At 47.9% G+C, this 211,825-nt stretch overlaps 1 protein-coding gene and 1 long non-coding RNA gene across 2 annotated transcripts; both read right to left on the minus strand.

Annotated features, from left to right (window-relative positions):
* Positions 1–50,381: 50,381 nt before the first annotated feature.
* On the minus strand, positions 50,382–51,393 carry LOC144762011 (uncharacterized). The gene is made up of 3 exons (XR_013596002.1): positions 51,174–51,393; positions 51,021–51,079; positions 50,382–50,930 (listed from the first exon to the last, which is right to left on the minus strand). It is a non-coding gene; the product is annotated as an uncharacterized LOC144762011 (long non-coding RNA).
* Positions 51,394–55,964: 4,571 nt separating this feature from the next.
* Positions 55,965–184,068, minus strand: CGREF1 (cell growth regulator with EF-hand domain 1). The gene is made up of 6 exons (XM_078650069.1): positions 183,802–184,068; positions 82,886–82,974; positions 76,374–76,445; positions 66,836–66,906; positions 60,926–61,050; positions 55,965–57,489 (listed from the first exon to the last, which is right to left on the minus strand). The coding sequence occupies exons 2-6, from the start codon at positions 82,963–82,965 to the stop codon at positions 57,022–57,024; spliced, it is 816 nt and encodes a 271-aa protein (XP_078506195.1). The 5' UTR covers positions 82,966–82,974; positions 183,802–184,068; the 3' UTR covers positions 55,965–57,021.
* Positions 184,069–211,825: the final 27,757 nt, after the last annotated feature.

Here is a 211,825-nt window from a genome sequence, read left to right on the forward strand (position 1 = left end):
GCCACCCTTTCTGTCGTGCCCCAGGTTATGACTATGTGAATCCAAAGTGGAGAATGGTCTGATATGCCTCTAGCTAAGTGCGTAACTTCCGTTTTATTTTAAGCTTGTGCAGCAGGCACCAAACAGTAGTCCAGTCGTGAGAGACTATTGTGTGCCCCAGAGTGGAAAGTGTATTGTTTTTGATCTGGGTGGAGTAACCTCCAACTATCAACTAGGCCCATTGCGTCTATAAAATCTGGTAGCCACCGCCATGCCCTCCCCGTTTCCCGTGGGGGATACCTGTCCACCATACCAGAGACGACTGCGTTAATGTCGCCAACTAAAAGTAAAAGTCCCTCAGGGAGCGAAAGTAGGACCGTCCCCAAATCTGCTAGCGGTGTGCCTTGTAACCCAGACGGAACATAAACAGATAGGAAGGGTATATGCTGACCCTCCCACATGCCCGTAACTCCGATATGCCTGCCCCTCCCATCCTCCCATGTGGAGGTCACTGCCAGTGGAAATGCTTTACGAATCAAAATACCCACACCCCTGGAACCTGACGTGAACCCAGAGTGTGCGAATCATTTGTACCCCATTCTGTGCAGAGCATTGCATGAGTTTCCAATGAGATGTGTCTCTTGAAGCAGGACCACAGCCGGTGCCTTCCTTTTAAGGAATTGAGGAACTGCACTTCGTTTAATTTTGTCCCCCAACCTGTTAACGTTCCAACTCAATACTTTTATTTCTCTACCTCCCATCATCTACCCGGTACTGCCAGTGCGACAAACAAACCAACCAACATAAAAACCACACCTCCCCCCCCCCAGAACCCCCTCACCCCGCTGCCCTGCCCGCTGGGCTCCAAACTGCCCATTGAAAAATACAGAGTGCCTGTCGCCCGAACGATTCAAAGAAAGAAAAAAAGGGGAGGGTTCGGTCTCACCGCCCCCACCCCGGACCCCTCCTAAACTAATAAGTACCCCCCCGAGCCCTGAATCCCAACAACAAACCAAACTCCCAGAGAGTCACGTGGCAATTCAAAGGCCATACAGTCACTGATTCCTGAAAGATTCAAGTCACACAGCGGAATAAAAGTCAGTATTATTCCTGTTCCACTGTCTCTTGCTCTTCTGATCGACCTGGTGTTCCTGTTCCCGAGGGAGAGTGTCTATCCAATCGGCCACAGTATCTGGGTTATCAAAAAAACAAACCCTCCCATTGACCTCCACCTTCAGACGTACTGGGAACATCATGGCACATTTCAACTCCTTGTCTCTCAGCTTCTTCTTGACAGCCAAAAAGTTACGTCGCTGCTTCTGGACCGCCTGCGTAAAAGCCGGAAAAAAGGAAAGGGCAGCATTCTCATACCGGATGGGGTCCCCGGATAGCGTCTCTCTCCCTGAAGTTCAGGACCCTGGCGATCAAGGGTTGCAGCGGGGCTCCAGGTCTGGGCCTCCCCCCTGGAACTCTGTGGGCACGCTCGATAGTGACAAATTTGCTTAGGCCTTTAGGTTGGAGATGTTTGAGGACAAGGTCCTCCACAAATAAATCCGGGGGGGACCCTCCGACCTCTCGGGCACCCCCAAAATACAAACATTGTTTCACCGGGCCCTACTTTTGTAATCGTCCAGCTTGCATTCTGCCAGTTCATGGGAGGATTTAAGCACACGTACGTCCTGTTGCAGCTGGGCCACATGATCTGAAGTCTTAATATCAAGTGATTTAACCTTCTCATTGACTTTGGTAAGGTCTGCTCTTATGAGGTTAACTTCCATGGAAACTGTGTCCAGCTTGGCATCTAGCGTCACCATTTGCTGTCCCAGGGAGAATTTGACACCGTCTATGGCAGCCATGATGTCATGCAGCGTGACTTCCCCCCCCCGGATCCGGGGACCCCTCGGCAGTTACAGTGGAAGACCCCGGGCCGGCCGGTGAACCCTTCGGTAAAGTATAATGGTCCAGCTTGTAAGATTATACCGGCTTTAGTGCCCTTGTTCCCCTGGAGGAGTGCTTCTCCCCCTCCTGCTTGGACGCCGTTTCGTATGGTATGCACTGGACAGTCTGGTATTCAGTCTGGTCACTCCGCGCCAGAAAGTTCGATATTCCAGGGTCTTTGGCACAATCCTCACCTCAGAAAGATATCTCGAGTAAGTCTCTCACCAGGGGGGCCTCCGCACACTCCGCTGCCCAGTTGCAGTCAAACGCCACCAGCACCGATACACCCCCCACCATCGGCGCTCCTCAGTGCCTGTTATTTCACAGCGCTGGATGTGCTACCGCTCCTCTTGCCGCACCCCAGCCGGGCAACTCTCTCCTCCTGCTTGCCTATTTACAGCGGAGTCTGCTCCAACTCATGGGCAAGGAGACCGAAATCTCAGAATTCACCAGGACGACCCCCCAGCATGCCGGGTCTCACCCCATCGCCGCTGGCATCAAAGCACCGATGGAAAGCTCGGGGAGGGGGGGACACAGTGTACCCCCAATCCACACTCACCCCCCGTTACAGCCAAGGTATAACGTCCGCCCACCTCTGCCGATCTCCGGAGCCCTGCCGGACCCAGGGCCCCCCAGCCACTCACTTTGTTTTGTATCAATATTCATGATACCGTCTATCATTTCATACAGTACCATTTGCTCGTCTCGAATTGTCTTGGAACGAGATTTAGAACAGGGCTTGGGACTGGGAATACAAGAGGTAGCACACATGCTGCAAATCGCAGGGCCACATTGTATACAGAGGCAGCAGCTAAATATGATCGCTACTGCAATACCTAAAAAGGACAGGACTTTCCATCCCCATGCGGAAATTATATTCCAGAACCAACCGGACCATGTCCAGGTGCCTGGATCTTGGTGTAACAGATGGGCAATTTTATGGAGTCTGGTTATAGCTGAATAAACAGACGGCGCGTTATTTGGAATGAAAATGCAACAACTGGATCCGAGAATTCTACAGGCCCCGCCCCTATCGGCCAGTATGACGTCAAGGACGAGACGATTCTGTAAAACGACAATTCTCATAAAGGATTGTTCTTCAGTTAAGTTACCTAGAGCGGAGGCAGTCTCATCTACTACTGCTTCAAGGGTTCTTGTTAACCTACGGATAAGCTTACTATTTACAACTGTACCTAAGTAAGGGAAAACACCTTTATCTATATCAATGAATTGCTCTGCGGCAGTTTCAGTGTAATCGACAATCGGGAGATTTCTCTTGTGTCTAGTGTCTACTAAGAAAGAATTCCTATGATAGTCAGGTGGGGCTAGGAAAACAGGTGGCAGTAGGAAAGCAATGTAACAGGTTCCCTCCCAATCGAGGGGCAGACGGACATATGCAGTTTGACCACAAATAAAATAAGAATGACGTGAAGCTTTGAAAATAGATTTCCCACTGTCACTATACTGGATAACAGTAGTACATTCACTATGACCTATATGTACAGAACCATAACTACGGACACATAATTCGCCTTTGACTGGTAGTACTGAAATAGCAGGTGAGTCTGGAGTAGTATCAGACTGAACATTCAGAACCATAAAATTCGACGAATAATTTCCTAAATTATATACTTCATTTTCTAGATCTAAACCTGTTCTATGGGGGAAACCTTGCTTGTCTGGGAAACATGTACTGTTAAGAAAAGACATATCTGTTGAGGATGACGTTAACGTGGACCATGCTCCACACGAACCATTGTGTGAGAATGGATAAGGAAAGAGTGGCAGAACTCCCTTCGGTGTCTGGAAAGGGGGGAGTCGACCACACACCCAACAATTAGTGGCATTGCTGGTCTGGTGTGAATAATGTAACATACGGATGAATGTGTTATTACGCATGGCGAGGCGGTATGAATATTCGTGAGGAGGCAGATCACTAAACGTGTGCTCTACTGTAGTATGAGCAGACATATTTACATGAGGAACTGGAAAACACAGATAGAAAGCATAACTGGTGCAGGAAATCATTATGCTAAGAAATAATATGAAACTTAGAAAAACGATGCATTGAAGTGAACTTCGACTGACTCTCTCACTATGGGGGTCTATTTTATACATGTCAGAAACAGTCTAACCGTTTCACCTAGGGGAGGACTTATACAATCAAACTGGCTGACTTATTAGACCTGAGCTTTAACTTATACTCCTGTTGCGGAGTTTTCTCTAACAAGGGAGGGGTTGTAATAAAGTCTGGTGCGGGACAGTCCTTTAAAACAATGTTCTGGCAATCCTTCGAATCCTGGGAAATGTTCTTGGCAATGTCTTTGAGGACTGGTTTTGATCCTTTGAAAAGTTTTACATGAGAAAGGTGGACCCACCCCTTCCTGCCTTCCACCTTGACGGCAGTCCGGGTGGTCAAGAGGACCTGACGTGGCTCCTTCCAACGTGGTTCCAGCGGACTTGATCTGTCAAAATTTCTGATCATCACTAGGGACCCTGGAACGATCTCGTGCGGTGCCACCTCGGTATTGTCTGGAAATGCGGCGGCAACCTGTGAACGACATGAGTTGAGGGCAGACATCAAGGAAGCTAGGTAATCTGTCAGCATATTACATGAAACATCGGTAATACTTCGGGGTCTAGGAGTACCCCACATGTTAGGGGGGCGGCCGAAAACGACCTCATACGGGGACAGACCTGATCTGGAATGTGCGACCATACGCATGTAAAACAGAGCGACTGGCAAAGCTACTAACCAATCCACACCCTTGTCTTTACGTACTTTTGCTATACGGATTTTCAGAGTCTGATTATGTCTTTCGACTAGTCCAGCTGCTTCTGGATGGCGTACACAATGGAACTTCCACTGGTACCCTAACAACAGGGAAACATGTTTCATGAGTTCGGATGAGAATGGCTGGCCGTTATCAGAATATACGACTCTAGGGAGTCCATATCTAGGGAAGAATTCACGAACCAACTGCTTGGCAGTGGTCGCGGCTGTGTAATCTGGGACTGGATATGCTTCTGTCCACCTGGACAAGGCACATACAACTACAAGGACATACTTGAAACCTCGACATCGCTCCATCTGAATATAATCCATCTGGAGGACCTCAAAAGGGTGGTCAGGGGGCTGGAAACCACCTTGTTCCACCGGGACACTTTTACCTGGATTAAACTGACAACATATCATACAGGTACGGACTTTCTGCTTGGCTGCAGCTCGTAAATGCTTGTTGAACCAAATGTTCTGGATACTGTCTAACATAGCTTTTTCTCCTAAATGTGCTGGACTATGTGCGGTATTGATAATGACTTGAACCATAGAATCGGGGAGAAACCATGTGGCTCTACCCTTCGTTAACCATCCTTGATCTGTCTGGACCCCTCCTTGTACAGACCATTTCTTGATTTCATCGGGGGTAGCATGTAACTGGATATCTATGACATCTTGTGTAGGGTCCTTAACTGTCATGCATGTAGTCAGATCTGGAATATGTGTCTTGTTTACTGGAATGTCTGGAGTCTGTGCTGTAAGCTTGGCTGTGCGGTCTGCTAAATCATTACCTTGGGAAATAATGTCAGTAACTTTCGTATGTGCTTTGCACTTCATGATAGCAATAGATGTCGGTAAATGTATGGCATCTAATAGGGCTTGAATAAGGAGACCATGCTGAATCTTGGTTCCATGAGAAGTCATAAAACCTCTCTCCTGCCAGAGCACTCCGAAGTCGTGTACAACTCCGAATGCGTAACGTGAATCTGTGTAAACATTAACTTTCAGGTTCTTGGCATGTATACAGGCTTGTGTCAGAGCAACTAGCTCTGCTGCTTGAGCGGACAGAGTATCAATACGGTGTGTTTCAATAACTTCAGTGTCAGTAGTCACTGCATACGCGGCGACTAGTTCTCCTGTACTAGTTCTCATACATGAACCATCCACATAAAGTGTCAGGTCAGGATCTGGTAACGGAATATCTGTCAGGTCTTGTCTTGGCTTTGTCGTAATGTTAACTACTTCCACACAATCATGTGTGTCTGGATTTGAACTAACTGATGGTAACAGTGTAGCAGGATTCAGGACGTTGCAGCGTCTAATTTCTATGTGTGGCTGGAACAGTGTCAATTCATAACCTGTTAAACGTGCAATTGTCAAGTGCTGAGTTTGTGTTCGGTTTAAAAGAACTTCTACTGAATGTGGAACTTGTACTGTCAGGGAATGTCCTAAAACTATAGAATCACTTTGTCTGATGGCTAGTGCTGTGGCTGCAACTGACTTGAGGCACGCAGGCAACGCCTGGGCGACTGGATCTAATGTGCTCGAAAAATAAGCACAGGGCTTGTATTGACCTGCTTGATCTTGTGTGAGGACAGATAATGCTGTACCTTTGCGTTCTGTAACGAAAAGTGTAAAAGGCTTACTGTAGTTCGGTGTAGCTAGAACTGGAGCTTGACATAGGGCTTTCTTTAACTCGTTGAAACTAAGTGTATGGTCAGATGTCCAAGGGAGGACAGTCGATACGGCTGCCTCCTGTGTCGTTAACTGTATCAATGGCTTGGCTAGGAATGCATACTGGGGAATCCATTGTCTACAATAAGAAGTAAGGCCGATAAAAGCACGTACCTCCTTCTGGGTTCTGGGCTGGGGAAGATTCGCTATTAACTGGATACGGTCGGGTGTCAACTGCCTACCCCTCTTGGACAGCAAGTGTCCTAAGTATACCACTTGCTGGACACAGAATTGAAGCTTCGAAGGTGACACCTTGTGCCCCATCTCGGCTAGAAAATACAAAACTGTAAGTGATGCACGCTCGCAGTCACGTTCAGAACGGGCTGTGATCAGTAGATCATCGACATACTGGAGCAGGGCAGTGTCAGTTGGCATGTGAATGTTGTCTAGTTGTCTCTTGAGTGCTTGACTGTAAATACTAGGGCTTTCTGTGAAACCTTGAGGAGCGCGTGTAAACATATAGCTCCTTCCATTTAAACAGAATCCGAAAAGAAACTGGCTGTCTGGATGAATTGGAACACTAAAAAATGCATTCTTGAGGTCAATGACAGTGAAAAACATGGCTTCGGAATCAATGGCTGTTAACAGGGAAGAAATGTCTGGAACAACTGGGTACTGAGGAATAATACATTTGTTAAGCTCTCGTAAATCAATCACTAATCGATATACTGGGGGTGCATTTGGATCAGTACGTTTCATGACTGGAATGATCGGAGAGTTACATACATTGGAGTCAGTTTCTACAACTACTCCTTGAGCCATGAGCTCGTCAATAATTTTGGATAAGGCTGCTACAGCCTCAGGTGGCAATCTGTACTGCCTGATTCGTGGTAACACTACACCTGGTTTGAGAGTCACACGATAGGGTGTGATTTGCATGTAACCTACATCAGTTGGACCTTGCGCCCATAAATGCTGCGGAACATTAGACAATCTTGAATCAAAATCTCGTAATACATAGTGACCCTTAAAGTCACGTAGGAACAGACGTATTCCCTCTGGGGAACAGCAAATAACTGCACCTAATTCTTTCAATGTCTTAATGCCTAATAGATTTTCTGGACATGACTTAGTAAGTAACAGATCAGTAGTACGGGACAATGGACCTACTTCTAGAGTAACTGGCTTAGATATTTCATTAACTATGGGTTTTCCTGAAAATCCAAGGGAAACATTTCTTGAGCCTGAGAGCGGAGCCCCTGGAACTTCGGCATGACTAATTGTGGTCCTACTTGCCCCTGTATCGATCAAAAACTTTCTGTCTTTCCCTAATACTTGACTGTGAACATAGGGACCTTCTTGGTCTACAGGTATCTCGATGAGAGGCAAGCCTACCTCCCTCTCTAGGCTGTTTCATGAATATGACTGGTACTCTGGATACTCGGACTGTGCATACTGGTACATCTGCGATGTAACGTGCTGTGTTGCAGCAATAGGCTGCGGTACTGTAACTGTCTGTGGTGCATTCTGTGACTGAGGAATCTGTGAAACTTGTTCTTGTCTCGGCGGACGTGGTCTTTCTTTAGTCTTACCAGTAGCTATGTTATGTTTCAGAACTGCACACTCGTTTATAAAATGACCTGGCTGTTTACAATAATTGCAGTTCCCTTTAACGGGAGCCGCAGGATGACTGGCTTGAATCGGACCCCTCTTCTGACTGTCTTGAGGAATAGATTGTGCAACTAGCACTTTCATTTTCGTGTCTTTCATACGTTTTCTTTCGTGTTCTTGCTCTTCTCTAATTCTATTCTGGTGATACTGGAGCATCTGGAGCATCTGGGACGGAGTATTTGCTTGCCAGGTGCTTTCGACTTTCAAAACTCGGTTTTTAATTTGTGGACTTGAATTCTCGACTAATTTGGTAACGAAAAGATGAGGGTATGACTCACTACTTGTCTTGAGACCACTATTAATACTGAAACATTTCTCAAATCTAGAATAAAAATCACTAATGTCTTCATCTTGTTTCTGTTTACAGGCTGAGATGGCATCCCAGTCTTCTTTTCTAGTTGTCAATAATCTGGGTAAAACTTGAATCAATAATTCTGGTAATTCTTTACATTTATCTCCAAGACCGGTACCTGGTACTCGTGCCTTGTCTTCAGCTTCTAGAGCTGTCCAATCGATCTTTTTCTCTCCCACCTCCCATTCTTTTTCCTTTAACTTTTCATACACCCCTGCGGGTAGCAGAACCTTTAACATTTTAATGACATCTGGGTACGTGTATTCTCCCATACGGAGCATGTCTTTTAATTCTCTATGGAACCCTGCTGGATCTTTGTCATGGCAGGGAATTAGCTTTTTCATTTCGAGGAGTTCCATCTTTGAAATCGGAGTGTATACAAACACTCGTTGCATTTCGCCACCCGTCCCTTGGACTGGGTGGACTTCTCGTAACGGATTCTGTCTGTCTATGTAGAATGGTTTACTTTCTGGGGGTGAGACGTGAACAAAATGCGGGTTCAGGAACGTTCTATGCTTGTGACGCTGTTCTAGAATAACACTAATTAAATCGGTACCTAGACCTCTCCATCTGTACTGGAGTAACTCGTTCAGGATATCGTGTAACGGGCCTGGATCAGAGTGTTGACCCTCATACTGAGTAATGAGGTGCTGGATCATATACATACCCACCAGTCGTTGCTCGGCTGGGGCCAGTTTCAGAAACATTTGTGCCACTATTTCGTCTGGAAAAGTGGTAGAATCAGTAATCCATCGGACTGCTGATCGGGCTAGTTCTTGTTCATGCATGGTGCTTAACTCACTATAACCGACTCGTGATTTCAGAATGTGATCGGTAGCTTGAAATACTTGTTCTAGAGAACAAGGCTCTCGTTCTGGTGCTGGATGATGACAAATAGACTTGGGTTCTAGACGTAAATGGCGATCTGGAAATCTGGATTTCCCTACATACGCTATTCTGGCGGGATTCTCGTCTTCCTCTTCAGGATCAGAGATACTTTCTTTTTCACTTACTTGTGCTGCTTTACGCTGTTCGTGTAACCTTACTATTTCTTTACGAATTTTCTTGTACATACTTTCCATGGCACTAATGGTCTTGTGCTTACCCTCGGCTATATTATCACTCCACCTTGTCAGGATTCTCATTTCGGCGGGATCTTTAGACGGGTAATCTTGTTCTCTTATTAGACAATTGATCAGGAACTTTAATATCATGAGCTGAATCTCGGCTTTCCTTTGAGACATAATCTCGCCAATACTTTCTGGATCATCCCCTGTACGGATGAAACGATATATTCTGTCTAGATCTTCTTTCATATTCGGCAAGGTAACTAGATACTCGGTCACCCTTCTTACGCGTACGGAATATAAAACCATATTATACTCGCCTGGGACTGTGTCATAGACACATTCGGCAAGGGCTTGTCTGATTTCTGTAACAGACTTATTACTTTTAGGAGTACGCTGTGATGCTTGAGCATGTAATTCGAGTGCTGATAAACGTTTGTGTGGCGGCGGGGTTTGAGGAGGACCTCCTCCTGCGGCCCCTAGACTGGAATCGTCGACTGACATTCTTCGTGCTTGCAGGGTCGGTAATTGTAACGTGGGCTGAACTTGTATGACAGGCTGACCCGGGGGTACCGTAACAGGTACTCCGGTGTCTGGAGGAACGGGAAGTGCCTGATTTACAGGGACTGGTGGAGCGCGAACTGGATTTGCATATTCTGGAACTGTGTCGTCCAAATAGGACGAAATAAAAATATCAGCTGCGGTCGGTTTGTGACGTAGCTTGGTCGGAACTAATGGTGGCGGGAAATTACTGGGTGCCTCTGGGGTCGCTTTTTGCAAGCCTTCGGCAAGGAGAGGATACATACCCTTAATAAGGGCATGCCTCTGTCTGTCTGACTGTTCGGCTTTAACTTGTTCACCTATCTCGATTAATTCTCTTTCTTGGGTTCGTTCTTGGGATTCTCTACTTAACTCTGACTTTCTGACTTCCTTTTCCGTTCTTTTATGAGCTTCCTTACGCCATAACTCGATGGCATCTTTCTGTGACTGTCTGGCTTTCTTTTTCCATAATGCTTCTTCTACTCGCATGATACATTCGGCATCCCATGTACCCGATACGGGCCATCTATACTTTTCTTCTAACTGTTTGGTATACTCTACCCATAAATCTAGATACAATATGGCGCTTATGCCATGTTTCTGATACATAAAGTGACCTGGACTGTCCCTAGGCGGAACAGGAACTGCTGCTTCCAGCAGACCCTTTCTAGTTTTTAACTGACGTAACTTGGAAAAGAGCGGCATTCTAAACTTGAATCGGAACACAATACAATACACGAAAAACAATAACAATTGGGGAAACAATTCAGGCATACCACGACATTGGAAATACATTAAACAACATTATAAATAACAGTTCGAACAGAATACTACCTGAAAATACTGAAAACAGAACAGAATTTCTCGAGAACGGAACAGACTAGAGTTACTGGATGCACTGCTATAACAGTACGGAACATACCGGTCCCATAAAGGAACGCATCAAGACCCGTATCCACCTAGGTGAACACTTCGTTTGTGAGCTTGGGTACCACCAACCCACGGACCAGAGTCAATTTAGACTGACCCTGTCTAGACACTACCCCAGCAATGGTACTCACCGGGCAGCACGGAACGGAAGGCCTCGGACGGGACTGGACTACGACGACGAACTTCGGACTTCGGACTTCAGTTACGGGTGGACCTCCGGATACCTCGGACCTTGGACTCTCGGCTTGGGCTCTGGTCGGGACTCGCCGCGTTCCTCCACCGTCTCGTTCGGATGCTGGACCGCCTCCTCCGTCTCCTCCGTGGGCCTGAGGGATACTTGAAGCAGAAATATCTGCACTTGGCCAGTATGGTTCCGTCACGACTGCAGAGGGTCAGGGGGTCGGCGTGGCTTCACCGACGCGTGGGGAAAGGGCAAGTCCCTATTCGGGCGCCATTATGTGGTAAATAAATAAATAATACCCTATTTTTGACTAGACTTGTAGCATAACAGATAGCTCAATAAATAAGAGTCAAGATTCGAGGTAGTAGGAGTTTCTGCAGGTTTATTACAGCATAAGGACAGGATCAGGACAACCTGCATGGGAATAGGACAATAAGGCCCGGCAGCTGCCGGGGCTAGGTCTGGGATGAGCGCGCTAACATTTAATAACAACATTGACTTATATACATAGCGCAAACACATAGCATTACATTGCAGTGGGCGTAACAGTGGGTGGAGCAGAAGGCGTGACGTGTAACAGTCGCGAGAGATAACAGTAATAAGAGGTGTAACTGGGAGTTTACTTAGACATGTGATGTAGAACGTAACAGAATATGTCATGAATGGGCGGACACATAGGAGGGGGCTACCTAAGGAGCCGGGACCTCTAACCTAATGGTGCGCGAAAACTGGCAATGACGTGTTACTAGGAGAAGCTGGGGGCTACGAACTCTGTGCTAGGAGCAGAGACTAGAGTCTGGAGGGTCGGAGCGACATGTACCTAAACCCTATCTGGTATCTAATGTTTAGGGAACATGTTGATATAAACTAGAAGTCATGAGGGGAAAAGCTAACTTGATTCTAAGACTGGACCATGCATTATTCTACATGTAGTGCGTGAAGAATATTAAATGACCATTAAATACAGTATTTCTCTAACATGGAGACGAGAAGGCTAGACAATGACGGGAACTATTGATGCAGTTCAGTAGCTTAGGAATGCAGAGGAGGAGGACTGAACTGATAGCTGGAACTATAACATACTTTTGGCAGACTCAGAGGCAGAGCCGGGGTGCACCGGGCACTGCGAGGCAGGAAGTAAGTGAAGGGTCGAGGATACAGGTGGGGGCTGTATCGCTCCTCAGCGAGGCTTTCAGGAGACAGGAACTGAATCTGTGGTCCGGGCCCTTTTGAGGCCTGGAAACGGGGACTTTATAATTGAATAACGTGCACACTGAGAAACGTGGCAACATTTACTTACATAGGCCTGATATTCGTAGTATTCACGAGGACTGGAAACTAACATACTAGAGGTGGACACAACTGTAATTGCGTCTTCAATCAGAATGGGGAATAACATATGCATATTGATCATGCACACATAACACATGATGGATGAGGCGTAGGGACACAGAACATGGCAAAATTTACTTTTCCACAGAGGGGGGAGAAAGGGGGTCCCGCAGTCATTGCGGCGCTGTACGCGGCCGCCGCCTCCAAGGCTTCCCTTCAGGCAGACCTGGCCGGCGACTTCCGGTTCGGGCCACCGTTGTTGTTTTACTCGGGAGCGGCTGGAGCGCCTACTCCAGCCCCCGGCTTTGTCTCCTCCACAGGCCATTCTCCGACAGAACCAATTTTTATTTAACATTGTCTACCCAGGTTCTGAGGGTTACTGGGTTACCCCATTACAAGTAATGGATATCTAGTGCAGGTGCATACCTGCGAGGGTTTTCTATAGCATCTTTTTAGAGCTGGCAAATAACCATTAGAATATGTCAAACTCAGAAACATTATCATACACTGAGGAGTATATTGCCAAATTGATTCGAGACCAAGCAGAATTTGATCACTTTGGCACTGGAGTAACATCAACAGATACTACATTGAATGATAAACTTTCACAATTAGAGAGACTAGAGAAAAAATTAATAAGGACAAGACTCCACGGCCTTCTGCTGACTAAATATCTAGCAGCAAATATAATCCCAAAGGGACTTCAAGTTAAAAACGAACCAGGGATCTTCATAGAACTACCAAAATTCAGGGAAGGTTTCAGCTACGTAGCGAACAATTGCTCTAGACACTGGATGGTGTTGGGGGCTGAAACCGCCTTGGACTACGTCAAAAAACTGATCCAACAGATTGCAGATTTAAAAAAGGAAATCCTGGATGACACAGCCCTAACTAACGCGAAGGAGGCATTAGAAAAAGCAGAAAAAGCGACAGCAGATTTTAATACAGTAACCTTGAACAAAAAGTTGGACAAACTTGCAAAAGACATCAAGACGTACGATAAGAAGAACACTTATCCATATATCAACGACGACTACTACGTCCAAGACGCACAAGGATACTATACAAATCGCAATCGTCAGACGTCTAGAAGGTTCGCTACCTTCTCTAATTCCTCGTTTGGGAGTGGACCCGAAAGTGAATCAAATAACACCAGTTTAATCCCAAGAGCACAACAACCGGGAAATCAATATCATCAATCAGACCCAGGATTCCCACAAGGAGTACATTACTCCACAGGGGCACAATATCAGGGCCCTTCAACATCTGCTTTTTTAGGGGACCCCTCCTGGAACTCCAGGGATCCGAACTGGCGAAAACCGACCAGATGGAACCAAGGAGCGAACAACCGCAGAGGGAATACACGAGTACGGTTCAACCCACAACCTCCCCAGAATCACGGAGAGATCAGTACCAGGCAGAAAACGTACAGATGGTAGAAGATATTCTTAACATATCTCCCCTCGAAAGATGTATGATGAACACTATACAAGTGTCAGGAGAGACCTCACTGACGTTGGGAATACCAGATACAAATTCACATACCAATATGAAAGATCCAATTATTAACATCTCGAACCATATTCTGACCACATCGGAACATGAGATATTGTCAAAGGGTTTATCATTTGTCCCTACTATCCCACCTAATACTTTCAATGTGAAATTGGAATTGCAACAATTTTTTCGAAAAATTCGATTAAAATACTTCTTTCACAGAAGAAGGAAGAATACATCAGAAAACCAGCGGCCACTGATTTCCGCCCGGCATCCACTTTCAATCCGGCTAACCACCTTGTGAATGAACGAATTTTGGCGTATGAAAAAATAGTGATGTCTGAGGTCCTGAGTACATTCAAGGAACCAAAATATATCAAACATAACATCACTAAAGAAGAAAGACAAGCCCTTACGAATCTTAAAAATAACCAATCAATTGTAATAAAAACAGCAGATAAAGGGGGTGCCGTTGTCGTACAAAACAGAGAGAATTATATATCTGAAATTCTACGTCAATTGAATTGTGAGGACAGCTATACCAAAATTCCAGGAGATCCAACCAAGGAGATTGGCAAATTAATAAAAGATCTAACCACTCAAGGTATGGAAAATGGCTTCCTAACAGACCCTGAATTTCGATTCCTGAATAACCAACACCCAAGAATCCCAACTATATATACAATACCAAAGATTCATAAAGACTTAATCAATCCACCTGGAAGGCCCATCGTGTCTGGATGTGGATCAATTTTGGAGCCCATAAACCAATATCTAGACAAATTTCTCCAACCGTTTATCTGAAAACTAGTGCATACCTTAGAGACACTACCCACACAATCCAAATATTCGAGAACCTCCCGCTCAATCAGGAAAAACTGTTCGTAACGTTAGACATCTGTTCTCTATATACAAGTATACCACAGCACGAGGCGATAGAGGTAATAAAAAAGACGCTCAACACCAGGGAGGCCCCGCACTGGGTACCTACAGACTTTCTAATAGAGCTGTTACAAATAGCAATGACAAAGAACTACTTTATGTTTCAAAATCAGTTCTACGTCCAATGCAAGGGAGTGGCGATGGGCGCCGGCTATGCTCCTAGTCTGGCGAACCTATACATGGATGACTTCGAATGGAAATACATCTATCCCGAGACCAATCCATATTCCAACTGTATTACAAAGTGGAACAGGTACATAGACGATATCATCATGATCTGGAATGGAACTGAAGAACATCTAAATACCTTCCTGACTTGGTTGAATGACCGCTCGACAGACATCCAATTTACGATGGCATGGAATCGAGAATCATTGCCATTTTTGGATTTAACATTTGAGAGAGAAGACGACAAGATAACAATGAATTTATATAAAAAACCAACAGATCGTAATACATTATTACGATACAACTCCCACCATCCGAGAAATCTACGGGATAATCTACCGTACGGTCAATTTTTGCGTATACGTAGAAATTGTACCAAGCGAGGAGATTACTTTAAAGAAACAGACATCCTGATCATGAAACTACGAGACAGAGGATATCCGAAGGGCCTACTGAACAGAGCGCGCAAAAGGGCGTGGTATAGACCGAGGGAAACGCTACTTGAACCAGTGGAGAAACCTCAGGCACAGGAAAGATTGATCTGTGTAACCACCTTCAATACGAGGAGTTAGGACCTGAGATTGGAATAGAAGAAACTCCGATGTGTGCGTACAAGAGGGCCAAAAACATAAAAGACATTGTAGTCTCCTAATTTTTGGATACACCGACTAACACAGATATCAGGAGCCAATTGTCATTGCCCCCCATCACTGGACACCACAGATGTGGGAGCTGCAAAGCATGTAAATATACAAAAACAGGCAATTCTTTCATTAATGGCAATAAGACTTATACAGCAAAAAACTTTACAAACTGCAATAGCCAAAATCTGATTTATGCCATTAGATGTCCCTGTCAAATGATGTATGTGGGCCAAACTACTCAACGTATCAAAAACAGGATCTTACAGCATCAGAGTAGAATTAGGTGCAAGGTCCAGGGTGCCCCCCTCGTTGAACATTACAACAAGTCCAGCCATACACATGAACAGCTAGAATGGTGGGTTTTAGAAAAGATCGAGCTACACCAAAGAGGAGGGGATATGGCCTCTCTTTTGAACTACAAAGAGTGTCTCTGGATCCATATCTTAGACTCTGTGGCTAATGGATTGAACAGTCAGGAAGAAACTTGTATGCAAATGAGTAGACTTTAATTTTGGAACTGTATCATTAGGTAGGATTACTACATGTACCAGTTACTCTGATTGCCTTAAGTAAGGTTTAATTTGTCAGCATTAAAGCGTGAATATTACATGTAGTTATATTGCCTATAACCACGTACATATTACATGTAGTTATATTGCCTATAACCACGTGCATTTCCAATATGTTCCGAATGTGTTTCCAACTAAATTGGTCCAAAGCATTTGTAACTTCACTGAATATGTTAAGCATGTATGCCTGTAGATAATGTTAACATTCTTGGATATGAGGGACCTTGTACTAAAATGCCTTCTGATTGGGCCGTCCAAAAGCATTACGAAAAATATAAGCCATGGGTCAGGGAGGCATGTAATATACTACCTCCGCACATTGATCTGTAACAGAATAGATTTACGGTTAACTAATGCTAGATCCTATGGTCAGCCCGGCCGCTATGGTTGCCTCGAGTTAACCGCGGACACAAGGACCAAGGTGCAATGCAACCCTTCACACGTCAGTCATGACGACCATTCGGATACACGAATGGGTCGAAAGGCTGCTACGCACGAAACTCTGACGTGGTGCGTTTCAGATAACCATTGGACCTTTGTCCAAAACGCCTTGTATGACGAGCGTCACGGGTCTACAGACGTGCCGCAATGCACGTAGACCTGACGTAATCGAGGATTGAAACTGAGTCAGACGCGAGTCGGCAGTAAGGATTGACTCGCGGGATACAGACAGACGGCTGCTGTTACTGCTCTTTAAGTAAGTGTGAAGAGATTAGCTCAGGCGAACTGATAGTCTGCCGAGGATCGCCTCAAAACGATCCCGCCCCTTGTACTTTTAACAACTAACTAAATAGAGTGAAGTCACTAATGTGAGAATAATTACCTGTCTAGGTGATCGCGGCTGCGGCACTACAGACCCGAAACTTTCACCGGACGGTGGAGTTTCATACCAAAAGGTACGTGTTGACATGAACCTGCGTGTCACTGGTTAATAATTCATGATAAATAGAGCACTGAACGTTGCTTAAATAAATTACAGATCCAACGTCCTGAAAAACCTCCAAAAAGATATTAACCGATCTGCAGCTTCCAGATCCAATTTGTCAACCGGATGGTGACAAATCCTTGAGGTATGTGTCTAGCGGAACCCTTAAGTCTAAGTATAAGTTAACCCTTAAAACATGGGATGCTTAATGGTATTAATAATTTACAGAACCAACGCTAGAACACAAGAATAACCTGCGTAGAGGCAGAAATAGGACGCCCTAACCCCCCCAAAAAAATGAATTTTCAGGTGAGCAATTTAGTAGAGGTTGTTATCACCCACTTGTCAATTTCACACACCCCGTACTAAAATAGGCACGCCTTCTTTAATTTTAGGTTGTCCCTTCCTTTCTTCCGTCCTGATGAAGACCCGAACTGGTCGCTAATAAGACAGCACCGTACCCCAGGGTCGAAACGTCGACGTTAATTCACCAATTTGGTCCTTGTTATATCCCAGCAGAAAAATAGAAATAATTGTACTGTCTGTGGAAATTGAAACTAATGTTGGACCTGTATTTCTTTTAATTTTAGCCTTAAATTGTTTCACTGTATTATACACTTAAATCACTTGATCACAATTTATTCACTTGTGCACTTTGTTTCGACATTCTATTGTATGGACAACCATCTTTTAAATGTTAAAAATTAATTTTTGTAAAGGGATTGATGAATAACAACCTTTCTCTTTTTTGATATCTATATAAAATGTGTGGTGTGTGATTTTCTTATTCAAATATTTCCAAGTATAACTAAGTAAGAAAAGTTATAGGAATATATGTTGTGTAACTAAGAAATTGTTCATTCTCCGACAGAACCAATTTTTATTTAACCAGATTTGAAGCTGGCGTAAATTCGGCCCCCGGCGTCCCTGGGACTCCGGAGTCAGTCTAAAGTGCTCCGCATGACCTCCGGTCGCGACTTCGGGGCTTGGGGGACAGGATGAACTGCAGGATAGTGGGGCCGGCAGACGGACTCGGCAGAGCCGAGGGTCTACGTGGCCATCTTTGTCAGGCGTATAGCTCCTCCCCTTCTTTTGTAATATTGTTAGGAATCTTTTTGATACAATGTGACATGTTCAGAAGCTTCCGTAGCGCATGAGGTAAGACTCAATTTATTAGTTGTTACTTATCTTTAGGAGAAAGCAGGAACCTAGTAGAGAAATATGTTCTGCAGATGACTCAAACAACTACTAACTACAGCTAGGTAGAACAACTCTCACCTTCCACACTATCCCTTAATCATACATTTGCTGCAGACCCTAAAGAGTGTCAGCCGCTTTTTGATACTTCTTCATAGTAGACACACATAAAGGTATAAGTGTAGCGGTACCCCCAAAAGAAAGAGGCCATTCAAAATGTCTGAAGTACTTGTGTGTTTTTATTTTAATTCCAGAAAACTTTTATTTTCTCTTTGTTTTTCACTTGAAACAATACAGCCTTGGCCATTACGTTTCTCTCAAAAAATGAACTTCTTCAGGGCTGCAATACAATGCATAAAACATATGTATAATGATCATAAATACATAAATATACACATAATATAGAAAAATTTAATTTCTATAAAACCCACATTACAACAATATCCCACATTAACAACTGTGCACATTTAAAATCAGATTAAAAACAACGATTCTTTTCAAATAGTGGCCTGTCATGATGGTAATTTAATGTAAATGTTAAAGTAACATTTTGTTTATATGGGATAATGTTGGGATGTGGGTTACATAGATATGGCATTTTTTTGCATTATGTGTATATTTATGTTATTTATGATCATTATACACATGGGTTGTTCATTGTATTGCATCCCTGAAGAAGTTGATTTTTTGAAGGAAGCACATTGGCTGAGACTATATTGTTTCAAATGAAAAACAAAGAGAAAGTAAAAGTTTTTGGGAAGTAAAATAAGACACAAGAACTTCAGACATTTTGACTGGATGTACCTCTATACTTTTAACTTTATGTTGTACAGATGAGTTTCCTGTGTGAAGTCCAGATGGTGTGGATGTCTCACAGAGGCATGGTCCTTTGGAAGGTGGTTTTAAGGCTGTATTTTGGTTGGACAAAAAGTGTCATTGTTCAAAGACAGACTGACTGATGCATGGTACAAGGAAGTTGAAGGGACAAGCTGATGTTGTAAAATGTTAATTCCACAAAGATACATGCAGCACAGAAGCAGTGCAGGACACACCACCTTCAGGTAAGTCATCAGCTGCTAACCACCTTCCTATAGAACTTTAATTCTACCACATTACAATTGACATCATCTCATTCATTCTGTTTGTTTGCTTACTTCGAGAAGTCACAGCACACTCCACTGTCACTACAAAGACCACCCTTCTTTAAATATACATTACGAATTCTGCAGCAACATATGGAATTAAGAGTAAAGAATAAACCCTCTTGCACAGCAAGCCAGTCAACCTGTTTGTCACTTTATCAAATGTTCTTATTCGTGGTAGCATGGCAGACTTTCTTTAGTGGACTTCAACGACTTGTCTCCTGGGCTCCTTACTATTACCACTATAAACTCTTACTAGGAGGTTTTATTGGCTGTGATTTTGGAACTGCAGGCCTCTTTCGTAGACTTTTCAGAATTGCCGCCGGCATCCCACATGAACTCCATCCCTTAGTTACAACTTCTTGGACATGCACAAACGCGATCTTAAAGAGAGCTCCATGAAATTCATACAAAGTGAGACAGGCTCAGTACTGATTGCAGCTCCAAGGTTAGCAAAAGTTCCCTACCTGTGGAAAGATAGAAGACTTTCCTTCTGTACCAGATTTGTTTGTTTTAATAATATTTGTGCAGTGAAAACACCTACCATTGATGAAGAGGGGCATGAAAGGTAAACCCAGGAAACAAGCTTTCTCTACCTATGCACCCAGGATCTGGAATGACATCCTCTTATCCATCAGGACTGCCACAAAGCTACTCTAACTTAGGAATCCGATGAAGACACCCCCTCTTTGAAGAGTAATACCTCCTTAAAGAGCACTACAAAGTAAAAGTCAACTTTACCCTCCGACTCCAGCTCCCTCCCCTCCCCGCAATTACTTGTTGCATGTATCTTTGCCTTTGACTCTGTTGTTTTTCAGCTGGAGTTTGAGAAATAAATATACAAACACTACATACACACACATATATGTATATATTTATATGTACATGTTCGAGGTTCCAGGTAAAACAAAAGCAAGCAATACACATTAGCAGAAACCAAATAAAAGATATAAAAATAACATAAACCAATCAAAGTCCACAAATCCTTAAACTAGACTTAACTCAGAATCGTTCACCCAATTTTATCAATTATTAGTGTTGAAGATGGAGTCCAGTATTAAAAGAAGATAAGAGGTACCTTGGAGCCTTGAAGCTGATTGTGCTCTCAATGGTCTTATCTTGACGAAGGCAAGCACGCCAGGCCTGTAGGCTAGTATTTTCTCAGATATTTCTCTTCATCAGTGTCCCAATTGTTTTCAGATTGGATTGAGGAACCTTAATTGATCACTTTGAAAATGACCATGAGACAAAAGGACCATAACATCCTCTCGTTTTGTTTTTGTGATGGACAAAAGTAAGAAGTAGAGAGCAAATGCCCTAGACGAGGAATTGGTACCTCGCTCCCTCATCCATGCCAATCAAATGCAAATTTCCCTCTTACGGGACTGACATGCAAATGATTTTGCACAATGTCGTCTCAATTGTTATTCTTGGTGTGTACATGCCCACTATGCCCGTTGCTGTGCCCCATGATGTGCTTACGATTAGATGGCGGTTGAGGGCCTCGGACTGAGGACACCTAGGGCCTCTATGAGAGTGTTGAGCTGGAATGTGCGGGGGATGCTAGATAAGATTAAGAGAGGCGCAGTTCTGAGATTGGGGAAAAGGGAGAGAGCGGACATTCTCTTGCTACAGGAGACGCATCTGTTGGGCAATAAAACGCTCAGCCTGAGGAGATATGGCTATGACCAGGTTTACCATGCTGGGTTTGTGAGGGGGTCTCGAGGAGTGGCCATTTTGGTCCATCGTAGATTGTCCTACATCCACTCGACACAGTGGATTGATCCGCAGGGCCGGTATATGTTTATTAAGGGGATGATTGGTGCGGAGCTGCTAGTAGTTGGGAGTGTGTACGCCCGCCCCCTTTACAGTGGTCATTGATTGAGAAGTTGTACACAGTGTGGGTGGAGATTCCTGAGGGACTGGCAGTGATAGGGGGCGATTGGAATGATGTTATGCAATGCCGACTGGACTGCTGTAGACCCGGGGGTGGGCAAGTTGCAGACACACCCACCAAACTGGGAAACATGGTGCAGGGAATGGGATGGGTGGACACGTGGCGTTATGTTCATGCACATAGTCGGGAGTATACATATGTTTCAGCGGTACATAAATCATTTTCTAGACTTCACTACATCTTTGTCCCCAATGCCGCAATAGGGAGGGTTGACTCGGCGTCTATCTTACCGCGGGGGCTATCAGATCACTCTCCGGTCACAGTGGATGTAACTTTAGATAGGGGAGACAGCCTTTTCGGTGGCGCCTCTCAGCTTGGAATCTGCAACAGGAAGATTATCAGCATCATATGGGGGAGGCCATAGCTCACTACTGGGAGGACAATATAGGCACAGTGTCAGATGTGGAGACGCTATGGGAAGCCCTAAAGCCCACGCTCCGTGGAGTAGATATCGCCTGGTGCGCAGCGGCTCATCAGAAACGAAAGGAGGAATTGGTGAAGGCCGCAACAGCGGTGGAATTGCTGGAGACTCAGTGCGGAGTTGCTCGGGATGGTAGAGAGGTGAGACAGCTACTCCTGGCGCAGCAGTCTTATGCGTCCCTGCTGCTTGACGAGGCTCGGCAAGTATGGCTGGCGACATGGAGCAGAATTTATCAATGGGGCGACAAATCAAGTACAATGCTACATAGACCCTGCCAAAATACGTTTCAGGCGCAGGTACTGCTGGGCCTCAGGGATGACGCTGGGGCTTCGATCTCGGCCCCGAAGGTACTGGCGGACAGCTTCGCCCAGTATTACGTGGCCCAATATGCTCCGCAGGAGTGTCTCTCTGCGCCGGACATTGATGGATTTCTTGTGGACCTCCCTCCACGCGCACTCCCAGAGGATGTGCGTGAATACCTCGAGATCCCGCTGTCGGCCGAGGAACTGGGCACGGCCCTGGGGGAGCTTAACACTGGTAAGGCCCCTGGGCCCAATGGGTTTCCAAGCGAGTTCTTCAAGAAATACCATCTCCAATTAGGGTCACACTATAAGGAAGCCTTGGAGGCGGCGAGAGAACACGGACTCCTGCCGGCGGACTGGAGACACGCAGAAATTGTTGTGTTGTGCAAGCCCGGACGACCTCCAGATAGGCACGAGTCATATCAACCGATCTCCCTTCTAAACATTGAGGCCAAGATACTGGCTAAGGCGCTTGCGAACCGGCTCCTTCCATATATCACGGAGCTGATCCACCCGGACCAGGCCGAGTTTATGCCCTGTAGGGCGACGAGACATAACATCAGACGTGCGCATGTAGCAGTGGAGGCGATTGGGAGAACTGGGGTCCAGGCGGCGCTGTTGCTAGCTGACATTGACAGGGCCTTTGACTCCCTGAGTTGGGTCTACCTCTTTGCACTCCTCTCATGTCTCAACTTTGGGCCGCATTTTATGTCATATCTGAAGCTGCTGTATACAGATTTAACGGCCTCGGTGAAGGTGGCAGGAGCCACGTCTGTGGCCTTCCCCATAGGGCGAGGCCCCGACAGGGGTGCCCCCTCTCGCCGTACCTGTTTGCTCTTGATATGGAGCCGCTGGCTGCGTGGGTCCGGATAGACGCACAACTACGGGGCTTTGAATGGGATGCAGGACCGTCGGACAGAATCGCATTGTATGCAGACGATGTCCTGTTTTTCATTACGTATGTGAATAGGTCGGGGCCTAGAGTCTTGGAAATCATGAGAATATTCGGTGAGGTGTCGGGATTGTACCTGAACCCGCGTAAATCCACTCTTTGGGTGCTAGGTGACAGCGCGGGAATTGGATCATGGGCATCGACACTGCAGGTAGCAACTGGGGGCCTCAAGTATTTGGGGGTGTTTTTGACGGTTTCGCCCGCTATTGCATGGGAACGCAACATAGTGCCGGTCTGGGACCGGGTTCAGACTGAGATGAAGTCTTGGTCTCGTATGCCTCTCAATCTATACGGCAGGTCGGCTATCTTCAAGATGGTTACCCTTACGCGCCTTCTGTACCAGCTACAGAATCACCCATATTCGATCTCGCCGCAATGGTTTCGACAGGTAAATTCGGCTCTGGGTCAGTTCCTGTGGGCAGGGGGGGCGGTGCGAGTGGCCTTGCGCACCTGCTTTTTGTCCACGTACTGCGGAGGGCTGGCGACATCGGATATTCTGTCCTATTACCAGGTGTCCCACCTCCTGGTCCTGAATGTATGGTGGTATGGAGACAGGGGGGACCCAGCATATGCCCTTGAGAGATACCTAATGGACCCTGAAACGCTACATACTATTTTATACATCGGCACGGTTGAGGAAGGGGCTGCCCAGAGCTACCCAGGTGGTTTTTCAGATTTGGCGACAGTCGCTGCGTCGCATGGAACGGTGGGGTAGGTTTACGGAGGAGACCCCGCTTTGGCACAATGGGCGGCTGCCGGCGCTGGCGTCACTGCGGGGCTTCCAAGGCTGGGATTCCATAGGAATCTCCACACTAGGGCACGTCACTTAAATCCTTTCAAGAGCTCAGTGAAGAATTTTGTATGCCCCGAACGCAGTTCTTTAAGTACTTAAAATTCCGCCATGCCCTTGCACCCACATTGGAGGGACTAGACTCCTTGCCTGAGTTTAGTCCGATAGAGGCGAAGGTGTCCATGGGAGACCTAGAGGAGAAGAAAATATCCCGCATCTACCAAACATTGGTCACGCATTGCTCCTCCTCTCTACAGACTCTGAGGGACTCCTGGGTAAGGGATGTGGGGGAGCTAGAGGAGGAAGATTGGCGAGAAGCCCTTGAGGCACCTAGGGGGCGGCTATTGCCATGCGCCTGCGCTTTATCCAGTTCAAGTACCTACATAGGGCTTACTATATCAGGGAGAGACTGTGGCGGGCTGGTCTGATTGAGTCCCCTGCATGCTTGAGATGTGGTCATGAGGTGGGCACTTTCCTACATACGGTGTGGGGCTGCGGTGGTTTGGCTGGATTTTGGACAGGGGTGTGGGACTGCTTATCTGAGGTGCTGGGCTGGGACCTCCCTCGTACCCCCAAACTAGGACTTCTTCACGTCCTCGAAGGAGTCGGTGGTAATATGTATAAGAGACACTTACTCTTGCTGGGTCTTACAGTTGCAAAGAGGGATGTGGCTCAGGCTTGGAAAGACCCCTGGGCTCCCAAGGTGGTGGTTTGGAAAAAGGGCCTTGATTTTTGTATGGGGTTGGAGCAGCCAGTTGTTGAAGCCAGGGGCTGCCCTAGGAAGCATTACAAAATATGGAAAAGATGGGCGGACTACAGGGGTCTATGGCTGGAACCGCCAGCACTGTTAAGAGACGCAGAGGGGCTGATGTGATGGTGACATGGGGCGATATATCACACACTGTTATATGTATGCAATCCTTTTACAGGAATAAAGAGACATTGTGCTGGGGGGAGGAGGGGCCCGGGTTGTGGGGGGCGAAAGGGGGGGTGCGGGGGGCTAGGGGTTATGTCTTAAGATGTTATACGGATCGCTGATTATGCTCAGATATGCTTGTTGCAGTTCCTCTGGGGTACAGAGTGCTGCATCTTTTGTGCGATCTGTCAATGAAAAGAGTTGTTAAAAAAACAAAACTGAAAGTATTAGATTTAGCAAATTCCTTTGGGATCCACTTACAGAGTTTTTCTGGGATTCTACAATTTCTGCAAGTTTTTGGTAAGGCGGAAATTCTGCATTTTTGGCTATAGCTATTTTGTCCAAGCTTGACTATGTAACGTTACTGTCCAGGAGCATAGAGAGCCTGTTAATGCAGCAGAGAAATGTAGAACAGTCATAGTTGAGACAGAGGTCAACTTGAGAGATCCTAAAAACCAAAGATACATTAAAAACCTTATAGTCAGCAGTACTAGAGCTCTGTAACATATCTGTAAAAGAGAACCTTAAATTTACAATTGACAACATAAAATGGCAGTGTTGCATGGTCTCATCCAGTGGCCATCCGGCCCTGCAATCATCCACTTGTTACCAACTACGTAGAATGTGAACACCCCCAAATTGGTGCATGTTGGACTTGTGCCTTTTTGGCAGCTTCACCCCTAGACTTTTTGCCTTTAGCCTCTGGCATGGTGGTAGTGATGTTAGGCCTCTGCGCACTTTAGCACTGTGGCCCAGTGTAAAGTGCGTGCGTACTCTGAGTGCATGTGGTGAGATGGCCTGCCCTCCCATAGGAATGCATGGGGGATATGTGTGTCCATGGTAGTTCCTGATATGTGGGGAGTGCAGGGTCGAGTTTGGGATGTGAGAACTTGTGAGAATAAATGCTGCGCGATTGTGTGAGCAGATGTATTGTGTCTAGTGGAGAAGTGCCACTTTTAGAAGTTGATTGAGAACCAAAAGGGGATAGGTCCATAAACACGTAGTGGGGGCTAGACCTTATATTTAAATTGCAAAAACACACAGTGCCCACACCACAATTACTCATTCAATATTCAAGAAGGGTAAGAAACCAGTTTATTGTAACCACCCTTAGACAGCATTACTCAGTGTCTATCATTTTATGCTTTTTTTCAAATTTTCAAAAAATCATAACAGAATAAAGGACTACGTATTGGAATATTTACAAGACTAAATACACTTTGTACATACATCAAAAAACAAACATTATTTACACACTAAAAAACGTTTCTGCATCAAACATTAAAAAAAATTATAATTACATCACAACCAACAAATATTACAATAAAAAACATGAAGAAAAATGATTTCCAAGGGGGTATAAGCAACTTAATAGCTCGTAAACGCTTAAATACTGGACCAGCCAGTCCTAGTGTCGTGAAGTTGACAATTTATTCCACCCAAGAAAGACTGCCAGGACTTTTAGAAGTTGGCATTTCTGTGTGCTGTGAGATGTGAATTGCCTGTCTGGCTTGTAAGTGTAAGGGGCTGTCTGGTGTGGCTGGCTCCAGGAGCCAGGATGAGTCAGACCTGGGTTGAATAGAGAGATCTGCATTTGGAGTAGGGGACGGGTGACCCTTTGATCTGAGCACGGCTGTGCCTGGCAGAGTGAATGCTGTCTCCACCCCCTACTGTGCGTCTGATGGCAGACCCCCTCTTTCTGAAAGGAAGGGTGCAGCCTGGTAAACAAAGTGCTCCAAAGCAAGTTGTATCTGGTTCTCCCCTTGCCTGCCCCTTTGAGAACAAAGGATTTAGCTGTATAAAAGGAGGGGTTGTGACCCCATGAAAATGTTCTTGTTTGTGGACTTGAATCTACCAGGGGCATGCTGCTGCTGCTGGGGCTCAGGGGAAGGCTTGCCTCCCTGGGCCCTGCCCACCCCCTGGATGCCTGTAGGACTTCTTTTCCTGGGCCCTTCTGCCCTGCTGTGACTTCAGGACCCTAGAAAGACTTTGGGAGACCCTTTTTGCGCCCTGGGAGCGCTGTGCTCATTCTCTTTGTTGGCCCTTTAAGAGGGAATCCCCTGATGTGGGATTCCCCCGTGATGCCTGCCTGGCGGGTGCCTACCCCGCTCATTTTCGAATTTCACTGCAGGTGTCCACCCTGCTTTATATCGTGACTCATGCAGGATCCTACCCCGCTTATTTAATTATTTGTAGGCATGGGTGCCCACCCCGTGACTCTGCCGTTATTTTTGTGCACGGGTGCCCACCCGTGACTTTGGCCGTGATTAAGGCGGGTGCCCACCCCGCCGTAAAGTTCTGATCTCGAGGGAGCCTACCCCTCGTTTTTGCCCCACCAAAGGAATCACCGCCACGGCCCGTGGCAAAACGGGACGTCAGGCAGCCAGACGCCTGGAGCGGGGTGAGACTTCCGCTTGAAGGAAGGAAGTCCCGCCCGCCGCCAATAGCCAGTCCACAAGTCCCGGTCCTGAGGAGAGGGGACCGGGTGAATCCTGGTGCCTACGTGTGCGGGGCTTGCATGACCGAGGGAGAGCCCCGCAGGCGCCAGTGAATGCCAAATGAAGGTGGAGCGGTCTCGAGGCACATTGCCGGTGCCTGCCCCCAACGCGTCTGACCGGAGATCCCTGCCACGGAGAGCAACCCCCGCATATCCGGTGAGTGAGGGCTGAGGGAGGGGCCTCATCATTCCTAGAGCCTGAGTGGCTCCCACGCTTCGCCCCTTATCTTTAGAGTCCCCATGAATGGCTTGGGACATGTTTAACTTAGAGCCCGTGTTGGCTCCATCGTGTGTATCTCAAGAGCTAGCTGGCCCCAGCGCTAACTGTAGTATATCACTTTATGTAAGTATATCACTTTAAGATCTCTGTATTGTGTGGAACATTGAGTAAGTTCCAGAATTGTTTATATGTGTATGTAGATTCTTAAGAGAGCTGTTATGAGAGAAGCTCTGTGTCCTGACAGCTGTATGACTTATTCCTCTGTGCTGGGGGTTTTAATAAATAACCTACTTAAAGGATCTACTGGTGTACTTTTCATTGCTACACCGATTTGGCGACGAGGACCAGGAACCCTCAGTGCAAGCTTCATAAGGAATTTATATTTGCAACAAAAGAACGAACTTCTGGGAAAATTCAAGAGATTGCACTGGCTTATTCAACTCTACACGGAAGAAAAATACTCCTGACATTCTTCCATCAGTGAGTTGTTGACTTTTGATACTGCTATCTATTGCGATTTTACTTCGTTTAAAAGCAGTTGAGATTAATTGTAGCAATCTTCTTTATCTTTTAAAACTTTAATGCGGATGACAAATGCGACCCAGCTGTGTTTATTTCCAAGCTTAAGAAGTTTCCGTGAATTCAAGTTTTAATCAGCGTTTTCTGAGCGCATTGTTTATCTTCAAATCTGAGCCGGGAGCTCAGCGCGAGCTTGTGCGCGTTGTTTACCTTCCCATCGGAGCTGGGAGCTGAGCGCGAGTTGCTGCCATCATCGTTGAGTGTTTTCCTTCGAACAACCAGGGCGCGTGTAAAGACTCCTACGTATTGTTGTCTTCACCGGATATGCAAGTGATTGACTTCCAAGGTCACGCAAAGGGCATACAACGTGTCGGCCATTTTTAATCATTTCTTTTCTTCTTCTTTATTTAGCGCGAACAACAGGGAATCGAGCAGTTAACCTGTACTTTTCAAAGCTTATAATTCACCGCTTTTACACATAACTACAGCAATTTTAAGAAGTTAACCTGTGCTTTTCCAGATTTCATCGTTCTTATACAGTAAGATTACAAGCTTTTTATTATGCATTTGTTCTTGTTTAAAAAAAAAACATGAATGGAGAGTCAAGAACAGCGTCCACAAGTAATATGACAGCTTCTTCTTCCTCACAGAGTAACATGAGTATTACCTTGAGTGATCCAAAATAATTTTTAGTTAATCCAGGTGAACCTAATATCAAATGGTCGGATTGGAAAGAATATTTTTTGAATTATATTGCCACTTTAGAGGATAATGGCAGTATTATGTCTCCAGAAAGAAAAAAAATAATTGTAATGCATTGTTTAGGACCTGAGGGTCTAAGAGTGTATTTACAGATGCAAAAGATTGAAAGAAGTGGAGATCTTGATGTATTTAAGTGTGCTATAGCTGACCTTGATGATCATTATTCTCCAATTGTATGTGTCGCAGTTTCTAGACGCGCCTTCTATAAGCGTAAACAAAATACAAATGAGACCATTGAAGATTATGTCTCTGCTCTAAAGAATTTGGCCATCAAGTGCAAGTTTGGAACCCTGCATGATGATATGATTAGGGACCAACTGGTGATGTGTAGTAAAAATAAGAATGTCCAAGACAAGTTGTGGATTGAAGGGGATGCATGTCTCAAAGACATTATCACATTGGTTAAAAAAGCAGAACTTTCAGATAGATGTGCCAAAGCAGTCTCTTCTTCCAGTGAGCCAGTAACTGTTAATAAGATCAATGACACAAGGAGAGACAAGAATTCTAATGTGAGACAGTCCAAACATTTTTTAAATTATCAAAATTGGAAACCACACCAAAATCCTAGTTTCAATTTTTTTTCCGCTTGTTACAGATGTGGTAGCACATCACATACTGCCAGGTTTGATAAATGCCCTAAGTCTTCAAAGTGTGCGGTTTGTGGCTTAATTGGTCATTTCACTAAACAGTGTAGAAGAACATTTCAAAAGAAAACAAGAGTAACTTGTATAACTAATGATGACTCTGACTTATCAGATAATGATGATGTTTATCGTGATGAAGAATTTGACCCTACAAGCAACAAGGTGAGACATGTAGTTGTAAATATTACTGGTGACGATAGCAATAAACCTTTGTGTATAGTCTCCTTTGGTGGTATAGATCTACAAGTAGCAGTGGATTCTGGATCTCTGTTTACTATTATACCCAAATCAACTTGGGATAAGAAGTTTACAAGTGAGATTGGGCCACAACTTCAACCTACTGATGTTATTCCTGCGAGTTTTACTGGACAAAAAATTGAAATGTTAGGATTTAGATCTTTGATGTTTGAATTTAAAGGTTGAAGAGCTGTATGTAAACTTTATGTGGCTAAGGATGGACCACCTGTTTTGGGTTGGAAGGATCAACGCTCACTTGATATAATTCTTAATCCTAATAGCCCAGAACAGGTGTTAGTTATGTGTGAATCTGAAAGCACAAAGAATTGGGTTTTAAAAGAATTTCCAGAAGTTTTCAATGGAGGTATTGCGAATCTCCAAGGTTTTTCACACAAGATTAGACTCAAACCTAGTGCTATTCCAAAGGTACATAAGGTTCGTCACATTCCACTCATCGTGCGTGATGAAGTAAAGAGAGAGATTGATAAATTGTTAGATGCTGGAATAATTGAGCCTGTAGAGGCGTCTGATTGGATTTCTCCAATCGTTATCGCCAGACGCTCAAATGGAAAAATCCGTATGTGCATAGATTTAAGGTATTTGAATGATAATATAATTGTTGATCGCTTTCCTCTCCCTAGGATTGACGAGATGCTTACCTTGACCAAAGAGGCTAAATGGTTTTCAACTATAGATTTATCTTGTGCGTATCATCAAATTTCCTTGCACTCTTTGAGTAAACACCTCACTTCCTTTTGCACTCCTTTTGGGTGTTTTCAATTTTGCCGCATGCCGTTTGGGTTAGCGTCCGCTGCAGCCGTTTTTCAAAGGCTAATGCATGAGTTATTTGGTGATATGCAGGGCGTCGTATTTTTTCAGGACGATATCCTTATTATGGGCCAAAACAAGAAGATACATGATGAGCGTTTGAGGAAGGTGATGGGTATTTTGCTTAATAAGGGAGTTACAGCAGAACCTTCCAAGTGTAAGTTTGCGGAGAAGAGTGTTACTTACCTGGCGCATGAAGTTAGTTCATCTGGTATAAGACCAAAGTCTAGTTTGGTGAGTGCAATTACAGATGCTCTTGCACCTAAATCTAAAGATGATCTTAGATCATTTCTAGGACTTGCGGAATTTTATGCAAAATTTGTAGATACATTTTCAGAAAAAACCCATATTATGAGGTCTCTACTTAAGAACAAGGTACAATTTAATTGGTGTGAGCTGTGCCAGAAATCGTTTGATGAAATTAAAAAGGCGATTTCACAGGCTCCTAGTTTGCAAGGTTTTGATCCTAATGCTGATACTATAGTCACAACTGATGCCAGTAGAAAGGGTTTGGGTAGTGTCCTTACCCAGGTCAATGAGAACAACAAAGAGGTCATCATAGCGTTGCTTCTCGGTCCCTTTCTCCCACAGAAGAACGTTATTTAGTTGTTGAAAGGGAGACCCTTGCTGTGGTGTGGGCTTTTGAGCATTTTAGGAAGTTTTTGTGGGGAAGGAAGTTTATTGTTCGCTGTGACCATAAACCTTTAACGAAGTTACTTACAACGGATGGTCTTACCAATGCTACAGCTAGAATAGCAAGGTTGTCCAGGAGGCTGCAAGACTTTATGTATAAGGTGCAATACGTGCCAGGCACAAGAAATTTCACGGCTGATTTTTTAAGCCATATGTCATTGCTGCTAATTGAGTTAGATAAGAATCAGTGGAATGATTTTTCTATTGCATATATTTCTTTCGATAAAACTCAAGGTAGTTTTACGTAAGAAGAATGGCTCGAAGCGGAAAACAATTACCAAGTTTTACTTGTTTTGAAACAATTGATCGTCAAAGGTTGGAATGGCATGGACAAGAAAATCATCAATGATGATTTAAGAGGTTTTTGGGAAGTTCGAGATGAACTTAGTATGTCCAATATGTTAGTTGTACGAGGTAACAGAATCATTCCACCTAAGGATTTAAGAAAAAAATCCTTGATCTCTGTCATGAAGGACATTCAGGGATTATTCGCACGAAACTTCGTATTAAAGAACTTTATTGGTGGCCTAAGATGGATGTAGAGGTTGAAAGGTGTGTGAGATCATGTGTACAGTGTGAAGTCTCTGATAAAACTTTTAAAACTTTTAATCCACCATTAGCTCCCCCTGATTGTCCTAAATTTCCTTGGGAGGTTGTAGCTATTGATTTTATGGGTCCTGTCACTTGGCAAGATGGAGTTCAGAAGTACATCCTAGTCTTAATTGACACATTTTCAAGATGGTTAGAGATAAATGTAGTAAATGTGATTAATACAAAAACCGTCATTACTTTTCTAGATGAGATTTTCTTAAGGGAAGGTTTTCCTAAGTATATATCATCAGACAATGGTGTGCAATTTAAATCCATGGAGATGAAAAACTATTTATTAGCTTCAGGTATAAAACAAAAGTTTACTGCTTTGTACCATCCTAGCGGGAACGGTATTGTTGAGAGAGCCAACCGTAGTATTAAGGAAGTATTGCAGTTGGCGAATAAGGGTAACTTGTCATGGGATGTTGAATTGAAGAAATTGCTTTGGGCTTATAGGAGTACCATTCATGGCTCAACAAGTCAAAGTCCTTTTTCATTAATGAGAGGTAGAATTCCACATTCTAAGATCAATCCGGGTTGGATGGATAAAAGTGGCATGACTAATTGTGATTTAGCTAAGGTTAGGAAGAGCATTATGGATTCACAGACAAAGACTAAGATCTATTATGATTCCAAACATGGAACTAAAAAGGGCCAGTTTGTGCAAAGGTCAATGGGTTCGAGTTAAGAGTGCCAGGAAGACCACAAAAGGTGAGAGTAAGTACAGTGAACCCAGAATGGTTGTTAAGGTTATGAATAATACTACCTTATTAGAAAACAGTGAGGTATGGCATTTTAGTCGTCTTGCACCTGTTTCCCATGGGTGATGTTCAGTGTAACAAAGATAAAGAGATTTGCAAAAATTCATCATCTTGGTGTTGGGACATTACGGTGGATGAGTCTCAGGATGGTGATGTCTCTTGTAATAATTCACCTTCTGGTATTGACATTCATGAGGATGATCCTATATCTGAGGATAGTTCTCAGGTTAAGGAAGGTTTACAAGTGTCATCGGATGTATCTAACTTTGTGCCTAATGAATCTGTCATCAAAACTTCAAGTGGAAGAATTGTTAAGAAACCTAAAGATTTGGAGTTGTTGGACTGTACTTAATATTATTTTTGTTGTTGTTTTATTTATTTATTTTTTTTTTTTTTAAGAAGGGGGATTGTGTAGTATATCACTTTATGTAAGTATATCACTTTAAGATCTCTGTATTGTGTGGAACATTGAGTAAGTCCCAGAATTGTTTATATGTATGTAGATTCTTACGAGAGCTGTTATGGGAGAAGCTCTGTGTCCCGACAGCTGTATGACTTATCCTCTGTGCTGGGGGTTTTAATAAAGAACCTACTTAAAGGATCTACTGGTGTACTTTTCATTGCTACACTAGCCCAATCATTTTAACCGCGCCAGTGTGCTCCACGCTTTCGGGGCCAGTTCTTGCTCCCTATATTGTGCCTCATTATTTCAGGAACCAGAGTGCTCCGAGGCACATGTTTATTTATTTTATTTAAGAGTCAAGAGGGCTCTCCTGTTTTGCACATTTTGTCCTGAGGGCCACTGAGAGTCCATACCTTTTGTTAACTTTTCCAGCTGCCCAGCAATTAGTGGGCAGCTGCACTGTTTAGGTTCTTTTCATTATAGGGGACATGTGTTGGTCCCAGGAGTGAGATGCACTCCTTTGCCCCCATCTTGACCTGCACAGCTGCGCAGCACTTAGTGCCAGCTGCTACGTTTCGGCCCTTCATTTCAGACTCCCAGCTGCCCAGCAAGTAGTGTGCAGCTGCCACGTTTAGGTTTGCGTCAATTGCGCCCCCGTGACTGTCGCCGCATTGACAACACGCCCTGACTTTGGACAGAGGGCATTTGAGCCCCTTAGAGATGGCCAGTTGGCCCTGGGGACTATTAGGTTTATAGAGCGTAAGGCCCTAGTGTGAGTTATATAGGTGCTAGGAAATGTGATGTTCATAGTATGAGTTATGCACCCTGATTTATGCTTATAGATGTGCTTTTAATGCTTGTTAGATTTTACCTACTGTCTTTAGATTTTATTGTGATTCTCTACTGTGGTCTAGGTTTGATTTATTCCCTATTTCAGGTTATGTTATTACGTTTATTTTCTAATGCCAGGTATGTTTAGGAGATTGGTCTACGGCATTCAGATTTATGAAGTTGGCGCAGAATAGGGTTCTCGCCTTATGTGATAAAGTGCCTGTTAGAATTTAGGTTACAGGTTGACGCTGAGTGTTGTGTGTGCCAGTGATTACTGGTCATGTTATGAGAGTATGATGTGTTGTTCTTTTTATTATTCTTTACCAAGTGCTACTTCTGACAGCGGCCCAAGCGGCCCTGTCATGTGTAAATAATTCCCTGTAAATATTGCCCGTGCCAGTTGGCACAGTGTATATTGTGTGATTACCATCTAAGGTGTTTATAATAATACAAAGGCTATTTTTATATATAAGCTTGTGTGGAGTTCCTTTTGTGGTGTGCCTATTATGTTGTTACTGTGCGTGTATAAGCCTGACTGCTCGTGCCAAGCTACCATGGCGGTGAGAAGGGGTTATCTTTGACGTGTAACTCCCTTTCCCTGACTAGAATGGTGGTCTATGCCTGGCTTTGGCGCAAGCCTTAGCCAGCCAGAGATCCCCATTTCTAACAGTGTAACAGTGCTTGTTTTTATGACTGCGCAGGGAAAAGCTAAAGTCCCACATTCAGTCTCGATGCATGACAGTAGGGCTTTTGGTAGATGCATGTATTGCAAAACCCACCAAGAGTAATACCTCATTTGAATAACTTGCCATAAATGTATTTATTTATTCATTTAACATTTGTATGGCGCGATGAATCATCCCCAAGGGGATCTCACGGCGCCCAGCAGCAGGAGAACCAACCACCCACTCAGCCTGAGCCCCTAGAACAGCCAAGTTTTTAGGCTCATCTTGAATTGCCCTAAAGACGAACAGCCACGCAAACCTTCCGGTAGCCTGTTCCAATGGAAGTGGGCAAGATATGAAAAGGCGCAACCTCCCATTCTGGCCCTGTTTATTTTACAAGGGACTAAGAGATTTTGATTACTCGATCTCAGCTGACACCCCGGGATATATGCTCTCACCTTCTTTCTTAGGTATGCCGGGCCCAGGCCTTGCCTTGCTTTGAACACCAAGATAAGAAGCTTAAAGATTGCTCTCTACCTAATGGGCAGCCAATGCAGAGATAGCAGTAGAGGACGGGACGTGGTAGGTCTGGGCTTGTTCAAAGCCAATCTTGCCGTGGTATTCTGCATTATCTGGAGCCTAGAAAAGAGTTCCTCCCTGGCGCCCACCAAGAGAGCGTTCCCGTAGTCCAACCTGCTCACAATCAACGCCTGGATGAGGGTCTTTCTTGCATGCAGAGGGATCCAAGGAAAGACTTTCCTCAGCATTTTCAAGGTCCCAAAGCAAGAGCTGGACAATGCTTTTACCTGAACGTCCGAGGATAGCTTACAGTCCAGTAGGATTCCCAAATTCCTAGCCTGATTAGTAGGGAAGGGCGAGATCCCCAGTTCCGAAGGCCACCAATCTGGAGACCAGAGTTCCTCCGCCTTCCCAAACACAAGGATCTCCGTCTTGTTTGAGTTAAGCTGGAGAAAATTATCTCTCATCCAGGCCGCTATGTTCAGCATACAGATCTTAAACTTGGTTCTTGTGACCGAAGGATCTGGATCAAATGGAATGATCACCTGAGTGTCGTCTGCATATGAGATTGTCTCAAACCCACAAGATCTTATGATAGCAGACAATGGGGCCACATATATGTTGAACAGAGTGGGGCTTAGGATGGAGCCCTGGGGAACTCACTTATTCAGAAGGGTGGGATCTGACGTAAATGGCTCCAGTTCAACCCGTTGAGATCTGTTTGCCAGAAAACTTTCCAGCCACGCCAGTGCTTGGCCCTCGACATCGATCTCCTGCAGTCTGCCAAGCAAGGTAGAATGCGAGATGGTGTCGAAGGCTGCCGACAGATCTAACAGCACCAGCATGGTGGGAATCCCCTTGTCAAGGGACATTCTAATGCTATCTGTGACTTCCATCAGGGCTGCCTCCATGCTATGTCCTGCTTGAAAGCCCGATTGAGCAGGATCTAGAAGTTGATTCTGTTCCAAATAACCCGTCAGTTGTTGGTTGATCAACTTCTCCATAACTTTCGCGCAGCAAGGCAGAAGAGAGATCGGCCTATAGTTTTTTATCTCTAAAGGATCGGCTGACGTCTTTTTCAAAAGCGGTCTAATCAAGGCATTTTTCCACTTATGAGGGAAGCTAGCCGTACCCAAAGAGGAGTTATAGACTGCCGTGAGCGAGGGGGCTAGAACGGAGGACAGTTCTGCCATCACAAAAGAAGGGGCACAATCTACCTCTGAGCCTGATTTCGTGGCTGCCAAAGCCACCCTTACTTGCTCTATGGTGAAGCTGGAGAAAGAGACAGGCTTGAATCGGGAAGGGTCCCTACTCATCGGGTTGGGAACCCTTACGGTCTTGCTATCCCCCATCGATTTGTAGATATCATCTATCTTTTCTCTGAAGTAGGTGGCAACCTTATCGCATAGGTCTTGCGAGTGAGGGGCCACTGTGCTGCTCACCGTCGGATTCCCGCCCTTATATGTCATTTAACATTAGTAAAAGGACTAGGAGTGGAAACCTGAGTAAAGTTACCCTTTATTTACGTTACCGTTTCATATGCTTTGTACACAGAAGAACTCGGGAGAAAGGAAAGGGCAGGGGTTTAGACAGGTTCTGAAGAATGCCTTTGACCCTTAAGGTGATCAAACTGGGCCAGTACATGTTCACCAGAATATATTAGGTAGGAAGGGTCCTAATAACAGTACACTAAAGGTTTTTGGTCTTGTGGCATCACGAAAATACCTAATTAACAGAGGGGTATTTCGTGTAACGCACAAGTATAACAGAAAATAAGATACCTCTGGAGGCAATCATAATATCTTGTACCAAAAGTACTCAAAACACAAAAAAAGAGCTTAAGGTGAGACTAATTTGCGGTATTTGTATCTTGCATGATGCGACCCCAAGATTGAAGTATCCTTCTTTGCACAGGTGAGGGGTTTGCACCCTTTTGAGATCTTGTCTGCGACAGCGCATGCTCTGCAAGCTGTCTTGCGTATGAGAGATATTGTATAGAAGGGGCTTGCAGCCTGCTCATTACTTAAGTATAGTTGATTTTATTATCACTCTTATTTTTTGGCATTCACATCGGACAGCGTGTGCTCGCTTCACTTCCTCTTCTTCCAGCTGAAGCATGGAACAAGTACTGACTGCTTCAGCTTGATTACTGTCCTTCCGCCGATCGCGCTGTAAGAAGTACTACTTTAATTTCTTTTTCATTCTTGTCATTGTTGAACCTCTTGCCATTTGTAGCTATGTTTTACTATGTCACACGCTCTTCAAAGAAGCATTTTTCTCCTAAATTAATGTTTATTGTGACAACGGATGTAATCTGCTTCCAAATGTATTTTCACTAAGACATGGACATGGGCGCGATTTCTTTATGTGATAGGATTTTTAGCCAAATTTCATAGGTTTTTCTCTTTCATGCATTGACAGATTGACTTATCTGCTCAGAAGCACAACGGCGATGTGCTGAGACCTAACAAGCATTGGTGAAGCCATTAGGTCTTGCCTTCAAGACCATTGACTTTTGTTCATGCGTACAGCATAGGCATTGCCCACTTTGAAAATTCTTTGTAGCCATGCTGTTTAGCAGTGTGGCTGCTGTGTAGCATGGCTAAAAATAATGAGATGAAAAGACTATGATGCATCTAGGGCTCATGCCCTTTAAAAATAATTGGGCATTAGCCTTGGCTGCATCATAGTGGTTTTTAAAATTAGATTTATACACACTGCAGAGCTTCCGCACTGCTGTACAGCATGGCTACAAAACATTTCCAAAGCCAGTAGCTCTGATAGGCAAGACATATTGGCTTTACCAATGCTTGTTGAGGAAAACTACCTACCAGGCTTTTCCGTTATACTATGTTGTTTTTTTTTTTTAAACGATGGAGTAGAAAATCCCTTTTCTCTCTTCATTGGCCTCATTACTTTGCGTTTGGACTTGATATTTCGGCGGATGTACTAAGTTTGTTTTACTCCTCCTGATATAACTAATATCAGCCCATCGTGAGGGCAAGACCCAGGGCTTGAAGGCACCAGGAAAATCGGCCAACTAGGCAGAGGTCTCCACATCATCATAACTTTGTAACAATGTGCAATCATGAAAGACAAATTGGAGCTATGAACTGGACGGCAAATATATGATGGATGCGATCGAGGTCTTAGTTTCATCATGTCGTTTAAATCTTCATCAAGAAAAAATACTGAAAGAAACCATTGCAATTTGATATTCTATTTGTGGATTGGCAACATTACAAAAAGCCGAGGCAGTGATAAATTACGCAATATGCTCCTGATGGGGCGTCATGCTGAGAGTCTGTATGAAGCGGATGGAAGCTTCCAGTAAGGTGGGCTTCTAAGAAGAGAGATGAGCTTGCAGGCGAGCTAACGTGTGGGGCTTCGGCTTTCCAAACCTAGCATAGGGGTCGGGCAGATATTTGTCTTTCGGATGGCCCTTAATGGAAGCAGGGCCCTCTCCTGGAGAATGGAGTAGACCCTTCGGGAACTAAAAGCTTTCGGCCATAGCCTCAATCGGACACGTTCCTCATGGCCTGTGAGCCCATCCTCAACATGCATGCAGCAAAGTTGCCGGAACTCAGACCCACTGATTCCTCAGTAGGTACCAAGAAGGCAACACTCTGCTAGGAACCACTGTTAGGGCTACTAACCTCCTTGGTCGAGTTTGGGGATACTGGTAGGAATCTGATTCACTGTCAAAGGTTTAGGACCTGCTGATTACATTGCCCCCCCCAGTGCATAATAGAACGTCCCCTGCTATCCAGAAAGGAGTTCTAGGCAAATCCAAGATTTAGGTCTACCCTAATGGGTCTCGCCCTGCTTTCATGTCCCAGTGAAGACTGATGGGTGATGTGCTACCTGTTTGCAAGGAGGTGTCTTGCAGAGGTGATGAAAGGAATTTACATTGTTACCTCGCTATCCAGAGAGTAGTGGTCTGTTAATGTGTCCCAGTATTCTAAAGTCCATCCATGACAGATGTGCAAAGTGTGTATATAAAGTACCGGAGCATGGACCTCTGTTTGCTGAGTAAGTGATGTTCTGTTATGGACAGTAACTTCTGTATAGAGGACTTTTGGGACGCCAATATCCAGGTGGAGGCACTCAATATGTTTATGAGAGTGATGATAGTTAATTACACTTTCACTCTGGACCAGAAATGTGAGTCCACTCCTCTATCATACACCAGTACCTTGCCGAAAGTCCCCAAAACCTCAACAGCTGGTTTATCTCGTGCACTTACATGCCCTACCCTGACCACAGGCGAACTCGTACACAGAGGAGCTCAGGCTGACAAAATGCCACTGCAAGCAATTGGAACGCAAATGGAGAACAAGTCAAGACCCCATAGATAAAGACATCTTCAAATCAGCCCTAAGACGCTACCACCAACAGATACAGAACAGCAAGTGCAGAGCTCTTGTAGTTTGCATCAATGCTGGCACTAAAAGCAGCAAGGAATTTTTCAGCATCATCAATGATTTAATCACATCTCCTACTGGCTCCAGCAACATCACTACCCTCACAAGACCTTTGCACAAGCTCTCTGAATTCTTTTTCTAACAAAATCACCTCTATATAGGGAACCTTTGACCCTCAACTGGACAGATTACCATCACAACTCAACTTCCCATCACAGCCGCAGAACAAACCAGACCTCTGGGCCAACAGCCACCACCATCGAAATCGCTGCTTCCATGAAGATCATCCACTCTGGGGCCTCATCTGACTTTTACCCCCATCACGTGTTCACCAAAGTACTCTCGCCAATCAGCGAAGTGCTAACATCGTTCTTTAGCGCCTCCATTGACTACCTCATTCCCAGACTCCTGGAAATGTGCCAACACCAGGCCCCTTCTTAAAAAACTGTCCTCTGACCCAGCCACACTTTCCGACGACAGACCTATCTCCCTCGTACCATACCCATCAAAGGTCTTAGAGAAACTAATTAAACAACACCTCACTGACCACCTCAGCAACCACATGCTCCTCGAAGCAATGCAGTCTGGATTCAGGCCCAACCACAGTACAGAAGCATCATTCATAGTCGCCACATCCGCATGATCCTTGACAGAGGAGACACAGCAGCCCACATTCTCCTGGACCACTCGACAGGTTTTGACACAACCTCACACCCCATCTTCATCAGACGCCTGCAAAATGTTGGAATCCATGGACCTGCTCTCCACTGGTTTTGCTCCTTCTTAAAGGATAACATACAAGCAGCCAACCTTACACCTTACTCCTTGGAAGCCCATAAACTCATCTGCAGAGTGCCTTAAAGTTCATCGCTCAGCTTCACCCTCTTCAACGCATGCACGATCCCTCTGGCCAACATCATTCGCACACACAACATAAACTTCCTCTCCTACAGCCAATGACACATGACCCGTACTCTTGATCTCGGAAAAAGACCCCAACACAAGTAACAAGTTCCCCTCCTACATGGCCGCAGTTGCTAACTAGATGAGAGCCAACTCTCTCAAGCTCAAGAGAGAAGTAGTGACCTTCGGCAAGAACACCTCACCATGGTATTCCAACCGGTTGGCCAGCCAAACTCTGACTCGCACCCATCTCCCATGACAGGAACTTTAGAATAATCTTCGACGGCAAACTGGACATGACTGCACAAGTCAACGCCATCACTGCATTCTGTTTTCAGACCCTTAAGATGCTGAGATCGATCTTCAAATGGCTCCCAAGCAACACTATAAAACGGTTACTCGCGCACTTATCACCATTAAATTGGACTACGGGAACACCCTCTACGACAGGATCACAAAGCAACTCAAAAGAAGACTACACATCATCTAGAACTCGGTATCCCGACTCATCCTCAACCTTTCACACAGAACTCACCTAACCCCACACATCAGGGAGCTCCACTGGCTCTAGATAAACAAACACACTCCATTCAACTCCTCACACACACATTCAAAACACTACACAACTTAGGCGCCACTTACCTGAACAGTCTCATCACCTTCCACGAACCACCCAGACACCTCCCTTCCATAGAACTCCCTAATTGCACACATCCCACACAAACTGAACCAGATCAGGGGGGTGGGCATTCTCTTACATTGCTTTTAAAGTGTGGAACGGATCCTCACTCCTCCTCAGAGCCTCCTCCTCTCCTTGAATTCCTCAGGAAGCTGAAGACCTGGTTTTTCAATTAACCAACCTACCATAGGCAGGGCTAGGTGCACATAGACTAGTCAAACACCAGGATACCCTTGCGGGTGATAGCGTGCTTTACAAATACACGTAACATACAGTTGAACACAAAACTCAGATAGGCTGCTCACAAGGGTTATCAAGAGAAAATCTATGGAAATCAGGGCTACATGACTGAGATGGGTTTTATCTAAAAATATTGTCTGACAAAAATAATGAGTCCTAAATATTGTTTGCAAAAAATGTTAACCACCCAGTGGGTGTAGATTTTCTTTTATTACCTCCAACAGGCGATGTTTTTGTAAACAATATTTAGGCCAACATATTTCGATTAGGCAATATTTCGGTTATACTGCTCAGGTACCGTACCCTGAGACACGAGTGTGCTGGTGCATACCACTCTGATGAGGATGTTTGCACAGTTGATATGTGCAGCGTTGTGCCAGGTGCAGAGAGTGTGTAAATTAGCTGCTTCTGTGACAGAAAGCTTTCTAGGACCCAGAGTAGGCATAAAACCAGACAGGGTACCGGAAAGTACACAGAGGGTTGTGCACACTGATAATGAGGACTTGGAGAATATGTTCCACCTGGTATTTAGATAGTATTGACTTACACATTTGCAACATTGCTTTTCACTATGAGCACCATGTTTGTTTTTCCACAGTTTTGATGGCAGACGCACGCGCCCCGTACACACAGTGTAAGAGAGAAGAGTAGATCCATACAGGGTCCAGAGGCCTGCTCACAATCTGTGTGTATAAGAAGAGGTGAACAAAGAGGGGGGAAAGATGACAGAACAGGACTTCTCCAACTCCTGGCTCACTCCAGGAAGGATATTCCTAATGAGAAAAATCCCAGAGACATTAGTTTTTCAGTTTGTGCGGATTTCAGATTCTCAGGAATTGTTCCAGCAATGAAGCATGGAAAGCAAACCTGCGAGGACGTGATCTTGTGTGGACCAGATGAAGGTCTTTCTTCAAGGGCCGTGACATAGCCAGAAAGTAATCAAGAAACCTACAACGAGGAAGAAAGGCAAGCAGTGCCTTCTTTGCCACAACCCATCAAGGAACTGTGACAACATCAGAGTCACCATCGAAGAGTGATAAACTGGACGAGGAATCAGGCCCTGCGCCAAGGGCGGCCGAAGGAGGACCTGTGCCCATGGGATTTAGGACCCCGTAACTGGTTGGCCAAAGAGAAGGCAAACCAAAAGAGGAGGCTTGACTGCCTTTACAATAAATTCACCCAGAAAGACTGCAACCCTAGAGCCCTATGGAACCCTCAAAATCCAGGATGGGATAAGACGTGCATTTGTAACGGGGCCCTCAAATGAGGACATCCACCTTTGGGGTATTTCCATAAACATGCTTGTGGCGGCAGCAGAGTTGGGGCTAATGAATCAGAGATTGAAAACCATTGGATTGTGGGCTCTACAGCATGCACAGCGGGGGGCTGGTGTTCCACTGAGAACCTTCCCTGGTACAACCTAGCTTTTCCACCTTCTGAAAGACACTGATTTGTTTGCAAGTCCAGCCAGTCTTTCCTTACTAGGGCTTGTAGTCACCTTTTGAGTCTCCTGGGATTTCTCCCTCTTGGATAAGAATTCTTAATGCACGCGGAGATCACAGAGTCCTAGGTCACAGAGGATCGCCCACTTCTCGACTATTCGGTGCGATCCTCTAAGTAATTTGTGAACTCCTCCGCTGGGAGGATGATGTTCTCTTCATGCCCCTACCATGGACTCTTGCGCCACTCTCCTCCTTCATACTTACAGAGCTTGAACAGTGGATATTGTGGAAGGCTCTTACCAGCCTTCCACATTATTCCTTCTGTGCATTAGAGTGAGATCAGGTGCAGTCAGTGTACCTTTGTCACAACTGTCTCTATGGCTCTTAATTCTTGAGTTTGTAAGCTGTATTTGTTCCTAAATGTCTATTTTTCATGATTTTTAGATAGATGTTTGACCTCGACATATCGTATGTCCTGATCCAGGTCCCCGCATTAATTTTTATGGGGCTGAAACATCGACTTTGTGATGGATGTGAAAATGAAAATATCTCCCTGTAATCATCAGCTCTAGTTGCACAGGAATTACTTCATGTCCTTATTTCAAATCAGTTTGTTTTAGTTTCAAGAAAGGAATATGCTTTACTTCTCTATTATTTGTACTAGGCTGGTTGACACTTTTCTCTCACACCACGTATACGTTTATCCTGTTACTAATGATCTGGCACATTAGATATTTTGGGCTAGATGTAGGTAACTTCAATTTACCGACTCATAAATACCGAATTTTACCGATTCGGTATTTATGTATCGGTAAATATGAAGGAGGGAGATGTAGGTCATTTTTAAATTAGAATTACCGAATCGGTAACATTCGGTATTTACCGATTCGGTAAATACCGAATCGGTATTTCCTATTGATTCCTATGGGCTGTGAAGCCCTTAGGAATCAATGGGAAATACTGAATGTTGCAAGGGTGCAGGGGGTGTCACTTTGACACCCTCTAGCACCCGAAGTAAAGGCATGTGTGACATGTGGCACACATGGTAACTGGACATAATATCGACTACATAATATAGAATGGACAAAATATCGACGGAAAAATATCGACATTAACAAAATATCGACTATAGGAATATCGTTGAAAAAAATATCGACTGCAAAAATGACCCAAAAATATCGAATACAAAAATATCGACTAAAAAATATCGACTAGACAAAATATCGAAATATAGTGAAAGTAAAAAATATCGAGAAAATGTTAGAAAATATTGATTTTATAAAATATTATATATATAATATATAAATAAATAGTACCAAATGTTTAGGAGCGGGTTGTGGGTTTATAGGGGAATAGGGTGGGAAGTAATTTAATAATAATTAATTAGTTAATATATGTGTGGTAATAGTTTTAATTAGATTGTAATTGGTAATTAATTAATATTAATTAGTTAATTGTTTAATTGATTAATTAGCATATAATTTAATTGATTAATTGATTATTAATAATTAATATTTTTAAAAAAAAATTGTATATGATTTTCATTGATACATTGGTTATTAATTAATAATAATTAGTGATTTATTGTATTGTTTAGGAGCGGGTTGTGGGTTTATAGGGGAATAGGGTGGGAAGTAATTTAATAATAATTAATTAGTTAATATATGTGTGGTAATTGTTTAATTAGATTGTAATTGGTAATTAATTAATATTAATTAGTTAATTGTTTAATTGATCAATTAGCATATAATTTAATTGATTAATTGATTAATTGATTATTATTAATTAATATTTTAAAAAATATTTTGTATATGATTTTCATTGATACATTGGTTATTAATTAATAATAATTAGTGATTTATTGTATTAAGAATTAGTATATTATTTACATTTATTAATTGCTAACATTAATTATAATTAGTTAATGATGTCATTAATATATTGCATATCATTTAAATAAATTAATTGGTAATTAATTTATAATAATGACTTAATTACATTAATTGTATACATTTAAATGTAATGTGTTAATTAATGTTGATGTTAATTAATTAATTGGAATTAAACAATATTGATTAATCTAAATTATTATTATAGGTAATGTGATAATATATTTTATAATAGTTTTTTGAAAAATATTTGTTTTTTTATATATTTATGTTTAATGTTGTGTTCATTATTATTTATAGTGTTCTGGCTTAGTTTCATAGTTTTTGTTATAGGTTAATTGTTTAGGGTTCAGGGTAATTTTGGTAGTCGTGAGTGAAGGTGTATTTAGTGGGATTTGGGAAATTTTTAAGTTTGTGGGTAAATGGGTATTTTTGAGGTTGAGGGTCAGTTTTCTGTTCTTGTGTAAAGGGCTATTTGTAGAGTTCAGGGTCAGTTTTCAGTTTGTGGGAAAAGGAGTATTTGTAGGGTTCAGGGTCAGTTTTCAGTTTGTGGGTGAAGGGCTATTTGTAGGGTTCAGGGTCAGTTTTCAGTTTGTGGGTAAAGGGGTATTTGTAGTGTTCAGGGTTAGTTTTCAGTTTGTGGGTAAAGGGGTATTTGTAGGGTTCTGGGTCAGTTTTCAGTTTGTTGGGAAAGGAGTATTTGTAGGGTTCAGGGTCAGTTTTCAGTTTGTGGGTGTAGGGGTATTTGTAGGGTTCAGGGTCAGTTTTCAGTTTGTTGGGAAAGGAGTATTTGTAGGGTTCAGGGTCAGTTTTCAGTTTGTGGTTGTAGGGGTATTTGTAGGGTTCAGGGTCAGTTTTCAGTTTGTGGGTAAAGGGGTATTTGTAGAGTTCAGGGTCAGTTTTCAGTTTGTGGTTGTAGGGGTATTTGTAGGGTTCTGGGTCAGTTTTCAGTTTGTGGGTAAAGGGGTATTTGTAGAGTTCAGGGTCAGTTTTCAGTTTGTTGGGAAAGGAGTATTTGTAGGGTTCAGGGTCAGTTTTCAGTTTGATGGGAAAGGAGTATTTGTAGGGTTCAGGGTCAGTTTTTAGTTTGTGGGTAAAGGGGTATTTGTAGGGTTCAGGGTCAGTTTTCAGTTTGTGGGTAAAGGGGTATTTGTAGAGTTCAGGGTCAGTTTTCAGTTTGTTGGGAAAGGAGTATTTGTAGGGTTCAGGGTCAGTTTTCAGTTTGTTGGGAAAGGAGTATTTGTAGGGTTCAGGGTCAGTTTTTAGTTTGTGGGTAAAGGGGTATTTGTAGGGTTCAGGGTCAGTTTTCAGTTTGTGGGTAAAGGAGTATTTGTAGGGTTCTGGGTAGGTTTTTAGTTTGTGGGTAAAGGGGTATTTGTAGGGTTCAGGGTCAGTTTTCAGTTTGTGGGTAAAGGGGTATTTGTAGGGTTCAGGGTCAGTTTTCAGTTTGTGGGTAAAGGGGTATTTGTAGGGTTCAGGGTCAGTTTTCAGTTTGTTGATAAAGGGGTATTTGTAGTGTTCTGGGTCAGTTTTGGCCTTTAGGGTCAAGGGGTCTTTTTAGTGTTTTGGGACAGTTTTGGGTATTTTAGAGTGCTGATGTATAGTTTAACTTAACAGTGATACATTAAATTTATCACACGAAAATAGATATTATTATAACTTTACATTAGTACACTTTATTTAGATAAAAACTATTTATGTATTAGCATGTTTCCAGACAGTAGCTAGAGTGGAGTTGGAATTCTAATTATTAATTGGTTGGTGTCCAGCACCATCAGTAATATTACCAACACTGGAGTTGGATTAATAAAAATACATTGGTTAGTCTCCACCACATTTTATGGTATTACCTTGAGTGTAGTAGGAATAGTAAAATAATTTTTGCTAGTGTCCTGCAGCTTCTATGATTTTAGATTGACTGGAGTAGTAACAATACATATAAAATTGGTCAGTGTGCAGCACATTTGTATACATTTGTTCATTACTGTATTTTAATAATAAAAAATTATGCAACATAGATGTTTTCAAATTAGTTTATTAAACAATTTTTAATTTTTTTATTGTGTACTACAATAAAATCAAAAACAAATATAACATCACATTTTTTTTTACTTTTATTATTCACACAATAACATCTTTACATTTATATACATGTGGTCAATGTAAACAATAATTTGGATTACTAGATTCTTTCAGTAAATTTTACATATTCCCATCAGTCATTTACAATTTAAAGTATTTATATAGAAATACATTAAACAATGATTTGTTATATATTTCTTACATTAATATTTAATAATGTTAATATTAAATATTAATATAATAAAATATATAATACATATTTCTTTGTAACAAGTAACATGACTATTATTACATTTCTTAGGATAAATTGAAATACCCCCAAAAATTTTCTTGGTGTATATTTCACACAATGTTGTTTTTACATAAAACATATAAATCGCTTTGGTTGTAAAGTTTATAATTGTATAGGGAAACAATATGTTTAATTATAATATCTGGTATTTATCAAATATTAGTAAAGCAATTATATAATTTTGTTATAATTAGAAATAATTATATAATCTTTTTTTAATAATTAATAAAAATAATAATTATTTTAATAATTATTATTATTATTAATTAATAAACATAAACATTCATTGATTATTAACAAAAATATATATATTCACAGATAAAATAGAGACTTTTTTCAGGGCATTCTTTATATACTAAATGGTTCTACTTGTTATATTAATAACAATAAATAAGTTATATTATTTATCATTATTAATTATTCCCATAAACATTTATAATGTTTTATAAAAATTATACACAAAATTATTCTTATAAATATACAGAATAACTAAATATTTACATCTTTTATTCAAAGTTTTACATAATTATTTTATATTATTAATATATAATACATATTATATATTAATTAATATTAAATATATTATTTTTTGTTAATAAAGGAAAATTGTCATGAGTATAGTGTATTAATTTGTTACATTATACATGTGTATGTATTATATATTTTTTATTTCACATTGTTTATTCTATTATCCTTTTACACAAATGGGTTAAGGGGACTACTTTTTTACCGCGTAAGGTTATTGCGCTCCATTCAGGACTGGAGAAGCTCGCGGTTGGGAGTTGCTTCGCTTGGAGAGAGGTAAGGTTATTTTGTAATACTAATTATAAGTAAGTGGTCATGTTTGAGGGTGTAATCAAACTCTGTAGTGTTTTTTGGTGTATGTATTATTAGTTTAAGTAGCGTTTGGGTGAAAAGTCTGCGTTATAGATGTGTCGTGCTTTTTTTCCTTCAAGTCTAATTTTAATTGTTCGGAAATGTCTTCTTACATGGTTAATGTTAATTGTTAGTATATTTACAAATGTGAAGGGGGTATTTGTGGGTGGCTTTCGTTATGTATGTTATTTTACAGGTTTCGGTTCCTCGCATGAAAACTACATGGAAGGAAGCGTGTTTTTTAACGGAGAAACAAATGTTTAAGTTATTATGCTTATATTTAGACTTTTATCTCCTATTTTTCGTGTTTGCCTGGAGCGGTTTTTTCACTTTTTAAACCTTTTTCGGGTTTTTTGGAGGGTTTCGAATCGGATTGATACTTTGATATGCGTGACCGTTTTTTTAAAATTGTGTGTATATAACTTTAAATCCTAACGTGTACACACTACTGTTTTCGGGATTTCCTGGAGCGTTTTTTTACGTTTTACAATTTATTTTCGGGTTTTTGAGGGTTTCCCATATTGGAATAGTAAGATATTGGATTGGATTGTATGGATTGATTTTTCCTTGATTGCGTCTCTTAATTCCAAAAATTTTTTGTATTTATTTTACAATTTTGATTGGGTGGGAAATGTCGATTTCTAATGTTATTTGTATGTTATAAAAATTTATAAACATTGCATATTTGTTACGAATTTTTTTACATATTTTTTAAAAGTTTGTCAAACAAATATGTTTTATTTATAATTCATTATATATGTTTATGACATGTGATTTTTATTAGTATTGTAAGAAGACATTCGTATATTTACTTGACATTTTTATAGAAGACTTTTTGCTATTATTGCCAGGTATTCTAAACCTCTAGTTGTAGGGTATAATGTGACTTGACTTTGAAGTAGTCGGAACATTTGTTGGGTTTGTTTAGTGAGTTTGGGCCCTATTTGTGACACTGATTGTTCCATTCTTAGTTCCTGATAGCTTTGTTCTTTTTTCAAAGCTTCAAGAAGGTTGTGGAATGTGGGTTTGCCTCTGTTTGTAGTTGCTTGGAAAGCATTATGCCACCCTTCAACACTGTTGTTGGTTTTCGCCTCTTGGTTTAAAGTACTGAGATAGACATTCCACCAAGGGATTTGGAATTTGGGCTGGCGTCGATGTCCTGATCTGTGCAACCTTCCCACCCAAGTGTCTTCAAAATAGTCTAGCAATGGTGTTAGCTTATCCTCATTCCTCTTATAATATGCGCTGTCAATTAATAAATTGTAATGTTCAGCAACATCTGTAACAGGGACGTAGGCCAGGGCTATTAACTTTTTAACTTGATAGGCAAAGGTGCTATCTGTAGAGTATAGTACACTTAAAGTAGATTTTTGGAGATGCCTCCATATACTCTGATTAAAATGATAATAGCAACCCTGGATTGCTGTGTGGGGAAATGTTCTCAAAATGCTATTTATCATAGCTAATTCGAAATCAATAATTATTTTTTCGGGAAAATAATTATTGATTTCCGTTTTGAGAACATTTAAAATTTCGGTGTAGGTTGTTTGCTGTTTGTTGGGTAGCAAACAGTAAATGAAAGGTATGTTAGAATGATGGTATAAACCGTGGATGGAATACAGTTGGTAAAAAGGTTTTGGGCAGGGTTTAAATGTTCCATCCATCATCCATTGGGGACACTGTTGGATTTTTCGTAAATTACTTGCAGTTGCAAACATAATTATTCTGTTTGTACTGCTTTCATTATCAAAAAGAATAAATTTATCTTTATTGTGTGTGATGGCCATTTCGGGTGAAATAATAATTTCTTCAAAACAAGTTGGGTTGGGTTGGGTTGTGCTAGTGAGTCGTTTGGTGCGTGCAATTGTGCGTTTCAGGGAATCAATAGAGGGTAGTTGCCCTGAAGCATGGTTAGGGATTTTTACCAGTTCTTCTTTAAGTATTTGGGTGGTGGGTTTGTCACTTTGTGTGCTAGCACTTTTAATACTTTCTAAGGCATCTCTAATTTCAATTTCGGTGACATTTGGGGGATGATTATGTTCTCTAGTAAATAGCACATTAGTTTCCTTGGTAGTGGCCCTCCCATAACATTTGTTGGAGTAATATTGTGTACACTTCCAAAAAACCTTTCTACCACTTTGTCTCTCCTGATTATACACATAACCCATGTAGCATAATAGCAATTTATTTTTCTGAGACATGACAAATTCTGCACCTTCAGTCATTTTGATTTACTTGTTCTAGGAAAGAGTAGAAAGAAACAAAATCAGTACACATTTTTTTACTTATGTGGTGCTAACATCATTAGTGATGCATTTATACTTACAGTTAATCAAAGTAGTAGTCACAGAAGCAGAAATGTCTTTTGAATGATGTTCTTGTATGTATGTCTTTATTTGCTGTTGGTATGAAAATATACAAAAACAACGTTAATGTTTATATATAACAAATGTATTTCCTACTCAAAAGCAGTTGTCATTTTTGTCTACTAGTGCATTTGATGTAAACATTACATATACTTACTTGTTTAAATAGTAGAATAGTTGTAATTGCTGGAGTTCATCAATTTAGTACAGGTATGATCTGTAGAGTAGATAGAAGAAATAAAAGCAAAATATTATAATTTTAATACTGAACCGTTTGGAAATGTAACAGATTTAAACGTATACTAACTTCTAAATATGTCGTTTTCTTTGTTGTAGGTAGAATAGCTGTATGATGTATTCAGAATATCTGTAGAGGAAATATAAAATAGATAAGATGTTGTTAAGAACATAGACTGTGTTATTTTAGGCAGTTTTAGAGAAATGATAAATATACTTACATTTTTTACAAGGCGATTCTTCTATATTGGTATATTTTGTGTAGGATGTTTTCATATGATATGTAGAATAGATGTATGATGTTTTCTGAATATCTGTAGAGGCAATTTAAAATAAATAACATGGTGTTAAGAATATAGTTAGCGTTTTTTGTGCCAACATTTTAGCAAATAACAATTATACTTACTTTTTTCTGAAGGGTATTTTTGTGTTTTGCTATAGTTGATCTTGGATTTTTCAAATGATCTATAGGGAAGATGTAAAAAGCAAGATATGTTGTTTAAAAATGTGCATTAATGAAATTGGCCGTTTTATAACAAACACATCTATACTTACATGTGTAATTAGGTTAGTTTTATCGTTTTTGCTGTAGAAATAGCACCATTTCTGTATATCTGTAAATATAATGTCAATGAAAAATAAATACTCTTGTAAATTAGTGTTTAAACAAAGCAGTTGGTGTATAACAGAGAATTATTATATACTTACTATCTGATTTTGCACATGAAGAAATATGACCATGTAATAGGAATTGTGTTGGAGTAGTTTCTATCAGAAAAGTAGGAAGACATGAAAATAAAATAAGTCTAAGAGTTAGGAGATGTAAGGAAAATAGTGCACTTCTAATGTAGTTTTCTACTAAAATGCTGTGTTACTTACTTGATTAATTAGCTAGTAAGCTGGATCTTTAAAGATGTTTATTCTGCAACAAAATCTTCAAAATGTTGGCATCTACTTTCCAGATAGGTAGCAGCAACAAATGGTAGAATGCATGTAGCCCTTTTATAGTATATGTGTTATGTGTGCTTTGATTTGATTGGTTGTAGGATGTAAGGAAGCATAGTATAGGCTAGTTTGAATTTTTTTAAGTTAATTGGAGTGTTTGTTGATGTGAGAATGGTGGTATGTGGTTGTTCCCGCATTAAAGCAGGTTCGTGTTTAAATGAAATATATTTATATGTGAAAATAAGTAATGAAAATGTTAGTTAAATGCAAAGAATAATAGAAAATGATAAAATGCATGTAATAGAATGTATAGTAAATGTGGATTAATAGTAATTTTATGTAAGAAACAGGTATTATATGTGAAAAGTTTTTTTTACAGAGAAATGACTTTTATTGATGATAAAGATGGTATTTTAGAAAGAAAAGTGTGCAAACATGAACTCGATATTATTTTTTTTACGATATTGTGGTAGTCTATATTTTTGTAGTCGATATTTTTGTAGTGTTAGGGCTAATTTCATGTCCAACGATATAATTGTAGTCGATATTTTTTTAAGCGATATTTATGTTTTCGATATAGTTAGTACTCGATATTTTTTAGTCGATATTTTTGTAGTTTGTGTAATAAGTATAGTAAGTCGATATTTTTGTTCTCGATAATTTGTCAACGATATTTTGGTAAGTCGATAATGTGTCCGTCGATAATATTTCAGTGATCCGGCACACATACATGCCCTAAGGGCATGTCTGTGTGTCACATTGCACAGTGTGCATGCACAGATGTGCATGCACACCTGGATTCGGTATTTTACCACACAATAGGATTGTGTGGTAAAATACAGACTCTTAAGGGCCTGAGACACTCTCAGGAGTGTCACCTACATTTGGATTTACCGAATCGGTAAAATTACCAATTCGGTATTTTACAGAATCGGTAAATTTACAGAATCGGTAAATTTTCCGATTCTGTAAAATAATGGCCCCTACATCTGAAAACCCAAATACCGGTCGGTAACGGCCGAATTCGGCCGTTACCGACCGGTATTAGGGCTCCTACATCTGGCCCAAAGTTACCAAAAATAAATAATTTTTATCTCCACAGTGCCTTAATCATGTTGAACTCATTGATTGAGTTGGCCTTTAAAGCAACCTTAGACTAATTAAAATACAAGGAGAAGTTAATTTACCTACCTTAAAATTTCGTTAAAATATTTCGGAAAAATTTAGAAAATTAAGAACCCTTGAGTTGAGTGTTTAATTCAAACTGTGTGGAGTACAGACGCATGCAGCGAAACCAGAAAGCTAAGCACGACCATGAAAGAACCAACCAGCCAGGCCAAGCATTAGGTCACCATTGCACGGAAGAGACCCAAAAACACCAAAAACCAGCGTCCAGTCTGAAGAGTCCAAGGGGAGCTGTTGTGCACCTGGTCATTGTACAAGCCAGACTTGTGGACCCATACACTGGTCTGGTTAGTGATACAATTGGTCAAAGAACTCAACCGAGTGGTGGTTGTGTACAGGCAGGTGGACAAGGCGCTTAAGTCACCAAAACCAGTCTGAGACTGATCCTGCCACGTGTGAGCATGCTAGAGAAAGAAGTGTAACTTATAGTGAAAGAGGCATGGCAATCCTGCATCCCATGGGCTGCAGGATGGGGTTTGGATGAGGTGGAGCCATGCTAGGTGGGAAGTCGAGGCTAGCTGATGGAAGTTTGCACTTCAGCAACACCTCGCCTAGCTCAGGAAGGATGAAAGCTAACATCAATGATGGACCATCTTCAAATACCTCCTGGATGTAGGAAGACATCCAGACCTCGTGTTAAGTACACGTTTGAGGTAAACATCCAGATTGCAGCATCGCCCTATAAAAGCCTCCTGAATTGAATACTGTGCCACATGTCCCTTTCCCACAGGTCATAGAACTCTGAATACAACAAACATTACCTTCTTGAAGACTCTTTACATATCGCACACAGACACAGGACTTCCTAGAGCCTTTCCATCCCTTCTGGCTCTCATCACAGGACATCCTGTCTGTACAGTTTTGCCAGTTCATATTTGTTCAATGTGGGAATCCACTTACCAGGAGCAGCGATGAGTCCATTTTCGAAATGTATTAATTGTAGTTTTTCAACCCGCGTTCGTCGAAAGAGGGAGATTCTAAGAGGCTGAAATGATCAGTTCTGGAATGTTGGGGCAATTGTAAGACTATGCAACGAGGCGGCATCTCAATGCCAGTTCGATGCTCTATGTACTGTTCAAAGTGTGCCATAAGTTATAAGTGTGTCACCAGTGGAGAGCGGGGAGTTTTGACGGGAGGAGTATAGAGATCTACGTAAGAAGTCCATCTCGCTTGAATGGGATGCCCTACTAGAAGGATTCAAGGCGCAGGATGGAGTATCAGAAGAGGAGTGATGAACAGGGGTGTCCTACCTGTGCATAATGAGGACCTATTGCCCACACTACAGGCCCCACCTCCTTCCCGCTCTCACTATTAGGAAAGACACACATACTACTCCGTTTCATCTAATTGCCGGACAGCTGGATACTGAACCCGGCCTCCCCAAGTGGAACAGACAAGCCCCTGTCATTTCCTTCTACTATGCAGGTACTTCAGTGGCATAGCAAAACTTGAGAGGACTCCCCTGCAAAGTACATGCAAGGGCCCCCCACGCTCCGGACGCAATCCGAAGCTCTCTGGCTAGGGGCCTGCCAGTGCCTGAGGTGGCCCCCAGTCTTCGGGGGCCCTCCCGCACTGCAGAGGCTTTTGGGGGCGTTTTTTACCCCACTGAGGTACTTGCAGGAATCCATGCACACTTCCATGCACGATTCATCATACGCCTGAGCTTACAGATAGGCGACACCATTTTGTTAACAAGGGGGATTTGGGGTGAGTTAGGATTGAATTATTTTGAAGAACCGTTCTTCTATGGCAGTACCTGTTCATGTCCTTCCACTGTGTCTCACATGTACAAATGTACCACTACATCATGCAATGTTTTAATGTATGGACACAGAGTGATAAATGTAACGTGAATTCATAAAATGCAATAGAGTTTGTGATAAAAAAAGTTAAAATGTGTCAGTGATGAATCGAGACCATTTTTTGCAAGGAATGCTCTCTGGGTGGTGGGAAAACGTTTCATAGTTCAACATGACCAGTAGGATTCTAATGGCCCGCTTTGTATGTCTAAAGCAAACACAAGGAGATGATGGACGGAGCACTACAACTTTTCAGACACTCACCCCCAGTCACAGATCTGGGTTGAATCCATCACCATTCTTTAGCTCACTCCACCACCCCAATTCAGACATGGCCATATGCAAATCAGTCTGACCCTGTGCCTCATGGGAACAGTCCAGCCCGAAATGCCAAGCCATGCCTTCACTGATCCGGAAACAAGCATCCTAGGACCGGTTTCGGGGTAACAGCTCTCATCAGCCAGGTTAGCTTGAATCCAGTGGCACAGTGAGCAAAGGACCCACGTCTGGGCATACCCTGCCAACTTAGGGCGAACAAAGCAAACACAAGGAGATGATGGACGGAGCATTGAATCTTTGTATGTCTCCCACAGTGAGTGCAGGGGGCTTTGGAGCTGTCGCAACAACTGGGTGAGCGACTGACCATGTAGATCCCACAACGTTGCACGCTTGGCCCAGCCATGACAGTGCTCTACAGAAATGCTATAAAAATGTCTTCTTATAGAAACGGATGTGAGATTTGGGGACTGAGGCTGTCGCTTGAGACTCGTACAGTGTGTGTCACGTAGGGTAAGTAGTGTCCTCATACAGGAATGTGATCTTGTCGGAGGGTGTGGCCCAGTCTGTGAGGGGCCAGAGTGTACGGCTGTCTTTCATACCATGTCTGTGAAGTTTGAATGTAGTGTGCAGAGAAGGATCATGGCACGTGAACTGTTTGCAGAACCCCGGGCAGCACCAGGTGGCCCTGGATCAAGGACTGCGTTCAATCTTCTGTCAAGAAGGAAGGGTAATCAGATGCGCCTGGAAGAGATACAGTGTCTGCAGCCAAGTCAGGAGATACTGCGGCATGTCAGGAAGACTGTGAAGAACTCCTATCCCGTCGAGAGGGTTTATACTTATTTTACTCTATTGAAACAATGACAGGAAGTTCTTGTGACTTCGGGCACCATCTTGGATTGGGAAGACAAACACCACTTTCGCATTGCTGCACACGTGCTCATGGAGATCTGAGAGGGCCCCCCCCCCCAGCATCTTCTAAAACCTCCATGCACTACCCAGCATCCTAAAACAAGCCTGGTCACTTCCAGGCTCCCTGTATCCCTACACAGGTTAAAGAAAAGAAAAGTTCTAAACCACAATTTCAAGCAATACATAGTGACAGATATGAATTGTCAAACGTCCTGGTATGACCGTAAAAATCAGTTGATCTACCCACCACCTAAAATTCTGCTACACGTACCAGTTCTACTAAACTATACAACGTTCCACATTAAAACTATAATAAAAAATGTCAGGCCCTTTGCACTCCTAAAAGAGCTGGTGTAAACCACAAAGATGATCAGTCAACTGGTAGGAGGGATTGTTTTTATTTTTATTTTGTTTTAATTAATTCCTCTTTACATAGAAAAGTAAATATTGCACCTTTTCAGAAAAAGAAAGTTCAATTTTGGCACGGGGGAAGGGAGGGAATTGAGAGTGGAGGATTTTGCTTTGGAAGCTGTGTGTTAAACTGGTTGATAGATTGTCCGAAGTGGGGAAACAACAATCTTCTGGCTGAGAGACACTGCAAGGCTTGTGCCTAAAAAGATGAATGAACATTTTAAATAGGTCTTTCTAAAGGTACCCCTCTTGTCTCTGGAGTTCCCTTGCGTGTGGAAAGGTGGAATACAGAAGGCCACGGAGAGGATGCAGGCGGTGATAGTAAATTGTAAAGTGAGTTGACTTTCCAGTCCTCAACCGCCTCTATTCTTGGCGATGGGTGGTACTACCTGGTGGAGACAAGCTTGGGCCGTTGCCTAAGTTTTTCATGCCCAGACACTACACCTATGTATAGCTTCTAGGCACTCTTTGATGGTGGGCCTTGGACAACTACATATTATTAATTTAACGTACCAAAGGCTGAGCTTAACATTTCCATTGTGACTGGCATGATTGTGATTTCAGTCTAAATGCCTTGTTCGGTTACTAGATTTTCTAGCTCTATTTTATTTGGGCAAATATATATATTTTTTTGCTGGCATCTTGTTATGTCCGCATGCCTGCAAAAGTGGCATAAATTGATACAAACACACAACTTGAAGTTCCGAATGTTTGCAGCACAGCAAGAAAGTCCAGTATTAAGGCAGAATGCGTGCAGAAACTCGCTGTGAGCTGCTATTTGGGGCACTGATTTTAAGAGTTTTAAAAGTCAAATTCAAAACTTAAATTCAATGATTTTCAAGCTCCGTCGGCTTCAGTGGCAAAGCGCTGAGTGTTCGGCTTCACTGAGAAGAAGCGCTGGGCTAAATGTCCAGCCCTCAAGTGTCCAGGTGGTTAGTGGAGCACCCGGCTTTAGTGCAGTTTCCCCCTCGAGAAGGAGGATCCTGAGCCGTGCACCAAACTGTGCACAGATAAAGTCCACGTCGAAGCTACATCTCATGGTCGGACACGACAGCAGCATGGTTGGGTTCATCACTCTGGTCTAATTGAATTTCCACTTCTACTTGCTCATATTCAACGTTCTCGTGATCTTCGGGTTGTGTGTTGTCCTCAGACACCGCAGGCTCTTCGTGTTCTGCAGGCGGAGGGTTCTGAGAATCGATGCTCTTTTCTCCTACATTCACCTGTACAATTGACCGCTGATGGCCTTGTTCTGTGCCTCCTTCGCCGGCAGGAACACCTTGATCCAATTGCTGGGAGGAAGGATTTTTGCTTACATTGGGGTGGGCGACATGGGGCGGCTGAAGGACAATTGATGGTACTTCATCTGGTTGAATCTTCTGCTTTGATTCTGGAGCGGCAACGTCACTGGGGGGCGTTAAGAGCTCCGATGGGTCCAAAAGACCATCATGGTTGAGGTCCTGCTTCTCCAACACTTCATCCACCACGAGGCTCACCTGTACAGGATGAACATCAGAACAACAGGTGAGATTAAAAGTACTCTTCGTAATGCATCTTTAATTCACTGAATAAATCCTAACAATGTGTCTTATTATAAGACATTTTAAAGAGAGTCTATCTGCAGAAATTAACAAAATGACCATATATTTCTAGTATAAACCTTAAGCAATTCTTTCACAGAAGACTTCAACATGTGTAGAGCATAAGCCATTGGATCAAATAAAACAGTTAATTATAGAGCATTCCAAGTAAGAACTCTCAGGGTGTGTCGCTGTACTTAGAATGGACAAAATCATGCCAGGCTGCACACATTTCTTAGCCTTGAAAATAAAACACAGAAGAACAAAGCAATCTACAGGGATAGCATTGAAACAAGTGTAAAAATCCTCAAGATTTTCCAACTGTTTGCCAGCTCTTTGTCCGGTGGGCTGCACTTCACACCACTGAACAATAACAAAGCCGACTCTAACATTGACCCACATTGACATACCACTGACCGCAAACTGATTGGCTTATCTCACTGGACCTGGGTTTTCCATTATACTCCCCTTTACATTTTTTTACACCTTGTTCACCCTCCAAATCATCCAATACTAACTGACCTTTTCCTTCACCACCAGCACCTAACTAATCCCCGGTCTTTAGCCACGTTCATTATTTACCTGGAAACCTCCACCACATGCTGAGTATGCAAAGACTTAGACAACCCTTTTCTTATTCACCCAAACTTCAACAGTTTCCCCCAATCGCCTACTTGGACCTGTAGAATTTCAATGGTTGTACGCTTATCGTAGCTAGCCTTACTCTCTCTCGCCTCGCCCTTTGTTCAAATGTCTGCCAATCAAGATCTATTCCTAATTTGGGTTCTGACATTCCAGAGCCATTCCAGATTTAGAGTGGTGGCCAGAACTCTCTTCTGTGCTGATATGTTTTCTGGAGCCTCTCAGGAATAAAGGCTGGGGTTGGGATTCCCTACACCCTCTTGCAGCACAGACTTAGTTAACATGCTGTCCTTAGACAGAGAACACAGTGGACAGTAAACCATGCAACACACTGAGCATCGCGTGAGTAAGCTGCATCTTAGGCAACAATCAGTCCCGTGAGACTCGCAGGAGTATTTGTGGACTCCACACCTCTTTTCACCATGAAAAGCCATACTCAAGAATTTCAAACTTGGAGTGCACTTTATGATTTTATTAAAATCAAAAACCTATCCTAGTGCACACAATATGAATAAATGTTAGCATAAAACCAACCAAGAGCAAAAAAGTCAAAATATTGCAACATTAGAACCTTTCATTTACAATTTCTCTGCATCGGCTCTCCAACCAACCCTTACTCTCTCTAAGCTGCTCTTAGCAATAAAAGGCACGACCAGAAGGGTGATTTCTGGACTCTTTTTAGCCCTTGTTATTCATTCTGGCTAGAAGCGGCACATGATCAAACGTTCTATTCTTATCACCCCCAGTAATTGTGACGTAGATGTCTTTCCCTCTCAGGAACAAATCTCCTGCAGTATATGGCACCACAGATAATTGATAAATGCCCTTGTCCATCCCTTCCACGTCAGAGATGGAATGCAAGACAATTGAAGAAAGGTGAGCGTGTGACATTTTGCAAACTGAGAAATGGAAGTGGGTGACAGAAGCATCATTCTTGCAAGATATGAAGGATAAAAACAAATAACAAGCAACAAAAGAAGTCATACCATTTAACCTTTAAGAAAGAAATGCAGCCAATTAGAAACTACCTGTTAAAAAGAGAGTTGCCTTCACAGCGCTCTGTTTAGCACACACATTGCTTAACCATTCGGGTCCTGATTTCCTTAAAAACACAATTTCCCGGTACATCCCTGACAGATTGCTTCATTCCGTCACATCCAGGAAACTGTCCGTCCCTTTTATTCACAAAGCTTCTCGGGGAGGTAGAACTTTCCCTGTGCTACCTCTCCTCTCTGGAATCAAATGCCATGGCACCTATCCAACTTCCTTCCATTTAGAAAACCACTCAAAACCTGGTTGTTTACTTTTCCCCATAGAATAATTTTCTGGCAGTTTTCATCCTTCACACTTAAGGCAGCGCCAAGACGCCCATAGGCATACGCCGCGCTCTACAAAACTCAAATCCAATCAAATAGCAGTCTAAGTGCACTCCTAACGCAGGGCGACAAGCAATACTTACGCCCAGCTGTATGCTCGGGCACCTGACCATTGTGACTGCCCATACTCTGCTTCCCAAGGATGCCTTGAAATACGATGCACTCCAGATCTGTTGATCAACAGATCTGCAGTCCACACTCCCACCACAAAGTGGTTCCGACACACATAGCACATCCACCCAACCAGGATTCAGTCGTCAGAAAAAACAACTCCTGTTAGTATGAATGTATGATGATACTACGCGATCATATTGATCGGGGTATTTTACAACGCGGGTTTTGCAACGCAGGTTGTTTCAACGACTTGTGCTGGAGGGCGCTGGACTTTGGGACAGTACGATTTACTATTCCAACACCGGTCTATATACAGTAGGGAAGGTGTTGGATAGTAAATCGTACTATTCCTTAGCTTGCAGCGCCCTCCAGCGCAAGTCGTTAAAAGGACTTGCGTTGTACAACCCACGTTGTAAACATACAGCGGTGTAACGACGGCGTTGTAAAGATCGTCTCCCGTTAGTATAGTGCTAACACCTTACTCTTTTCTAGAATGCAGATGTTATTTTACCACAGTGGTGTGGGCTAATTTTATTGTTTTGATACCAAGGTATTTCATCATAGTAACCACTATTCAAGTTTGTACGACTTTAGTAAACTGCAAGTCTCTTCTGGTGATCATAAAAGATTATTTTATCACTTGACGCAGTGCGGCTTTGACATTGTCACAACCCCCACAGATGATATGACTGACTGTTCCATGACTGAAGACACACACTGAACCATGAAACAAAGTGGCCTGAGGAGGGGCAGCTCAAGTTTCCAATTCCACTTACATGCTTGCACACCTTTGTGCATCATCAACTTTCAATAGCATATTTGCTCAACTTCTCTTAAGTGAGAGGGCAGATAGGAGAAAAACGAGGGTGGAAGGAAAACAGGAAGAGGGAATGGGGAAGCAAGGTGGACAAGCAAAGGTTAGCCATGCTGAGCAAGGTATAAGATGGTACGCTAGCCCTGCTAACAAAAAAACTAGAAGATGCAAGAGGGAAAATAAGGGCAAACTCAGGGTATTCAGAGGTGTTTAGGTGACAGAAAAGATTGAAAGAAGGTTGAACATCAAATACAGAGTGTACAAAGCAGTAGTATGCTTAAAAATAATAGTACCAGGAAACAACCTGTAGGTGCATGGGTGATTGTGTCTAGATTGAGATTCTCAGGCTCTTCATGTCAGATCCCCCTAGGATAATAACTTTAAACACTACTGCGGTGTGACTCACCGCTTCGGAAGATGGTCGCCAGTTGGAATTTTGAGACACAACGTCACTAAGCAGCGCCAGGAGCTCCAGGCCATCGAGCTTCTTGCTGTTGTCATAATCATGCATCGCAAAGAGGTACAAAAGAACTGAAACACAAAAAGATGCTGCATCAATATCAATCAGACACACTCACACTATCAGAATTCACAGGAAACTTGAACATTTGCATGGCTCACACGACCAATGAATGTCTCTTGGTGCTAATGACAGGATATTTTGGCGATTGTATAATACTCATTTTATCATCCTCAGAACTGTTACGAGCCAAAGAGGAATTTGCCCTGAACCCAGTTTGATCCCCCTGGCCTTCAAACACTTTTAGATTGCCTGTAAGTCTGCAGAGCTGGAAAGACAGATAGTCACTGTGCTAAGTCACAGGTTACCGGCCAGACCTACCAGCTACTCTTTTGTTTAGAGGGAGTGTGTAAGTTCCCACAAAATCTTTTAAACATTCAGTCCATAGAGGTTTACTTCATCAACAGAGTTACAAAAGGAGTTTCAAATATAAATATTTAGATTCACAAGTGCATATATTACACAACTAATAACAATCCTTGATAGGTACTTTATATTCTCTGAGTTCCAATGGTGTAATTCATCCATTGACCTTTGAAGGGTATTTGTTTGTACTTTGTTATTTAAACAAGATATTTCCCTCAGATGTGTTTCACCCCTAACTAGCTGGTAAGCCTGCAGCTTTTTCAAGGCTTCCTAAGTAGACATTGTATCACATCTTAAGATTAGTAGTTAGGAGTTTGGACTTAAAAAACAATTAAGGTATGGAGAATCAAAAGCTGATGTAGGCAACGGGAAGGGGGGTCAGTCATTTATTGGCCAGTGGATGGGTGGACTTCCAGTGTGGTCTGAGTCACCAGATGGGTGAGTATCAAGCGGTCCAGAATTATATTTAAATGAAAAGAGCAATTTCATATGGTCCTGGGAGGTACAAAAAGAGGACACATTTCATCTCCCCCTGTGTGCAGAGCTTTAGTGTGGTTTGTATTGGTGAGAGCAGAGCTTCTGTCTGCAGTTAGATCTCCCCTCCTGGCCCATAAGCCTTTGAGGATAGCCTGTGGGTCAGCAGGCCTGGCAAACCGATATGAGTCTTGCTGTGCTGATTCACAGTGAACTGGTCAGTATCGAGACCGAGCCCGAGCCCATCCGGCCCGAAACTCTTCAGGGTAAATTATATACCTGTTCCCTCCCAGTCTCTTGAGTTGTAAGAAGTAAATGACCCAACAATTATATAGCTATACACCTTTATTATACGTTAATCTGGAGTATAATGTATGAGATGCAGATACAGTAGTAACGAGTTAAACATTAGCACAAACAATGATCAGAAATGTGAGTCTGACCAGAATCTCTAACATTGGATTAAAACATTGGAATGTTGGGAGCTCCATTGAAAACAATGGGGTGCTCCGGGCTTACAATAGCCGGTATAAGCCTGGAGCTCCAACATCCAATGCTCTGGCTGTGAACAAAGGCTTCAAGGAGCCTGAGGGGATTCCAATCCCCTCACGCTCCCATAAGGCTTTGTTTTTGTCCGTCAGAACATTCTGCCCTCTAGTGGCAGAATGTCCTAATAGGCGTATAGCCCTCAGTAGCTAGGATATACCAGCTATTAAAGTCCCTCTCCCTTGTTAAAGGCCCTCGAGCTATAAGGCTATAATAAGCGTCAGTGGGTGCCTACATTAGATTTTCCGGTAATCTCTAGAAGTGTACCCCATCACCACATAAGATGCTTCTCCTATTGGCTTGATGAAGCGAGCATGCCTTTACAGAGATAACGTTTAAGTTCATGGGCCGAGCACTCTTCATTTCAACATAGTGTGCCCTAGAGTCAACTGACCCCCCATCTAACAGCTAGAAGTAACCCCTGAGATTTTACACCCTAAACACTTTAGAGTGTCATATCTCAGTGCACCATCCTTCTAACTGTTTTATGTCCCTAACTTGAACTAACCAACCTCCTCGCTAACTAGTTATCATTTCGGGAAGCCTGCACCCCACTTTCAGCTATGACATCTTTCCACATACAATATATATTTCTCAACTTTCACTTAAATAATCTGTGGTAATTCATTACCTATTAGATAGTCTGGTCTTCTGCAATGTCCACAAACAATTACACTTTTAAGAATGTGACAAAAATAGGCCCGAGTGGCCCCAACACATGCATACGTGTCATGGAATAATCCTGCTAATGAGCCTCGAGTAGCCATAAAAACAAGGTCTGCCTTGGCCATGTAAGATGAGGTTCTAAAAGATCAAGCGCTAAAGTCACAAAAAGGTGAGTTAAACAATAACATCAGAGCAATTATAAGTTAGCCCCACCCTCATACTCGTGGAATACCATTAGCTCCCTTTGCTGACCCACACCCTCTTCAAAACTACTTATCCTACAGGGAAGTTCACTATCTATGTTTTTTTTTGGCACAAACCCAGCCAGGACACCATTAGACAGCAGAATAAGAAGTGTAAAAAAGAAAAAAACAATACAGCGGGGGACATATTTACAAGCCCCTGTCGCCACAGGAACATCACTTTTTGCAACGTTCCTGTGGCGATAATCCCTTTGCCTTATTTCCAAAGCAGCATTAACTTAACGTGGCTTAACGCCGCCTTGTAAATAAGGTCTCCTTTCACGCTACACTTTGCGTGAAAGAGTAGGGCAATGGGTGTTCCAGTGGGCGTTCCACCGCAACACCCATTGATTTTGACAATGCTCAAACGGTGATGTAAATAGAAGGCAGCCTCAAAATTAAGACCAGGGAAAACCTGGTCTTAAACAGGCAAAACAAGGAGAAATAGTTAATTTCTCCTGGTTTTTGCTGTTTCTATGTGTGCTGCAGAAACAGCAAATCGTGTGAAGGATTGTTTATGTGCAGGAAGGTGTCCTGCACATAAACAATCATTAAACAAATGGCGATTTGCAAACTTCTGTTTCTATGTGTGCTGCATAATGCAGCACACATAGTTTCAAATCGGCATTCTGATTTGTTTATGTGCAGGAAGGAACACTTTCATGCACATAAGTAATCATTTCCTCAACGCTGGCACCCTTGCACTATGGTGCAAGGGTGCCAGCGCTGGCACTAGGCAACTAGATTTAGCACCAGTGTTAGGGGAAACACAGGGGTGCATCGCATTCTTGTGAATACAATGCATCCCTGCGTTTCCAGAATGGCGAAGCCAGACGTTTTTGCTTAATGCCACGCTTCGCCATTCTGTTGTAAATATGCCCCCGGGTCTTTTCCATCTATGCACCTAGGATCTGTAACTGCAAACCAGTATGCAACAGGACCACGCCAACACGGCTCTAATTTAGGAAAGAGTTGAAGACGCACACCTTTAAAGTTCACAAAGCAGTTTCCTCTCATATTACTCGCTGACTTTAAGCTTGTTTTTCACCGCGCATAATGCTCCACTGCCTTTTGACTAGGTTGGCTATATTGAAATAACATTTTCGTACATACATGCATAAGTGAAAGGAGCAACATCTGGTGTGGGAGGGGCAAGAATAGTGAACTGAAGAAACTGATTGCTGAGATTATTACTGAAATGTATGAAACCGGAAGAGGTGGCCTGTGAAGAAGCAGCATTGAGGGAAAGAAAAGCAACTGTATAAAGAGCAAGTTAGCAAGGTGGTTGTTAGCAACATGGACATTAGCGAGGTGGGTCTTAGCAAACAGAATTGTAGCGAGGTGGATGCTAGCGAGATGGATGTTAGCGAGGTGGACGTTTGTGTGGTTGATGTTAGCGAGGTGGACGTTAGCGAGGTGGACGTAGCAGTAAGAACGTTAATGGGGCACAAGAATACAAGGAGTTCTTTGTGGCCCTATTCAACCTCCATGTGGAACCACTTGCATCAACTCTAAAAAGAGCTAGAATTGCCTACCACCTACTTGCAGATGAGACCCAACTGTACATAAAGATGTCCTCAGCCAAAGATATCCAACACCTAAACAGCACTCTCTCCATGGTCCAATCCTGGCTGACCAACAACCACCTTAAGCTCAACTCCAACAAAACTGAACTCCTCTTCATTCAACCGAAGGAAAAGTCCTTTCCCGCAGATATCTGGCTCGACAAATTCACTGCTTTAAACTGCGAACTATGCTTCTCCAACTCTTTCAAACCTCTAGAGTTTACACTTGACAGAAACACAGAAAATAAAAAGGCATATAAATGCCTCAGTTAAAAGTGCCTTCTACACGTTGAAGCACCCTCAAAAAGTCAACCCCCCTTCAATACCTAAAGACTGTGGTGCAGTCCCTTGTCCTTTCCAAGTTGGACTAGGCTAACGCTACGATCACGGGTGTCCAAAAAAACGCCTCATACCTTTGAAAGCTACACTCCACGGAGCAGCCAGTCTACTGTAGGGGAAGAGTCGCTCTGACGAAATCACTTCCACTCTAAAGAAACTCAACTGGCTACCAGTGGAGGCAAGATGTATACTTAAAACCGCCTGGAAAACCCACAAAGCTCTCTATATTGAAAAACCAATCTACCTCGCAAACAAACTGTCAAAAGCAGGCCAAAAGAGACCTCTCAGAAGCTCTAACACGACTCTTGATTCCGCCAACATTCAGGAAAGAAAAATCTCTCACCCGCTCCTTCTCTGGGAACGTTCCTAGAATATAGAGCTCTTTGCCACAGGATTTGCGTGACAATTAATAATTCCCTCACTGCAGGAATAATTTTAAACTTCTTCTCAATAAATACCTAAACCCTCCCTCTAAAACATCTGACGGGCCTGATGCTCCCACCTTACACCCTCCAAATAAATCTGAGCGTCACTACCTCGGGGAAAAAACTGTAGTCCTGATTCACAAAAGTAATCTGAGACAAAATCCTAACTTTACGACTTTCGTTATTCACAAAATGCATTTAGGAGTACTACAGTTAGAAACTGCAGTACTCCTAAATGCATTTTGTGAATAACGAAAGTCGTAAAGTTAGGATTTTGTCTCAGATTACTTTTGTGAATCGGCCCTGTGCGTCTACTTTACCCAACTCAGTAGAACCCTACTTTAACCCCTCCCATGCTGATGACGAGCTCAGCTCGTCATCAGCCATTGTGCTCGTGTGCTGCTGACGAGCTGAGCTCGTCACGGCCATTAGAACGCACACATGCGGGGATAATTCCCCTGCTGTGCTGAGCGTTCTAAGGAACGGGCGTGGCCGTGACGAGCTCAGCTCGTCATGAGCACACGAGCACCTTGGCTGATGACGAGCTGAGCTCGTCATCAGCACCGGGGTGCTGTGCGGGCCCCCCACACCTCAGCACAGCGGGGGAATTACCCCCGCAGAGAAGGGGTTAACTACCTCAGAAATATTTCATCCACATATCCTTCTGTATATTGTATTCTTCTTTTATATATTACTATGTATGTTTATTTACTCCATATGTAACTCATGTAATTGCTGCTGTGCTAGCTCTGTGTGTCTATTCTTTCCAACTATGTAACAAACTACTTTACTACTTCCGTACTATTTTGTTCACAAATCCTACCAAATGTTGTATTCTACTTTTATAAAGTGTCACTATGTATTCGTATTTACTTCACATGTATCACATTTAATTGCTGCTGTGATTTCTCTGTAAAGCGCTCCGATACCCTCAGGTCAAGTTTGCGCTATACAAAACGCAATAAATAAATACACAAGTGCCTCAAGACAAAGGAAGCAGAGGTGAGACACAGTCCCTGTGACCTACAGACCAAAGTGTAAGGTGCAGGCGTGCAATGTAGGTAGGTGGGTTAGAACAAAGACACGTTGAAAGCTTGTAGGAGAAACGAGAAAGCGAAGCCAGGCAGGGGAGATCAAAAGCGCTTAAAGATAGTATGATTCTGCTTTTCTTACCCTGCTCCCACTTCATGGCTTCAGGGTCCTGTTCCACTTTGTCGGTGCTCTTCAGGTAATTCTGCAACAACCTGGAAAAGAGATTAAGGAGCGACTGCATCAATGGAAGATGCTCAAGGCAGAGGCAGGGCTCCATACAACACAATCTCATTGATCGAAATGTACTGGTGTGAAGTGTGGTTTACCATCTGCATGGCCTCCCCGCAGCACGCGTGAAGTGAAGCACATGTTTACTTGGCAAATCCCTGGGTGATGAATGATGGGGCATGTCACCCAAAATGTCAAGAGGGTTTGCTCTTGATGAGCTCCTGATAGCATGCATAGAAGGTACGGTAGTGGCGCGATTGTACAATGTAGGACACTGTAGGGGAGACAGCCATGACAACACAGGCTTTACACCGCGCTGCCATTACGACGCTGCCATCACAACGCAAGTCGTTGCAACAACTTGTGCTAGATGGCGCTAGATACTAAGGAATAGTAGATTTATTATTCCAACACCATCCCAACTGTTGTGTAGGTTGGAGTTGGAATAGTAAATCATACTATTCCAAGAACCAGCGCCTACAGCGCAAGTCGTTGTAACGACTTGCGTTGTAATGGATGCGTCGTAATGGCAGCGCGGTGTAAAAGCCCGCGTTGTCGTGACGTACATCCCACTGTAGGGAACTGGAATGTGAAGGTCGAGTGTGAAGATGGGGGCAACTTGTGCCTACGCTTGCCAAGTCGATCTATTCTGAAGCTGATTTTACTTATAATTTACAATTTTCATCATCTTATGCATAGAAGAGAATCCTTTAAATGTGGTCGCTTCTGTAGACCAACTATCGTCCAAGTCTTTGGAAGATGCGCATGTGCAGCTCTGGAGGTTTCAAACGAGACACGTCTTATCAAGAGCAGCAAAAGATGTCATCGGAAAGATTGATCATTGACAGTAAGATTGTTACATTGTACAACCTCCCATACATTTCATTATGCAATTAGATCTTTATCAACAATCAGTCAATGTTTAAAAGTCCATCTGTAAAAATCACCTGCCTGAATCTGGTTTGTACTGTTTACAGTTGTTGATAGAGAATACAAACACAAAGTAAATGTACAACACAAGAGATGCAGCCTCACATGCTTTAGTCTAAGAAGGCCCTAGCCCCCCAAATATTGTCTTGCAATTGCATTTATATAGCACTTTCTACTTGTGACTAGCTTTGAGGCGAGTAGCATGATACTCGGAAACCCAAGATTAGTGGTTAATTTAGTGGTTTCTGGTTAATGCGTTTAGTCTGGTGATCTTAGAAGAAGAGCTTACATGCACTACTTCAGTTTGTTTGTGGTGGAATCAGGGGGAGCCAGATGTCACAACTAGTGGGTGTGGTGAATATGCTACTTCACATAAATGATTGGTGGGGAGACTAGATATGGTAGAGGAAGGTTAGAGGTTTGATAGATGCAGGCAAGTGATTACCATGTGAGAAGCAAGGGTTATGTGCTGTGGACACAGAGTATGCAGGTTATGCAGTTCTGGGACCTAGTTACTAAAAAGTGTCTGATGCAGACAGTTAACCAGGAGGTGACAGAAGATTCTTATTACAAGTATATAGGGGCTGATGTCGGTCCCACCGCTGCCATTGCGTCGGGTCTCCCGCCCGATCATGATGGTGGCGGTAGGACGGCTGCCAGGATCTCTTGGAGCGGTCTGACATTCCTTGGCGGGAATCGTGGCTCTGCCGATGCCGGTATCACTGAGCAGATTCCGACCTGCCTTTGCTCCAAGCATGTCCTGGCGGGGACCCCGCCAGGAAATGCTTGGCAGAAAGGCATGTAAAATGGGCAAACACAAGGAGATGATGGACGAAGCGCTGAAACTTTTCAGACACTCACCCCTCAGTCACTATTGGATATGGGTTGAATCCATCTTTGTTCTTTAGCACACTTCCACCGCAGTTCCGACACAACCATATGCAAATCAGTCTTGACCCTGTGCCTCATGGGAACAGTCCAGCCCGAACTGCCAAGCCATGTCTTCCCTGGACCAGAATCAAGCATCCTAGGACCGGGTTCTGACTGTCAGCCGTCATCAGCCAGAATAACTTGACTCCAGTGGCGTAGTGAGCACGGGACCCACGTCTGGGCATACCCTGCCAACTTAGGTCGAACAAAGCAAACACAATGAGATGATGGACGGAGAGTTGAAACTTTTCAGACACTCACCCTCCATCATGGACCCCGGGCATATCTGCCCATGGTGGTGAGTGCAAGGGGCAGATAATGTCCCCTCCCCACAGTGCACAGACGTGCTGGAGGTCCTGTCACAGCGGCGTGATGCTCTTTAGGCCTTCCTGTGAGCCAAACATTCCCGCCACTGTGACATCCTGCTACCACACCCTGAAGATGCTGAGGAAGATTTTAAAATGGCTCCCAAGCAACGCAAGAAAAAATGTTCCCCACTTGCTGGTCACCAGCAAGTTGGACTATGGGAACACCCTGTTCTCTGGGATCACCAAGAAACTCACTAGAAGACTAGAGACCATCCAGAACTGGGCAGCAAGCCTCATCCTCAACATCCCACTGAGAACTCACATCACATCACACTTCAAGGAACTACATTGGCTCCCGATTCAGAAATGTTCTTAATTCAAACTCCTCGTAACACATTCAAGGCGCTCCACAACTCAGGTCCCACCTACCTGAACAGTTGCACTTCCACTCTCCAATACTCCTACTTGCAGCCATCCAATGTACATACAGGACCAGATCAGAAGGGCAGACGTTCTCTTCTATCGCTCATAAAACGTGGAACGACCTCGCTCTTCACATCAGAGCCTCCTCCTCACTTCCTGAATTCCACAAGAAGCTGGAGACCTGGCTTTTCAATGAACCAACATATCATAGGTAGGGCCGGGCACACACACCTTACTCAGTGCCAGGATACCCTTGCGGGCGATAGTGTGCTTTACAAATACACATAACATCAAATAACATAACAGATCAAGCAATAGCTGCCTTAGCGTGGATTCTTTTACTTCCTAGAGGCACCAGAGTGTGCTTTGAAAGTACACACTGCTCCTGTCTGCACATTGCCTGTGCAGTCACAGAGCAGTGTGCTGTGACCCTGTAGGACAGGCTGACACGCCTCACAACCCAGCATGGCATAAAATGTCACACTTCAGTGCTGGGGCGCTCTGCTCTTCCTGTAAAGTACAATTAGACAATGTTTACCTCCTGATCGCCTCAGGCTGCACCTCTCTCGGACAGGGAGGGGTGTTTTTGGCAGCAGGAGGCTGACAAATATTGACAGGGTGGCAGTATGGCTGCTGAAGCCAATGTTTGTGATTCAAGGTAGGTCTGTCTCCAGTCTAAGGATAATTCCCTGAGACGTGGCGTTTTAAAAAAATGACTTTCAATAACTTTAGCTGTTGCCACGTAGACTATTTAGATTTTCATGATCGCATCTTGATTAGCAGTAAATAAAAGAAACTTTCAGTTAGATTCATCATTGAAAAATGGGCTCGCAAAGGGCCAGATTCTGAGAATCTGGCCCTTTGCGAGCGCAATTTTTCCATTTGGGATTCATCATCCCAAATGCAAAAATCGCTAATAGCGAAATCGCATATTTGCGAGGAGTTGCATTTAAGGAATCTCTATTTGAGATTCCTTAAATGCAATTCATTAACCATTTTTTTTTTTGCGAATTCGCTATTTCTGGCCGCTATTTACCGCGAAGTCTGACTTCGTGGTAAATACCGAAAACATAGAAAAATGCACTTTAGTGCATTTTTTTAAGTGGTATGTTACACACACACGTGTCCTTTGGACATGTGTGTGTGCAACATCAGGCTAAATTTACATTTCAGGGGTGCTACAGGGTGTCCTTTGGACGCCCCTGGCACCCTTGAAATCGCATCCTTATTTGCGATTAGCAAATTGCTAATCGCAAATAAGGAATGACTCCCCATTCATTCCTATGGGCCTTTGCTAATCGCAAATAAGGAAGCTGTAGGATTCGCAAAATAAATTGCGATTTGTACATGATTCCCGTTTTGCGAGTCTGTAATAGCGATTCCTTATGAATCGCTATTACATACTCGCAAAACGGGACTTTGATGAATCTAGGTGCAAATGTCTTCCGTGTCTCAACAGGAAAAGAGGGAAAAGTGCCAAATTAAAGGCAGGCATGAGACACCAAGAAAGCAGATGAGAGAGTGCAGAACTTGTGCATGGGAGGAAAGAGTGAGGGAGGGAAAACGTGAAAGAAATAAAAATGCAGTAGAAAGAGTGGCAAAGTGCAAGAAGAAAAAGATGCAGGCTTAGAGAACCTGAGAAAGGTGGGAGACAGGGAGAGGGAAGAGAGGGGATACATACGATGAGTGAAGGCGAGCCATTTGAAATCCACAGGGGGCTAGTAAGGAATACCCCCTACTAAAGGAGCCAGGCTACGCGCTTCTGTCTGAACTGGGGTGGTGGAGTGAGCTAAAGAATGATGATGGATTAAACCCAGATCAGTTGACTGGGAGTGAGTGCTTGCAATGTTCAACACTCTGTCCATCATACCCTTTGGTTAGGCTAGGAGCTTGAGCAGGGGTCATCTGACTTCTGTAGCCCTAGACTGAAAGCAGAATGGAGCACCCCAGATTTTGGATAGCCCCTGCGAATATCACCTGATTTTCCTATGCTTGATCTGAGGCAAAAAAAGCAGATTACTCGGTCCAGCTCGGGTAAAAGGAATTTTGTGGCCAAACGACAAGCAATATTTTTAGGGCGGAGCCTTGCTAAAGACATCTTGTGGACATTCAGAAAGCTTCCATGGGAATGAATTCCACCCATTGCTCACCAATGGCTTTGTGGTTTCTAAATAACTTTTTTGGCTTTCTATTTGCTGTCCGTTTGTTTTATGCTGTTCAGTTTCAGTTCGTCCCTCCCAAGGAGCAACACCTTTCTACATCAACCCCCCTTGTATTCTTCCACAAGTGCTCCTTCCTGTAAACAGGCCTGTAAGTATTGTTCTTATTTTGTCACATTTGCTGTGCATTCGAAGCCAGAGGTCAAATGTCAGGCACTGTCTTCTCTGGGAGCTTGGTGTTTACTTTTCTTTTCTGACTTCAAAGTGAGAGGATTTATGGGAAACTCTTGCTGGATACTGGGGGTAGAGGAAAGGGTTTTTTTCAGGTACACAACAACATTTAAATGAACTGTGCAAGCATTTCAGAATATACCAGATTTAGAAAAGAACAAACAAAGCACATTTTTGTTAATTCTTATGTTTGTTGGGAACAAATACTTTAATTTGATCCAAACAAATCAATAATTGGCAATGCTATTTCGGCATATCATTTGTATGCTGTATAGTTTTATTAGTAAAACTATTATGTCTGTGTAAGTCGTGTCAGTTGAAAGTGTGTTGTCTGTAATGGTAGTGTACCAATACACCATGCATACTACACTCCACACCACTGCACTCTACTCTACAGCACTGCACTCAATCCTGCAGCACTCCATGCCATTTCACTCTACTCTGAAACAATCAACTCCACACCACTGTACTCCACGTCACTGCACTCTATGTCACTCTATTCCACTCTTCGCCACTCCACTCTACACCACTCTATTCTAAACCACTGCATTCCAAGCCATTGTACTCTATGCCACAGCTCTCTACTGTATGCAACTGCACTCTCCGCCAATGCGCTCTACACTTCTGTACACCACTGCACTTTTAACATTCTACTTTGCAAGACTGCACACTCTGTCACTGAACTGTATGCCACTCTACTCTGCATCATTGCACTCTACGCCACTTCACTCTGCATCACTCTATGTCACTACACTCTCTGCCACTCTACTCTACGCCACTCTACTCTACTCTGAACTACTGTATTCTATAATGCACCACTCTAATGTACACCACTGCATTGTATGCCGCTGAATTCTATCCTGCTGCACTCCATGCCTCTGCACTCTACGCCACTATACTCTGCAACACTATATGCCAATGCACTCTACATCAGTCCACTCTACTCTGTGCCACTCTAAGCACTGCACCACTCTACTCTACGCTGCTGCGCTCAATGGGGGTCGGTGCAGAGGTGGTTGAGTTTGTGGTTCCACAGGCAGAGCACTTGGGGCCTAATTTATGAAAAGTGACGCATCGCTGCGTGAAAACAGCGATGCGTCACTTTTCACTGCGCCCTCCTTGCGAGACAAATGATGCGTCATATTTACAGTATGACGCATCATGGCGCAAGGAGTTACAGATACGTCAGTATTTCTGACGTATCTGTACGGCGCAAAAGTGACGCATTGCTGGAGTGTGTCACAAAAGTGACGCAACTCCAGCAACGTGTCCTTTCACATGGGGCAAGCCCCATGTGAAAGGGCCTGCGTCAGTCTTACGCCTGCTGTGAGGCAGGCGTAGGAAATTGACGCATCTGTGTCCTAGAAGTGGCGCAGTGAAATCTTATAGATTTCACTGCGTCACTACTTTGACCCTGTCTTGCGTCAGAACGCCCCCCCCCTGCATGCATTATACCTTGCGTAGGTGTAATGTAGCGCAGGGGTTTACAAAGTGACGCATCTACCTAGATGCGTCACTTTGTAAATATGGTGCATCAAGGCACATTTTTTACGCTGCTGGTGCGTCTCAAAAAGTGACGCACCGGCAGTGTAAAAGTGACGCACAGACTCATAAATGAGGCCCCTGGTCTTTAACACTGTTTTTTTTCTGGACAGGGAGATCTTTTGCGAAAGCAGGCAATCCTCCCAGGGTTGTGGAGGTCACTGGGCCGCGGGACAAGTCGCTCTTCTATAGCAGGGTATTGAAGGCTGAGACAGGCCATTATGGCTGGGGCTAAGTCAGTTGTGGTCCTCAGTCGTCGCTGCTGCACAGGTCTTCATGTCCTCTTCTTCATAATCTCATGATTAAGGTACAGGGGTACACCTAAACACGCAATTTAGGGGCATTACATGGGTAAGAAGGTAGTAGACAATGGGCTATTTACCATTAGGGTGAATACGCCCTTTGTATGTCCACTCCCTCTGGGGAGGGGGTATACCGCTAACCCTATTGGCTAGAATCCTCCAAACCAATATGGAGGATTTTCAAAGGAGGGGGTCACTTCCGCTCAGGACACCTTAGGGGTGGTCCTGGCTGAGAGAGGGCACACCTCTCTTGTTTTCTAATTTTCTCGCCGACCTTGCTGCCAAAAGTGGGACTTGGTCAGGGGACGGGCATCTACACTTGCTGGAGAGGCCTTGGTTAGCATAACAGAGAATGGGATGCCTTTGGGGCTCAGCGCCTTTCTGTGCTGTTCCAGTTTGGGGTAGGTTAGAAGACCCTCCACCCAGGGCAGGCTTTCTTTCTGACCCATAAGAGGAAAAGACTTCCATCTCAGAGGGCCAGGGGGTCAGAAACATGTGTACAAGTGGGAGGCTGGGGCAGACCAGTCAGGAACACACTACCTGGTTGGTAGGTTTTCAGGGGGCACCGCTGAGGTGCATTTTTTACTAAATCCAACACTGCAGTCATAGTGGGCTCATTAATCTAAGATGTTTGGTAACAAACATCATGGAATTCAGTGACACCATCATGGAGCTGTGGAACTCATAGTGACAAGCTCCCAGCCCATGTACTCAGTATGGCTATAGTGGACTTAGACACTATAGAGCCACATCTGCTCGTGCAGTTATGCCTTCACATGCAGGATAGTGCATCCTGCCGTAGGGCTGTAAGGCCTGCTGTAGGGATGACTTACCTATGCCTGTTGCAATGCTGGGTGACCTGGCTCACAGGGAGATGTGCCAGGTCGACTCTTCACTTTTATAATAATCCACATTTATAAAGCGCGAACAATCACCCGTAAAGGTCTATAGGCGCTGGGGGCCGTCGGGAAGATTAAGCAAGCTATTGCCCAGACTCACATGGTGCTGGGCTAATCTGCTGCCGGCGTCCAGGGATCGAACCGTGATCCCCAGATTCTTGAGGCAGTCGCCCTGGCTGCGGCGCCACACCTCTTCCCTTTTATCGGCACCAAGGCACGCAGGCTGTAGGTGGCAGTGTACATGTGTTTGGTGAGGGGTCTCTTAGGGTGGCACAATACATGCTGCAGCCCTTAGATACCCTTTTCTGGTCACAAGGCCCTTGGTGCCACTGGTACCTTTAACAAGGAACTTATATATGAGCCAGAGGTGTGCCAACTGTGGAAACAAAGGTACAGTTTGGGAAATAAGTAACACAGGCGCTGGGAATCTGGTTAGCAGGAACCCAGTGCACATTCAGTCAAAGATGCATCAGAGTCAGGCAAAAAGTGGAGGAGTAACCATGCCAAAAAGGGTACTTTCTTACACCCCGGTCTATTTTACATCCCAGTCTGGCGTTGTTTACCTTCAAGCAACCTGAACACGGCCTGATACCAGCTGCAGCGAAAACCCCTAAATGGGTGTGAACTGAAACCATTCTATAAATAATGTCCCTTTTCCAAAGGTTCTTTTTGAATATCATAAAACCCGATCAGTAAACATTGATACTCATTTAAATTATTCATGGAAAAATACAAACTACCTATTTTCACATTAGTTCCAATTTGGGACAATAAAAAATAATGGAAAAAAAATTCTAGTTTAAACCGAGGAAGTCTCGTTCGAACTCAAAGATCAGGTTGGCTTATTTACCAAAATATGGGAAAGCCATCTCGAGAAGTGTGATATTTGGTGTGAGTGAGAGACAATGGTGTTGGCCATGTGCAGTGATTTCCCTTCCTCTTTAGGTGTCCCTGTGTCCTTCCCAACCCCATTAAAGTTACTTTTTATTCATTTTTTTCCTGCACCTTGCTCAGGATCCTTACCTGATTGACGAGGAAAAGTGTCAGACTCCAACATGGACAGTCGAGGCGAGTCACACAGACAAGGAGGCGAGCTGCAAACCGAAGCAACGCCAGGGCTCGAGCTTGTCCAGTGTTGCATCAGAAGCAAACTGAATTTGAAGAAGCAGCACTGCGCATGCGCTGTGTGGTGTATGTTTGAGAATGTCTTGGTCTATTGCTATTGGTGACGCATGAAAACCCTTATTGATTTCTACATCCTCTTGTGTCCTGTCTTCCCAAAACTGGGCCCATACTTTTTCTTAGTGTTTAGTTTCAGATGGAAAACACATGCCCAATGTGGCCAAGATCTTGCAGGAACATAGTGACCTGAGACAGCATTGACCTCTGGTTGGGTCACCTAACATGACCGGGGTGTCATTGGCCAGCGCTGATGTCAGACCACGGGGTAGGAGATCTTCACCATGGGTTGAATGTACAAGTTAAGAAAGGAGGGTACCGCAGGGGTGTGGATACAAATATCTTGCAATTTTTGATGGTTTGAGGATTAGTAATTCTTCAATGTTCATAAACTTGAGAAGGCTATGGTTGTATAAGTGGATAAACTGGTTGTTGAAATGGATAAAGAGACACCAGGGATGCAAGATAGATGGTACAAGGCTTGTGATTCTTTGAAGAGGAGGGGCAAAGAAAACAACATGCGCATTATACTCTAAAGCGTCACTCACTTTAGTTCATCATCTCCGAAGTGCAAGGGGTTCCCAATTGGCTTGTCCTGCAAACTGTTGGCCAGGTCCAGCCTGAGATGGAGACAAGAAAAACATGTAAGATTGCAATGTGTGATGCCATGCTGGAGAATAGACGTCTTGTAGAACTTGGATACTACCTGATCAAGGGAAGTAGCAACCCCCACACTCCCACAAACAGCAGCTGATGATCCTAACAACTCATGAAACAGGTAGGGAATGATCACTTGTCCTGCATAACCAGGGTATGCAGGTCCGGTATCTGCATGTCCCAAATAAAAAACCCTCATGCACGTGTAGAGTAGCTCGGATGTAAATTGTAAATGTCAATTGATACTTGTATAGCGCACTACTCACCCGCAAGGGTCTCAAGGCGCTTGTACGAATACCGCTGTGGAACCCATCGTGGCTTTCCCTGTGAGGTGTACACTCCTGGGCACCCCCAAGGTGGAGGCCAGGCATCCTTAGCGTTGTGGGGGCCGTTGTGGAGATTAAGCAAGCTATTGCCCAGAGTTGCAGAGTGGGACTCCATGATTGGAATAGGCACCGAGGCGAGAATTATCAGGTCCGTGGAATTTTGAGCCCAAGACCCGCCGAGGCGGGGAATTGAACCCTGGTCCAGGGCTAGACCTCTGCATCAGGGTCTGCCGCTCTAACCATTGAGCCACACTTCCCCACTAATTATAATCAACGGTGAAAATAAAGCGACGTATTTGTCCTTTATATCGGGCACAGAGAGGCAGTGTCAGCACAAGTCGTGCAAGAAGGACGAAGCCGCAGTAGGCACCCTTGACCCCCTGACTGCCCGTTGATGTGTGATACAAACTCACGAGAGGTAAAATAAGACCTCATTGATATAAAGGACAAATACGTCGCTTTATTTTCACCTTTGATTATAATTAGAAAATTTCTATTATAACAACCACATTCACCAAGAAACACTCACTGTCTCTGCTCACTTTTTTCCATCCTGGTCCTGAAGAACGCCCGCATGACCTGACAAGGCAACATAGGGCAGAAACATGTCGACCATTTTAAACCATCCACTATTAAGTGCGTATGAATCCTAATTGTTCATCAAGCGCACTGCTCTGAAGATTTGCCTAAGGGCTACCCGAATCCAGACCGAATAAAATTGAGAATCTGGCTGTCCGGGTATTTTAACCTTGCACCACTCTTATCACTGATCACTACTGTTTTTAACCGAGGGTAAGAACCTCCAGGTGGAGGATGCATACCAACTAACCCTGTGATTATGCACACACGTGTTTGATCAGCGGAGAATCAAGATATACCGCTTATCCGAACTACTCTACACGTGCATGAGGGTTTTTTATTTGGGACACGCAGATACCGGACCTGCATACCCTGGTTATGCAGGACAAGTGATCCTTCCCTACCTGATTCATGATATTTAAAGCAAAGGAAGCTGAAAGGACCACAACTTCCTCCTCCCTCTTGATATGATTTAATGATCCTAACAACTCTTCAAGCAAGCACCACCTTATGGAGTTACATGGCACTTCCAGCAGAAGGGACAGCGGGAAGTTGCTGTGGTCTGGCTGGTCGTGTGCCTGTTATCAGAGCCAGGGCTGCTAGACAGATGTTCACTCTAGATGTGCAATGAGAAGGCGCGGCAGAGCCTCTCGGTAGAACAACCAACCAGAAGATCTGTTGACATCCATGTGCTCAATCTTCTGCATCAACACAACTCGGTATGCCTGTAGCGCTCGTTGAGTACTCAACAAAAGTTATAAAACCTGCATAAATTAGAGGCTTAGCCTCCCCGCCCCAAGCTCTGAAACTGGTTTCCAGCTGCTAAGTAAATAGATGCCTTCTAGGAGTTTTGGCACAGGGGAAGTTGTGAACTGCAAAGTTTCATGCAACATAATTTCCGATCCTCCAACTTTCCCAGGGTCACTACTGTGAACCAGTGCTTGATTTGTTAATTATTAAGTGCCAGGGCTCTGACCAGGAGGCCACTGCAGCTTGCACCACCCATCCCCCTTGCCATCGCTACCAAAACAACTACTAACCAACTCTCTCACATGTAAATGCGACAGTTCGGAATATTCCAGGTCCCCAACCCTAAAGGAATGGCTGGAAAGCAATTGTAATGTATATTTTATTCATAAACAACCGTTGTTCTGCTCATCTCTAAATTAGATGAGCAGCGCCACCTAGTGGTATGGTGTTGACAATTAGGTGCCAGTGCGGAGCACTAGAAACCAATTAAGTGCCGGTGCTGAGCACCGGAAAGTACAGGCTCAAATTAACCACTGCTGTGAACAGCCTGAAACAAAGGGTGTCCTGAAAAAGAATCCATCATGGTTATGGTGGAATCCGTTATGGTAGAGGAACATTGCCCCAGTACTGATAGCCAGCAGAGGCAAAAGTGGAAAATAAAATTATAATAAAACATTTTTATTATTATTTTATTTTTTACTGCCCAGAGCCAGCAGAGTCATAGGGCGGGCGGGGCTATCCTGAGTTTTAGGGAGGGGTAGTGGGCACTGCTAACTGCGCATGTCGGTTTAGCCGGCCATCTTAGGATGGCCAAACCGCTGTGCGCTCTTAGCGTTACTCCAACCAGAGCTGTGTTGTACAGCTGGCTGAAGAACAGACACAGACTCCCAGGCTGAGTGCCTAATCAGGCCACTCAGACCAATCCCAGCGCTTCTCTCATGCTGAGTAATAGCATTTCCAGCATGAGAACAATGTCAGGATTGGCATCTGGCAGTGTGCACCAGCCCGTGGGAGTCGAGGATTCGGAGAGGAGCAAGGCAGCGGCCGCAGTGGAAAGGGAAGTACTATTTTATAGTTTTTTTATGCATTCTTCTGTTCTGTGTTTGTTACTTTATTATTTCCCCCCTCTCTGCTCTACCACTTTGCATTGTGATCAGCCGCCACTGCACTCCATCCAATATCCAGCAGCAGAACTAGAGTTACTGCTGATGCAAAGAGTTGGGAGACAAGTTGACAAGGTCATTGGGGACACCCAGTCCTCCTGAATGACTCTTGCAGCGAATGGAACAGCGTTGGAACACAACCTCCCAAGCCTCAGAGCAGACCTTGAGAAGATCACACTAAGACCAGCTCTGTGTCTTTCGGAAAGAACTCCAGCCAGCATCTTTTCTGAACTCTTGGTCCATCGACCACTTCGAAATATCAGGTGTATTGAGTCAGTGCAGTTGGTAGGGGTTCAGTGTAGTTGGTAGGGGTTCAGTACGGTTAATAGGGGTGCAGGAGGAGTAGGTAGGATGAGTGTTGAGCAGTAGGTAGGAAAGATGGAGAGGGAGATAGAAGTGGAGGAGAAGAGGACAGAAAGGGAGCAGTGGAAGTGGAATCTAGTGAAATAGAGGGAGAGAGAGAGAGAGAGAGAGAGAGAGAGAGAGAGAGAGAGAGAGAGAAGAGGAGGACATTTTGGGGCCAAAGGAAGAACTGTGGGAAAGAGGAGAAAGATAGAGAATGTAAAAATGAGAAAGGGAAGCACTGGCTATGTCCACCACTAACGTTTTATCAAAGGTTCAGAAGTGCCTGAGGAAAGCACTGACCACACAGGAAGCTGGGCGACCTGAAGAAACTGGCCCGACACCCTCCGCACACTGCAACCAGGGCACACATGGAGACGTTCTATGTATGTCTGCGACTAGATATGTTCTTGCAGTAGTGCCATTACTACAGTTCTGAACTCTCTCTACAGGAACTAAGCATCTTTCACCGCATGTCCTGTTCTTAAAAGTCCATTCTTTGAGCTCAGCATCAACGAACAGCTGCACTTCTCCCACTCTGGGCTCAACATGGTTCTCTGCATGTTTCACGCTCCTTCAATTGTTGGGGAGCGCAGAACCCATTGGGATTAACCATAGCGGGAGGATCCACAAACTATCCCAGATATCCAAAAGCATTAATCTAAATCATATTCAATGTCCTCCAATAGCTACCTATTATTTATTTATTTACTCCCTGCCTAGTGAGGCTGCGTCCTAGCCACTTCAAAGCCATACGTGGCTCTGATACGCAGCATCTTCTCTAGAAGGATGTGGAGCTGCAAGGAAAAACTTCAATCAGAAATAGCAAGTGAACAAATGTGAGCCACCCATAGAAGATGTTCTCTGGCCCTTGAGACCCACATACCTGGGGTTCCGAAGTACAACGCTGAGTGATCCAGGCTCCTAGGCACGGTAACCGCCCGCCCTTCCAATCCATTGTTCTCTCGCATTAATTATACTGGTGACTTTCCACAAACACTATGTTTCTGTCGCACCAGTGTTGGGAGTTGGACGCCTTCAGCTGCATTTTCCTGCATGAAAAGTCTTTGAGCATCAGGTCTGAGAGTGTCTAAAGCCAGGAGAGACCTTTGGCCTGATCTGGATCCGGACTTCAGTAGATCCACCCTACTTTGCACCAATCTATCCTCCTCCACTTCGGTGGTTGAGGAAAATATGCCATATTTAGAATTCTTAGCCGGGGAGGCAGAGATTTTTTCACTGAAGGTGTTAAATGCTGCATTGGATGAGCCAAACAGCAGAGCAAACCCTAGCAGAAAATTCAGCAGCAATGCTCAGCTTTTCTGGTAGCCTTCCTACTATTATGTTTGGGCTCCCCACTGGGGATATTGTTGGTGCCTCCATATCTATTCTCCTGTACATGCTCGGGTGGTTCCCAGTGCGTCAAGGGCACTATAACTACCTTTTGATGAAAGTCTGCCACCCTTTCCGATGTGGTCTTACCCAGCAGCATCTCCACTGAAAATGTTGGAGAATCAGCGACTCTAAACAAGGGGGTTGATTGGCCACCGGTTTTGGCAAACTTCCTTCCAGACTTGGCTGAGCAGATGGCCAAGATAATCTCTGGCAAGGCTGATATCTACCACTTGCCAAACCCTAAAGCAGTCACTGGTGCTAAATTTGAGCCAGTGGTTTCCGTTGCTCGGCACCCGTACTTAATTGTCAACACCAGCACTTATGGCAGTCTGCCTCATGGTGGAGCTGTTTGTCTAATTTAGAGATGAGCACAACAACTGCTGCTTCCTACTTCAATATACATCAAAAATGAATAATACAGTCGCCCAAAGCATTGTTATAGCTTTCAGGGCCTGGAATAGTCTGAATTCTCACACTTGTAGAAGTGTGCTGGTTAGTAGTTGTGTTAGTGCGGTCATTGGCAGCGCTGGCAGGGGAAATGGGTGGTGCTGACTGCAGAGAGCTCATGACGACGGCCCTGGCTCTTAATTTTAACAAATTAAGCATTGGCAGAAACCAATCCACCAGTGAAAGTAACACCGAAATCAATGATTTTTGGATGGATTTAATAATATAAAAATCCCCTAATTAATACTTTATTTACAGTAGACAAGTTAAAACCTCCCAAATCTGAAACTCATGTTCTGGTTTAGACAGTCTCTGTTCCGTAACCAGTCATCATCACCAGCATTATAATAATTGATATTAAAGTTCCTTCATCAATACGGTCATCCAAGCACTGCAACAGCCAGGGTTTCCCAATCAAACATGCCGTCTTGGACACATCTTGCAGTATGCGCAGAATCTGCTTTTAACTGGAACTTGCTAAGTGTGGCTACAGTGACTACTCCAGTAAATCACTTTTGGGCATTTTTAAGCTGGGAAAAGCCAAAAACCTCCAAAAATATGATCCCGGATGTTAAACATGCCCGTAGCTTGTGTAGAGTTGAAATCATGACTTCCAGATTCAGAAACCAGGGAGTATCTTAACTTGGCAGATGTCCGCTTTCCTTCCTTCTATGTGCCCAGATGTCAACTCCACGCTGCCGACCGTCACTTTTGTTTTAAACAGTGATAAACTTAAATAGGATATAAATTTAGGGCGCCTGGTTTTATGGTATTTATTTTCTGGCCATTTCCATCTGTATTTATCCATATTTATTTTTTGCCCATTTTATCTGTATTTATCCATATTTAATTTGTGTTTTGCGTATAAATGACGTTGTAAAACTGTACTTTTCCATATCTATTCAACCGATAGACGAGCACTCATACTTTGATATCTGTTGTGTTTTATCTACTTAATCTGCCAAATATTTCATAACAATACATCCACTCTTAAATACTAGCATTGTACCATAAATGTATGTTGACATATGCTGTTATTTATAGGAATATCATCCTGTTTTTTTCATTTCACATGTTGTCTATCGGCTCAGCTGCTGGCCTATAATTCATGAAAGACAGCATGGAGGGACACTTAAAAGAAGTACAATTTTCTGTATTTATTCACCATGAAAAATAAATTCAAACTGAAAACACATTGTTTTCTGTCTGTATTTATCTGTAAAAACGGAAAACCGGGAGCCTTAGATATAATCCACCTAGATTCTCAACCAACTATTGTGATCCACTATTTTTGTTTTGGTGTGATTCACTTCTAAAAATGTTATCAAGAAGGTCTTTAAGGTAGAAATTTATGGGACCCTTTACAGGAAAAATAAAATGAAGTAGGTCTGAGTCCAGTACCTGTCCATGCCAGCATTCTTCGGAGCTCCTTCGCCGTATCCCAGGAGGACCAGAAGCCAAGTCAAGAAAGGCCATTTCATCTTGAGGTTCTGCAGGAAGACATCAAGAGAGAGGTGGGTGATTAACAGATGGAGGGAGAAATAAAAGGATTGGTGAGACAAACAAATTTGGAAAAGAACACGGGCCCCCTGCAAAAAGGTATATACCCTGGCAAGGAAAACTACTTATTTGAAAAAAATCATGCACCGGGCATAGTGCTAGATACCTGGCTGTGCAGCAGCTGCAGCAGAGATTACTGGATAATCATGGACCTTATACTACAGATTTTGCAAAAAAAATCTTTTTTTTTCTTCAATTTTCTCCTCATTGTTAATATCAAATATAAAAAAGACACATACATAAAGTTAATAGTCATTTGTTATAAAAAAATACATATTAAATCTTTTCCTATATGTAAATTACCACGGAAATCTAAATGAGGTATGGTCAAACCACAAAGTACTAATAGGTTCAAAATCAGACAAGTGGGTAATCACAGATATTCACAATATACATGATTCATTTTCAATGTCACTCTAACATTTGGTGAATATCACTCATATTGTCTACATGCTATGAACAACACTGGTTACAGATGGTTATTGTCACCTGTTGAGACAAACAAACAGAAAAGGGAGATATGGAGAGACTGTGAAAATTAAGATGGTACCTTGTACAAGATAGCAGATACATGAGGATCTAATGGGGATTCCAGACACGGCGAGAGGACGACACGGCGAGAGGACGACACACATCAGAGTTCTAGCACAGACTTCACTTAGTATTTTTAAGAATGACATTCTCTTTTTTAGATCTGTTCTCTGGAGTCTAGGTTACTTTGCAATTTTAGGGTTAATATTGTCATCAGTCCTTGGTATACCTGATGGTCAATTTGCTATGCTACTACACCAAACTCGTGTTTCAGGACTTGACTCTCAGTCCGGTAGCGAGGCCAAGCAGTCGAGGCTTAATCATGGAGGTAACTTGTGCCAATTAATGTTCAACAACTTCATATAAAGATGACAAATATTGTCTTTAGTAAAATAGTGCTAGGAATGGAAAATAGAGCAAGCATGCACACAACAAAAGTGTCTACCAAGTTTGGGGACTAAGCTGCACCCATAAATATATTTGTAAAAATGTAACTGAAGTTCCTTCCATGGTCCAAAACTAAAGAGTGTTTGCATGACAAAGCCCCAGTGGCAAAACTAAACTACAGTCACTGCCAGGTGATCACAATCAGAGGGCAGTGTAGCATAGTGTTATTAAATCCCTGTCTTTCTCAGTAACAGCAAATCTTGATTAAATATATAATCATTTCCTGGCACTGGAAGTGGATTAAAGGGCAGACAGGGACCTGCTACCACCCTCTTCCCCATCCGGTCCCTTGTGCTGAATTCACTTCTGTTGCACTATAAACCACTCACAGTTTTTTGCAAACTCCAATCACTGAAAAAATTGCACCCCAGACCAAATGGGGGCTTTATTTCAGCAAGGGCCTGTTTTCCAGGATCTTTTGGTATATGCCCACTCCAGGATGACCATGGGACACTCTGTTTGCAAGAGGACCCATCCCAAGGGGGAGGAACCTGGGACTAATAAAAGGTGCACTAAGAGTCCCTTTCCGGCCTGTAGTCAGGGATAGCTAGAGAACGGTTATGCTAGAGTCCTAGTAACTGCTTCACTTCACTTCACTTTACTGGTAAGTCATCTCTCGTAACTCAGATGAACTACTGGTCCGGTGAAAGGTGCTTGCACCTGCCCAGGTTGGATACTTAGTACAACACAAGCCAAAAGGAGTTCTCTCTCCCCAAGGACATAGGACAAGAGTAGAGGTGAATCCCACGCTTCTGGATTCCCATAGGAGGTTTAATGTTCCATATTAGAACATTGGTATGATGAGAGCTCTATTGAAGACAATGGAGTAGCTCCGGCTTATAATGGCTGGTATAAGCCCGCAGCTCCAACATTCCAATATTTGTCTTTCTGTTTCTCCCTTTTTAATTGAAAACATTCTACCCTTGAGGGTGGATGTTCTAATAGCCTTACAGCCCTTCTGCCTCGGGCTATACTGGTAGTTAACCCCTTCCATGCTCATGACGCGCTCAGCTCGTCATGAGGCACACTGGAGCTGTGCTAATGACGAGCTGACCTTGTCATGAACAATGGGAAATCTGGGCATGCAGCACAGGAGGGGAATTGCCTTAGCATTGAAGGTGTTAAAGACCCTCACCCTATAACTCAGGTTCAGAGCCTTTAACCAGTGTAGCCCTCGGCAGCGGGCTGTAAGGCTATAGTGTGCTCTCGGCACAGGTATCAATCTGTGTTTTCTTCTCAAGCAGGACAGCTCTCAGCTGCTCTCTGGTCTTGGGACACCCTCTGCCCGTCACAGCAGATATAGACCACAGCTGGGTCTGGTTTGGGGGTCAGGCTTTCGTTTACACACCGTATGGTAGCAGGAGAGTCCGAATTCATCATTCTCTTCACAGATAAAGCAACTGGGTTTTTCTCTGCAGGTTTGACCCACGTTGTCCCTGAGGATCGCCAGCTAGTCATGGGATACTGAAGTCAGGTGTGTATGTAGGTATGTAGAGATATTTATATAGCACAAAAAGCGAGGAAGCACTGTACAGTGTCAAATACAAAAGAAAAAGTAAATTTGTGATTGGAGGGGTAGCTGGCTTCTAAGAGCAAAAGTGGACTTTTAATGCACCACAATATGGTGTCCTTTAAAGAAGTTACTTCAGATCTTTCCTAAATCAGAGCAGGCCGGGACAACCCTTAATAATATGTTGATACCATTCCAGTTTCTGGCCCTGAAGAAGGCCTTTCGTCTGGCTTTTTTACTGTTTGCACTTCTTCTCCAGTCTGTTGGCGCCCTGGCTTTGGATGTGTCGAGAAATAGTGAACTTGTCAGGCAGGTGACAGGTTCATATCATGATGGCTTTACAGAGGATGTAGCTTTCTTTGAACACATTGGGGTCGGCAGGGGGAGTCCATCTGAATGAAGGTTAACATGGTCATGTTTCTTCAGGCCTTTGTGGATGCTTGCCGCAAGAACACAGGATTTTCTTAAGGGGGCGAATGTGAAGTTTGGGAGGCAACAGAGATGGGAATTGGCATCATCCAGATACATGAATACGAGGGCCTCAACAACCATTCTACAGCCACTTTCTAGGAGGAAATTGTTTACTTTCTTTAGAAGAGAGAGCTGGTACCAAGCCATCTTAAAGGAAATCCTCAGCACACGTCTGTAGTGTATCTAAACATTTATCTGCACATTGTACGCATAAATATTAACACAGTATTTTGAGTTTCTTGTTTTTCTTTCTTTATTCTTATAGTTTCTCTTCAGCCGACACGTGTTTTGTCGCATACACTGGGAAATGGTCCCGCGAGAAACTCAAAATACTGTGTAAATATTTATGCATACTATGTGCAGATAAATGTATAGATACACTACAGACGTGTGCTGAGGATTTCCTTTGTGTATTCAGTAGCCTTGGCCGCAATTTTGGGGGAGGTTGGTAGTTCTCCTCACCTTACAGCACCGTCCAGAATTCAGGATCTTTTGAAACGAATATATGTGCGATTTTCCTGAGTGGCGCCGTTTCACCTCGCTCAATACCACTGTCCGTTCAAAAGTACCAAGCCATCTTAGCCTAATGGCACTCATGTAGCATTGGAGCGTGTTGGCCTTAAAGTTTGCGCTCCATAAAACTTTATAAATAAATACATAAATAAATAAATAAATGTTCCACATATTGTGGTTCCAGGAAGATTCTCATAATGTAAAGTGGCAAACAATTCATGGAGTTACTGCGGCTGTTCCTTACGTTGTACTTACCGTACCCTGTCAAGACACTCTGTATGATTCTATTCTACTAGTCGGGGAGGAGCATGTTGTAGCCCCGGACAACGAGCAGATCCTCCTCTGTACAACAGTCTATCTCTGACATGATGGGTACTCTAGGCATCATTAGTGGTTTCAAGATACTACAGCGCTGGTTCTTGCTGGTCAGTTGTACTCAAAGGTGTGGTACGTTAGTTGACTGCTGCGTGGGTTGCCCTAGGGGATTGCTGCAGAGACGTGCACCTTTACCCGTGCCATGTGCTTACTATAGATTTGGCTTCCTGGTGTTTGGTTGGTCGGCCTTCCTCCTCTTGCTTCTTGTTCCTGCCGCACTGCGCACTATCCCAGCACCCATTGGCCACACCCTAGTTTGAAATCCCAATGCCATTTACCGGTCATATGTCTCACATTGTAAGAAGGGTGTCTTAATTATGTTTTCTTCCCTGCTTCTGAGGTTTGTAAAGAAACTCTACTCCACATTAATGGCCCGGTTACTTACCAGTAATCTTCATTACTCTGAGTCCCCCAATACAGTCCTGTGTTTCCCACCTAGGGGGGTGGGATTGATTATGTTATAGAGGATTGTTGTAACTTGCTATTTTATATAAAGGATGCAATGTCATTGCTCCTCCCCTTTTCTACTGCCACATAGCAATGGTGGCCATGTTGGGAGGATTTTTTTGTATGTCAGCTAGGGAGCAGGTTCTGCAGGATGGAGACAGAATCTCGCAGGTGAGGACTGTAGCGGGGAAGGCAGACGAGGAGGTAATAGAATATAAGCTTTTTATGTTCTCTCACACAGAACAAAGTTTGTAAATAATGCATCGGTGTGTGTGACTTTGTTACACTTACATTTCCAGCCCTGCTCCCTGAAAGGCTTGCAATATAAGTGCACCCTGCCTCTCCTATGTACTGTACCTTGTTCCCTTTGTTACTTCTGCTGGAGTTTGTATCACGTGGTCACAGTTACGATGGCTACAGAGACACTGATCCCCTGGCCTAATTTCTAATCTGCAGGGCTCACTTGTCTACAGTACGAACTGTGAGCCAGTTTGAAAGACTACTCCATATTACGTTGATGTGTGTCACTTCCACCATGAGGACGCAATCGTAACTCACGAAAATGTAAACAGACACTTCATTCAAAGCAGAAATGTATCTGGACACCAGTGCCTCATTCAGAAGGAAGGTTGCCTGGCAGTCCGGAGTAGCCAGTCCCATTTGAGCAGGGCAGAGAGTCGGATGTGCATAAGGTTGGTCCCTGTGTTCAGTGGCACAGTAGAGATTTTTTAAGGCGTGGGCAATTTTCCAGGGCCCCCGCTTTTCAAGGGGCCCCCTGGCAAAGTGATCTTTTTGCTGCTCCCTTCTGTGTATTTTTGTATCTTAATCTTTAAAGTATAATTCAATATTGTTAGGCAACATAGTGCTTGAATTAGCAAAAAATCGAACAAAGATCGAATGAAGTGATTAGCAGCAGTTCAAAGTGACTGCGGCATTTCCATCCATCACTGTTTGTGTTGGGTACAAGTATTAGCACCCACAGCATCAGATGCTGTCCTGCTGCATCAAAGACAACTTGGCCAGTCACAGCAATGGTCTTCCTGTTGGGAGATTTCAACACAGTCCTAGCAGTAGCTCGACAATTGGGGAGTGTTTGGCTAGGCGCTTGGAAACAAGTTACACCAGTCCCCAAAACTGATATAAAATCAGCATGAACACAACACCCTGCACCCTATGTAGGGTCCTTGTCATGTTCATGCTCTACGAGGAGTGGAGGTGCTCAGGTCCTGCCCTGCGGATCTTCTCCTCAACCTACGCCTACTCTCCGCCTACCTGTCTCAGCAGTAGAGTCGGCTGACTTTATACCTCCCTTCTTCCTACTTGCCTTAAAAACTGTATCCATCAGGGCCCGGGAGCAGGGCTACGGGTTTGAGGTGTTTCCCAAAGAATGATCCTTTAGGAGGAGACTTTTCTCCGCGCCTCCTCTAGGCCTACAAAGCTCTCTGTTGTGTTTCGTTGAAAGGATGAAAGAGACGATGCAGAGCCAGGTATTTCCGTCGAGTTGTACTTTATCCTGGGTTCCCTCATTATTACACGTGCTCTTCTCCTCCAGACTGAGTTTGTCGCCACCCATGATGTCCCTGCACTCTTCTGTCCAGGACTGCCCTGCTCCTCCACACACTTCCTGTCTAGTCCTTCAGGCAGGAAGTTGTGTCCATTGCCATGGCTGTAAACCAAGGCGGCCTCTGCACTTCAGGGTCCTACTGCCCCCACAACATGACACCCTCCATATGGGTTAAATTCCCATTCAGGGATCTGTGCGCAGTGTTTCATTTTGCTCCTCTTGCTGCCACGCTTGCCCCGGAAGGTATTGTGGATGGACTAAGAGTGAACATGTATCTGCTAAAAACCTGGAGCTACCACCTGAAGCTCCCCTGAAGCTCTTCTGTAAGTTCTGGTGATTTCTTGTAGCCCGCATATGTTCCTGGAGATCTTAGGGGCAGCCATGTGCAAGGAATCACCACTGCAATTCTGGATTGTTGAATTCTCCAGGATGCTGTGTAGGCTGCACTGATCATGTGCTGAGGACAGGTGTACCGTGTGATGCAGAGGTGTTCGTGTGGTTGTTCGGTGGAGGGGCTGGTGGTTCGGTTGGCTGTTTGTGTGAGATGATGAGACCTGAGTGCCAGGCTTGTCCGAAGCTTTTGTGAGTTCTGGGACACATAAGTCATGCGGGGCCTCTCTCAGGTTTTCTGTTAGCGTGAGCATCTGTCCCAAATAGGACCAATGTCCTGGGACACATTTTGAGGCAATGTCAACATATGGCGCCATCTACAGGTGACCGACTTACCTGTCTCATCATCAATACATCTCAAAAACAGGCCATGCCTTTCCTATATGATACATAAATACATTTCGCAGTGGCAACAGTTTGGGCCCTGAAAAAAAGTGGGCTGCAGCAAACAGCCCTGCTGCTCTGCCCTTGTGAAAGCCCTGCAGAGGGTGGAGAAAGGCAGGCGGAGGGTGGTCTGTGATGGAGGAGCTCAGATCAGCCTATCTGCTGACTGGAGACGGCTGAGACCCTCCATGGCTACTCCTGGGGTCCTTTCCCACTTCTTCCTGAGCCCAAAGCAGAGAGCACCATACGTAGGCCTTGAATACATAAATGGTTGATCCTGTTGTAAAAGTAAAGTGAGTGAGCACAAGGCGAACATAGAGTTTCAGAAACTATGAAGAGCCATGTTCTAAAGCAACATGTGGATGTGACACCAGGCCCGGACTGGCCGTTGCGGGCACCGGGCAATCCCCCGGGGTAGGGGGGGCCGGCCGAGCACTTTGCCAGGGCCGATTTTGGTTCTCAGTCCGGCCCTGTGTGACACAGTAGGGTACAGCATAATGTTTAAAAATGTGAATGTTCGAATCCCCCCTTTAAATAGAGCTCGAAGTGCGTAACACTGAGGTGTCTATTTAGAAGCATTACATCTCAGAGATATTAAATGTATGTCTTGATCAGCTCCAGGGAGCTGTTTATGGTGAAACCCTCCGCAGGGCAGTCAGGTGTGTTTGTCTGCACTCAAAGGCATAAGCAATGTCTCCAGAGGCAGTTCTCTCAGCAGGAAGCTCTGTAATGCCCCCCAGTGGTTCCCAAGCTGTTTCAACCCGCAGCTCCCTTGACCCATTGGCCATTGCCCGTGGCTCCCCGCTGTTACTTGTTTTGGAGGGTGGGGGGATGTACTCGGGAGTACTTGCAATTTTCGCCCTGAAAATAGTTGAGATGAAGCTTATGAAGGTATTATAATCATATACGCAGGGTGTTTCGTATTACTAAGGCAGCCCCTCTAATAAAATATTCCTAGTTACACTTCTTGCCCATGTCTATTTTTGAGAACCCTCTCAAACTTTTTTATCCCACTAACAGTGCTAGATAGCACCCCTATGCATGTAGGCTCCATTGCCGAAGTGTTTCTTTGGCAATGGGGCCTACATACACGCCTACATACACGCTTGAAGAATATTTGCAAGCACTTCCATTTCTACCCATGTCATACGAGCCAACACACCTGTCTCAGCAGGGTGACACACAATGTTTTAAACCACATACAGCTTTATTTTTGCTGTCTCCTCCCTAAAAATACCTTCAAATCAATGCAAGTAAAATAAATTCTTCAGATTTATTTTTTTAAACGTCCCTCTTCCTTGTTTCTAAATGTTGACATTGTGCCGTATATGGTGTTTTACTTCTCTGTGCTCAAGGAGAGAGAGCAGGCCTGGCTGGAAATGAGTGTGTACTGGAAGAAATAATGTGTACTGGGAGTACCTATGATTCAAGTACAAATGTCAATACTTAATAATACTTAAGAGTGTTAATAGACAGGATAACTGTACTTTCCTGATAACTTGCACTGGTGGAAAATGCATTTGGAAAAAAACGATACTATAAAAAAGTCTAACAAAATAAATCAGGCATCTTCCGCTGACTTTGGGAGTGTTGGAACGTGTGGGGATCCAGTGAAATATGGAGGACATCTCCCTCGACATGCCATCAATTAGGCACTACGTTTACAGCTTTAGGCATGCCACTTACAAACCATTGACATTATGCGTTTAAGTCTAATCATTTTAACTGAAGCCGACAACCCCTTCAACATTACATGCATTAAAGTGCTTGGTGCGTTGCTCCCCTAGCTGGGTTTGACAGTTTGGGAACCACTGCCCCATACTGATTGGCTACATTAGAGATCAGTGAACTGGTTAACTTTTCAGTGATCGCAGAAAGTATTATAGTTGAACCAGCTGGCAGATTTTGGGACAGTTTTAGAATGGAGTGGTGATGCAAATTCCTCCAGTGTGAGGGCGAGGTGCATGGAGAACCTGTTACACCGAGAGTCGGAAGAGGCAGCACCACCAGGAGATGTGTAGATTTGTTGGTGAGATGCTAACTCCGGAGGGGAATCTACTAGTGGTATTTCTTCCACCACACCGACGGTGAAGGAAATTCCACCAGTGGATTTTACTCCTCCTGGTGCAGTTGTTCCCACCATGCTGATGGTGCAGGGAACCTGTGGCACCTTCTCTGGACGAAGCACTCCCTCCACTAATCAGTGGATTTTCCATAACCCCAAGACTAACTCAGGCCCTGAGCATCAGCATACACTGCTGTGGTTTTCAGGTCTCGGTCTCTCTTTCCCCCACACAGACAGGACAGAGGTCACTGCCCAGAGCAGCCCGGGGGTTTAAGTTGTGGTCACACAGTTTAAATGCATGAACTCTGGAGAGTCAGGGCCACAGGGACCCTCCATGTCAGCCACTTCCGGGATCACCAGCCAAGTCTATTCCCAAAGTTGTGATTAGTGGATCACTAGTAAATCCACCAATCACTATTACATTTTCTTAAAAGACTAAACATGGATTATTGGTCAGTCCATCAATGAGGGTAAAAGAAGAGATTGTGCGCAAGCCTGGATGTTTATTTCATCGTCATCATCTAGAAAACTTTATTTCGGTCATTTTGACTATAAAAGTATATGTGCAGTGCAATGCATTTCATTAAAAGAAAGAATAATAAAAAGAAGTCCGTCCATCTGGACGAGGGCCAAAATTGCTCACAAAAGTGCCTGAGCATCATATTAATATTCCATAAAAACCATCTATAATCACACATGCCCAGATCCAATGGCCAAGGATTGGCCTGCCAATACAAGGCTTATTAAAGTGAGTGTGCAGTATATGTGCAGTACAGAAGACAGTAACAAGAAGAGAAGAGCACAATGTAATCCACATAGGCACGAGCTCGAGCCCTCTAGCCCTCCATTGTGATTGCTTGTCAAAAGTGCATGTGCTTTACAACATCATTTCATATAAACAGACAGTATAAGCATTCACCCTTAACCAGAAACCAGGGTTCAAGTTACTGACATCAGGGCCGTCATATCCTGGTCAGATTAAAGAAGAGTTTGCACAACTGTAAAATATTATTAAAACCATGTACACATCGTATTATAATTATGAAATACATGTTAAAAAATCATAAAGATTATACACAGGTTAAAAACATTCCAAATCCAATGTATGATATGATAGGGTGATCAACCAAAACCTATGGGCTAAGCTACAGGAGCGCTCTAAGTTCGCACCACATAGAGAATAAAATACAATGGGGAGGTGGGTTCATATTTCAGTATCCTAAAAGCATCTATGCCATGTTTGGCTCCCAGGTTTCTACATAATTAGATCAGCCAACGATGTCTAATCTTCTTATAGGCGGACAAAAAAATATTACGTGATGTTCCGTCTCTTCTGCATTGCTACAAGCTGGGCAGCCCAAAATGAGTGAACCCGCCCATCTGTTTGTAAATGCACACAGCGGGAGTACCCCATACCTGAACTGCAGGTATAACTTCCTATCAAGGGCTGGTTTGATATCATCCAGTACAGGCTCTAGTCTGTACGGATCTTTAATTTCTAAAAACACTGTGGTGAGCATGCCAGTTGTAGAGCTCCCCTGGAGACGGGCAGGGTTTGTTCTCCTTGTAGCTCCCTATCATATCCTTCCTTGATATTGCAGGGCTGGCTACCTCTGCATCATGCCACAGATTGCCCCTTCCCATGGCCACTAGTGTGTCCCCAATGTACGCCATCCACTGTAGTTTTCCAGCACCCTGTAAAATCAGCACCGCTCTCAACTCTTCCCTGTATTCAGCCAGTTGTGGGGTGACCCAAAAGCGCCGTCGGAGTAAGAGGGGTCTGAGGGCGACTTCGTCTGCAATTGGTCAACCCCCAAGGTCCAGACGGAGCAGAGTAAGGGGGGGTCTGGGAGGAAGGCCAAATAGCTGCCTGCCAAATGTGCTCTCAATTTTTGCTTTGATATCAGTTGGGCGATGGCATCAGATTTCAGCCTCATCGAAGGAAGCACCCCTAGCTTGTACTTTATATATTTCGGCCAACGGGTGGAGTTCCTAAATGCCTTTGTCAGGCCCCCCGTTGTCTGGGCCAGCTTTAGGCTGGCTTTCTTGACTTAGGCATTCAAGTCCATTTTTTCCGTGCACGTAATTCCAAGGTACTCAAATACAGACACCCTCTCCAGGGTCTGCCTTCTAAGCAAGGATTTGGCTGAGTGCCATTGCCGGCATTAAACACCATATACTTAGTTTTCTGTATATTAATCTCAAGCCCCCTATTCTTACAAAAGACGTCAAAATTGTCAAGGACCCAAGCGCCTTGAGACCATCCGGTGATAAGTGCGCTTTATAAGAATATCTGACTTGACTCTGTATACCGATAGGTGTTTTTGAAAGCAAAATAGTGTCGTCGGCGAACATCAAAGCATCTATGTCCTTCCCGGCACTCAAAGCCTCAACTAACCCATTTATGAAAAGACAGCAAAGGTTGGGGCAAGGACTCAGCCTTGGTGAACATCTCTGTCTACGGCTATTGGGGCAGTAACTTCTCCATGTTTGCCAACCCTGATTTGGCCAAAATTGCCTTCATGTAGTTGTTTCAGGAGGTGGCAAAGATAGGCTGGTCAACAAATATTAGATAGAGACTGCCACCCCCAATACACACCGTTTTCCAGTGTAAAAGTTGGAGCCTAGAAATGTGGTCTATTGTGGACATCTACAAGTAGGGGGCCTAAATAGTAGGATCACTGCAAAAGAGGTCCCCCGGGATCTTATCTAGCCCTGGAGCTTTAGATGGTGCTACGTTGCTGTGGGTGTCAGTTATCTCCTTTAGGGTTATCATGGGGGCCTTAGTGCAGTTAGTCTGTGGGGGGGGGAAACTCATTACCTATTACATTATCCTCTGCCCTCGTATAGAGGGACTCAATGTGAGCCTTCCAACCATCCGCCCTTATATTGGGTCCTATTTCCTGTTTGCCTTCAGAGCAACCCGTGTTTACCACATTCCAAAAAGTCCTCACATCATGGGTGAATAGGTAACTTCTCAAGGTATCCCACTTGTCGCATTCCCACCTTTTTTTAGCCTCATCCATAGTGCTTTCGTAGACCGCCCTTTTTCTCTAATTAGCGGCCTATCCCTGGCCTTAATAGTAGGCATAAGAGCTAACTTACCCATGCGGCAGCTTTCGCTAAACCAGGGATGTCTGGGTTTTATATGTTCACTTATTCTTTTATCGGGGTACAGAGTGTTAGCCAAGGTGGTTGTTAATGTTATATGGTTCTCAGCAACTTTTGAAAGAGAGTTTAATGTACCGTTATCCAAAATAGATTGTTTCGCAACCATAAGGAGAGGGATGATATTTTGATATAGAGAGGACAACATTTCCTGAGATTGACAAATGTCGACCCATCAGACACTTTTCCTACAGTTAGTGAGTGTTAATCTAACATCCGGTGGAGATTTTGATGTGGATACGCTCTCAGCACATGGCGAGGCCACCTCTAAAATCAGAGCATTATAGTCACTATCATGGCGGGGCACAATCTTGAAATCTATCACATCATGCCAAGATTTTATATCAACCATGATGTAGTCTAGGATGGAGTGCATTTATTATTTATTAAATAGCACTGCACACTGATGTGGAACTGGGAACACACACTGCCAACAGGACTGTTGCTTTTGGGTACACAGCAAACACACACACACAGACACACACACCCCCCATGGCATCACGCCTCAGGTGATATTTGCACTGCGGGTACATGGCAGTGCTCCAATGTGACATGTATTTGTTCATGCCACAGTGCGGAACCAGCAGCAGTAATTACCAGTGACAATTTCTTGCATCATTGAACCAGCACAACAGACCTGAGGCTGGCCACACCCTGTGTGCAGACGCTTCCCACGGTCCCATTTAAGGTTACACCAGGACCGTGATGTCCTGCGTACGTGGGCCTCGCTCCACACCTCACTTGCTCTCAGCCGACCTAGGCCGCCATCTTGTAATTCTTTTCTTTTTTTCCATTTCTTTCCATTTATCCTTTATTTAGCTCCTTTGGTGCATCTTTAAGTAACACTGTCAGTATAACATGTATATAGTTGATCCAAATGCAAGCCTTTTCTTACCAAAGTACTGAGCGCAGGAGGAGCTCAACCCCATTTCCATCACAACAGGTAGAAAGTGAAAGAAAGTCAGTTTCTTTAAAAAATTGAGGCTTTTCACAACTGTAAATGAAAGTCCAGGTAAAGAGGAACAAGGTTTTCTAAAGGGCCATTTCACAATGCAAAATTGGATGTAACACCGATAACACGTTGATGAAAATCACCATAGCATGACCGTATGAATTGTGATTTTCTGAATATAACAACCACTTATATGCCAGTATGTACGAAGCCTTTATTGTAAATAATTTAGTTATACATCGGTCTATAGCAGGGATGGACAACTTCTAGGTTTGCCATTACCCAAGACCTTTCAAATGTCTTAGGTTACATAAGGGATAAACTACCCCATGCCGTATAGTATAAGGATATTGCAAGTCACCAAGGAGTTCTATAACCAAATAAAGGAACAAAACCTAAAATCAAGTTCCCATATAAGCTTATCGATCTCCAAGGTGACTTGCAATATAAATAATCCTATATGCCAGGGGGTACTTTATCCCATATGATACATGGTCACACCACCATGTTTACCACAAACCTCTTAAAAGCTTGCTGCTTAGCTCTTTCATATGAAAGTGCAAGCATGTTTGCAAACATGAAGAATAAAAATAAAACCTCTAGTGCAACATTAAACACATCAAACACCTGTTAGGCATTTGTTGCAAAGAGATATTAGAAAAAGTTCAATACAATTCATTTTTTTTATTTTATAAAAAAAAGGTACAAACGCTCAAAAGGTGTGGAAACATACAGAAAGATTCAAGCTTTTCTCTAACTATCCAAGGAAAGCAAAAAATAAACTTGTTTTCTCTGCTTGTCATTCTTAGCTAGAAAAACACAGCAGAAGAAAGAAGAGAGTTAAGTTTTGTTTTTTGTTGCTTTAAACAGCTGCTTCCTGATCTGAAATGCCTTTCAACACAGCTGCTGGCTCTGGCAGCAAGCATTGTGACATCAGAACTCAACTTGAATAATTTGTAAGAGTTCTGACATCTTCTCTTTATAATCGTGTGCCACAGGTCAACGATTATAAAGAAATTAGAGAATGATGTTTATACAGGAATTGCAGAATCTCATGTATTATAAAAGAAATATACTTCCTTAAAGGGGCCTTCACCCATCCACCTTCATCTACTGGTCTGTTGTGTCATTCACATTTTTCTTCTGCCCACTACAGTATATATCATGGGGTATTCTGCTCTCTGGAAAGGTGCACGCCCATATACAAGGGAGATCCCCTCAATACCGTGGAGTACTATGAGATGATGTGTTCTTTAACCCCTTTAGAGCTTGTAAATAAACCTCCTGGGGAGGTAGTGGCCGTGACGACCGTTGGCCGACGGCAGCAATTAAGGGGTTAAGATAAAAAGTATTTTTGTTTTTAGTCAGTATTTTCTTTTATACCGGAAACCGCTCAGCAGCTCTCCCAACATTAATGTCTTGCAAAAACAAAGACTAAACAAACACCCGCAAAGCCAAAAAGTCTTATCTACTTTGCCAATGTTAGTTCTGCTCTCGTGACAACTTTAGCTGTCTTGCCAGCCCCTTGCAATAAAAAAATCATAAAGACATAAGATATATACGTAGCTTACATGTAAATGTAGAATATTCTACTGGGATTTATCAAACTTGTGGGCACCATGTTTCTTTGCCCCTTCATTGGGGCCTCTCGCCCACGGGCAAGGTGCTAGTGTCCAGTGGTGCTAACCTCATACCAGCTCAAGGCTAACTGCTGTAGCAAGCATTGGTAAAGCCAATAGATTCCCAGACGCAAGACCAATTGGTGATGTCAATATTTTTTTAAGATGTTGTACAGCAGATTGGGTAGTAGCCAACCAGGTAGTAGCACCATAACAGCTCTGCTTGCAGCCGCAGAAGGGATTAAAGCCATTTTTGACCAAGGAGAGTCCACAGCTTTGATCCTTTTAGATCTGAGAGTGGCGTGTGTCACCGTCTCACACCCGGGAATAGCAACAGGAATAGCCAGATCAGCACTCCAATGGCTTACCTCATTTCTCTAAAACTGAACCTTCCAAGTCTGTGAGGAAACTGCATCATCAGAAACCTACTCTGTAAACTGGGGTCCCTCAAGGTTCCTCACTGAGCCCCACATTGTTCAATATGTATGTCAGCTCGCTGGCAGATATCGTAAATAGTCTTGGTTTCTTCTCAATATCCGAAGCTGATGAAACGCAGGTCATCATTTCCCTCACCTATCAAACATATCATATCTCTAGCCACCGCAACCACTGTCTCAAGCACGGTGCAGAGGGGATAGAGGCAATCACTTTGAAACTGAATGGGGAGAAAACTGAGGTGATGGTTGTGGGAAACTACGGGGTCGATTCACAGAACTAACTTAAGACAAAATCATAAACTTACTACTTTTGGTAATCACAGTAGGCATTTAGTAGTCTTAAATTAGGATTTTGTCTTAAGTTGGGATTTTGTCTTAAATTAAACTTGTTTGTCTTAAGTTTAGTAAGTTTATGATTTTGTCTTAAGTTAGTTCTGTGAATTGGCCCCAACCCCTCCAGGTGGATGAAACGGAATTGACCCAAGTCTCTCGGCAGCTGATCCCCCCCCCCCCCCCTCTTAAAACAGAAGTCAAAAGCCTGGGCTTCTGGCTCGATGACAAGTTGTGAAACGCAACACATGTCGAAACGTTTGCGGCAACTAGCTTTGGCATGCTCAGGACCTTGAGCAAGCTGCTTCGATGGCTACCGGAGCCATTACGCAGGATAGCAGTACAAGGCCTAGTAATTTCATGACTTGATTACAGGAACCCCTAATACTTGGGCAGTCCCAAGTCAGATCATACAAGAAGCCGCAGTGCACATATGGTTAAAAATTCCGAAACATCACCCTGCAACGGCAGCCCGGGCAAGCCAGCACTGGCTGCCAATGCTAAAAGGATTCACTTTAAAGCACTATGCACAGAGCTATACATAAAAAGGGTCCCAAAATCTACTTACTCACCACAACCTCGCTAGAACGCTGCAGTCCACCAACCAACAACTGTTTGTAGTCCTTAGGCTCAGGAAGACCTGGAGTAGAAGGTAGTCCTTCACTTTCCTGGTTCCCAAGCTTTGGAATGCTCTTCCACAGAATATAAGGCAAACCAAGTCAGAATCATTATTCTGAAAAGTACTAAATACAGCTCTTTGCTAGCCTTTTGCAATCATCACAAAACTGTACCTTGGCTGTCATAGCGCTGGGAGGCCCTTCTGGCAACTGGCCTAAGCTTTAAAACCCCCATGAATAGAATAGAAAGCTCTGCAACATGGCTCAAAGTGAATAAAAACAAAGTGCTATGGCACGGCCACTCTTGACCACGCTATAGTGCTACGTTTTCATTTAATTTAAACCATGTTGCACTGTAGCCCGTGCTGCTGTACAATAGGCCTCGAAACAGCACATGTGGTTTGGGGGTGGCAAGCAACAAGAGAGAGGAGGGTGGGAATCAAAGAATGTGTAGCAGGAGGTGGAAAGTTGGGTTAAAGAGAACAATGGTTTGGGGGCTGTTTTAAAAAGAATAGTCAGCGGGGGGACGGAGGGTTAAAAAGATTGGATGGTGGAAGGAAAGTGGGGTAGGAGGATTATCACCACGGAGAGTGTGAAGGTTAACCCGATGGAGATCGGAAGGAGGGCGGGGGGGGGAGGTCAACACCATGGAAAGTGGGAGGTGGACAAGGGTGAAGGAGAGGGACTGCAGGGGTAAGCACTCTGTAAGCGTGCACACGGAAAAGTAAGAATAGATTACCTGCAGGAGCCTGAGCCCAGTGGAAGAATACTGGCCAGAGGAAGCAGTACTTGGTCCATGCTTCATGGCAGGGATAAAGACCAATGCTCAGGAGGAAGCCGGAGGGGAGGAGGAGCCGCTGACCAGTAGGAAGCAAGGAAACAAGAGTGAAGTGGGAGCCAACCAATGGTAAGTAAAGGTAAGTGTTGCGGGGTAGGCGGGACACGGGGAGGGGCAAGAGGAACTGACACTGAGGCCTTAAGTGTGCTTTTAAGTGATGGCTTTATTTTCATAAACACTCTTCTCTGGCGGCTTGTAAGTCTTTTTCGCGTGACGCCGCTGGATCCGTTTTGGTGTTCTTTAAGAGATCCAGTCTGTGACCGCTTTGCACCCGTTAAGCCCCACGTAGGAGTTCTCCGGAGTTGTAGGATTCTCTCATGCCGGATGGTGCCAGGGACCAGAGAAGAGAAAAACAAAAGGAACAAAACACAAGTATTAGGACGGTCATCCTAGTTTTAAGACTTGAGAGGGGCCGGGAGTGAAGGAAACCGAGTGTTCTGGTGCCTCTCCTTTACAGAGGCAGTGCGGTACGTGCTGGTGAAGGGGGGGGGGGGCACGTGCAGACTCTTTAGGATTATGTACAACTATGTACAAAGTACGTAGGTCACACCGGTGTGCTTAGGGAGCAGGAGTGGTACACTGTCCCACCCACCCGGCTACCTTGCCCCGTACCTGTTGAAGCCACGCTCCTCCCGTGGGAACGTGGCGGGGCGACACGTTGGGTCGTTGGCCTCCTGGCTTGCCATTACTGCCGCTGTTGTTCAGGCCACTGGTACCCTCGTCTACTTCGTCCTCGGCTATCTCTCGACTCGCTCTCGCTCTTCTCGCTCGCACTCCGCCTCCAGGGAAACGCCGTCCGTCCTCTTCTTGATTCTGTCCTCTTTTGACGGGTACTGCATGACGTCAGCGCAAGTGGGAGGAGTCTCGTCCGGCTGATATCCCCAAATAAAGGCGCCGGTGTCTTTTCCTTTTTCCCAGCTACATACCAGTTGATCGTCCGGACCCCATTCAGCACTTCGTTGAGGGTCAGACTGTTGTTGAGAGGGGACATAAGTGGGTGAGAGGGGAACGGCGGACCACCACTCCTTTATCACGTCTGCTCCCTCGGGTGTAGGCCCCGCCCCGTCACAGTAAGTAAAGTAACGGGTGGGCTTTAAGTCCCTTTTAAAATTTTATTTTATTTACAAGAGATTTTGCAAGCAAAGTGCATGCACTGAGCAGGCAAAACCTAACAAGCATTTACAATGCAACGGTTTCGCCTTCGGAAAAGTTAGAGCTTTAGGCATTGTAAATGGCAAACTTTTTATTTATGTGTTAGTTTTGAAAACAGATAATTAAATGGCATTGTCATTTACAATACCTCACAATTTTAAACTTAAATGTTGGTCTATTAAGAAAGACAGCCGTTCCACTAATGCAAAAATGTTATTACAAAAAGAGGCGTTGGGATTTTAATATCAGTCCCCAAACCCTTAATAGTGTGTACATACTGCTGGAGAACAATAGTTACATCTAAAGTTTAGAGACAAAATTACTACATTAAGGCGCCTAATTCTAGCTCTACGCCTTAGTTCCTTACAGATCTAGAGATGCTAGAGTTCTGGAATTCCTTTGCAAACATTTGTCACTGAAAATAGCCAAAGTTGTCGATGCAGGGGTGAACCAGTAGAGAGTATAGACGGGCAAGCAGGAGGCAAAAGCTAGTGCTTCCAAACAAGTAAGGTGACATTAAAGGATGCAGGAATCAGGAATGCTCATTTAATTATTTTATTAACAATCAATAACAGAAAATACATCAACAGCAGTATAAAGAAATAAACAGCAATCGTAGCAGAAAACAGAGGTCACTTGCTTGAAAAAGTGCAATAGGGTTTATAGGATCGAAGGGGGACAGAACGGGATCAGTATACAATACAAGTATACAATACAATGTACAAACAAAACAAAGTGCCACAATACAATGTACAAACAAACAAAAGTGCCACAAGTGAGGATGGGCTATTAGAGGCAAGGTGGGTATTTTTAAAAACACTCAAGTGTAGAGAAATACACGGCTACAAAAGAAAGTCTGTCTAACCAAGAGTGGCAGACTGCGATTTAGGATAATTTACAAGCATCCACGTGACATCAGAGTAACTGGGGCAATTTTTTAGAATCCTACAGGTGCCGCTAACACCTTAGGTACATAATCCACCCTGCTCCTTGTACAAGACTAGATATTCACTGGTCCAATGTTATTCAAACAATATGCAACAATGTGCAAACGATGAAGTTCCTTGCAGACCGCAGTTTAAAGTTCCAAGCCTCTTATTTATTACAGAACCGAACTTTCAGGTGACAGTTTAATGCATTCTAGGTATTGTTGTCTTGGGTTGCTTCCAGTGAACTAATTGGACTATTACACCAGATAGCAACTATCTGAAGCTTAAAAACCCATTTCTGAAAACAGTGACCGTCATGATATTGTGTGAGTTGGCCACCCTAACAAGGAGACACTATATATCTAAAAATCGCATACTAGTAAACCGCTGAACCTACGCATCTGATACTCTTGTCTATATCTGTTAAAATCTTCAATTAAATAATGGTATTCGCACTATCACATGCACATTTTCTCTTGCTATAAATAATAAGCGTTGGACAAATATACCAAACGATCCGGCACCATCGATTCCACCTTTATGACACCATTACACAGATTCTATTAAATAAAAGAAACCACACTACCAATGACAAGCGCGGGGGCAAGGAAACTCGCAATTACCATACATAAAGTAAAGAACCCGAGCATGTTTACGGAAGGCATCCGTTCCACCTTGTATTCCTCTTTATAAATGCAAATGTCACTGCCTATTACCTACACTACCAGACCGTTTAATTGCTCCCTCCCCTCCCGCACCCCGCCCCTCAACGTGACATTTACCCCCATTCTAGTTCGCTGACACGTCTCATTTACTGTCACCGCCAACCTCTATTCTACTTTTGTCCGCCCGGTAGCAGCCGTCTCTGGCTCACCTGTGCTGTCCCGGCCGGAGGTGGGAGGCTAGTTCCTCACGCTGATGATCACGATTTCCGCAAAATTTCCTCCCCCTCCCTGCACAAGATGTCGACCAGCAGCTGTCACCTGTATGCCGGAAGTGACAGTGGTAAGGATAGAGGACTTCCGATGTCAGCTGTACAATACCATGGATACCAGATACGGAAACGATCTCTCACTAACTAGTGTGAAAGGTCGAAAGAAAAGACAGACAACAGTGCGATAAAATTACGGCCATCTTGAACGTAAGTAGGCATCGCTATGTTGAGGTGAACTCCTGATGTGTTTAAAAAATATATATATATAATAATATTTTCTGAAAAGTATAATAATTATAAGGAATTTCTTTTGTTACCTTATGTCATTGAATTATGTGAATTTAACGAGGATGTAAATGCAAATTCAAATGTCACTCTTGAAAGGGATGGAACTATGAATACGCTAACGCTCCATTTTTCAATCCCACCGGCGGTGCGATGTTCGCGCCGCGGGTCACGCACAGCTGTCTGCTCCTCGCCACACAAGTACAGACGGCTTTAGTGGGAATAAACAGTCATTTATTTGAAACAATTGTTTAAAATACTTTATGGAAACCAGCGGTGTAATGCATTCAAATAAATGCCAAGGCGGGCTGATGGAGAACTGAGCTGGGGCGTTAAATCACCCTGCTTAGGAATTCAGCGGCTGCGAGCAGACAGTAAATCCGCGGTGGCACTATCCGGCGGTGGCAGCGCTTTGTGACGCCGGCTCTCCAGCGCTACAGCACCCTCTTACCCACTGCGCCTCACGGCCCTCGTACCCACCCTGCCTCGGCAGCCCGATGTATGTATGCGACACGGGACTGTGGAGCGGCGGCCGCTCCCGTTTTTCTTCATCCTCGGTCACTACAACGTAACCTTCTCTTACAGCAGTCACTGGAACGTTACAAAAAATAAACAGGAGACTTAACAAGTAAGCTACTGCCCGGCCGCCATCTTCTGAGAAATGAGCAAAACAAACCTGTAAAAGAAAAAAAAAAAACACCGCCGCATGACGATCGCAAAGGGGCGGGATGAGTAAAAATTGCCGGAACGCCCACGAATCTACTCCGGCAATGCCGGACAGATCTCTCTTCCAATGGCTAGCCTCCATTTATGGAGCTAGCCAATGGAAGAGCAGGCGGGACAAAGCCCCCGTACTGTTCTAACATAAGATTTCGCCTGCGTGAACGCTGCTGCGCAGCGGACGCCAGGTGAAACCTAAAAAGGATTTCCTGGTAATTGATGAGGCTCCCCAGTGAGCTGTGGCTCTTCTTTTTTTCATTTCACTAGTCAATGATCTGTTTTGCAGAGACAAGCTAGCCTCAAGTAGGGAGGGAATGACTAAAAGCTGGACAAAAAGCTGCTCCGCGAGCTGCATGAAATGCGCACTAGAGGTACATTGTGGCCCATCAGCCACTTGTTGGAGAAGTCTGGTCTGAGTGGCCTATTATCAAGGGAACATGGTAGCTCTCTACAGCCCTGACATGGCCCATGGTCTTTGTTCATCTGCAAAGCAGCCTACAAATAATTGTGAGGGGCCCTTCTCCAACTTTTGCAGGAAGGCCTTATTATTTAGTATAATGTGACGGTAAGTTATAATAAAAGTCTTCCAGATTTCAGGGGTGTGGCTTCCATTGGTGCAGCAGGCGCAGTAGCACCGAGGCACAGAGAACTGAGGAGATCACTGGACCCTGATTATTTCTGCATTCAACAGCTCAAACAGAAGCCAATGGGTCAATTTCCTACTTTGCACTAGGGCCCATGCACACTGGTTATGCCACTGCCAGATTTCCATCTTTTTTTAACTGACTTTCACATAGTAATACATACAGAAAACAATCATGATTGCCAGGCCAATAGATTTTCAAATGTATAGCATGGCGAATTAAAGAGCAAGATGAAATGGATGAATTGATTCCGGGTCTGCGGTGCATAAGAAGTTGATGTGATAGTTGAGTAAAAGCGAAATGTGGCCACAGGGTTGTTAGAGCAGAGCACTCTGCAGGGCAGGACTCTACGCTCGCTGCCTAAATGCATTGCAGCCTGCCCCTCGTACTAGAGCAAGTCTCTGCATGATCCCTGGGGCGCTATAATGTACGACTAATGCATTCTGGTACAGTAATGCAAACACCTGCTCTAAAATGCTTTAGTCTCACCCCTGATGCGTGGTACTTGGCAGGGTTGATGTAGTGTAGTTACATGCCAGGTTTGCCCAAATAATTCACACTAGAATTGGGACAAATTTACATTTTGGCAGCAGAGGCGTGGTCGGTGGGCTGGATGGAAGAAAAGTAGGCGGGCTAGCAGCAGCAGTGGTTGAAATGTGTAGAGGGCAGGTGTATCGACCCATCAGCATTTGAAGATCTCATTTCACTCTAAACTCCTATTTAGGGGTCAGGTAAAGCGTCAGCTCACACCAACCTGAGTAATCCTACACATGGGTTGCACTCTAACCGGATGCGGCTCTGCTTTGAGGTCGACTGGTTGCGGTGTCACTCCTGACAACTAAAGAAGCTGGGGAAAGCTCTCCTGCCACAAAGGAAATCTTTTTGCAATCCTTTTCGATGAGTGGAAAAGCCACTCCAAAGGGCTCTGCCCAATTTCTTGTGCTTTATCTATTTCACACATTTTAGTCTGGGCATCTCCTGGTGCTGTCCATTCTTTGACAGTCCAGGCCAAGGATAAAGTGCAGATGTTAAGTTAGTCATTTTACATTAACTTGATTATTTGTATCACTTAAGACTCATCTCTCTGTATGACATTGGTGTCAAGGGTTCTCAGAGTCCAAGTGTTAGGATGTGGTCAGATATGTTAATTAGTGCTTCAAAGAATTTTGAAAACTCATGCGCTCGGACTAACTTTAGAAAAAGGAGGATCATTGTTGGTGCACAAGAACAGGGCTACTCTGCAGTTTACCAGTTCAGTACCATATTGAAGGCAGCTCTTACGAAGTGTGGGTTAAGCAGTGCTTAATTTGTAAAATATTAAGTGCCAGGGCTCTGACTAGGAGGCCACTGCAGCTTGCACCACCCATCGCCCCTGTCAACGCTGCCAAACAACTACTAACCCTCTCTCTCGCATGTAAATGCGACAGTTCAGATTATTCCAGGTCCCCAAAGCTAAAGGAATGGCTGGGGAGGCAGGTATTAGCACTGTTTTAATGTATATTTTATTTGTAAACAACTGTTGTTCTGCTTATCTCTAAATTAGATGAGCAGCGCCACCATGTGGTCGACTGTTCTAAGCATGGTGTTGACAATTAGGTGCCGGTGCCAAGCACCGGAAACCAATTAAGTGCCGGTGCTGAGCACCGGCAAGCACAGGCTCAAATTAAGCACTGGGGTTGAGTAAGAATCCGCTCTCCTGCTGAGAGGAGCAGTCCGTGCTTGTGCCCACCCACAGTGCTCATCTGCATTCACCAGTTTAGTTTGGGAGCTGCGCCACACAACTTCTCTGTGCTCTCAGAGCTCCTCCGGTGTTGTTCCAGCAAACCCAGTTGATCTGGGCTTTCTGAAGGACTGTCAACAGGCCCCCTCCCCATTTCTATTATCGGGCGATTTTGAACCCGGGGACCCCATCCCCCAGGGCCCAGCCTGGTTAGTAATAGGAGAAGGTCTGCGTAGCCCCCCTACCCAGGTCGTTTTCGGCCCCTGGGCCTCATCTCCCAGGGTACCGCCATGCAGAGAAATGGAAGCTTCCTCTTCCCAGGGCCATTAATGGCCCTAGGGACCCCACCCAGCAAGGCTCGCTCCAGCTATGTCCTGGGGTGCCAACCCCGGGACATAGCGGTTTCCCTGCCCGCATTGGCGGGAGCAGGGAAACCTGCGTTTGCTCTCGCTTGTCGGGAGCAATTTCAAAACTCCTGCCAAGCGAGAGCAAACATGAATCCCGCTCCTTGCTTTTTTGAAGCACACTAAAGATCTGTTTCCCTGCCTAAACAGATCTGAATATTGCTCCTGCCTGCAGGGAGCAGCATTTTTAGCTGCTCCCCGTGGGCAGCTGCAATGCTGGCTCCCGCTGGTGGAGGGGAGCTGGCTGGGACACAAGGGGCTTTCCCTGCAGCCCTTAAAGAATATGGTGGGTGCCATGGGTGGGCCCCCACTAATTGGCCAGGCCCCCGGGGAAGGGGCCCCCATGGCCAAAATTGGCCTGGGGAGGTCAACCAACGTCCCCATTAATTATTGGCTGGGCCCTGGGGTCCCCAGGAACAAAATTGGTCCGGGAAGAGGGGTTGCGTGCCCCCTCCCTATTTAAACATATGGAGGGCCCCAGGGGATGGTGTCCCCGGTGCAAAATTGGTTGGACCACTTGCCGGTTACCACAGTCTTCAGAGTGTCTCAGTAGTACCCATTCTCCGCTGAATACCATTTTCCTCTGCAGTCTCTAATAGACACGGGACCCTTTTCTCCCTCACACCCCCTTCATCTGCATATCTCACACATCCTCTGTGTCCTCTTCAGCACCTTCATTTTACTCTTTGCATCTGCACATATTTCCTTTTTTTTTTACAGTTTTATATAGGGAGTACTCAGGGCATAAGTCGTAAAAAAAGAAGTGGGGGGACGCTGTCACCGGAAGTGACGTCACGACAGGAAGTAACGCCACGAAAGGTGCCGAGCTCCTCTACCCAGAGAGGCCAAAGAGTGAAGTCCAGCTGTTTGGCAGGGGGGACAGCGTCCCCCGGTAAAATAAGTGGGGGACGCCGTCCACCCGCGTGGTACCCCGACTCGAGCCCTGGGAGGACTCCTCCCAAATCGCTTTACATTTAGCATTTACTTTTGTCTCCTCCACTTCACTGTCCTCCCACACATACAACCCCCACTCACCTGTACGCACTGCATGTTCTTTTCCTCTGGCGCTGTCCATATTTGGACAGTGTGGTACTTCCCTCACACACTTCCCCTCATTTACACCAGCTGTTTATTCTCCCACCCAGGCCTCTCACACTGTGTGGCGCGCGACACCTGATTCTGAACAGAGTCAGGCACAAGGGGCGGCTTCTGTGTGCATACTTAAATATTTGTTTCAAAAGCAGCGCGCCAACGCGTACTCAGAAGTGAACCCTTTGTAATGGTGCAGCCGCGGGTTGCATAAAAACAGAGCCTCGCTGCACGTTTTATGAATACTTTGTTCAGGGCACGAGTCGGGGGTACACGCAGGTACACGGCGTCCACCCACTATTTTCACAGGTTGGACGCCGTCCACCTTGCCAAGAAGTTGGTCCCCACAATAATATGGTGAACTTGTCCCAGTGTAATTTTCAAACTCCAGGACACGTTCAGCAGTGCTAGTACGTTGTCTGCTTTCCATTCTCAGCAGCAACTGCAGGCAGCGAGGGAGCTTTTTTTCACCTCCAGCTGGGCCGAAGATAAAGGTAGGAGTTAAGGAGCCATCAGGTGTCCTTTGGATCGAGTATCCTGACTGGAGGCGTCTTAGAACCTCACACTTAAATGCAAACACAACAGAAACAAAGCACACAGCTTGTCTCTTCACAGGTACTGAAGAGAGGCATGCTTTTGGCTTTGTTCAGTCCCTGTATATAAGTGCATGCATTGTAAGAATGTCAGATGTGTTGGTCTTCCCAGTATTTACACAAATAACAATTTAAATAACACTGTTTTATTTCTTTTGTAGCATGACGTGCTTTGCAGGAGACACCTTAACCTTCTATATACTACTTTGATTCCAATATAGGACTACACAAAACAAAGATCTCTTTAACAAGCTCGTTAACCTCCAGAGTTATCTCACCATAATATTCCCTGAGATTTACTGACCACCTCTGCAGCAGATGCCTTAACCCCATAAAATATTTTACAATCCAGAGTTTGCAACGAATTGAGCAAAACAGATCTACCACCATGCTTCTCCTTGTTGACAATTTCTTTGTGGCAGGGTTTAAAAAAACATAATGTATTAATTGAGGCCCAGAGTCTGTGTCGGGATTGCGTCACTTTTTTGGCACAAACCTGACGCCAAATCTCATTTGTTAAATTTCCTAATGAGCTTACTCATGATATACCCACTAAACATGTGCGAGGTCTTAATATCCGATGTCCCTTCTTGTGATGTCACTTCCAGTGAGGTCACTTCCTGTGATGCCATGTGTAATGTCCTGTGCGTGACGTCATGTGCTGTGATGGCGCGAATCATGATGCCACTTGCATACTGACTAACTTTGTTACTCCCCCCACTTCTTTCAATATGACTTGGGCCCTGGTTTTGCTGCCGATAACCCCTGGAGGGCTGACTCCGGCTTCCGTGCTGCCTAAACCGCCTTGTGCGCATTTGGAAGCAGCCTCCACACCGTGCTCTGTTGCACATATTGTCGCCCTGGTGGTCGAGCTCCCCATCAGGCCCAACGCCACAACTCTACATCAGTTATATTATTATATATTTCCCTTCCTAACACCCTTGCAATCTGACTGTGGAGCTGGCTTTGGCATCAGTGATCTGCCCCCCACTGTGAACCTCACCCCATCCGCCAGGCCCAAATGCATATATCTACATTAATTCATTCATTTTACATTTCCATAACACTCTGGCTGTGTTTTTAGCTTTCTGCCTATTGCCCACGCACTGTTTCAGCCCCACGGCTTCCATGCCTGCGTGTGAGCAGTGTGCCGCAGACCTGCGGGGTTGAGTGCAGGGACTGCAGTGCCAGAAAGCACGCATGCCAACACTTTCGAAGGGAAAAGTAGGAGATTTAAAAAATAATCGGGAGAATATCTTTTTCTGATTGACCTGAATAGGGTCTATTGTCATGTATGGGACTTGCAAGTGTACTGCTGCAGGATCAGATATAAGAGATGCAAATATATGTTTTTTTCTCCTTAGCTATCAAAAGCATGGAGAAAGCTCTATGGCATAGAGAGAGTGGCAAAAATGCTGAGCACTGGCTTGAGGGAGCTGGTTTCTGACAGAATCCCTGTCTGCAGAAACCAGACGACGAGGATGTATGTCATGACAACGCGGGCTGTAGGCGCTGGATTGTGGAATAGTTTAATTTTCTATTCCAACTCCAGCCCACGTAACAGTAGGGAAGGTGTTGGAATAGAAAATAAAACTATTCCTTCACCAAGAGCGCCCTCCGGCGCAAGTCGTTGTAACGACTTGCGTTGTGATGGCAGCGTCGTAATGGCAGCACGGTGTAAGGCCTGCGTTGTCATGGCTATCTCCCCGACGACGAATCAGGTTTTTGCATGCAGGAATAGGAAGGCTGGAGATTAGCCTTGAAATCAGAAGTCTCCCATCTGAATCAGGAGGGTTGGCATCAGGGCTTTAAGTGGAATGAAAAAGGCGGGGGGGGGGGGTCACTCCAAGGGGCGTGGGATGCCACATCAATGTCGTGTTGTGGGCAAAAATAGTTAAAAGAGAATCGTCTTCAGATATTTGACAAGACGTCTAGGGTCAGTCCTCTATAGCTGCTATATAATATTAAGCTCAGAGAAAGATGGTCAGATAATCGGTTGTTCCAGCAGGGGTGACTCTTGATAAAGTCCTATGCTTCCTACACCATCATTCTTCGTACCGCACCGCGTGAGAAGGGCTTCCTTCCCGGATTAAGGCATCGGGAAGGAAGCCGTTCCCACAACACGACATTGATGTGGCATCCCAGCACTATCAATTAAGAAACCTTTTGAGACGTTTGTGTCATAAAGAAAATATCTATCCAGTACGACGACTATCTATGATCAAAAGAATTTGCCCTGAAGAAGTCCCTAGAGGACGAAACGCGTCGGCTGCAAAAACCCGTGTTTTGATTGTACACCCTTTTGGAATAAAGAAAATCACAACCAAGAAAATCTACGTCTGTGATTATTAGAATTGTAGTCTAAGAATTGTGTGGTGCACCTTTGCGTTTATGTATTGATTTTCTATTTTACTTTAAATCTGCTGAATAATAAAAAGTTAAGTAAGAAATGCATAATCCTCGCCTCCGATCCTGACAAAGAATTGAGAGTCAGTGTGGATTGATGGGCTTCATTAGGAAAAGGAGACACATCACACTGATGAGTTGCGAAGAGACCAATGCCATAAAGCGGAAGATGCAATAAGGCTGACTCCGAGCGATGCTGACAACGAGCGTCCATCTTAGGTGTTTGAAAAAACACATTTGTCTCGTAAGGAGATCTGTTAGTAAATAAAAACAAAGTGTGACGCAAGCGCTAGGAGAGGGAGTTGAGCTTTAAGACTGAATGGTTGGGCTGCAATAATGGTGCGAGAGAGCCGGTAACAACAAGATTGAAAACTTGAACCACTTCTATGTACACAATACTGGATGTAGTGAAAGCGTTGCCCGGAGGGACCATGGTAAAATGAAATGGAAATAGAAATGTTAAAACTCATCTAACTAATGTTGACATGGAATAGTACCACTTCTGTTGTGGTTTGTCGATGTAAATATTGTATTTTCATTTTACTGCAGCCTGCAGCTCTTGCACTAAACATGGGCCTGTGCAAATGTTGTTTGTGTAAATCAAAGAAGATGGTGTGACACATCTCCTTAGGCAAGCTGTGGCAAAGACTTAATCTACAATGGTTCAGCACTCATGAAAAGTAAATCTTATCACTCATATCGAAGTAAGGGTTCAGTGAAACTTCTTCAAATTATAATACACATGATCAATGTTCGTGCAGTACATGATATATACATTAGGCATGTTGAGTTAAAAATGTTCTTCCTTTGTTTTCTTCTTTTAACAAACCATTCAGAAACGTACCCAACGCGTTTCGTCCTCACGGACTTCTTCAGGGCTCTAACCAAATCTCTTCTGGAGGAGTAGGTAAAATATTCTGTGGCATTGATCGTCCTGTGCATGAGTTCTTTGTAAAATCAGCTGATGTCATATATATAAATTCAATCCAGTTGGTGAAGTCCTATTGATGAAGCACATGTTCCGGTATATCAGCTCGCATGGATCTTTACTTTAAATCACACTATGGGACGCCATGCAAGCTGATATACAGGAACATGTCCTTCATCAATAGAACTTCCCCAACTGGATTGGATTAATAAACTAGAGTATTGGATGCCAAGATACTATCCAGGCCGTGCTTTTTACAAAAGTGCCCGCAAAATCAGGGCTTCCTGGCTGGGTGGCAGAAAACTTCAGCAGTCCTGTCTCCCGGAAGAAGAGCCAAGCCACACGTGCAGGGCAATTTTTGCATTGCTTTCTAAGCGATAACGTGCAGGCAGCAAGTTTTTTTTTTTTTATTGTCACCTCCAGCTGTGTCAAAGAAAAAGGCAAGGTTAAGGGCCATCAGGCGGCTCCTTTTGATCAAGTATCCTGACTGGACATAGCCTGGAACCTCACTTAAATGCAAATACAACGGAGGGGAAATAAAAGAACATAGCTTGGTATCTCTTTACAGGTATTTAAGAGAGGCATGCTTTTGACTTTGTTCAGTCCTTTAATGTAATTAAGGGTATGCACTGTAAGAATGTCAGATGTCGAAGTATTTACAAAAATATAAATTTAAAAAGTACTATTTTATTTCTTTTATAGTGCTACTCATCCCAATTCAGGGTGTCAGAGCGCTTTACATAACATACACATTAGACTGATAATAAATCAAGTAAGTGTGTAAATCAATGTACAAGATGTGTTATATGAGTCAGTGAAGGTTATAAGGTGAAGGAATCACATGTCCTTCACAGCTCACTGTGCTATATTAGAAAGATTATAATTTAGGAAGTGCAATTAACAAAAGGTTCTCTGTGTTCAAAGGAGTAACCTAGCTACATAAAAGAAAACTCTCTCATCTGCATGTTACGTGATGTGCTTTGCAGGAGACACATTAACCTTCTATACTACCTAAGTCTGGGTCTACACAAAACAGATCTCTCCAGCTTTAACCTCCAGAGTTATCTCACCATTAATATTATTCCCTGAGATTTACTAGGCACCTCTGAAGCAGATGCCTTAACCCCATAAAATATTTTAAAATGCAGACTATGCAACCAATTAAGCAGAAGAGGTGTACTGCCATGCTACCACTTGTTGCTAATTTCTTTGTGGCAAGGCTTTAAAAAAGAGATTATTAGCTGAGGCCCAGATTTTGCGTTGGGATAGCACCACTTTTTTTTGGAGCAGGCCCAAAGCAAAATCTAATTTGTTACATCTCATAATGCCCCTGTACTCATGATATATCTGGTAAACCTATGTGTGGGGTCTAAATATCTGATGTCACTTCAGGAGAGATCACTTCCTGTGATCCCACGTGCAATGCCACGCGTCGTGGCTTCATTTGCTATGGTGGCACGCACCATGATGTCACTAGCAAACTACCTGATTATAAACCAATTGGAATTTGGTTCCGCACTCCAGGTATATATTGAGTTAATTTGGTTAAGTAAACTTTTTCGAGATTCAGTGGTGCATAGGATGGCAATCCTACTGAGCTGCTGGATTGATGAAAAGTCAATCAAAAGTATGGATCCTGTTACACAAGATACATTCCAACCTTGCACTTCTTTCTTTTTCATCAATAATTACCCCATACGTTCAAATATATTCATGATTTCAAGCGTCGCACGCCGATGGTAGCGAGGAGCAAGGAGAGGGCGAATCTTAATAAAGATAAGTACAAAGAGAACCTCTACCAAAGACGAAAGATATAAAGAAGTCCCCTGATGAAGGGCTATATGCTTGAAATGCATGGGGCAAATGATGAATTCATGAATATGAAGTAAAATATTCACATGAAAGTTTTGAAAAATACAAAAAATCTTCGTTACCAATAAATACAAAATGAAATCATGAATATATTTGAACGTATGGAGTAATTATTGATGAAAAAGAAAGGAGTGCAAGGTTGGAATGTATCTTGTGTAACAGGATCCATACTTTTGATTGACTTGCAAACTACCTAACTTGGTTAGTCCCCCCACTTATTTTTTTCATGACCTATGCCCTGGAGGAGGGGGTGGTGGAAGGTGGAGGTGAGGGGGGGGGGTCAGTTAGTATAATCATGTGTGCAACTTGTTTACTGTACAGTTTTAAGTGCATGAGCAGCTGGGAGAGAATCGAATTACAGCAAACCATGGTGTATGCTTTTAAGTAGGGTCGGTGGCAGGAGAGTGGAAGGGTTGATGCCACTGGTCGGGTAGAGGTGCCTGCACCCTCTTCTGGGGCGTGAGTAGAAAGGAAGTGGGATGCAGTGTTGGGCACCAACGCATCTCCTCTCTTCTTGTTTCGGGACCCAGCAGGAGTGCATTCAGGCTTGCAAGAGTGTCGTAGACTCTCGCGGGCACGCCGATTTAAAAGTAGTGAGTTATGATTGGCTCTGGGAGCTTGATTTCCCTTGGGCCATGTCGGTCCTGCTGAAGTCCGAGTCCCGAAAGTTCTCTGATTGGCTGCCAGCGACGTGACAAAAATGTTGCTGCCAACCATTACAGGACTCGTGGACTTAGCATAACAAACAAATACTCTCAGACACTTTAAACATGCCTATTTGATAGTGGAATACTCTGCTGAAATAGTTTCAATTGATTTAAAACTGAAAAGGAATGATTACGAGTAAAACAAAGTGCCGCAATAATGCAGTTAAATTTACATTTTTGTGCCGTAAAGTTTGCAAATCTATGCCACAATATCCTGGGGGTCTGATTAGTAGTATCCCAAGATTATAGGGGTAATAGTCTAGGGGGTCTATGCCAAATTAGACAAGGCTCAATTAAGTTCAGAATGGCCCAATCTATTAAATGGATTATACCCCCAAAATCCACAGTGCAATCATGATCAATAATAAAGATATAGATTGGTCCCTAAATATTTCTCCAAATTTCAAATTGAGAAAAAGTATTGGAGCCATAGGCCGTCGTTTTCTTGTATAGTTATATAATAATTAATCTTGTTGTCCTTGATAGTCTTGAAATGCAAACATTTATCACAAAGTATAACAAATAACACATGTTTCACCCCATGTTCTGTGTACACCTGGGACTTTTTCAAGGCTGCTTATGTGTTTCAGTAGAACCCATAGGAAAAATTGAATAACATAAATATGATTTGCAATAACTTAATTAACATTCAGGACCTTCATTGTATGCAACAAATTATATATTACGAAAAAATCCAGTAACCATAAAATCAAGAGAGAAACATACATCATAAGGACAAACCGAGACCAAACAAGAAAATAGAGACACAACCAGGATAAACATTAATCAAACATGATCTTCCAATTGTCTGTTCATATATAATTGTACATGTATAAATTCCAAATAAAATAAACCAGGTCTCCAGCGAGTAGCTGGTGAGCTACTGGTAGCTCTCCAGCTACCTGTGAGTAGCCCTCCTGTGTCCAGTCCAGCCTACCAAATTAGATGCTTTTCCTTGACTGAATATGCGATACCAAAACTGAAAAGTGTGTGTTAGAGACGTAACTGTATTTTTTTTCAGAACTGGTAAGCTGATGTTTGAATTTCCAAAATCTAGTGAAAACGGATATTTGATTGATAAATCATGTGATTTTGGGGAGGTTTATTATTAATATTATTACCTCTGTACTAGGAGCATTTAAGCTAAAGCCTTTTTTTACATTAGTGCTTGCAATCATGCCTGATGCTCTCAGGTAATTTGTGTGGGTAATTTTACATGGGGTGGCCGCTAATGTAATCTTGTCTGATGTGGTCACTATTTTGACACTAATGATATTAGTAGCTTGAGATGATTTTTTATTGATTGTAAGTAGCTCTTATTACAGAAAAGGTTGAAGACCCCTGATATCAACCTTCTATATTAACTTCAACACTATGGAACACTGTATAAATATCCAGCCAACGTTGTGCATCTGTGCTGATGTACATGAAGAGGCTACAGTGCATATCTGTAATTCCATATCATCCAATTGCTGTTCATGTAGCAAAAGAACAAAATGTGTAACAATTTTAAGAAGTGTAGACACCAGTGCCACTCAGGAAAGGGAGAATATGGAAACAAGCAAAAGATTGAGCGAGTGTAGTGCTCAGAGGAGTTTCAAATCTATGCCTACTAAAGAGTTGTTGTTGCTGCGAAGCTACCCCAGGACCTACCCACGGCCCATTCTCCTGCCTCTCCTGTAAGTTCAACTGCTTCAGAACCCTCACCAAACACACTTCCTCCACACTCAGCTCCGAACCCAACGACTTGAAATGCATCCTACTGAACACCCGCTCGGTCCACAGACACGCAACCGAACTCTGGGACCTAATCGACACTGCGTCACCTGACATCGCCTTCCTCACTGAAACATGGATGAATGCATCTTCTGCCCCCGACATCGCCATAGCCATACCGGACACTTACAAGATCATTCGAAAAGACCGCACCGATCAAACTGGAGGAGGCATCGCCATCGTCCATAGAAACACCATCAAAATTACAACCAGCTCTGACGACAATCTTGCAACCGCCGAACACCTCCACTTTCAGATCCACACCGGCCCCAGGACCACCCTCAGAGGAACCCTCATCTACAGGCCCCCAGGCACCCGATCTCAATTCAGCGACGACATCACTGACTTCGTCAGCCCGCACGCCCTCGCCTCCGAGAACTACATTCTTCTAGGAGACCTCAACTACCACCTTGACAACATTCTCGACAACAACACCACCACCCTCCTGGACAACCTGTCCAATCTCGGACTCAAACAACTTGTTGACACCCCCACTCACACAGCCGGACACACGCTCGACCCTATCTTCACCTCCAGCAAGCACATCTCCTTCGATCACACTACAGCTCTCCACTGGACGGATCACAGCTGTGTTCACTTCAGCTACAAAACAACCCTGACCCACAACCGTCCACAACCCATTCCCCGAAGAAAATGGAACAAAATCACCACCGACCAACTCCTCGCATCACTCAGCCAAAACACTCCCACCCTAACAACGGAGCTAGACCAAGCGGCCACAAACCTCAGGCAATGGATTATCCACAGTGCGGACGAACTAGCACCCCTGAAAAAACACCAGTTGAAATCATTCAGCAAAAGGGCTCCCTGGTTCAATGATGACCTTAAAAAATCCAAGAAGACATGCCGCACCCTGGAGAAGATTTGGAGAAAAGAACCAACCTCAGACAACATGGCCTCCCTCAACACAGCCACCCGCAAACACCACCAACTGATTCGATCCGCCAAGAAATCAGCACTTAAGGACCGTCTCGACAACAATTCTCATAACAGCAAGGAACTCTTCAATATCGTCAAAGAATTCACCAACCCTCCCGCAGCATCCAACGACATCACTAACTCCCAAGACCTCTGTGATGCGCTATCCTCCTTGTTCTACAACAAAATTGCTGACATCCACAACAGCTTCAAGAATATTCCCAATGACCAACTCACCCCACCCCCTTCTGATCCCACCCCTCCAACTAACTACCTCAACTCCTGGAACCCAATCACCATTGAAGATACCATTCGCCTCATGAACTCAATCCACTCTGGCTCACCTTCTGACCCCTGTCCCCACTACATCTTCAACAAAGCTGACTCCATCATCGCTCCCCAACTCCGCGATGTCATCAACTGCTCCTTCAACTCCGCCACCTTTCCAGAAATATGGAAACACGCCGAACTCAGCGCCCTTCTGAAAAAACCAACTGCAGACCCATCAGAACTGAAAAACTACCGACCCATTTCCCTCCTCCCTTTCCCGGCCAAAGTCATCGAGAAAGCCGTCAACAGCCAACTCGCAGCCTTCCTTGAATCCAACAACTCCCTGGATCCCTCACAGAACGGCTTTCAAGCCAAACACAGCACCGAAACCGCCCTCATTGCGGCGACCGACGACATCCGAGCACTCCTGGACCACGGTGAAACAGTGGCCCTCATTCTACTCGACCTCTCCGCCGCCTTCGACACTGTCTGTCACAACACCCTCATACAACGCCTCAACAACATCGGCATACAAGGAAAAGCCTTGGACTGGATCATCTCGTTCCTAGCCGGGAGAACCCAGAGAGTCCGACTCCCCCCTTTCTACTCAGAGCCTACCGAAGTCATCTGCGGCGTACCTCAAGGCTCCTCACTCAGTCCCACCCTCTTCAACGTCTACATGAGTCCCCTCGCCTCCATCGCACGTCAACACAACCTCAACATCATCTCCTACGCCGACGACACCCAGCTAATCCTTTCCCTCACCAAAGACCCCAACACCGCCAAAAACAACCTTCACGAAGGGATGAAAGAAGTAGCCGAATGGATGAAACAGAGCCGCTTAAAACTCAACTCAGACAAAACGGAGGTGCTCATCCTTGGATCCTCCCCCTCAGCTTGGGACGACTCCTGGTGGCCTTCCGCTTTGGGATCATCGCCCACACCCACAGACCATGCACGTAACCTTGGCTTCATTCTAGACTCCTCTCTCTCAATGTCCAGACAAGTCAACGCCGTATCGTCCTCATGCTTCAACGTCCTTCGCATTCTCAAAAAGATCTTCCGCTGGATCCCCCTCGAAACAAGAAAGACTGTCACCCATGCACTGGTCACGAGTCGACTGGACTATGGCAACACACTCTACGCCGGAATTACAACAAAATTGCAGAAAAAGCTCCAGCGCATCCAAAACGCATCAGCGAGACTCATATTAGACATCCCGCGCCAAGAGCACATCACCGGTCACTTAAAAAACCTCCACTGGCTTCCCGTCAACAAAATAATTACTTTCCGCCTTCTTACCCACACACACAAGGCCCTTTATAATCTAGGACCCGAATGCCTCAACACCCGACTGTCCTTCTACTATCCCACCCGCCAACTAAGATCATCCAATCAAGCCCTCGCCGCAGTCCCGCGCATCCGAAAAACCACCATGGGTGGCAGATCCTTCTCCTTCCTGGCTGCCAAGACCTGGAACTCACTCCCCACCCACCTCCGCCTTACTCAGAATCACATCTCCTTCAGAAAAGAACTGAAAACTTGGCTATTCGATAAACAGTGAACCCCTCCCTCTAGCGCCTTGAGACCCTCTGAGTGAGTAGTGCGCTTTATAAATGCCTGAACTTGAACTTGAACTTGAACTTAGATAAGGGTCTTCAAATCTGGTCTAAGAGTAAAAAACAAGGAATATTACGTTAATTGTAAAGTTCTAATACTAAGATTAGAAGAGAAAACAAGGTCGAGAAGACTAGGTCACTCCTTCCAATTATCATTACCGATAAGGCGAACTACTAATCATGAAAGAGAAGAGAGTTTATGAAACAATGGTAATAAGCATTGGCAAAGCCAATAGGTCTCGCCTTTTGGCATTGCCAATGCTTTTCGCTGACTCTGTTCAGCATATAAACATAAAAACAGTGATGTGCCACGGAGGGGGGAGGGGTTACCTCAGGGGCTGCAGCAAGTGACGGGGAGAGGGTGAAAGCAGCAGACTCAGCGCCTCCACCGAGCAGGTCGCGGCACCTGTGGACCACCCGCTTGTGACCAGCCCTCCGTGGGAACATGGTGAACACGGACAATGGGAGGGTAGGCGGGAGCAAAGTAAAACACAACAGGAAATTAAAATGCAAACTGAGGCAAAAGAAAAAGAAGTGCGGGTACCAAAACATATGGCCCGTATCGAAAGGATCCATGCAGCAGGGGCAAATGCCAGGGTGGAAACAAGACAGCCACAAGGTGGGACAAATGTACTCTATCTATGAACCAAAACTATGACATTTAGAAAGGCAGACTAAGTAACCAATCACAAGCAGTGGGCATGTGGTGGGTGTCTTCTAACTTCACAAGGCATTACAGCATGCCTTGCAGAGCAGTGCAGCGCGCTGCCTCTAGGCTCGACCTAAAAAGGATGGGTGAAAATACGATAAAATGGTCCCCAGAATAAGGGACAGGTTACAGGGAGTGACAAAATAAAACATAAACAAGGATTACTGCTTCATCACATTTTTTCCTGCAGGAGAGACCTCGCTAATTTGAGGTCTTGGCTAGACAGCTCTTGGCGCTATCTCTTCGCGCTCCTATTCTTTCTCCCCATTCGTCATGCCTCTTTCAGTGTTTAGCCCTCCCTGAGAGCAGGGACCAAATACTATACAAACGGCGAACGACCTTTACAACGTGGTTGTTACACCGCGGTACGTTTACATCGCTGTCATTACAACGCAAGTCGTTACAACAACTTGCGTTGGATGGCACTATACACAAAGGAATAGTATGAGTTACTATTCCAACACCTTCCCTACTATTACGTAGGCTGGAGTTGGAATAGTAAATCATACTGTTCCTAAGTCCTGCGCCCCCCCAGCGCAAGTCTTTGTAACGACTTGCGTTGTAAGAACTGCGATGTAACGTACTGCGGTGTAACGACCGGGTTGTACTGTCACATATTCTATTCAAACACACTGGTCACCATTTTAACATCTGTTCAGGAGCTACTTTTTTCTTTCTTTAAAAGCCATCCAGAGCGAACGTGTTTTCACTAGCTCCAAAGCTGTTTCAGTAAACAGGGCTGTAAATCATATTCTTTTCTTATCACAGTTTCAGCAGTTGCAACAATCGCCTCAAGTCTACAATAGACTTGCCCCTCTCAAGGCTACGGATACAAATAAATGCGATGGGGTAAAGCAGCTCAGGGCAGTATGTGGACACCCCCTGCCCCATTTCTTATCTGTCTCTTTAGCTAGGTAGCAGGGCGAAATGTATCACAGAAGCTGGCGCAGGGTAGCCAGGGGTGTACATATCATAGCATGTGTCTCTAGGTTCTCTCCTCCTCACAGGCCGGTTCCACATTCGCAGGTAGCACCGATACCAGCAGGTAAAATACCCAACTCCGATTTTCCACCTTCGGCCATTTTTCAGTGGCTGTTTTTTCAAATATTTTTACGCCCCTGCAGACTCCGCCACAACACCACAGCACCCCCTCAAGAGTGAGCATGGAAGCCTATTAGACAAGAGACTCGTCTGTCTCCTCCTTTGTCGCCTGCCATTCACCGGAGTCATATACCCCCAGATTCATCATTGTCCCGTTTTGCGAGTCCTTAATAGCGATTATTTAGGAATTGCTATTAAGGACTTGCAAAACGGGATTCATGTAGAAATTGCAAAAAAATTGCGATTCCTACAGCTTCCTTATTTGCGATTAGCAAATTGCTAATCGCAAATAAGGAATAACTCCCCATTCATTCCTATGGGCCTAAAGGCAATTAGCTAATCGCAAATAAGGATGCGATTTCAAGAGTGCCAGGTGTGTCCAAAGGACACCCTGTAGCACCCCTGAAATGAAAATGTAGACTGATGTTGCGCACACACATGTCCAAAGGACATGTGTGTGTGTAACATACAACTTAGAAAAATGCACTAAAGTGCATTTTTCCAAGTTTCCGCTATTTACCACGAGGTTTGATTTCGCGGTAAATAGCACCCCATAATTGCAGATTCGCAATCTTTAAATGTTTCATGAATTGCATTTAAGGAATCTCAAATAGAGATTCCATAAATGCAATTTCTCGCAAAATTGCGAATTCTATAATAGCGATTTCTGCATTTGGGATGATGCATCCCAAATGCAAAAATTGCGCTCGCAAAGGGCCAGATTCTCAGAATCTGGCCCTTTGCGAGCGCAATTTTCAATGATGAATCTGGCTGTAAGAACAGAATATGCAACGAGGCACCCTCCCTGCATAGATAGTAGGGCTCGGCTGTCCTCTCTACTGCTGATTGGACATGTGATATGTCTGTCCCTGCCTTTCCGTGCGTAGATTCATTACCCGGAGGGTTTCCTGTCAAGTAGTATGTGTCGGTGCCACCATCTCCCCAACTAAAGTTGGAAGGACGTTCCCGCCAATGGACTGTACCAGGTGCAGAGTTGTTGGACGCTGGCGTCACTGCGCTACATACGAATCGGTCATCAGATTCGCATTTCAAGCCTAGTTTGGGACCCAAACGTTTTCCCTCAAAGCTATGTGACCTAATTTGCACTATTTACTGAAGGCAGTTTTCGTGTTATCGTCTGTATTTGTTGCCTATTGGACGATTGATGTGTCAACACAAGGTTGACTCGCACAATGGGTGTTATTGAGTAAAATGAGGGACCTTAGATGTCTTCTGCATGCTGATTGGTTAAGAGTGGTCACCATTCCTGTTTGCTCTTAGTGTTTATAGTAATTCAGTGGCAAACTTAGAAAAGAAATGCCTCTTTTTTACTACCGAGCTCCATATTATTTACAATGACTTTTAGCAACGGTAGTATTAATGTGCACAGCATGTAAACTTCCTGCGGCCCTATTTTATCACAGTATCTGAACTAAGTCGCTACATTTGTTCATGTCTACTACATTTTTTTAATTCCTGTAAATGCAGCACATATCTAGGCATGTAAATCATACGTTCCACATGGTAAAAACAAAGACACTTTTTTGAAGTCTGCAGAAACTTTTCCTATGTTACGTGATGTGTTTTATATGATTTACATGGCAATTATTTTTAGGTCTCAACTGGTGCACGGGCTCTAAGATCTCAACTGCCCTTCACACCCTTCTGTGCTGTTGCTTGATTTGCCCCCCACCGTTATTTTGCTTGATTTTCTTCTCCCAAACTGCCCTGCACCCCATACCGTGGTGTGTAGCTTGACTCGCCCCCTGTTGTGTTGCTTTGCGGCCTCTCCGCCGCCATTGTGTTGTTTGTTTTCAATGGGTGTGGGGCTATCCTTTACAGGTCTCGCCTACCAGACCGGTTTTACATATGAGTCACTTCTGTAGCATACCAAAAACGTACTTACACACTTAAATTGTGTGCTCTTAGCTTTAGCTCATAGCGGTTGGATGACCCTGAATACATACACGAAGCCGGGCGCCCAAGCCTACTTCAACTTGGGATATGACAAAAACATAAAAATTGCTTTTATGAAATACAGACTTGGACTGCTCCCCTTCGCCCAGCATCTACCTCCCTGGCTTCGGATCAAAGCTGGCTCTGCGTGCCGCCTATGTGGATCGGCTCAGGAAGACATGCTGCACTTATTATGCTCCTGTAGAGAACTTACTATGGCACGAAAGAAATTTCTGAAACAACCTTTCAATCAACGAAGGATTCGCACCAGGAGGCAAGCTTTGATGGCATGCTTTGCACCTAGAGATCCACAATTGAACTGCAGAACAGTAAAATATCTGAGACTGTGTGGCAGCAAAATGCCAGAAATACCGACAACAGGAACCTAGCCAGAAAAAGCATATGCAAATGTGCAAGGGGTCTGAGGACATTTTGACCATATAATTTGGGAAAACTGACAAGTTATGTATACCATCATATCTGCACAACATCAGCAAGTATTTTTTAGCACAGCTTTTTAGATACAAGAGTTTTATTTATGTACGTGATAGTTTTAAATGAATGTATATTTTTTTGTATTGCAACGGTTTTAATTAACTATGCAAATAAATTCAACTTGAACTTGTGTGCTCTTAGCTTAAAGAAATGAACATTGACAAAGTCAATAGCTCTTGCATTGCCAAGACCTACTGGCTTTGCTAATTCTTATTTCCTGTTGGCACGAGTGAACTCACTCATTTGTTCCTGTTGGCACGAGAGAACTCGCTCATTTGTTCCTGTTGGCACGAGAGAACTCGCTCATTTGTTCCTGTTGGCACGAGAGAACTCGCTCATTTGTTCCTGTTGGCACGAGAGAACTTGCTCTTCATGCCAACTCGTGACACCACAAGGAATAACTCAGTGATAGGTCTCTATGTTTTTCAAGGGTTTATTCTTACAGACATCCATCATCCTCTGTTTCCTGTTCAGAGCTGTCGCTCTCCAAGTCGTTTAAACTGTTTTAACCCATGGATTAGTTGCTGTGCTACTGGGCATTTTGTTTGCTGAACTGTAATGGCTGTTTATCATTGGAAGTTTAACGGCAGAGCTGCATTTGGCTGCAAATATTGAAGTATTTTTGGCATCTCTAAAGTAAATAACAGAATGTAACAATAACTCAAAAGAAAGATATAAATGTAATCAAAATAAAACGGGCCAAAACAGTCAAAACACGAACACAACACAACACCCACACTACGACACAACAACATCACATTGTAATTATGCAGCACAAGCCACAGCGGCACAAAAAGCAGCACAGAGCCACAACGACATGCCACAAAACAAGTGTGCACATGCATTTTTGTCACTGTTTCCCCTCTCCCGAAATCTGCTTCCATAATATTGTGATAAAAGGTGTCTGCACCAAGCGGTGTCTTACTTACCACTAAGGACATGGAACAACACCAGTCAAAAATGTTTGTGATCCGTCTCTAGGAATCAATTCTACATGGTTGGTGCTGGCACAAGCCAGGCCTGCTCCAGGAACCCCAGCTAACCCTGAAAAATCACCAGGATCACACAATTGGTCTGTGCACTGGGAGTCACACGTGACTGTTGTTTTTCCCTAACCTACCAGGATTTTCAAGTAACCAACAGCTAATGACTGACACTGCCTTGTTATATTTGGCTTTATAAGTAAAAGGGCATTCAAATATGCCAAAATGCCTGATGGAGGCTGCATTTGCAATTGGCCGAGTGGTGTGGCTCACTGGTTAGAGGCGGCAGACCCGGGAGCAGAGGACGGCCCGGGACCAGGGTTCAATTCCCGACGCGGCAGGGTCGTGGACCAGGGTCAAAACTGACTCGATAATTCTCGCCTCGGTGCCTACTCTAACCAGGGAACACACTCGGCAACTCTGGGCATTAAGCTTGCCTCATCTCTACAACAACGGCCCCCCACAGACGCCGGGGATGCCTGGTTTCACCTTGGAGATACCCAGAAAGGGACCATCTCACAGGGAAAACCAGGACGGGTTCCCCAGCGGTCTTCAGCGCCAGGATACCCCATGGAGTCGCAGTGCGCTTTACAAGTACACCCACATTTACACATTTCATTTTATTGGTATCATGCTTCAGACATTTACTTTTGCTTTCGTACCACATTCTTTTAACTACATTTGCTACTTTCAGTTGCCCGGCTGATGCTTGCATAACTAGGGCAGCACGGGTCCTGGTTTGCTTGTGTTTCAGTTCAGAAAGGACCTGGCTTGGTAGTTCGGTCTGGACTGTTCCGAATGGAGCAGGGGGGAAAACTGATTTGCATATGGCTGGGTCCAAACTGAGGTGACATGGTGAGCAAAATACCAATAGATTGGGATGCTGCCCGAGTAATTATCAGTGGCTGAAATTAATTAAAGTATCCCATTCATCACTTTTTTTGTATACTTCAGAGTGTTACCCTGTGTTCAGCCACACTGCCCAGGCGTGAGTCCTTTTCACACTGTGCCACTGATTCCAAGCTTTACCTCGTCATCAAACAGCAGCAGACCCTATATATTGCGCCCTCCTTGACAGCGGCTCACCCGTGATATAATTTATTTTATTTATTTATTTTGAAAGTTTTATATAGCGCGAACAAGATCTTTGCAGATATCAGAGCGCTTTACAGACGAAAGGAACGACCTGTGAGTAGCTAACAATTGGGGTGAGGAAGGTACATGCGGGAGCATAGTCAGACAGATACATCAATAAGGATAAAAGTACAAATACGTGGTAGCGTAAACACTCAGGTAGGTCAATAACACGAGTCATACAAAAATGCAAAAAGATCAGAAGGACTGAATGGTACAGTGTCTGTAAATATCATCCCCAGTAATAATTCAAGTGTATTTAGCCATGAGGATAGCTTTTACTTCTTTCTTAAAAAGCATGGTAGAGGAGATGAGCCTGGTTTCAGGGGGGAGTGAGTTTCAGATCCTGGGTGCCATTCCTGAGAAGGAGCGTTTATAGGTTTTTTCCTTGCGGAATCTTTGGGGCTTTAGCAAGAGATTGTTTGTGCCTCTGGTGTTTCTGGAGCCTCCAGAAATCGTCAGCTTCTGGGCGAGGTATCCGGGTGAGCTCAGGTGGACAGCCTTGTGCGTCATGCAGGCGATTTTCAGATGTATTCTGGCTTCAAAAGGCAGCCAGTTCAGGGCTTTCAGGTCAGGGGAAATGTGTGAGTGTTTTTTAGATCCAGTGATGAGTCTCGCTGCGGCGTTTAGAGAAGCTCTTATGGGTGCCGTAGTAGTTAGGGGGAGACCACAGAGGGCGATGCTGCTGTAATCTATTCGAGGGATGACTAGTGCTTGTACCGCAGTTTGAAAATCTTTGGCTGGAAGGAAGGGTTTGAGTTTCCTTAAGGTATTAATCTGGTAGTTCGCACCCTTAGTTGCTTTGTTGATGTGTTCCTGCATGTTGAGGTTGGTGTCAAGAGTTATGCCTAGAGATTTTGCTGAGTCCACGATGGTGGGATGAACATTGAGTGCGGTTAGGTGTTTAAGCCACATTTGAGCGGTAGTGAGCTTCGCAGGAGGTGAGATCAAGAGGAACTCTGTTTTGAGAGCATTGAGTTTGAGATGATTAGCGGCCAGCCCGGATTGGGTGCTACTGATTGTTGAGTTTAAAAGCATAATGTCTTTGGGTGATTGTAATTTGAGATAAAGTTGGGTGTCATCGGCGTACATGTGGAAGTGAACATTGGATGCTTGTAGCAAGGTGGTGAGAGGTTCCATAACTAGGTTAAACAAAGTTGGGGATAGGGAGGATCCTTGTGGGACGCCTAGCGATACAGGTAATGGCGAAGACATCAAGTTGTTACTCTTGAATTTCTGCGATCTGTTGTGTAGAAAGGAAGTGAACCACTTGAGCACAGTTCCAGATATACCCATTCTTGTGTTTAATAGATCCAGTAAGTTCTCATGTTTGACGGTGTCGAATGCAGAAGAGAGATCAAGAAGGATAAGGAGGCAGGTATCGTTTTGATCTAGGATTTGAAGGGCGTCATCAATTATGTGAGTCATAGCAGTTTCTGTACTGTGATCTGCTCTTAAGCCTGATTGATGAGGGTTGAGTAGATCAAACTGATTAATGTGTTTAGTCAATTGTATTTGTGCGCATTTTTCCAACAATTTGGCAAGAGTCGGAATATTGGTAATGGGACGGTAATTATTTAGATCAGAGGGGTCGGCTGTAGGTTTCTTTAGTAGAGGTGTGACTTGACCAACTTTGTGGGAGTCGGGGATGGTCCCTTGTTGAAGTGAGCTGTTGATAATTTTAGTCCAGAGTGGGAGGAGCGACGGGGTAAGGTCTTTGACAGCGTTGGCAGGAAGGGGGTCCGTGAGGTGATTGGATGGTTTCACAGTGCTGAGAAGTCTACCGATTTCTTCTTCCGAATAGGTGACCAAGGACGACCATGTGGCGTTGTTTTTTGGTTCAGTTGGTTCTGTGTAATGGCGTTTGGGGTAGAGACTTACGTCAATGAGGAGATCGTTCTTTATGTGGTTTGTTTTTTGGCTAAAGAAAGAGGCAAAGTCTTCACAGGAGGGTGCTTCGCCCAAAGTACTGAGTGGTTGGGGTTGTTCCTTGGATTGTGTTCTGATTAGTTCAAACAGCTTTCTCGGACGATTTTTGTCTTGGTCCAGCTGACGGCTGAAGAAATCTGATTTTGAGCGTTTTATTTTCCTGAAGTAGGCATTTCTCTTTTTCTTCAGCGTTTTTAAGTGCAGTGCGGAGGGAGCTGATCTCCAGGTGCGCTCTGCCATTCGCACGGCCCGTCTATCGTCATTGAGGCTCCCATCGTACCAAGGATTGGACATTTTTGTGGAGGCTCTTTTTAGCTGCATAGGTGCAGCTTCATTAACTATAGAGGTCATAGCGTTGAGATAGTGATCCGTCAAGGATTGGACATCCGTAGCGCCGGTAGGAGGAAGTAAGAGGTTGCAGCTGTTGGGGGGTAGAGAGTTTGGGTTGAGTTTCTTTAGGTCTCTTTTCCAGACTTTGGGCTTGCAGGATTGAACCGGGTTAAATTTGAGTTTTTCATTTATGAAGAATGTGACAATATGATGATCTGACCAGTCACAGGGTTGGATAGATTTGAGTTGGATAGAGTCCTCTTTGGAGATGATAAGGTCAAGGATAGAGCCTTTCTCGTGGGTCGGGCTGTTGCATATTTGGGTGAGGTCCAAGGCGTCGAGGAAGTTTTTAAGACTATTTACCACCGCGTCATTATGATCGTTCCAGTGAAGGTTGAAGTCGCCAAGGTATATTTGTGTGAGTTGTCGCCCTGAATTGGTTGTGATCAGATCCATGATTTGTTGCGAGAAGGTAAGGTTGTCCCCTGGTGGGTGGTAAATGCCATGAAGAGAGCATATCGGTTTGCCCTCACTGATAATATCGAGGCAGATGTATTCACAGGAGGTTGGGGAGGGTAGGGAGGGAGAGGTTACTTTCAGGACAGAGAGGTTACTCCTGTGTATACATGCGATTCCCCCACCTTTTTGGCCAACCCTGTCTAGTCTAGTGATGTGGTAGTTGGGGGGAACCAATATGTCCATTATAGGTGAAGAAGATTCAGTTAGCCACGTTTCAGTCATGATGATTAGTGAATATGCTACTTACCAGTATGCATCTGTTCTTGGCATGTAGGGCTGCTAACATTCATATCTTAGCATTAGATCGCCGCCTAGTGTTGGGCTCGGATGATTGCACATTGTTGTCCTGGAAGAGTCTTCGAAGTATCCTGAGATAGGTGGCTCCTCCCCTGGACTACAGTGCGCATGGGCATCGGCTCCATCCCCAGATTGTTTTTCGCCATTGTGGCAGGAGATGGAGTGAAAGTGTAAAAGATGTCCATGCTAATGAATAAATACAATAGTATATCTGCAGCTGCGACAGGCACCGGGGAGGAGGGCGGGCGATATGAATGTTAGCAGCCCTACATGCCAAGAACAGATGCATACTGGTAAGTAGCATATTCAGTTCGAGGCATGTGGGCTGCTAAATTCATATCTTAGCATAGAATACATAGCAGTCCCTCCATCAGCGGCGGTTGTCTGTGCCAGCTGCAGAAACCTGAAAAAGTGTCTTGAGAACAGCCTGTCCTACAGCTGCTTGCTGCTTGGAATGCACATCAACACAGTAGTGTTTTGTGAAGGTATGTGGTGTGACCCACGTGGCTGCTCTGCAAATATCCTCTAAAGGAATGTTCCCTAGGAAAGCCATGGATGCCCCCAGTTTGCGTGTGGAGTGCGCTCTGGGGGGTATTGTTAAAGTGCGCTTGGCTTTTTGATAACATATCTGGATGCACTTAACAATCCACCTGGCTATCCCTGCTTTGGAAATTGGGTTGCCTTTGTGTTGTGGTGCGAAGGCAACAAAGAGTTGTTTTGTCTTTCTAAAGGGTTGTGTTCTGTCTATGTAGTACATCAACGCCCTCCGTACATCTAAGGTATGGAGCATTCTTTCCGCCACCGTTTGCGGGTTTTGAAAGAATGCTGGTAAGTCAATAGTCTGGTTAAGATGAAACTGTGACACCACCTTAGGAAGGAATTTAGGGTTAGTGCGTAGCACTACCCTATTTGGGTGAATTTGAATGAACGGCTCTTGTATGGTGAGCGCTTGCAGCTCACTGACACGCCTCAGAGACGTAATAGCTATCAGAAAGGCCACTTTCCACGTAAGGAATTGGAGCTCACACGAGTGCAGTGGCTCAAATGGTGGCCCCATCAGTCTGGTGAGAACGACGTTGAGGTTCCACACCGGAGCTGGTGGTGTTCTTGGGGGAATGACTCTCTTCAGACCTTCAAGGAAGGCTTTAATGGCGGGCACTCTGAAGACAGAGAGGTGCTGCCTGTTCTGAAGATAAGCCGCTATGGCTGAGAGATGTATCCTAATGGAAGTGTACGCCAGATTGCACTTGTAGAGATGTAACAGATAGCAGATGATGTTGGGAATAGATGCATCTAGTGGGTTGATGTCATTGGACGTACAGTAGATGACAAAACGCTTCCACTTAGCAGCATAGCATGCTCTAGTAGTTGGTTTCCTCGCCTCCTTGATGATACTCATGCATTCTGGAGGTAGGTTAAGGTATCCAAACTCTAGGACTTCAGGAGCCAGATCGCCAGGTTGAGCTGTCGTGGATCTGGATGCTGAATGTCTCCATGGTTCTGCGTCAAAAGACTGGGCGTGAGGCGCAGTCTTTGATGCGGCACCACTGAGAGTTCGAGGAACGTGGTGTACCAAGCTTGTCGTGCCCACGTTGGAGCAACCAGGACGAGAGTCATGGAGTGCTGCCTTAGCTTTCTTGCGACCAGCGGTATTAGAGGGGCTGGCGGAAAAGCGTATGCAAATTTGCCTGACCAGTTCATCCATATCGCATTCCCCTGCGACTGTGGGTGAGGGAACCTGGCGGCAAAGAGTCGGCATTTTGCGTTCTCCTTTGTTGCGAACAGGTCTATCTCCGGATGACCCCACTGCTGGAAGAACGGGTGGAGAACAGAAGGATGTATCTCCCACTCGTGCATCTGATGGCTGTATCTGCTGAGCAGATCCGCCATCTGATTGTCCTTGCCCGGGAGGTGTTCTGCCATGAGGAAAATGTTCCTCTGAATGGCCCACTTCCACATGCTCTGAGCCAGATGAGACAGCTGTGGCGAGTGGGTGCCCCCCTGTTTCTGAATGTAGTACATCGCGGTCATGTTGTCCGTCCGGACTAGCACGACCTTGTTGCTCAGATGTACAATGAAGGACTTGAGCGCCATGAAGATTGCCATCAGTTCCAGATAGTTGATGTGCATCTTCTGTTGCTGCGTCGTCCATAGTCCCTGCACTGTGTAAGAGAGCACATGTGCTCCCCAGCCCTGGAGAGATGCGTCCGTCGTCAGGACAATCTGCGGCACGGGCTCGTGGAACAGTCGGCCCTTGCAAAGGTTGTGTGGAGTCCACCAATGCAGAGAGTCGTATGCCCGACTGGTAACCAACACTAGGTCTGTCAATTGCCCACGAGCCTGTGTCCACTGATTCGCTAAGCACTCCTGGAGCGGGCGCATATGTAACCGTGCGTGAGGGACTATGAAGATGCAGGAGGCCATCATGCCAATCAACTGCATGAACACTCTCGCTGGCAGGGAGTGTCTTGGTCGGAATCGTTGGATCAGTGACTGAATGCTGTCGATTCTGACTTGGTTTGGCTGAGCCATGGCTGTCAGGGTGTTGATCGTAGCACCCAGGAACTGCCGGACATGTGCCGGCTGAAGATGCGATTTTGGGTAATTTAGGGAGAAACCCAGATCGTGAAGAAGGTGAATTGTAGTCGACATGTCTGCGGCGCACTGTTGCTCTGACTTGGCTTGTACGAGCCAGTCGTCTAGGTAGGGGTAGACATGGATATTCTGCCTCCTGAGGTGCGCCGCCACTGTCGCTAGACACTTGGTGAACACCCTCGGGGCCGTAGTGACTCCGAAGGGTAGGACTTTGAACTGGTAGTGCCTGCCTTGAATAGTGAACCTTAGGTATTTCCTGTGTGACGGGTGTAGTGGAATGTGGAAATAAGCATCCTTGAGATCTAAGGTCGCTAAGAAATCTCCCTGGTTTAGCAAGGGAAGAATCTGCTGCAGTGTAAGCATATGGAAATGCTCTGACAGTATGTACAGGTTGAGGGGACGTAGATCGAGAATGGGCCTGAGAGAACCGTCCTTCTTTGGAATAAGGAAGTACAGGGAATATACCCCTGTGCCTTCCTCCCCCACCGGCACGAGCTCGATTGCGCCTTTTTGCAGCATCGCCACCACTTCCTGCTGCAATAAGTGCAAGTGCTCTGCGGACATAGGCCTTTGCCTCGGTGGGATGTTGGGTGGAGTGGATTTCAGCTCTAGGCAATAACCATACTGGATTAGTTGTCGCACCCACCTGTCTGTGGTGATGTTTCTCCAGACGGGCAGGAACTGCTGCAGTCTCCCCCCGACAGGTGTTAGGTGGTCGGGGGGCAGTGACAGAAAGTCACTGTTTGCTTGGAGCAGAGGTGCGGGAGCTGTTGTTTCCTCTGCCGCGACCTCTGTTGCTGTTATTCCTATAACCTCCCTTGTTCTGTTTAGCGAACGAGGATTGCGTCCCACCTTTGGAGAACTGGGATTGTTGACCCATCTGTCCTCTGGTGACTCCACGTGCACCTGAGCGACGAAAATTGCTGCCACGAAACTGTTGGGACTGCAGGGCCCCCATAGACTTAGCAGTTTCCGTGTCCTTCTTTATTTTCTCTAGGGTGGTGTCAACATCCGGACCAAACAGACTATCAGGATTGACTGGCTGATTCAGAATTGTTGTCTGAATATCCTGCTTAAACCCTGAGATGCGGAGCCAGGCTTGTCTTCTCAGCATAACGCTAGTGTTGATAGCCCTAGCAGCTGTGTCCGCAGCGTCAAGTGCACACTTGATGGCTGCGTTTGATATTAGCTTTCCTTCCTCAATAAGCATTTTGGTGCCTTCTTGGAACTGTGGGGGCAGGTGTTGTATAATTTGTTCTAGGGTGTCGTAGTGCGCCCTATCATAACGCGCCAGGAGCGCCTGTGTATTTGCGATGCGCCAAAAGTTTGCCGCCTGTGCAGCCACTCTTTTGCCTCCTGCCTCAAGCACTTTGGACTCCTTATCCGGGGGAGGAGCTTCACCCGTTGTCTGGGAGTTGGCACGTTTCCTGGCATTGGCAACCACAAGAGAGTCCAGTGGCAATTGTCCCCGGATGTAGACGGGGTCCGCAGGTGCAGGCCTGTACTTCTTTTCAATGCGAGGGTTGACCACTCTCGCCCTCGTAGGCTCCTTAAAAATGTCCCCAGCATGTTTGAGAACACCTTTCAGCATAGGAAGTGTCTTTACTGTCCTTTCAGATATGGCAAAGGTGTCAAAAAGGAAATCTTCCTCAACCGGGTCGGCATGCATGTCCACATCATGATTGGCTGCCGCCCGTTCAATTAGTGCATGAAATCCTGCTGAGTCCTCAGTCGGGGATGCACGTGCATTAAAGGTCTGCGGGTCTTGGCCCACACCTTGGGTGTTCTGGTCACCAGTGTCGTCGTAAGAATCTGGTTGTACATCAGGTTCATCGATTGGGAAATTGTACTGTTCATCCTCATCATATTCCTCACCCACAGAGTGTTCTGGGGAGGGAGTAGGGCTCCGTCTTGGAGGAGGCTGAATCGGTTCCGTGAGGCCTGAGGCGTCAAGGGGCACCCTCTTCTTTTTCAACGGGATGACGTAGGGGTCCACCGGCTCCGAAGTGATCTTCCGTTTATAGAGTGTCAGCTTGCCGGTGGCAGCATCGATGAAATGCTCTGAATCGTCTTCCGATTCGAGTACACGACGTGGAAGAGGGTCAGGCAGCGAGGAACCCTGTTTTGGAGCCGATTTCGTCGAAAACGCTTTCGGCGCCTCCTTAGGTGGCAAGAGAAAGAGGAGTTTCCCAGAAGGCTTAGCCGGAGCATCCTTTTGCGGCTGCGGTGATGGCATCGGAGCCGATGGAGCAAAGGCTTTCTCCCTGATTCTCTGCAGTGACTCCGCAATGGGGGACGGTACACTGCCAGTGGGTTTCGTCGCCGACAAGGATGCTTTGAGCGGTCCCTCGGATCCGACGTCCTCGCGGGCCTTGTGCGTTTTGGGCGCGGAAACCGTCTTCGGCACCTCCGAATCTTGAGGCCGGGGCGCAGACTTCTTGTGCGTAGCCTCTTTGGAGCCGACCTTGGCGGGCTTGGACGGCGCCGGAGCCGCTGATTCGTGCCGACCATCTTTCTTGGGGGCCCCTTCCTCGGGCGTCGGTTTCGATTTCGGAGCATCGGAATCGACAGACTTCCTCGGCTTCTGCGGACCGGAGGTCGACGGAGCCGACGGGGTGACGGGCACCGACTTCTTCACAGGCACGGCAGCCATCTTAGGGACACTCGAGTCCTTTGGTTTCAGTTTCGATTTCGGGTCGGCCATTTTAGGTGTTGACGACCCCGACGGTTTCAGTTTCGGTTTCGAAACAGCGTGCCCAGCAAGTGAGTCCGTAGCCGGGCCCGAAGGCGGGGCTGTGGCTTGCGGCAACGGGTCCTGGGTAAGGCCGACAGGCGATCCCGTGTCCCGGTCGGTATCCTCGTAACCTTCGGGGCAGAGCTCGTCCGCAGAGCTATCCGCCGCGGCCCCATAAATCTCATCGTCGTCTCCTACCTCTTCGACGTATTCGAGGACCTGACCCGCGACTCCGTCGTCGTCTCCCGGATCCGCCTCGACCTCCGTCTGTGATGGGGAGATTTGTAGAAGGTGACCCTGGACCTCTTCTTCCGGGTCGCCGAAGATGTTCTCCGGATCAGGGGCCACTTGCCTAGCTTCCAAGCGCACCGCGCGCCGAAGCTTGAGAGTTTTCTTGGAGCGGAACTGTGCACAGGCCTTGCACTTGCCGTCGTCGTGGTCCGGTGAAAGGCACTTGTTACACACGGGGTGTAGATCGATGTGTGGGTACTTGGACCCACAGAGCGGGCAGTACTTAAACGGGCTCCGCTCCATGTCCGTAAAGGCTTGCTGTCGTGTCGCGATGAGAAGGCCTCAAAGTTTAGAAAGCGAAGAAAACTCCGCTTATTCCGGCTTCAAGAGACGGAAGACTCGAGACCGAGCGCAGACAATACCGACGCAAGAAAATCGAGGCCTTTTGGCCGGTAAAAGATAGTTTTACTTGGTTCCGACAGTAAGACGTCGAGACCACATCCGAACCCAATGGCGGAAAAAAACAATCTGGGGATGGAGCCGATGCCCATGCGCACTGTAGTCCAGGGGAGGAGCCACCTATCTCAGGATACTTCGAAGACTCTTCCAGGACAACAATGTGCAATCATCCGAGCCCAACACTAGGCGGCGATCTAATGCTAAGATATGAATTTAGCAGCCCACATGCCTCGAACATCAAGGTCCAGTGTTAAGATGAGATCAGCGATTGCAGAGGAGTGCCTAGAGGCCGATCTGCAGTTGAGGAGGGTGCATTTGAGACGGGGTGTGTCGAGAGTGGAAGGGGGTTCTAGAGAGAGGGGGACTTTTCTCAGGTTACTAAGGATAGAAATTCTGTTGTTTATTGTGGGGGGTCTAAGGGGGTTTGGAAGAATCGTTGGAATGGCGCGGAGGGTGGTGGGTATGTTAAGGGGAGATGGGTCGTAGGAGCGGAGGAGGGTGACTGTGTCAAGTTCCGATAGTGGGTTACAGGAGCGCTGGGGACGGTTTTCACGATTGCGAACAGGGATTGAGGTCCAGTGCGGGGGGCGTTGATTGCGAATGAAATAACGAGAGTCAGCCGACTGGGTGGCGGGGAGCTGGTGAAGGCGGGTGAGGGGTGTCTAGGGTGTGTGCAGAGTAATTGTTTGATGGTGTGAATGTCTTCTTTTTGCTTGAGGAGGGTGGTGGGTGAGGAGTGACTGGAATGCGTACAGAGTAGTTGTTTGATGATGTGAATGTCTTCTTTGAGCTGGAGGAGGGAGGCCATAACGTAGTCTAGTGTGGGATGTGTGTTGGTGGTGGGGATTGGAAAGTTAGGGGTGGATGACATAGGGGGGAGGTTGGAGGTATGGAAGAGGATATTGGTGGTAGGCGGAGAGTGCATGGTGGAGGATGGACGTATGTTAGTGGTGATGGGGGCGCCTGTAGGGTAGTGGGGGGTGAGAATGGGGGGGGGGGGAGTGTGATTGTATGTCGTTCTTTTTTGAGGAGGCGGAGTTGAGTTGATAGAGGCGTGTTCTGTGTGGTTAGTTAATGGGTGGACGTGGGGGCTGAGAAAGGGGGGGTAAAGGGTGGCGTTTGTCTGCGTGCGTGTCGGTCTGGTGCTGAACTCGGTTAGGCGTATTGTGGGTGGGAGCTGTGGTGCCATGGGTGAAAAGAATGGAAATGTGGGCTGGTGAAAGGGGGGAGGGGGTACCGTTGGTGTATGTGGGGGCAAGATCTATGTCTGTGAATGAGGGGTGTGGGGTAGCAACATTAGATGGGTGCATGACTAAGGTGCCGGTTGTGGTATAGGCGAGGTGCGTGTCGTTTTGGGGCTGAGATAGGTTAGAGGCGTTGTGGTCGGGGGCTGTGTTGTCAGGGGTGAAAGGAATGGGAGTGGTATGAATGGAGGTCAGGGTGTTGGTGGGGAGGGAGGGGGTGCGGCTGGTCAATGTGGGTGAGAGATCTAAGTCTGTTATTGAGGAGTGTGAGGTGGCTGCAATAGGTGGGTGGATGACGGAGGTGCCGGGGGTAGAGGAGAGGTGGGGGGGGCATAAAGGGTGGGATTTGTTGTTGTCAGTGTCGTACTGGTGTTGAGCTAGTTTAGATGTGTTGTGGGTGGGAGCTGTGATGACAGGGGAGAGAGTATTGTTGATGGTATGCGTGGCTGTCCGAGCTTTGGTAGGAGGGGTGGGAGTGCGAGTGGTGTATGAGAGGGAGAGATCTGTGTCTGTCCTTGAATCGTGTGTGGTAGCTACCTGGTGTTGAACTGGGATAGAAGTGTTGTGGGAGGGGGCTGAGAAGTCTGGGGTGGTCGGTGTGTCCCTGAGTGAGGAGTGTATGTTAGCTACGTGGTGCTGCGCTGTGTTAGCGGTGTTATGGGTGGAGGAAGCTGCGAAGTCAGGGGTGGTCCTCGTATTGGAGAGGTGAGTGCATAATGTTCTATGGTATGCGGTAGCCCTGTTTTAGGTACTGGTGAGCTTTATATTAAGTGTGCGTCTTACATACCAGAGGCCCTGGCACATTTGTGACCTCCTTGTTTAGAGTGCTGTGTTATGTTATGTTATGTGTTATGTTATAAGATTTTATTAAGCGCATATTTCACCCAAGGGTCTCAAAGCGCTAGCCTATACCAGAGTGCATCCGGTGGACTTTGATTTAAACTCTCCAGTGCTGCTGCGTGGTTATTTGACACCATGCTCCAGATGTTACCCTGCCAGTTGTGTACTGTCCATGGATTGGGAAGAATGTTGGTTATTCAGTACCTTCACTATACATATAATTTACCTCTCCCGCTCTCTTTATGTATTCATTTTTGTGGACTTTTATAGCGTTCACCAAGTCACTGCGAACATCAGAGCGCTTTACAAATTGCAGCTACAATCATGTAGAGCATCAGCGATGAGGACCAATGAGGCTCAACCTGCACCTCAGCGATGAGGGCCGATGAGACTCAACCTGCACCTCAGCGATGAGGGCTGATGAGACTCAACCTGCACCTCAGCGATGAGGGCCGATGAGACTCAACCTGCACCTCAGCGATGAGGGCCAATGAGACTCAACCTGCACCTCAGCGATGAGGGCCACTGAGACTCAACCTGCACCTCAGCGATGAGGGCCGATGAGACTCAACCTGCACCTCAGCGATGAGGGCCACTGAGACTCAACCTGCACCTCAGCGATGAGGGTCACTGAGACTCAACCTGCACCTCAGTGATGAGATCCAATGAGACTCAACCTGCACCTCAGCGATGAGGGCCGATGAGACTCAACCTGCACCAAAGCGATGAGGGCCGATGAGACTCAACCTGCACCTCAGCGATGAGGGCCACTGAGGCTCAACCTGCACCTCAGCGATGAGGGCCACTGAGACTCAACCTGCACCTCAGCGATGAGGGCCGATGAGACTCAACCTGCACCTCAGCGATGAGGGCTGATGGGACTCAACCTGCACCTCAGCGATGAGGGCCACTGAGGCTCAACCTGCACCTCAGCGATGAGGGCCACTGAGGCTCAACCTGCACCTCAGCGATGAGGGCCACTGAGACTCAACCTGCACCTCAGCGATGAGGGCCACTGATACTCAACCTGCACCTCATCGATGAGGGCCACTGAGACTCAACCTGCACCTCAGCGATGAGGGCTGATGAGACTCAACCTGCACCTCAGCGATGAGGGCCACTGAGGCTCAACCTGCACCTCAGCGATGAGGGCCACTGAGGCTCAACCTGCACCTCAGCGATGAGGGCTGATGAGACTCAACCTGCACCTCAGCGATGAGGGCCAATGAGGCTCAACCTGCACCTCAGCGATGAGGGCCACTGAGGCTCAACCTGCACCTCAGCGATGAGGGCTGATGAGACTCAACCTGCACCTCAGCGATGAGGGCCACTGAGGCTCAACCTGCACCCCAGCGATGAGGGCTGATGAGACTCAACCTGCACCTCAGCGATGAGGGTCGATGAGACTCAACCTGCACCTCAGCGATGAGGGCCACTGAGACTCAACCTGCACCTCAGCGATGAGGGCCGATGAGACTCAACCTGCACCTCAGCGATGAGGGCCACTGAGACTCAACCTGCACCTCAGCGATGAGGGCCGTTGAGACTCAACCTGCACCTCAGCGATGAGGGCTGATGAGACTCAACCTGCACCTCAGCGATTAGGGCCAATGAGGCTCAACCTGCACCTCAGCGATGAGGGCCACCGAGACTCAACCTGCACCTCAGCGATGAGGGCTGATGAGACTCAACCTGCACCTCAGCGATGAGGGTCGATGAGACTCAACCTGCACCTCAGCGATGAGGGCCACTGAGACTCAACCTGCACCTCAGCGATGAGGGCCGATGAGACTCAACCTGCACCTCAGTGATGAGGGCCACTGAGACTCAACCTGCACCTCAGCGATGAGGGCCACTGAGACTCAACCTGCACCTCAGCGATGAGGGCCGATGAGACTCAACCTGCACCTCAGCCATGAGGGCCACTGAGGCTCAACCTGCACCTCAGCGATGAGAGCCACTGAGACTCAACCTGCACCTCAGCGATGAGGGACACTGAGACTCAACCTGCACCTCAGCGATGAGGGCCACTGATACTCAACCTGCACCTCAGCGATAAGGGCCACTGAGACTCAACCCACACCTCAGCGATGAGGACCAATGAGACTCAACCTGCACCTCAGTGATGAGGGCTGATGAGACTCAACCTGCACCTCAGCGATGAGGACCAATGAGACTCAACCTGCACCTCAGTGATGAGGGCTGATGAGACTCAACCTGCACCTCAGTGATGAGGGCCAATGAGACTCAACCTGCACCTCAGCGATGAGGGCTGATGAGACTCAACCTGCACCTCAGTGATGAGGGCTGATGAGACTCAACCTGCACCTCAGCGATGAGGGCTGATGAGACTCAACCTGCACCTCAGCGATGAGGGCCGATGAGGCTCAACCTGCACCTCAGTGATGAGGGCCACTGATACTCAACCTGCACCTCATCGATGAGGGCCACTGAGACTCAACCTGCACCTCAGCGATGAGGACCAATGAGACTCAACCTGCACCTCAGTGATGAGGGCTGATGAGACTCAACCTGCACCTCAGCGATGAGGGCCGTTGAGACTCAACCTGCACCTCAGCGATGAGGGCCGATGAGGCTCAACCTGCACCTCAGTGATGAGGACCAATGAGACTCAACCTGCACCTCAGCGATGAGGGTCACTGAGACTCAACCTGCACCTCAGCGATGAGGGCCACTGAGACTCAACCTCCACCTCAGCGATGAGGGCCGATGAGACTCAACCTGCACCTCAGCGATGAGGGCCACTGAGACTCAACCTGCACCTCAGCGATGAGAGCCGATGAGACTCAACCTGCACCTCAGAGATGAGGACCAATGAGACTCAACCTGCACCTCAGCGATGAGGGCTGATGAGACTCAACCTGCACCTCAGTGATGAGGGCCACTGAGACTTAACCTGCACCTCAGCGATGAGGGCCACTGAGACTCAACCTGCACCTCAGTGATGAGGGCCACCGAGACTCAACCTGCACTTCAGCGATGAGGGCCACTGAGACTCAACCTGCACCTCAGCGATGAGGGACGATGAGACTCAACCTGCACCTCAGCGATGAGGGCCACTGAGACTCAACCTGCACCTCAGCGATGAGGGACGATGAGACTCAACCTGCACCTCAGCGATGAGGGACGATGAGACTCAACCTGCACCTCAGTGATGAGGGCTGATGAGACTCAACCTGCACCTCAGCGATGAGGACCAATGAGGCTCAACCTGCACCTCAGCGATGAGGGCCACCGAGACTCAACCTGCACCTCAGCGATGAGGGCCACTGAGACTCAACCTGCACCTCAGCGATGAGGACCAATGACACTCAACCTGCACCTCAGCGACGAGGGCCACTGAGACTCAACCTGCACCTCAGCGATGAGGGCCACTGAGACTCAACCTGCACCTCAGCAATGAGGGCCACTGAGACTCAACCTGCACCTCAGCGATGAGGGCCAATGGGGCTCAACCTGCACCTCAGCCATGAGGGACGATGAGACTCAACCTGCACCTCAGCGATGAGGGCCACTGAGACTCAACCTGCACCTCAGCGATGAGGGACGATGAGACTCAACCTGCACCTCAGCGATGAGGGCCACTGAGACTCAACCTGCACCTCAGCGATGAGGGACGATGAGACTCAACCTGCACCTCAGCGATGAGGGACGATGAGACTCAACCTGCACCTCAGTGATGAGGGCTGATGAGACTCAACCTGCACCTCAGCGATGAGGACCAATGAGGCTCAACCTGCACCTCAGCGATGAGGGCCACCGAGACTCAACCTGCACCTCAGCGATGAGGGCCACTGAGACTCAACCTGCACCTCAGCGATGAGGACCAATGACACTCAACCTGCACCTCAGCGACGAGGGCCACTGAGACTCAACCTGCACCTCAGCGATGAGGGCCACTGAGACTCAACCTGCACCTCAGCAATGAGGGCCACTGAGACTCAACCTGCACCTCAGCGATGAGGGCCAATGGGGCTCAACCTGCACCTCAGCCATGAGGGCCACTGAGACTCAACCTGCACCTCAGCGATGAGGGCCACTGAGACTCAACCTGCACCTCAGCGATGAGGGCCACTGAGACTCAACCTGCACCTCAGCGATGAGGGCCACTGAGACTCAACCTGCACCTCAGCGATGAGGGCCACCGAGACTCAACCTGCACCTCAGCGATGAGGACCAATGAGGCTCAACCTGCACCTCAGCGAGGAGGGCCACTGAGACGCAGCCTGCACCTCAGCAATGAGGGCCACCAAGACTCAACCTGCACCTCAGCGATGAGGGCCACCGAGACTCAACCTGCACCTCAGCGATGAGGGCCACCGAGACTCAACCTGCACCTCAGCGATGAGGGCCACCGAGACTCAACCTGCACCTCAGCGATGAGGGCCACCGAGACTCAACCTGCACCTCAGCGATGAGGGCCACCGAGACTCAACCTGCACCTCAGCGATGAGGGCCACTGAGACTCAACCTGCACCTCAGCGATGAGGACCAATGACACTCAACCTGCACCTCAGCGACGAGGGCCGATTTGACTCAACCTGCACCTCAGCGGTGAGGGCCACTGATACTCAACCTGCACCTCAGCGGTGAGGGCCACTGATACTCAACCTGCACCTCAGCGATGAGGGCCACTGAGACTCAACCTGCACCTCAGCGATGAGGACCAATGACACTCAACCTGCACCTCAGCGACGAGGGCCGATTTGACTCAACCTGCACCTCAGCGGTGAGGGCCACTGATACTCAACCTGCACCTCAGTGATGAGGGCCACTGAGACTCAACCTGCACCTCAGCGATGAGGGCCACTGAGACTCAACCTGCACCTCAGCGATGAGGGCCGTTGAGACTCAACCTGCACCTCAGCGACGAGGGCCGATTTGACTCAACCTGCACCTCAGCGATGAGGGTCAATGAGACTCAACCTGCACCCCAGCGATGAGGGTCGATGAGACTCAACCTGCACCTCAGCGATGAGGGCCGTTGAGACTCAACCTGCACCTTAGCGATGAGGGCCGTTGAGACTCAACCTGCACCTCAGCGATGAGGGCCACTGAGACTCAACCTGCACCTCAGTGATGAGGGCCAATGAGACTCAACCTGCACCCCAGCGATGAGGGTCGATGAGACTCAACCTGCACCTCAGCGATGAGGGCCGTTGAGACTCAACCTGCACCTCAGCGATGAGGGCCGTTGAGACTCAACCTGCACCTCAGCGATGAGGGCCACCGAGACTCAACCTGCACCTCAGCGATGAGGGCCACTGAGACTCAACCTGCACCTCAGCGATGAGGACCAATGACACTCAACCTGCACCTCAGCGACGAGGGCCAATTTGACTCAACCTGCACCTCAGCGATGAGGGCCACTAAGACTCAACCTGCACCTCAGCGATGAGGGCCGTTGAGACTCAACCTGCACCTCAGTGATGAGGGCCGTTGAGACTCAACCTGCACCTCAGCGATGAGGGCCGATGAGGCTCAACCTGCACCTCAGCGATGAGGGCCACCGAGACTCAACCTGCACCTCAGCGATGAGGGCCACCGAGACTCAACCTGCACCTCCGCGATGAGGGCCGTTGAGACTCAACCTGCACCTCAGCGATGAGGGCCACTGAGACTCAACCTGCACCTCAGCGATGAGGGCCACCGAGACTCAACCTGCACCTCAGCGATGAGGGCCACCGAGACTCAACCTGCACCTCAGCGATGAGGGCCGTTGAGACTTAACCTGCACCTCAGTGATGAGGACCAATGAGACTCAACCTGCACCTCAGCGATGAGGGCGGATGAGAATCAACCTGCACCTCAGTGATGAGGGCCGTTGAGACTCAACCTGCACCTCAGTGATGAGGGCCGTTGAGACTCAACCTGCACCTCAGCGATGAGGGCCACCGAGACTCAACCTGAACCTCAGCGATGAGGGCCACCGAGACTCAACCTGCACCTCAGCGATGAGGGCCACCGAGACTCAACCTGCACCTCAGCGATCAGGGCAACTGAGACTCAGCCTGCACCTCAGCCATGAGGGCCACCGAGACTCAACCTGCACCTCAGCAATGAGGGCCGATGAGACTAAACCTGCACCTCAGTGATGAGGGCCGTTGAGACTCAACCTGCACCTCAGTGATGAGGGCCGTTGAGACTCAACCTGCACCTCAGTGATGAGGACCAATGAGACTCAACCTGCACCTCAGCGATGAGGGCCTATGAGACTCAACCTGCACCTCAGCGATGAGGGCCGCTGAGACTCAACCTGCACCTCAGCGATGAGGGCCACCGAGACTCAACCTGCACCTCAGCGATGAGGGCCACCGAGACTCAACCTGCACCTCAGCGATGAGGGCCATTGAGACTCAACCTGCACCTCAGCGATGAGGGCCACTGAGACTAAACCTGCACCTCAGCGATGAGGGCCGATGAGACTCAACCTGCACCTCAGCGGTGAGGACCGATGAGACTCAACCTGCATCTCAGCGAGGAGGGCCAATGAGGCTCAACCTGCACCTCAGCGATGAGGGCCACTGAGACTCAACCTGCACCTCAGCGATGAGGGCCAATGAGACTCAACCTGCACCTCAGCGATGAGGGCCATTGAGACTCAACCTGCACCTCAGCGGTGAGGACCGATGAGACTCAACCTGCACCTCAGCGATGAGGGCCAATGAGACTCAACCTGCACCTCAGCGATGAGGGCCGATGAGACTCAACCTGCACCTCAGCGATGAGGACCAATGAGGCTCAACCTGCACCTCAGCGATGAGGGCCGATGAGACTCAACCTGCACCTCAGCGATGAGGGCCAATGAGACTCAACCTGCACCTCAGCGATGAGGGCCACCGAGACTCAACCTGCACCTCAGCGATGAGGGCCGATGAGACTCAACCTGCACCTCAGCGATGAGGGCCGATGAGACTCAACCTGCACCTCAGCGATGAGGGCCGATGAGACTCAACCTGCACCTCAGCTATGAAAGCCGATGAAACTCAACCCACACCTCAGCGATGAGGGCCACTGAGACTCAACCTGCATCTCAGCGATGAGGGCCACCGAGACTCAACCTGCACCTCAGCGATGAGGGCCACTGAGACTCAACCTGCACCTCAGCGATGAGGACCAATGAGACTCAACCTGCACCTCAGCGATGAGGGCCACTGAGACTCAACCTGCACCTCAGCGATGAGGGCCACTGAGACTCAACCTGCACCTCAGCGATGAGGGCCGATGAGACTCAACCTGCACCTCAGCGATGAGGGCTGATGAGACTCAACCTGCACCTCAGCGATGAGGGCCATTGAGACTCAACCTGCACCTCAGTGATGAGGGTCACTGAGACTCAACCTGCACCTCAGCGATGAGGGCCACTGAGACTCAACCTGCACCTCAGTGATGAGGGCTGTTGAGACTCAACCTGCACCTCAGCGATGAGGGACACTAAGACTCAACCTGCACCTCAGCAATGAGGGCCGATGAGACTCAACCTGCACCTCAGCGATGAGGGCCGATGAGACTCAACCTGCACCCCAGCGATGAGGGTCGATGAGACTCAACCTGCACCTCAGCGATGAGGGCCACTGAGACTCAACCTGCACCTCAGCGATGAGGGCCGTTGAGACTCAACCTGCACCTCAGCGATGAGGGCCACTGAGACTCAACCTGCACCTCAGCGATGAGGGCCGATGAGACTCAACCTGCACATCAGCGATGAGGGCCGATGAGACTCAACCTGCACCTCAGCGATGAGGGCCACTGAGACTCAACCTGCACCTCAGCGATGAGGGCCACTGAGACTCAACCTGCACCTCAGCGATGAGGGACGATGAGACTCAACCTGCACCTCAGCGATGAGGGCCGATGAGACTCAACCTGCACCTCAGCGATGAGGGCCGATGAGACTCAACCTGCACCTCAGCGATGAGGGCCATTGAGACTCAACCTGCACCTCAGCGATGAGGGCCACTGAGACTCAACCTGCACCTCAGCGATGAGGGCCACTGAGACTTAACTTGCACCTCAGCGATGAGGGTCGATGAGACTCAACCTGCACCTCAGCGATGAGGGCCGATGAGACTCAACCTGCACCTCAGCGATGAGGGCTGATGAGACTCAACCTGCACCTCAGCGATGAGGGCCTATGAGACTCAACGTGCACCTCAGCGATGAGGGCCACTGAGACTCAACCTGCACCTCAGCGATGAGGGCCACTGAGACTCAACCTGCACCTCAGCGATGAGGGCCACTGAGACTCAACCTGCACCTCAGCGATGAGGGCCGATGAGACTCAACCTGCACCTCAGCGATGAGGGCCGATGAGACTCAACCTGCACCTCAGCGATGAGGGCCGATGAGACTCAACCTGTACCTCAGCGATGAGGGCCGATGAGACTCAACCTGCACCTCAGCGATGAGGGCCGCTGAGACTCAACCTGCACCTCAGAGATGAGGGCCACCGAGACTCAACCTGCACCTCAGCGATGAGGGCCATTGAGACTCAACCTGCACCTCAGCGGTGAGGGCCGATGAGACTCAACCTGCACCTCAGCTATGAAAGCCGATGAAACTCAACCCACACCTCAGCGATGAGGGCCACTGAGACTCAACCTGCATCTCAGCGATGAGGGCCACCGAGACTCAACCTGCACCTCAGCGATGAGGGCCACTGAGACTCAACCTGCACCTCAGCGATGAAGACCAATGAGACTCAACCTGCACCTCAGCGATGAGGGCCACTGAGACTCAACCTGCACCTCAGCGATGAGGGACGATGAGACTCAACCTGCACCTCAGCGATGAGGGCCGATGAGACTCAACCTGCACCTCAGCGATGAGGGCCGATGAGACTCAACCTGCACCTCAGCGATGAGGGCCGATGAGACTCAACCTGCACCTCAGCTATGAAAGCCGATGAAACTCAACCCACACCTCAGCGATGAGGGCCACTGAGACTCAACCTGCATCTCAGCGATGAGGGCCACCGAGACTCAACCTGCACCTCAGCGATGAGGGCCACTGAGACTCAACCTGCACCTCAGCGATGAGGACCAATGAGACTCAACCTGCACCTCAGCGATGAGGGCCACTGAGACTCAACCTGCACCTCAGCGATGAGGGCCACTGAGACTCAACCTGCACCTCAGCGATGAGGACCAATGAGACTCAACCTGCACCTCAGTGATGAGGGCTGTTGAGACTCAACCTGCACCTCAGCGATGAGGGACACTAAGACTCAACCTGCACCTCAGCAATGAGGGCCGATGAGACTCAACCTGCACCTCAGCGATGAGGGCCGATGAGACTCAACCTGCACCCCAGCGATGAGGGTCGATGAGACTCAACCTGCACCTCAGCGATGAGGGCCACTGAGACTCAACCTGCACCTCAGCGATGAGGGCCGTTGAGACTCAACCTGCACCTCAGCGATGAGGGCCACTGAGACTCAACCTGCACCTCAGCGATGAGGGCCGATGAGACTCAACCTGCACATCAGCGATGAGGGCCGATGAGACTCAACCTGCACCTCAGCGATGAGGACCACTGAGACTCAACCTGCACCTCAGCGATGAGGGCCACTGAGACTCAACCTGCACCTCAGCGATGAGGGACGATGAGACTCAACCTGCACCTCAGCGATGAGGGCCGATGAGACTCAACCTGCACCTCAGCGATGAGGGCCGATGAGACTCAACCTGCACCTCAGCGATGAGGGCCATTGAGACTCAACCTGCACCTCAGCGATGAGGGCCACTGAGACTCAACCTGCACCTCAGCGATGAGGGCCACTGAGACTTAACTTGCACCTCAGCGATGAGGGTCGATGAGACTCAACCTGCACCTCAGCGATGAGGGCCGATGAGACTCAACCTGCACCTCAGCGATGAGGGCTGATGAGACTCAACCTGCACCTCAGCGATGAGGGCCTATGAGACTCAACGTGCACCTCAGCGATGAGGGCCACTGAGACTCAACCTGCACCTCAGCGATGAGGGCCACTGAGACTCAACCTGCACCTCAGCGATGAGGGCCACTGAGACTCAACCTGCACCTCAGCGATGAGGGCCGATGAGACTCAACCTGCACCTCAGCGATGAGGGCCGATGAGACTCAACCTGCACCTCAGCGATGAGGGCCACTGAGACTCAACCTGCACCTCAGCGATGAGGGCCGATGAGACTCAACCTGTACCTCAGCGATGAGGGCCGATGAGACTCAACCTGCACCTCAGCGATGAGGGCCGCTGAGACTCAACCTGCACCTCAGAGATGAGGGCCACCGAGACTCAACCTGCACCTCAGCGATGAGGGCCATTGAGACTCAACCTGCACCTCAGCGGTGAGGACCGATGAGACTCAACCTGCATCTCAGCGAGGAGGGCCAATGAGGCTCAACCTGCACCTCAGCGAGGAGGGCTACTGAGACTCAACCTGCACCTCAGCGATGAGGGCCAATGAGACTCAACCTGCACCTCAGCGATGAGGGCCATTGAGACTCAACCTGCACCTCAGCGGTGAGGACCGATGAGACTCAACCTGCACCTCAGCGATGAGGGCCAATGAGACTCAACCTGCACCTCAGCGATGAGGGCCGATGAGACTCAACCTGTACCTCAGCGATGAGGGCCGATGAGACTCAACCTGCACCTCAGCGATGAGGGCCGCTGAGACTCAACCTGCACCTCAGAGATGAGGGCCACCGAGACTCAACCTGCACCTCAGCGATGAGGGCCATTGAGACTCAACCTGCACCTCAGCGGTGAGGGCCGATGAGACTCAACCTGCACCTCAGCTATGAAAGCCGATGAAACTCAACCCACACCTCAGCGATGAGGGCCACTGAGACTCAACCTGCATCTCAGCGATGAGGGCCACCGAGACTCAACCTGCACCTCAGCGATGAGGGCCACTGAGACTCAACCTGCACCTCAGCGATGAAGACCAATGAGACTCAACCTGCACCTCAGCGATGAGGGCCACTGAGACTCAACCTGCACCTCAGCGATGAGGGACGATGAGACTCAACCTGCACCTCAGCGATGAGGGCCGATGAGACTCAACCTGCACCTCAGCGATGAGGGCCGATGAGACTCAACCTGCACCTCAGCGACGAGGGCCGATGAGACTCAACCTGCACCTCAGCTATGAAAGCCGATGAAACTCAACCCACACCTCAGCGATGAGGGCCACTGAGACTCAACCTGCATCTCAGCGATGAGGGCCACCGAGACTCAACCTGCACCTCAGCGATGAGGGCCACTGAGACTCAACCTGCACCTCAGCGATGAGGACCAATGAGACTCAACCTGCACCTCAGCGATGAGGGCCACTGAGACTCAACCTGCACCTCAGCGATGAGGGCCACTGAGACTCAACCTGCACCTCAGCGATGAGGACCAATGAGACTCAACCTGCACCTCAGTGATGAGGGCTGTTGAGACTCAACCTGCACCTCAGCGATGAGGGACACTAAGACTCAACCTGCACCTCAGCAATGAGGGCCGATGAGACTCAACCTGCACCTCAGCGATGAGGGCCGATGAGACTCAACCTGCACCCCAGCGATGAGGGTCGATGAGACTCAACCTGCACCTCAGCGATGAGGGCCACTGAGACTCAACCTGCACCTCAGCGATGAGGGCCGTTGAGACTCAACCTGCACCTCAGCGATGAGGGCCACTGAGACTCAACCTGCACCTCAGCGATGAGGGCCGATGAGACTCAACCTGCACATCAGCGATGAGGGCCGATGAGACTCAACCTGCACCTCAGCGATGAGGGCCACTGAGACTCAACCTGCACCTCAGCGATGAGGGCCACTGAGACTCAACCTGCACCTCAGCGATGAGGGACGATGAGACTCAACCTGCACCTCAGCGATGAGGGCCGATGAGACTCAACCTGCACCTCAGCGATGAGGGCCGATGAGACTCAACCTGCACCTCAGCGATGAGGGCCATTGAGACTCAACCTGCACCTCAGCGATGAGGGCCACTGAGACTCAACCTGCACCTCAGCGATGAGGGCCACTGAGACTTAACTTGCACCTCAGCGATGAGGGTCGATGAGACTCAACCTGCACCTCAGCGATGAGGGCCGATGAGACTCAACCTGCACCTCAGCGATGAGGGCTGATGAGACTCAACCTGCACCTCAGCGATGAGGGCCTATGAGACTCAACGTGCACCTCAGCGATGAGGGCCACTGAGACTCAACCTGCACCTCAGCGATGAGGGCCACTGAGACTCAACCTGCACCTCAGCGATGAGGGCCAATGAGACTCAACCTGCACCTCAGTGATGAGGGCTGTTGAGACTCAACCTGCACCTCAGCGATGAGGGCCGATGAGACTCAACCTGCACCCCAGCGATGAGGGTCGATGAGACTCAACCTGCACCTCAGCGATGAGGGCCACTGAGACTCAACCTGCACCTCAGCGATGAGGGCCGTTGAGACTCAACCTGCACCTCAGCGATGAGGGCCACTGAGACTCAACCTGCACCTCAGCGATGAGGGCCGATGAGACTCAACCTGCACATCAGCGATGAGGGCCGATGAGACTCAACCTGCACCTCAGCGATGAGGACCACTGAGACTCAACCTGCACCTCAGCGATGAGGGCCACTGAGACTCAACCTGCACCTCAGCGATGAGGGACGATGAGACTCAACCTGCACCTCAGCGATGAGGGCCGATGAGACTCAACCTGCACCTCAGCGATGAGGGCCGATGAGACTCAACCTGCACCTCAGCGATGAGGGCCATTGAGACTCAACCTGCACCTCAGCGATGAGGGCCACTGAGACTCAACCTGCACCTCAGCGATGAGGGCCACTGAGACTTAACTTGCACCTCAGCGATGAGGGTCGATGAGACTCAACCTGCACCTCAGCGATGAGGGCCGATGAGACTCAACCTGCACCTCAGCGATGAGGGCTGATGAGACTCAACCTGCACCTCAGCGATGAGGGCCTATGAGACTCAACGTGCACCTCAGCGATGAGGGCCACTGAGACTCAACCTGCACCTCAGCGATGAGGGCCACTGAGACTCAACCTGCACCTCAGCGATGAGGGCCACTGAGACTCAACCTGCACCTCAGCGATGAGGGCCGATGAGACTCAACCTGCACCTCAGCGATGAGGGCCGATGAGACTCAACCTGCACCTCAGCGATGAGGGCCACTGAGACTCAACCTGCACCTCAGCGATGAGGGCCGATGAGACTCAACCTGTACCTCAGCGATGAGGGCCGATGAGACTCAACCTGCACCTCAGCGATGAGGGCCGCTGAGACTCAACCTGCACCTCAGAGATGAGGGCCACCGAGACTCAACCTGCACCTCAGCGATGAGGGCCATTGAGACTCAACCTGCACCTCAGCGGTGAGGACCGATGAGACTCAACCTGCATCTCAGCGAGGAGGGCCAATGAGGCTCAACCTGCACCTCAGCGAGGAGGGCTACTGAGACTCAACCTGCACCTCAGCGATGAGGGCCAATGAGACTCAACCTGCACCTCAGCGATGAGGGCCATTGAGACTCAACCTGCACCTCAGCGGTGAGGACCGATGAGACTCAACCTGCACCTCAGCGATGAGGGCCAATGAGACTCAACCTGCACCTCAGCGATGAGGGCCGATGAGACTCAACCTGTACCTCAGCGATGAGGGCCGATGAGACTCAACCTGCACCTCAGCGATGAGGGCCGCTGAGACTCAACCTGCACCTCAGAGATGAGGGCCACCGAGACTCAACCTGCACCTCAGCGATGAGGGCCATTGAGACTCAACCTGCACCTCAGCGGTGAGGGCCGATGAGACTCAACCTGCACCTCAGCTATGAAAGCCGATGAAACTCAACCCACACCTCAGCGATGAGGGCCACTGAGACTCAACCTGCATCTCAGCGATGAGGGCCACCGAGACTCAACCTGCACCTCAGCGATGAGGGCCACTGAGACTCAACCTGCACCTCAGCGATGAAGACCAATGAGACTCAACCTGCACCTCAGCGATGAGGGCCACTGAGACTCAACCTGCACCTCAGCGATGAGGGACGATGAGACTCAACCTGCACCTCAGCGATGAGGGCCGATGAGACTCAACCTGCACCTCAGCGATGAGGGCCGATGAGACTCAACCTGCACCTCAGCGACGAGGGCCGATGAGACTCAACCTGCACCTCAGCTATGAAAGCCGATGAAACTCAACCCACACCTCAGCGATGAGGGCCACTGAGACTCAACCTGCATCTCAGCGATGAGGGCCACCGAGACTCAACCTGCACCTCAGCGATGAGGGCCACTGAGACTCAACCTGCACCTCAGCGATGAGGACCAATGAGACTCAACCTGCACCTCAGCGATGAGGGCCACTGAGACTCAACCTGCACCTCAGCGATGAGGGCCACTGAGACTCAACCTGCACCTCAGCGATGAGGACCAATGAGACTCAACCTGCACCTCAGTGATGAGGGCTGTTGAGACTCAACCTGCACCTCAGCGATGAGGGACACTAAGACTCAACCTGCACCTCAGCAATGAGGGCCGATGAGACTCAACCTGCACCTCAGCGATGAGGGCCGATGAGACTCAACCTGCACCCCAGCGATGAGGGTCGATGAGACTCAACCTGCACCTCAGCGATGAGGGCCACTGAGACTCAACCTGCACCTCAGCGATGAGGGCCGTTGAGACTCAACCTGCACCTCAGCGATGAGGGCCACTGAGACTCAACCTGCACCTCAGCGATGAGGGCCGATGAGACTCAACCTGCACATCAGCGATGAGGGCCGATGAGACTCAACCTGCACCTCAGCGATGAGGGCCACTGAGACTCAACCTGCACCTCAGCGATGAGGGCCACTGAGACTCAACCTGCACCTCAGCGATGAGGGACGATGAGACTCAACCTGCACCTCAGCGATGAGGGCCGATGAGACTCAACCTGCACCTCAGCGATGAGGGCCGATGAGACTCAACCTGCACCTCAGCGATGAGGGCCATTGAGACTCAACCTGCACCTCAGCGATGAGGGCCACTGAGACTCAACCTGCACCTCAGCGATGAGGGCCACTGAGACTTAACTTGCACCTCAGCGATGAGGGTCGATGAGACTCAACCTGCACCTCAGCGATGAGGGCCGATGAGACTCAACCTGCACCTCAGCGATGAGGGCTGATGAGACTCAACCTGCACCTCAGCGATGAGGGCCTATGAGACTCAACGTGCACCTCAGCGATGAGGGCCACTGAGACTCAACCTGCACCTCAGCGATGAGGGCCACTGAGACTCAACCTGCACCTCAGCGATGAGGGCCACTGAGACTCAACCTGCACCTCAGCGATGAGGGCCGATGAGACTCAACCTGCACCTCAGCGATGAGGGCCACTGAGACTCAACCTGCACCTCAGCGATGAGGGCCGATGAGACTCAACCTGTACCTCAGCGATGAGGGCCGATGAGACTCAACCTGCACCTCAGCGATGAGGGCCGCTGAGACTCAACCTGCACCTCAGAGATGAGGGCCACCGAGACTCAACCTGCACCTCAGCGATGAGGGCCATTGAGACTCAACCTGCACCTCAGCGGTGAGGACCGATGAGACTCAACCTGCATCTCAGCGAGGAGGGCCAATGAGGCTCAACCTGCACCTCAGCGAGGAGGGCTACTGAGACTCAACCTGCACCTCAGCGATGAGGGCCAATGAGACTCAACCTGCACCTCAGCGATGAGGGCCATTGAGACTCAACCTGCACCTCAGCGGTGAGGACCGATGAGACTCAACCTGCACCTCAGCGATGAGGGCCAATGAGACTCAACCTGCACCTCAGCGATGAGGGCCATTGAGACTCAACCTGCACCTCAGCGATGAGGGCCAATGAGACTCAACCTGCACCTCAGCGATGAGAGTCACCGAGACTCAACCTGCACCTCAGCGAGGAGGGCCACTGAGACTCAACCTGCACCTCAGCGGTGAGGACCGATGAGAATCAACCTGCACCGCAGCGAGGAGGGCCGATGAGACTCAACCTGCACCTCAGCGATGAGGGCAACTGAGACTCAACCTGCACCTCAGCGATGAGGGCCGATGAGACTCAACCTGCACCTCAGCGATGAGGGCCGATGAGACTCAACCTGCACCTCAGCGATGAGGGCCGATGAGACTCAACCTGCACCTCAGCGATGAGGGCCACTGAGACTCAACCTGCCCCTCAGCGATGAGGGCCACTGAGACTCAACTTGCACCTCAGCGATGAGGGCCACTGAGACTCAACCTGCACCTCAGCGATGAGGGCCACTGAGACTCAACCTGCACCTCAGCGATGAGGGCCGATGAGACTCAACCTGCACTTCAGCAATGAGGGCCACTGAGACTCAACCTGCACCTCAGCGATGAGGGCCGATGAGACTCAACCTGTACCTCAGCGATGAGGGCAGATGAGACTCAACCTGCACCTCAGCGATGAGGGCCGATGAGACTCAACCTGCACCTCAGCGATGAGGGCCGCTGAGACTCAACCTGCACCTCAGCGATGAGGGCCACTAAGACTCAACCTGCACCTCAGCGATGAGGGCCATTGAGACTCAACCTGCACCTCAGCGGTGAGGACCGATGAGACTCAACCTGCACCTCAGCGATGAGAGTCACCGAGACTCAACCTGCACCTCAGCGAGGAGGGCCACTGAGACTCAACCTGCACCTCAGCGGTGAGGACCGATGAGAATCAACCTGCACCTCAGCGAGGAGGGCCACTGAGACGCAGCCTGCACCTCAGCCATGAGGGCCACCGAGACTCAACCTGCACCTCAGCGATGAGGGCCGATGAGACTCAACCTGCACCTCAGCGATGAGGGCCACTGAGACTCAACCTGCACCTCAGAGATGAGGGCCGATGAGACTCAACCCACACCTCAGCGATGAGGGCCACTGAGACTCAACCTGCATCTCAGCGATGAGGACCAATGCGATGAGAGTCACCGAGACTCAACCTGCACCTCAGCGATGAGGACCAATGAGACTCAACCTGCACCTCAGTGATGAGGGCCGTTAAGACTCAACCTGCACCTCAGCGATGAGCGCCGCTAAGACTCAACCTGCACCTCAGCAATGAGGGCCGATGAGACTCACCCTGCACCTCAGCGATGAGGGCCGATGAGACTCAACCTGCACCCCAGCGATGAGGGTCGATGAGACTCAACCTGCACCTCAGCGATGAGGGCCACTGAGACTCAACCTGCACCTCAGCGATGAGGGCCGTTGAGACTCAACCTGCACCTCAGCGATGAGGGCCACTGAGACTCAACCTGCACCTCAGCGATGAGGGCCGATGAGACTCAACCTGCACCTCAGCGATGAGGGCCGATGAGACTCAACCTGCACCCCAGCGATGAGGGTCGATGAGACTCAACCTGCACCTCAGCGATGAGGGCCACTGAGACTCAACCTGCACCTCAGCGATGAGGGCCGTTGAGACTCAACCTGCACCTCAGCGATGAGGGCCACTGAGACTCAACCTGCACCTCAGCGATGAGGGCCGATGAGACTCAACCTGCACCCCAGCGATGAGGGTCGATGAGACTCAACCTGCACCTCAGCGATGAGGGCCACTGAGACTCAACCTGCACCTCAGCGATGAGGGCCGATGAGACTCAACCTGCACCTCAGCGATGAGGGCCGATGAGACTCAACCTGCACCTCAGCGATGAGGGCCACTGAGACTCAACCTGCACCTCAGCGATGAGGGCCGATGAGACTCAACCTGCACCTCAGCGATGAGGGCCGATGAGACTCAACCTGCACCTCAGCGATGAGGGCCATTGAGACTCAACCTGCACCTCAGCGGTGAGGACCGATGAGACTCAACCTGCACCTCAGCGATGAGGGCCAATGAGACTCAACCTGCACCTCAGCGATGAGGGCCACTGAGACTCAACCTGCACCTCAGCGATGAGGGACAATGAGACTCAACCTGCACCTCAGCGATGAGGGCCGATGAGACTCAACCTGCAACTCAGCGATGAGGGCTCATGAGACTCAACCTGCACCTCAGCGATGAGGGCCACTGAGACTCAACCTGCACCTCAGCGATGAGGGCCACTGAGACTCAACCTGCACCTCATCAATGAGGGCTGATGAGGCTCAACCTGCACCTCAGCGATGAGGGCTGATGAGGCTCAACCTGCACCTCAGCGATTAGGGCCAATGAGGCTCAACCTGCACCTCAGCGATGAGGGCCACAGAGACTCAACCTGCACTTCAGCGATGAGGGCCACTGAGACTCAACCTGCACCTCAGCGATGAGGGCCACTGAGACTCAACCTGCACCTCAGCGATGAGGGCCACTGAGACTCAACCTGCACCTCAGCGATGAAGACCAATGAGAGTCTAGCTGCACCTCAGCGATGAGGGCTGATGAGACTCAACCTGCACCTCAGTGATGAGGGCCAGTGAGACTCAACCCGCACCTCAGCGATGAGGACCAATGAGACTCAACCTGCACCTCAGCGATGAGGACCAATAAGGCTCAACCTTCAGGTCAGCGATGAGGGCCGATGAGACTCAACCTGCACCTCAGCGATGAGGGCCGATGAGACTCAACCTGCACCTCAGCGATGAGGGCGACTGAGACTCAACCTGCACCTCAGCGATGAGGGCCAATGAGGCTCAACCTGCACCTCAGCGATGAGGGCCAATGAGACTCAACCTGCACCTCAGCGATGAGGGCAAATGAGGATCAACCTGCACCTCAACTATGAGGGCCGATGAGACTCAACCTGAACCTCAGTGATGAGGGCCAATGAGACTCAACCTTCACCTCAGCGATGAGGGCCAATGGGGCTCAACCTGCACCTCAGCGATGAGGGCCGATGAGACTCAACCTACACCTCAGCTATGAGGGCCACTGAGACTCAACCTGCATCTCAGCGATGAGGGCCGATGAGACTCAACCTGCACCTCAGCGATGAGGGCGACTGAGACTCGACCTGCACCTCAGCGATGAGGGCCAATGAGGCTCAACCTGCACCTCAGCAATGAGGGCCAATGAGACTCAACCTGCACCTCAGCGATGAGGGCCAATGAGGCCCAACCTGCACCTCAGCGATGAGGGCCGATGAGGCTCAACCTGCACCTCAGCGATGAGGGCCGATGAGACTCAACCTGCACCTCAGCGATGAGGGCCAATGGGACTCAACCTGCACCTCAGCGATGAGGGCCAATGAGACTCAACCTGCACCTCAGCGATGAGGGCCACTAAGACTCAACCTGCACCTCAGCGATGAGGGCCGATGAGACTCACCCTGCACCTCAGCGATGAGGGCCGATGAGACTCAACCTGCACCCCAGCGATGAGGGCCGATGAGACTCAACCTGCACCTCAGCGATGAGGGCCACTGAGACTCAACCTGCACCTCAGCGATGAGGGCCGTTGAGACTCAACCTGCACCTCAGCGATGAGGGCCACTAAGACTCAACCTGCACCTCAGCGATGAGGGCCGATGAGTCTCAACCTGCACCTCAGCGATGAGGGCCGATGAGACTCAACCTGCACCTCAGCGATGAGGGCCGATGAGACTCAACCTGCACCTCAGCGATGAGGGCCACTGAGACTCAACCGGCACCTCAGCGATGAGGGCCACTGAGACTCAACCTGCACCTCAGCGATGAGGGCCGATGAGACTCAACCTGCACCTCAGCGATGAGGGCCGTTGAGACTCAACCTGCACCTCAGCGATGAGGGCCACTGAGACTCAACCTGCACCTCAGCGATGAGGGCTGATGAGACTCAACCTGCACCCCAGCGATGAGGGTCGATGAGACTCAACCTGCACCTCAGCGATGAGGGCCACTGAGACTCAACCTGCACCTCAGCGATGAGGGCCGATGAGACTCAACCTGCACCTCAGCGATGAGGGCCACTGAGACTCAACCTGCACCTCAGCTATGAGGGCCGATGAGACTCAACCTGCACCTCAGCGATGAGGGCCGATGAGACTCAACCTGCACCTCAGCGATGAGGGCCGATGAGACTCAACCTGCACCTCAGCGATGAGGGCCACTGAGACTCAACCTGCACCTCAGCGATGAGGGCCACTGAGACTCAACCTGCACCTCAGCGATGAGGGCCACTGAGACTCAACCTGCACCTCAGCGATGAGGGCTGATGAGACTCAACCTGCACCTCAGCGATGAGGGCCACTGAGACTCAACCTGCACCTCAGTGATGAGGGCCGATGAGACTCAACCTGTACCTCAGCGATGAGGGCCGATGAGACTCAACCTGCACCTCAGCGATGAGGGCCACTGAGACTCAACCTGCACCTCAGCGATGAGGGCCAATGCGACTCAACCTGCACCTCAGCGATGAGGGCCAATGCGACTCAACCTGCACCTCAGCGATGAGGGCCGATGAGATTCAACCTGCGCCTCAGCGATGAGGGCCACTGAGGCTCAACCTGCACCTCAGCGATGAGGGCTGATGAGACTCAACCTGCACCTCAGCAATGAGGGACAATGAGACTCAACCTGCACCTCAGCGATGAGGGCCGATGAGACTCAACCTGCAACTCAGCGATGAGGGCTCATGAGACTCAACCTGCACCTCAGCGATGAGGGCCACTGAGACTCAACCTGCACCTCAGCGATGAGGGCCACTGAGACTCAACCTGCACCTCAGCGATGAGGGCTGATGAGGCTCACCTGCACCTCAGCGATTAGGGCCAATGAGGCTCAACCTGCACCTCAGCAATGAGGGCCACCGAGACTCAACCTGCACTTCAGCGATGAGGGCCACTGAGACTCAACCTGCACCTCAGCGATGAGGGCCACTGAGACTCAACCTGCACCTCAGCGATGAGGGCCACTGAGACTCAACCTGCACCTCAGCGATGAAGACCAATGAGAGTCTAGCTGCACCTCAGCGATGAGGGCCGATGAGACTCAACCTGCACCTCAGCGATGAGGGCCACTGAGACTCAACCTGCACCTCAGCGATGAGGGCCTATGAGACTCAACCTGCACCTCAGTGATGAGGGCCACTGAGACTCAACCCGCACCTCAGCGATGAGGACCAATGAGACTCAACCTGCACCTCAGCGATGAGGGCCACTGAGACTCAACCTACACCTCAGCGATGAGGGCCGATGAGACTCAACCTGCACCTCAGCGATGAGGGCCGATGAGACTCAACCTGCACCTCAGCGATGAGGGCCGATGAGACTCAACCTGCACCTCAGCGATGAGGGCGACTGAGACTCAACTGCACCTCAGCGATGAGGGCCAATGAGGCTCAACCTGCACCTCAGCGATGAGGGCCAATGAGACTCAACCTGCACCTCAGCGATGAGGGCAAATGAGGATCAACCTGCACCTCAGCGATGAGGGCCGATGAGACTCAACCTGCACCTCAGTGATGAGGGCCAATGAGACTCAACCTTCACCTCAGCGATGAGGGCCAATGGGGCTCAACCTGCACCTCAGCGATGAGGGCCGATGAGACTCAACCTACACCTCAGCTATGAGGGCCACTGAGACTCAACCTGCACCTCAGCGATGAGGGCCGAAGAGACTCAACCTGCACCTCAGCAATGAGGGCGACTGAGACTCGACCTGCACCTCAGCGATGAGGGCCAATGAGGCTCAACCTGCACCTCAGCAATGAGGGCCAATGAGACTCAACCTGCACCTCAGCGATGAGGGCCAATGAGGCCCAACCTGCACCTCAGCGATGAGGGCCGATGAGGCTCAACCTGCACCTCAGCGATGAGGGCCACTGAGACTCAACCTGCACCTCAGCTATGAGGGCCACTGAGACTCAACCTGCACCTCAGCGATGAGGGCCGATGAGACTCAACCTGCACCTCAGCGATGAGGGCCGTTGAGACTCAACCTGCACCTCAGCGATGAGGGCCACTGAGACTCAACCGGCACCTCAGCGATGAGGGCCACTGAGACTCAACCTGCACCTCAGCGATGAGGGTCGATGAGACTCAACCTGCACCTCAGCGATGAGGGCCGATGAGACTCAACCTGCACCTCAGCGATGAGGGCCACTGAGACTCAACCTGCACCTCAGCGATGAGGGCCACTGAGACTCAACCTGCACCTCAGCGATGAGGGCTGATGAGACTCAACCTGCACCTCAGCGATGAGGGCCAATGAGGCTCAACCTGCACCTCAGCGATTAGGGCCAATGAGGCTCAACCTGCACCTCAGCGATGAGGGCCACTGAGACTCAACCTGCACCTCAGCGATGAGGGCCACTGAGACTCAACCTGCACCTCAGCGATGAGGGCCACTGAGACTCAACCTGCACCTCAGCGATGAAGACCAATGAGAGTCAACCTGCACCTCAGCGATGAGGGCCGATGAGACTCAACCTGCACCTCAGCGATGAGGGCCGATGAGACTCAACCTGCACCTCAGCGATGAGGGCCACTGAGACTCAACCTGCACCTCAGCGATGAGGGCCACTGAGACTCAACCTGCACCTCAGCGATGAGGACCAATGAGACTCAACCTGCACCTCAGCGATGAGGACCAATAAGGCTCAACCTGCAGCTCAGCGATGAGGGCCGATGAGACTCAACTTGCACCTCAGCGATGAGGGCCGATGAGACTCAACCTGCACCTCAGCGATGAGGGCGACTGAGACTCAACCTGCACCTCAGCGATGAGGGCCAATGAGGCTCAACCTGCACCTCAGCGATGAGGGCCAATGAGACTCAACCTGCACCTCAGCGATGAGGGCCAATGAGGCTCAACCTGCACCTCAGCGATGAGGGCCGATGAGACTCAACCTGCACCTCAGCGATGAGGGCCACTGAGACTCAACCTCCACCTCAGCGATGAGGGCCACTGAGACTCAACCTGCACCTCAGCTATGAGGGCCACTGAGACTCAACCTGCACCTCAGCGATGAGGGCTGATGAGACTCAACCTGCACCTCAGCGATGAGGGCCAATGAGGCTCAACCTGCACCTCAGCAATGAGGGCCAATGAGACTCAACCTGCACCTCAGCGATGAGGGCCAATGAGGCCCGACCTGCACCTCAGCGATGAGGGCAGATGAGGCTCAACCTGCACCTCAGCGATGAGGGCGGATGAGACTCAACCTGCACCTCAGCGATGAGGGCGACTGAGACTCAACCTGCACCTCAGTGATGAGGGCCAATGAGACTCAACCTGCACCTCAGCGATGAGGGCCAATGTGACTCAACCTGCACCTCGGCGATGAGGGCCACTAAGACTCAACCTCCACCTCAGCAATGAGGGCCGATGAGACTCACCCTGCACCTCAGCAATGAGGGCAGATGAGACTCAACCTGCACCCCAGCGATGAGGGCCAATGAGACTCAACCTGCACCTCAGCGATGAGGGCCACTGAGACTCAACCTGCACCTCAGCGATGAGGGCCAATGAGGCTCAACCTGCACCTCAGCGATGAGGGCCACTGAGACTCAACCTGCACCTCAGCGATGAGGGCCACTGAGACTCAACCTGCACCTCAGCGATGAGGGCCACTGAGACTCAACCTGCACCTCAGCGATGAAGACCAATGAGAGTCAACCTGCACCTCAGCGCTGAGGGCCACTGAGACTCAACCTGCACCTCAGCGATGAGGGCCGATGAGACTCAACCTGCACCTCAGCGATGAGGGCCACTGAGACTCAACCTGCACCTCAGCGATGAGGGCCACTGAGACTCAACCTGCACCTCAGCGATGAGGGCTGATGAGACTCAACCTGCACCTCAGTGATGAGGGCCACTGAGACTCAACCCGCACCTCAGCGATGAGGGCGACTGAGACTCAACCTGCACCTCAGCGATGAGGGCCAATGAGGCTCAACCTGCACCTCAGCGATGAGGGCCAATGAGACTCAACCTGCACCGTAGCGATGAGGGCCGATGAGACTCAACCTGCACCTCAGCGATGAGGGCCGATGAGACTCAACCTGCACCTCAGCGATGAGGGCCACTATGACTCAACCTGCACCTCAGCGATGAGGGCCGATGAGACTCAACCTGCACCTCAGCGATGAGGGCCACTGAGACTCAACCTGCACCTCAGCGATGAGGGCCGATGAGACTCAACCTGTACCTCAGCGATGAGGGCCACTGAGACTCAACCTGCACCTCAGCGATGAGGACCACTGAGACTCAACCTGCACCTCAGCGATGAGGGCCACGGAGACTCAACCTGCACCTCAGCGATGAGGGCCGATGAGACTCAACCTGCACCTCAGCGATGAGGGCCGATGAGACTCAACCTGCACCTCAGCGATCAGGGCCACTGAGACTCAACCTGCACCTCAGCGATGAGGGCCGATGAGACTCAACCTGTACCTCAGCGATGAGGGCCACTGAGACTCAACCTGCACCTCAGCGATGAGGACCACTGAGACTCAACCTGCACCTCAGCGATGAGGACCACTGAGACTCAACCTGCACCTCAGCGATGAGGGCCACTGAGACTCAACCTGCACTTCAGCGATGAGGACCGATGAGACTCAACCTGCACCTCAGCGATGAGGACCAATGAGGCTCAACCTGCACCTCAGCGATGAGGGCTGATGAGACTCAACCTGCACCTCAGCGATGAGGGCCGATGAAACTCAACCTGCACCTCAGCGATGAGGGACAATGAGACTCAACCTGCACCTCAGCGATGAGGGGCAATGAGACTCAACCTGCACCTCAGCGATGAGGGCCGATGAGATTCAACCTGCACCTCAGTGATGAGGGCCACTGAGGCTCAACCTGCACCTCAGCGATGAGGGTCACTGAGACTCAACCTGCACCTCAGCGATGAGGGCTGATGAGACTCAACCTGCACCTCAGCGATGAGGGCCGATGAGACTCAACCTGCACCTCAGCGATGAGGGCTGATGAGACTCAACCTGCACCTCAGCGATGAGGGCCGATGAGACTCAACCTGCACCTCAGCGATGAGGGCCACTGAGACTCAACCTGCACCTCAGCGATGAGGGCTGATGAGGCTCAACCTGCACCTCAGCGATGAGGGCCACTGAGACTCAACCTGTACCTCAGCAATGAGGGCCACTGAGACTCAACCTGTACCTCAGCGATGAGGGCCACTGAGACTCAACCTGCACCTCAGCGATGAGGGCCACTGAGACTCAACCTGCACCTCAGCGATGAGGGCTGATGAGGCTCAACCTGCACCTCAGCGATGAGGGCTGATGAGACTCAACCTGCACCTCAGCGATGAGGGCTGATGAGACTCAACCTGCACCTCAGCGATGAGGGCCGATGAGACTCAACCTGCACCTCAGCGATGAGGGCCACTGAGACTCAACCTGCACCTCAGCGATGAGGGCCGATGAGACTCAACCTGCACCTCAGCGATGAGGGCCAATGAGACTCAACCTGCACCTCAGCGATGAGAGTCACCGAGACTCAACCTGTACCTCAGCGATGAGGGCCGATGAGACTCAACCTGCACCTCAGCGATGAGGGCCAATGCGACTCAACCTGCACCTCAGCGATGAGGGCCACGAAGACTCAACCTGCACCTCAGCTATGAGGGTCACTGAGACTCAACCTGCACCTCAGCGATGAGGGCCGATAACACTCAACCTGCACCTCAGCGATGAGGGCCAATGGGGCTCAACCTGCACCTCAGCGATGAGGGCCGATGAGACTCAACCTGCACCTCAGCGATGAGGATCAGCGATGAGGAAAAATGAGGCTCAACCTGCACCTCTGATGAGGACCAATGAGACTCAACCTGCACCTCAGTGATAAGGGCCATTGAGACTCAACCTGCACCTCAGCGATGAGGACCAATGAGACTCAACCTGCACCTCAGCGATGAGGGCCACTGAGACTCAACTTGCACCTCAGTGATGAGGGCCATTGAGACTCAACCTGCACCTCAGTGATGAGGGCCATTGAGACTCAACCTGCACCTCAGCGATGAGGACCAATGAGACTCAACCTGCACCTCAGCGATGAGGGCCACTGAGACTCAACCTGCACCTCAGCGATGAGGGCCGATGAGGCTCAACCTGCACCTCAGCGATGAGGGCCAATGAGACTCAACCTGCACCTCAGCGATGAGGGCCACTGAGACTCAACCTGCACCTCAGCGATGAGGGCCAATGAGACTCAACCTGCACCTCAGCGATGAGGGCCACTGAGACTCAACCTGCACCTCAGCGATGAGGGCCGATGAGGCTCAACCTGCACCTCAGCGATGAGGGCCAATGAGACTCAACCTGCACCTCAGCGATGAGGGCCACTGAGACTCAACCTGCACCTCAGCGATGAGGGCCACTGAGACTCAACCTGCACCTCAGCGATGAGGGCTGATGAGACTCAACCTGCACCTCAGCGATGAGGGCCACTGAGACTCAACCTGCATCTCAGCGATGAGGACCAATGAGACTCAACCTGCACCTCAGCGATGAGGGCCACTGAGACTCAACCTGCACCTCACCGATGAGACCGATGAGGCTCAACCTGCACCTCAGCGATGAGGGCCGATGAGACTCAACCTGCACCTCAGCGATGAGGGCCAATGAGATTCAACCTGCACCTCAGCGATGAGGGCCGTTGAGACTCAACCTGCACCTCAGTGATGAGGGCCACCGAGACTCAACCTGCACTTCAGCGATGAGGGCCACTGAGACTCAACCTGCACCTCAGCGATGAGGGACGATGAGACTCAACCTGCACCTCAGCGATGAGGGCCACCGAGACTCAACCTGCACCTCAGTGATGAGGACCAATGAGACTCAACCTGCACCTCAGCGATGAGGGCCACTGAGACTCAACCTGCACCTCAGCGATGAGAGCCGATGAGACTCAACCTGCACCTCAGCGATGAGGGACAATGAGACTCAACCTGCACCTCAGCGATGAGGGCCAATGAGACTCAACCTGCACCTCAGCGATGAGGGCCGATGAGGCTCAACCTGCACCTCAGCGATGAGGGCCAATGAGACTCAACCTGCACCTCAGTGATGAGGGCCGATGAGACTCAACCTGCACCTCAGCGATGAGGGCCACTGAGACTCAACCTCCACCTCAGCGATGAGGGCCGATGAGACTCAACCTGCACCTCAGCGATGAGGGCCACTGAGACTCAACCTGCACCTCAGCGATGAGAGCCGATGAGACTCAACCTGCACCTCAGCGATGAGGGCCACTGAGACTCAACCTGCACCTCAGCGATGAGGGCCGTTGAGACTCAACCTGCACCTCAGTGATGAGGGCCACCGAGACTCAACCTGCACTTCAGCGATGAGGGCCACTGAGACTCAACCTGCACCTCAGCGATGAGGGCCGATGAGACTCAACCTGCACCTCAGCGATGAGGGCCACCGAGACTCAACCTGCACCTCAGTGATGAGGACCAATGAGACTCAACCTGCACCTCAGCGATGAGGGCCACTGAGACTCAACCTGCACCTCAGCGATGAGAGCCGATGAGACTCAACCTGCACCTCAACGATGAGGGACAATGAGACTCAACCTGCACCTCAGCGATGAGGGCCAATGAGACTCAACCTGCACCTCAGCGATGAGGGCCGATGAGACTCAACCTGCACCTCAGCGATGAGGGCCACTGAGACTCAACCTGCACCTCAGCGATGAGGGCCACTGAGACTCAACCTGCACCTCAGCGATGAGGGCCGATGAGGCTCAACCTGCACCTCAGCGATGAGAGCCACCGAGACTCAACCTGCACCTCAGTGATGAGGACCAATGAGACTCAACCTGCACCTCAGCGATGAGGGCCGATGAGACTCAACCTGCACCTCAGTGATGAGGACCAATGAGACTCAACCTGCACCTCAGCGATGAGGGCCACTGAGACTCAACCTGCACCTCAGCGATGAGGGCTGATGAGACTCAACCTGCACCTCAGTGATGAGGGCCACTGAGACTCAACCTGCACCTCAGCGATGAGGGCCACTGAGACTCAACCTGCACCTCAGCGATGAGGGCCGATGAGACTCAACCTGCACCTCAGCGATGAGGGCTGATGAGACTCAACCTGCACCTCAGCGATGAGAGCCACCGAGACTCAACCTGCACCTCAATGATGAGGACCAATGAGACTCAACCTGCACCTCAGCGATGAGGGCCACTGAGACTCAACCTCCACCTCAGCGATGAGGGCCGATGAGACTCAACCTGCACCTCAGCGATGAGGGCCACTGAGACTCAACCTGCACCTCAGCGATGAGAGCCGATGAGACTCAACCTGCACCTCATCGATGAGGACCGATGAGATTCAACCTGCACCTCAGCGATGAGGGCCGTTGAGACTCAACCTGCACCTCAGTGATGAGGGCCACCGAGACTCAACCTGCACTTCAGCGATGAGGGCCACTGAGACTCAACCTGCACCTCAGCGATGAGGGCCGATGAGACTCAACCTGCACCTCAGCGATGAGGGCCACCGAGACTCAACCTGCACCTCAGTGATGAGGACCAATGAGACTCAACCTGCACCTCAGCGATGAGGGCCACTGAGACTCAACCTGCACCTCAGCGATGAGAGCCGATGAGACTCAACCTGCACCTCAGCGATGAGGGACAATGAGACTCAACCTGCACCTCAGCGATGAGGGCCAATGAGACTCAACCTGCACCTCAGCGATGAGGGCCGATGAGACTCAACCTGCACCTCAGCGATAAGGGCCACTGAGACTCAACCTGCACCTCAGCGATGAGGGCCGATGAGGCTCAACCTGCACCTCAGCGATGAGAGCCACCGAGACTCAACCTGCACCTCAGTGATGAGGACCAATGAGACTCAACCTGCACCTCAGCGATGAGGGCCGATGAGACTCAACCTGCACCTCAGTGATGAGGACCAATGAGACTCAACCTGCACCTCAGCGATGAGGGCCACTGAGACTCAACCTGCACCTCAGCGATGAGGGCTGATGAGACTCAACCTGCACCTCAGTGATGAGGGCCACTGAGACTCAACCTGCACCTCAGCGATGAGGGCCACTGAGACTCAACCTGCACCTAAGCGATGAGGGCCGATGAGACTCAACCTGCACCTCAGCGATGAGGGCTGATGAGACTCAACCTGCACCTCAGCGATGAGAGCCACCGAGACTCAACCTGCACCTCAGTGATGAGGACCAATGAGACTCAACCTGCACCTCAGCGATGAGGGCCACTGAGACTCAACCTGCACCTCACCGACGAGGGCCGATGAGACTCAACCTGCACCTCAGCCATGAGGGCCACCGAGACTCAACCTGCACCTCAGCGATGAGGGCCAATGAGACTCAACCTGCACCTCAGCGATGAGGGCCGATGAGACTCAACCTGCACCCCAGCGATGAGGGCCGATGAGACTCAACCTGCACCTCAGCGATGAGGGCCACTGAGACTCAACCTGCACCTCAGCGATGAGGGCCGTTGAGACTCAACCTGCACCTCAGCGATGAGGGCCACTGAGACTCAACCTGCACCTCAGCGATGAGGGCCGATGAGTCTCAACCTGCACCTCAGCGATGAGGGCCGATGAGACTCAACCTGCACCTCAGCGATGAGGGCCGATGAGACTCAACCTGCACCTCAGCGATGAGGGCCACTGAGACTCAACCGGCACCTCAGCGATGAGGGCCACTGAGACTCAACCTGCACCTCAGCGATGAGGGCCGTTGAGACTCAACCTGCACCTCAGCGATGAGGGCCACTGAGACTCAACCTGCACCTCAGCGATGAGGGCCACTGAGACTCAACCTGCACCTCAGCAATGAGGGCCATTGTGACTCAACCTGCACCTCAGCGATGAGGCTCAACCTGCACCTCAGCGATGAGGGCCACTGAGACTCAACCTGCACCTCAGCGATGAGGGCCGATGAGGCTCAACCTGCACCTCAGCGATGAGGGCCGATGAGACTCAACCTGCACCTCAGCGATGAGGGCCACTGAGACTCAACCTGCACCTCAGCGATGAGGGTCACTGAGACTCAACCTGCACCTCAGCGATGAGGGCCACCGAGACTCAACCTGCACCTCAACGATGAGGGCCACTGAGACTCAACCTGCACCTCAGCGATGAGGGCCACTGAGACTCAAGCTACACCTCAGCGATGAGGGCCACCGAGACTCAACCTGCACCTCAGCGATGAGGGCCACCGAGACTCAACCTGCACCTCAGCGGGTGAGGACCGATGAGGCTCAACCTGCACCTCTGATGAGGGCCGATGAGACTCAACCTGCACCTCAGCGATGAGGGTCGATGAGACTCAACCTGCACCTCAGCGGTGAGGGCCACTGAGACTCAACCTGCACCTCATCGATGAGGGCTGATGAGACTCAACCTACACCTCAGCGATGAGGGCCGATGAGACTCAACCTGCACCTCAGCGATGAGGGCTGATGAGACTCAACCTGCACCTCAGCGGTGAGGACCGATGAGACTCAACCTGCACCTCAGCGATGAGGGCCAATGAGACTCAACCTGCACCTCAGCGATGAGGGCCAATGAGGCTCAACCTGCACCTCAGCGATGAGGGCCGATGAGACTCAACCTGCACCTCAGCGATGAGGGCTGATGAGACTCAACCTGCACCTCAGTGATGAGGGCCAATGAGACTCAACCTGCACCTCAGCGATGAGGGCTGATGAGACTCAACCTGCACCTCAGTGATGAGGGCCAATGAGACTAAACCTGCACCTAAGCGATGAGGGCCGATGAGACTCAACCTGCACCTCAGCGATGAGGGCCACTGAGACTCAACCTGCACCTCAGCGATGAGGGCCAATGAGACTCAACCTGCACCGTAGCGATGAGGGCCACTGAGACTCAAACTGCACCTCAGCGATGAGAGCCGATGAGACTCAACCTGCACCTCAGCGATGAGGGCCGATGAGACTCAACCTGCACCTCAGCGATGAGGGCCAATGAGACTCAACCTGCACCTCAGCGATGAGGGCCAATGAGGCTCAACCTGCACCTCAGCGATGAGGGCCGATGAGACTCAACCTGCACCTCAGCGATGAGGGCTGATGAGACTCAACCTGCACCTCAGTGATGAGGGCCAATGAGACTCAACCTGCACCTCAGCGATGAGGGCTGATGAGACTCAACCTGCACCTCAGTGATGAGGGCCAATGAGACTCAACCTGCACCTAAGCGATGAGGGCTGATGAGACTCAACCTGCACCTCAGCGATGAGGGCCACTGAGACTCAACCTGCACCTCAGCGATGAGGGCCGATGAGACTCAACCTGCACCTCAGCGATAAGGGCCACTGAGACTCAACCTGCACCTCAGCGATGAGGGCCACGGAGACTCAACCTGCACCTCAGCGATGAGGGCCACTGAGACTCAACCTGCACCTCAGCGATGAGGACCAATGAGACTCAACCTGCACCTCAGCGATTCGGGCCACCGAGACTCAACCTGCACCTCAGCGATGAGGGCCAATGAGACTCAACCTGCACCTCAGCGATGAGGGCCAATGGGGCTCAACCTGCACCTCAGCGATGAGGGCCGATGAGACTCAACCTGCACCTCAGTGATGAGGACCAATGAGACTCAACCTGCACCTCAGCGATGAGGGCCACTGAGACTCAACCTGCACCTCAGCGATGAGGGCTGATGAGACTCAACCTGCACCTCAGTGATGAGGGCCACTGAGACTCAACCTGCACCTCAGCGATGAGGGCCACTGAGACTCAACCTGCACCTCAGCGATGAGGGCCGATGAGACTCAACCTGCACCTCAGCGATGAGGGCTGATGAGACTCAACCTGCACCTCAGCGATGAGAGCCACCGAGACTCAACCTGCACCTCAATGATGAGGACCAATGAGACTCAACCTGCACCTCAGCGATGAGGGCCACTGAGACTCAACCTGCACCTCACCGATGAGGGCCGATGAGACTCAACCTGCACCTCAGCCGTGAGAGCCACCGAGACTCAACCTGCACCTCAGCGATGAGGGCCAATGAGACTCAACCTGCACCTCAGCGATGAGGGCCGATGAGACTCAACCTGCACCCCAGCGATGAGGGCCGATGAGACTCAACCTGCACCTCAGTGATGAGGGCCACTGAGACTCAACCTGCACCTCAGCGATGAGGGCCGTTGAGACTCAACCTGCACCTCAGCGATGAGGGCCACTGAGACTCAACCTCCACCTCAGCGATGAGGGCCGATGAGACTCAACCTGCACCTCAGCGATGAGGGCCACTGAGACTCAACCTGCACCTCAGCGATGAGAGCCGATGAGACTCAACCTGCACCTCATCGATGAGGACCGATGAGATTCAACCTGCACCTCAGCGATGAGGGCCGTTGAGACTCAACCTGCACCTCAGTGATGAGGGCCACCGAGACTCAACCTGCACTTCAGCAATGAGGGCCACTGAGACTCAACCTGCACCTCAGCGATGAGGGCCGATGAGACTCAACCTGCACCTCAGCGATGAGGGCCACCGAGACTCAACCTGCACCTCAGTGATGAGGACCAATGAGACTCAACCTGCACCTCAGTGATGAGGGCCAATGAGACTAAACCTGCACCTAAGCGATGAGGGCCGATGAGACTCAACCTGCACCTCAGCGATGAGGGCCACTGAGACTCAACCTGCACCTCAGCGATGAGGGCCAATGAGACTCAACCTGCACCGTAGCGATGAGGGCCACTGAGACTCAAACTGCACCTCAGCGATGAGAGCCGATGAGACTCAACCTGCACCTCAGCGATGAGGGCCGATGAGACTCAACCTGCACCTCAGCGATGAGGGCCAATGAGACTCAACCTGCACCTCAGCGATGAGGGCCAATGAGGCTCAACCTGCACCTCAGCGATGAGGGCCGATGAGACTCAACCTGCACCTCAGCGATGAGGGCTGATGAGACTCAACCTGCACCTCAGTGATGAGGGCCAATGAGACTCAACCTGCACCTCAGCGATGAGGGCTGATGAGACTCAACCTGCACCTCAGTGATGAGGGCCAATGAGACTCAACCTGCACCTAAGCGATGAGGGCTGATGAGACTCAACCTGCACCTCAGCGATGAGGGCCACTGAGACTCAACCTGCACCTCAGCGATGAGGGCCGATGAGACTCAACCTGCACCTCAGCGATAAGGGCCACTGAGACTCAACCTGCACCTCAGCGATGAGGGCCACGGAGACTCAACCTGCACCTCAGCGATGAGGGCCACTGAGACTCAACCTGCACCTCAGCGATGAGGACCAATGAGACTCAACCTGCACCTCAGCGATTCGGGCCACCGAGACTCAACCTGCACCTCAGCGATGAGGGCCAATGAGACTCAACCTGCACCTCAGCGATGAGGGCCAATGGGGCTCAACCTGCACCTCAGCGATGAGGGCCGATGAGACTCAACCTGCACCTCAGTGATGAGGACCAATGAGACTCAACCTGCACCTCAGCGATGAGGGCCACTGAGACTCAACCTGCACCTCAGCGATGAGGGCTGATGAGACTCAACCTGCACCTCAGTGATGAGGGCCACTGAGACTCAACCTGCACCTCAGCGATGAGGGCCACTGAGACTCAACCTGCACCTCAGCGATGAGGGCCGATGAGACTCAACCTGCACCTCAGCGATGAGGGCTGATGAGACTCAACCTGCACCTCAGCGATGAGAGCCACCGAGACTCAACCTGCACCTCAATGATGAGGACCAATGAGACTCAACCTGCACCTCAGCGATGAGGGCCACTGAGACTCAACCTGCACCTCACCGATGAGGGCCGATGAGACTCAACCTGCACCTCAGCCGTGAGAGCCACCGAGACTCAACCTGCACCTCAGCGATGAGGGCCAATGAGACTCAACCTGCACCTCAGCGATGAGGGCCGATGAGACTCAACCTGCACCCCAGCGATGAGGGCCGATGAGACTCAACCTGCACCTCAGCGATGAGGGCCACTGAGACTCAACCTGCACCTCAGCGATGAGGGCCGTTGAGACTCAACCTGCACCTCAGCGATGAGGGCCACTGAGACTCAACCTCCACCTCAGCGATGAGGGCCGATGAGACTCAACCTGCACCTCAGCGATGAGGGCCACTGAGACTCAACCTGCACCTCAGCGATGAGAGCCGATGAGACTCAACCTGCACCTCATCGATGAGGACCGATGAGATTCAACCTGCACCTCAGCGATGAGGGCCGTTGAGACTCAACCTGCACCTCAGTGATGAGGGCCACCGAGACTCAACCTGCACTTCAGCGATGAGGGCCACTGAGACTCAACCTGCACCTCAGCGATGAGGGCCGATGAGACTCAACCTGCACCTCAGCGATGAGGGCCACCGAGACTCAACCTGCACCTCAGTGATGAGGACCAATGAGACTCAACCTGCACCTCAGCGATGAGGGCCACTGAGACTCAACCTGCACCTCAGCGATGAGAGCCGATGAGACTCAACCTGCACCTCAGCGATGAGGGACAATGAGACTCAACCTGCACCTCAGCGATGAGGGCCGATGAGACTCAACCTGCACCTCAGCGATGAGGGCCAATGAGACTCAACCTGCACCTCAGCGATGAGGGCCAATGAGGCTCAACCTGCACCTCAGCGATGAGGGCCGATGAGACTCAACCTGCACCTCAGCGATGAGGGCTGATGAGACTCAACCTGCACCTCAGTGATGAGGGCCAATGAGACTCAACCTGCACCTCAGCGATGAGGGCTGATGAGACTCAACCTGCACCTCAGTGATGAGGGCCAATGAGACTCAACCTGCACCTAAGCGATGAGGGCTGATGAGACTCAACCTGCACCTCAGCGATGAGGGCCACTGAGACTCAACCTGCACCTCAGCGATGAGGGCCGATGAGACTCAACCTGCACCTCAGCGATAAGGGCCACTGAGACTCAACCTGCACCTCAGCGATGAGGGCCACGGAGACTCAACCTGCACCTCAGCGATGAGGGCCACTGAGACTCAACCTGCACCTCAGCGATGAGGACCAATGAGACTCAACCTGCACCTCAGCGATTCGGGCCACCGAGACTCAACCTGCACCTCAGCGATGAGGGCCAATGAGACTCAACCTGCACCTCAGCGATGAGGGCCAATGGGGCTCAACCTGCACCTCAGCGATGAGGGCCGATGAGACTCAACCTGCACCTCAGTGATGAGGACCAATGAGACTCAACCTGCACCTCAGCGATGAGGGCCACTGAGACTCAACCTGCACCTCAGCGATGAGGGCTGATGAGACTCAACCTGCACCTCAGTGATGAGGGCCACTGAGACTCAACCTGCACCTCAGCGATGAGGGCCACTGAGACTCAACCTGCACCTCAGCGATGAGGGCCGATGAGACTCAACCTGCACCTCAGCGATGAGGGCTGATGAGACTCAACCTGCACCTCAGCGATGAGAGCCACCGAGACTCAACCTGCACCTCAATGATGAGGACCAATGAGACTCAACCTGCACCTCAGCGATGAGGGCCACTGAGACTCAACCTGCACCTCACCGATGAGGGCCGATGAGACTCAACCTGCACCTCAGCCGTGAGAGCCACCGAGACTCAACCTGCACCTCAGCGATGAGGGCCAATGAGACTCAACCTGCACCTCAGCGATGAGGGCCGATGAGACTCAACCTGCACCCCAGCGATGAGGGCCGATGAGACTCAACCTGCACCTCAGCGATGAGGGCCACTGAGACTCAACCTGCACCTCAGCGATGAGGGCCGTTGAGACTCAACCTGCACCTCAGCGATGAGGGCCACTGAGACTCAACCTCCACCTCAGCGATGAGGGCCGATGAGACTCAACCTGCACCTCAGCGATGAGGGCCACTGAGACTCAACCTGCACCTCAGCGATGAGAGCCGATGAGACTCAACCTGCACCTCATCGATGAGGACCGATGAGATTCAACCTGCACCTCAGCGATGAGGGCCGTTGAGACTCAACCTGCACCTCAGTGATGAGGGCCACCGAGACTCAACCTGCACTTCAGCGATGAGGGCCACTGAGACTCAACCTGCACCTCAGCGATGAGGGCCGATGAGACTCAACCTGCACCTCAGCGATGAGGGCCACCGAGACTCAACCTGCACCTCAGTGATGAGGACCAATGAGACTCAACCTGCACCTCAGCGATGAGGGCCACTGAGACTCAACCTGCACCTCAGCGATGAGAGCCGATGAGACTCAACCTGCACCTCAGCGATGAGGGACAATGAGACTCAACCTGCACCTCAGCGATGAGGGCCAATGAGACTCAACCTGCACCTCAGCGATGAGGGCCGATGAGACTCAACCTGCACCTCAGCGATGAGGGCCGATGAGGCTCAACCTGCACCTCAGCGATGAGGGCCGATGAGGCTCAACCTGCACCTCAGCGATGAGAGCCACCGAGACTCAACCTGCACCTCAGTGATGAGGACCAATGAGACTCAACCTGCACCTCAGCGATGAGGGCCGATGAGACTCAACCTGCACCTCAGTGATGAGGACCAATGAGACTCAACCTGCACCTCAGCGATGAGGGCCACTGAGACTCAACCTGCACCTCAGCGATGAGGGCTGATGAGACTCAACCTGCACCTCAGTGATGAGGGCCACTGAGACTCAACCTGCACCTCAGCGATGAGGGCCACTGAGACTCAACCTGCACCTCAGCGATGAGGGCCGATGAGGCTCAACCTGCACCTCAGTGATGAGGGCCGATGAGACTCAACCTGCACCTCACCGATGAGGGCCGATGAGACTCAACCTGCACCTCAGCCATGAGGGCCACCGAGACTCAACCTGCACCTCAGCGATGAGGGCCACTGAGACTCAACCTGCACCTCAGCGATGAGGGCCGTTGAGACTCAACCTGCACCTCAGCGATGAGGGCCACTGAGACTCAACCTGCACCTCAGCGATGAGGGCCACTGAGACTCAACCTGCACCTCAGCAATGAGGGCCAATGTGACTCAACCTGCACCTCAGCGATGAGGCTCAACCTGCACCTCAGCGATGAGGGCCACTGAGACTCAACCTGCACCTCAGCGATGAGGGCCGATGAGGCTCAACCTGCACCTCAGCGATGAGGGCCAATGAGACTCAACCTGCACCTCAGCGATGAGGGCCACTGAGACTCAACCTGCACCTCAGCGATGAGGGTCACTGAGACTCAACCTGCACCTCAGCGATGAGGGCCACCGAGACTCAACCTGCACCTCAACGATGAGGGCCACTGAGACTCAACCTGCACCTCAGCGATGAGGGCCACTGAGACTCAAGCTACACCTCAGCGATGAGGGCCACCGAGACTCAACCTGCACCTCAGCGATGAGGGCCACCGAGACTCAACCTGCACCTCAGCGGGTGAGGACCGATGAGGCTCAACCTGCACCTCTGATGAGGGCCGATGAGACTCAACCTGCACCTCAGCGATGAGGGTCGATGAGACTCAACCTGCACCTCAGCGGTGAGGGCCACTGAGACTCAACCTGCACCTCATCGATGAGGGCTGATGAGACTCAACCTGCACCTCAGCGATGAGGGCCGATGAGACTCAACCTGCACCTCAGCGATGAGGGCTGATGAGACTCAACCTGCACCTCAGCGGTGAGGACCGATGAGACTCAACCTGCACCTCAGCGATGAGGGCCAATGAGACTCAACCTGCACCTCAGCGATGAGGGCCAATGAGGCTCAACCTGCACCTCAGCGATGAGGGCCGATGAGACTCAACCTGCACCTCAGCGATGAGGGCTGATGAGACTCAACCTGCACCTCAGTGATGAGGGCCAATGAGACTCAACCTGCACCTCAGCGATGAGGGCTGATGAGACTCAACCTGCACCTCAGTGATGAGGGCCAATGAGACTCAACCTGCACCTAAGCGATGAGGGCCGATGAGACTCAACCTGCACCTCAGCGATGAGGGCCACTGAGACTCAACCTGCACCTCAGCGATGAGGGCCAATGAGACTCAACCTGCACCGTAGCGATGAGGGCCACTGAGACTCAACCTGCACCTCAGCGATGAGAGCCGATGAGACTCAACCTGCACCTCAGCGATGAGGGCCGATGAGACTCAACCTGCACCTCAGCGATGAGGGCCAATGAGACTCAACCTGCACCTCAGCGATGAGGGCCAATGAGGCTCAACCTGCACCTCAGCGATGAGGGCCGATGAGACTCAACCTGCACCTCAGCGATGAGGGCTGATGAGACTCAACCTGCACCTCAGTGATGAGGGCCAATGAGACTCAACCTGCACCTCAGCGATGAGGGCTGATGAGACTCAACCTGCACCTCAGTGATGAGGGCCAATGAGACTCAACCTGCACCTAAGCGATGAGGGCTGATGAGACTCAACCTGCACCTCAGTGATGAGGGCCGATGAGACTCAACCTGCACCTCAGCGATGAGGGCCGATGAGACTCAACCTGCACCTCAGCGATAAGGGCCACTGAGACTCAACCTGCACCTCAGCGATGAGGGCCACGGAGACTCAACCTGCACCTCAGCGATGAGGGCCACTGAGACTCAACCTGCACCTCAGCGATGAGGACCAATGAGACTCAACCTGCACCTCAGCGATGAGGGCCACCGAGACTCAACCTGCACCTCAGCGATGAGGGCCAATGAGACTCAACCTGCACCTCAGCGATGAGGGCCGATGAGACTCAACCTGCACCTCAGCGATGAGGGCCAATGGGGCTCAACCTGCACCTCAGCGATGAGGGCCGATGAGACTCAACCTGCACCTCAGCGATGAGGGCCAAGGAGACTAAACCTGCACCTCAGCGATGAGGGCCGCTGAGACTCAACCTGCACCTCAGCGATGAGGGCCGATGAGACTCAACCTGCACCTCAGCGATGAGGGCCAAGGAGACTCAACCTGCACCTCAGCGATGAGGGCCACCGAGACTCAACCTGCACCTCAGCGATGAGGGCCAATGAGACTCAACCTGCACCTCAGCGATGAGGGCCGATGAGACTCAACCTGCACCTCAGCGATGAGGGCCAATGGGGCTCAACCTGCACCTCAGCGATGAGGGCCGATGAGACTCAACCTGCACCTCAGCGATGAGGGCCAAGGAGACTAAACCTGCACCTCAGCGATGAGGGCCGCTGAGACTCAACCTGCACCTCAGCGATGAGGGCCGATGAGACTCAACCTGCACCTCAGTGATGAGGGCCGATGAGACTCAACCTGCACCTCAGCGATGAGGGCCGATGAGACTCAACCTGCACCTCAGCGATAAGGGCCACTGAGACTCAACCTGCACCTCAGCGATGAGGGCCACGGAGACTCAACCTGCACCTCAGCGATGAGGGCCACTGAGACTCAACCTGCACCTCAGCGATGAGGACCAATGAGACTCAACCTGCACCTCAGCGATGAGGGCCACCGAGACTCAACCTGCACCTCAGCGATGAGGGCCAATGAGACTCAACCTGCACCTCAGCGATGAGGGCCGATGAGACTCAACCTGCACCTCAGCGATGAGGGCCAATGGGGCTCAACCTGCACCTCAGCGATGAGGGCCGATGAGACTCAACCTGCACCTCAGCGATGAGGGCCAAGGAGACTAAACCTGCACCTCAGCGATGAGGGCCGCTGAGACTCAACCTGCACCTCAGCGATGAGGGCCGATGAGACTCAACCTGCACCTCAGCGATGAGGGCCGATGAGACTCAACCTGCACCTCAGCGATGAGGGCCAAGGAGACTAAACCTGCACCTCAGCGATGAGGGCCGATGAGACTCAACCTGCACCTCAGCGATGAGGGCCGATGAGACTCAACCTGCACCTCAGCGATGAGGGCCACTGAGACTCAACCTGCACCTCAGTGATGAGGGCCACTGAGACTCAACCTGCACCTCAGCGATGAGGGCCACTGAGACTCAACCTGCACCTCAGCGATGAGGGCCGATGAGACTCAACCTGCACCTCAGCGATGAGGGCCGATGAGACTCAACCTGCACCTCAGCGATGAGGGCTGATGAGACTCAACCTGCACCTCAGTGATGAGGGCCAATGAGACTCAACCTGCACCTCAGCGATGAGGGCTGATGAGACTCAACCTGCACCTCAGTGATGAGGGCCAATGAGACTCAACCTGCACCTAAGCGATGAGGGCTGATGAGACTCAACCTGCACCTCAGTGATGAGGGCCGATGAGACTCAACCTGCACCTCAGCGATGAGGGCCACTGAGACTCAACCTGCACCTCAGCGATGAGGACCAATGAGACTCAACCTGCACCTCAGCGATGAGGGCCACCGAGACTCAACCTGCACCTCAGCGATGAGGGCCAATGAGACTCAACCTGCACCTCAGCGATGAGGGCCGATGAGACTCAACCTGCACCTCAGCGATGAGGGCCAATGGGGCTCAACCTGCACCTCAGCGATGAGGGCCGATGAGACTCAACCTGCACCTCAGCGATGAGGGCCAAGGAGACTAAACCTGCACCTCAGCGATGAGGGCCGATGAGACTCAACCTGCACCTCAGCGATGAGGGCCACTGAGACTCAACCTGCACCTCAGCGATGAGGGCCACCGAGACTCAACCTGCACCTCAACGATGAGGGCCACTGAGACTCAACCTGCACCTCAGCGATGAGGGCCACTGAGACTCAAGCTACACCTCAGCGATGAGGGCCACCGAGACTCAACCTGCACCTCAGCGATGAGGGCCACCGAGACTCAACCTGCACCTCAGCGATGAGGGCCACCGAGACTCAACCTGCACCTCAGCGATGAGGGCCAAGGAGACTAAACCTGCACCTCAGCGATGAGGGCCGATGAGACTCAACCTGCACCTCAGCGATGAGGGCCGATGAGACTCAACCTGCACCTCAGCGATAAGGGCCACTGAGACTCAACCTGCATCTCAGCGATGAGGGCCACGGAGACTCAACCTGCACCTCAGCGATGAGGGCCACTGAGACTCAACCTGCACCTCAGCGATGAGGACCAATGAGACTCAACCTGCACCTCAGCGATGAGGGCCACCGAGACTCAACCTGCACCTCAGCGATGAGGGCCAATGAGACTCAACCTGCACCTCAGCGATGAGGGCCGATGAGACTCAACCTGCACCTCAGCGATGAGGGCCAATGGGGCTCAACCTGCACCTCAGCGATGAGGGCCGATGAGACTCAACCTGCACCTCAGCGATGAGGGCCAAGGAGACTAAACCTGCACCTCAGCGATGAGGGCCGATGAGACTCAACCTGCACCTCAGCGATGAGGGCCGATGAGACTCAACCTGCACCTCAGCGATGAGGGCCAAGGAGACTAAACCTGCACCTCAGCGATGAGGGCCGATGAGACTCAACCTGCACCTCAGCGATGAGGGCCGATGAGACTCAACCTGCACCTCAGCGATGAGGGCCAAGGAGACTAAACCTGCACCTCAGCGATGAGGGCCGATGAGACTCAACCTGCACCTCAGCGATGAGGGCCGATGAGACTCAACCTGCACCTCAGCGATGAGGGCCACTGAGACTCAACCTGCACCTCAGCGATGAGGGCCACTGAGACTCAACCTGCACCTCAGTGATGAGGGCCACTGAGACTCAACCTGCACCTCAGCGATGAGGGCCACTGAGACTCAACCTGCACCTCAGCGATGAGGGCCGATGAGACTCAACCTGCACCTCAGCGATGAGGGCTGATGAAACTCAACCTGCACCTCAGCGATGAGGGCCGATGAGACTCAACCTGCACCTCAGCGATGAGGGCCGATGAGACTCAACCTGCACCTCAGCGATGAGGGCCACTGAGACTCAACCTGCACCTCAGTGATGAGGGCCACTGAGACTCAACCTGCACCTCAGCGATGAGGGTCACTGAGACTCAACCTGCACCTCAGCGATGAGGGCCACCGAGACTCAACCTGCACCTCAACGATGAGGGCCACTGAGACTCAACCTGCACCTCAGCGATGAGGGCCACTGAGACTCAAGCTACACCTCAGCGATGAGGGCCACCGAGACTCAACCTGCACCTCAGCGATGAGGGCCACCGAGACTCAACCTGCACCTCAGCGATGAGGGCCACCGAGACTCAACCTGCACCTCAGCGGGTGAGGACCGATGAGGCTCAACCTGCACCTCTGATGAGGGCCGATGAGACTCAACCTGCACCTCAGCGATGAGGGTCGATGAGACTCAACCTGCACCTCAGCGGTGAGGGCCACTGAGACTCAACCTGCACCTCATCGATGAGGGCTGATGAGACTCAACCTGCACCTCAGCGATGAGGGCCGATGAGACTCAACCTGCACCTCAGCGATGAGGGCTGATGAGACTCAACCTGCACCTCAGCGGTGAGGGCCACTGAGACTCAACCTGCACCTCAGCGATAAGGGCCACTGAGACTCAACCTGCACCTCAGCGATGAGGGCCACGGAGACTCAACCTGCACCTCAGCGATGAGGGCCACTGAGACTCAACCTGCACCTCAGCGATGAGGACCAATGAGACTCAACCTGCACCTCAGCCATGAGGGCCACCGAGACTCAACCTGCACCTCAGCGGTGAGGACCGATGAGACTCAACCTGCACCTCAGCGATGAGGGCCAATGAGACTCAACCTGCACCTCAGCGATGAGGGCCACCGAGACTCAACCTGCACCTCAGCGATGAGGGCCAATGAGACTCAACCTGCACCTCAGCGATGAGGGCCGATGAGACTCAACCTGCACCTCAGCGATGAGGGCCAATGGGGCTCAACCTGCACCTCAGCGATGAGGGCCGATGAGACTCAACCTGCACCTCAGCGATGAGGGCCAAGGAGACTAAACCTGCACCTCAGCGATGAGGGCCGATGAGACTCAACCTGCACCTCAGCGATGAGGGCCGATGAGACTCAACCTGCACCTCAGCGATGAGGGCCGATGAGACTCAACTCACACCTCAGCGATGAGGGCCACTAAGACTCAACCTGCACCTCAGTGATGAGGGCCACTGAGACTTAACCTGCACCTCAGCCTTGAGGGTCAATGAGACTCAACCTGCACCTCAGCGATGAGGGCTGATGAGACTCAACCTGCACCTCAGCGATGAGGGCCGATGAGACTCAACCTGCACCTCAGCGATGAGGGCCGATGAGACTCAACCTGCACCTCAGCGATGAGGGCTGATGAGACTCAACCTGCACCTCAGCGATGAGGGCCGATGAGACTCAACCTGCACCTCAGCGATGAGGGGCTGATGAGGCTCAACCTGCACCTCAGCGATGAGGGCCACTGAGGCTCAACCTGCACCTCAGCGATGAGGGCCGATGAGACTCAACCTGCACCTCAGCGATGAGGGGCTGATGAGGCTCAACCTGCACCTCAGCGATGAGGGCCACTGAGACTCAACCTGCACCTCAGCGATGAGGGCCGATGAGGCTCAACCTGCACCTCAGTGATGAGGGCTGATGAGGCTCAACCTGCACCTCAGCGATGAGGGCCGATGAGACTCAACCTGCACCTCAGCGATGAGGGCCGATGAGACTCAACCTGCACCTCAGCGATGAGGGCCAAGGAGACTAAACCTGCACCTCAGCGATGAGGGCCACCGAGACTCAACCTGCACCTCAGCGATGAGGGCCGATGAGACTCAACCTGCACCTCAGCGATGAGGGCCGATGAGACTCAACCTGCACCTCAGCGATGAGGGCCGTTGAGACTCAACCTGCACCTCAGCGATGAGGGCCACTGAGACTCAACCTGCACCTCAGCGATGAGGGCCAATGAGACTCAACCTGCACCTCAGCGATGAGGGCCACTGAGACTCAACCTGCACCTCAGCGATGAGGGCCACTGAGACTCAACCTGCACCTCAGCGATGAGGGACAATGAGGCTCAACCTGCACCTCAGCGATGAAGGCCGATGAGACTCAACCTGCACCTCAGCGATGAGGGCCACTGAGACTCAACCTGCACCTCAGCGATGAGGGACAATGAGGCTCAACCTGCACCTCAGCGATGAAGGCCGATGAGACTCAACCTGCACCTCAGCGATGAGGGCCGATGAGACTCAACCTGCACCTCAGCGATGAGGGCCACCGAGACTCAACCTGCACCTCAGTGATGAGGGCCACTGAGACTCAACCTGCACCTCAGCGATGAGGGCCACTGAGACTCAACCTGCACCTCAGCGATGAGGGCCACTGAGACTCAACCTGCACCTCAGCGATGAGGGCCACTGAGACTCAACCTGCACCTCAGCCATGGAGCCAAGTCTGTCCAAAACACCAGGGTTGTACCACAACCCCCTGCAGCATGGGGGCCAACCCTTCAGGGGCCCTCATTCAGCTCAAGGCCAATGAATATCTGTGAGATATGAAAGACTCTGGGGCCCCTCTTCGCCTTTTACAGGGGGTCGCATCCTTTTGCCTCAGGTGTGTGTGGTTCCTTGTGCCCTGAGCCCTTCGGCTGCTCAGGGACCAGGAAGTCTCTGCGCCCGGTCACTTACACTGGACGCATTGAATGCTGGGTAAAGCAGCTCCCAGCGGTTCACTGACTTCTGCCCAGGTGTGCGCACTCGTTCATTTTGTATTTCCACAAGAGCCCTCACCCCTCTGTCACTGCACTTTGTACGGTTCACGAACGTCTGGTTCTTGACCCCAAACCCCTGGTGTCACCAAGAAAAGGGAAGGGAGCAAAGGTCGTCTCCGGCCTCTCGGGTCTGTCCTACATTTAGCTGTACCGTTTACTCACAGTCACATGACGTGACAACTCAGATTTGCATTACCTCAAAGTAACACAACCATACATTCACACCAGCCGGACACGAGAGGGCACAGGCTTGCAATCAAGCATCGGCCAGCTTGACGTTTGCACACTTGGAGCACATTCTCACAAGTACTGCTTCACATGGCTTTGTCATGCCACACACAGGTCCACGTATGTGGCACGCTAACACAGATGAGCCCAGATGTGTACGGGCTCGTCAGCATGTCCACACATGTGCCCACCTACGTGGCATGTTCATATACAATACTCAGTTATGGTCAAGCTCATATCATGTCCACGGATAAGTCATTACCATGACATGCTGAGGTAGGTGGGAAAGTCACATGACTTGCTAAGTGGGAAAGTCACATGACTTGCTGCCGTGTTCTGAACCACGTCGTGTTGACACCAGTCCAACATAACATGTCGAAGTGTACACACACGTGTACATTCATGCCTTTACACGTGCCTACTACAATGACGGATCATGAATACGATGTGCCATAGTGTGCACATAAAAACATGGCAAGCCCACGTCCGGACATTTCGATGACATGACCACATGTGTGGACATAGGCATCCCTTGTCCACAGATATGCACACACACACACACACTGCCTGCTCGCGTTTGCACATGCCTACACATGCAAAAGGGATCCATGCACACTGACACACTCGCATCACGCATCCGTGCAGTTACGTGACCTCACCTGAAGACAGACGAGTAAGACACAATCACATTGTGCCCCACTGAGAAGCACACAGATGACTTCGGAAACCTGCAAACATGCCAGCAGCACACACAGGCCTCCGGGCACCTGCAAACATGCCAGCAGCACACACAGGCCTCCGGGCACCTGCAAACATGCCAGCAGCACACATAGGACTCCGGACACCTGCAAACATGCCAGCAGCACACACAGGACTCCGGACACCTGCAAACATGCCAGCAGCACACACAGGACTCCGGACACCTGCAAACATGCCAGCAGCAGAAACAGGACTCTGGACACCTGCAAACATGCCAGCGGCACACACAGGACTCCGGACACCTGCAAACATGCCAGCAGCACACACAGGACTCCGGACACCTGCAAACATGCCAGCAGCACACACAGGACTCCGGACACCTGCAAACATGCCAGCAGCAGAAACAGGACTCTGGACACCTGCAAACATGCCAGCGGCACACACAGGACTCCGGACACCTGCAAACATGCCAGCAGCAGAAACAGGACTCTGGACACCTGCAAACATGCCAGCAGCACACACAGGACTCCGGACAGCTGCAAACATGCCAGCAGCAGAAACAGGACTCTGGACACCAGCAAACATGCCAGCGGCACACACAGGACTCCGGACACCTGCAAACATGCCAGCAGCACACACAGGACTCCGGACACTTGCAAACATGCCAGCGGCATACACAGGACTCCGGACACCTGCAAACATGCCAGCAGCACACACAGGACTCTGGACACATGCAAACATGCCAGCAGCACACATAGGACTCCGGACACCTGCAAACATGCCAGCAGCACACACAGGACTCCGGGCACCTGAAAACATGCCAGCAGCACACAGAGGACTCCGGACACCTGCAAACATGCCAGCAGCACACACAGGACTCTGGACACATGCAAACATGCCAGCAGCACACATAGGACTCCGGACACCTGCAAACATGCCAGCAGCACACACAGGACTCCGGACACCTGCAAACATGCCAGCAGCACACACAGGACTCCGGGCACCTGCAAACATGCCAGCAGCAGAAACAGGACTCTGGACACCTGCAAACATGCCAGCAGCACACACAGGACTCCGGACAGCTGCAAACATGCCAGCAGCAGAAACAGGACTCTGGACACCAGCAAACATGCCAGCGGCACACACAGGACTCCGGACACCTGCAAACATGCCAGCAGCACACACAGGACTCCGGACACTTGCAAACATGCCAGCGGCATACACAGGACTCCGGACACCTGCAAACATGCCAGCAGCACACACAGGACTCTGGACACATGCAAACATGCCAGCAGCACACATAGGACTCCGGACACCTGCAAACATGCCAGCAGCACACACAGGACTCCGGGCACCTGCAAACATGCCAGCAGCACACACAGGACTCCGGACACCTGCAAACATGCCAGCAGCACACACAGGACTCTGGACACATGCAAACATGCCAGCAGCACACATAGGACTCCGGACACCTGCAAACATGCCAGCAGCACACACAGGACTCCGGACACCTGCAAACATGCCAGCAGCACACACAGGACTCCGGACACCTGCAAACATGCCAGCAGCACACACAGGACTCCGGACACCTGCAAACATGCCAGCAGCACACACAGAAGAACACGTGGTGTCCTGCCTCTAAAAATCAGCCCAATGGAGGAAATAAATAATGACACAATAACATAATATTACTGAGTAATATTATAACAATCATGAGTGTGCTTATTTGTAATATATAATATTTTGGGCGCTCGCTCTTTAAATAAACATAACACAATTGTGTGGTGCAGTTTAGGGCAGCAGTGACCTTAACCGGGCCGGCAGCCCTGCAGACAGACAGACAGCTGCAAGGGGCGCTTCTGAAAGATGTATTTTCCATATAAACAAAAACAGGGAGAATAACGCACACGAACTAATGTTTTCCCAGTGATTAAATAAAGCTAAGACAATTCATTATAGATCGAAGAAGATGAAGAGGCTGAACACAACAACAACAGTGAATCACAATGACATCAGTGCACGTCCTCGCGCCGGGCTCCCCCCAGCCTGCTGCACGCGCCCGAGCTCTGCTTTTAAAGGTCATTATTAATACACGAGCCCCTACTTGGTGCCGCTGCTGGGGCTGGAGCCAGGTCCTCCCGGCCTCCCTTTGTCCGGGGATGGATGCTCTGGGGCAGAGGGCAGGGTGCAGGGTGGGCTGAGGCACGTGCAGTGGTGCCTTCTGCGGCTCACTCGTGCAGGCTGCAGAGGAATGCCCCGCCTGCAGTCACCTCTCGGCTCCTTCTCTCCAGGTGCTGCCTCCACTCTGCGGTACTGCCCCGCATCCCACTCTCCTCCCACGCCCTCCCAGCCTGAGCCTGCCCGTGGCTATGACAAGGCAGGACGGCCAGACCGCACAGGCCCCGCCCCCTGGCTGCTGCATCCCTCCTCTGATCACTGCCTGCCGAGGGCAGACCGCACAGGCTCCGCCCCCAAATGCAGCATCCCTCCCACCTGATCACTGCAGGCCCAGGGATATGAAGGGCAGCCAGACCGCACAGGCCCCGCCCCCTGTCTGCAGCATCCCTCCTCCTGATCACTGCCTGCCAAGGGCAGACCGCACAGGCCCCGCCCCCTGTCTGCAGCATCCCTCCCTCCTGCCCACTGCATGCCCGTGGCAATGACAAGGCAGGACGGCCAGACCGCACAGGCCCCGCCCCATGGCTGCTGCATCCCTCCTCCTGATCACTGCAGGCCCAGGGATACGACAAGGCAACAGGACTGCCAGGCCGCACAGGCCCCGCCCCCTGACTGCAGCATCCCGTCTGTTCCCCGGTTCTGACTCAGGAGCACAGACCCTGCCATATAGGCCCGCCCCCTCTGCCCTGAGTCCCTCCCACGCTCCTCCCCTCCTCCTGGTCATGTATGCAGGCGAGGCCCAGCCTTCTTGTCAAATCACAGAGTCCACGTGGCTGCCTGACACGTTTCACCGGGACCGCAGAGGAAAGAAAGATCTACGCCCCAGGCCGCCTCTGCACCAGTCTGTGTCCGCCCTGCACCCCCGAGGCTCTGCCAGCTAGGCATGGCACCCTCCCCCCCTGTCTGAACTCCCACAGCCCTGAGAGCCGAGGCCTGGGGGTGCCCAGCTTCACACGTCATAAAAACATGTCTAGTTATCTGTTAAGGCCACAGAGGCCAGGATTATGCTTCTCAGCCTGTACTGCAAAAACTGACAGAAACACAGTAAATTGGAAAACTACATTTCCCTTAAATATATGTGTACACTGCCATACGTCACATGCTCCAATCACATCGTATGGAGTCCCTTAAGTATCTGAGACACCATTTTGCTTCCCCTCTCTTTGCTCATTTAGAACTTTTAACCACCAAGAAACTTTGAACATTCTAGAATTCTTCAACTGAAACTGTTTCTACAGACTAAGCGGTCCTTGAGTCCACACGCCGCGCAACAACTGTGGCAACAGTGTCCTCGAACCCGGAAAAAGCGATGTTAAAACAGCTCTACTACGCTGTGGTCCCCCGCACCAGAAAGACCAGATCGAGAGGCCGCTCCTTCTCCTTCCGCGCGGCCAGAGCCTGGAACGACCTTTCGCTCCACCTCAGACAGATAACATCACTCCTCATCTTCGCAAGAAACCTCAAAACCTGGCTCTTCGACAGACCCCCTCCTTGATGGACTGGAACCTGCGAACCCCCTCCCACACCCCCCATCGCCTTGAGACCCTTACGGGTGAGTAGTTGCGCTTAACAAACACCTGATTTGATTTGATACGTCCCCCAGTCACTATTCAACTGAAGACGGCTCTCACCACCATTGGAGTCCGCTCCCCATCTAGCATTTGCTCTGATCCACAAAACATCACTCTTGCGTCTGTTGACTCCCTAAAAGTAAAGAAAACACAAAGCTGTGACTTCAGCAACAAACTCAAGTAAATAGCAAATATGGGTAGGTTAACATAGTAGATCAGAGTAAGCTTTGCATCACAGTAAATGCAATATAATAAGCATTATGTCCTGTTGTTAACATAACCTTTTTAGCTGAGTAGTAGTGGGTGGGATAATACTCTCCTCGTGTCTTTAATAGAATTGAAAATTCTTGACGCGATAGCTAACAATTGTTTTATTCTGTGTCAGGAGCTGAGGCTTCGATTATGCTAGCTTAAAGCTGTGCCACCACAACAGACGCAACACCAATAAGGGGTTTATAAGAAAAGGCTCTGAAAGTAGACTTCGCTGACCAATTGGCCGCTCTTATGATCTAATCCAGTTGGGAATCCAGAGCTTAGGTTTTAGATGCCATTGCCCCTCCAGGAGAGTGAGCTCCAAATTTGGAGACATCAACGTACCCACCTGGCCAAAGTCACAGTAGAAACTGGTTTGTAAAATTTTACCCACCACTGAGCTGACCTGTAGAGACCACAGCATTGTTCAGTTCTCCATCAACAGCTCACCGGAACAGCAGTCAAAACACCACTCCCTCCTTCAACGCAACTGTAGCAAAGTCACCAAACCCCTCTGGACCTCCGCTCTCATTAAAGCAAGGCCTGTTCATACTGATTCCATCGAACTCAACATCCAAAAGTTCTCCAACGAGATCTCCTCAACCGCTGATACCACCACCATCCTCACCCCCCTGGGAAGAACACCAGCAGAAGATTGGCCAAGCAAGCCTGGTGGTTCACCCCAGAACTACTGACCCTCAAGCGCCACTGTAAGGAACGGGAGAGACACTGTCACTCCAACAAAACCCAGGCCAAACTCAACTCCTTCAGGATCGCCCTCAACAACTACCACCACCAGCTCAGAGAAACCAAGAAAGAAGCCCTCACCACCTGCATCGAGTCGAGCGCCAACCACACCAAGGAACTTCTCTGCATCGTCTGAGATTTCCTCTGCCAACCGCCACTGAGAATACAATCCCCCCATCCCAAGCCCTCTGCGACTCTCTAATAGACTACTTTCATAGCAAGATCTCCAACATCTATGGCTAGTTCGACCTACCACCCTCAACCACCTCCTCACCCTAACCAACGCCACCTCACCCCAACCAAATCACTGACTGGAACTAGCTCCCAACCGAAGACACGATCTCAATCATGTACTCCATCCACTCTGGATCTTCCTCGGGCACCTGCCCCCACCACATCTACAACCAAGGAAGAGAAGCAATCGGATGCTCCCTCGCAGGACTCCTCAACGACTCCATCACCACAGCCACCATCCCCAACGCTTGGAAGTACGTCAAGGTCAAACCTCTTCTGTAGAAGCCCACAGCTAACATCAACAACCTCAAAAACTACTGACCCATCTCGCACCTCCTCTTCGCCGCCAAAGTCTTGGAGTAAGCCATCAACCGCCAGCTTATAGAATACCTAGAAGAAAACAACCTGCTTGGCCACTCCCAATCAGGCTTTCGGCCTAATCACAGCACAAAGATCACCATGATCGCAGCAACGGACGACATCAGAATCCTCCTCGACCTAGGCGGATCAGCTGCCCTCATCCTCCTCCACCTTTCAGCAGCCTTCGATATCATCTCCCACCACACCCTCATCATCAGACTCCACCACATAGGGATCCAGGGCCAGGCACTCAACTGGATCTCCTCTTTCCTCTCCTGCCGAAAACAGAGGATCCACCTTCCACCCTTCTCCTCCACACCTAAAGATATCATATGCGACGCCCCCTCGGGGCTTCTCCCTGAGCCCCACCCTCTTTAACGCTTACATGGCACCTCTGCTGGCGAACATCGCCTGCACCCATGGACTCAACATCATCTCCTACATCGAGAACACCCAGCTCGTCCTTTCCCTCATAGAAGACGCAGACACCACAAGAATCAGCTTCCAAACCACCATGACCGACATCACCACCTGGATGGGTACCAACTGCCTAATACTCAACTCGGATAAAACAGAGGTCATCATCTTCAGCAACAAGCCCTTTCCCTGAGACGACACCTTGTGGTCCCCTGCCCTTGGCCCTGCACCCTCCCCTACTAACCACGTTTGCAACCTCGGAATCATCCTGGATACCCAACTCTACATGAAGCAACAGATCAACACCATCTCCTCTGCCTGCTGTCACATCCTCTACATGCTCGGCGAGATCTTTCTATGGATCCCCTTCTCAACCGGGAAGATAGTCACCCAGGCCCTCATCTCCAGCTGAATCAACTACAGCAACACACTTAATGCTGGAACCACCAAGCAGCTCCTGAATCGATTCCAAACCATTCAGAACTCAACGTCAAGACTCATCCTTGACCTTCCCAGAAGAGTCAGCATCACCCCGCAACTCAGGGCCATCCACCGGCTCCCAATACAGAAAGGATGACTCTTCGAACTCCTCCTGCCCGTCTAGAAAACCCTCCACAAAACCAGACCCTCCAACTTTAACAACCGCCTTACATTCTACCCTATGACCAGAGAGCTCCGATCCTCCACCCTCACCTTGGCTAGCATCTATCGCAACCACTGCAGAGGTCGCTCCTTCTTCTGCAAAGTCCTGAAATGAGCTTCCCCTCCACCTGCGCACCTCCCCATCTCTGAAAGACTTCAGGAAACAGCCCAAGACTTGGCTTTTCAACCACCGTCTCTCCGACCGAGGTTCACACAACTACCTAGCGCCTGGAAACCCCTGGGGTGACAAGCTGCGCTCTACAAGACCCACTGATTGATTGATTGTTTCAAACACCCTTGGACATCTAACCACACACAGCTTGCCATTATTGGGAAAGGACATATAAGACACAGATCTAGAATTAGTCTTTGTATGTTTCGAAATAGAGAAAGAAACTTCATCTGGAGAAAATACTCTACCTTTGAGGTCAACAGTACGAATATCTGGAACTTTACTACATGAAATCAAATACAGGAGCATAGTGAGTTTGGCCGACAGTTGTTTTTGTGATAAATCTTTATTGTACGACCATCTCCCCAAAAATCGAAGAACCCCACTCACTTCCCACAGGCCTGTGTGCCTTGATTGGGGAAGATTCATTAATCTAACAATTCTCATAAGTTTACAAACAAATGGATGTTCCTCAACTGGCATACTTTGCAGTGGGAGATGCCCTGCCCATAAGACTGACCCAAAATTGTTTACTGATCCGTAAGCAAGACCGGAAGCCGCCAACTGAGACAAACAATTCAATACAGAATGTAAGTTGGATCCCAAGGGATCAACACATAGTTTGTCACACCAGTTAACCCATCTCTATGCTCATGCATATTGGTTATGGGTATTGGCTAACGGGGCTTGTTGGATATAAAAGGTCCGATGATGAAGCATGGCACCTCTCGGGGTGCGTGAGGGCAACAAGAGACAAAGTGTGTTCTCCCCCTTACATAGTGGATCCCAGACCTAGACTTAATCCGATTCTCTTTCAGTTCTAACATGTTTTTCTCTTGTCCTTTTTTTGTGTGAGGGTGACTCATTAGCACCCACACCAATGGAACAGTGACACCCTTATTTGGTTAAATGGATATAAAAGGCCGCCTGCTGCGAAATTCCTGGAATGCTCCAATTTTCCCCCAAAATCCTCCAAGCCAAGAGAGTGAGTTGCTCCGCGAGGATCAACGGGTGATATTATTCTGTTGGGTCCCAGCCGCGGTTGGTAGGGGAGAACCTGCTGGAGCGGTGACGTGGGGAGGGGTAGGGTGGGGGTTAGTAATGTATGGATAATGGAGATTTGCAGGTAAGTAAACATTTAAATAAATCAAATGAATTTCGTTGCGCGCACTGCATCCCAAAATGCAATGCAGTGCGCGCAACAAAATTCATTTGATTTATTTAAATGTTTACTTACCTGCAAACCTCCATTATCCATACATTACTAACCCCCACCCTGCCCCTCCCCCTCCCCACGTCACCGCCCCGGCAGGGATGTACGTTGTTACAACGCATGCTTTTACCACGCATGCCTTTACAACGCAGGTTTTTCAACGCAAGTCGTTACAACGACTTGCTTTGGGGGGCACTGGATAGTGAATAGTTTAATTTACTATTCCAACTCCAGTCCCCGTGGATAGTAGGGAAGGTGTTGGATAGTAAATTAAACTATTACCTATCCTAGAGCGCCCCCCAGCACAATTCGTTGTAATGACTTGCGTTGAAAAACCTGCGTTGTAAAGGCACTGCGTGGTAAAAGTTGCGTCGTAAAGGATGTTTCCCCCCCCGGCAGGTACTCCCCAACCGACCGCGGCTGTTGGGTCCAGCAGAAGGTTGCGAAGTGCTGGCAGTTTCGCTAGGCAATTGCAGTATCCAAAACGCATTCCTGGGAACTTATCAGTCGCAACTTCCAATGAGTGCTTCTGTGAATTAAAAAAAAATAGCATTTTAATAGCAGATATAGGGGAAATCTAGAGAAGTATGATTCTGACTGTTTTTTGTGAATAATTGACCCTGCCATATTAAAAGGAAGCATGCTGACCATGTTTGCAGAGAATTCTTACTGCTAAATCCACGTGCCTACCATACATCAGATTATTACATGACAGAGCGTTACAAATAACCTTCAGTACAATATGGCCGGGACCCACCAGCCGTGATGCTATCTCGGCTGAATGAACTGTGCCCTGCTTTGCACGTGGCTGCACAGGACCCAGAGGAATTGTTGTGGTGTTAGATGAGTGCAAAGGTCACGCGTCCTGTCCTTGGATCCCGAGGGCTGTTTCAGGTTTACTTCTGTGAACAAGAGTAAAATGTCCCTGTCACAAGGAGCGCCTCACAGCCTTCTTACATGCATGTGACCCGGTCCCCAAGGTACTCACGAAATAGACCCAATTTTGACATTTTGGGAAAAGCTCCTCTCTTCGTGTTATTAATGCAGGCTCCTCGGATAACTGCACCAGGTGTGGAATTCCAGAAGTATTCACATGCGTCAGATGTATGCATGCATGTAAACTGCAAATGTGGATCCAGAACACATATGTGGTTTGTACATTTGGGCCCTATTCACAAAAGTAAATGTGGTCATAAACGTGTTTATGATCAAATGTACCCTTATCAAGAACTCACAAAGGCAGGTGTAAATCCAAATATGGTGGGGTAAATCTCCATCACAACTGCAGATATCTCAGCAACTTTAAATCCCACTCAAGGGGTGGGAAAGTGCGCGCTCCATAGCATGGATTGATTTTGAACTGAGGGCCAGATGTTCAATGCTTTTAGCAGTCGCAAACGGAAAGTCGCTTCGTTTGCGATCACTAAAAAAGGTTGTAGCATGTACAAACCCTATTTTGCGAGTCGGTAATCTATTGCCAACTCACAAAATAGGGTTTGCCAGTCGTTATGTGGAAGGGGCGTGCAAAGGCGTCCCTTCCTAATAGCGAGGTACAGGTGGATGTACGATTGTTTTGCAATCACAAATGCGGTAGCGAATGAATTGCAGTTTACCACTGATTTCAAGTTGGTGGTAAGCCAGTCGCTAACAGGAAGGGGTGCCCAGGGAACCCCTTCCTCTTTGTGTTTGGCAGCAAAAATATTTTTTAAGAGCAGGCGTCCTCTTAAAAAATAAAAAGAAACTTTTTATTTTTTTATTTTAAATGCATCCCGTTTACTGTGAGGAAAACGGGCTTCATGTGAAAAATAAACGTTGCTTTATTTAAAAAACAAAGCAAACACAGACATGGTAGTCTGCTGTCCCCAGCAGGCCACCATCCCTGTGATTGTTGGCCATTCCCAATGAGTTGCAAATTGCAACCTGCCTCATGAATATTGATGAGGCAGGTCATTAGGGACCCAATTAGAAATCGCTAAATGTGTTTGAGACACATTAGTACATTCCGTTTTGCGAGTCGGAAACTAAAAGTCACAAAAAACGCAATTTGCGACCTGCAAAACGGAGTTGTCGTACATCTGGCCCTCTGTCACACCTTTCCACTCTGTAAATAGAGATTTACTCCAGCCAAGTGCCGCAGTAATTTTCCTTCCAGAGTGGGAAGGGGAACGGATCACCCCAGGATTGCTGGGGGTGTAGGGGAAGGTGTTTTTCCACGGGGAAAAATATTTTCACTGCAAAGAAAAAGAACAAAGTGCATTTGCAGAGAGATCCTGTTCCCACTGAACGCCGTTCTCGCGATGCCGTACTCCGTACAGGGAGCTTAGCAGCACGCGTGGAAAGTCTCATCACCTTCCCAGGAGTACATCTGGAAACCTGCATCTGGCACCGCTTTCCCAGGCATGCTACTGGGAATAGTAGGCAAATACATTCTGGTGGGGATCCCTACCCATACTTTTCTAACTTTGTTTGCCAGGTGGGCACTTGCACCCTCATCAATTTCATCCCCATTTCCACTCTGGAAACGCAAATATTTGTGCTCGTGAAGCCCATTGCTGAGGATAATCTGCAATTCCTGATTCTACACATATTGAAGGAGGAGGTACTATAGCCAGGAGATTATGTTGCACACTTTAGTCAATTTTTAATGCAAACACTGTTTAGAGAGTATACTCCATCTGGTTTTATAAACAGCTCTTTATACTGTTACCATTCAGTTGCACATTATCTACACCGTTAGCCTTTACTACAGGTAAACATGCATTTTTCCCTTGGCAGTAGTAATCTTCTCACAGTTACGGGCCAGGAGTTACAGCAAATGGGGTATAACTTGTTCTGGACTAATAGAAAATGTATGTATCACATGGGTCTCCCTAGAATTTGCATACATTTTCAACTTTAGGCAAACTTACAAAAATCCTTGAACATTTAAATATTTTACCTTTTTTTTCAAATGGAATATGTTTTCCAGGGTGAAGAGAGCAGTAGCTGTTTGCCACAACTCGTGCAAGAAAAAAAAGCCATTAGGACTGCTGTTGGCCGCCAACTTTTTGACTTTATGAATGCTTGTTTTTTTATCATGGTTTTTGCAAAGCTTAATTATTGGGGAGGATGCCTGATCCTCATCAAATAAAAAAAAAAACATTGGCTTAAAACAGAAATATGTTTAGAACTCAAAACTCACACACTGCTGTAGTAGTTCTGGCATAAAAGGGAAGTGGACAGTTTGGTGTGGATGTGCTCCTTGTGAAAGGGCAGAATGCCATCACTCACAGTGAAGTCAGCCAATGGGTGAAGTCGGCTGACCCATTGTCCCATGCTGTGCGCTGTAGTGGGCGGAAGAAAAATGTCAATGATGCAACAACGGGCCAATATATGAAGAGGGCTGAATGAAAACTCCTATGGGTAAGTAGGTTACATTGATCAACTGCACTGTTCAGCATTTGCTAATTGAAATAATCCCTAGTGGTATGGATATTTATCAACAAGAACTATGAGAAATTGCAAGGGGCCCCAAGGGCAGGATGTGGGAAATGAGGAGAGGGGAGAGAGAGTCGAGTATATATACACAATTTATGCTGCCACTGTTATTGTTCCGTTGTTCCGTTGTTTTATGAGTAAATCATGTTTCAAGGATAGAGCTGAATGGTCAGCACTGGACCGCACAAGACGCCAGGAGGTAAACGCACTGCTTTTCTACTGTAACCTCAGAGACTGCATCATGATTATTGGACTGCAGTAAAGCTGGCTCTTAGGCGAGCACTCCTTGTTTCACTCAGTAAAGCCCGAATGCATGCGAAACTAATGTGGCCGCACATTCATGTGTTGGCGAGCAACCTTAAGTATGATTGTAAGCTTATACATGAGATGCCTGTTATGACTAAGTGTAAACTTAAATCAATAAAAACAGATTTGACAAAAAAAAGAACTATGAGAAATTGCGATTTTAACGGTTCAATGAATCCCTGATGATGAACTGTTTTGTCGGAAATGCATTGGGGATTGTTTTAATTGGCCAATGTTGTGGGAGTTGGAGGTATCATTGAGGACCTGGGACATCGCCGGGCTATGGAGAGGCAGAGTGGGGCACAGATACACGTTAGTGTGAACCTCATGTGAATTGAGGTGAGCTGGGGCTTCTGCTGCTGCTAGCGAGAGAGCAAGGCAGCAGGAGGCTCCAGGGGGCCTCCAGGGATCAGGCTCTGAAGAGCAGAAAGGCACAGGGAAGGTTGGTAGAGAGGTACAAGACAGTCTGGGGATGCTGGTGAGTAATTGGAAGTGATGGGGGTGGACAGCAAGGAATAATATATTGTTATGTTCCACTGTAGAACGTTGGCTTGGGTAGAATGTTGCTGAGGTTCCTCGCTGGGTGTTCCAGATCTGGCAGTTGATGTGGGAGCGGGAGCAGTCAGTAGGGTCTCCGGGGCCCGATTAACAGAACTAACTTAAGACAAAATCCTAAACTTACTACCATTTTCGTATTCAAAGAAGGCACTTACTCATTTTTGTATTCACAGAAGACACTTACACATTTCGGTATTCACAGAAGTTAGGAGTCCTAACTGTAGGACTCCAAATGCCTTCTGTGAATACCGAAAGTCCTAAAGTTAGGGTTTTTTTCAGTTTAGTAGTAGTAAAGTTAGGACTCCTAACTTTAGGACTCCTAAATGCCTTCTGTGAATACCAAAAGTCTTAAAATTAAGATTTTTCTCAGTTTAGTTAGTAGTAAAGTTGAGAAAAATCCTAACTTCTGTGAATAACGAAATTAGGGGCTCATTAGGATGGCGGACGGACCTGCGTCCGTCCGCCACCCTAGAGGAGGAGGGACCATCGGCAGGGGCAGCGGCGGTCCCTCCAGTGCAATTAGGATGTGTCTGGTAGACACCGCCAGCCATGTTGGAGCTTTTCCGCCGCGGTCGGAAGGCGACCGCGGCGGAAAAGCTGCGGACCGATTTTGAGACCCACCGTCATCCTAATTTGGCGGTGGGTCTTTTGTGCCTCCCCAGCGATTTTCCCGCATCCTCCGGGCCGGCGGAAGCCACCGCCGGCCCGGAGGATGCAGGAAAACCGCGATCGTAATGTGCTCCTATGTAAGTGCCTTCTGTGAATACCAAAATGCGTAAGTGCCTTATGTGAATACCAAAATGGTAGTAAGTTTAGGATTTTGTCTTAAGTTAGTTCTGTGAATCGGACCCACCGTGAGGTGTCTGATTTATACGATCAATAAAAAGTAATTTCAACATATCCTGCTTTCAGCAAGTTTTATTCGACATAACACAATGTGGCGACGAGGATGGGATGCGATTGACTTTGCTAAACAGACAACATGTGTATAGAGATTTCAAGACCTTGAAGATTATCTTTCTCAAGCAGCGTTAACGGCATCTGCTCGAGCCAAGAGAGAACATAAAGTGAACCTAAGGCTACATGGAGCTTTGATTTTTAATGCAGTAGTTCATTGGCTCTCGAGCACAACATTCACCTCGAGATCCAGCGCGCTCTGCCGTCACCTACCCGGTGCGAGCATTCATCTCGACCACTGAGGCTGTCTCGAGCTTCACCGCTCTTACCAGTATTGGAGGTGGCAATCATTCGAACAGCGCATTACTGAGTGTTGGCGGCCTTCATATCCGCCACTGATTGCCTGATTACCGCGTTCTCTGTACTTTGTGCAACGTTGCCGTCTACACGGTGGGCTGCAGTTTATGATACCAAGGCCTGAGGGCTGTGGATCTATGCGGTGCTAGTCACCCGTCTGCTCTCTGCTCAGTCTCATTTGCTCTGCAGCTTTAAAAAAACTTTATTTTAAAGTTTTACAACTTTATAGAAAACAATGACAGATATACAATTGGCATGGCATCAATTAGGTACCATCATAATTTCCATCACTTGTGTCGTGTTATACAGGAGAGCAGACTATCACATGTTGACAACTGGTTAACAGGGTACAAAGCTGTTTACTTGCAGCATATCGCACAAATAACTTCAGGCATCAACATGGCACAAAGTCCCCTTAACCCCTAATCTCACGAACCTGCATCCAATCAGAGGCGGTCACTGCCCTTCCCCCATAGCTCCTCGGAGTATCCTCTTTGTTTATCACATGTCACAGGGATTATTATCAGTTGGCATCATTTCACACACTCTGATATAAACCGGTTGTATGACAAAACAACGAATACCTTAACCATGCATGCCTTTACAACACAAGTGTTACAACGACCCTACCAGTACAATGTAGGTCTTAACCACGCAAGACAATACCACATATATTAATAGGGATTTGCTACAAGTACCTTTACCATGCATACCATTACCACGCATACCAGTACAATGAATGCACTCCAATACGATAGAAAAGTACTCTTCCACACAAAAACGTCAGTTTTTTCTTTTTAAAATACAATAAAATAAAAACAAGCAGTACATTCATATTCTCGAGCTCATATTTCACAATTCAACATTAGCACAAAAATTGTGGCCAAATACACACCTTAACTAGATACACGATTTCCAGGGTCCCTTTTTCCAGACTAGTCCTTCCTTCATTTTCACTAAACATTATATGTTGTCCCACTTTAAAATGGCTAACGTTCTATGTAAGGAACACGGGTAAAAACATTTTTTTTAAACAAACAAAGCAAATATACGCTCTGCCAAAATCAAGTATGCATTATAAAATGGAGCCCAAAACATATTTTTATTTGAATCATAGAACACTACGCCAGAAACATTTATAAACAGCTGTTCACCATTTTGTGGTCAGTGGTACACTGACTTCATTGGTGACTACACACCATTTGGATCAGGAGACAGACAGTTACAGCCAATTGAAAATAGTGCCATCTACTTACCCAAGTAGGTTTAAAATGAACAAAAACTGTTCCATATTAACACTAGCAATGTATCCAAAACATATATTTTACCTCTTCGCCGCTGCGCAAATTCCGCCGTGGCGCGGGTGGGGCTAGGGGGTGGGCGTGGCGCTCCCTTACTCATTTACAACAGAAAATATTTGTCCCTACATACAGGTTGTTTAACCAGTTATACAGAAATGTCCTCTTCCCTGCCCCAGTGAAACTGTGGGAGGTAAATAAGCCACTCGTGATCGCAAATCTGGTCTTACAAAGAAACACTATAGACTGTAGATATACACTTCCTCTTACTTAACACAGTATTTGTAGAACAAACAGACACCATCATAAGAGCACAAGAGTTATCATGCATAAACCAATATTTTTGAATAAAAATGATTAAATTTTATTCTTAAAAACAAGGCATTCACCTTGCATAGTTTCATACATGCTTATGACGGTGTGGAGCCGTCATGACCCCGCCCACTCACTAATTCGCCCGCACAGGCAGGAAATTAGTGCCGCGCAGGCGGAGCGTGGGCGAAGCGGCAGTTGATGACGGCTCCACGCTGTCATGAGCACACGCCGCCCATGGCTCATGACGGCGTGGAGCCGTCATGAGCATGGAAAGGGTTAATCAGATTTTTTTTTACATTTTGTAGACTTTGAAAATAATTTCTGTAGTGGATTACTCGAGTTCCATTACTTATTCCACAACACCGGAAGGTAAAATAACATAACATTTTTATAAGGCTACTAATTATAATGTTTGTTTTTAAATTTTACATTTATTTGTCTACTCAGATTTGTATCTCAACAGGGCCGGTGCTCAAAAGCATTTTGGGGATCAAACTAACAATTTTAAAGCACCCGGCATCATAACTCAAGGCTGGTGCTGGACAGTGACTAGGGGGGGGGGGCTAAATTACTATTCTAACTCTGCTGGGGATGTCCTTCAGGGAAGGTGCTGGACAGTGACTGGGGGCAAAAGTACTACTTTAACTCTGCAGGTACTTACCTTGGGGAAGGTGCTGGACAGTGACTGCGGGCAAAATTACTATTCTAAGTCTGCCGGGCACTTACCTCAGGGCAGGAGCTGGACACTGACTGGGGGTCAAAAGTACGGTAAAGTATGGTGGCTATCTCTATTGTAAGGGAAGGTTGACTGAACCCAGCAGTCATTGGAGGTGCGTAGAGTATTTTTAATCCCATTGCACAGGCAGAGCAGTTACTCCCAAAGACACCGTTGTTAGGACAACTGAGCATAACCACTATACGTGAAAAAGTAAAACAAAACAAATTAAACTACTTGCCCGCACCTCTTATGAGCCCTGGTGCAACGTTTTTGGAGAGGTAGCCGAAGACATTCCCATGCACGTTGCTAGGAGCAGGTCTACCATACTGTAGTAGGTTCCCACACCGGAACGACGATTCAGATACAGCTGTGGAGTTTAAGTAGTTATTCTTAGCTGCCGTCACGCAGCCAAACAGCATCCTAAACAGGTTTTCAACTGCCGTCTAGAAAATGTCTGCATTCTCCGGTCACATTCGACATTCTATGGAAAGCTATGATTATGTTCTATTTAACTATTAAATGCACAGTACTAGACGTACCCAACCTTGGGAGAATGATCCAGAAATAAAAACTGACAAGTCAATCAATCAATCAGTTGGGGTTTGTAAAGCGTGATTAATCACCCAGGAGGGTATCCAGGCACAAGTAATCCCCAGCGTGTAACGTCTCAAACCTATGGAGACATTAACATCCCCCATTGAATTAACTGTTACTTTCTCTGATGAACCTTTCTTACTACATGATAACGAAAACTCTCGGAAAAAAATATGAATATTTAGTACAACCCATAACCTGGTAACTCTTGAGAATAGTGACATTTGGATAATGGAAGGGAGTTTTAAATCAACTCCCCATCCATTCGCCCAAATTTATACTATTCATGCTAACATAAATACCACAAATTCCCCATTAGTGTGTAGCTTACTCCCTGAGAACAGTCCTCAACCTACACAGAATTTTGGACAGTGATTAAATCCAAATCAATGAATACAAGTCCAAGAAAATATTGATTTTGAATTGACAATTAATAATATGGTCACCAAACTGTACCCTGAAACCCAAATTCAAAGATTGGCTTTTCACTTTTCACAGGCATATTGGCAAAAAATTAATTTTTAGTTGAGGATTAAATGACAAGCAGTAAACTGCAGTAGAAGTTAAGAAAACTAACTGCATTATGCTTCGTTCCACCTAAAAGTGTAGATGAGTTCTACACTTCAATTACAGAATCAGAATTTTATTACCAAAACAAAGACGAATTGGTGTCCCTACTATATTATTTTGAAGATACATGGATTTGCTGTCTAAGCAGATCAGGTTGCTTGAGGAGGCCAAGGTTTCTAATTGAATGGTGGAACTGTTACGCAGCCTGCTTAGAGGGGCGTGCAAAGACTATCAATGCCATAGAGGGATGGCCCAATTGCTTCAGTAAATCAATTGGCAGACATCACCCAAACCTAAATCATTTTTTGGAAATATTGAAGAAGGAACAACGTTTCCAATATTTCATACTTGCGCAATCACTGTCAGGTAGCCTGAATCCATGTGTCTCCTAAAAAAGTAAAGAAATGTCCGAGAAACTGTTGGGAAAAATGCAACAATTTTAATTGATTGGGGCTTCATTGATAGGGCTTCAGACTACCTGGACCGTCTTGCCCTGCCAAGTACCACACATCGGGGGTAAGACTAACGCATTTTAATGCTGGTGTCCACATCACTGCATTATAATGCATTAGTCACGCATGCATAGTTCCTAGACACACTCTCGAGATCATGCAGTGCTTCAAAAAACAGTCTAATGAGTAGCACTTGGGGGCCTATTAGGAAGGCAGGAGGACCTGAGTCCGCCCGCCATCGCGAAGCGGGACCACCGCATGTCTGGCGGCTGGTCCCAACACCCCGAATCAGGATGCGACCGCCACCCTGCATTTTGACATTGCACCGGTGCTGCTTACAACAGCACCCGCCACGATGTTCTTGCTAGTTTCAAGAGTAGCGCTGAAATCGCTTCTTCTGCACCAGGCCCGGCTCCAGGAATTTTTATTTGGGTGGGCCAAGGATGCTTTCGGGTGGCCCACTGCCGGCCCAATTTGTCGCTTCTGGAGGTAGTCCACAAGCCATAGATGACATCATATCTACTTGCAAACAGTCACCAAGATACAAGGATTGCTTCTGTGTGTATATAGAGCATGTGGAGAGTTATTTATTGGCGCCCCACCACTAACCTCTTTCTCTGTAGATACCTTTATTACCATCCTCCAACAGTGCACTCCATCTCTCTGCGGCCCCTCCCCCTCATGACCTCCTCCCTAGACTCCCTCACTTCCACCCTACACCAGTGCCCTTCCTCTCTCCATATCTCCCACCCTCCCCCAATGACTTCCTCCTCGGATTCCCTCACTGCTACCCTCCAACAGTGCCCTTCATCTCTCCAAAGCCCCTCCCCCTCATGACTTCGTCCTCGAATACCCTCTGTACCACCCTCCAACTGCACCCTCCTCTCTCCAAAGGCCCTCCTCCTTGGATTCCCTCATTGCCACCCTCCACCAGTGCCCCTCATCGCCCCATAGCTTCTCCCTTATAAACCTCCTCCGCTGATTCCCTCATTGCCACCCTCCAACAGTGCCTCTCATCCCTCCGTAGTCCCTCCCCCAATGACTTCCTTCTCAGATTCCCTTAATTCCTCCCTCCAACAGTGATCCTATTCGCCCCAAAGCCCCTCCCCTCATGACCTCCTCCTCGCATGCCCTCACTGCCACCCTCCAACAGTGCCCCTCACAATCTCTCCATAGCCCCTCCATAGCCCCCCATGACCTTCTCCTCAGTCTCCCTCACTACTATCCTCCACCAGTGCCCCTCATCTCTCCGTGTCGCCCACCCTCCCCCATGACCTCCTCCCTGGATTCACTAATCGCCACCCTCCATCAGTGCCCCTCATCGCTCCATAGCCTCTCCCCCCATGACCTTCTCCTCGGATTCCCTCATCGCTCCATAGCCTCTATCCTTTTTGACCTCCTCCTCGGATTCCCTAATTGCCACCCTCCACCAGTGCCCCTCATTGCTCCATAGCCCCTCCCCCTCATCACCTCCTCCTCAGACTCCCTCACTACCACCCTCCAACAGTTCACTTCATCTCTCCGTAGCCCCCCATGACCTCTTCCTTGGATTCCCTCACTGTCACCCTCCACCAGTGCCCCTCATAGCTCCATTGCCTCTCCCCTATTGACCTCCTCCTCGGATTCCCTAATTGTCACCCTCCAACAGTGTCCTTCATCTCTCTGTAGCCCCTCCCTCACATTCGATTTCATTTGTTGTATAGCGCTACTCATAGTGTGTAGGGTGTCACAGTACTTACATCATGCAGAGACAATGAATCATACAAGTATGTAAATCAGTCTATAGGGAATGTCACATAAGCCAATGAGGATTACAAGGTGTAGGTATCACATGTCATCCATACTGGTGGGCAGCATGTTTGAAGAGGGTTTGGTCTGGAGAAATACAAACACAGAAATTAAAGCATATCCCAGTGGTTGAGGAGTTGGCTTTACTGATTAAAATGTATATCTGCCAAAACAAACTCTTTATAGCAACATTAGAGAAATGAAAGACAGGGTACATTTTAACTATATCGCAACACCAACGTTCTAATTATACCATTCAGGTTTGTATGCAGCTCTCTGATGTCAGTTCATAGGTCACTGTCCTATTTTAGGATTGTAACTTCTGAACTGCAAGTAACCCACTGAACTATCCACATAAATACAGTTTATCTGCATTTAAAAATTAGGAACAGACAAAATATTGCTCTCCAGCAGGATCATTAATCACCAGAGTTATCTGGACATTTTAGTAGTTGTGTCTTGCATCCATCATGATAACGATACAACGATATAATATATACACAGCATACACGAAGTATGTGTCATGCTGGGCCCTCAGTTTAAAAAAAAACTAATATACACACATCCTCGAAGCATACATCTAGCTGGGCCTTTGCAGATTAAAACAAGCATTTACAATGCAATGGTTTCGCCTTTTGAAAAGTTTGAGCTATTGGCATTGTAAATGACAAAATTTGTATTTATGTGTTTGTTTTGAAAACAGATAAATAAATTGCATTGTCATTTACAATGCCAATAGTTTAATCTCTGGCAAATGCCACACAAAAACACACAGACCCAGACACACACACAGACCCACACACAGACCCACACACACCAACAGAGCCCCCCCCACACACACACACCTAGGACAACAGTGCAGTTACCAACTCCTGGCCTAAGAGTAAGTAGCATATACCCACCTAATATACCACACGTCACTACCCATGTTTACCACCAAGCAGATACTCATCACTTGCATAGCACTGCAGAACCCAGTGTTCAGAGCTATAAACCGCAAAGGACACCGAGCTATCCCCCCACGAATATCATTGCACACACTGTGGATAACTTTCGAAAGCACATTAAGCACTAAAACCCTTTGCACTTTTTTCAGCAGTTTATCTTATAATGTATTACAGTTCTTAAACTGTGGTACTCTATCAACATTTTTAAACTAATGATTAACATATTCACAGTGGTTTCATTACAGGCTGAGATCTCGTAGCACTATAAATACACATGACAGTGTTCCAAAGTGTACCAACCAGGAATCAAATCTGTCCCAGTTCGTTTGCATATTCATACACCTGAAGTGACTGCATTAACCACATCGCTGCATTGTACACAAATTAGTTTAACTTGCATGTATTTTTTATTTAAGGTGTATATATTGAATATAATCAGTTACCTGTAAATGAAACACATCAAAATAGTTAGAGATAGAGTCAAGATAGGGCAATCAGGTAGTGTCCAATGGACTGGTCTGACAGATACACGGTATCTTGGCCGTCTTTTTAGCAGTTTGTGGGTCTTTTTATGGTCTAGTGGTCCAGGTTTTTACTGTGGATTATCCTGATATTACTACAAACGTTGACTGCCAGAAACATAAATGAATCCAGTCTCTCATATCGTGCATAATATCCTTGCATTGTGTTTTTACAAGTTTAAAACTGGTCTGATTTGCAAACGAGGGACCCTTTTCAGCTATCTGGTTCGCTAGTGGGGGCAACTATTACTTTGGTTCCAAGGCCTATTTTTTACTAGTCCGACCCTGGATATGGAATATTTTTTTTTATTTGCTAATCTGTGACCAGCCTCCACACTCACTAACCCCGCCCCCATTGTGCTCAGGATGACACCACTGTCCCTACTTTTGATGTACTTCGACCTCTGACTAAGGTCCCTGTTGCTTTGTCCGTGACTGTTACCTGATTCCGCCTGCAGGGGGAGCAGTAGCAGAGCCGCCAGGATCCACGGGGCCCGGGCGGTGCCCTTCGCCCACCTCCAGTGGGCTGGCTGCATCACTGAAGGTGAAATGTGGAGCTCGTGTTGATGTCTGACTGGAAGCGCCCGGGCCTCCCGGGCGGCATGGCGGGGATCCGTCAAGCCAGGCCGGAGCTCTCCTCTAGGTATCCTCCCGCTGCTCCGGCAGAGACACCTGCGCTCTGGACATGGCGGGGCGAGGCGCTCACGGTCCCTCCCTTCATACACCTGCTTCGCTCTCGGACGTGCTGTGTGGGCAGTGCAGGAATGCCGGTGTGGGCGGTCCGCCCACAACCGCCTCACCTCACACCTTCGCCCATTTGCCGCCTCGCCTCACATCTATACAGCTACGCTGCGGTGTGCGGTATCTGTCCTTTGAAATGGAATGACAGCAAGTGCGTAGTTAAAAACACGGCGACTGTGAGAATGAAAACACTCTCACGCCAATAGTTCTTGAAATGCGCTGTGAGAGCCTAATAGTTCTTGAAATGCGCTGTGAGAGCCTAATTGTAGACACAGGAGCCGAGCTGTCGAATCTCACATTACGTAATTCAATTTAGAAACCAAAAATGCATTAAAATGACAATACTCTGAGAAATGTGAAACAAGTCAGGTTCCGGGCTGGCAGCCAATCACAGCGCGGCCCGGGGAATGACGTCACGGGGGTTTCCCAGGCCGGCAGCCAATCACAGCGCGGCCCGGGACACACGGCAACAAGGGGCGGGGCTTAAAAAAAGACCCAGAAACGCCCCTGAATCGCGTTTTCACGGGAAAACGTGATTGACAGCCAATCTCTTCCAATGGCTAGCCTCCATTTATGGAGCTAGCCAATGGAAGAAGGGGCGGTTTCAAGTCCCCACTATAGAGATAACATTAGATTTCGCCCTGGGCGGAGCAACTGCTACGCAGTTGCAACGCCAGGGCGAAACCTAAAAAACGGAACAATAGCCACACACTGCTCTGTTCAAACTCTGTGGAACAGCCCGATCTCATAAACAACTGAAGGGGTCAGGAAAGGTGAGTTTGGATCAACAAACTCCTTTTCTCCAGCGCTGAAATATACACGCAGTAGGACAGTGTGCACACATTATCCGGTGCCAAAGAGGATTTCTCCCCTTCGCCATGCCCTGCACGTGCACAAGTGAGTGGGGACACAACCCACCTTCCTAAAAGGAGATGCTTGATTAGGGGTGCCTGTGAGAAAAAGCCCAGGCCCACCCGGGCTCAGAGCCCCCAGTAGCACCATGGATTGCACAGTTCACTTTGGCCTGGGCGTTAGATAAAGGTACGATCAGGGTGGTATTACCGGCAGTGGCAGCTCCTCCGCTAAGTCGGAGGAGCATCGTCCCACTGCCTTGAAGCAGCAAAAGACAGGAAAAAAATAAAATGATAATAACGTAATGTTATCATCATTTTATTTTGTCCTCCTGCTGCTGCAGCTTGCTTGAAGGGGTGGGCATGGCTGCAGAGCAGGGGAGGAGAGGTAGAACACTCCTATGCGCAGTGACCGCAACTGCCTAAATGACTTGCCAGATTTAAAAACACAGTGCATTTTAATTGGTATTCTTGCAATTTTTGAGGGGAATAAAAGAAAGGAATTTTGTGGTTCCTACCTGTAAGTGCCTATTCTCCTCAGGTGTCACATGGTCTTTATCCTGAGAAAACAGCCATGTACCTGAGGCTTAACAGTAACAAGCATGTGCAATGCAATAGGTCTCGCATTAGGAAAGTGTGAGCTATTGGTATTGTAAATGACTTTTTTTATATGTGTTGGCTTTGAAAATATATAAATTAATAGCATTGTTATTCACAAAGCCAATAGCTTACACTTTCCTGATGCTGTTGTGGTGCTGAGTGATGATGTGGTTGGGCTGAGTGATGTGGTGGTGTAGTTAGAGTGATGTGGTGGTGTCCCAGAGTGATGTGGTGGTGTCCCAGAGTGATGTGGTGGAATCCTAGAGTGATATGGTGCTGTCACTGAGTGATGTGGTGGTGTTCCTGAGTGATGTGGTGGTGTCATTGAGTGATGTGGTTGTGTCCTTGAGTGATGTGGTGGTGCCCCTGAGTGATGTGGTGGTGCCCCTGAGTGGTGCCCCTGAGTGATGTGGTGGTGTCCCAGAGTGATGTGGTGGTGTCCCAGAGTGATGTGGTGGTGTCCCAGAGTGATGTGGTGGTGCCCCTGAGTGATGTGGTGGTGTTCCTGAGTGATGTGGTGGTGTCTGTGAGTGATGTGGTTGTGTCCCAGAGTGATGTGGTGGTGTTCCAGAGTGATGTGGTGGTGCCCCTGAGTGATGTGGTGGTGCCCCTGAGTGATGTGGTGGTGTCCCTGAGTGATGTGGATGTGTCCCAGGGTGATGTGGTGGTATCCTAGAGTGATATGGTGGTGTCCCAGAGTGATGTGGTGGTGTTCCTGAGTGATGTGGTGGTGCCCCTGAGTGATGTGGTGGTGTTCCTGAGTGATGTGGTGGTGTCTGTGAGTGATGTGGTTGTGTCCTTGAGTGATGTGGTGGTGCCCCTGAGTGATGTGGTGGTGCCCCAGAGTGATGTGGTGGTGTTCCTGAGTGATGTGGTGGTGCCCCTGAGTGATGTGGTGGTGCCCCTGAGTGATGTGGTGGTGTCCCTGAGTGATGTGGATGTGTCCCTGAGTGATGTGGTGGTGTCCCTGAGTGATGTGGTGGTGTCCTAGAGTGATATGGTGGTGTCCCCGAGTGATGTGGTGGTGTTGTGTGGCGTTCAGCAGTGTGAGGCGTGCAGCAGTGTGAGGCATTCAGCAGTGTGGCGTGCAGCAGTGTGAGGCGTGCAGCAGTGTGAGGGGTGCAGCAGTGTGTGGTGTGCAGCAGTGTGAGGCGTGCAGCAGTGTGAGGCATGCAGCAGTGTGAGGCGTGCAGCAGTGTGAGGCATGCAGCAGTGTGTAGCTTGCAGCAGTGTGAGGCGTGCAGCAGTGCGTGGCGTGCAGCAGTGTGCAGCACGCAGCAGTGTGAGTAATGCAGCAGTGTGCAGCAGTGTGAGGCGTGCAGCAGTGTGAGGCGTGCAGCAGTGTGAGGCGTGCATCAGTGTGGCATGCAGCAGTGTGCAGCATGCAGCAGTGTGAGGCGTGCAGCAGTGTAAGGCGTGCAGCAGTGTGAGGCGTGCAGCAGTGTGAGGCATGCGGCAGTGTGCAGCATGCAGCAGTGTGAGTAATGCAGCAGTGTGCAGCAGTGTGAGGCGTGCAGCAGTGTGAGGCGTGCAGCAGTGTGAGGCGTGCAGCAGTGTAGCATGCAGCAGTGTGCAGCATGCACAGTGTGAGGCGTGCAGCAGTGTGAGGCGTGCAGCAGTGTGAGGCGTGCAGCAGTGTGAGGCATGCAGCAGTGTGAGGCATGCAGCCGCGTGAGGCGTGCAGCAGTGTAAGTCGTGCAACAGTGTAAGTGCTTTGATACTAGAGTATGCATGCTCTCGTATCAGTGCGCGCACACTCTACTGCGACAGTGTGCGTGTTCCATTCTCAGGGTGAGTGCGTTTCGGGTTCTTAGTCACAAACAGAAGGGCAGTCATGCGGGGCGTGCGTGTTTTCTAATCAGAAATTGTGAGCGAGTGAACCAACGCAATGGTTTGTAAACAACAAGAAAAGCGGACATCAAAGGAAGGGTGGGAGGGAACGAGCAAATGGGGTGTGAGCGATAAGGAAAGTTAATTGTTGTAAGAGGGGGAGCAGGAAGTGATGCCGAGCGCGCGCTGGCGAAAGTGTGAGGCGTGCAGCAGTGTGAGGCGTGCAGCAGTGTGAGGCGTACAGCAGTGTGAGGCGTGCAGCAGTGTGGCATGCAGCAGTGTGAGGCGTGCTGCAGTGTGTGGCGTGCAGCAGTGTGTGGTGTGCAGCAGTGTGAGGCGTGCAGCAGTGTGAGGCGTGTAACAGTGAGAGGGGTGCAGCAGTGTGAGGTGTACAGCAGTGTGTCGTGCAGCAGTGTGCAGCATGCAGCAGTGTGAGGCGTGCAGCAGTGTGAGGCGTACCGCAGTGTGCAGCATGCAGCAGTGTGAGGCATGCAGCAGTGTGCAGCATGCAGCAGTGTGAGTAATACAGCAGTGTGCAGCAGTGTGAGGCGTGCAGCAGTGTGAGGCGTGCAGCAGTGTGAGGCGTGCAGCAGTGTAGCGTGCAGCAGTGTGCAGCATGCACAGTGTGAGGTGTGCAGCAGTGTGAGGCGTGCAGCAGTGTGAGGCGTGCAGCAGTGTGAGGCAGTGTGAGGCATGCAGCCGTGTGAGGCGTGCAGCAGTGTAAGTCATGCAACAGTGTAAGTGCTTTGATACTAGAGTATGCATGCTCTCGTATCAGTGCGCGCACACTCTACTGCGACAATGTGCGTGTTCCATTCTCAGGGTGAGTGCGTTTCGGGTTCTTAGTCACAAGCAGAAGGGCAGTCATGCGGGGCGTGCGTGTTTTCTAATCAGAAATTGTGAGCGAGTGAACCAATACAATGGTTTGTAAACAACAAGAAAAGCGAACATCAAAGGAAGGGTGGGAGGGAACGAGCACATGGGGTGTGAGCGATAATGAAAGTTAATTGTTGTAAGAGGGGGAGCAGGAAGTGAGGCCGAGCGCGCGCTGGCGAAAGCAGTCTGCTGCTTTCAAGTCCGATGCCAGATGCCAGATGCCAGCTTCGCGCTTGAATGCCTCACATGCACTGGCCATAAACCGCATTCCAAAGGTATTTGGGAGCATTTCCTGGTGCACTTTCTAAATCTCTCGCCTAGCGATCGCTTATGCGATACTAGGCGAGACCTAAAAAGGACAATTTTTATAATTGAAAGCAACGGAAAAGTGTGTTAGACTACTTTCAACAATTTTTAAACAAATATTATACATTGAAATAAAATATTGTTTTATATTTATTAGTATTTTTCTAAATGCTTTCGCTATTTTAAACAATACCTGGTGTTTTTTTGTCTCCTACAACTTACTCCAAACCAATGTTTGTTTCACTGCAAATTAAATGTAAAATATTTATTTGGGTTTTAAAAATGGGTAAGGTAAAATATATATTAATCTCACCATATTAACTAGCTGTTTTCTATTTTTAGAAAGTATTAATGAGTTTTTTAAGATGAATAGTATTACAATTAATTCCTGTGTATTAATACACTCCCCAACCCAATACCCCTATATCGCTTGCATCCCGTTCCTAAAAGTTGGTGCCACCGGTTTAAAAAAAAAAATTTATGGTTTGTAATAATATTAATTTTAAATATACTTTAATGTTTCATAATTACTACTCAAGTATTACAATTAATCCCTGGGTATTAACACAATACCGTATCTCCCTTGCATCCCATCCCTAAAAGTTGGTGTTACAGTTTTTGTATTAAATATTTAAGCATCATTTTAAAAATATGATTTTTAAATATATCGTATACCCTAATATTTATTCCTCAAGTATTAAAATGAATTCTTCAGTACTAATACACTCCCCCACCCAATAACACTTTATTCCTTGCACCCTGTCCCCAAATGTTAGTGTTACGCTAATTTAATTAATTATTTAATGTTCATTTTAAATATATTTTATATTTATTTGTTTAACAATAAATACTCAAGTATTACAATTAATATCTGGCTATTGATACGCTCCCATGCCCAATACCCCTATATTCCTTGCATCATGTTCCTTAAGGTGGGTGTCACAGTTATTTAAACATATTTTAATACTAATAATAAATTCTCAAGTACTAAAATTAATACCTGGGTACTCATACATTCCCCACCCAATGCCCCTATATTGCTTGCATCCCTGGGGATGGGGCCTCTGACGATCTCTCAGCAATCCCGCTGTGTGGGCCTTACTGGTGATAACAGGAGGGGTTCTTTGCCCCCAAGGACTGTCAGCATCCAAGGGGACTTCATCCACAAACGAGTAGTGCGCCAGGAGACGTGTTTGCAGAGTGGTTGAGAAAAGGGGCGGGCCTCTGATGAGCTCTCAGCAAAACTGCTGTGTGGGACTTACTGGTGGTAACAGGAGGGGTTCTTGGCCCCTAATGACCTTCAGCATCCAAAGGGACTTCATTAGGGGTGGCCGCACAATACGTTGAATTTGGCTGAATTTTTTGGTAAGTCTGTGGAATTTCGGGGAGTGAAACTCTGCAAGATCTATCCAGGTCTCGTCCTGTCATGGTGAGAGCAGAGTCCACGGTTCTCCCTTTAAATTACTACGAGAATGCAAATTTACAAATCACCTGGAAGCTCTGCCCATTTGGCACCACCCCATTCACCTTAGTAGTACACAAAGGTCTTCCCGCCTTTTGCCAGGATGATGGACAGCTTAATAAAAGGACCTCTGGGGTGTTTCCCACCGATTTTGGTGACATGGGGGGATATTTCCAACAAAGGGGCTGATTACAATGTGGACTGAATTAACTCCGATTGTCGGTCGAAGCCGTGCCGATCGCATCATAATCAGCCGGTTAGATTCCTTTCCGACCGACCCATTACGATGGAGTCGGTTGAAAAGGAATGCAACCGGTCATTCTGGGATTAGGATGTCAGTGGAGATAGCCTTTCTGTGCCAGCCTTTACGACACAGAAAGGCTGTCGGGCCCACTTTCATGCGTGGCCTCCCGTTGGAGGCCAAGGGGAGCACGTATAGTGCCTCCCTGTTGATCCCTGCACCGTGTAGTAGGCTCCTTGAGGTGCCTGCCATGGGGTGCAGGGATGAACTGCACCTTGCATTTTTACAATGGGTGCATGCATTCCGGTCAGAATGCATACCCCAATTGTAAAGAATAGGCATGCGACTGAACAGTGTTGACTGAGACGATGTCGGGTGGCGAAACTCAGCCTGACATTGTAATAGGGCCCAAAACGTTGGAGCATGGTGTTACACCAAAATTGGCAACACCGCACTCTGAGATTTTTAAAACACAGGGTGGCACTGATTTTACAATATGGCGCACCCCTGTGTTTCTCTTAGTGTTGGTGCTAATGAAGCTGCCTAGCACCAGCACAGGCACTGTTTAACCATGTTGCAAGGGTGCCTGCGCTGATTATTTATGTGCAGGTAACGTCACCTTTCTTCACATAAACAATCTTGAAAGACATTCGCTCTTTCTATGTGTGCTGCAGAATGCAGTACACATGGAAAGAGCAAACAATGATGAGAAATTAATCATTTCTGCTTGTATCGTCAGCCTAAGACCAGGTATTCCCTGGTCTTAATTTGTGGCGCTGCCCCAGCCTTGTAAATATGGGGCAGTGTCAAAAAGCAATGGGTGTTGCAGCAGAACGCCCACTGCAACACTTATTGCATGCCCCTTTCACGTTAAGTGACGCGTGAAAAGGGGTTTTGTTTACAAGGCGGCGTTAAGTGGCTTTTTTAAATGAGGAGAGGGGAACGGTGCCATCAAAACGATGCTAAATGTGATGTTCTGGTGGCGATATCCTTTTAAATATGCCCTTCGTTCTTGATTCCAAGGAATATGAGGACATCTCCACCAAGCAAAGAAGCACTTACTAGTTAAGAGGACGGACCCTTGTTTGATGAAGATTTACCACTTTTCAGTCTTGTGTTCTCCATAGAAGGATTCATGTTATCACAGATTGCTAGATCAAGCGGCACGAGGAACAATCACATTGCTGAAACATACACAAGGCACACACTCACACACACACTTGCAGACTTGCACACACTCACACACACACACTTGCAGACTAATATAGCTAGTCACACATCCAGTCACAGACCCATACAACCACTCACACACCCACTGACAGACCCACACGCCACTCACACTCACTCACTGACCCAGATAGCAACTCACACACCAACCAAAACACTCCCTCACTGACCCATACACCCACTCACAAACCCATTTACTGACCTATAAAGCCACTCCCACACACACTCTCAGAGGTGACAAGTTACAGTTAGGATTTTATTTAAACTGTAGAAATTCACTGAAAAAAAACAAAGATTACTGGGATGCTATACCTAGGAAAGAACCTTTTTTTAAAACATAGAAATTCCCTGAAAAAAACAAAGGTTACAGGGATTTTATAGTTAGGAAATAGAATGAAAAAACCTTACAAATTAAGTGTAAAAAACAAAGGTCACATGGATGTTATAGTTAGGAAATAACATTAAAAACCATTGAAATTCAGTGAAAAAAACAAAGGTTACATGGACATTATAGTTAGAAAATAGAAAAAAAAAACTTAGAAATTCACTGAAAAAGCAAAGGTCACAGGGACACTATAGTTAGGCTCGGATTGCACTTGTACAAAACCAACGAAATTCAGCAATTATAATTACCTGAGCTAACTATAACTTACGCCCCCGCAATGCACTGCTTATGACCTCATATATTACATCACTCATGACATGGTCAGTGACATCACTGAGGACATCACTGATGATATCTCAAATGACATCCCTGTTGGCATCACCAACAGAACCACTCATACATCCACTCACATACCCACACAACCCCTCATATACCAATACAACAATTCACGCACCCACTCACTCATCAATAGCTACTCACACACCCACTCACTCACCCATATAGTCATTCATACAGCCACTCACTTACCCATACAGCTAATCACACACCCACTTATTCACCCACATAGCCCTTGATGACATCACCAACAGAACCACTCATACATCCACTCATATACCCACACAACCCCTCATATACCAATACAACAATTCACGCACCATCTCACTCATCAATAGCTACTCACACATCCACTCACTCACCCATATAGTCATTCATACAGCCACTCACTTACCCATACAGCTAATCACACACCCACTTATTCACCCACATAGCCCTTCACACACCCACTCACTCACCCATACAACCACTCAACAGATTCACTCTCTCACTCATACAACCACTCACATACCATACAAGCATTCACACGCCTACTCATTTACCCATACAGCCACTCACACAGTCATTCACTCTCCAGTACAGCCAATCACACACCCACTCAGTTAACCAAACACCCACTCAAACAATCACTCAGTCACCCATACAGACACTTACACAAAGGCACTCACCAATACAGCCACTTACACAAC

This window comes from Lissotriton helveticus, chromosome 6, assembly GCF_964261635.1.
Source record: "Lissotriton helveticus chromosome 6, aLisHel1.1, whole genome shotgun sequence".
Taxonomy (NCBI): Eukaryota; Metazoa; Chordata; class Amphibia; order Caudata; family Salamandridae; genus Lissotriton; species Lissotriton helveticus.

What these genes read in the sequence shown, in the direction of transcription:
- CGREF1 (XM_078650069.1), bottom strand. Translation starts at nt 82,965, where the DNA reads ATGAAATGGCCTTTCTTGACTTGGCTTCTGGTCCTCCTGGGATACGGC. An exon ending in AAGAATGCTGGCATGGACAG is followed by an intron (nt 76,446 to 82,885) that starts GTACTGGACTCA and finishes TCTCCATCTCAG; the next exon opens with GCTGGACCTGGCCAACAGTT. An exon ending in TTCGGAGATGATGAACTAAA is followed by an intron (nt 66,907 to 76,373) that starts GTGAGTGACGCT and finishes TCTCTTTTCCAG; the next exon opens with GTTGTTGCAGAATTACCTGA.